Here is a 234,306-nt window from a genome sequence, read left to right on the forward strand (position 1 = left end):
GAATTTTCGATAGCTACCCTGCAGAGCTAAAATTTCCTTCTTTTGATTTTTGTTTTCATTTCGTGATGATTTGTTGTTAGTTTTGTAGTAATTCTGGCAGCGTCAACTGGCCGCTGCTTGTTCGCACTTTCAAATTGGAGTCAATTGGTACATTATTGTTAGGCAAGAAATTTTAAGCCTAGTGGCGTAATGGTTAGAGTCGCCGACTTGCCACCAACAGACCTCTTTAGTTTGTGGGTTCCCGGGTTCGAGTTCCGCTCTGAACAGCCATGAATAAAAAAAAAATGTAAATATACACCAGTTGACAAAGAATCATACTCATACATGTAGCTTAAAATTCCAAAATTAAAATTTAAAAAATGCGAAAAAACGATATAAAAAACACAAAAAAATTTTGAATATTTTTTGTATCAATTTGATTCTTAGGGATTTTTCGGCAGAGTTCCACGAGGAGTCCCTAACGTTTTATGTGAGGAAAACCTTAGGGAATACCTAGGAAGATTTCATCTGTCCTCGTTCCTAGGAACTCACAATGTTAAAGTCCACAACTTTTTTCATACAATTTCCTCAAGGTTTCCCTATCGATTAGGGACAATTCCACTCTTTTCCTCAAGGTCTGGGTAGGTTATATACTTAATAAAGCAGATGAAACAATTTTATTTCTCATTAAGACTTAATAAAGTCATATTTTAGACATGTTAGTATCTAAATGACATTTGGCATCGATGAAAAAACACAATTCGAGATATTGACCGTTAACACCGCAGATTTTAATTTCTCCGAGATATCGGGATTTTTGAGCAATTCTTAACCCTCTAAAGGGAAAGACCGTCTGTAGACGGTTTTTTGTTTTTATATTATATTCGGGAAACTAATAAAATTATCTTTTCGAGTATATTTATTATGTGATTAGAATTGATTTTCTGACGTTTTAAAACTTTTATGATTATTTTCGATGAACTGTTTTTTTTTCCAATCAATTTCAATCGCCAAAAAAAAATATATTGACTAAATCTATCGATTTGTGAATTAGACTGCTAGTAGGTAAAATTATTTTATTATGTCTTGTAAAAAAAATAAATACAAAAATGTAGCTTAAAGTATTCTTAAAAAGCGGAAAAAAATATGGCCGCTCGCTTGCATCACAAAGGAATATCGAACTCGACTTTTGGCAATAACTTTTGCTATTTGTTGACTGTAAGTCACTAAAGTTGGTAGTCACTAAATTAACTATTAATATGCAATTTTCTTAAATTTAAGTGTCTATTATTTATAAAATATATTAATTTATAAGCAATTTTAAATGAACAATTGCTTGAGTTGATAGATTAGGCAGAAGCGATGATATGTTTAGCAGTTATCATAGTAATTGGACTCCTTTTCTGTTGTCGACAACATTCAATCTAGATACTCAGACTATTCCAAAACCCTTAAAAAAATTTGGAAAATTTTTGAAAATAATAATTTCTATGCATTTCGTCAAGATTTAAATCTCCTCTTCGCCTCTCATTCAATGCTTTCCAAGACACTCAGGCAACAGTTTCACCTTCCATCGATATAGAAGAATTATCCTCTTTAACAACAGCATGCTTCAAGCTTTTCTGAAGCATTCGATCTTCATTGCCCATACTAACTAGTCCTCAAATCCAGTCTACTTCCCGCCGAGTTCTGCTTCAAGATTCAAGGAGTTATCATAAATTCGGTATTGTGAAAAGATAACAAGTGCGGTAGGATGAATCTATAAATATATGTTAGGATATCACCACTCCTCAGAGCCAATCCCAATGAGGAAAGAGCTAAAGCTCTGAATTATGGTGGGATGCAGAACCTATATATAGAAATCAGTTGCTTCCAAATAAATGAGGAATACAATAATCACATTGAAAGGAGTCCCTTTGATGGACGGCCTTATGGGCAGTTACAATCCAAGGACGAAGAGCAGAAACATTACGAAAGCTATTTTACTATATGATGAGTGACTTTTCTTTAATTTGGTGAACATGAATGCCACTAATGCAAACATATTATACAAGTGGGTTCTTGCATAGAAAATTTTCTGGCTCAAGCTTTACGATCGCAGAGCAGCTGAAGCAAGTTGCTTTACCTCACAAAAATAGCAAAAGGACTTGTTTATTTTAAGAAAATGGTATGAAATGGGTTAGTCGGCTTAGCAATCACCGGAAACGAGCTGTTTATCTGACATCATATAAAGATATAAAACTGTAAATCATTTTCCAATTTGGTTGGATTAAAAGGTAAAAGATGCATATAGTCAGTATTTTGGTAGAAGTAAATGCTCAATTTTTACAAATTAGTCTCCCGAAATTGTTTTTGAGACAACCATTACAAAAATAAATATATTTTACTTAAAAGAATACCTGTGAAAAGGATTTTCCACGAATTACAAATAAAAGCAATCGTTCATTTAAAGCTGCCAAAAGTCGCGTTCGATATGCCATATGCCATATTTTTATATTATTTCTTTGATTTTAATAAATTTTTTTTATATTCGAGATAAACAACTAAGCGAGTTTGGTTATATTTATTAAAAAATATTAAATATTAATATTAAAAAAAAAAACGAACTTTTAGTTTGATATATGTTACTTTGATTTCACAAATTTTATAGAGGACGCAAGCTGCTCCGAAGAAACTGAGCTACCAGGGCTGATGAGGTATCTTAAGGCGATTTTATAAAATCCCGGCATGGACGCCTTATGCGATTTCCAAAATTGCAGGGATCAACTTCCCATAAAGCAGCCGGCAAGCTGAGATATAACTTCAGCTCACCATTTTCTGGGTCGTTTTCACACGCTTCCCCGACTACAGAGTGACATACGCAAAAATATCATTAAATATCCCAAAAAATATCGCATATTTGATATTTGGACAAAAAAAATTTTGCGATATAAATATATCAGTTTAGGAAAAATATCGATATATCCCAATGAAAAAAGTATAGCAATAGCTCTCTATACTCTTGGATCGTCTGATGTCCATTGCTGTGACTGAGGCTCTATGGTTATCAAGGGACAGCGCCATCTCTGAAAAAACATGCATATTTTTTTTAAAATTGGATTTTAGTCTCACTATGGCGTATTTCAGGAAAGTACGTGGCTAAAATCAATTTTGAGTTGTTCCGTTTAACAAAAATTTGAATGTGGCTTGATTAAGACTTGGTTCTTGTAATTTTAATAGAATGTTTTATATTTTTAGTACAATTTTTGTTGCGTGTGGAGAATTTTAAATTTGGGGTAGTTTTCGAAAAATTTCTGAACGAGAGAAAATATGCGTTTTAAGTGCAACTTTTGAGCAGTGTATCTTTAAATTGAGGTGAGGTGTGGCATCAAACTTTTTTTTCCTGACTTATATTTAAAAGAAAATTAAGCATGAGCCTATAATTTTGGGGACTTTTTCAACTATAGGTTGATTTGAAAACCGAGTCCAGTCGAGTCCACCAAATTTGACTTTTGTTTTTGATTCTGTGAATATTTAAGAAGAGATAAAAAAAACCATTTCTACTTTTGTGCCCGATTGAAGATTTTGACTTTTAGTAACACACCCCACGGAATTTTTCCATGTTACGCCATATCTCTATGGCGTATGGCCTATGCGTTCAAAGTCTTTACTATGTCAGGTTTGGCTGAAAAAATAATTAAATTGTTTGTACTGAAATTTTCAACGATATAACGCTAAAACTTTGTGATCGGTTTTAGAAAATTACAAAAAGTGAAATACTTTTAAGTATGTCCAGATCAAAATGGAATCTCAAAGCTTTAGCTATAGGTATAGCACCCCTTTATATGTATGTGTCTGATTTCAGTTACGAACTCAAGAAACTTCAACCTGACGACTTTGAAATTTTTGTTATATTCAGTCAAACGCATAAAATTTGAAACTTGTTCCTGACTGGATCTACTTGATATTATTTTTTAACGAAATTTTAGGTCGCAAAATTAAAAATCGGGCTTTTTTGACCTATAAAAGAACGAAATCGGTATTTACAATGAATGACCAAGTTGAGCTTACGTGTGGAGAATATGGAATATATCAAAAACGAAGTCCGGAAGGGGCACTTGAATTGCTCAATATGATTCACAATTCGTCGTCCACAGCTGGCTACAGAACCAGAAACAGTCACGAATTCAGTCACAATTTTGAATTGCCCGTGTTGTTCAACACGGGAACACTCGATTTCACTAAGGACAATGCACTAATCTTTGGTGGCCGCTATGTAATCATTGTTGATCGTGTTTTACCCATTAAGGTATCAAAGCGCTTTATAAAGCCACAATTTACCCGTGATGGCTACTTCCGACCTAATCCGGAAAGCATTGTGAAAAAGCTGTTTAGAGTCCAAAACATAAGGAATGTCTTGCTACTGATTACGCCCACAGCTGCAGTCAGAAGACAGTCGGACGAACACGTTCTGCATGGCTATGAGATAGACACTCAGGTTCATCTGGGAGTTACCCTCCTGACCACCAGTGAACGAGGAGTGATCGAGCGCGAACATACTGCTCACAACTATTCCCTTATATTCTGCTCGAGCTACATCGAACTAGAGGATGCCTTCATGAAAACGCCAATTAGGGATCAAATCTTTCATGTGTTGCGACAAAAGCCCTTAGATGCCATTTGCGCCTGGAATTTAGACTGTAGGATCCTCCTTCATTATCGCTGGTGTGAATCCGAACGAAGGAAAATAATGAGAAGCATCTGTCCTAAACCAGTGATATTGACAACCAGGGCACTTACCCCTCCGCCAGTCGAAAACTCTCTTCCAGAGTCTGAGAGAGCAGAGAGCACCTTAGAGCTCAATACTTTTCGTCAGTCTGCAGGGGAGGAAATAAGCGCTATTACGACAACGGAACTCCCACTTCCAGAGAGCCCAGATCTTAAGCAAAAGGCCAAAAAGGGCAAGCGATCTAAGCGAAAAAGCGGACTGCCTGTCAAGGTCAAAAAGCCTCCGCTCGGGGTGAGCACACCGAGCACTCGGCGTAAGATCAACACGAAGAACATATTAAAAGGAGATGACATTGTTGAGATGAACTTTCAAGAGCTTGATAATGATGAAGACCTATCCGATACACAGTCTGAGAATCCAGCTCAAAATAAACGGAAAAGAAAGCGCAAGAATAAATCATACTTAATCCCAAATGGAGTTATTGATGCAGCCGAAAGAAAAGCTCTTGGGGAACAGCTCTATAAGGAAAGACTTCTCCAACGTGAGCGCAAATGGAATCGGTTTTTCAACAGCAACACAAAAAGACGAAATATTTTGAACAGTAAACGCCCATAAATATATTAACAATATAATCTGGAAGAACACGTTCTTATACATGTTAACTTAAATGAAAAGTTACAAAAAAATTTAACTTAATGTTATTGCTCAAATTGATTAAAATTTTTAAACTCGTGTATTCGACAAAAATAAGCATTAATGTTATTTTCTATGAATCAATCATTGGATTTCAGAGAGATATTAAACTCAGCTTACAAGGATATAGGCAGGGGGCAGGAGGTGGTGCGTCTCCAAAACATTCTTAGCTTATATAAGTTAACGAAGACTAACGAACGTTACGAAGATAAAGCCATCCAAAAGTCTCTGAAATCCAGCAACCAATGGTTTTAAATGCCAAAAAAAAAAACAAAGAAATCTGATAGCATTTAAAATTTTTTGAATTAACTAAGTTTTATTTTAAATGCTAATTAAAAATGGCATAATTTTGTGAAGAATGATGTACTATGAAAAAAAAAAAATGATTTGATCTTAATGGAACTTGGTACAGGTTTGACTTTTCTGCAGGCGGTATATATAGTACGTCGTAACCGAAAAGATCGGACCACTATATTTAAAAGCGAGCGACATTTCTGTTAATTAACAAACGTCAAATAACCTAACTGAATATGCTTTTAGGGTCTTATACATTCTGACCAAATTTGGTTCAAATTTATTCCATATATCATATAGCTACAGTCATTAAAAAAATGTTCTAAAATCAAGATTTAGGTCTCAAAGCTAAGAATTTAGGTCCAAAAAATGCGAGTAAAACATAAAATTCTTAATTTAAGAAAACACATTTTGGATTTAAGAACATGTAGAACAAGACCAAGTTCTTATTTTAAGAATAAATGTTCTTAAAAATTTGTGATATTTGTGATATATATTAAACTCAATTTTGTTCGTCACAAAATTGAATATCAGAAATTTTGGGGCTAAAAATTACTTTCGTCATTAGACTTTTATCTAGTGTAGAGGTTTTTTTTGTCGATACTAAAAGTTATAAGCAGCGCTTTTTCACTTTTTGTTCCGGATTTCATACGCTGAAGTGGATTCTGAAAGATGATGATCTTAAGCAATATTATTCCAAAACCTCTTGCAGGTTGTTGAGACACACCGAAAAAAATTCCAGAATTGACAAGCAAGCCGAACAGGCTTCTCGAAATAAGTTTTTTTTTTCTAAAAACAAAACTCGCCACCTCTTACTTTTGAAAATTCTGAAATTTTTCACAAAATCGTTTCAGACCATCATCTTTCAGAATCCACTTCAGCGTTTGAAATCTGGAGCAAAAAGTGCGGGACACCCTAATGCTCAGGTATCATGATACACAACACTAGGTATCATGATACGGTGTCAGTCCCGTTCACCAGAAGTATCAAAGGTATCACAAAAATTATCAGGGAGCAAACGTGCCTGGTGAAAGCGACCATTAACTTATATTAACTCATTTAAAATTTCCTCGTTAAATTTCTTTTGAAAAAACAGATATTCGACTTAGCTCATTTTGACAACAAGGCAAAAGTGACCAAAAATTACCAGTGCTGACAAAACCAAAAAATCAGCTAATAGAAAACACCAATCAAATAAAATATATATGGGTAGCTAGAAATGTGTTTAATTGGTAAGGCCGATTACTTATTAGGCAACCCTCGTATCATCGAAGTGTATATATCTCCGTTTATAGACGAGTATATTTCATACTTTGTATTCGGTGTGATATTTTTCCGTTTTTTGATGAGTTATTTGCTGTTAGCCGTTTTTGCCTTTTGGCTTATTTATATGCCATGTTTGCTTTTTAGTTTCAATTAATTTTCAAAAACTAGTTTCCCAATATTTTTATTGCATTGTTTTTTTCGCATTGCCAACAAAATATTCGGTTTTGTTTCTCAACAAAAATTGTTTGGTTTCTATGCATGTACATATGTACAGCACCGGTGAAAATATTAGCACCGATATGAATAGTAGTCTTTGTCCTAAAATAAAATGTATACACAGTAGAGTGCATCGATTAGTATGGGCCAAAAAAAATTCACATATGGTACCCCATATTCGTAATCTACGGTCACTTCTAAGATATTTTCACCAAGAAACCATAGTTCTCAAATCATATCCTAATCCCCGCTTTCGAGTTGAAAAACGTGTTTTTTTTTTATATTTTTATCATGAATTATTACCATATCTTTAGTAGTTTTAGTCCGATCATGACAAGATTGGTATCAAAACTCGTGTTAGGACCAGGACAAATACAAAGACAAATTGTTCTTAAAGCTAGGTATGGAAATCGGATAAAAGCTGTGCGCTAAATGTCAAATTCAATTAAAAAAAACAGTTGCTTAATCAGCTAGATAAAATTTAGTCAGCGTTTCAGCTGGTTTGTTCAGAGAATGGATTACACAGAGTTGCCAAGTTGATCAAGAAATTGTCGTTTTTCAGCACTGCTCGGGTGACTGCGAAAATATGGAATTGTTCAAACATTTTACGCAAAACAAAGACGTCTGGAGCTTTTCAACCAGGACAAAATTGCAAGAATATTAGCTGAAATTAAAACAATATGTCGGACCAAATTAATTATTTTATTAATAAAATAGAAGAATCCACAAATAACTTTTATGTGTCCTTGCATATTATATTTTTCCTACTTGAATTACAACACACTTAATATCCTACAATATATTTTTTAAAATATGTCCTGTTAAAAAAATAAATAAATAAAAACCAAATGCAATATGTCACCCAATTGCAACTATCTATAATATTTTTTTTTTTTTTATTTGCAACGTTAGGATAACTTATATTTATATAAAATTATATATTTCTCAATAATTTTGGCACTCTTAGATCTTATCTTCTTAACTTCTCAACTAGAGTATGACTCGATGATTGATCCGATCGTTTAAACAAAACGGGTATGAATCAAATCAAATCAGTCAGCAAGCTCGATCATGACTCGTGACTCGATCGGAACGAACGCTCACAAACGCTCAAAAATAATTTCGATCATTGCTACTCGAACGTGATTGGATCGAAACGAACGCTCACAAACGATCACGATCCATGACGATCGTTGCTACTCGAACGTGATCGGATCGAAACGAACGCTCACAAACAATCACAATTAAATCAGATCGTATGACTCGAACGCTGCTCGACCCAAATTGTTCGAAAGCAAAAAAAATCATACCCGCGACTCGATCGTAAACAAAGAGACCCGTGACTCGATCGAGCCCGTTGCTACCGAGTCTCTGAGTTGATTTGATTGAACTTGTCGCTCTGGTGCTCAATCATACTCGAACATACCCGTTGCAGTTCTCTGGTCCACACCCTGCTTAAAACATAATTTTCGTCCAAGCAAGGACTGAAAACGCAAAATTTTTCAACTCAAAAAGCGGGGACTAGGAATTGATTTAAGAACTATGGTTTCGTGGTAAAAACAGCTTAGCTCAATATGAAACGGTCACAAACATTTTAGAGGCCATGTTATGCTATATACACTGGAACAGTTCCTGTATCAATTAAAAACTTTTCAATTTATAAAGTCTTTTCTATTTTTTTTTTAATTTTAAATTTTGATGCTATTTTGGTGACTGAGATAATTTTGAAGTTCTAACAATTGTTGTCAAATATTTTCTAAATACTGTATAATCAATTAAAACTATCTTCGTTACCATATATAAGTTAAAGATTCGATTTTTATGATTTTGTGCAAAAAACTTATCCACAATACGCTGATGTAAGCAATAATCACGTCTACTGACATTTCCTTCTCATGGTGCTATTATTTTCACCGGATCTGTATGTTGGGCTCTCTATGTGTACTTCCGAGTATGTTTGCAAAAGGGTAGTTGTGAGGTGTGAGTGTGCGTCGGTGTGTGTTATGTATGTATGTATTTCTAATGAGCCCTGTGGTTGGCACAATCCCACCATGCTCCTCCCTGACGTCCGACTGTAGTGTGTGTGTGTGTGCTTAATTTATTTCATTTAAATGATTTATTTATGTATTTTGCTCATTGCCTTTTGCAACTGCTTTCGCTGCGTTCTCCGGTTCCATCTCCTCGAATCCTTCACGAGGACTCGGCTCCGTCTCATTGTTGTGGTTGTTGCTGTTAAATTGCTTCTGGCATTTGATTTGTACATCATTTTTAACGAAGCATAAAGTTTTATATAGCAGCAGGACAACAGCAACATACATACATATGTATGTATTTTTGTCCTTGTTGTTGTTGCTGCTGTTGTAGCTCTTGACTTTGGGATCTGTGGTTTCGTCCTGCATCTATGTGTATGTGTGTGGGTGTGTGTCTGTTAGAGTTGTTCATAGAAGTTCAATTTTAGAAATATGTTCATTCGTTCAATTTTTGATGAGCAAACGAATTGTCCTTAAGCGTTCAGTATTTTTTGTTCATGCGTTCTGTTGGTGTTCTTTTGCAGGTAAAATGACAGTATATAGAGAATATAAGCTAGCAATACACAATTAAAATTACCTACATCTAGGTCTTGTGCGTTTCTCAGGCGCCTCTAACCAAAACATAACGGATAGAGCTCTGGGAGCAGCAGGAGCAATTGAGTTGAGATGAGCACACTGATAAAAAATGTTCTGAAATCAAGATTTTGGTCTCAAAGCTAAGAATGCGACGAGAACATAAAGTTCTTAGATTAAGAAAACACATCTTGGTTTTAAGAACATTTCAAATAAGACTAAGTACTTCTTCTAAGAATAAATGTTCTTAGAATTTAAGTCAAGGAATAAAAAAATTAATTTTTTTATTATTTTTATATATAAGCACTTTATTCTGGTTTGGTAAATTTTATAATAGTAATATTACTGTGTTTTTTCCTTGTAACTTTCCTAACAATTTAAGATTTTTTACCCATGTATTAAGAACTTCGATTTTTTAGATTATTTTTCTTCGGATTAGTTATATGGTCTTAATTTAAGAATAAAATATTTAAGATGAATGTTCTTGATTTTAGAAGTTGGTCTTTATTTGAGTGTAGTTCAATTGAACTTATTCGGAACGATTCGATACAACTCTAGTGTGTGAGTTTCTCTTAATGATCAAAAAAGTGGCATGCAGATATTTTCTCGTTTATTTTATTTCCCCGAAAAATGTTTTGCTGGTACTGCCATCCTGTGCCTGACAGAATATCAAATAGGCATTTTCATTTGCAGGAAATATTAAATCAACAAATTACGAATCCCCAGTCATAGAGAGGTGTGTGTACATACCATATGTATGTGGGTTGATATTTACATACATACCCAGCAAAATAGTATTATAGAGTTGAAGATAATTTAACTGCAATTGAGGGTTCTTTAAGCCGTGTGCACTTCGTTCTTCCCCAATATTTTCCTATCTCATTCTATCTCTCTCTCTCTCTATTTCACTTTTTCTGTTCGTCTCTGCTTCCCATGTCAAGTGGGTGCATCGTCACCATCATGCTCATCATTGACTCTGCATCTCAAGTGTATCATCATTGACGAGGCTATCGGAAAATCACGTAATGGGCACGTAGAACAAATATTTACTTAAGACCAGGCGGGCCGCACTACGTGAACGCTGCCCACGGTGAAGAGAAGGAAAGAAGAGAGGGAGCATTAATGTTGTGGTGGCAAACCAATTGACTTGACAAGCGACGATGCACACCAGGAGGTAGAGTAAGAGTAGGAGTAGGAGTAGTAGTTAGAGTAGCAAGAGCCGAGACAAAGGCAATTGGGCGACAACTTCCTGCAGCAATTGCTTCACTGAATTGCCTCACTGACTCCGGCTGCAACTACAACCGCAACGGCCACAGCGATTGTTGGGGCAAGTATAAGAGCAACAACAATATCGAACTGTAAACAGAAGCCGCCAGATGGCGGCAAATATGAAAACTGACTTTGACTTTCGAGAGTCTTAATGAAACAAGAAAAACATTCAAGTTCAATCGACGTTTATATACCCTGTGCTAGTTAACTGGAACACGCCACGTTAAATAAATCGGAGAGATCCTTTGATTCTGTGCTAGTTAAGGGCTACTCCGTCACACATAAAATGAAAATATGCAAATACACACCGAGAATTTTATTGTTTCTTACTTTTCGTCCCTCTAAAAATACGCGTACAAATGCCACTCTAAGTCCATTAATTATCAATTGATCATTTAGTCACTGCAGTCAAGGGTGTAGGCAGGGGGAAAGATTTGATAAAATATAACATTTATTGAAAATTATTTCTTAAATGTTAAAAACAGCAATAAAAAGATTTTGAAGGAATTTATTTCATATGATTAGAAACATAACTTAAAATACTATCTTGGCTTAAGTTGAAAATTTATTTATGGCAGTTAACTTTACTGACTTAGAAAATATGTTCGAAAAATTTAAGTCGCTGGCATTTAAAGAGCTCAGTAATTTTCTAACGGTTGTTTTCAAAATCAATTTTTTAAATATCCCTGGAGCAGCGGTTGCATATACATATCGAGCCCTATTTGCATGGACAACGTAAGCGCCAAAAAGCAAATTTTACAGGAGAGAGATTTTTTTGAGCTATCGTGTGTCGTGTTTCGTATGGCGTCTGTCGCTTACGTTATAATTGACAGGCCAATATCTCCGTAAATATATAAAACTAAAATTTAATATTTTTGATGCAGATGCTACTTGTCCGATTTTGATGCGATTCAGTGGCATAATAGATAATATCACAAGATAACGTTGATAACAATAAAAACTATATTATTTTGAAAACTGTGGTGGATTTTCGCGATTTATGGGGTCGGAAGGGGGCGTGGAAAAAATTTAAAGCAAACTTGACCTGCTATAACGTCATTGGAGTCTGTGAGTGAAAGTTTGGTATCTCTATCTTTTATAGTCTCTAAGATCTAGGCGCTCACACAAACGGACAGGCTGTTGATGCTGGTCAAGAATATATATACTCTCCCTGTTACATACATTCCAACAAACACAATATACATTTTTACTTATTATTTCGTTGCAATATTTGCAACTATTAGTGATAGGTATCGCTATTTATTGATGCAAAGCGTTGTATCGATAAGCATACTAATTGCGGCATTTATTTACTAGAAATTTACAAACAATTCGGTTTATTTAGTTTTCATAATATTAATTTGACAAAGCAATTATTAATTTAAAGAAAATAATTTTTTAGTGTAAATCAGCTTCTTTACAGAACCTTTAATAGCTGCTAAGCAAATTTGATATGCTGCAGCCCTGGGTTAAGTTTTCTTTGATTTTAACAAAAACAAAAACAAACAACAACAAAAATACGGAATGTAGCAACACATTATTTTTGATAAAATAAAATTTAAAAAGAAAAAAATATTTTATTTTTATCATTCTATTAACACAGCCTGTTAGCAGCAGCTTTGGCATCTGTTAAAAAATTTTATGTTGCAGCCCTTTGAGATTTTGTGCAAGATTAGCAAAAAAGAATAACAATGACAAAGCAGCATAAAAAACAACAACAAAAATGCAAAGTGTTACAATATTTTATATTTGGTTTTAAAAAATAAATTAAAAAATAAAATCTTGCTAGGCCTGCCTGAGTTTGAACTCACGTTTTCGTGTGCGTGAGTCTACAACACTATCCTCTGCACTATCTAGGTTCTGCTATAAGTAAATCAAAAGCACTTGCAAGCCGAATTTTGAAAAACTCTGTCTTAAACGCCAATAAATTAGTCATATCTGCGTTGTATTAAAATTTCAAACTTGTATCTTGAACCGTTTGGCCTGTACAACGCTCAGTCAGTTGGACAAACAACTTTATATATGTAGATAGAAGATATATTGAAATTAGTAACAGGTATCCTATAAACTGCATCTCAACTATAGCCTTTTCGACTAGTTTTCTCATCAGGACGAAGATTTGATGCGCTTGCAGACCGCTGCATTAAATTTTGGACTGATCCTTCAACGACAGCTCTGTGATATAGTGAACCGATTTGAATAGAGTTTCGTATAAGACCAGTTTAAATGCATTATCAGTCAGATATATATAACCAAATTTGGTTCAAATCGGTGCAGTCAAAATTCACCTTCAGTATAGAAAACTTTTTTGTTTTTTGAGATATCTCAACCAAACTCACAGAATATGCATTTAAGTTGGTTTTATACATCCTGATCAAATTTAGTTCAAATCGGCTTACTAAATCATATAGCTGCCATAGGAACAATCATATTTTATAAACAAAACAGTACCGAAACGCGATTAAAATGTATACAAAAAACCTGTACCCTGTACTTCCCAGCGTTGCCATGTGGACACGAAAATAAAAACCGTAAATTTACCGAAAAAAAGTGTTTTTTCCGAATTTTTTTTAAATTAAAAAGAGCACTCTTTTACCTTTCTAATGATGTCTGCATTTCATATTGTTCAGAATTAAAATTAGTTAAACGATTAAAATTTACTTGCGACGAATTGCCAAATGCCGTTTTTTTTGCACTGCAGAATATAGTGAGCAACTTATTGTGCATTTTTCGATCAGCTAACTTCGAGAGATTGTTTCAATCAACTTAGAGACAACAAATTACTCTTAGAGTATCATATTAAAGTTAATCTAATGTTAATATGTTGCCTAAAAATGAAGTTATAGAAAATACCTATTGCTTGTTACCATATGGTAACGCTGGGAATATTCGGGTTAAGAATCACTTCGTAAATACGACCTGGCAAGGATCTAAAATATTTTTCAATAACTGGAAGCGAAATCGTGGTCCAAGCTTTTTTAATCGCATTAATTAAGGTCGCGGTATCTTCAAATTGTCTGTCAACCTCGTGTACAAGAGTCCCCATATTTTCTCCATTATGTTTAGTTCCGGAGAATATGATTATAGCTCTGGCAATCTCACATTTCGGTCTTCATTTAACTGTTTAATCCCCCTTGCCGACGAAGTGTGTGCGATATCATGCTGAAATTTCCATGAAAGGCGGTCAAGAAATTCGAAAAGTTGGGAAAACCTCTTGAATAGTTCAGTTTTGCACACATTTCCGTTTATTTCTAAAAAAAAAAAAAGACTGCAGTTTACAACTTCCATAATATGCTATGCCTCCCGACACAATTATACCACATTTACAAGTGTGATGGTGACTTAAGACACAATATAAAGGTAACTCATGATCATTTTGGCTCTGACCTATTTTGTATTAGCGATTATATGGTGATTAAGTTCATAATCGAGACATTGTTTTACTTGAACTCCTTCAAACAAATTTAATTGCGCTATGCGATTTATTTTACTTAAATTTGTCTGTAAAAACTCCAAATTAATAAACAAAAAAGAATTGGCATCTCTAAGTTATCTCTGTCGATCACAAAGTTAACTCGAAAGTTCGTGAGCCTCTTCAGTTGAGCCAAAATAAGCATGCCATTTTAAGTAGACTTTTGGGAAATGAAATAATTTTAATATTTGTAATTGTAGTAGAAACTGGAAACTTTAACATCTTATTAACAACTAAATTCTATATCAAATAAAAATTACTTTATCAGAATCGACCAATTGGTTTAAAAGATTTATCCAATTTGATTTGATGAAAGTCGTGAACCTATTCAGTTGAGCGGCCGTGTATTTATCCATATCAAACTTATTTTACTTTTAACAGTTTTTCTTATTTATTAGCTTTTAAAAGTCACCATACATTGGGCGCCAAATTTTATCTGACTTTGCAGAGCTGCCACAAAATAAGTTTGCCACCCAACCTAAAAAAAATTTTTTTTAATCTAATTGAAATGTCTACTTTTGATAAATTAAGCCATTTTTTGATTATGCTACCATGAAATTTTGGACTTTATGCCGCCTAAACCGAAAAATAGCCCACAGTGCACTGAGCAAATATCAAAGTCAAACAAATGCGAAGTAGCAACAAAAAAATCAACAACAGTAGATGCGAGTATTTTGCACTAAAAGCAAAACTGCTTAGCATTTGGCTTTTGGCATCGTGTCGACAACAAGGAGACGGAAACGGAAAGAGAAAGCCTGGAATGAGGTCACGAGACAAAATAAGCTTCCTGCTTGGAACATGTGTGCGTGTTAACGGCATATTCACAAAGCTATACATCCACATAGATGGGAGTTGACCTGCTTCCGGCTTCTTCCTCCTTGATCCCAGTTCTCCCCCACCCTAACCACTCGAACAGAATTTAACGGTCAAATCGCTTGACTTTTTCCGCCACGTTCAACATTCCTTTGCTGGATAAGACAGAAACTGAGACTTGGATTGAGACTGAAGCTTAAGCTGAAGCTGACTCTGGGACGACTCTGACTCTCTCAGGCTCAAGTTCTACATTGTATGTATGTCTGTATGTATGTCTGTATGTATGAACGTGAATGTATGTGTCTCGCTTTGGTCATGGCGGCTTTTCTTCTCTTAGTTGTTGGCTATTTGGGTAACTTACGCTTCATTAACTCGTTTGATGCCCAGTTCCCCTCTGGGCTGAGTTGGGCACTTCATATATAAACTTCTTTCCCTCCTGCCCGCCTTTGCTATTGTCAAAGCACCACAATTTCCTCCAGCCACTGGCAGGGCCACAACCACAACCATTGGCGTGGTGCATTTGAATTTGATTTACTGTTATCATTTGTGAGTTTATAGAGGCTCAGTGGCCATTTAGAGCGTTACTAGACGAAAATCGCATATTAATTATACGACTCGTTGTCGGCCTGTCATTTCGCTGCAGGGTCAATTTATTTTCCTACAACAGATTACAACAACAAGAGCGGCAATAACAACAGCAAACTTAAGGCATGTTTAACCAACATTTTACTGTGAAATTGCCAAGAAAATGCGTGTATAAGCTAGATTAAATGCAGCTCTCCCGATATTTATGACCCAGCTGTTGAAGCCCTGATCAGGGTCTGCTTGTTCGTATTCCAAATCCAATTCCAATTCGTTTGCGTTGTCGCGTCCGTCATTGCATTGTTTACTCCAATTATTTATGGGTCTAAAATTATCTAAAATAAACTATCAAATTTCAGCGTAGCACTGTGCATCACAGCGCAACATACACATAGGTACTATGCATACATATGTATACATGTGATAGCAACATGTCATAGCAACATGTTGTTTTTGGCAACAATGCCTGTGGATGCTGTTTGGTGAGTTTCAGCCTCAGATGCTGCTGCCGTTGTTGTTGCCGTTTATGATGATGCTGATCCGATCGAGTGGGCGCCAGCCTGTGACGTGTGTGGGCGTGGCCAGGTGAGCATACGAACCCAACCACGCAGTCAATATCGAAAAAGTAATTAAAGGCAGCGAGAGACGTTCGGCAATGTTTGGGCGCAGTGAAAACGTTGCGAGTACCACGCCTATCACCCCAGCACCTTCCAAACCTTCGTCCAACCAACCTGTCAAGTGCAGTACGTGCCACATGCGGTTGCCAAATGGCAACAACGAACGCCTGCCTAGTTATTATACCAACGAATACCCTTCCAAAGCAACTGAAGCGACGATTCCCAGCAAGGTTTTAAAAATCATTCGACTGTCGAAATACGAGTACACTAACAAACTAACTTATTGTTACAGCAAGCAGATTCTACCTAACTACTGTATCTTGACCCTTTATTTGGTGATTTTAAATAATCAAATATTTTTCTCGTATTTTGCTTTTAACCGAAGACCCACTTTATTTGCCAGATATGGGGTCCCAAACGAGCAAAAACATTTTTTTTTCTATGGCGAGAGGTGCACCTCTAAAAAAAAATAATAAAAAAAACCAGATTTTTAAAAACTTCTAGAAAAAATGTCATTATAAAAAAAAAATGTTTTTTGTCATATGAGGCCCCAAATCTATCCAAAAAAGGTAGGTTTGGTTGTTGTAATTTTTTTGCTGTTGCCTAGTGTCGTCGCAGCCTCGTTGTGTAAAAACTTCAGCCTCCTAGATTGTAAGGTTTTGGCCCTACAATGTTCACTCAGAACTTGGCATGGTAGCGTTATTTCTCCATATACATTTTGAGGACTCAGGGACTTTGTGTAGATCTTACCAAAAAATTTAGGTAAAATTCTGTTTGATGCCGAAAGTTTTAAAATAAAAAAAAACCTTCAACTATAGGGGAAATTCGTTATGAATTTAGCCGAAAAAATTTGTTGGGGGACTCAACTTGTTTTTTTTTTAATGTTTACATACAAAATTGCCTACTTTTGTTGTTGCTTTGTGTAACTTGTCACCTTACAGCTCGTTTACCAACACTGATTTGGTCACACGGTCACAAGTAGCTTCTTAAACATCTCTATGAACTTCATTCTAGAGGTGTTGAAGAGTCTAAATAGAGGACCGTAGACAAAAATTGTTGCCTGCAGTGCTTTATTTTCACGGTTGCACACACACTACATGAGCATAAAAGTCTTATAAATGCTTCACCAATACTCTTCGAACCTCTTTTGGAATTGGAGCTGGCCAAAAATATTCAAAATAATTATCTTTTTTCATTATATTATTTTTTGATTGAGTTTTTTTTAGACCCCGTACTTAAAAAAAGTTCAGGGGTCTATTATTTAAAAAAAAACTTACAAATCCATTATGTACTTGGAAAACTGGCCATAAAATGGACAAGTCAAACAAAACTAGTGTTGGTAAACGGTCCATAGTAGTGACAAGTTGCACAAAGCAACAACAAAAATAGGAAATTTTGTATGGAAGCTTTTAAGATTAAAAAAAAAAAAACTACTTGAGTCCCCCAACTAAATTTTTTGCTAAATTAATGATAAATCGCCCTCTATATAGGGTTTTTTTTTTTATTTTTAAACTTTCGACAAAGAACAGAATTTTACCCAAAGATTTTAATGAGTCTTGAAAATCAGACCCATAAAGATTTATTTTAATTTGTATGAAAAAAAAAATCAACAAACCGATAAAACTATACACTCAGAAAAAAAGTTAACAAAATATATCAAGCACATTTTTTTGTGATAAAAAACAAAATCGTTCTTATTTTTTTGCTGTCAAAACAGCTACTTTTGATTTCAAACAAGGACATATAATACACTGAAATAAAGACCAACGTCTAAAGTTAAGAACAGTCATCTAATAGCCTATTTCCACGACAGCACATTTGGCTCATCCAACGCCATTTTCATCATCCGGCCCGAATGTGGACTTCATTTCAGTACAAAATCCGGATGATGATGTTGGCTCATCCATAATGAATGAGCCGATATTTTGTCATTCGACCCGGTGAATTTCAGTATTTTTTTATCGAACACGCGATGTTTATCGATTAGCTCTTAAAAAAAAAGCAATTATCACCTTAACCAGCTGTTTTCATCAATAAAATCGGTAGGCATTAAATTTGCGCCAATTATAATATCATAATAAAAAATAAAATGTTGTTATTGTCTGCTTTTTATAATTTGTGCACAGAAGCCGAACAGCTGCTTTGTTTTAAGTGTCTTAACAGTTTCACATTTGGTCGTGGAAAGCCAAATATGAACCACATCCAAATGTGACCAAATGAGCCAAATGTGAGTGGTCGTGGAAATAGCCTATAAAATATTTTGTTCTTTAAATAAGAACATTTCAAGAACATTTTAAGTTTTAAGGCCCGTATCGAGGGCTAAACTCCATATAAAAAAAATGGTGCCGTAACTTCCGGCCTTAATATTTTATTTATTTATATGTACATTTATTGCAATTTATGCATTTCAAAGCTTCTTACTATTAGTTCGGGCCACCAGAGCAAGAGCTTGCGTAAGGTCTCGGCCGGGCCACTCACTTTCAGCGTCCTTGAGCGGCTATAAGCTAGTAGTTCTGAGACCAAATTCTTGATTTAAAAAACTTTATTTGACTTTTTGATGTATTTAGTTCTTAGAACGACCCCAAAAGGCTCAAAAACCAATACCATTTCGTTACGTAATTATACTAAAGGTTCATCAGTTATTCCGATTCGTCCGTAAAAATAGATCCAAAGGCCTATATAACAGTTCATGAACAAACATATATAAACTATGATAAAACGGGTTAAATTTTTTTTCTGAGAGTATAGTTTGTCGATTGTTTCATTGGTGATTTTTACAATTTGATTTTAAATTCGGACTTACATCACTTACATTGCATTTGATGTGATGTCAATACGTTCGTTACCATTGGCTTGGTATAACTGATATGGCCGAATTTTCTGAAAGGAAGGAAAACGGGACGCATCCGCGTTGTGCAACGCAAACGACAATTATCAGCGACATGAGCAAACCAATTGTGCGACTGTTGTCCTCATTCCCGTGTGCAGGATGTGTGCGATAGGCCAGGCAACCAGAACCAGAACATTTTGGACAGGCTGCAGACCCAACCTATGTAGATAACCAGGACAGAAAGTCGGTTTTGTGTGTGTGTGTGTGTGTGTGTGTGTAATTGTCGCTACACTTGGGCCACAAAAACTGATTACAATAGTAATCAATAGCCAAATAGGCTGTCCTTGTTCCGGCATATCCTGCAGCCACATCCGTACTCTGTCAAAGGTTAACCCCGGATTGGACGTTATTAAATTTATTCAATACACTTACAGCCTTAAAGCTAATCAACAAAAAAAAAAAACAAAAAAAAATTTAGTGCGCGCACAAAAAAAATATCTTTACAAATTCAATTGAAAACATGTTTTGGAACTTAGGGCTAACAATTTACAGAGCGTACGATGCTTAGGTACAGATAATACGTGACCTAGGCAACCAATTTGGAAGTGTCAGGAAGTTTGCAGATTGACACTCAACAATCAGTTTGCAGTTCGGTTAAAAGGTCAACATAAGTAGGTACAGAATAATTATACAACATATATAACAGACGGCTGTGGGCCGACATCTCTAGGCATCCTTAACTTTGCCATCCAATGTGTCCAGCACAAATCCACGATTTTCAATACCATTTAGCACTGACGGAGTCGTCGTCGTCGTCGTCGTCGTCATTGCCGTCGTTATCGTTGTAGTCGTTGGCTCCGAATGTTCCAAAGACTCGTGTATCACATTAGCAATAATACCATTCAGTTGTCCCTTGGCTTCACTGGCCAACGCCAGCGCTTCCACGGCATTAATATTGCCATTGGTTTCCCGAAAGGATCCATGCTCCGTATCGTTGGGTTTTTCCCGGCGACGCTGCCGAACTTGGAAGCGGTACATCCAGCTAAAGGAGGAACAAAAGCTAAGTTAAAAATTGAATGGTTTTTATATCCTTGTAGCGTATACAAAATCTCTTTACGAGGTACTAAAAGAGTAGTGACGAAAGCCCTTCATGCCCCAAAATTTCTGATGTCCAATTTTGTGACTAACGATTTTCAATTTAGTACATGAATTACTTTGCGCAAAATGTCCCGATTCTATGTATCAAAGACTGTTTTTTTGCCCAGTGCAGAATTTATTTTTTAAAAAAGTAGTTCATGTAAAAATTTTAAGTTTCGGCTTTAAATTATTCTGTCATAAATTTTCAAGACCAATTTTGGTCAGGATATATAAGACCAGCCAAAATTTATATCATGTCAGATTGGTTGAGATATCTTAAAGAAACAAAAAAGTTGTTGTACTAAAGCTAGGTATGGACATCGGATAAAAGCTGTGCACTAAATGTCAAATCCATATAAAAAAAACAGTTGCTAAATTAGCTAGATAAAATTAAGCCAGCGTTTTAGCTGGTTTGTTCGGAGAACGGATAACACAGAGTTGCCAGGTCAACTCCGAGAGAAGAGAAGATAGAGAAAATATTTCGGAAATACATTAAATTCAATAATTATATTTGCATGGCAAACTGAACGTGCGAGCGAGACAGCATCTGTACGTTTATATGCAAGGCGCGCACAAAGGCAGTACGAAATAGTACCCGAAACGACCGCGAAATCAAAAACTTCATAGAAAAGATATGTTAAAAAAATTTTACCGATTTTCAATTTGATTTTTGGTTCACCCTTCTCGCTACGAAACGCTACTTATCAGCATAAAGTTGTGTTAACTATAACATGGCACTGTTAAAGCCACTCTTCGAAATTATGTATTGGAAATAGGTTTCAAACCTATTTCCGTCAGTCAAATATGTAAAAATATGAGCGCGCCAATTAAGAGCACAACACGAAAGCGTTGTTTTGATGATTTTGGAAAAGTGGATAAGGTGCAGCTTATAAATGCCAATAAAATGAAGAACGCAGATTTGAAAAAATATAAAAAAATAAATTAAAACTTTCTTCAATGATAATATAAATTATATAAAATTGAATATATGCAATAAGCATTCATAACTATGAAATTACATAAATACAAAAAACAAACATAATTAATTTAACGCTTTCCTGCATTTTATTTGGTTAAATTAGTTTTTGTCATTTTTTTTTGTTTATAAGCAGCTGATTTGGTTTAACAGGGCTCAATAAAAGCGCACGGTCGATTTAATACGTATGTCGATAACAAAAATACCAAAATTCTGTACATAACATAACATCTGATTTTCAGCGAGGAGAAAGGGAAAACGTAACGATTTCAGTTCGCTTCGAGTGTAAACAAGACTATAAGCAAAAATATAATCGATGTCATGTAATGATTAAAATATAATTGCGTTAATATATAATTATGTATTTTTGCATGCCAAAATTCCATATTACTTCACTTCAATAAAGTCGGACAGAAGCTGATTGCTATGCATAAAATTGCATGAAAACACAAGCGATCATCGCTACTTTTGCATCGTTGCCGAGCACTGAAAGCTGTGAAATAATTATTTTAATTATTAATATTTCCAATTCCTCACACATATATTCAAAAAGTTTCTGCTGACTATCATTGTAAAAAAAAACTTAACATATTCCGCTTTAAAAATCTCATAAAATTAGACATTGTCTTTTATTTTAAGTTTCGCGCGCACTGCAGCAGCCTTTGGCTAACTCGAATTTGATGCGTAACTCTTCCATGCTGACTGAAGTTCGTTCAAATCGGTCGACTATATCATACTGCTGTCACATGAGCGATCGGTCAAAAATCAACTTTTAGTATGAAAAAGTTTTTTTTTTTTTTAGATATCTTAACCAAACTGTTAGAATATGCATTTAAGTTGGTTTTGTACATTCTGACCAAATTTGGTTTAATTCGGTTCCATATATCATATGGCTGCCATGGGAACAATCGGTCCAAAATGAACTTTCAGCACAAAGTACCTGGGCACGGGGTATCCTACTGTCAAGCGTGCTCGACTATAACCGCCCACTTGTTTTATTTTCGAAAGCGCGGTATCATCAACGGATGATTCGATGTAAAATCAATATCCGTACAAAATATCAATTCTCAGGAGGCGCATCGACGATCTATTTTGAGAAATCAGTCAAATAATTAGGGGTTGACTCAGAATTGTGTCGGATTTTTTTTAAATTTTGACTGATTTCTCAAAATAGATCGTCGATGCGCCACCTCAGGATGATCTCCAAAAAACTTTAATTTTTTTCTTACAGGTATTGCTTTTTGATCGTATCATCCATTGATTATACAGCGTTTTCAAACATAAAAAAAGTTCTAATTCAAGGATAAAAACTTTTTGGCCTCCCAATTCATTTGTACATACTCACAGAAAGATTACCACGGAGAACATGGTTAGTCCGCCTCCCAACAGGAAGAAAGCACCTGGCAAAATCCTAAGCGTTGCGGCGTACAGGGTTGTATACATGGGCGCAAAGACCATGGGCATGAGAGCCTCGGCTACGCCAAAGAGCGAGTTAACCTTGCCCAGCTCATCCTTAGACACCAGCTTGGTTGCAATCGATCGCATGGCAATGAAGGCGGTACCATTAAAAATTTCCACAAGACCACCTAGATACATGTGCCAGGGCAGCGTGGCGAATGCGTACACAAAGGACGAAAGGATTTTTGAGGTGCTAGAGAGCACACCCACTAGGGCATCGTCGATATTCAGCTTATGTGAAAGAATACCCACGCAGAATATAACGCCTATCAGGCCAGTGAACATCGCATAAGTTGAGAAGAAGCTGAACTCCACCTCGGACCAGTTGAAGCGGAATCGGGTGAACAAATATGTGACTGCCATCTCACCATGCAGCGGTCCAATGATTACCATCACAACAATCATCAGCAGGATAACGCGCTGACGGCGCTGATTTTCCCCCTTCTTGAAGGCCACACGGAACGTCTGGACGACATGTTCCTTATCAAAGAAGTCGGCCAGTAGGCTCTTTTGTGGGGCGGTCTTCTCTGGTCGTGCAACGGGTTCCTCAAGAAAGAAAAATCCATAGACAAATGCCAGCACATAGAAAGCTGCCGATATGGAAAATACCCCATAGAAGCCAATTTGCCTATGGACCGGGACCGGACCGGGAACAAAAGATAATTAAGCAAGGACAAGAATGTGATTTGATGATCACCTACTTGAGCAGGACTCCACTAAATGCCATGCCAATAGGCACGCCGACCGAGAAGCAGACGTTGAGAATACCAATTCGGAGAGTGCGATCCTCTTCGGTGGTGATGTCTGCTATATAGCTGAAGACTCCCATTAGCATGGTGAACCAGCCACCGCTAAGCGATGGAAATATTGCTTCCGTGAGGGCGGCAGCCTCCATTGGCGCATTCTCAAAGTAGACGCAAAGCATGAGGCCGACAACGCCGAGGAACTCTCCCACCACTGGTATCAGGATGCAGGGTTTGCGCCGGCGATGGCGATCGCTCCAGGAGCCCCAGAACAATATAAGCAGGCAGGGAAATAAAGACTGAATCACAGTCTTCCAAGCGGCCATTCTCGCAACCATCTGTTGCACCGTCTCCTCCTCACTGGGAATAGACCAAAGTAAACTCAAAGTAATGGGCTAAAACTTAAAGTGGGAAGCTCAGCTCACTCACAGCGTATAATTAGCCGTTTGGCGTCGGGTGAGTGCATCGCAGATCTCATCCCCGTAAGCCATGTTCACACGACACGCCTTCTCTAGGTTGAGGTTCTGCGTGGCCAGATTGGAGAGCACACTGGGCATAATGTAGGCTGCAAGTATGGGCTCAACCGTGATGTTATTTGCCACCAACCGCAACTTCTCGCGCCAAGTCCTCGTTGACGGAGGCGTCGCTTTCGCGGCAGTTGTAGTTGTTGTTGTCTTTGCAAGGCTCGCATCTCCCTTTTCCGGACCCAGTTGCGCTGGAGGCATGCTTGAGGCATGATTAGGCGGGTATTTGTTGCTATGTTTGGACAAGTCCATGCCGGCTCCGTCTTTGGGTGACATGATGGATTCTGTGTTAAATAAACAATCACCGAAGTTCAATAAAATTCGAATTATTTTTAATTAGACAATATCTATCCCATACAATAATTACACCTTTAATCGGTAATTAGACTATTTACCAAAAATAGCAACAAAAAATAAAATAAAATAATTAGAATAAACGTGAGAAAATTAATTGGTTTTCGGCCACGGTGCTTTGCTATCAAAAACAAAAATGTTCTTTAACATTTTCTTATTAAAATTTGTGCTTTGATCGTGTGTATTTACTTTTTTGTCATTAAGTCGCCAAAAAAAATGAGCAAATAGTCTTCCTCCTCTTCTGCATTACATTAAATAAAACACAGCGGATGTTTATTACTTTTATGATTTTTATTTTTGAGATAATGTTTGACCCAGACTCTTGACTACTAAAAGTCAGGCCCATGTTCCTTACTAAATATAATAAAAGCCACGATGAAATATCGAAAATTTAAATCGAAATTTAGTGTTACTTAACTTACTTAACGGTAAGAAAACTGAGAGAAGCAGGAGTAAAGGCCTGCTTCCTTCTGCTATTAATTTACATTCCAGTAATCGCATGAACTGATTGAAATAATCATTCAACACAAAAAAAATAGCAATATACGATCTCTAAATCCTATTTAGTTAAGAGTATTAATCATGGAATGTTCATTCAAGCTTCACTTTCCGTCTGTCATACTCCTCCCTGTGCTGGACGCTGTCACATTTTGTTGTCATTCTATTTTTGCGCTCATCTCCCACTTATTCTGATTGGATTATTTGCTTGTGACAATCGTCAGCGAAAGTATTTGTATTATGTTTCTGGATTTTCACTCGTTTTGCTTTTGTTTTGGACAGCTTCTCTTCTATTTACGGAACTTGAGTGTCAATCAAGCGCGACGTTGTCATTAACGTCATCGTCAACGTCGAAGTCGCGACTTGAATGCTGGCAGTATACGCGGCTGCTTTGCTGGTTATCATTCTCAGTAATAATTGATATTATCACTGTCAATTACTGTATCAATGTATAACTTTCCGTTCCCTCGATCTACCTTTACAACGCACATTGGATACTCAACCCAATAAAAAATAATAAACAAAATAAATCCAAAATTCAAGTATATAGTAACCCTGCTGTGTTCGACTAAAAAATACCCTGTACAGAGTTCAGAGATACCCTAACTTTCTGCTTGTCATTCATACGTATACTTAGCCCGAATAGTCCTGCGCAACGCTTTTTTTTTAGTTTCTTCATAAATCTTTCAGGAATAATAATTTTTAGAAATTTAAAAAAAAAAAAAAAAAATTTTTTATTTTGCTCGTCCTTGCCAGGATAATCGACAGGAACATTTTTTCGGCTGTTACCATATTGTAACGCTGGGAATAACAGGGTACAGGTTTTTTTAATACTACAAAATACGAATATTTGCGAAAAAGTCCAATAAACAATGCTTTATCCAACAGGGGATATCCTTGGTACATCTGACCAAATCATATAGCTATCGGGGTCAATATTACCTTTAGTATGAACAACTTTTTTTAATCTGAGATATCTCAACCAAACTCACAGAATACGCATTTAAATTGGTTCTGTACATCCTGCCCAAATTTGGTTCAAATTTACTTTATCATATAGCTGCCATAGGAACAATCATATTTTGTGAGCAAAACAACACCGAAATGCGAATAAAATGTATGAAAAATACCTGTACCCTGTCGCTACTAGCGTTTCCATATGGTAACAAGAAAACGAAAAGCAAAAAATAACGCATTTTCGCTTTCGTCTGAGCCCATAGAAAATTTGCAAAAAAGGGAATAATGTGTTTGGCAGAATGTATGTAACAGGCAGAAGGGGGCGTGGCTGACCCAACCAAAAATATATATATTCTTGATCAAGATCAACAGCCGAGTCGATTTAGCCCTGTCCGTCCGTCAGTCTGAGCTAGAGACTTCAAACTTGGTATGTAGGTTCCTGGTTACCATAGACAGATCAAGTTTTTTTTTTTTTTTTGGATTGGACCACTATATAGCTGCCATGGGAACGATACATCGAAAATGTAGTTTTTGTAAGAAAAAGTTTTTTGTTTGTTGAGATATCAGAACCAAACTGATAGAATATGCATCTGGGCTGGTATTACACATCCTGACCAAATTTGGTTAAAATCGGTCTACTATATCATATAGCTGCAATAGAGACGCTCAATCGAAAATTAGGTCTTAGTATGAACAAGTTTTTTGTTTTTTGAGAAATCTTAACCAAACTGATAGAATATGCAATTAACTTGGTTTTGCCATCCTGACTGAAGTTCGTTCAAATCGGTCGACTATATCATACAGCTGTCACATGACCGATCGGTCAAAAATCAACTTTGAGTATAAAAAAGTTTTTTTTTTTTTGAGATATCTTAACCAAACTGTTAGAATATGCATTTAAGTTGCTTTTGTACATTCTGACCAAATTTGGTTTAATTCGGTTCTATATATCATATGGCTGCCATGGGAACAATCGGTCCAAAATCAACTTTCAGTATAAAGTACCTGGGCACAGGGTATTCTACTGTCGAGCGTGCTGTAACGCCCACTGTAACCGCCCACTTGTTACATATGTGTTTGAATAGAAATTCGATAGGAATGCGACTCTTTTTGGAATTTCCCGAACTGTTTAACCAACTGAGGTTTTATTATCATTTATTATTGCAATTCAACAAACAGTGTGCACGTTTATTTATTAGTAAATAAGTTAATTACCTTTTATCTTACGGAGGACCCATGAATTGAAAGTGTTCACGATTGTACAAAGATTGTACCAAGTAAATATTAAATTTGTGGTATATCTTTTGAGATTTTGAGAAATTGAATTTTAATTTATTTCCTATCTAAACCCGGTTTAAAATTTCGGATGGGTGGAACAAACCAGTTAAGTCGAGTTTTTGTTACGCTCTTAGTTGAACCTATGCCGATAAATTGTTCAAATGCGAATCATTTGAGGCTTACTTAATTACTTTACGACGTCGTTTGATAAATAAATACAGTGCTTAAAACAAATTGTTTATAATTAATATGTAGACTCTTAATAAATGCATATGCCTTTATATTTATCTTAATAATGACTAAGCCATACTTCGAGTCTTGAAACAAATTCAGAAACTTATCAATCAACAATTGAGTTTCCTTATGGGAGTCGCTTGACTGGAAGATACTCAGTTTCAAGGGAACGTGGCTATAGGGAGTAAACAGTCTTCCTAACTAAATAATTAAATATTTATCTATTTATACATATGCAGAAAATCAGACTCAGAAAGCGGGATGCATAATATACTAGTTTATTTAATCGACCTATCGGCACAGCTCATTTTGTAATTATGTCTATTAAATTCAATAGTTGAAAGATAAATAAGGTACTCGCATCTATTGAACAATACAATTTTTAGGAATGAAATTTTTGTACTTTGGCGTGCGACAACTATAATCAAATCTATTTGAAATTTATTTTATAGCTAATCGACGTAATCCGACCGAGCCCGTGCTCTGCTATTAAAAAAATATAGCGTATGTTCAAGGGCGTAGGAAGCTTTGTGCGCAGGGGGGAGCCAAAAAAATTCGTAGTTTACAACATGTCAGCGATTTCATATTTTTGATATACAATATGTATTTCCGAAGTCACTGAAGTCGAAGTAGTTTTATGTGCGCACTCACCATAAATAATCTTAAAAGAGCATTCAGGCATGTTTTAAAAATTTACTGTATAAAAACATAGAAAAAGCAATGTTCTATGCCCAAAAATTATTGAAAAAAAAAAATTGATTTTCAAATAAAATAAAAATGTCTATTAGGTGTGTTCAAATTTATAAGAGCGATAAAGCAATCGAAAAGCAATTGTTGGTGTTCCTGAAAAAAAGAAACCATTGCTTTTAATTGTCTACAAAAATTTGAAAGATTTGACATAATTAAATATTTATTAAATTTAACTAAAATATCTTTAAATTGAATAAGAATGCAAAAAAAATATGTTCGAAAATATTAAATCTCCGACATTTTGGAAACAACAACATTTCATACGGTTATTTTCAAAAACATTACTCTTCAAAATCCCTAGAGATTTCTAGAACACACCTGTATAGCAAATTTCAAATTTTTTTTTACCAAATACTTCAAGAATTCATTTTTTCTGTATCTTATATGAATAGTACCACAGCTGAAATATATACTCAAAACCTATCAAGCACTAAGTTTGAAATTTTTTGTTATCTGATGTGAACCTAAACACCTCTGCCTAGTTAGGAGGTTTGATAACTATATATCAGAGATATTTTGACGTAAAATGTATAGAAATTATTGTGAAATTTGAAATGATATCTTTGATAAAATGTAAGGAAGCATTGAAAACCGGCCCTGAGTGGATTCAGGAAGTTCAAAGTTTGTTGGGCATGAGTATAAGAAAAATTAAGAAATCTTTAATCTGTAAAATTCATGGCTGCAGACCACCAACATTAAGGCAGGCGTCAGACGGGGACTTTTTAAGAAAAACTTGTTCCATTTTATAAGCTTTTCAAAATGCTTTGATACGTTTATCTGTGCTATGTGTGTGCAAATACCCGTTAAGATATCTGAGGGTCTGACTAGGGCATTCTTACATGTTTATTTCAGTAATATGAGTTTATTTCTCAAGTGGCCCCATAAATCTGAGTATACCTGTATATATTTTCGGCGACTGTAAGCTGATGTGACTTGCGAATTCAGCGTCTAATTAGTTTTTTGTTTCTTTTTCTATAGCATCCGTTAAAAGTGACAGAAATTAAGCAAAGCTAATTGACCTTGACAGTCACATACACACGCACACACTCACACATACTATCACACAACTATAGAGCGACCCATAAAGTGCATCGCTGGCGGCTTTAATCTTCAACTTCCGTCAACGCCACTGACGCGAGTGCCGATCAGACGCCACTGCCTCTGTCGCTACCTCTGACGTCTAAAAGATAACTCGGTTCAAGCTTGAGTTAATTATAGCGTATATCCATTAGGTCACACATACACTATCGTTATAGTTATGTTCATGATTAAATGATAAAGTTCATTATCATGCATTGTTAGGTTTCTAAAACTTTTTTAATTGCCTTTAATTTCAGTTTAATTTTTTTTATTTTGTCTGCCAAATACTTCTATCAGAGATTTGCATTTGAATTAAACATGATCCACAAAAAAGATTTTAACGTTAAGAAAAACGCAAATTTCTTGATCATTGACCCCGTGAAAAGCAACGGTAACTATTTGATCCAGGAAAAAATACCAGAACCGGTACCGGAACCGTTAACCGAAATTAACCGTTTCTTATTGAGTACCGGAACCGAACCGAAATAAATTATTTTTCAAGAACCAAAGACCGAAACGTTTGCACCGGTACGGTTTCGGTACATTTTTTGTACAAACTATTTATAGTTTAATGTAATTTTAATTTAATCAAAGATGCACTCGGTATGTGTACACTCAGAAAAAATATCAAGATTTCCATACTTAAACAAGCCATATTCAAGTACAAACGATCTCAAAAGCTGTCTAAGTTCGGAATTTCTAAAGTTGAGAACAAAAATCTTATTTCATATTCGGTTTTCGCAGGTACCGTAGGTTTCGTAGGTTATCTTAAAATTACACTTTTTGGTGATACTTTAAGTACGTTTTGGGTTTTATTCAAGTCTGGATAAATTGAAAACAAACTACTTTAAGTACACAAAAATCTTGAACTAAACCCAAAATGAACTTGTTTCTAGTACATAAAATTGTCATAATTACTTAGCTTTAATCTTAAAACATACACTAGTATGTGTACCAAAATTATTAAAAATACCAAAATTAAATACCATTTAATAATGGTGTATTTTCTTGGTTAGCTTCCTTTCGAAATAGGTGCTGACTTTACCAACGATCCAACCCTAACGTCACATTTGCGTCGCTAGAACCAGTGGAGAATTCTAAGGTGCGACAATGAAAAAGAAATATTCCAAAATGTACTTGTTTTTAGTACGAAATGATCTTATTTTTAACTTCCTTTCAATCTTGAAAAAAATTATTTTAAGTAAAAAAAAATCTTAAACTAGTTTAGTACAAATAACTCAGTTGATTATGGAGATATCTTAACCAGAGTCACGTATTATATATTTGACATTGTCTTATATATTTTGACTTAGTTTGGTTAAGATCGGACTACTACTTCTGATATCTGTCATAGAAATGGGCACTCAGAATTTTAAATTAAAAATTGATTTATACTTAATTCAAGATTTTAAGTACATATCAATCTTAAAATTTTTAAAACGAAACGGTATAAATTCAAGTACGGTCGTACCTAATTCAACGATGGCACATTTTTCTAAGTGTATTGCTTTTACAATTACGACAGCCATAACATAATAGATAATAATATATAAAGTTCATTGCCAAAAAAAACGTTATATCTTAAACTTGCGTGAGGTTTATAGAAGTCGGTGTGCCAATTTTGGTTGCTGTAGCTCTATGCGCTCACGCGGACGGACTTTATAGGGTCGGAGATTCCTCCATCTCCCTGTTAAGTACATTGCAACGAAAACAATATATTTGAAGTTATTATTTAACATTTAAATAGATATGGAATTTTATATGTAAGATTTGGAAATAATTTTTTGATAAGATTATATTACTATTCTATATTTGATTTTAGTACCTATGTAATTTCGAATGTTTATACACATAGGTATATTTATTTATACAACCATTTGTTTTCATCAGTGTAGTTATCGCATACAATCTGAACTTACACGTAAAGTATTTAAATGAGAAAAATATTCTTTCATGGTCATAGAGAGTTATATACGTTGGTACGACAAACAATTAATTTGTATTCAAAGCCAACTTTTCACTGCGACTGTCTACAGCTATTTTTTACTATTTATTGTAGAGCCATCAATGTCACCCAAGTTTTTAAATACGTGCGTTGAACACACTGCAAAACGAAAATATTTTCATTGAGGTCATTAGGTTCATTATAGCGAGTCTAAAGCGTTGCACAGTGGCCGCTTTTACCGACAGTCGTTGCAAAAATACAAAATTTTATAAAAGCATTCTGGGTATAATTTTTATCTTAAAAATTGTTTTTGAGCAGTTTACGAAGCTGTCTACTGACGAAAGTCTTTCCATGCCTCAAAATTTCTGAAATCCAATTTTGTGACGAACAATATTCAATTTAATATATATATAACTTTAACAAAAAATTACATTCTGCACCATGCACAAAAAGGTTGAGCTTCTTATTATATAAAAATTATTTTTGACGCAGTGCCAAATATAATTTTTTTGTTTTTAATTTTTATATTTTTGTTTTAACTATCAGAAATTTTTGAATTTCTCAGATACTTCTGGTGAACGTGACTGATACCGTATCATGATACTAAGATTTGTAGTGATGTAAAAATATATTGAAATATCGACAGCTCGATTTTCGCGAAAGCGATTATCGGGTACTTCAACTCGATGATTTTTTTGACTCTATTGAGTTGATTAAATCGATTTCCATGAAGAATCGACAGCTCACTGGGGCTTTTTCATCGTAGTTAATTTTCAGAATTAAGTTCAGTCATCAGAATTTTTATAAGAATCCGTAATATATAAGCTATAAAATTGTTAAAGTTTGAATAAGGCATGAAAACGATGCAAGAAAAATAAGATTTCAAATAAAAGTTCGCGTGTATTTTGTGATTACAATTGCGTTATTAAATTAAAATTTTTTTTTTGTTTAATTAGATTTTTGCAACTCGATCTACTATTTTCCGATATATCGACTACTCGATATTTATTTTTGGCGATTTTCTATTTCGAAACAAAGCTCGATCTAAGATTTTGATTTACAACACTAAAAATTTGTGTATCAATTTTAGAGGGATTTAGCGTTTTTTCTAGCAGGTTTTTCAAAAAATCGTAGAACAAACATTTCTAGATTTTTGAAGAGGAATATATTCCGATCAAATCGGTCAAATCGAAGCCTTTTTAAGCGCTTTAAAACAGACAAACAAACAGACAAACTGACTTTTCATTTAATTTTGAGAAGGTCACTAAACATTTTTAATATAATTGTCTTTTGAACCCGTTGTCGGATTTGTGTGTTCGAGGTATCAATCGACGCCTATTGATTTTTATCTCATCCAATCTCACAGAATATGAATTTAGTTGGCCTTATACATTCTGACCCAATTTGGTTCAATTCGCTTTTTTAGTCATAATCTTGTATAATTTAGTACAAATTCACCGACTTTGTATAGAATATAGTTAAATCCCCGATGCAAAGCACCATCGTTTTGGAAAAGATTTGATATGGTGGTTCGAGCCTTAGGCCGGGATTTAGGTTCGGCTCACGAACCTGTTTATTTACACTCCGATCCTAAAGCTTTAACTCTAGGTTTGGTAAAAAATAATATTAATTTTGCTTTCATATTTCCAATCCATTAAATTTGTTTATACAGACAATGAAAACGGTGGACATAATTCAACTTAATTTTATAATAAAAATATTTTTTTTTTTTTTTATTAGGATTTTTTTTTGGGGTCTGAAATGGTTGTGGTATTTAAGAAAGTGGCTCGTTTCGGGTTCGAGTTAATGGAATAAATAACTTCAAAGCTTTGTTTCGAGAAAACCCCAAAAACCCGAATTGAACCGACTTGCAGCTTTGGTTAAAAGGTATCAATAGTTTTTTTTTTTTTTTCTTAAATAAAAAATTAAATTTTGGCCCAATATTGTTACACTGAAGTGACCGAATTAGAAACAAATTCGATATCTAGAACATTTACTTGACTTAGTGCATTTAAAATGCTGACCACCCTCAGGGTCTGTCTTCGGGGTCCGTCTTAAAAAAATATTGAAAATGAAAATAGAATGTTATTTTAGTAATTCTACCAAGATATTTATATTGAGAGTAGTAGTGCTATTTCAAAGCTAGCTAAAGCTTCCATATGGAAACAGTAGTACAAATATAAATAAATAAAAAAGATATGATTTTTGCAACAACTATCCCCAAAGGCAGCCACTGTGCTTCTTGCACTGTTAGCGCAGCACGATTTTAGTTATCGGCTTACGTTTAATTTGGAGTCTCTACCAGGAAGCGAGTTGATCCGGCATATTAATTAACTACCAGTCTAACAGTCTGATAGACATGCAAACAAGTGTCAATACGGTAATGGAAGTCATTTGGAGGTCTGCCAAGCTAAACGAATTTTATCGATGATTTTGTGCTCTTTTCTTTATTTATTTTACTTAACAATGGCTAAGGGTTTATTAATGTTGTGCAAGGAATTGATCAGACTAAAGAGTGCGTGATCAGCGTCAACAGCCGAGTCGATAAAACCATGTGTGTCTGTCCGTCTGTCCGTCCGTATGAAATAAAGGATCTCAGAGACTATAAGAGGTAGAGCAACCACATTTGGCATACAGACTCCAATTGCATTTGTGGTAATTAACGTTATCTATTATTATTAGCTATTATCCTACTGCTTCGCCAGATCGGACAAGTAGAACGGCAGTAATGGGGAATTAATGCTTTAAAATCGATACAAGTAATTTCTTTAAGGTACTTTTATATATATTGAAATAAGTAACGGGTATCCTATGGTCGGGATCTCGACTATTGCCTTTCCGACTTGTTTTAAATGTCGGATACCTTCCACTCCGCAGCAAATCGAAAAGAAATACAAGACCAATTTACAACTATAGCCTTGACTTATGCACGTAGGAAGTCTGAACTCCGAATCTTCTCTGTATATTTGATCACGATCGGACAATAAGCTAGGTGGATATTCTCGAGACACTAGCACAAGGAAGAAGAAGAGCTCGCTACGAGTTTATTCATGTGCTTCTATCCGTTTACATATTAACATATCAACTTGACTGCAAGGCTTGGGTTAGTGTTAAGGTTTTAAGCGCCTTGGCACAGGTATCTCGCAGTCGGTCACACTCGACTACAACTTTTTTTTACTTCCACATAACAATTTACTTAGTAACGCTTGTAAAAGAATTGATTACAGATCAAGTGATCTTAAATCTTGCATAAATTTTGCATTCAGAATGCTTGTTTAAATTCTTTGAAGTAAATTTTCCATTTATCACGATTGTGTTCAAAGATGGCAAGTTCGTTAAAATGTATAAGTCATTATGGACGGTAGTCCACGATAGTGATTAAAACAGACTCCAACTAGTAGGATTGACTAGCATACAGTCGATTGGCTTACAGTATGCAGCTTACTTACAAAGAATATTAAAACTAAAATTCGACTTTTGGTAGATAACTGGAAACCCTGCTTAAATAAGTCATATAAAAGGTAAATATGTTCGATACTTATCGAGTAAGTATTAAAATACTTAATATCGTTAGAACCGATGGTCTGACGATTTTAAGTTTTAAGAGGCAAATAAATATTTATATGAATGGATCGATATTTAAATTGCAAGTTTTAGACAATGCATTGAATTGACAATTGATTATAAAATTATAATTATTTAATTGCAGATAGAAATTTAAAAGAGTTATGTATTAAGTTTTTTTGTGTTTTTAGTATTTGCGGAATGCTGTTGGAGATTCAGGAAGTATTGTGCTTACACATTAACGATTTTATTAACAAAAAACAATAATAACATACAAACTAACCATCGAACTGATAAACAGAAAAATTACAAATAACAATTAATTTATTAGATTTGCCAACGCGATGTGTTGGGGTTGCTGTGAAAACAACCGTAGCCAGTTAATAAACAAACTCAATTTGCGGGAAATTTGTTCGAAATTTGCCGGGCTCACTCTAATCATATTTTTACCCATTTCCGGCTGCTAACAAAACTTTGTACACACCTACGCCGTCTTACTCAGACTCGCACACACACCACACAACAAAACAGAACTTGGTGGCGCTCCGAATTGTCCATTAAGTTATTAAGTGCAAGTCTATCTGAGAGATACAGAAACAACGCTGCAATTTTAGATACCTATAGTGCTCTCTTATAAGTATGTCGGATTACATAGGGGAAATTCGCACCGTGAGAGGTGCGCGACAAACGAACAAAATTAAACTGTGCATTAGTTCGTGCCTTAATTGAAAATAATTAAATACAATTAGCTGAAAAATAGAAGAAGAAAAAAGTTACTTTACGCTTTATTTATGCGCAACTCAATGATAAAATGAAGAGCTAAAAATAGTTATATACAATACATACACACACTAATACGCATAAATAGAAGTGAGTGTTTGAATAGACAACGCTTTATTTATGAGGCTTAAACAGTAGTCGCAATTTGCGGCAGTTCTGACAGGCGACGTGTGCGACTGCGTAAAATAAACAAATTGCACAAATCTGAGCGAAAGAGCGCTTTGAATACCAAGCCACTAATTTGACAATCAAAACAGAGAAACAGCACAAAAAAGCCCCGAATAACTATTAAAAATTTTAATTAAAGCAACACACAGACGCACACACTTACACTTACGCAAATAAAATAAATAATAGGTAAAAAAAAAAAAAAAAACTTTAAAAGCTTTGTGTATCATTAATCGTCTCAGTGGCAAAACCGAAAACAGGTACTTTTAAATAAAAACAAAACTATAAATAAATAGTTTATACATATGTGTTTATGTAAATAAATATAAACAAAACGATAAAAACAACAAAAATAACAATAAATAAATGCAAAAATAAGGAATATGAGAACAATAAATAAATGTTATGAGCGTGGACAATTTGTAGTAAGTAATTTGGTTGATGCCTCTGGCACGCAACAATAACAACAGCAACCACAACTATGTGTGTACGAGCAACAATAACTAAATATATGGTAAATTTTGTATTGTCAAACAAAAACACTCCCACATACATACATACACGTACATATGAACACAGATACACAGATACACAGAGATGCACAAACGAGCGCAAACAAATTTCACGACAAACGCGAATTTGATTTAATTTACATGTCTTTAATGAAATTAGTAGTAAATCGCACACACACATGCACACACGCACACACACATATGTAAATACAAACTAACGCGGCGCACAGAGTAACTTAAACTAACGGTTAACTTACTTTAGTAAGCTATCTATCAGTAAGTATCTTTAAACTTCCAGATACTTCTCGCCAGCCAAGTTAGATTCTTTGAATTGGTGTTACACAGTTTGATTTTTAGAAGTTTGTTTTAATGTAGTTGTTGTTACTGTAGTCGATTTTGCAACAACAACAACATGTCGAGCGGTTGTAACAGTATATTTTATTGTTCTTGTTGTTATTGTTACTGCTGTTATTGTTGATGTCGATGTTGCTGTTGTTGTTGTTGTTGTTGTATATTAAAGCGAGGCTTAGTTAACGAGCTTTGCCATATACCTAAACCAGCGACGTTGAGCTAAACTCAGCGACTAAAAATTGTATTGAATTTGATGAGTGCCGTCGACTCGCCACACGGTAAATGCAAACGCTGTCAGCATCAACGCTGTAGATGTCGACGTCGCGTCGCGTAGCGTCGCTGCCACAGCGATATGCGGGCGGCAAGTGACGATCGCCCAGATCCAAGCTTTCAATGCCGCTGGCAACGACAGCGTCGACGATCACAACGGCAGCAACAGCAGAGGCAGCAACAACTGCGACTGCGACTGCGACAGCGACGTCAACTGCAAGTGCGATGTGGCGTCTGCGGTTGCGTGTGTCTGTTTCTCTTTCAGCGCTTCGCAAGTGCAAAAAAAAAAAATAAATTTTATATAAATATATATTATTGTATGTATGTACGAGCTTCAGATACACGTATGTAAATACATTCATCTTATTTGAATATTGTGGAAAGAGTCACAGTCCACTTCAATTTCTCTGAATCTATTGCTAAAATATACATAAGTATATGCATGTAAATAAATGCGAAAGAAGTCAACTCTAAGCTTAAGAAAATCGACTATGATGTACCCTGTGTGGAGTATACCCATTACTAATAAGTATAATCGGGGATCGCAAATAATCACTTCATTAATTATTAAAATTGTTTTAACTCCGTTGTTTAATAAATTCAAGAAATAAATTAGTTCAACAATTAAATTTCCATTTTTATTTAAAAATCATTATGAAACTTTTATATTAAATTTTTTAAATGGAAGGCAAAATTTAAAACTATTTTTATTTCTTGTAATAAGATAAAAAAAAAACTTTAATAAACATTGAATGTGAAAATTTTTTAAACGATGAAGTTTACTTCGAAAATTAATAAACATTTACGATGTGTGGCTCAATACCTTTGATATGATACATCACTTGGCCTTAATATGGCAAAATAACTTTTCTTTCTGATTTAAAAAAAAAAAAGAAATATAAGAGTTATGGTTTAGTTTTTAAATAAAAACTAAATGTAGAAATTATATTTTATTTTTATTAATTAAATAGTTTAAAATAATTAAAAATCATAAATTTAACAGAATAAAAAAATATATTTTTGTATTTAATTTTTTTAATAACAAATTAATATTGTTACGGTCCCTGAGTGTAATATATGTATGGCATTCATTACACAAAAGTGTTATAACTCAAACTTTTACAATAATTAGGAAACATAAAAAACTGTTGTGATTTTCAGCAAACTACAGTAGATAATGAACTCAGCTTTTTATGGCGGTATCTGATTTATCTGATAAACAGTTTAACAAGTAATCTTCAAAAATGACCAATTTAAGCTGTAATTTTTTTTTGTATGTTTGTAATATGATATTTATTTAAACTTTATTTTTTCTCTCAAAATAAATTTCATGGCTTTATTATTATTATTGTTCAACTTTTATAAAGCATTTACCGAAATGTCATTTTGTTAAAAAATGTTTTACAAAAATTACCATAAAAATCTTGTGCCAGACCCCACCAGATATATGTACTTATCTTTTTTTATAACTTTTTTTATACTTTACTAGCTCAATATGTTCTTAACTTTTGCTAGCGCAATTTTATTTCATTGTAGCCAGTTGTCTGTTTTATGGGTACAGGGAATAAAAGCACAGGTACGGTACATTATATGCGCATGTGTGTGTGCGTTTATGTGTGAACAATTGTGAATTGTGGGCTTAAGCTATTAATTGTGAACACGTCAATGCTGCTGTTGAAGTTTTCAATCATTTTCGCTTTGTCACTTTTGGGTCTTTGCTTTTGAACGACATCCACATCGTTAGCACATTTTGTGCTAAGAGGAGCGAAAGCTAGGCTTAAACTCGAGGGTCGGGTATTAAGAGAGAAGATCAATGCAATTTGAAGTGTATCCGCTTGATATAAGTACCTTGTTATCCTGAACCTAACTCTTGTTACAATATTGAACGATCTGTAACTCTCACTCGAAAATCTTGTATTAATTAAGACATTGCATCGAATAACATTTCTCACTGAAGAAGCATCAGAAAAATTACAAAAAAAAACTAGCCGGCAACGGTATAGTCGGGACCCCGACTACAGGAATACCGTTACATACTTTAATGAGCTTGTATTTCTTTCAAAAGTAAATCTACCATTACTGCCGTTCTGTTCAATTGATCTTCTTGCAATTAAGTAGGATGATAAATAATAATAACAAATAATACACGTATGTATGTACAACGACTTAGTACTGATGAAGAATTTAAACACTTTATAGAATCTGTCACATATTTCTGCATTAATTTAATATATCCCTGGTAAATGGAGTAAAAGGCAACCTAATTGACATATATTTTTTTATTAGCATTAATATTGGCAATTCAATTTATTATTGACATTCGAACTGGAAATCCTTTATAATGGGGAATATGTGTAGCTGCCTGTGAGTGTTTGCATTTGCCCTTCAGTAGGTCATCGACTGCTGTTTGCAAACCCTGTTGCACCTAACTAACTAACTGTGCTCTAACCAAGTGTTGCTACTGTTTCTGCTGTTGTTGGTATAACAATCAACACTTATTCATTGTTGTGCTTTGATGATTGCAGTTTAAGAGGCTATATGCCACGCCCACCTGGCCCTGACTTACAAAGCCGCAATGCCGCAAAGACCACAGCTCAGTAGCTCATTGACTGATGCCGATGGATACCGTCGTCGCTGAGCTGTAACACTGCAACACCCCTTCTCTCCCTCCTTACCTCGGCCAGGTGCCCTTTCCGATGCAGCTGTTGCCAAACATGAAAAGTATTAATAATATTAATAACAAGAAACGGCACTCCGAAGATTTGATACCCTTGCAGAGACCTGTAACCAATTTTCGCCTAATTGTTTCTATGTCAGCTATGTGTATGATAAAGTAGTTTCAAATCAGAAAAATCAAAAAAGTGTATTCATATAATAAAGTGATCCGTATCTGATTTAATACTAAAAGATAAGTTTGTATAGAAACAGATGGATATACGGACATAGCTATATTGACACATCTTGTAGTGGTGGGAAAAAATATATATGTACATATATATTTTATGGGATCTACCAAGTCTCATGCAATGGGTTACACTTTTCATGATAAAATTATAATACTCTCTGCAAGGGTACAATAAATATAATAAGGCTTATTAAAATATACTTAAATATAAATGTACATAGTATTTTTACGTTTGTGTGGCACTGTTAACACAATGGGCAGAAAATGACAACAAGTTGTATACAAATGTTGACAAAATCTAAAAATAGGGTTTTGTTTATTTAGTATGAAAAAATAAAAATTCATTGTGAATAGGATCCTAAGTAAGTAAAGGCGCGATAATTTTGATTTAATACCAATAGATAATATTAGATTTTCTTCTCAAAACGCTGTCAACATTAAGAGCTATCTACAGTATTTTACAAATAGCGAAATGGTTAGTACACGTTACGAAACATTTAATTTCAGTTACTTTTTTAAATGACGTTCTTTATTCTGTAACTTTTTGCGACAAGTGGGAAATAGGCTCTAAAAAACTTGTAAATAAATCCACGATTTTTTCAACATTTATATTCAAGCAATCATCGCCTATAGCCCACTGTTAGCAGTTATTAAACATTTGGAAATTCGATGCAAAAACTAAAGAAGATTTAAAACTAGTCAGAAATGGTATAGTCAAGCACACGCGACATTATGATACGCTATAGTACTCTGTAAAAAAATGTTTATATACACACACAGAGTGTGGGAAGCGGTAATCAAAGGCTAACAATCACTTTAAAGGATATTGAATTCTTAAACTATTACTCATAACTTTTTAAAACCCTTAGTTCGATACCGAACATTAGATGACGTTACGCTATATATTTCTTTATGAAATTTTTGAGAATTAATCTTTGTTATCTCTGTATAAATTAATATATTATATTTATCATAAACATATTTGAGAAATTTTAAGAGATTTCTTTGAATTTTTAAAATAAATGCTAATGAAAACATATATATCAAAAATACGATTAGTTAAAAAAAAATGTTTTAATTACATATTCAAGTGAATTCAACTATCTTTAACCGATCAAAAATGAGCTGATATAAGATACATTCACTTTCGATCTTCAAAATAAATTTTCTGTTAATTTTGTATGGGACATTCAATGATTTTCTGCTTATTCGAAAGACACTTTCACATACGATACAATTGACTGTCAGATTGTAGCGAAGCTATAGCGATTTCTGCTATAATATTTTACAAGGTGAGACGTTTGGAGTTTTAGCACAAAACTGCATCAAAAAGTGGATTTTGGAAATAATGTAACATACGATACTTTCGCAAAAAGGGGTCGATATATAGAAAATGTGATTTTATTCAACTGTGCAGTTGGTTTGCTCATTCTAATAAATAAATTCATATTAACATTAATTGTTTAAAGATGTGACTTAAATACGTTTCTGAAATGGCCATATACTTTAAAGGATCTGTATAGGATATGCTCGTATGCCTATCACATACTTTATCACAAAGTTAAATTTCCCGACTGCAGGGTATTACTATGTGCCTTGATTGGTCGCTTGGAACGTGCTGCATTTGCCGCTGCCTTTGACGTCTACGTTGCTGTTGCAATTGCCGCTGCTGCTGATTAATTTCCAATTGTAATTATGCTTGCATACCGCTAACAAAGGTAGCAGCAACTCAAGTAGCACCAGTCTGTCCCAGACAACAACCCATCTTGCCCCTGCATTACCATCCCTTCCCCCCATTCCTCACGACTTGATTCATCAACCATCGGCGAACAGCCGTTTTGCGATCGCTTTGTTGCATTCAAATTCAGCGTGAACGAACATTAATGGCAAGCAGCTTTGTTTAGCATAATCAGTGGAAACATTCGACGATCACCAGCTCCATCAGCAGTTATTGTTTGACAACTTAGTTGGGGCGTGGACTTAGGGAAGTGGTGTGGTGAGGAGGGGCTCCTCACTTGACTCAAATCAAAGTGTAGCCAATAAATCAAACTAATCTAAACAAACTTTCACCTGGCGAAGTCGAGTAGTCGTATAATTGTATTACTACCCAGTTTATTATTATTATTCATTTAACTATTCATTTTTATCTACCAAATTAGTTTTAAAGTATTGTATTTAATTTGTCAGCCAATTCTTCATTTGTCTTAGTTTTCAGCAATTTGATACATGCCACGATCGTTCATTAATTTCAATTGGCCAATTGATTTATTGACCACCCGAATTGACTTTGTTTTAAAACATTTTGAATACAATTCTTAAAAATTCAGATAAACATAGATAAACTTCAAATACCTTGGCTATATTTGCATAGATACATAAGATTGGTAACGCCGATGCGACTCGCGATATCGCATAAATGGCAAGCGCTCAGAGTCACAAATAACACTATGAAACAGCCAAAAAATTACACGAACGAAACCCACTTTTTTAATACTTATAGGACCCATATGAAAAAACATTGTTTTTTTTAATGGTATGGTTTTTTTTTATATCTGCAATTCAAACTACACAGTTTTAAGTTTAAACCAATACACTTTTAGAAAAAATGTTCTAAAATTAAGAGTTTTGTCTCAAAACTAAGAATTTTGGTCTAAAAAATGCGTCGAGAACATAAAATTCTTAAAGTAAGAGAGCACATCAGGGCTTTGAGATCATTTCAAATAAGGCCAAGTTCTTGTTATAAGAATAAATATTCTTAAAATGTTAGTCAAGAAATTAAAAAAGAAATTTAATTTTAAATTTACATTTCTGGTTGGTAAATTTTATAAATGTAATTTTATTGTGATTTTTAGACTCCGTACTTAAAAAAAAGTACAGGGGTCTATTAACCCTCTAACAGGCAAGATTGAAAAAAAAATTCAATCAAGCTGATATTTATTTTATTAGAAGATTTGGTTAAGTAAGCTTACGTAATAAATTTCATAATTTTCCGTTGGTTGGAACGACCGCCAGGTGCAAAATACTGAAGACCGTCTGTAGACGGTTTCAGCGGAAAAAAATATGGCCGTTCGCTTGCATCACAAGGGAATATCGCTCGCGACTTTTGGCGATAACTATTGCTTCTAAAGTTTTTTTTGAGCTAGTAATCACTAATATAATTAAAATAATATGCAATTTACTTAAATTTAAATAATTATTAAAAATATATAAATTTATAAGCAGTTTTAAATGAACAATTGCTTGAGTTGACCGTTACTATTTAATATGTGGAAAATCCCTATTTACAGTTATTTTTTTAAGTTAGATGTATTAAAATATATTTATTTTTGCAATGGTTGTCTCAAAAACAATTTCGGGAGAGTGATTTGTATAAATTGAGCATTCACTTCTACCAAAATACTGACTATATGCATCTATTACCTTTTAATCCAACCAAATTGGAAAATGATTTACAGTTTCATATCTTTATATGATGTCAGATAAAAAGCTCGTTTCCAGTGATTGCTAAGCCGACTAAGTCATTTCATACCATTTTCTTGAAAGAAACAAGTCCTTTTGCTATTTTTGTGAGGTAAGGCAGCTTGCATCAGCTGCTCTGCGATCGTAAAGCTTGAGCCGGAAATTTTCTATGCAAGAACCCACTTGTATAATATGTTTGCATTAGTGGCATTCATGTTCACGAAATTATAGAAAAGTCACTCATCATATAGTAGAATAGCTTTCTTAATGTTTCTGCTCTCCGCCCATCAAAGGGACCGTCTACAGACGGTCTTCAGTTTTTCTCTTTTTAAGAATACTTCAAGTTACATTTTTCTATTTATTTTTTTACAAAACATAGACTAGCAGTCTAATTCACAAATCGATAGACTTAATCAATATGTTTTTGTTTGCCGATTGAAATTGCAATTTATTTGGTCATAATTAAATTTGGTATTTTTCACAATTTCAATGTTTAAAAAATTTCTGTAAAAAAACGGTTCATTGGAAAATAACTATATAAATTGTAAAACCTTAAAAAATCAATTCTAAACACATAATAAATAAACTCTTAGAGAAAAATTTATTAGTTTTCCATTTATAATCTAAAAACGGAAGACCGTCTACAGACGGTCTTAACCGTAAGGTTGCTAATACACTTAGTCCAGCAGTCTTTTAACATTTCGATGCCTTTTTTGTAATAGTCGGAAGAAAGTCTCTCAAAATAGGCTTCAGTTTCCCATTCAACTTCTCCGTTGGAAGTAGTAGTCACTGGGGGCCAGATCTGGGGAATATGAAGGATGAGGAAGCAACTCCCAGCTTCATTCTTTTATTTTTTTTTCATCGTTAAAATGGTTTTGTGAGATGGTGCATTGTCTTGATGAAATAGGATTTTTTTTTGCCATATGCTGGCGTTTCTTCTTGATTTTGTAATTCACCCGATCAAGCAAAGCTGAGTAATATTCTTTGTCGCTTTTTTTTACCGTTTTTAAGATAGTCGATGTGTATTATAACATGTCCATCCCAATTTACCCTGGGAAAATACCTTACCAGCCCTTCGACTTGCCTTCACACGCTTTGAACGGCTTTTACCGGCCTCTCGTCACTCAGCTGATGACCGGTTGGACTCCGGAATTAAGTGATGGATCCAAGTCTCATCTATGGTGATATATCGACGCAAAAATTCGCTTGGATTGCGGTTATATATGTCCAAACAGGACTTGAAATCGGCAACTCGTTTTCCTTTTGTTCAATATCTAGAAAATGCGGCACCCATTTTACAATTTTCATATTTTTCATATGCAAATGGTCTTGCAAAATCAAAACCGCCGACCCAGTTGATATGCCTACAGTCTCAGAAATTTCACGCACTTTGACTCTTCGATCAACCAACACGATTTGACGGACTTGTCTGATGGTCTCTGGGATAATCACATCCGTTGGTCTTTCCATACGTTTCGAGTCTTCGGTGCTCGTACGAATGCGTTTAAAGTTGGAATACCAATTGCAAGTGGTTGATTTAACTGGAGCAGAGACCCCGTAATGCTTATCAAGCCCTGTCTTCGCTTCCACGGTGTTTTTCCCATAAAAAAACAGTGTTTAATCAAAACACGAAATTCAGCTTTTTTCATTTAAAAAAAAAATCAAAAAGTTGCACCACAATAAAAATTCTAACTCGATAGCGAAGCGTGTGATAGCGCTAAAATTTTGACAGCAGCCTAGAAATAAATTAATCTGTTAAAAAAATTTATTTCAAAATTTTAGTGGCGTTTCCTATGTGTCAGTCCGGGAACTTTATTGAACGACAGTATACAGTCCCAGATGAGAAAAAATCCTAATTTTTTCTGTAGTAGAACCCTTTATATATCCTGTGTCCATTTAAAAAGGACAAAAAAGGGAATATTGTGTTTGGTACAATGTATGCAACAAGCAAAAGGAGACGTGCGCAGACCCCATTAAGTAAATATATATTCCTTATTAGTTTCAACAGCTTAGTCCGTGTTTCTGTCTGTCCGTCTGTTTGAACACGTCGATCTATAAGAACTAGAATCTGAAAACTTGGTATGTAGGTTTCTGGATACCGTGCGCAGATCAAAATTGCTTATATTTTTAGATCGGTCTAAGATCAAGCTTTATTAAAAAAACTTCCCTATATTTTAAGATATTGTAACCAATCGGACACAATGTGCATCTGAGTTGATCTTATACAGCCTGACCAAATTTGATACCAAGCGATCCACTATTTCATATATCTGTCATACGAACGAAAGCTCGAAAATTAAGTTATCTTATGAAAAAAGTTATTGTTTTCTGAGATCGGTCGATTGCAGTTAGTCACAATACTCTGTATTACATCCATACAGGCAGCATTAATTTTGTATGATTAAAAGTAAGTTGTCCTTTTGAATAATACGTATACGAAGAGTAAGCCAAGAGTGGTTTAATTGCATTTGGGTTTTGAATGAGAAAGACTTTAACTTTACACTTACCATTTCCGATGTGTATTTTGGAATGAATGTAAGCCACTTTCCCTCTGTTACTTTTCTAGCTTTGATACATGCTGTGCATTTCATTAATCTGCTCGCAAAACCACATAATTTGCTGCAGCAGGTCGTGTCAGTTTGACTCTTAAGGTTTGCGCATAACCAAATATAAACTAAAAAAAAAATGTGCTAAAATCAAGATTTTGGTCTCCGAATTAAGATTTTTGGTCTAAAAAATGAGTTGTGAACATAAAATTCTTAAATTAAGAGAACACATCTTGATTTTAAGAACATTTTAAATAAGACCAAGCTCTTAATTTCAGTTCAAATTTTCTTAAAATTAGAATCAAAAAATAAAAATAAATAAAAATTAGTTTTTATCTTTATAATTTTTTTTTTTTTAATTTTGATTTACTTACATTTTATTCTGCTTTAGTAATTTTATAAATGTTATTTTAATTTGTTACGAGTGGGATTCGAACCGCCGCCAACTGCTTCACAACTGAAGCGTCTTCTCTAACCAGAGCGCCACGGTGCCACCATTTGTTTGATACGAAATAGTACCTATTTATACCTTCCTAACAATTTAAGATTTTTTTTCTTATATTAAGATTTTAAGATTTTTTAGATTAATAATCTTAGTTTTAATAATTTGGTTTTAAAATAATCTTATTTTAAGAACAAAATATTTGAGATGAATGCTCTTGATTTTAGAACTTGGTCTTTCTTTTCTGTGTACACACACAAATAAATACGTATAGAATGCATAATCAGCGGAAATTAAATCGCCATCATGAATAAAAGCAAGTGGTAGTCAAAGTACTGTTAAGTCACTTAATTTAAAACTGTTAATTTTATCGTCTGATCTCTGTCTCTGATACTCTTTTTGGTAAATTTATTTACGTAATTTAAGCTGTCTATTGAATTAAGCGTGCAACCTGTCCAGTTGATTGATTGATGCATTATTGACCCAGCTTAAGGCCTGTCTAAGACTGCGGCATTCGATGCTCTCACCTTCTGACTTAGTGTGTCATCTGCACTCCTGGGACTCTCGTTTAATCTATATATTTATGTAAAGGCTACTTATCGTCAAATACTTATATAACATACATATTTTGTGTCTGGTATAACCTCAAGTTGTTCAATTTATCTCACAACTGGATGGAGCTGAGTGGCGCCCCTGGGACTGAGGCCGTTTGCTTAGTTTTTGGGCTATTCTTGATAAGAGCCGCAATGTGTTATTGTTACTGCTACTGCTGCTGCCAATACTGTTGTTGTTGTGGGTGTTGTTGTTGTCTTTGTGACCAGCATATGCCGAGTGTTTGCCCTGTTCCATTGGCTAAGCCTTTGTTTGCTTGGGCTACCAAGATGCTTGTGGGCTTATTGCTTTCTTTCAAACTTTTTTTGATTTTATTTTTGTATGACTTAATAAACGTTTATACATAGCTTCACCAAAAAAAATAGCAGTACCATTAGAGGCGTGGACGTGGCAGCAGCGCCTTCCCACAGGATTTGCTTAACCAGAAGGTTTTGCCTACAGAAGCCAAATGCTGTTGTTGCTGCTGCTGTGGCTTTATTATTGCATCATTATAACATGTTTTATGTTTTATGCGTGCGTGTGTGTTGGTATCCGCTGCAGAGTTTGTGTGGGTGTGTGTGTGTGTGTGTGCGTGTGTATGTATGTGTGTGTGTGTGTTGTGTGGGCTGACAATGACGCGCCAGCAGCACTTTAAAGTGCCCTGAACTTGATTAATGAATGACGACACTGAAAAGTATGCTACGGCATGCAAGGCACACGCACACACATATATATACACATACACATACACATACAAGCACTCAACATGTCAACGACACGAAGGATTCTCTTTTGACTTGGGTGATGGTTGAGGTAACATACAAAAAATAATAATAATAATAATAATGTTGCTAGCGAGAGCACAAATTGAAATTGGCTCACAACTTGGCAGCTTATTTAATATGATTATGACAGACGAGAATGTAGCTGCAGTAGATCCTTATTATTGCCACATAGTTACATACATATATGAGTGTATATATATGTATAGCAGCACTCAATTTCAAGCTATCATCTCAATTGCTATGTTTTTTCCATCTCTATTCAATTTGCAGAATTGTCGCTGTCATTAGCTTAAGAACTTTATCAAAACTTGCACTTTCTCCCCTACGTCCAGTGTTTTTCATCTGTCGCTATCACAGTCAGTTTAAGCGGCTTTTCAATTAGTTAACTACTTCCATCCTATCATCTTCATTGGTAATTATCTGTTCCTCGAGTAACTTGGGCCACCAAAACTTTTGCATGTCCGTTTCTAAATTGCCTTATGATTGCCTTCGATAAACTTTTCTCGAGTGAAATGCTAATACATCGTCGACTTTAAACGATTTTAAGCAGGAAGAGGGTGAGTAAGACAGGGGGAAAAAAGCCACCTGAAAGCCGTATTTGCCCTCTCATTCTCTACTTCCTCTCGTATTCGTATCTTGTGAAAGAGTTGGCGCCACGAACGTCGCTTCCTGCAGCAACAATTTTTATGGCTTCCTGAACGCTGCTTAAATAGATACTCGCACACACACACACATACACACATATATCTGTATATATATATATATGTAAATACTTTGGCTATAATTTAAATTGTACCTTCTCCCACAGCCGCCTGAATTCTGCGCTGCTGCATTCTATAATTTGCCATAATTGAATTTCAGCGATTTGTAGCATAACATTTTCTTGAATTTCAGTTTCTCCATAAGGATGATGTCTTCTTCTGCCCCTCTATGAGAATAATCTTGAAGGCGATTGTGCATCTACGTTTTTTTACATCCCCAATGATTATCGTTGGCTGCACAAATTGCGCATACGCTGCGTTGCCTCATTGAAATTCAATGCCACAAACCTAAAAAGAAGAGCCCAGAGAAAACCCATCAGCCACCTTTAGCCATTATTGGCAACATTGGCAACAGCGTGGGCCATCAGCATACATGTCGATACAGACCGACGAGCTCATTTTCGATTTGTGCAACAAATGAAGTGAGAAATTATTATTATTATTATTTTTATTACGAATGCTGGTAACTAAAAACATTTTGCTCGCATAAGCAAATGGAAGTCCCAGCTACAGTCACCGCATCTCGCCTATCGTCTACACCACCCCCACTCCACCACCGCACCCATCGCCTGCGCCTTCCATTACCCGAGGGCGCATCACGTATTCACAAAGCAAACAAACTTCGGCACACGCATAAATAAACAGACAAATAAGGCGAAGGACGGTAAATGGGAGATGAGAAACGTTGGATGAGGTTGAGGTAACGAAATATGAAAAAATATTAAAACAAAACGGCAGACAGAAAGAGATAAAACGAGAGAGGCAGAGAGAAAGAGAGAGAGAGAGAGAAAGAGAGAGTAAATTTTTGGTAAGCTCTCTTGCCCGTCAGTCACATCATTAAAATCGAGCGCGGTGCCAGTCGCCACCTAATTCCAATCCTTGCCGTAAGATGTGGATGTGATGAAACGCGTGGCAAGCAGGTTTAATCCTGGGCAATTGGTGGAGTGGTGCACGCACACAGCATACACACACACACACACAAACACACATACACATATATACTCATACACAGAGGAAAACAAGACGTACAAAAATTAAGTTCGTATTTGCCATTCTTAAAATTCATACACTCAAAAAAATATGACGTCCCAAAATTCGGTACCACCGTACTTACATTAATACCGTTTTTTTTTTTTTAAATATGAAGATCTTCTAAAATCTTAAATTAAGTATGAATCGATCGTATGACTATCCATTCCTATGGCAGCTACTCGAAATAATGGTCCCATTTTCAAGTTCACAAAATACAGCATTATTAAATACAATTTAACTTTGTTCTGCTGTTTAAATTTAGTGTATGTATTACACTAAAAAAAAAAAAAATCAAGATTTCCGTTCTTAAACAGGCCATTTTCAAGTAAAAACGATCTCAAAAGCTGTCTAAGTTCGGAATTTCTAAAGTTGAGAACAAAAATCTTATTTCAAGTTCGGCTTTCGAAAGTACGGAAATCTTAATATTAAATTGGGGATACTTCAAGTACGTTTTGGGTTTAATTCAAGTCTGAATAAATTGAAAACATACTACTGTAAGTACACAAAAATCTTGAACTAAACCCAAAATGAACTTGTTTCTAGTACAAAACATTGTCATAATTAATGTCACCAGCAATCTTACCTTAACGCCATATTTGCATCACTAGAACCAGTTGAGAATTCTAAGATGCGACAGTGAAAAAGAAATATCCCAAGACGTACTTGTTTTTAGTACGAAACGATTTTCTTTTTAACTTCCTTTTAATCTAGAAAAAAAACTATTTTAAGGACAAAAAATTCTAGAGGTATCTTTTCGAGACTCACGGATTATATATTTGCCATGGTATTATATGTTCTAACTAAGTTTGGTTGAAATCAGACTACTATTTCGGATAGCTGCCATAGGAATGTGAAGTCAGAATTCTAAAACAAAGATCGATTCATACTTAATTCAAGATTTTTAGTACACAGCAATCTTAAAATTTTAAGAACGACACGGCAGAAATTTAAGTACGGTCGTACCTAATTTTATAATGGCATATTTTTCTGAGAATACTTAAGAAATAAGTAAATATATATTGTGTTCTTTGGAATGTATGTAACAGGGAGAAGAAGGCATCGCCGACTCTATAAAGAATATATATACATCAACAGCCGAGTCGATATAGCCATGTCCGTCCGTCCGTCTGTGCGAGTGTCTAAATCTCAGAGACTATTAGAGATAGAGCTACCAAACTTTTACCCACCAATTCCAAATGCGTTGGAGCAGGTCAAGTTTGCTTCAAATTTAAGCTATGCCCCCCTCCGCCCTCTCAAATCGCGAAAAACCACCACACCTACGATTTTTAAGATAATACATTTTTTTGGTAACTAAAATAACGTTAGTAACATTAGAATTATTTATTATCCCACTGAATCGCATCAAGATCGGACAAGTAGAACGGCAGTTGTAGCAATTTAATGTTTTCAAAGTAATACAAGTAATTTCTTTAAAGTATTTTTATATATATCGAAATAATTAACGGGTATCCTATGGTCGAGATCTCGACAATAGCCTTTTACATATTAAGCATGAATTATTACCATATCTTTAATATTTCTATTCCGATCCCGGTAAGATTGGTATCAAAACTCGTGTTGGGACCAGGAGTTTCAAATTTAAAGACAAATTGTCCTTAAAACATAATTTTCGTCCTTGCAAGAATTAAAAAACCCAAAAATTTTCAACTTAAAGAGCGGGGTCTGGGAATTGCTTTTATAACTATGATTTCTTGGTGAAAGCATCTTGGAATTGACCGTAGTTTACGAATATGGAGTAACATTAATAAATAAATTATGTTTGCTTTAGACAAAATATGAAAAAAATTAATTTAGTATGATATATTTAAATTTAATATTTCTTTTAAAGTGCTTACACTTTTAATCTACTAAATCCATGTTAAATGCTAAATCTTACAGTTAAATAGTTTAATCAAAGTGTATTAAAATTTTTTTAACATTTTTTTGGGTGTAGCTATTTTCAGATCATTTTATACTAACGTTATACGATTTTAATTTAAGTCTGTAATATTCTTAGATCAAGTACTATGATTGATATTCTTATTATAAGTTGATTTTGGACTTTGGAGTAACAGAGTTTAATAAAATTGAGTCAAGTTTAAAAGTACTAACATAAGTACTCAAGTTGTTTAATTAAAATAAAATAAAATTTCAGGATTATGGTAAATGCAATCCTTTTGAGAACTCTTAATTTTTTTTGCTCAGTGTATAGTCTGCGCGCGCACAGACAACGCATGCAGTGGGATAACAATTCTCTGGAGGCATTCATCAATATGCCAAACATGTTTTGTTATCATCAAATGGAAAATGCTTCATTTTCACGTACGACAGGCTGAAGCTAAAGCTGGAGTTGGAGCTGAAGTATACCGTCAGAGAGCTCATGAAGGCCCCAAGGCAAGTGCGGATGGGAAAACGGTGCGCGATATCAGTGAACGAGGCACTGAGAACTTTGCAGGTGAATTTCGCCTGTTCACTTGTTGTGGCAGCGAACGGAAGCAGACAGCTGCTAGTCAATGGCTGTGGTAAGACCACAGAACTATTGGTGCCAAGCTGTACAGCTATGACAGAGCCCCAGTTAGAGATGAAGATGAAGATGACGATAGAGTAACGGAAGGAGACGGGACGGAACACATAAATTGATTACCAAAACATTTCATGACAAATTCGGCATGTAACAACAGTGACATCGCACAACTGACAACATTGGCTCACAGAGCTGGGAATTTCTGTTTTGATTGGAGTTGGAGTTGGACTGAGAATAGGAATGGGCTTCCCGCGGTTATCGCGCCAATCGCAATATTCACGAGATGCCAACAGAAATACACAGAGAAAAAAAACCCGAACTATGTATTATAAATGAGTTCGAATGAACTTGTATAATTTGAATGAACTTAAAGAATTTTAAAACTTAAAATTTATGCTTGATACAAGTACGAATTAATGAAAAAAAATCGTTAAACCAAGTATGTACTTACATATAAAAACACAGAAACTTGAACTAAGTAAAACTCTTAAATTACTAAAAATCAATTACGATTACCACCAATATTTTCACATTACTACACTGATAAAAAAAATGTTCTAAAATCAAGATTTTGGTCTCAGAACTAAGATTTTTGGTCTAAAAAATGCGTCGAGAACATTAAATTCTTGAATTAAGAGAACACATCTTGATTTTAAGAACATTTTAAATAAGTCCAAGTTCTTATTTTAAGAATAAATGTTCTTAAAATTAAAAAATAAAATAAATGAAAATTATTTTTTATATTTTTTATTTTTAAATTTTGATTCATTTATATTTTATTTTGTTTTAGTAATTTTATAAATGTTATTTCAATTTGTTACGAAGGGGATTCGAACCGCCGCCTACTGCTTCGCAACTGGAGCGGCCTCTCTAACCAGAGTGCCACAGTGCCATCATTTGTTTGATACGAAATAGTACCTATTTATACTTTCCTAACAATTTAAGATTTTTATTCTTACATTAAGATGTTAAGATTATTTAGATTAATAATCTTAGTTTTAGTAATTTGGTCTTAAAATAATCTTATTTTAAGAACAAAATATTTAAGATGAATGTTCTTGATTTTAGAACTTGGTCTTTTTTTTAGAGTACTTTCTTGTCTAACTGTACGTGAATCTTATTTTTTTTTAATAAAACGTAATTAATGACCGTATATGTATATTACGTTTAATACAGATGGATTTGTAATATTGTTGGCCAATTTGATAAGCAAAAATGAAATAAAGATATTTTAACATAGTTTTAATCTCAACATGTACACTAAAAAAAAAGACAAACTTCTAAAATCAAGAACATTCATCTTAAATATTTTGTTCTTAAAATAAGATTATTTTAAGACCAAATTACTAAAACTAAGATTACTATTCTAAAAAATCTTAAAATCTTCATATAAGAATCAAAATCTTAAATTGTTAGGAAGGTATAAATAGGTAATATTTCGTATCAAACAAATGGTGGCACCGTGGCGCTCTGGTTAGAGAAGACGCTTCAATTGTGAAGCAGTAGGCGGCGGTTCGAATCCCACTCGTAACAAATTAAAATAACATTTATAAAATTACTAAATCAGAATAAAATGTAAATTAACCAAAATTAAAATAGAAAAACAAATTATAAATAAAAAAATTAATTTTTATTTCTTTAATTTTTCTTCAAATAAGAACTTGGTCTTATTTAAAATGTTCTTAAAATCAAGATGTGCTCTCTTAATTTAAGAATTTTATGTTCTATAATGGCTCCACACATTTTTTAGACCAAAATCCTAGTTCTGAGACCAAAATCTTGATTTTAGAACATTTGTTTTATCAGTGTAGGGTAGAATGTAAAAGGAATGTAAAAAGATTTAGCTCTACATCTATTATATACTTTGCATCCTCATCCGCATTTAGTAGTGTAAATGTATTGACCGGACGGGAAGCGGAAGCGGAAGCGGACGATGGTGTTGATCATTTTGTAGTTTTAAAATAATACCATAAAGAAGCTTGTCCGTAAGTTGCTCACATTCTATTAGATGAAACGCTTGCAGTTTGGGACAGGCAAGTATCAGTCGGACAACACCATTGTCAGTGATCTCCGTACTACACATTATTTGAATTCTGTCAAATCTTGCAAGGTAAATAGTGCCTCTAATGCACGATCGGTCATCGCATTGTATATTGTATTGATAGATTTTGGAAAATATGCATGTATTTCAAAATGTTCCAACTGCTTGAACTTATGCTCCACCAGCCATTCCATTAGCATTGGAGGCATTACATTAACATAACTACAACATTAGTTTTTAAAGGCTTCGTAGCCTAGCAATGTGCTTATAATCATCAAGCCCGTCATTGTTGCAGTCAACGGAGAGAGCCTGCAAAGATTCCCAGCAATTGCCGTTGATAAGCTGCTGGAAACATGGGAATTTAAAATGACAGCGTGGTAAGTGCAATTTCTTAAGCAGCGGTAGCCTGCAAAATATTTCATTCAAAGATTCCGGGTCCGGGTGTTGACTCATATTGCAGTTCTCTAGAGTCAGCTATAGACTTTGGCAACAATTCAAATGCTTAGCAGTTAACATTCTATTACAGGAAGTATCCATTCAAAAACATATTTTCATATTTATAAGCCAAAGTAGCGGTGACAGTACACCCCCTAGAGGCGTGCCTCTGCTCACGTATCGCGTGAGATTATTGCAACCTATGTTGGCTATTATCTTCCTACTCTTCAGCATGGTCGCGATCCATGACCTGATGTATCCCTCGACATCTAGATCTCAGAGGGATTTCAGGATGGAGTCCGCTTTTACGTTATTAAAGGCTCCTTCTATGCCCAAGAAGGCGGCCAGTGTGTACTGTTTCGCTGCAAGGAATGCTTCCACCTGGCGCACTACTTCGTGTAGTGCTGTCTCCGAGGATTTCCCTTTTTTGCATTGATTGCATTGCTTCCCCTCAATCTTATTACGTATATGAATATCCAATATTCTTTCCAACGTCTTAAGGCTAAATGATGTGAGGCATATAAATCTGTAGTCCTTTGCGAGAACATGCCCTCTTCTTCCTGGTTTCGGAATGAATATTACTTTCGCCTCTCTCCAGGCTCTTGGTACATAGTTCATCCTAATGCAGGCCTTAAATATGTCAGTCAGCCATGAGAGTGAGTCTTCCTCTATGACTTGTAGCATCTTTTGTATTATTCCGTCCAGTCCTGGACTTTTGTACGGATCAAAAGTGTTTATTGTCCGGAGAAGTCGCTCTCTGGATATTAATTCTTCGTTGCCATCTTGTTAACTGCTAGTAGCTGGGGGAGTTTCAATCTCCGTTCTATTGTTCCCTGGGATGTGTGTGTCTACCAGAATCCCTAGTCTCTCTCCTAGATATCTTCCGTAGCTCTGCCAGCTTCTGGTTCCACCACGGTGGATACTGCTTCCTTGCATACGACACCGGGCAGGAGGATCTGTAGGCCTTATTTAGTATGTTGAACTTGACGACTTCCCCATCTATTGCATACGCGGAGAGATCCTTGTTCTTCGCTGTTTTACTCACTTTGGATTGAACTTTCTTGGCGAATTAGTTCCAATCCGTTTTCCGCGCGCTACGTAATTTTTCGGGCTTGATAACGTTGATATCAATCCCGAATTTTATGTACCTGTGGTCTCAAAAAGAGTGGCGCGTAGAAACTCGCCAATTTTTTACCTGTAGCATGTTGTTATCTGTAAGCAGCGTGAGGGGTGTAATCAAAGAGAGACTAACCTCGATCGTTGTCCTCGGAGCTGCCCCAAACTGTGTGCCTACAGTTTGCGTCGCAGCCTACCAGTAAGTCTATTCGGTTCTTTTCCACGTGTTCGAAGAGCCGTTCCACTGATGCTTGTGGGGCCGGTTCCTCGTGCGCCATGTATGATGAGGCAATGTGCAGCGCATGACTTTGGAGTCACGCGTCTAGGGTTTTTGGATGATGCCTATGTCAATGTCCTCCTCGCGGAGGAAGACCAACAGATTGTCTGAAGCGACCCTGCTACGCTTCAGGTTGATCTGCACGATCTTTGGCATCATTGTGTGGGAGCGGTGATGTTGTCGGTGCCGGTATCGACATCCGACTTTTCGGCCAGCAGCTGGTCGCCCAACAGCCCACTGGCGTCGTCGACCTCCTCCAGAATGTTGTCCGGTTCGTTACGGAAAACTTTCATTATGGCTTTCCGTACGCCATACCAAAATCTGTTGTCTTTGGCCTCAAGCTGCGCCCGACATTCCTCATTGATCAACAATAGGAATAGCTGGCTCGCCTTCATAACCTGCTCTGCCAAGACGGCGCAGTCATCGGATCAGCTTGTCATGATCCGTTTGCCCCTTGGGTAGCCAGATGTGTGCCTGAGGACGCCGGGGGATGTCCTTGGCTGGGACGAGCTTAATCTTAAGTCTGGCCCATGCGTTGCCGATCTTGGCGACACATTCTGCCAAGAACTGGCTGGGATGGAGCTCCCCGGTTTGGTCAGGACATGGTCCATAACCAAATCGGAGAGTTTAGTCTCCACCTCACCCCACTTCTTCGCCAGCAGCTTCCCGTCAGCGTTGAGCTCGTCTATCAGAGCCATGAACAGGTTGTCCTTGGCCACCTCGCTGAAGGTCCTGGTCTCGGCCATGCCAAACGAGGTAGCCCGGGGACCACCCAGTGCGTCCCTCGCTCTCTTTGGCGCATTGTGCCCCTCCTCTTGGGACCTGCTGCGCTTCCCTTTTCATTCGCCACCGTCTTTGCTTTCGGCATCGACTTTGTGGAATGCACCGCTGCTAAGCTAGCTCGTTGTGCCTCGAACTTAGCTACCGTCTCTTGACAACGTGCTTTGTCCTCAGCGTCGCGCGGGTCAATCGTTCTATCTGGCTCGTTCTTTGCGATCTTACGCAGAACGAGTCGGCAACGACTGGCCTTTGCCTTGAGCAGCTGCTATTTCGATTTCGGTTTACCATCCCCTCCGGGATTAGCAGCGATGGATTGGTCGGTGGTATTGTCGGCTTGGGGCGTGCTTGTCTGAGCAACACCCCCTGGTTGTTGCACTAACGTCTCCTGGCTGGTTTAAATATCCTCCTGGTGTCTCGGGTTATCCCACGCGGGTGTTGGGGAGTTCATTACATGATCATAAATGCCCGCATTGCTCGACAGGCGCGCCGTGGTCCCGAAAGGTGGTGGGGAGACGGGTGGTCGACCAAGGCAGTGCCCTATACCTTGGCAAGGTCTGGGAAGGCTCCGTCCGAACACAGCTAGATTTGACCCCTCAGCTGCGAACTTTGTACGTCAGCGGGTATTGGGCTTTTGGGTGAGACGGAGATTGCTGTTGCCGCTCAAATTTAGCCGTACAACTGTACGTTACCAGGGGACACCACGAGGAGGTCCAATCCCGAAGGAAAGAGGTGTACGGAACATTACTGGACTTTTCACCTATGAGTCGACTTGATGCTCAGAGGGCAAGGAATAATCACTCCATCTTGACTAAGTTGGAGCTTTGCCTTGTTCTCATTGCATCCTTGTCCCCCGTGGTGATTGAGTACTCCACCTTGTTAATTTCATCATGATCGGAACTGTCCGATTAATTGCATGTTTACCAACACTATTTATAACGGTAAGCTGTCAAAAATTATTTGTGAGCAAAATGTCGTGGACAGGCTGCAATTTGTCTATGATAAATTTCAGCGTTTTTCTTTAGTTGCCGTGCGTCGATTTCACAAAAGATTGGGAAGAACAAGCGAGTGTGAGATTTTAGTGCAGCTTTCAAGAAATTAAATACATTCTTTGCTGGATCGAAGCTGCAGATAGTGGATATATGCAACTTTGTTGTTTATGATGCTATCGGCATGAAATAGAATACATAAATGATAAATTGATGGTAGATAGTATATGTTGACAGTGTGAATTGCTGTTTCACATATACCATCATTTCCATTCGCTCCCCATAAATGTGCTCAATGTGAAGAGGCTGCAAGAGCTGCAAAGTTAAATTAATGAGGGATTCACGGTTTACAAGGCATATGTCAAATATTAACTGTCCTCTTTCTGTGTAGATTTTTAATCAATTCTTAGCCAGGGCTGCCACCTTTTGTCAAAAAACGCCGTTAAAGATACGGGCTCGCCTTATGCTGGGTCTAAATAGGGGCACAATGCGGCATCATATTCTGCGGCAACATATATCAGAACATTAAAAACCAAGTGGGTGGCTAAAGTCGAGCACGCTCGACATTAGGATACCCTGTGCCCAGGTACTCCGTATTAAAAGTTGATTATCGACTGAGCGTCTCTATGGCAGCTATATTATATATTGCACCGATTTGAACCAAATAAGGTCAGGATGTATAGCACCACCTTAAATGCATATTCTCTCAGTTATTAGCTATTCATGACGTATTTTAGATAAATTAGTTCGTGTTATGCGCATGTAATTATATTTTGCGATATTTAATGAAAATTAATTTTTTATAACCTTAATTGTAAAAATGCTGAGTTTTTTTTTTCATGAAACATAACGAGGTAAAAAGCGATAACTGTCAGCATTTATTTTAAGAGTATTACAAAAAAGTTATGAGGTAAATGTTGAAGGTTTTCTTTAGTTGTTACATATTTATAAGAATTAAATAAAGAAAAACATAATTGTTCATTACACTGAGAATTGGCGTTTTCAATCCGATTTTTCTATATGATATGGTAGTCTAACGTTGACTTAAATGCCATAAGCTTACAATCACTTAAAACTGACGAATTTGGCATGAACATATTGAAAAATAATAAGGTTTTCACAAAAAAGTGGGCTTCAAACTATAAATTCTATTATTTCTATATGATATAGTTGTCCGATTTGGATCAAATTTTACCAAAAAAAAACAAAGGCGGCAAACCGCCCACTTTTCTAGGACATTTGCGTATTGAAGCTCACACTTTTTGCGCACAGTGCACAATGCCAATTTTCGTTTTTTTGACCCCGTACTTAAAAAAAGTACAGGGGTCTATTAAGTATGTTTTAAGGAATATGTGCGTAACAGACAGAAGGAGGCGTGACAGACCCTATAAAAAATATATACTGATATATGACAATGTCCGTCTGCCCATCTGTCCTGACGTCCTGACGTCTGTATGAACACCTAGATCTCAGAGACTATAAGAGCTAGAGAAACCAAACTTGGTATGTAGGTTCCTCTATTTTGCAAGCAGATCAAGTTTGTTTCAAAAATCAACTAAGAAATTTAGATATCCATATTATAAGAGCAATTTAAAAGCTAGAGACACCAAACTTGGTATGTAGGTGCCTCTATATTGCAAGCAGATAAAGTTTGTTTTAGAATTTGGCCACGCCCCCTTTAGCGCCTATAAATCGATTTAGAAATTTTGATATTCATATTATAAGAGCAATTTAATAGCTAGAGACACCAAGCATTGTATTTAGGTTCCTCTATATTGCAAGCAGATAAAGTTTGTTTTAGAATTTTGCCACGCCTCCTTTACCGCCAAAAAAACGACTTAGAAATTTAGCATTTAAATTATAAGAACAATCTAAAAGCTGGAGATTCCAGATTTTGGTTAGACGAAGCGGGAAGTGTCTTTGATGTTTGCTGAAAATTTTATTCCGATCGGACAGTAAGTTGGAAAGATATTCAAATAATAAATTTTACTGTTTGATTTGATAAGGGAGCGTTGGCAAGTAATTAAATCTTGAATATTCTTGATTAAATGAAAATTGAGTTAACATATTATATAACAAATTAGCGTCCGATCAGTCAAGGGCTTCTGTGGCGTAGTGTGCTAAGAGACGAAGAGTCAGACAATGTTCGTGGGTTTGTGTCCTGCCGTGGGCGAAAGACATACAATTTGTATTCTTTTTTATTTAAAATTCAGTGTTTATTTATAAATGTACTATTAAGATGATTAAAGGCTAAATAAATTTTTTTAATTTTGTAATTAAGTAATAAAATAAGTAATATGGCAATTTGGGAGGCTAAACGGATTTGTGCAAGTGTGGCTCAATATGTTAAGCCTCTGTTTTTAAATTTTTTCACAATTATCGTCGATTTTTAATAGATTTAAATGAATACTATCTTAATCGACGCCTAATTAATGCAACTATGCAAATACAGGCTCAACCACACTTCAGAATTTTTTTTCAAGTTTTCCTGGTATTTTAAATTAATTTTCTGAATTTAAAAACTGATTGCTCTAAAACTACAGTTTGAAATATAAAACTGCTTATAAACGATTGTAGATGTATTCAATTGTTTAAAGAAAATGTTAAGTTTTTAAAAATCAGCTATTGCATTCTCGAAAAATGATGACAAATGTATGCGCAACTCTTAAAACAGCTTAGAAAAAATGCTATATTTTAAAAATTTTAAAAATATATGTCATAGAAAAAAATAAAATAAGCTTTTTTGTCATATAGGGCCCAAATGTATTAAAAGAAAGTGGCTTTCGTTCGGTTCAGAAGAAAAAGTGTAAATTTGTTGCCTAATGTTATTATTTGAAAAAAAATTGACTTTCCTGCGGAATGAAAAAAATAGTAACAAATTTATATATATTACTTTTTTTGTAAAAACATCGAATAATTATATTTAAATAGATTTGGCAAAAAATTCGAGATTTGGTGTGCAAAAGCTAATCTGTGGGTTTGTTTTAGATATCGCAAAAATCAAAAAAGTTGTTCATACTAAAGGTTAACTTAAACCCGATTGTTCCAATGACAGCTATATGATATAGTAATCAAATTCGACCAAATTTGGTCAGAATGTTAAATATAGCAATAAATCAACAATCTGTAACTTTGGTTGAAATAGTTTTAAAATAACAATGTTTTCCCACTAAGCAATTTTCTCAATTTGTGAATTTTGACCCCAAATTTGACTCCCTTGCAATTCGAATTTCGCAAAATGCGTCTTATTGCACGATAAAATTGTCACATCTATGTTGAGTGAAAATATTAATCTCCTAGGTCAGGTTAGGGCTGTGCAATGATCGGTGAGTGAGTCAGTGACTAAGTAAGTCAGGTCAAAGAATTTAATATACATAGATTCCTTTTATTTAATAAACATGCAATAACTTAGAAAAAACAAAAAATAGGCTGTTGATTCATCAGTAGTTTAAGTTATTGACATCGTAAACCTCCTTGTTGCTGCACAAAAATTTGTAGCTGGGATTGATGCCAGTGGTGCATTTGCTTGCCGGAACGGAGCAGGAGTTGTACATCTTGACGCCAATGACATTGGTGGCTGCATAATTGCAGGCCATGAGGAAGGCCTTGTATGTCTGGCCCTGAACCGAGTAGGTGGACACGGCGCATCCTACATCAGTGTTGCGATCGGCGACCATTACGGTGAAGTGACCAATGTCGGGTCCATTGTAGTTTTCGGGATATGCATCGATGTGTTCCTGCTTGGTATTGGCTACCTCATTGTACCACATGTCCACACCCTTTAGAGCATTTCCTGTTGTATTGAGCGGGTTGAAGTAGCCGATCCAAGCCAAATTCTGGCCAGCCCAGCTGAAAGCGTCCGTGTTGCGGCAAGCATCGTGACGCATCTGACAGCTCTTAACGTTGAGGGAGGCAAGATAAGCCAGTTCATCATTCCACTTGATGGTGGCCATGCGACAGGCGGCCTTCAGTTTTTTATCTCCGCCTCCGGCAATAAAGTTGCGATGTTGATTGTGTCTGGCCACAATCGCATTCTTTTCGGCCGTCGAAAGACTTAACAAGGCTCTGTCGCTGGGACAGCTCGAAGCCCAGGCCTTTAGTAAAAAAAGGATATGATTATGGATAGTATACTAGATTCAGTTAATCCCATGTGGTTCATACTCACCCCATTGTTATTACAGCCAATGTTCTGGCTGTTACCGCAGCTTTTCTTGCAGTAATCTGTGGCACAGACAATGCCCAGTGCCAGTGCCAGCACAGTTATGGTTAAGATGTTACTCATATCTATATCAAAGCTCAATTGGTGTTCGCTTCCCCAATGGTCGTTGCTTTTATTTCAACTGTGGCGTTCTCGCTATTTATCTAACTGACTTTGTGATACGCGGGCGTAACAATTGATCAAATATTTACATTCATGTTTACTCGATTACCAAGAAAGAGTTGAATAGCAAATAAAGTCGGCAATTAAAGACTTCTCAACAAAATACAGTCTGACAAAGAGTGCATTCTAAACACATTGAGGAACAATAGGAGATTACAATCTTCAATTTATCGATGTTTTCTTTTTGCAGTAAAAGCTGATTGCAACAGCACTTTTACAAGGGCATACCTTAAGAGAACGACCCACAATGGGGAAAAGTAAAGAAATAATATTGTTATCATAAAGACAATAATTTTTCTGGAATTACAACCCAACAACAAATTTATTATACCCGCTACTTAAAAAATAAGTAAAAGGGTATATTGTGCTTTTTGAAATGTATGTAACAGGCAGAAGGATAGGACATGTAAATATATTCTTGATCAGCATCAACAACCAAGGCGATATAGCCATGTCCGCGTGTCTGTCTGGCCGTCTGTCTTTCTCTGTGAGCGCCCAGATCTCGGAGACTGTGGCAGGTAGAATAACCAAATTCAGTACACAGACTTCTATAGACCCCACGCAGAGTAATGTACAATTATTAAGCAATTTTTGCCATCAACTTCAATGAAATCTGCTACTGTGCATTGTATGTGGAGTATGCAATAGAGAAGGTATAATTTTCCACATGCCTTAGACATATTTACTTTGACAGTGCAAATATTAGCATATTGAAATGTAATGCAAACAGGAAGAGTAAGCTTGTGCACTTAAAAAAATTTCACTAAAACTTTTAATTCTTGATTTACGGCTAAAGCCAAATTTGACTAGATCGTTCAAAAAGTCCCCGGACTGACAAATAGGGTACGCCACTAAAATTTTGAAATAAATTTTTTTTTAATCAGACTAGACTAACAGATTTTCTAGGCTGCTTTCAAAGTTTGAGCGCAATCGGACACTTCGCTATCAAGTTAGAATTTTTATTGTGGTGCAACTTTTTGATTTTTTTAAAAAATGGAAAAAGCTGAATTTCGTGTTTTCATTAAACACTGTTTTTGATGGGAAAAAATACCGTGGAAGCGAAGACAGGGCTTGATAAGCATTACGGGGTCTCTGCTCCAGGTAAATCAACCACTTGCAATTGGTATTCCAACTTTAAACGCATTCGTACGAGTACCGAAGACTCTAAACGTTTGGAAAGACCAAAGGATGTGATTATCCCAGAGACCATCAGACAAGTCCGTCAAATCGTGTTGACTGATCGAAGAGTCAAAGTCCGTGAAATTTCTGAGACTGTGGGCATATCAACTGGGTCGGCGGTTTCGATTTTGCAAGACCATTTGCATATGAAAAATTTAAAATGGGTGCCGCATTTTCTAGATATTGAACAAAAGGAAAACGAGTTGCCAATTCCAAGTCCTGTTTGGACATACATAACCGCAATCCAAGCGAATTTTCGCGTCGATATATCATCATGAATTAGACTTGGATCCATCACTTAATTCCGGAGTCCAACCGGTCATCAGCTGAGTGGCGAGAGGCCGGTGAAGGCAAGTCGATGGGCTGGTAAGGTTTTTTGCCAGTGTATTTTGGGGATGGACATCTTATAATACACATCGACTATCTTAAAAATGGTAAAAAAAAATGCGACATAGACTATTACTCAGCATTGCTTGATCGGGTGAATGACGAAATCAAGAAGAAACGCCCGCATATGATAAAGAAAAGAATCCTTTTCCATCAAGACAATGCACCATCTCACAAAGCCGTTTAAACGATGAAAAAAATATAAGAATTGAGCTGGGAATTGACTCCTCATCCTCCATATTCCCCAGATCTGGCCCCCAGTGGCTTCTACCTGTTTTCAAACTTGAAAATATGGCCCCAGGGAGGGACTTTCTTCCGACCATGACAAGAAAAGGCATCGAAATGTTAAAAGACCGTTTGATTAAGTGTATTAAGCTAGAAGGAGACAATATTGAATGAATATATTGATTTTTGAAAAAAAAAAAATGGTTTTTTCATTGTTTTGAACGATCTAGTATATGAAAAGTGTAAAAATTTGATAGCAATCCAACCTTTGGATCGTGGATGATTGCATTTTATTTTTGATATTCTAAGAAAAATGGATCCCATAAAAAAAACCTCTACACGAGGTAAAAGTCTAGTGACGAAAGCAATTTCTAGCCACAAAATTTCTGAAATCAAATTTTGTGACGAACAAAATTCAGTTTAAGATAAAAATTTTAAATATAAATATAGATAAAAAAAAAAAAAAACGAAAATTGGCATTGTGCACTGTGCGCAAAAAGGGTGTTCTTCTTTGACATAAAAATTCCTTTTTGCGCTGTGCCGAATGCCAATTTTCGTTTTATTTTTTAACTAGTTGTCGGATTCGGGTGATCGAGGTATCAATCGACGCGTATTTTTAATTAGAAAAAATTAAAAATTGTAACAAAAGGCTCCAACGACCCAATTAGCGGCAATCATTTAAATTTTTCCCCTCCCAAGGTGAGTTAGAAAAAGTTTCAGTACGCCATTTTGTTAGTTTGGACTAAGCCGTTCGATTGGTATATAAATGACCTGATCGGACAGTCGTAGCAAATTGTCAATATTAGCTGTATATATTGCTTGTCGCCTTTTGCCCCTTCGTGCTGCTTTCGTCGCTAGCGCGAGCTGCCGTCCGCAGTGATCAAGATGAATTTCTTGTGTTATTAAAGATTGTTTTATGATGGTAAAAAATTCGGAATATATCGGGCATAAATAATTGGGATGCAAAAAATTAAAAAAAAAAAATAAAAAAAATAAAATGCTTAAGCCTTGTTTACACTCGGAGCGAACTTAATTTGTTACGTTTGCCCTTTTTACTCGCTGAAAATCAGCTGTTATGTTATGTACAGAATTTTGGTATTTTTGCTATCGATATACGTATGGAAACCGTTAAATTAATTATGTTTGTTATTTGTATTTATGTAATTTCATAGTAATGCATGCTTATTGCATATATTCAATTTTATCGGAATTTATAAGCTGCACCTTGCTTATAAATGGCGATAAAATGAAGAACGCAGTTATGAATAAATATAAAGAAAATTAAAATACACTTTTCCAAAATCCTCAAAACAACGCTTTCTTGTTGTTCTCGTAATTGCGAAGAGTGGCTTTAACAGTGCCATGTTATAGTTAACACAACGTTATGCCGATACGTAGCGTTACGTAGCGAGAAGTGTGAAGCAAATGTCAAACTGCAAATCGTAAAATTTTTTTACCGTTTGTTTTGTATGGAGTTTTTGATTTCGCGGTCGTTTCGCTCTAAGTGTAACCAGGCCTTTACAGATTTTTAATTAACCACCACTGAAAAAGTAATTGCAGAAAAATATGCATATTTTAACTCTTTAAACTGATCGTAATATACAAATTGTATCGGAAAATTTAAAGATCGCTATAATTAGTGAACCGCCATTAAAGTTATCTATCTTGAATAATACAATTTAATTTTTATTTCCATTATTTTCTTTTTTATATGCGTACAGTTCTCACTTAAATCCCAATAGCTCGTAAATCTTTTGGTGCAACCTAGTCTACTTTTTGTGTACACAGTTGATCAACTAAAGCTAAATCAGTTTCATTAATCCCACTATTATTTATTTCAAAATATACTTTTCTAGAATATTCCCATAGCCTTTTCGACTTGCTTTTATTTCTTCACATACGAATCGTAATCTAGACAGTAAAAACTTCGTTAACTGTGCACAATCCAGGATAGTTGACATTTGTGCCAGTGTTGCAGCCGGCAGCCGTTGGGCCGCGAACATAGACAGCTCGATCAATGATATTGGTGGTGGCATAGTTGCAGACAAGAAGAAAGTTTCTTACTTTGTTGGAAACATATCTGGCAGCTGCGCAGCCGACAGCATAGTTGGGCTGCTGAGCCATGGCCGTGAAGTGTCCAATTTGACTAAATATAAAATATGTTTAGGGTAGGAGTCAGGAGGAGTTGAAGGTCAGAGCGAAAGTCTAGTATACGAATATGTGGTGGTACTTACTCTCCGGTCCAGGTCTTAGGGTAACTGTTTATGACTGCCATGTTTGCATTCTTGTTCTCATTCCACCACATGTTAATGCAGGCAGTGAGAAGCTGCTCGTCTGTCTCGCTTGAGCCAGAAATGATGGCCAAGTTCTGTCCGCTGGACTTGAACTTATTTGTATTGTGGCATGCGTCGTGCTTCATCTGACACTGACGCGCATTCAGCTCCGCTAGCTTGGCTAGCTCTGGACTCCAGCGCATTGTGGCCATTCTCCTTGCACTATTGTATTTGGCTACCTTGCCCAGGGCCAAGTTATTGCGTCTGACATTGTGTAAGCGCACTAAGTGTTGTCTCAGTGTTAGATTCATGTCAATGAGAAAAGGCGCCGGACTTGTCGGACAAGTTAAAGCCCAGGCCTAGAATACCGAGTGTTAGTTTTTTAGCTACGACATTAAGTACATACATAGGTACACCTACTCCTTTGTTGTTGCACGCAATATGCTTTTCAGTTCCGCAAAGGGCCTTGGCACAGTAGTCCGTCTGTCCACAGACCATATATACCGCCATGCTGACTGAGAGTACTGCCAAACTGATTCGCAACATTATGAATAAGTTAAGTAACTAGTACAATAGCCGCGATTCAGGGCTTATATAGTCCCGAAAATTTGCAAGACATTTATTTGAATTTAATATTTGTATATTTAATAAAAATATTAAAAGTTATGTCAATATCTTAAAGTTTGCCCGGAACACACCAAACGAAATGCGTCCATCTGTGTTTACCCATCGTCGGCAATAGAGAGAAGTTTGCTTGATTCCCTGAAACATATTTTCTATTATTAAATTATATGCCGAAAATAAAAAGCAATATAAGAGAAAATAAATGTGTCTCAAAATCCGTAAAAAGTTAACTAAGTACATACATTTGGTTTCATAAGCAAATCTAGTCCATATAACACATTGTCAATTTTGTTTAACTTTTAAAAAACTCGATACAAGGAATCTTATCTATCTTATCTTAATAAAGCTTTTAAATGAGATTTAAAAGATTTAAAAAAAGTTCGAAAAAAGAGTTGTGTCTTTTGTTCAACTAAACTTGTCTATATAAAAACGTATTTTGGCTTATAGGCCTGGTTACACTAAGAGCAAAACCACCGCGGAATTAAAAACTCTATACAAAACAAACGGTAAAAAATTTTTTACGATTTGCAGTTTGACATTTGCTTCACACTTCTCGCTACGTAACGCTACGTATCGGCATAACGTTGTGTTAACTATAACGAGGCACTGTTAAAGCCACTCTTCGCAATTACGTATTGGAAATAGGTTCTAAACCTATTTTCGTCAGTCAACAATGAAAAAAATGAGCGCGCCAATTAAGAGCACAACAAGAAAGCGTTGTTTTGATGATTTTGGAAAAGTGGATAAGGTGCAGCTTATAAATGCCGATAAATGAAGAACGCAGATATGAATAAATATAAAAAAAATAAAATAATACTTTTTTCAATGATAATATTAATTAATTAAAATTGAATATATCCAATAAGCATGCATAACTATGAAATTACATAAATACAAATAACAAACATAATTAATTTAAAGCTTTCCTGCATTTTATTTGGTTAAATTAGATTTTGTCATTTTGTATTGTTGATGAGCAGCTGATTTGGTTTAACAGGGCTCAATAAAAGAGCACGGTCGATTTAATGCGTATATCGATAACAAAAATACCAAAATTCTGTACATAACATAACAGCTGATATTCAGCGAGGATTTCAGTTCGCTCCGAGTGTAAACTAGGTTATGGAAACAATACAGTGATCCCAAAGTAGTTTGTATGAGCAAAGATGGAATTCATTCTGCTACTTATGAATGCTGTAGATGCCAAAAGAAACATTTCCACGATTGTTATCAACTGCTGAGGGTCTGTCGACATTTGTCGTCTGGAACACAAATCGTAATACTTACACGAAATGATAAAAGTTTTAAGTACCGACTTCCCTGGTTATTTTATATGCTCATCACCATAATATACCGTAACTATTGAACTACACAAAAATTCAGGGAATTTTGTCCTCACTTGACGCTTGTATTTTGTTATCACTCAAAAAAAACCTCTACAAGAGGTTAAAGTCTAGTGACCAAAGCGTATACAAGCCCCATAATTTCTGATCTCCAATTTTGTGACGAACAAATAAAGTTGAATATAAAAATTTAAAATAAAAATATAAATTAATAAAAGGGGCACTAAAATAAACATTCTGCACTCTGCGCAAAAAGGGTGTGCTACCACAAACATAAAAATAACTTTTTGCACAGTGCCGAGTGCCAATTTTCATGCTTAAACTAACAGACATGTGTGATATATCAAAAAACGCTGAATTTTATTGACTATAATATAATAAAATGTGATAAAGATGTTGAATTTAATTTATTCTAAAATCGGCTAAATGTGAGACAAAAAACCTTTTTTCATCTGTAAAATTTAACCTGAGCACTTTAAAAAAGATCTTAGCTTTCCAACGATATATAGAACATATGTATCATTAGGATTTAACTTCAGCGGGATCTAGCGCTTTCCCGCTAAACTTGCGGCTTTTTCAAAAAGTCGTAGAACAAACGTTTTTAGATTTTTGAAAATGAATAAATCATAACATCTATGGTATTTTAGCGCTTTGATACAAACAGACAAACAAACAAACAAACTGACTTTTTATCTCATTGTGAGAAGTCCACTAAAAATTTCAAATTTTTAACTTTTCGTTTTTTGTCCCTTTCGATCCTTTTAAAACAAAAACAATTTTACACATTCGTTCTCTTTCTTTCCATTTTCTGACATGTCGCCGAGCTCAGCAACAACAATTTCATAGACATAGTTGTTTCATAAGTGACTCGTCGCTTATCCGAATGTAATTTTTTGTTGCCTTATTATTTCGTATACACTAAAATCGAAAAAATATACTTTGTTGTGAATCGTCTGACGCATCTATTCTATTCGCACTTTTTCATTTGTAATTGAATTTTTTCACTTGAAGAAACATGTTTCTATTTTTTTCCAGTGTACACATTGAAACAAAAAAAATTTAAGTTACATGTGTGCGTGCGATTTATTTTATTTGTACTAGTGTGGGCACATCCATAAGGCAGCGTTGAGCACCCCTGGACTAAACCTTTCCATCGGTATGTAACTCGATCTGATCGGACAGTCATAGCAAATTTTCCATATTAGATGTATATATTGCTAGTCGCCTTTCGCACCCCTCGTACTGCTTTTGCCACTAGCGCGAAGTGCCGGCCGCAAAGATTAATTAATAATATTTGTTTAGTTACAGATTATTTGAGTAATAACGAGTAATGAGAGTAGAAATATAAACGTAGAAAAAAACTTGCTTAATATTTGTTTACTTCAAGCACTACGCAATACCCCCATGGTAGTTTTTGTTTATAATTCTGTTCAACTAGCACCAAAACAAGTCAACAATCAAAATAAATGTCGGAATAAAAATGGTGTAAATAATAAAGTTGTTTGTTTGTGAAACACTAAAAACGAGTGCTATGGTCGACGGGGCAAGACATTGAGATAACCTGTGCCTACTCCCTTAATTCACCCAAATAAATCACTTTATAAATTTTGTAAAATATTTGAAATGCTGCCATTTAGTTTTAAGTACGTGTAAGTTTTTATTATGGATCTTTAATTGTTGCTGTACTCAGATATATAGAGATATAGCTGTAAGTATTGGTTTACTCTTCCAATCTTCATCATGGAAGATATTTATATTCGAACATATACATATATAGTAATACATATATCTATATGTTATGCTATTACATCATTTTTTTTTAGATACATAGATATCAATCATTTTAATATCGGTACAGAAAAATAAATATCATGCCTTAGGCTTGCATCTCTCATTATCTCTCTCTTTCTATCTTGCTTATTAACTTTCTCTGGTTCTATGCACTATATTTGTATATTATATAGGTATTAGGTATTTATTGTGAATATACTTCTGAGTAATTTCATTATCATATAATATTTTATGTTCTTCATATAAGTAAATCTGTGGGCTTTTTTGTATTTACTTCTCTAGGCTTAACGTTCTTTGTTGTTGAATGGTACACAAAAAATATGGTTTATTTGTTCATATACATATGTTTTACAATTCTTCTTATTTGTTTTGCTGTTCTCTTCCTTACTTATTGTTTTGTCTGTTTAGTTGATTTGTTGTAGGGGCATCACAAGAAAGTTATCAACAATTTAGACATTCAGCAGGTAATTGAGATCATTAATCAAGATATCTGATTACTTCTTTTTGCATTCAGCAGAACATTTGCAACAATTAACATCATACAATTTTAGTATGAGTATGACCAAAATTTTATCGTACAAATGAAATGATACCTGATATCAAAACCGCTGCAAACAAATTTTAAATATTAAAAATGTATTAATAGCAATGAACATACTAAGGTTCATTGGCCTTTTGCCATCAGAAACCCGTCTTGAATTTCAAATATTCTTTTAATATATGTAATATACAATTATATAGGTGTTCGGTATCGGATCCGGGTTTATTCCCTGATAAAAGGGAATCATTAGGGTGCGGATTTGTACAAAATCGTATCATGTCCTTCAACAGGTACAGATTACTGAATCATCACAAGTAAAGCAGAAATCTATGATTGAAATTATATGCTGAACATCTCCAAAATCTTTGCATTTCCCCTACAGTTGCTAATATTTGTAAGTCATATTTTTAAGTTTGTGTAATATACAATTTATATCTAGATACTTAGTACTCGCTTTGAAATACACATATGTTCTTAAATTCATATATGAATATTCGATTACAAACTACACAAGTGCGTGGAAATTCGAAAACTGTGCAGAAGTCAACAATAGATTGACTTAAAGCCTTTTCGAGCTATTTTGCAATGAGTTTCTTCGAACATAACTAAGATAGTACATAAAAGTAAGTATATATGTATGCATGCATTAGGTAAGTACGTATTGTATTTGCATTTATATGTACAATAAGTGTGCGAGCGGCTCCTGTAAGTAGGCAGCGCTTTAAAGCAGCAACTGAAAGTAGGCTACGATAAATAATGGCACATGACGCTTAGCGTTAAGACTGATAGTTAAACAAAAATCGCTGTGAACTATGTAAATCAGTAAACTTTTATGTACAAAGAAAATACGAAGATTTTCCTTGTAAAGTGTTGGCGAGTGTGCCAAGCGTAAGTACAAGGCATAATGTAAGATTTTAATATTTATAATATTTCGCTTTATTTACAACGTGTCATGCTTTTGTTGTAGTTCACTATCGACTTACTTATTAGATTATTAAATAATATTTAGGCATACAGGTATAGGTATTTATATATTAAATTATGTATGTTCTATATAAGTGTAACAAATGAGCAAATTATATCTTAAAGAGGCTAAGCGCACAAATTAATAAGAATTATCCACATATCGTTTATAATGATAATTGTGATGATTTGTATTTGTCTAAACCTAAACGCATTTCCATACATGCCTTTTTTTTTATAATAATATTTATGTGTATCAAGCTGCAATTAGTTTTGGGTTTTGCTGGGTAAACTGGAACGTTCAACTGGGTCAATTTGCATAAGATAACCAATGATAATATTTTTATGTATTAATTTATATAAATATAAATTTATATTTGTTTTTTAAAATACTATGTATATATTACATAAGAGCGGGCTAGACCACAAAAAAAACCTGTTCTTACATCTAAAGAGAGTGCCGTATGCTACATAAGTAGTAGATACGGAAAGCAACCGCGAGAACTTGTACAAAGGCAAATTATCTCGATTCAGTTTTCATTCCTGTACAATAGATACGTAACTATATATTTATATATATATATATATATATATATATATGTGTATGTTTGTGTGTGTGTGTGTGAAAATGTTCTTAACAACTAACTTTTCTTGTAGTTATATTGTAATTTAATAGACACCATTTGCATATAGCAGTAACAACGTATGAGTGCAGATTTCCTGGATTCTTAAGTATGCTCACGTGTATTTAATAAGTGTACATTCCCTTAACTTTGTAATTGTTGTTGCTGCTGCGACGACTGCGATGCTGGCTGAGTCGCTGCTGTCACAGCTGCTGATGGCAACTGCTGTGCCTGTACCTGTGCCGGCGATGAGGGAGGACCAAACTTGCTGGTTATCTTGTGCGAGGCATTCACAATGGCCAATTCATGCTTGGAGTCAAGATCACAATCGTAGAGCCCACTTAGCGAGTCCAGGCTAAGCAACCGCGAGCTGGCCCGACTCGACACTGAGGTGTCATCCACATCCGGTGCATTGTACAGCGAGTTGACATCCGACAAGGCGCCCTCGGCATCTGTGAGACCCGCCTCGTTGAGCAACGAGATATTCTCCAGGCCGGGCTCATCGGTGATATAACCTGTCGATTCGGCGCCACCTGCGAAACAATTCAAAAGATGAATAAATTTGATAACTTAAGTCATCCCGATATTCCATTTACCTGTGGCCTCCTCACGGCAATCATCGTCTGACCACTCCGATTGGCTCTCCAACGGATTGGAGTCCATGGACTGGTGGTTGTGATGTGCTCCATACTTCAGCTCATCGTTTATCACATTCGCGTCTAGGCGCATGCTGCCATTGGCAAGCGGCGCCGCCTCTCTTTCCTGCTCTACTAGCTCCAATTGCTGATGCTCCTGATCTAGTTCGTCGCTGTGTTTGTCATTCTTCTGCTTGTTGTGCTCGCCCTGCAAAACTCGTTTCTGACGTACGTCATGGCTAACCTCATCGTCCTCAAACTCTTCATCGGCCAGGTTGTCCTCTGTGTCATCACGCTCCTCCTGTTCCACATGATTGTAGCGCGTCTGCTGTTGTCGCTGCTGATGCTGATGATGATGGTGATGACGATGGCGTTGCGACTGCAACTGCTGCTGCTGTTGGGGCAGACTACTGTCCAGCCTGTCCAAGCTCTCATAGCTGTGCTGTAACTCCTTGGAGCGCGGTCGCTGGCGATGTGATCGTTGCTGCGGCTGCTGTTCCTTGGTCGCATGCGGCTCCAGCATGGCCAACGCGTGCATCTGGCTGCGATTCTCGTGAAGAATCTCGCATGATTCCGTGTCCGATGTTTGCCTGAAATTGAGACAAGGCATTAGTAGATTATAACACTTTATTTCAGAATTTATCCTTAGAAAATTTGCTTGGTTTTACTTAAAATAAGACCTTTAGACTGCTTGAAATCGAAATAAAATACTATAACAAGTATTTGCAAACACATGCATACATACCTATCGAACCCTAACATAAAATTTTAAAATTTTCAGAAAACATTAAAGATAAATGGTATTCTCTATGGAAGCCAATACAATAAAGAGAGAAAGTTCTGTTTACTTCCAGCAAAGTACAGCAGACATTGAGGTCATCAGTCAAAATATATTTTTATTGCTAATGAAATCAGATTTTTTAAATCCCTTTATACGTACATACTTATGTATGTAAAGGGTGTTTTTTTAAGAGGTTGGTTTTTCGAGTAGACATAAAGCTGACATTTTTTTTTAAATCTGGCCACTCGAATGACATTTATGTTCAGTTTGGTTTGCCATTTTATCATGAACAGGTTGACAAAAGAACAACGCTTCCAAATTGTGCGAATTTATTTGTAAAATAATGGTTCAGTTCGCGAAGCTACCATAAAATGGACGGATGTGGATGAGATATGGTTCCCACACGACGGCGCTATATGCCACACAACGCACGTCACAATCGATTCATTGAAGGAAACTTTCGATGGTCGCATAATTTCACGGAAAAGACCTGCCAATTGGCCACCAAGATCGACCACCAAGATTTTCTTTGGGGATATGGGAAGTCGCTCGTCTACGCCAACAAACCACAAACGTTAGGGACTTGGAAGCCAACAACAACACAAAGTTACTTAAATTAAATAATTTTAATATTTGCTCTTTTGTTACAAACCTGAAACTATAATACTTTACTTTAACGTCCCTCAAAATTAATGGAAAAAATATCCTCCATGGACCGCGAATTCTTAAGAATTTTCATAAAGAAATTAATTGGCGGTCGGCCATGGTTCTCTTGTAATTCTCTTGTAAAAGTTGCGTGATTTGCAATAAAAAACAAGTTGGCTTTTCAACATTTTCCTATAAAACAGAGGTAGGCTATTAACTTTTTGACGTACAAATTCGTTGCAAAATGGGTGTGTGTAATAATTGCTCAATGTCTTTTGGAAGTATTTTGGAAATGGATGCAGAATCTATGTTTCAATTTTTGCAAGCTCATGAAGTGATTTTAAAGGAGAGGGAGGGTCCCAAATGCTGCAAGTTGGCAAATATTTGCTTCGAGAATGGTGACCTGCCGTTTTGGAGATGCCGGCGCTTCGTTAAAGAGCCTGCATCTAATAAAAAAAAGAGGATGAGCATGCAGTGCGACTTTTAAGGCAAGTATTTAAGTTATATTTACATATTAATTAAGTTTCTTTCTTAGGAAAGTGCATTGAAAGTCCCATTCTTTGCGAAGGCACGTGTCTCGTTTAATGATGTATGCAAATTCAATTAATGGGACTCGAAGGGTCCTACATATACCTTCTTGGAGGAGGAGCTCGGATGGTCGTCCAAGACAGTGGGTGATTGGAAGAGCTTCATCCGCGAAATGTATATCGACTGGACCTTAAAAAATGCCAAGTGCGTCATCGGTGGCATTGGAAAAACAGTAGAGATTGACGAAACAAAGATTGGTCGGCGCAAGTACAATTGCGGACGGATGATTGAAGGGCAATGGGTATTCAGGGGAATTGAGCGAGAGTCAGGTGACTTTTTTATAATTCCAGTGGCGGACCGTTCAAAAGAGACCCTTATTCCTCTCATCGTGGAAAACGTCGCCAGTGGAACGATCATTGTCTCCGATTGTTGGAAGGCATGCGATTGTCTTAAAAACAGTGAATTTAATCATCTGACGGTCAACCACACCCTAAACTTTGTTGATCCAGAGACGAATGCGAACACGCAGAGGATTAAGCGTTATTGACGGGATTTAAAGGATAATATCCCCATTATGCCCGCAAGACGGAAATTTATCCGGGTTATTTGGCGCGCTTCTTGTTGTTGAAAAAGCATAATTCTCATAAAACATTGTTGCATTCAATATTTACAGCCATTGGTACCTCTATAACCCGAGGAATGATTTGATGTATAATGATGAAACACTAAAAACAACTAGGCCCACTCTTAACACCGATTTTGATCTGACATGTGGAGTAGGCCTTCTGGGGACACCACAAAAAAAGCCGCGCCTGGAACTTTACCTCATAAGGTGGTGTGGAAAATTGTTCAATACACTTTTTGAACATTTACAATTGCATTAATAATAAAAATAAAGAACAAATCATTAAAACAGTTTTATATTATTTAATGTCTTGCACAAGATAAGGAATTCGGGGCTATAGGGATGCAATGAAATAAGAAGACCGCAGGCAATCATTTGCCTTCCAGCAGTCGGACATGATGGTGGTCCCATTAGCAATCCATTTCTTGCTGTGTCTCGGCAACAATTATTAAAAAATCGCATGGACCGCGATGACTATTTTCGATTTTTTGTTGTCAAAAATTAAATGGCCTACCTCGGTTTTATAGGAAAATATTGAAAAGCCTACATGTTTTTTATAGCAAAAACTACAAGAGAACCATGACCGACCGCCAATTATTTTCTTCACATAAATTCTTTAGAATTCGCGTTCCACGGAGTATAATTTTTTTGCGAATAATAGACGACAGGCCGCAAAAGTTAAGTATTACCACACCCGAGTTGATATAGCCATGTCCGTCTGTCTGCCTGTCTGTCTGACCGCCTAGATCTCAGAGACTATAAGAGATAGAGTAACCAAATTTGACACATAGATTTCTATAGACCCCACGCAGATCAAATTTGTTTCAAATTTAAGCCACACCTCCTTCCGCCCCCACAAATCGCGAAAAACCACCACACCCACAGTTTTAAGATAATACAGTTTTTATGGTAATTAATGTTATATATATATATATATATATATATATATATATATATATTATCTATTATCCCACTAAATCGCATCAAGATCAGACAAACAGAATCGCAATTATGGAGATTTAATGTTAAGTAAAGTAATACAAGTAATTTCTTTAAAGCAGGGACCGTAAATAATGATTTTTTTTTTTATATACAATAATCACCCACTTATAATGGACGTAAAAAAAAAAACAAATTACACCAAAATCTTTAGTTTTGTACAATCTCTACACTTCTCCCATGATTTTTAAAATTCTGATTTTTTTCAACAATAATAATTATATCTGATCAAAAAAAAATAATACTCAAAAATAATGATAATTTTTGATCAAAAAATATATAAAAATTTTTTTCTGCTCAAAATAAAAGTAAACAATAGTTTACGACTTCGGTGTTAATATGATTTGATATGATTTAATACCTTTCATATGATATATCACATGTTCTTCAAGGACGAATATTAAGGGTCCTATGAAATTTAATGTATTCTTTTTTATTGAATCTTCTAAGAAACTTGTCAAAAGTGCTTATGTTGAAAATTCAATTTAAATAAAAAACTAGTTAAGACCTCCAACATCTTCTTATCTCTAAATCCCACAAAAACAAAAACCTCTACACGGGGTAAAAGTCTAGTGACGAAAGCAATTTCTAGCCCCAAAATTTCTGATACCCAAATTTGTGACGACCAAAATATATTGTATTACTTATATACCTGTGTATATTTCTTATAATTATGCACTTATCTTAAGAAGAGAAATAAATTCAAGCTTTGAATATTAATTTTAAAATAATAAAAATAATTTTTTTAATTTTGGCTACAAGATCTCTTAAGAAATCTCATACCAAGCTCATTTTTTGACCGACTGCTCCTATGGAAGCTATAAGATATAGTAGTTTGATTTTGAATTAATTTGTTTAAAATGTATAGAACATAAGAACACTTGTTACTAGCGAGTTTTGTTGAGATACGTTGAGAAACAAAAATGTTTGTCACACAACTCGTTTTTCAACCAATTATTCCTATGAAAGCTATATGATATAGTAGTCCGATTTTGACCAAATTTGGTCAGGGTGTAACAATCTGTAAGCTTGATAAGGATATCTTTAGAAACAAAAAAGTTCTTCATAATAAAAGTTTAGTTGAACCCGATTGTTCCTATGGTAGCTATATGATATAAGTAGTAACCCGTTGTTCACCAAATTTGGTCAGGGTGTAACAGGCCGTCCCAAATATACAATCTGTGAGTTTGGTTAAGACATCTTTAGAAACAAAAAAGTTTTCCATACAATAACTATATTTTTTCATACAGATGCCCTGTGGTGACCTTTGACCCGTTTTTGGGTCCATCAAATGATCTCCGATCGGGCTCAAATTTTGCAAATGTATTCTAGGGGTAAAAATGAATATTTTTCAGCCCGGCGCTCATTGATATCGCCAACTTGAAAAAACTCCATAAAAGCCAGGCTAATGTGCATGCAAATACGTTTTAGGATATCCAAGTGACTGTGCACAGGGTATCCAGGGTATACATTCGCTCTTGTTTATTCAAGCGCAGTTTCGAATAGTAGACAAAATACCCCTATCTAAATTAAATTGAGGTCCAAATAAAGCTGACATTTATGAAAAGGAGGCGCAGCAATGAAAAGTAGTTAAGTTGATTAATATGCAAAATAAATTAAGTTTTATGTGTGTTGATTATAGCCCGGTGACATTTGTGAAGACTCAAAAAATAGCACAGCAATGTTGATGACTGATGCTTAATATTAGACACAGATGAGCTATGGGTTAAATGGGGACTCCAAGATTGGTTTCGAAGCGGGTGGTAGGATGATCTACTACTTACATTTGACTGGACTCTGAGGGATTCTTGTGGCGCGTTATTTCCTTGATGGCTTCCAGGCCGACGGGATGCTTGGATATCATAAAGCTGTTGCTCATGGGCAGCTTATTGGTCACCTGCATAGCCATGGCAATAAGCTCTTGCTCCTGCTGCTGTTGCTGTTGTTGCTTATCCTTGGGATAATTGTTGTTGCCACTATTGGAGTTGCTGCCACCGCTGAGATTTCCATTGCTGCTCGATCCACCTTCAGCCGCCAGAGAGAGACCCTGTCCATTGACCAGATTCTGTCCGTGACCATTGACAGAGCTCAATTTGCTGTTACTAGCCGAGTAGCTCAGGTCCACATTGTGACGACTGCTACAGTTGCTGGTGGTGTGCTCGGAGTTGGTTGTCGCTGCCGTCGAGGCAGACACTACGGCCAGACAGCGACCTCGTGATGATTCGTTGAGCAGTCTTTGCAATTCCCTCTCGAAGGGTGACTTGGTAGCAGCCCCAGTGGCGCCTACACCTGTAGGCATCGCTCCCATCGCTGTCACTGCCGTTGTCTTCTGATAGTCAAAGCTGTTGCAGCTGTCACCTTTATGCTGTGTGTTGCTCGTCGTATTGCTGGTCGTCTGTGGGCCGTGGCTCTCGGTCGTCGAGCTGAGGTCAAAGTCACGCAGTTGCGCCATATCAACAACTGGTGAGGTGGGATCCACTTGGATGTCGCAGGGGTAGAGCCATTGCAACGGATTGACGCGACTGCCATGCACGTTGTAGCCCACACCTATAACATTACCATGTCCATTGCGCTGTAGATGGCCTCCATTGATACGTGGTGAGTCCTCGTCGCCGTCGCCCTCACCCTCGGTGGTCTTCGAATAGCTCTCATCCGAGCTGCTCATCGAGGGCGAATGCGGCCGTGAGCTCAGATCATCGGTAGAGGACATCTCGCGGCACTCCTCAATGTCCGTCGGCAGTTTGGGCAGCGGCTTCAGGTAGTTTCTCAGTGCCGGCTTTGGAGGCAACTGCGGCAGAGGTGGCTGCTGCGAGTAAAGTGCATATTGACGTTGTTGCTGTTGCTGTTGATGTGTTGTTGCTGTCAGCTCGAGTTGTGGTTGCTGTTGGTGCTGCTGCTGCTGTTGATGTTGCTGCTGCAGTGACAACACGGAGTTGGGACAGGTGTAACGTGGTGGCTCGTACTTTGGCGCATGCTGCATGGGCATGATCTAGGTGTTAGTCGTGATGGTGGGCGAGGAGAGTGATATCATGCAAAGAGTGGAATACGGTTAGAGACACACAGATATATAGATTGATATATTTAGATATATACTCGTACATACATAGACATATATATGCAATTTAAGTTACTCGGAGCATTCAAAGAAGTCGGCAAAAGGTAAATAACTTATATGTCAATTGTCTCTCTCTCTCTCTCTCTTTCTTTGTGTGTGTGTGTGTGTGTGTGTGTATGTACCCAGTGGAACTGAAATTCCCTGTTCTTGATTTTCTCTAACGTTTACTTGATGTTGTTGTCATTTTTTTGACGTTTTATTGTTGGTGCTGTAATTATTCTGCCGGCGTCAACTGTCTGCAACTGCAGAACTTTTCAATATAAATTAAAACAAAAAAAAAAGTAAAAAAAGTAATAAAAAAACAAAAAATAAGTTATAAAAAAAAAAAACTCAAAATGAAAAAGAATACGTTTGAAATAATTTTTTTTAATTTAGTGCCTGGGGATTTTTTGGCAGAATTCCTCGAGGAGTCACCAACGTTTCTAGTTAGGGAAACATTGAGAAATGTATAGGGAAGCTTCCTCATTCCTCGTTCCTAGGAACTCCCAATGTTAAATTCCTCAATCATTTTCATACAAACGGATCGATGTTTCCTCAATGACCAGGGAATGTTCCTCAACATTTCCTCAATCTTTCTTTGAGGTCCAGTTCTGCTGGGTATGAAGTAAAATTCATTACACTCATCAGAGAGAATATCAAAGCCCTTTAAAAAGTTATTTTATGTGCAAAGAAGAGTAACTTTTCTGCACAATGTATCGAAAGGAAAACAATTTTTGTTGTTCACCTGTAGCGTTCTACTTAAGTAACAAGCAAGAGGAAGTTAAAATAGAAATATGTAATATTAAAATCTGTTAAGTTCCTGACCTTACTAATACAAAAAACTTGTTATATTACATTGTACTAGTCTAAAATTATTAATATTACTAACACCAACACTAATTTTTATTGATTTGATTGGGTTTTTCTGGGTATTGCTTAATCCTTGCAACAAATTTTGGATCATTTATAATTTTTGCATATCCCAGATCTAATTTAAAATTTTGTTCTTTACAGTTCATAATTTATATGTAATATTAATTTTATTTGTATTCCTTAACTTAATTTTTATGCTTAACAATTTTTTCTTTGCCGACTGCTTTTAGTCGTACATAAATAAAATAAATAAAAATTAACCAAAAGACCATAACCGTTCAATCTGTCGCAATCATTTAAATTCTTCCCACCCACATATACAGGTTAGACACGCACACACACATATGAAAAGAGAATGAGACATGTATGTACAACAACATATGTTGGATTAATTACAAATGGATTGGGTGTTGGTTGTGGTAAGGTTAGGTGTTTTGAGCGGCTGGTTGCCTTTTTATTTTTTTGGATGGAAGCATCATTCAGAGGAGTATCTCCTTGCTCCAAATCATGAGGTCAACGTTTTCACTCACCTTGGCAACCGGTGCGACGCTGCTGGCATGCAATAGCGGCTCGCTCTCACGGCAGTTGCCATAGCCCAGGCTGGAGGACGATGGCTGATGCTGATTCATATGCTGGTGATAGAGATGATGCAGTGGATGATGCTGACCATGCTGACCATGCTGGTTAAGGGGCAGCGCCGGCGGCGGCGCATAGCTGCGCAGCTGATCGCGTCGCGGCACAATGAAGCAGTCGCCGCCAAGCACTCCGACCACGTCTCCTTCAAGACTGGCATGGTGTGCCAGCGGCAACTGCTCCAGCTGCTGCTGTTGCTGCTCCTGCTGCTGCAGCTGTTTATGCCTGCCACCGGTATTCGGATTCTCAATTATATTGAATTCGCGAAACATTACCGAAGGAATGGGCTGGTGCTGGTGTTGGTGCTGGTGCTGGAGCTGGATCTGGAGCTGGTGCTGGAGTTGGAGCTGCTGTTGGTGGTGGTGTTGAAGTAGTTGCTGCTGATGTTGCTGCTGCTGCTGCTGTTGTTGTGCAGCTGCAGGTGTAACCGTAGCCGCAATCGGAGCTATTGACAAATTTGGCGGCACATAATGCACATCTCCATTGTGGCCATTCTCTCGGATATTGGGTAATCCACCATTGGCCATAAAATTGGGTTGCTTCTGCAATTTGCTATTGAGCCGCTGCTGCTGCTGCTGATGCAAATGATGGTGCGCAGGTGGAGCAGGCAACGGCTGTTGGTGCTGTTGATGCAGTGGATGTTGATGTTGATGCTGCAGCAGATGCTGCTGCTCCTCACCCACCACATTGTACAAATGCCCATTGTCCTTTTTACTGTACGTGTCCGTGTTGAGGCGATTCTCCTGGAACTGGGACGCCTTCTGATAGTACTCGGCGGAATGCAGTCCCCCAGCCTGGTTGTGATGATGTCCCTGCGATTCATTGGTGTTCGTTGGGCGGCTGCTAATCATGGCGTTCCGTACCTCGCCATTAAGTGCATTGCTGCTGCTGTCGCAGAGGAAATAGGTGACCATGTCGCCCTTGCCCTTCACCTTAATGGTGCCACGGCAGCGAAACTCGAAATGCGATCCGACCAAACTGTCCACTACCTCCTGGGTGACCTGGGAGTAACCGGGTACGCCAGTCGAGTCCATGCGACTTGCCACATTTACAGTATTGCCCCATATGTCATACTGAGGCTTTCGCGCCCCTATCACACCTGCGACGACGGGTCCAATATTAATGCCTGTGGAAAATTAGCTTTGATTAAAGAGGCGACTGATGGATTCGAGAAAATGTATACTCACCAACACGCAGCATGAAGTTGTTGTACGAGTGACTGTTGATCTCCTGGAGCGAGAGGCGCATTGCCTTGACGTACTCGATCAGTGCGGTCATGTGGCGACGCACTGAATTGGGATCGTTGGGTTGGATTTTGTACTCGGGTATAAGGCCAACTACCGCCATATAGGTACTACCAACGGTCTTTATCTTGTCGATGCCCCGAAAACGATCCTCCTTGAGCAGCTCATCGAAATCGGCAATGATCTCATTAAGCAATCGCAAACATTCCAAGCCCTGATCAGATCCATCCATTTCAGTGTAGAACTCATTAAAATTGGGCACACTGGCGAAAATAACGCCCACTTTGGCATAACTCTGATGATAGAGCTCCTAAAACAAGACATGAAAACATGAAGAGTAAAGAAGGTATCGCACGGTAGAAAAAACAGCTTTTAATTCAAATTTTCCATTGACCAATATGGTTTATTAAACCCGTTACTTAAAAAATAAGTAAAAGGGTATATTGTGTTCGTTGTAATGTATGTAACAGGGAGAAGGAGGCATCTCTGACCCTATAAAGCTTATGCTGTCTGTTCGTCCGTCTGCGTGAGCGCCTAGATCTCAGAGACCATAAGAGATAGAGCAACCAATTTTTTACACGCAGATCCCAATGGCGTGGGAGCAGGTCAAGTTTGTTTTAAATTTTTGACACGCCTCTTTTCGTCCGTCCGTCCGTCTGTATGAACAAAAGGATCTCAAATTTGGAACGCAGATTTCTATAGACCCCACGCAGATCAAGTTTGTTTCAAATTTAAGCCACGCCTTCTTCCGCCCCCACAAATCGTGACAAACCACCACACCCACAGTTGTTATGGTAATTAATTTTATCCATTAGTATTATCCCGAATCGAATCAAGATCGGATAAGTTAAACGGCACTTATGTCGATTTAATGTTTTTAAAGAAATACAAGTAAATTTATTAAAGAACTGTTGTATATATTGAAATAAGTAACGGGTATTCTATGGTCGGCATCTCGACTACAGCCTTTCCGACTAGTTTTCGCTTTGAATGCGTACGAATGTCGCATTCGACATGAGAGAATTGCCCATATACGAGGGTGGGCTGATAAATAGTCGGCCTACAATGGAAAACAACTTTTTTATTGATTTTCCTTTTTTATTTGCTAACATAATTATCTTTTAGACGGGTGCACTCAGTCCAACGGTCCTCCAATTTTTAACACGTTCCATAAAATATGACTTGCGCAGGTCTTCAAAATAGGCGTTTTTTCACAGAAAACCTGTTCATTTGACGGAAATTTCTTTCAAACAAGCCAATTATTTAAGTTTGAAAGGAGATAATAGTCAAAGGGTGACAAATCTGGTGAATAGGGGGGATGGAAAAGAATATCGTAGTGTAATTCACTCAATTTCACCGTGGCCCCAATGGTTGCGTTTGCTTCCACTGAGAGCAATTGCGGCAGCCACCTTGATAAAGCTTACACCTTTTTTAAATAATTATGTAAATCATTTCCAGCACGCTCACGAAAAATGTTTAGGGCCTTAGCAATTACTCGCAGCTCGTTTCGACGATCATCCAGCATAATTTTTTTGACTTTATCTACCACTACTGGCGTTGTCACCTCTCTTGGTCGTCCTGGTCCTAGTCAAAAATGCTTGAACGCCCGAGCCAATATGTAGCAGTGTAATATTTAATGGTTGAAAACGATGGAGCTGATTCCCCATTAACTTATTTTAACTCATTTTTAATTTCTTCGTTGGATTTCTTTTTTAAAAACAGAAATCTATTTTCATCTTGATATTCGATTTTGCTCATTTTGACGACAATGCAAAAGTGACCGTGCTAAAATTCCCGCCAAAATTACCAGACAAAACCGCATGAAACTTTCTCAGCAATCTGCTAATAGAAAACACTAATCAAATAAAATATATTTTGGTGGCTAAAAATGTGTTCATTTGTTAAGGCCGATTACTTATCAGCCCAACATAGTATTGAAATAAGTAACGGGATCTCGACTATAGCCTTTATGACTAGTTTTTAAATCTATTTGGTTGGCAACACCTAAAGCACAATTTGAATAATATTTGTTTCCAATTGTAGCTACAAATTTTTGCGTCAATTTACGCTTAGAGCGCAAAAAAATGTCCCTTTTTATATATCCACGTAGTCAATTTAAATAATTTAATAATAATCATAGTTAGATATTATAATTAATCATATAATTTTTTCAGTATTTTCCACTGTGCACCGCTTAGATGGTTAAAGGGTCAAATGGTCAGAGGGTCAGATAGTCAGAGGGCCGTGTTTAGAGAGCTCTTACCATATTGTTGCGAAATTGTGCATCGAGGAAATGTGCAGCCACATGAGCGGGCAGCAAATTGTGTAAAATGCGCTTGTTCGACTCCTGCAACACATCCATCTCCTTCTTCTCCTGCGATGCCTGCAGCTGCCAGAGAAAGTCGAGACGTGCGGTGCCCTCCACAAGGCGGCCGTGCACCAATATCGCAATCATGAAGATAACAATGCGCGCCAATGAGATCAAATGAAGCGGAATCGAAGCTCTAATCAAAATATAGTGATTAATAGGTTAGAAATATTTATGTATGTATACGATATGTGCGATTTGTGGGTCACCTACTTGACAATTGTATCGTAGCACTCGAAAATGTTCTGGTGCGACAGCTCAATAAACAGGGCATAGATGGTGCCCATCCCAATCACGAGCAGCGACTTGAATATAATCGGCAATCTGCGTGAGACTCGGCATTAGTTAATGATTTGGGTGGGCAGACAGACGGACTCACCTAAGGAACACGGAGACGGAGAGGAAGGCAAAGGCTGCCGACAAGGACACGTATTGCGGCAATGAACATTTGCGATGAGCATCGTTCTGTTTGCTTATAACCGGTGGCATATCCATGTCCAGCCCCTGGAAGTCTAAGGTGCTCACGTTGCTCGAGCAGGGATGATCCGTGACACATGTAAACTAAAAGAAACAAAAGGATTAAGTAGATTGTAGAAGAGGATGAACCACAGTCAAGCACAACTTACCACATTCACCTGGCCCACTGAGTAGATAAGTATAATTGTGAATATGGTGATGGCCATACGAAGTGAGAAGCTTTCGGAAATATCCCAGATAATCCATTTGAGGCGCACGGCCAGCAATAGCATTAGAATGGCACTGACCCAAATGAAAGCCGTGAGGAAGAGGAGCAGCAGGATAAGGGTGCGTGGCAGGGCTGTCACTTGAAGAGCTGCCCCAAGGATCAACAGCAACAACGAACAGCCCATGGCCGTGGTAAATCCCAAATCAAAGTCCTTGTGATATTCACGTTCCTTATCATTCTGCCGGAAACGCAGTGTCAGTCGATCCACATGCTCCGACTTGTCACAGTCGACGGAGCGAGCATTAATCGCCTGGGAGAGGAATCGGTTGACCCGATTTGTCGGCTGATGATGTGCAGCCACCGAGTGACGCTTGCGGAAAGGTCGCTTAAACTTGTCAGCGACTTTCGACTGTGACTGTACGGGATAGGGCAGGGAAGACAAAGATATTTGGATCGAGTTATTGCTCATAATTGATCTTGGTATTTATTGAATTGTGGCTGTTGCAATTGCTAGCTATATTAGATATAGTAGAGAGTACCAAATTCTTATGTATCTATATACATATGTACACTAAATGTAGCTGGAGCTGGGGCATGCAGTTGAGAGCAAAGCTGTGTGTGTGGTGGCATGCTGTATGAGGATTAACGACAAAACTTAACGAAATTAGACGAGACATGACGAAATGAGTGCGTCACGACTGCACATGCAAACAAACTGGACGAAGCTATAGATATTGCAACCCGCCCATACAGATCCGAGTACAAACACAAAAGCATGACAGTTAATAAAGATTAAAAATAAAATAAATTAAAAATTAATTACGAGAGCAACAGAAAACTGAGCGCACTATATTTATAAACAAATTAATAACATTTTGTTAACAAAACTGCCCTCCGCACAACATTTATTCGTAGACTCAGTATTAAAACCTATACGGCTGTTATAGGTCAGGTTTTCATAGTTAAGATAAATTCTATTTTTGCCGATGATGATGAATAACACTAGGCAACAAATTTGAACTTTTTGGCTATTAAACGGACGAAACCCACACATAAACGACGAAAAACATTTTTTTCCTATGACAGAGTTTTTTTTAGAATTTTTCTTTTAAATCTCCCTTTTTTTCTTACTTTTTTTTAGAGTTGCGCCCTCTTTTGTTATCATTACTTGTGATTGCCAAAACTGATTTTCAAAAGCTTTACTTTTTCTTAAAGCTACTGAATATATCTATAATTTTTTTATACACAATCTTAGATTTAAACCAGTAATTTTAGAGCCAATAATTTTTGAATTAAGAAAATTATGATTTTTTGCATATCTTTTTTTTCAGCTTTTTCCCTTTAAAATTCAAGGAAAACTCGAAAAAAAATTAATTAAATTTCGTTTCTATTTTATTTTCATAGCTGCATTAATTACGCGTCGTTTAAATTATTATTTATAAAAATCTATGGCGAAACGGCGATATTAAATTTTGTTATCTGTACCGATTTTTTTTTTTGCGATTTCCTTGTGGAGCAGCATGACCTTTAGTATGCAATTTTTTTATTTTTTTTGAGATACCTTAACCATTCTCACAGAATATCAATTTGTTGTTGTCTTTCACATTGTGACCATATTTGGTTTAAATCGGATTACTATATAATATAGCTGCCATAGGAGGGATCGATTCAGCATCAGCCTTTGGTATGAAAAACTTTTTTGTTTTTTGAGTTATGTTACCTAAACTGATAGATTTAGTTCAAATCGGTCCAGTATATCATATAGCTGCCATTTTTTATTTACGTACACTGAAAAAAAAGACCAAGTTCTAAAATCAAGAACATTCATCTTAAATATTTTGTTCTTAAAATAAGATTATTTTAAGACCAAATTACTAAAACTAAGATTATTAATCTAAAAAATCTTAATATAAGAATAAAAATCTTAAATTGTTAGGAAAGTATAAATAGGTACTATTTCGTATTAAACAAATGATGACACCGTGGGGCTCTGGTTTGAGAGACCGCTTCAGCTGTGAAGCAGAAGGCGGCGGTTCGAATCCCCCTCGTAACAAATTAAAATAACATTTATAAAATTACTAAAACAGAATTAAATATAAATAAATCAAAATTTAAAAATAAAAAAAAACATAAATATAAAAAATAATTTTCATTTATTTTATTTTTTGATTTTAATTTTAAGAACATTTATTCTTAAAGTAAGAGCTTGGTCTTATTTAAAATGTTCTTAAAATCAAGATGTGTTCTCTTAATTCAAGAATTTGATGTTCTCGACGCATTTTTTAGACCAAAAATCTTAGTTCTGAGACCAAAATCTTGATTTTAGAACATTTTTTTTATCAGTGTAGGTGCATTAATTACGCGTCGTTTGATATATGATTCATTAAAATCTATGGAGAGACAGCTAAGTTATTAGCATATAAACAAAAAAAAACAAGTTTCACGCAAATGTTGATTTCCTAACGATCGGTCCTATGGCAGTTATATGATATAGTTGACCGAGTTGAACCAACTTCGGTCAGGATGCATAAGACCAACTTCAATGCATATTCTAACAGTTTAGCTAAGATATCTCTTAAAACAAAAAAGTTTTTCATACTAAGACTTGATTTAAGACTGATCGGTCATATGGCAGCTATATGGTATAGTAGACCGATTTGAACCGATATTGGTGGATATATAAGGCAATATAAAATACAAAATTTGTGAGTTTAGTTGAAATATCTTTAAAAATCAGAAAGTTTTTTATACTGAAAACAGATTTTCGATTGATCGTTCCTACGGCAGCTATATGATATAGTGGACCTATTTGAACCGAATTAGGTATGGATATATAACACATTACCAAATACACAACCTGCGAGATTGGATGATATATCTTAAGAAACAGTAGAAGTTTTCATACTAAAGGCTGATACTGAACCGATCTGTCCTATGGCAGCTATATGATATAGTAATCCGATTTAAATCAAATATGGTCATAATGTGTAAGACAACAACAAATAGATATTCTGTGAGATTGATTAAGGTATCTCAAAAAAAACATAAAATTTTCATACTAAAGGTTATGCTGCTTCATAAGGAAGTCATAAAAATCGAAAAAAAACATCTCTACAGATATAAATGAAATATAGATATAATCAATAGCTTTTAGAAAAAAAAACCTTTGGAAAATCGGTTTTGGCATTCACAAGTTTCACAAATGACAAAAGTGAGCGCACCTCTAAAAAAAAAGGTAAGAAGAAAAAACCAGACTTTTAAAAAATTCTAAAAAAAACTCTGCCTTAGAAAAAAAAGTTTTTCGTCGTTTGTGACCCCAAATCTATCCAAAAAAAGTGGGTTTCGTTCATTTAATTTTTGGGCTGTTGCCTAGTGTAATCAAAAACTAGCATGATAATTTAATAATTAGCACGAAACACCGAACAAAAATTTTTCGTTCCTCTGATTTTAAACAATTTTTTTTTGATAATTTCGCTCACTTACTAGAAGATCGTCATCACTCAAAAAACAAGATGAGTTAATTATGCAAAAATATAATTCATATGCTAATCTCTATATACTTATTGTTTAAAATTTCATAATATATTGTATAGTCTTCATTTGAAGCTCGAAAGAATTATTCTTTTACTGAATTAAAAACTTTTAAAGCCTGTTTTTTTTTTTCAAAATGCAATGCGTGATATGGTTTTTAAAATATTTCTTAATCATGTTGGAAATAAAAATTATTTTTGTTAGTTATTTAAATTTGAGAGCAAATACGTCAAAATATTTGTTGTAGGAATAAATGTTGTGCTGAGCGTATAAACTAACGGGTACAGCACAAGACAATACGGTACACGGTACGATACGAATACAAGGCTGAACGATTGAACGACTAGACGACTGAACAAACGATTGAACGATTGAACGACTGAACGAATGTGAACGAAATTTAAAAACAATTTGTTTTGTTGCTGCTCTGCTCACTTTATTATTCTTGTGATTGTGCCTATGTATGCGACTAATCGTACTCGCTGTTGAATTGGGACTTGTGCCTACGGTCACTTGAACACTGCCCCCCCCACCGCCACCGCCGCTGCCACCGCCACTGCCGACGACGCTGCCATAGCCCATGCCGTGCGGTGGCGGGGTAGCATGCAAGATTTTTTGTAGACGTATTACCTAGATCAGAGAAGTATACACAGTATTCATATATATATATATATATATATATATAGTTTGTTTACGTATGATGTATATATAGTACTTATAACGATAGTAAATTAAAAAATATAGCAAAATATACAAGGTAATAAATATCATTAACGATAATCGTGGATAAGGAAGTTAACGATTATGATATAGATTAAAGATAGTAGATAATTAATAGAGAAGAATAGGATATAGTAGTAAGTGTGTATCACGAAACAAAGGGCAAAATATAGAAGGGTAATTAAAACAAAAACTAAAACAGAACAGAAACTTCTTCAATAAAAACTTTGGGAAACTTTTTAATTTTATTATGTGTGTGTATGTATATGTGTGTGTGTGTGTGTGTGTGTGTGTATAGTGTGAATCGGAGTTAATATATTAAAGGAATTTTCAATATATTCTGCAACATAAATCGATTGCAGAATATTGTGAGAATTACCTGATCCTAGACTGAGTATTTGATCATTTAAATAGATTGAGAGCGAAAGTGTAGTTAAACTGTTTTTTTTCTTTCGGTTATTTATTCAAAAGAAATGAAATCGAAGCTCGCATCTGATGTTAAATCAATTGATCACTCTTGTCAATGAATCCAGTACAAGACTTTTACTCTTTACACAAAATACGCACAACATTGACACAAACGCAATTTTATTTTGATTGTTTTTGACTAGTTTTAGTAAGTAGATACGGATAACACATTACTGATTACTGATTACTAATTACAGATTACGATTACTGATCCTAGTGCTTTACAGATATTACAATAATATAGTTATTTAACATAAATTCATATAAATTGATAATTAAATATTTAGTAAGTGTTTTCTAAGCAATATATTAATATTGCGTCTACGAAACGAAAGAACCCACAAAGCCAAAAATAATATTGTATATATTAAGAATATTCAAAAAGAGAATGGAATTGGGAATTATTTGGGGATTTCATATACTTAGAAGTAAGGTGAACTTACCGCATCCTGAAAGTAAACGAAAAGAAAGAAATCAACGAAAGAAATCATAAAGATTCGTCGCCGGCGACCACTCAATAATTGAGTGTATCTGTGAGATACTTTGAGAAACAGATCAAATCAACAGAAACACAGAGAACGATATATGAAAACACAACAGACCCATAACCAAAGCCCCAGATAAACCCGGACATGCACAGAACTGAGCAACGACTACGAAGTTACAACGAGTCACCAACTCTTAACAATGTACTATGGTAAATATTTGTACTATGTAATATGTACTATGTACTATGTACTATGTACTATGGACTATGAGCTATAGAATATGGACAGTGGTCATTGGGCAGTGAGCACTTACCTTACGCGAACCCTTCTCCGACACCTGGATGCTGGCAGTGGCTGCATCTGCGCTACTGCCACGAGGTGCACCTCCGCCAAGGGCGGCGGCAGCCGAGGGAAACGAACCGGTGGCAATGTTGGAGAACGGCACGGGCTCTGAGAACTTGATGGTGTGCAGCAGCTGCATAACCACATTGGATACATTTCTAAACGACAATTTGCGCCGACTACCGATCGCAGAGCGTACACCAAGCGTGTTAAGCATAAGGGGCTGCAATAGAGATACCAAGACGGAATGACAGAATGATTGAATTGAATTGAATTGAGTTGACAATGGTAAACATAACATATGTATGGCAGGAATAGTGCTACAAGCAGCAACTAATTGCATTGTGAACTGAACTTACCTTGCGCCGATGCGGCGGTGGCACAATGAAGAACGTATCCACACCATGATCTCGCAGATATGAGGAACGCTCATCACCATGGCCCGCCTCCACCTCATATTCGCCCGACAGTGAATCGAGCGTAGCACGTGTCACATGCACCCGACCCGGCTCGCCGCCCGACTCCATGTGATTGGCCAGGGTCACGTCGTTGGACCACACATCAAATTGCCACTTTCGCAGGCCCAGAACGCCGCAAAGTACGCGGCCAGTGTGAATGCCCACGCGCATGTTTAGAATAACATCGGTGGCCTCCACAACGGTGCTGAAGGCGAAATGAGAAAGAGAAAAGAAAGGGTTTCAATTCGAGACTGAATTGGTGGATTCGACCATGCTCCTTTTGCTCCAAGTGGTCTATCCGTTGTGTTTCTGGTACAGCGAGACACAAGCACTCGATTGAACAGGTGCCGATCACTAGCAGACATACGTATATGCTAGGTTGGCGCCACATAAGCGCATAGGCAAAGTCCAATAATAACTTGCAATAACAAAATACACGCATATGCAGCTTTCGCTGACGTCGATTTTCTTAATTTCTTTATTTGTTGCTAGCAGATTTGTTGGCTTTTGTTGTAGATGTTGTGGCAGTATTCCCGATTGAATATTTCGTGCCCACCGCAGGTCTGAAAGATCAAAGTCTTTGAATTGTCTGTACTTACGCAATGGCATCGATCATATCGAGTCCCATTTCCACAGCGCATTTGGCATGATCCTTTCGTGGCTCGGGCAGGCCGGAGACGCAGTAATAGCAGTCACCTAAAATCTTGATACGCAAGCAGTGGTTGTCCTAAATAGAAATGTTTCCAAAAAAAAATGTAAATCAAGAAAGACAACGCACAGCACTATAGAGACTCACATGGGCCAGCTGATCAAAGCGTCCGAAGAGTTCGTTGAGCAAGCGCACGAGTTCCTGGGCGCTGCACTGTGAGGAGAGCACTGTGAAGCCGACGATGTCCGCAAATAGGATGCTAACGTTTTCATGTTTCTGAATGTAGATACGATGGAACTGTCCAGCCACTGGCGATAGAATGTCATTTTTCATCTGCATGGCCACGTGTTGCGGCAGCACCGAGAGAAGGAGTCGCTCCAACTTCTCATTTTCATCCTGTATCTCAAGGCGGGCGGCGATGCAATTACGTGTGTCCAAAAAGGCTCGACGTTGGGCTCGCTCCATCATGATGTTAACCACCAAGCCAGCGACATTGACTCCAATAAAGATGACAATATTTGCAATCAGCTGATTATACTCCAAATACTGCAGCGTATCCGTGAAGATCTTATAGACCGTCAGGCTAATGTGCACTGAGGGCAGAGCAATGCCAAAGGCCACCGCCTCCCAGATCTGTAGCGGTATCATAGCGTACGCTAGAAATACCACAAAGACAATCTGCCATACGCCCTCGGCCATCACCTCCTTGGTGTCCACTGGGAAAACGCTGCCCAGTGTCGGCATGGACACTATGCAAATACTGGCCGTAAACAATAGAATGCCATAGCACAATGTGGGCAAATGATGATCCTTGATCACTGAGCATTGCAGAAGCACCAGCACAATGGCAAACAGTACGCATACTATTGAGTTAAAGATGTTCTGAAACGAATTCCATATTCAAATATACAACTATTCAATATCACTGCGGACGGCTGTTCGCGCTAGTGACGCAAGCAGTACGAAGGGCTTCAGATTGGATATTCCATAAAACAAAAAAGTTTTTAGTACTAAAATGCGATTTTTGACCGACCAAAAAATGTATATATTCACTTAACAAATAACATCTTCCAAGCCCTTAAGCTAAAAGTTATATATCATATACCAAAAAAAGCGAAATTTTACATATTACAACATATTGAAAATAAATCAAAATCGTTACAGCCGTTTTTTCATAAATCGCCAAAACTGTATTTCATCTGTAAAATTATCTGGGAACTTTAGAAAATAAGTTTAAAGGTACGCCTTGAAGCCCTTAAACACACCTTTCCAACGCTATATAGGACATATCTGTAGTTTCTATGGTTTGGAAACTGCGGGATTTTGCGTTTTCCCGTTAAAAAGTCGTAGAACAAATATTTCTAGGTTTTTGAAGGGAAATAGATCCCCATTAAAAAACCTAAGCTTTTTTAGCGCTTTGATATAGACAAACAAACAAACTGACTTTTTATTTCATTTTGAGGAGGACACTAAAAATTTCAAATTTAATTACCTTTTAAGGTATCATTTTTTTTTTACATTTTAGCAAAGTAATATAATTTAATTTAATTTAACTTTATTTCATTGATTCCCAGCGCTACAAGTATTATGTTACCTATAATTTATCGCACTAGTCACTACATCAATCGACGAGTATTTATTAAAAATAAAAAATGTTACCAAAGGGCCCAAGCGGTCCCATTACCTGCAATCATTTAAATTTTGATCCTCCTACTTACTCCCCCTTATCTTATGAAAAAGGTGAGTTTGCGAAAGCTTTAGTATGCCATTTTGTTAGTTAGGACTAGGCCTTTCGATCGATTTATAACTGGATCTGATCGAACAGTCGTGGCAAATTTTCCATATTAGTTGTTTATATTGCTAGTCGCCTTTTGCACCCTTCGTGCTGCTTTCGTCACTAGTGCGAACTGCCGTTCGCAGTGATAACATTTTATGTGCATCAAACATCAACATTTTTAGAATAACTTAATTAAATAATTAAGAATTGCAAAATACTAAATAGAATTAAATATAAAAATACTTGATACAATCTGAAATAAATTTTTAGGTTTTTTGAAATTTTTTTTTATACCATGTGTATAATGTTTTCCTTTTGTGGTTTCCACACGCCTATATTTTAAAATTAATCAACTTAAAAAATGCATTTAAACATTTTCAAAAATTACGTGCCTCCTGTATATATTGCACACATTTCAAAAGAACGTGTCTGCTTCATATTTAAGGAACTATTTTTTTTTTTTTTTAACGATTTTGGTATTTTTAAAATGTTGTACATCGCATGTTTGTTTTTCGTTTTTAAAAGCAAACACTTAGGGCTAATACTACAAGAAATTCAAATTTTTGTTAATCACAATTATGTCGATTTTTTAGTTTTTTGTCTGATTTCTCAAAATAGATCGACGATGCGTCATCTAAGGATGATTTTTTTTCACAGATATTGCTTTTCTATCGTACCATTGATAATACAAGAGTTTTGAAAATAAAAATAAAGTAATTTTCACTCCACCCTCCTGTAGATACTTCTAAATTTGTGTACTTACATGAAAGGTGGCGGCATTGTTAAAGGCGAGCGAGAGGGCGGCCATTACCCCACAAAGAACCACCACCAATGCAACAACGCCCAGCACCGAGAAGCGCTGCAATTTTAATGTATACCGCTGATAAAGGCATTCCAGCTCGTCGTTCTCAAAGCGCAGCGTGTTAAGCGGGCGGCCGCGCGTCGCCTTGACGGCATGATCCATGCGGCTGCCGTCGCCGCTGCCGCCAAGCGGCTGCTCTCCAACGGTGTGCCAAGTTCAAGGGCTGCAATAAACATGTGGAAGTTTTGTTGGTTGAAGTGCTTTATTTAGTTAAATATGGTTTTATTTTGGGTCGATTGGTTGGTTGCGTTGACGACCTTGAAACGTTGCATGTCCGTTAGGCAAAATGTTTTGGCATATTTCGTGGCACGCAATCATTGGGTAGGAAATTGTAAATGTGCTGTGCTGTGCTGTGCTGCCCGGCCGCGTGCCTGCTCTCTACCCTCTGTCACACCACTTAAAATAACATTTTAAGTCTCCTGGCCCCACCGTGCGCCGCGTTTTGAAAATACCCGCTAAAAATAAACAGCTAGCAGCCGGCAGAAGAGGCTGTTGGCTGGCGTGAAATCAATCAATGTTCATGTTCATTCGGTCAGTTTTCCGTGTGTCTTGGCATCCACATTTGCGTACACGGACATGGCCACGCCCCCTCCCAGCAAAGTGTCCAAAGCGCCCACTTTGTGGTGACAGTCAACCAGACAAGATAAATGGCGATTAATATGCGACAATACTTTAAATTCATGAAAATATTATGCACATATTCATTTTCGCCGCTTTCAAAGATGATCATACTCGTACAATCAAATGGGATCTGACGAACCAAAATGAAATATGAAAAATAAAAAACAATCGAATATGGCAAATAATTTTTTCACTTTTATACCCGTTACTTAAAATATAAGTTAACGGGTATATTTTATTCGTTCAAAGGTATGTAACAGGGAGAAGAAAGCATCTTCGACCATATAAACTCGTACACCCAACGGTTTTATAATATAACGATATTTTTAGTAATTAACGTTGTTTATTATTATTAACGACAATATAATCATACTTAATAGCATTAAGTTCGGTAAAACAGAACGTCAGTAATGACTGTAACGGGTATTTCTAAAGTCGTGGTCTCGAACATAATGAAATAATAATAGGTGGAGTATTCACTTCATCTCGGAGTCAATTTGAATTCACCACACTGAGAGCATTTTGACTTAGAAACGTCAGTGAATGACATGCTATGTTGAACATTTTTTTTTTGACTCCTCGCATCACTTCACCTTCTTCTGTGGTTGTGATATCATCATTCCTTGGGAAATTAGTCCACTCCGTCTCCTCATTAAAAACATTACCTTCATCGACCTCATCTATGATTGTGGCATCAGCCATATTTTGGACCGTGGAAGTTTATATACATACATAGACATACCCTCAAAGCCACTCCATTGTGTCTAATCGTCGATAACAACCATAACTTATCCATAATTATCCCCATTTAACGTCTGTGCAAGGAGAACCAAATCGAATATTTTCGCAGTTTTTTTTTTTAAATTTTGAGAACACAACTATTCACCACGAAGTTTGTTAACAACTGAATTATGGTGAATAAAATGACGCTGTGGTGAGTGAGTACTCCACCTATTATAACTTCATCATGGTCTCGACTACAGCCTTTTCGTGTAGTTGTCATAAATAAAATTGGAAGTTCGAATAATTGCAACACTTTAGAGAGCTACACACTTGAAAAAGCGACATGAGCAATAGAAATAAGTTCATTGATGTTGACAATGGAAATATCTCAACAACAGAACTACTTATAGTAAAATATGCAAATAATTGTTCATAAACAAACCAATATATTTACTTAACGCAAATTTATGACTGCAGTGTTAATTATTTACACTTGCATAACTCAGAATAATAATCAACAAAAAACAATTCGGGTATTTGGCGTGCCGCAAATAGAATATTTTGGATAAACTCACACACACCGACACACGCATACGCTTAGAATTTGTGTAATGCGGGGGAGGAGACGGGGTTAGGCATTAAATATGTGCATAAAAATTAAAAATGCTCACGTCTTATAATTATAATTATGAATGTCGTTGCGAAATGCGAAATGCGCACATCAAAACTATTAAACCTGCCAAATAGGCAAAGAAACTGTGAGACAGGCAGGCAAGCAAACTAAAGAAAGAAACTGGCAAAAAGTCATCATAGTACGTACATTGTATCGCTATCGTTCACTTCTGACACGGGTGGGGTGGGGTGTTGTGGAATGGTGAAGGGGTGAAACGTCTGCTGACAGAACTTTGGCGATCAATTTTGACACCAGATTTGCACAACTGTGCAAACATGAACAAACATGTGGCGATAAATATGGCGAATGGCAACAGTTCTACAACGAGGGCTGTCCGAGAATAAGCCGACAATATATATTATAATAGTTATTTTAATTAGTGTTTTTTCCAAAATAAATAAAATTTAAAAGGAAAGCGATCACCCAAATCCAACAAGTAGTTCAAAAGATAATTGAATTTTAAAATTTTAGTGGACTTCTCAAAATGAAATGAAAAGTCAGTTTGTCTGTTTGTTTGTTTGTTTGCGTGTTTGTTTGTTTGTTTGTCCGTATCAAAGCGCTAAAAACCTTAGATATAATGATTGGGATTTACTCCGCTTCAAAAATCTAGAAATGTTTGTTTTACGACTTTTTCAATTTCACCACTAGTTTACCGGTAAATGCTTAATCCCGCTAAAATTTAAGCCCCCACAGTTTCCAAGCCATTGAAGAATAGAGGTAACATTTTACAGGAGATATTTGGTTTTTTAGCTTATATTTTGGCGATTTTTAAAAAATTGACGCATGACATCTTTATCAAATTTCTGCGCTGCTCAAAAATAAGTTTTTATGGTCGGGGTAGCTCACCCTTATTGCGCACAGTGCAGAATGCCAATTTTTGTGTGTATTTTGTATATATTCATATTTTTATTTAAAATTTTTATATTAAACTTTATTTTGTTAGTCACAAAATTGGATATCAGAAATTTAGAGGTTTTTTTTGTGTGATTTTATTCATCCGAAATTTAAAAAATGTCTCGATGATAAAATATAGTAATTGGCAGTAATGAAGATACGGAGTCGGAGGTGATTGCCTATTTTGTGGAAATTCGAGCGCACTCGACAGTAAAAATACCCTGGGACGACAATGATTTGAAAAAGTTGTCATACTAAAAATTGATTTACAAACTATCGTTTCTATAACAGCTATATGATAGAACGTTCCGATCCAAAAAATAAAAGCAAGCGCCATTTGCGTACGTCATCCAGGAACCTACATACCACATTTGAAGTCTCTAGCTCTTATACTCTGTGAGATCGACGTGTTCAAATGGACAAACAGACGGGCACACAGACGGACATGGCTTAATCGACTCGACTTTTGATACTGGTCAAGAATATATATACTTTAGCAAGACCGAACTACACAGAGTGCAACAAAGTCAAAAGGTAAGCGAAAAGCAAACAGAAATGCAATGTGTGAGTCAAATCTACATATAAACAATACCGATAACGTACAGAGAACGAGAATCAGCCCCAAGACGACAAGAGAGCAAAAGCGAGAAGCAATCATGCGTGAAGAGAGAAACGAAAAACAACGCATTAAGCTTAAAGAAGCTGTTGACAAATACATTTAGATGCGAGCAAAATGAAGAGCATAACGCTATTCGCAAAGTAAACCAAGCGAAAGGCGACTTAATAAGCGCAGCGTTTAGCAAATTCGATAACTGAATCGAAGCGAGAAGAAAATACTGAGAAAATACTACTTAAGTTTGATTTCTTTTTAATTGGTTATTTTTATTAAAATATTTATTTGACTAAAGAAAAATGTTGTATTATTGAGAAAATAAAATTATTTACTATAGTAGATTTAGTAAATCGTTCAAAAAATCTTGATCAAGTTTGATTCTTTTTTGGATCGGACCACTATATCATATAGCTGCCATAGGACCGATCGGGTGAAAATCAAAATCAAAAAACCATAATTGAACCGTTTTCTGAAATATTTGTTTCGGGAGTTACCGGAAACGATACCGATATTTGTTTTGGTTTGAATCCCTGATTAATATACTTACCTTTACCAACCTTATCATCAATAAACATTTTTTTCAGAATAATTTATGTATTAAATTTTATATCATTCGTCACCAAATTGAATATTAAAAATTTGGGGGTATGGAAAGGCATTCGTCACTAGACTCTTATAATGTAAAGATGATTTTTTTTTTAATTCCTCATGGTTTCTCATACATTTTTCGGCTTTTTTAACAGGGACAGTAAATATTGATTTTTTTTTTTCAATTGAAAAAATCATTCACTTCTAGTAACTGTACAAAAACGTGAAATTTTCATTTAAGGGTAATCTATGCAATTTCATGATCTTAAGATTTATAATTTTTATTATTTTACTCATAAAATAATCATTATTTTTGAGCAAAAAAATAAAACTTGAGGAATAATCGTTATTTTTGAGCAAAAAATATAAAACTCATAGCATAATGATTATTTCTTGATTTTTATTTTTTTTTAATTAAAAATTAAACTCATGTTTTTAGGTCAAAATAACATCATGAGCTTTATTTTTGATTCAAAAAAATGAAACTCAAGAAATAATCGTTATTCTATGAGTTTTATTTTTTTTGCTAAAAAATAATGATTATTCCCGAGTTTTATTTTTTGCTTAAAGGTAATCATAAGTAAAATAATAAAACTCATAGAATAATGATTATTTCTTGAGTTTTATAATAAAACTTATAATGATTACAGTCCCTGTTTTTTAATGTGACCTGGAACTTGTATGTCTAAAAGTAAATGATTCAGCAACCTTTTAGGCAAGTTATAATCAGAAATAGGATTCCGAATGTTGTCATTTAGTGATTGTGACTGTTTAGAGCGTCATTATGAAATTATGTGAGTGTCAATTTAAGCAAATTGAATCTAATCACAGGCCATCCGTGTGCCTATATAAGTAACAGCGTTTAACCAAATCTAGAAGACACTCGCAATTTGGCTGTCCATTCAATTCTTAGCAACCGACTCGACCATCCACCCACACATCAACCACAGCAGCGGCAACAACAAAAGCAATTTAAAAATTTGGTTTGATTTTTCTAATCTCACTACGAAAAACAAAAACAAGAATATTTCTTGTGATTTTCGATGTTTCCTTTTAACAGATGCATGAGGCCCCAATGCACAGTGGTCGATTCTGCCAATCTGTCAAGCAATAATTAATTACTTGCGAACTAAATATGTAAAAAAAATTTTTAAAATATTTATAAATTTGTAAAAAAAAATCCAAGCCAATTTTAACACAATTTTTGTATTCCTTATTTTTTATAAAAATTAAATAATTTCAATTTTTTTTTATACAGTAAAAAAAAATAATAAGAAGAAAAAAATGGTATTTAACAATAATTATTTGGCGATATTTTCTATCAGTTTCTTGACCTCTTCATCTAATTCAATGTAAAAAGCGTTCTTTTTAAATCGGAATAAATTAAGGATTAGCAGAAAGTAGCAGATCCTTTTAAATTAATTTTTTTAGAGACACATAAGTATTTAAGCCGAATACAGCCGAATATCACAAGTTCTATTCCACGAAAGTCTCGGGTATGTTATAACCTATTCTCACGACATCACATTTGGCTCATTAGACGCCATTTTCATCATTTGGCCCGAATGTGGACTTCATTTTAGTACAAAATCCGAATGATCATATTTGCTCATTCATAATGAATGTGTAGTTTTTTTGCCATTCGCCCCGGCGAAGTTCAGTACTTTTTTATCGAACACGCGATGCTTATCGATAAACTCGTGAAAAAAAGCTATTATCACCTTAGCCAGCTGTTTTCTTCAATAAAAACGGTAGGCATTAAATTTGCGCCAATTATAATATCAAAATAAATATAAAAATGTTGTTATTGTCAGCTTTTTATAATTTGTGCACAGAAACCGAACAGCTGATTTGCGTTGGGTGTCTTAACAGGTTCACATTTGGTTTAACAATTATTTCAATAAAATTATGTAAACATAATTTTTTTCAGCGCAATGCAAAACATAATCAAAAGGCGCGCAAATGAATTCAGGCATGGGCAGTAAACTATCTTAAGTTGTCCACGCTCACGACTGCTTGACTATTGATAGGAAAAATATTAGACACTGAAAAAAATATTGGCGGGGTGTTATTTTTCAAGAAAATAATTAATATCAACAAAATTTAAATTTGTAGTTATGTATTATTGCCCACTAGATAAGCACAATGGACTACTGTGCAATGGACGAACAGTTTCTACAGCGCACAGTGGGGTCATTTCTCATATTGCGTTGCAAAAATCATATCTTTTGAGACAGTGAAGATATTTTCAAAATGTAAATAGCATTTAATAGAAACAACAACAATTCCAATACTTCAGCTACAGTGGACCGATTTGAACCAAATGTTGTCAGGATTTTTAGAACCAACCTAAATGCATATTCTGTGTGATTGGCTAGAATATCTTAACTAAAAAGTTTTTTATGAAAAAACTTGATTTTTAACTTAGTGTTAACGGCAGTTGTATGATAATATCATATATATCATTATATTATAGTGGACCGCATTGAACCAGACTTGGTCAGGATGTACAAAGCATAGGCAGACACTTGCCGGTGCAAGTTTTTGTAATAATCTTGGTTATTTGCGAATAACGCGCTAGCAGTATGTGTGGCAAAATCTTAAAATAAATTTAATCTGTCAAAAATTGTTGAGAGTCTACATTCCAAATTTGTACGCCCATCTCATATCTGAGATATTTTCGACTGTTGATGCTGACCAAGAATATTAATACATTATGGGGTTTTCCAAGCCTCATTCTGCCTGTTACATATACAAGTATTGCACCAACTTATTATACCCGCACAGGTTATAAAAAGCTCAAAAGTACTAAATTTTCAAATTAAAAAAACAAAATTATCACAGACAAAAACTTTAAGATATTTTTTTTCGATCTGTGGCTCCTTATGAACCAGAAAAATTGGGTTTGGTAAAAAAAAAAATAATAATACAATTTTCTCAATAATATTCAATCAAATTTATAATATAAAATTTCATATTTTAAACACGAATTATCGACTAATCGAATTTTTTGTCTGCTCAGCCAGGAAGCTATAGAAACAAATTAAGCACAAGTCGTACAAATGCCAACAATAACAAATGCAACAAAGAAACGACAAAATGACGCACAGGGAAAAATTTTGAAGTACATTTGAAAAAGGAAATCAGAAAATGTTCAGCACAAGTGCAGCCAAACAATTACAGTAAATCAGGGGTGCCACAGATATCTTTAGAGATTTACGCTCGAGCTGGATTGGTTACACAGAACATAGATAGATTTAATTTTGTTTTCACCGTTCTAGGATAAAGTTCTTATTTTTGTCGTTGTCTTTAATTATATTTTTGTAAATTATCGCTTAAACTTTTATTTGGTTGCCTAGGATCTCTGGATAATGTTATAATTTTATTTGGACAATGTTATAGTTTAATTTGGATAATGTTATAATTTATTTTGGATATTGTTATAATTTAATTTGGATAATGTTATAATTTAATTTCTAAATAATTTTGCAAGTCGTTTTAATTAATTTAAGAGTTGCTTTATCTATTTTGGAAAAACAGTGCATCAAAACCATAATAAAAGAAGTTCTTGGATACTGGATTAGATACAGAAATTCAACAGACCCCAACATACTTACAGCCCTTCCACAAGCCCACCCTCCCCAATTCGCTCAATCAAACTCATATTTGCACTTAAACGCCATGTGGTCCCATCAATATTTGTAATTAAGGCAGCTCTCGTTCGCTTTGTTGTTGGTTAGTCTAAGAAAATTTAATAAGACAATAGATTTCAATTGCAATTTCATGATAGACAAAAATACACGATACACACCACACTCACACATTCGCTAAATTTATTATGGCTATATGTATGTACATTAAATAGTACCTTGTACATTGTCCGCCGCTCCCGCCGAGATTGATCCTTTTTTCGGTTTTGTAAAATGACAAAGACAATTCAATTAGCGAACCAACATGAAACAGGGTTCAAAGGCAACACAAAATAATTGTATTATTGACGAAATTTTTATGGCTACTCGTAATGCAGTCGGTCACTCCAAAGTTTCGCCAATCTCATGGCCATTTTGATATAACATGTGGAGGCCGTTCATGTGCCACCTCAACTTACTGAATCCCCATTATGAACTAAAGCTAAAAGCGATTCGTCCAGATGTTCTGGAACTATGGGCAATTGTATTTTGCATGTGTTAAATTCGAGTTTCATTGCAAGCAAATACATATGTACAAACTTATATACAAATAAATATATTTGTATGTAGACATAGATATATTTATATTTTTATATTTGAGTGTGCTTGTGTGAGTTATTGTCGCTCGATTGGTTGTTTGTTCTCTTTGTGATGTCAGCATCTGCTTAGCTGGGGTTATTTATGAGCATACAACGATTTTACTATTACTTTTGTACAGGGAAAATTAAAATGTGAAAGAATTTTAGTTATGTGTCAATGAGTCATTGCGTGTCCAGCGTTGTCTGATTATTGCCTCAGCCTAAAACAAAATTGGTTTGATTCCCCTAGTGAGAAAAACCGCTAAAATAATAGCTTTAAGCGGGCGTCAGACATTGACTTTTAAACCGACACTTTTTCACCGACGGTTAACTTTGCCATTCACATTATTCGCATCGGTTTTCACATAGAGATGCCATCGGTTAATTTCTCACAAAATCTGGCAGCACTCTATCATTTCTGTATGCATTTCAGTGGCTGAGTTGACGACGCAAAACACCGATAAAATGGAACGTGGTCTATTTCTATCGGTGAGCGTCGGTTAAAAACCAAAATGTTGTGTGTTCACACGACATCGACTAACATATGTACTTTAGGGTCGGCATACCGGGTCAAATAATTGTTTTAAAAAGCTAATTGGATTATATTATCTCAAATTTTTTCTTGTTTATAACTTGTTTTAAACCCCAAAATGAACAATGATAAAATAAAAAAGTTACAATTAAAAACAATGTGTATTTTACAGGGTGGTCCATTTAGCGGTTGTTTTTTGAACTACCTATTATTTCGACTTTGACAGCTCGAATGACTTTGCCAGTGTGTCAAATATTAAGTAAAAGTTCTGCGGTTTACGAAATGGTTAAGTTTACGCTCGAAAAAAATTCGGAAATACTGAAAACTTACTTCCAAAGTGGTGAGTCTTCAACCGAAAGTTCAAGAAAAATGCGCACAAAATTTGGAAGAAATAAAGCGCCTTCCAGACAGTTTGTGGACAAACGCGCAAATATTGCCGTTGTGTGAGTGACAATCCATCGACCGGTATCGCGGTATGACATTTTCTTCCTCCGAATGGAAGATGAACCCAACAACTACATATGGTTCGAACGTTACAGTCGAGCTTCTGCGCGGTACGTTCGAAAATCGAATATAAGCCGAAAAGGCGATATCAACTGGCCGACTTGCAGCTGCGATTTGAACCCGTTGGACTATTTTTTGTGGGGTGCCGTCAAGGATAAGTGCTATGTTAACCATCCAGAGATGATTGACGACCTAAAGCACGAGATTGAAGTCGCAATTGAGGCCATTGAGGACCATTCTATCGAAAATGTGCTAAAAAATAAATTGGGTCTATCAGATGGCAAGGCCTCCCGGGGCAGCCATATGAATGAAGTGGTCTTCCCCAAATAAACCGCAATGTTGGGGCTATTCAATGAAAATATTTGAAAAATATCCACCTGTTTTTTTTTTATAGCCATTTTAAAACGCAACTTTTTAGTGGGCCACCCTGTATTTCGTTGCTTTTCATATGGAGTCATACCGCGGACGTTTTGCTTTCAGTCTAGCAAGCTTTTACGTATTTAAGATATAGACAGTAAAAAGTTACACACTGCACGACTAACACCAGTGCTCCCGAATTATGTTCAACCAATTTCTTCTGCGAAGCTCCCTCACGAAAACAGCTTCAAGGGGACACTGTCGTTTGACGCTAAGCAACTGAGCATCAGCCACAGTTGTTGTTGTGTTAGGCAAAACGTGGACGACGGGGAGAAAGAAATAGGACAAACAACTAAGGCATACGCGCAACCGACATACATGCGTAAAACTCACTTTAGGCAAAATTTGTGCAACGAAATGTCTCAAGTGAACGAAATCGCAAAGAGCAGGGTTGCCAATTCTTCAGGGTCGGAAAAAGCTATATTAACATGTTAAAAAGCTAGAAAATTTTCAAAACAATCCAGATAAAAAGTCATTATAGCTTTAAGTGGTTTTTATTATTATTCCATCGATTGTCGATCTGAACAAACCCACCTTCCTCAGCTTGACGTTTAAATCACTTAGTTTTATAGTTATGGTTGATAGCAATACCTGCAATAACATTTTCCCTCATCCCCTGGATCAAGAGATAGCCAATTTGTAAATGAGGCATCACGCATCTAAGTCTTTCGTGGTTTTGTATTATTAGGCATCAAAATTTTCATGATTGGAGCTAATAGGGCCGTTTGTTAAAATTGATTGAGAATATAATTTATTTTTTTAATTTATATATTTTGTTAAAAAATGTATATATTAAATTGAATATTGTTCGTCACAAAATTGAATATTTGTAATTTTTGAGCATGGAAAGACTTTCTTTCGTCACTAGACTTTTACCTTGAAAAGAGGTTTTTTTTGGAAGTTGAAAATAACCCACAATCACTTGATTCCTTCCTTTTGTACATCAAATTTATCGATAATGCATACAGTACTTTCGATAGTACCTAGCATCTAAGATTGTTCCACACTTCAATCTGAAAATTGTTTGTATACTCGTAAAAGTAACTAAGTGGGTACTTCTTGAATGTTATGCTTATCAGACAGAACTTGTCAGGTTCTCGTTCAATGTGAGTTCAAAGTGGGGTTGAGGGACATGACGACGCATCGTATCCGCAGTGTTTATTTACCGCTGGCTTAGCAGAGTCTCTATTTGCACGCCCTTTATTAGCGATGGGAATGCAGTGCAATGCACCGGCCGCCAGCTGATACAACACAGACAACACAGTCGCCTTAGATGCCAGCACTACGCAGTATCACCTGGTATTTCCTAGATGCATTCACCTTCTCACCGCCATTCCCCATATTTGTGTATTTACATATGACAATAGTCGGGGCAGCTCTGCGACTGTCAGACATTTTTTGTGAAGAAACCTGTACAGATTTGCTGTACAGCCAACATTAAACAAAGTTGGCAATCTTTATTCGCTTCACCTGCAGCAGGATCAGCTCCGAAGTAGTAATTCAGATTTTTCATTTTATTATGGAGCAATGAGCAGGGAATGCTTCGCATTCAAAAGACGTAGCTGACAGTCTACTGTTGTGTTGATGTGATTCATACTACATGAACCTTTCCTTACAAAAACAGTATATAGAGGGTGTTTTTTTTTAGAGTTTGGTTTTTCGAGTAGACATAAAGCTGACATTTTTTTGTTAAATCTGGCAACTCTAATGTCAATTATGTTCAGTTTGGTTTGCCATTTTATCATGAACAGGTTGACAAAAGAACAACGCTACCAAATTTTGCAAATTTATTTCGAAAATAATGGTTCAGTTTGCGAAGGTTACCGCAAGCTCCGTCCATTTTATGGTCGACATAATCGTCCATCAGAGCAATTAATTCGGTTAACCATGGATCGTTTTCGCACTACGTTTACTCTATGTGATAATACGCATCCGCAGAGACGATGAACAGTGCGCACCGAAGAAACAATTGCCGCTTTAGAGCAAAGTGTTGAAGATGACTGGAATGAATAGATTCGCCACATGAACAGCAATTGGAGCTTTGTCCATCAACTTTGTGGAAGATTTTGCGCAAAGATCTTGGCTTACGACCTTACAAGATCCAGCTTGTTCAAGAATTAAGAATTAAGAATTTTAACATTAATGGCATAAAATTATCCTTCCAATAAAGCCAAACTGATGGACATTAAAACGATTTTCTTGTGTTTTATTTAAATTCGAAGTTCTATACCTCTAAAAAAAAACACCCTTTACATTAGAGTGGAGTGAAAATGACTCTTTTCTTATAGGCTATTTCCACGACCACTCACATTTGGCTCATTTGGTCACATTTGGATGTGGCTCATATTTGGCTTTCCACGACCAAATGTGAAACTGTTAAGACACTTAAAGCAAAGCAGCTGTTCGGCTTCTGTGCACAAATTATAAAAATCAGACAATAACAACATTCTATTATTTATTATGATATTATAATTGGCGCAAATTTAATGCCTACCGATTTCATTGATGAAAACAGCTGGTTAAGGTGATAATTGCTTTTTTTTTAAGAGCTAATCGATAAACATCGCGTGTTCGATAAAAAAATACTGAAATTCACCGGGTCGAATGACAAAATATCGGCTCATTCATTATGGATGAGCCAACATCATCATCCGGATTTTGTACTGAAATGAAGTCCACATTCGGGCCGGATGATGAAAATGGCGTCGGATGAGCCAAATGTGCTGTCGTGGAAATAGGCTATTATTTTCGAAAACGATGTATCATCAATGGATGATACGATATATAAGCAATATCTTTACAGAAAATCTATTTTTTTGGAGATCATCCTGAGGTGGCGCATCGACGATCTATCTCAAAATCTCAAAAAATCCGACATAACTGTGATTTTATCCCAAAGGATGATTATTTAAAAAGTTAATATATTTTTCTTAGTTAGCCCCAACTGTTTTCTTTCTAAAACTATATCAACTGTTAAGATCGGTTGAAAAACATCGGACTTACAGATTTTTTAAGAATGCCGATTTTGGCAAAATTCCGTTACATTTGAGACGGGCACGTTCTTTTGGAATGTAATGTATGTATGAAGAAGGCATGTTATGTTTGCCATATGCTTAAATTAACTTTTTAGGTTGATTAATTTAGTAATATGGTTGTGAAAAGGTTGTGAAATGGCCTGGCACTATAGTAGGTGCAAGTACCGGCCATAAAATTGAGGATTACAAGTACCTGTCAATAAATAATGATGTCATGTGTCAATTTTTCAAAGATGGCTAAAATGTAAGCTAAAAAATCGTTTTACCTGAGTACTTTGGAAAAAAAAATTTAAAGGTAAGCCTAAAAGCCCTCAAACTCACAGTGCCCTCAGCCCTCACAATGATATATAAGTCATATCTAGAGCTTTTATGGTTTGCGAACTATTGGCGTTTTCCCGCTAAACTAGCGGTTTTTTTTTTTTTTCAAAAAGTTGTAAAACAAACTTTTCTGCATACAGACAAACAAACAAACTAACTTTTTAACTCATTTTGAGAAGTCTACTAAAAATTTCAAATTGAATTATCTTTTGAACTAGTTGTCAAATTTGAGTGATCGAGGTGTCAATCGACGCGTATTTAGGGTTAGAATTAAAAAAAAAATAAAAAATTTGACCAAAAGGCCCCAACGGCTTCATTAGCTGCGATCGTTTAAATTTTTTCCCTCCGACTTACACCCCCGTGAACCGGTGAGTTAGAAGATGTTTTAGTATGCCAATTTTTTTAGTTAGGACTAAACCTTTCGATCGGTATGTAACTCGATCTGATCGGACAGTCATAGCATTTTCCAAATTAGCTGTATATATTGCTAGTCGCCTTACTCGCCTTAGTCGACAGACAGACACATATGGCTATATTGACTCGGCTGTTGATGCTGATCAAGAATATATATACTTTATTAGGTCATAATTGCCTCCTTCTCCCTGTTACATACATTCCAACGAACACATTATACCCATTTACTTATTATTTAAGTAACGGGTATAAAAATATATGCAGATTTTAAACGGTACATGACATGTGCATGCATTGAGTATACCGAGCATTGCAGATTGAGAGGATCGCATGTTGTTTTTATGTTATTGTTACTTTAAGGTGAAATGTATATATTTTCATCAGATTAAAAAGCATAAAGAACTCTGTTTATAAAGCTAGTTTGTAAACCAAAATTATTAAAATTCATTTGCTTTAATTAAGATTATGGGAAACTTTAAGTTTGTGCCTTTGGTTTAAAAATCTTCGGATTAGCCCACATGTATATTTTGTGCCGCACGTGGCATAAATTCGCACAGGATGTTAGTAAATAGGACGTGGCAGGCAGATCTTCAGTAGTACAGCGCTTTCAACAGCGTTATAAAAACCCCCTCAATGATAGGCGAATGTGCAAAATGTGCATTGCGAATTTAGCTTGAGGAATGTGGAATAGGAATTGTTAACGCTATCGTTGATTGCCATTTGCTTTTATGTCGAATATTTTGCGGCTAATTAAACGCAATCGAAAACGCAAATGCAAACGCATTGAGCATATGTAAAACTGTCTGACGAAAGACGCCTCGAAACGTGGCTTTTGTCAAGGAGACGAGGGAGCAAGCCGATTGGCAAATACAGCCGACACAAGGCAAGGGCATGCAAATTACCCCAAAAGGCCATAGCAGCACATCGCAACACGATATAAAATCAATAAAAATGTATTTTTAACACAATTTTTTTTTTGCTTCTTTTGAAAATTATGTTGTGGTAGCACCAGGCGAGAAATGGTTACGATAGCTGGATAGATTTGGCGTTAATCGCGTGTGAATGCATCCCTTTCGTTTTCTACTGCCCCACCATGCCGTCTTCTTCATCTGTTCGTTGTTGGGTCAGGCGAAGCAAGTAAAAATAAAATTTATGAATAGTTAAGCAACATGAGGTGACCAGATGGACAGCAGCATAACACAAATGAGGTGTGATACGAGTATGTCTACGTGCGTTTGGTTGTGGGCGAAGGTGTTCTTATTCCATCGTGGAGAAATTTGCTTCAGACACTTTATATCCGTTTCTGTCAAATCGATTTTCAGCCACATGACGAAAATAAAAATTCTTCAATCTACAAGTACGAGCCACAAGTTCGTCATCTTTTCATGTCATTTTTTTTTGCAAAAAATAATTATTGCAAAATGCATAATTGATGCGTATCAACATTTCGATTCACTCGAATTACTTGTGATCCAAATAAAAATATTTAAAATGTGTAATACTCAATTTCAAGGGTCCCTCTTGACGAATGAAAATTACAAAACCGCAAAAATTGTATTTATTTTAATTTTTGTAATTTTTTGACTTTTCTTCTGTGGCTTTTTTGACTTTTTGGCAACAGCAGAAGCGACTTGCAAGAGCACACGTTTCTGCCTGAATTCTGAGATGTTTCTAATTAGACATGAGATTGACGGCCAACATTCACAATTATGCCCCATGCCCCACAACACCCCACATCCGCCTGTTTTGGAGGAAACTGACAACTGTTAGTGGCAGGCGAAAGTAAAGTGCTTGGATGCACGATGTGTTGGTGACTGGACGACTGACTGGTGGACTGCCCGACAAGCTGCTCTCTGTTCATGGAAACTGTCACGTCAATGTTTCAGGTGCTCATCCCACTCTCATAATCAGTGAAAACGCTGTCAAAGTGGTACAACGGTCTGACAAAGGCCATTGCAGCCCCGCATTTGCAATCTTTAAACTGTTTCTAGTCGAATTTGCTTGTGTTTGTGTGGGAGTCTGTCCGCACTATTGTGCTACAGTGTTCCGATTCCAACCAAATTTGGACAGATAGTAAAAATAAAAAAGTCGTGTTGATCGTTCCTATGCCAGCTATATGATATAGACGTCCGATTTCAAAATTTGGTCAGGATGAAAAGGGCAATTTTAGATACACAATTTATTAGTTTGATTGAGATAACAACAAGAGTTTTGATATCAATCTTGTCAGGATCGGACTAAAAACACTAACGATATGCTAACAATAACATACCAAATATTTAAACAAAGTATTATTTTTAACAAAAAAGCAGGGTCCAGAAATTGATTTTAGAACTGTGGTTTATTGGTAAAACATCTTAGAATTGACAGTAGATTACGAATTTGGGTTACCATTTTGTAATTTCTTTGGGCCCGTACAAGTCGTTTTACCCTAATGTAAAGGGTGTTTTTATTATAGAACTTCGAATTGAAATAAAACACAAAAAAAAATCGTTTTAATGTTTATCAATTTGGCTTTATTGGAAGGATAATTATATGCCATTAATGTCTAAACATGATTTCCGACATGTGGCTGGCTCGAATATAGCCAATTCTAGAGGTCCAATTTTCAAGAACTTTTTCGAGCATATGGCGCCATGTCGGCTTCCAAGTCCCCTATCGTTTGTGGTTTGTTGGCGTAGACGAACAACTTCACATATCCCCAAAGAAAATAATCCAATGGTGTCAGATCACACAATCTTGGTGGCCAATTGGCAGGTCCATTCCGCGAAATTATGCGCTCATCGAATGTTTCCTTCAATAAATCGATTGTGACGTGCGCTGTGTGGCATGTAGCGCCGTCTTGTTGGAACCATATCTCATCCCCATTCATGCCATCCAATTCGGGAACAAAGTAGTCGGTTATCATGGCTCTATACCGGTTTCCATTAACTCTCCAGCATAATTTTGGAAGAAGAATGGCCCAATGACTCCACCAGCCCATAGAGCACACCAAACAGTCAGTTTTTGTGGATGTAATGCCGTCTCAAGGGTCTCATGTGGATTACCTTCACTCCAAATGCTGCAATTTTGCTTGTGGACGTAGCCATTCAACCAAAAATTAGCCTCAGCCCATACACCAAAATCACGACGCATTGCATGGTCTCGCGGCTTTAATTCTTGAAAAAGCTGGATCTTGTAAGGTCGTCAGCCAAGATCTTTGCGCAAAATCTTCCACAAAGTTGATGGACAAAGCTCCAATTGCCGTGCACGGTGGCGAATCGATTCATTCGGGTCCTCTCCAACACTTTGCTCTTCAGCGGCAATCGTTTCTTCGGTGCGCACTGTTCGACGTCTCTGCGGATGCGTGTTATCAAGTAGAGTAAACGTAGTGCGAAAACGATCCTTGGTTAACCGAATTAATTGCTCTGATGGACGATTATGTCGACCACAAAATGGACGGAACTTGCGGTAACCTTCGCGAACTGAACCATTATTTTCGAAATAAATTTGCAAAATTTGGAAGCGTTGTTTTTTTGTCAACCATTTCACGATAAAATGGCAAACCAAACTGAACATAAATGACATTCGAGTGGCCAGATTTAACAAAAAAATGTCAGCTTCATGTCTACTTGAAAAACCAAACTCTAAAAAAACACCCTTTATAACCTTTGGAATGAGTGTTTTATATCCAAGACTAGTTTTTTATTCTAAATGCGATCAATCAAAATGTGAACTTAAGACCCGTTACTAAGTGTGTGTGTGTGTGTAACAAGTTGATAACTTCATTGCTAGACAATGGACTGAGAAATGCATACCTGACACGCGAGTCTCGTTGCATTTGGAGGCTGCAGCAAGTCTTATGTGGCTTTGTCTGAGACACCCGCTCAACGATGACAGTAGACGCCAAATGTCTATAATTTTGTGGCAATTTGTGTGGATGAGAGAAGTACGGGAAACGTCAAGGGTGTTTAGCCGTTTGAGTAACAGCTTGCTATCATCACAATGTGTTTGTGAATGTGCTAAGCATTACTTGAACTGCCCCCATCGAGTGGACGTTTGGACGAGAAACTGAGTAGCTGGGCCGCACTTTGAGGGGCCCTGTTGACTATAGTCGATGACATAACGAGTCAAGTTAAATGGCATCACTTAACGACCATAGTGATTATCAGCAATCCATGTATTTACCGCTGCAGTTATGCAGCATTTGATTACATAAGATGAAAAGAAGACCTAGAGATAGAAGAGAGGGAGCAGAGCAGTATCTTGAGAGCTGCACACTCACATATTTGCCCTGACCTGCGCATGGAACATCAGGGTATTGTATCTAATGTGTCATGCAGGGCATGAAATCGCAACGCAATCCATAAAAAGGCAATTCCCAGATAGTGACTGGACTTTGCCAGTGGCTAACCATTATGAATTTCAAATATTTGGGCAATGTGAGTGAAAAAGCGCGTAACAAGTGGTAAACATTGAACGGCCAAAAGGCAATGTCTGACAACTGACAAGCAATAAACGGCATTTAAGACGGCACGAAGCAACCCAAAACGAACAGTAAAGAAAAAAAAACAGGGCTCCGCCACCTGCCCACTTCGCTAGTCTAGCCCCAGCACGCTTCACTCGCGGTGAGGTGCGGCGACTGTCGAGCGAACGCGACAGTAGGATACCCTGCGCTCAGACTCTTAGACGCAGTTTGGCACGCCAAAGATTTGATGCCCTAGTAGAGCGCTGTATGAAATTTTCAACTGATTGTTTCAATGACAGCTATATGATTTGGTGGTGTGATACAAAAATAAAACCAATCCAGGAACCTACCTACCAAGTTTGAAGTCTCTAGCTCTAATGGTCTCTGAGATCGTTGCGTTTAAACTGACGGACGGACAGACAGTCGGATTCCCCGGCCGTCCGACACCGACTGCGCAAACACTGCGCAAACCACACCAGACGTTGCCAAGAGTGGTTGGCTCCGGAGCAGTGCTGCCAGAATCTCTGAAGCAAAAATTGCTAGATTTGAATAAAAAAGTTGCTTAAAATTGCTAAAAAAAAAAAAAAAAGTGTTGTAAAAATTGCCTAAAAAATTGCTAAATCACTAAAATTATAGTTTACAAAAAATTATAATAGTATTTAATTAAGAAAAAACACAAACTAACAACTTTGACAAGTGATCACTTGTCGCAATCGCAGTGACCATTACTTATCGTAATATGTGCGATCAATTGAAAAATGTACAAAAATAGGCAAAAATGTTGTAGGAAATTTAAAAATAGCTAGATTTGTAATAAAGTTGCTAAAATTGCTAAAGAAAAATTAAAAGTTGCTAGATTTGTGGCTAATAGCATTTAAACAAAAAAAGTTGAAAACTTTTTTAAAAGTTGCCAGATCTAGCAACTAAATTGCTAAGCTGGCAGCACTGCCCCGGAGCGCCCGTTCTGCCAAGAAAATCGCCGCTGTTGCCGAGGATGTCGCGCTGTCGGGTCTAAGGCGACTTTTGGTCACATACCTGCGCATGTTCCCGTACAAAGTGCAGTCCGTGCATCAGCTGCTGCCTGTCGACCGCCAAACGCGTGTAACCTACGCCTAAGCCATCCTCAATCTCGAGGACGAAGTGAACGATTTCTCGACCAAAACCATAATGAGCGATAAAGCTCATTTCCACCTTAGCGGGTACGTGAAGAAGCAAAACTATCGCTTCTGGAGCACCGAAAATCCACGAGTGATGCACGAGGTGCCATTACACCCGCTTAAAAGTGACTGCATGGTGCGCTGTTCACGCAGGAGGAGTTATGGGGCAATTTTTTTTCGAGAACGCCGTTGGTCAAACGACAACAGTGGACGGTTCGCGCTATAGGGCCATGTTAACCGAGTTTTTTCTGCCGCAATTGGACGAATTAGGACTGGAGGGCATGTGGTTCCAACAGCAAACACTGCGCGAGCCACAACCGATATTGTGAAGGCGGCGATCCCGGGTCGCCTCATCTCTCGTTTTGGCGATTTGCACTGCCCCGCAAGATCGCCCGATTTAACCGTTCCAAACTTTTTTTTGTGGGGTTTTTTGAAGTCCCGTGTTCACGTGAACAAGTCCGAGACCCTGAAAGCCCTCAAGGCCAACATTCGACACGAGTGCAAGAATTTGTCGCCCAAAGTTCTCGCCGAAGTGATGAAAAATGCCATAAAACGAGCCCGTATGGCAATTAATTGTGACGGCGCCCATTTGGGCGATATCACCTTCTCGACTTGACCAATAAAATTCTAAAGGTTCAAATAAACATAATCAAAAAACAGAATCGAAGTTTTTCATTCAGAAAAAAAAAATGAGAGCCAAACAACATCGGATGACTTCTTTTGGACTACCTTGTACTTCCACGCCACCTTCTGCCAGCTACATACATTCTGCCAAACACATTATACCCTTTTTGCCCGTTTTTAATGGGCACAGGGGCTAAAAAAACAAACCAATAACAACAAGAAATTGAAACTAGTGCGTGTGTATGTGTGTGTATTCACGCATGCCGCAAAAATGGGCCAACAGGCAGATTGGCTGGCAATTGATCCAATGTCACGCATTCGGGTGCACACTGTACAGGCACAGTGCACAGTGGGCGATAATAAATCAAAAACCAAAAGATATTTCCCATTTTTTTTTAGATGCATTTTGACCCAAAAGCCCAACAACAATTTTTTGTTTTAATTTTTTTTATTTTTAAAAATTTTCTTTTTGTTTTTAATTTTGTAAAATTTCTTTTATGAAAAAATTTCTTCTGAGTCGGTATTCAAATTCGATTCCGAATTATAAGGCTTATCAGAAAGCTCTAATAGAAGATTTATTACCTAAGTTTCAGTGTTTTACACCTAAACATGATTACTGAAATTATCAACGGTTTTAACAGATGCGGACTGCTGCAGTTAATTTTGGTTAATTTACACAGAAGACGATGCATATTTTCAGATAAACTTAAATTTATTGCGGTGTACGACAGACCCACTAAGTTTTACTCCACTAAAGATAAAACTTACTCACAAAAAGGGTGTTACAAAGATTACTAATAAAAAACAGGCGGAAAATGCTTTTTGTTACAGCTGTGTTTACATATGTTGATTTTGAAAGCTCACTGCTGATCAAAAATATCGATTTAAAATTTAAAGATAACATTTTTATGCTGATTGAACATTTTGCTATCGGCGGGAAATCATATTTTTGTAGATTTCAATGATCGATAATTACATATCGTTACGCTAGATCGGCCAAATCGGCCACCGTGGAGTGGTGTCAAATTAAGCATTGAGTCATGATTGCATCACTAGACTGACTACTTTAAATTCCATGTACTCGTATACATGCGAGTCAATTAGAACTCTAAATTGGATTTCTGGAATTCCACAAAGTGCAGACAGCAACAATCAATAATAAATCATTAAAGCCTAATTAAATTACCGCGTTTGTGAGACATTTAATCAAACCAAACCGTCTTTCAAACATTTTCCTCATACCCTGCTCTTCTATTTGGCACATATTCTTTCATTGTGAAAATCTTTTGTTGACTCGATTAACTGAAAATCTCTTTTGCTAGATTTACACTCGTTAACACAGCGTCAGTTTTGGAGAAGTACGCTGTGCTAACATTTTTTTGCAGAGTTGAGCAGAGATTACACTAATGTTTACTAAGTTGACATCAAAATTTGAATTGAATTGTTTCGAACTAGTAGTTTGTCAACTAGTTTAAATCTAGCACTAAAGCTTTAAAATTTAAATGGGCTGCAAGACAGTTGAAAAAAAAATTAAATAACATTTTAAGAGCCAAAAAAAATGACCATTGTCATTAACTTTGTCCTTAGACACTTCTATTAAAAGTAAACAAAAAAAAAGAGAAAAAGGAAAGTACAAATTTACGTTGATCATAATAATAAGAATTCAAATGCTAAGCGAATGCTTTTGGGTTGTCTGTATCCGTTACCGTGTCCACGTTTGGGTGAAGGACCAGGGAGGCGGAAAGGGGCGGTCGCAAGGACACAAAAATGAGACAAGGAGGCATACGAAAAGGATTTGCAAAAATTTGCAGTTGACAGTTTCGCTGTTTGTCCGACTGCATTACTGTTTCCTGTTCCCAGTTCCTGGTCCTTGAACTTGGCAGCGACAGCAAATAAAACAACTGAAATTTAAATACATTTGTAGCTCTTAGACGTACTTATGTGTGTGCTACGAGTTAAAGTAAAATATGAATAGAAATCTACACCTAGACTGTGTCGCAGCTGACACTCAGAATATGACTAGGCCACAAAATGTTCAGTATCCTTTATCCAAAGTGCTACTCCGACAATAGCTGCAACTTTGCAACGGGTTGTTGAACCAAATATGCCAAATGAATTGCATTCGCTGTGCGATTCGTTGGGTGCATCGACCAACGCACAGGAAACAGCTGCAACTTGTGCCAACAAATGTGTCCACGTTGTTTGTCCGTCGCACACTGGGGCCGCATTTTTTTATATAATTTTTTCAATGAAAGCGATTGTAAAAATATGAAATACATTCGATAGAAAAATCTTCAAAGATTACAAATTCAAAGAGTTTTTTAAATCATGTAAAAATTGTGGGCGTGAGAGCCTCTCAAAGTTGACCAATTTTTTTTGTGCAAATGTGTTAATTTAACAAAAAAGTACAAACTTTAAAACTAAATTGCAGACAATTTATACGAGTACGACCAATCTTTATGGTTTTGATTTCATATGAAAATTAAGTTAATTTCTAATCAATTTGGGAGAAATTTGTTTATCAGCAATGTTTAAAAAGAGCCTAAAATTTGTGTATTTTTTAACTTTGATAAAAAGATTACTAATAATTGGTAATCAATTCTCTAACATAGTTATAGAGCAAATACTGATGCAACCTCGCAATAAAATGGTGACAGAAGAGGAAGAGCGCAGTGCACTTACTATACATACGTTTTCGCTATGCCAGGCATCATACGAGATTTTTCAAAAAAAAAATTTTTTTAATTTACATTTTGAACAAAAAAATTTTTATTAATTTATATTTTGGACAAAAAAAATTGTTTTTTCTCTTTTTTTTAATTTCACATGTTAAATCTGCACAGAAAATATTTTTTAACTTTGACCGACAAGCCAAAGTCACCTAGTGGGCCAATCACCCCGTATAAGCTGTCATTTTAAAGCTTAAAAGTTTTCTATCAAATACCTAAATTTGCAAATATCTTCACTGGTTCAAAAGATATGATTTTGCATAGCAAAATGAGAAATGGCCCCACTGTGCGGCGGCAAAGAAGATCCCTATATCCCCAAATGCCACTTTCAGCACAGCAACTGTGCAACTCCCATAAGGAACAGGTGCCATTTAATACCTCTGAGAGAGGTTATACAAGTTGAGAATACTCGTATAAACGTCAGTTACTCTGCAATCATTTTATTACATTTTTTATCACAATCGAGTCTTCTACGACTCCACAATCTGAATAAAATAGTCATAAATGCGTTCACTTTCTGATCATAAATAATTCTCTCGTCGGGAGAAAATGGTACCCCAGCAACAAATTAATCACATTTCAATCTCCTGTACGATCAATTTGCGATTGTTTTAGATATTGTTAATATACACGTAATTCAATTAAATCATCTGGGGCAATTTGAATAACGCCAAAAACATTTTTAGGCGTTAAGTCCTTGAGCGTAATGTCGTGCCACCTTCAATACTATTTCTGCTATCAAAGCTGTTTATGCCGATTTTCATGCCACCGAATGAGATGGCTGAATCTACGGACAGAAAGACTATTTTTTTTTAATAAAAAAAAAGAAGTAAAAAACAAATTTCTTAGATTTTTGAAAATATAAAGAAATTTGAAAAAATCATTTAAAAATATATTTTTTTAATAATTTCGGTAAGGACTCGTGCCAGTCATTTTTAATTATTTTTTTCTTTTTAAGACTTTTGCTCGTTCTGCCTCTATATGTGGCTTCTGCAGAAAGGGCGTTTACCAAATTAGCTCTAAAAAAAAAAATAAATTAGGGACTACGATGAGCGAAGACAAGGTAAATCATTTAATGACTATCTCCATAGAGCACGAGAGAGCCAGCACAATTAGCCACGAGGAGATCTTTAAAGAATGAAGGTCAGTAGTCCATTATTTCAATATTTTGTAAGTAATTTAAGAGATTGAAAAAAGGGCCCCCAATATTTTATTGCACCGGGCCCCGAAATGGCTTGCTGCACCCATGTTCGTTTTTGTTGCTTCTTTTGTTGCTTGTTAGGAATACTTCTACAATAGACAAATACAGGGTAGGCCATTTAAAGTTGACCCATGTGAAAACGCTAAAACTTTTGACTGCGCTGACCGATCGACAAATGTTATACTGCGTTGAAAGCGTCGTTCAAAGGCAATTTATGGCATGGAACATTACACTCCTAAAGAACGCAACGAAATTATTCCGCTGTACATTCATAAAAAACACTTAATTTTGTTTACTCAACATGCGTTTCGCTAAAAAAAAAAAATATAGTGAAAAGTGCTCCAGTTGTGAGCACCAGTAACCTTAGTAATGCCAGTCATGCATCTGGAAAACGAATAAGACGTTCCGATGAAATCATTGAAACCGAACGAGCCGTAGACTCTAACGAAATCCAGTTATCACCACCTCATCAATTAGGCATAGCTCGCACCCCTCTCCGACGCATAAGTCATAGCTAAAATGGCATGGATAACTTCTTGGATCAAAAGGACATGCCATTCAGCTAAAGAAAGAATCATTTTATTGAAACCATTGTTTCCGGGCGGTTGATATCCAAAAGTGGTGATTTTGACTGGCCACCGGAATTACCAGATTTAACGTAACCACACTTTTATTTGTGGGATTATTTAAAATCCAAGGAATACGTTAGTAAGCCAAAGACCTCCGCTCAACTGAAAGTCAACATTCGATTTGAAATAGTCGCTATATTGTCTGAAATATTGGCCAATATCATGGAGAATACTGAAATACTATCAAAGCTAAGGGTGCTCATTTACGCGATATTCATCCATCCATCCTTGAACCATACTAAACAAATTTTCAAAAGGAGAAAAAAAATGTTTGTTTCAACTATGTTTTTTTTTTTTAAATCACATGAGTCAGCTTTAAGTGGAAAGAACTCTAGTGAATTGCAAAGAGGAAGATTAATTATAGATTTAATTCACTAGGTTGCCCGCCAAGAGAATCATTGAATTTAAGTAGTTCACAATTGCTTAAGAAATCATAAATTCATCGATAAAGCCTTAAAGAACACAAAGCAGTTAATAAAGACATTTTAAAAATTAATTTTTAACAGCGTCTATTTTTAAATAATAGGAACTAGGTTCGCATATTGGGTTGAATTAAGCAATAAAAACAAAAAATAGCTAATAATGTTGTGGGTAAGCCGCTGCCACTTGCCAGTATAAAGGTATGACATCACATAATCAACTTATTAAATTGTGTCAAATTTACTTTATTACATTTGAGGCATGCTCTTGCTTAGCTCGTGTCCTGTTTCGTCACAGCAGTAAATCTCCAGGTATTTATCGCATTTTCTATATGACGGAGAATATAATAATATATCTATTTAGGCTTAAATTTGTATGCATATTCTCTCAGTTATGTCAGTTAGACGAATCGATAAAAAATTTTCTATTGGGCGACCATAAAGAAAACAACGTATATAATAATAACAATAACAACAATAAGCTGAGTTGGGAAATATGAAATATGGAAGACGGAAGGCAAAAAGGTTCAAAATTAATGTCAAAGAGTTTGGCAAATGTTTACCTAGCAAGCTGCACTGCAATGGGACAAGCGAACCTCACTCGACCTATTGAAATATTGATATGGAAAATAAAACAATTCTTTATACTAGTGCAATTGAAGTCAATATACAAACCACTTGAGGTTTATCAACACCACTTGAGAACTGATTACACTATTCTCCGTCTGACCGCTGGTCCGACATCAAATTGTCGCAATTCAATCTACCGCATTGATTTTTATGGGCATATGGGCATATTTCGATATACCCTGGCAGGAGGTAGTATCAATTGGTCATCAATCAAATACGCTATGAATTCGTATAGCTTCGTATATCATTACAATTATGTATGTATATCACCTCAGCTTTAGAGAAACTGATCTATATATGTATTTGATTCAGATAATATTTTTGTTATGCAGCCTTTGTTGGAATCAAATATTGCTAAGGTATTTACTCTTCGGCATTCCGTATGCAATTGCTTGTACTCTTTTTATTTTATTGCCAGGGAGACAACTCCAATGACAGGCAATAAAAGATAAACTTGTAGTCATAAATTTAGCACGCATTATAATGATTAGGCATGGAGCTTTCCACCGGTTGTTGATACACCGAAAACAGTCAGCAGTTACCGGAAGAAACTTTGAACTCAGAACTTTGTGGGTGTGACAGGTGGATGTGGGTTTTCAGCAAGTTGTGTATGCATGTCCATGTCTCCTGCGTCGGTCATTTTGCGTCATGGCACTGCAGTGTTATTATTTTACTCAGTCACACACACATTCACATAAGCACACACACACATATATATATATACAGTCATACACATGCATAAGGCATGGATATTTGCTGTGACATACAGTTTGCACAAATTGCGATGGAACAGACGTCGCGACGGTATCAACTGAGGCAAGGATTTTAGCTCAGCCGGAAGTCAACTGGCCGCCATTTTGATGACAATGGGTTCACTGACATTGTGCAATCGATTGTCTCAAGCCAGAAAGTCACATTATTCGATTTAAATAACTTGCTCTGCTCTAAACCAAGTCTAAATACCTTCTCAGGTTGAATAATACCACAAAAACTAAGCAATCAAATAGTAAGACAGTTGTACAAAGTATTTAACTATAAGATAACCTGCACTCTAGACCCGTTATAACAATAATTATTTAGCTGCTAGCTTTAGAAAACGAAGATGATATTTAAAACAAAGTAAGAATGCAGCAGAGTCCGTACTAGCGTTACCATATGGTAACAGCCGAAGAAATGGTCCTGTCGATTATCCTGATAAGGACGAATTAAAATAATGTTTTTTTCGGATTTAGCGACCTCAAATTTATCAGTCCTGAGCGTTTCATGAAGAAACACGAAAAAAAAGTTGCTCAGGGCTATTCGATTTAATTTAACATTTATTTTTGATGTCTAAAATGGAAGTTGCAACTAATGTTTAAAAATTTAAAACAAACTTCTCTTATTTCGTAAAATAAATTAAATATTTTATGATGTTAGCGTCAATAACACACACATTATTTGACTTTTGACATCGTTTGATTATTTACACAATAAGTACAGGGTTTCTCGCAATTGAGCTCGCTCGAAAGTAGCCTTTTTTATTAGTTTTTTCATCATTGTCGCTAATTTGTTGTGCATACAGAGTTCCCCTTATAACCCCAGCTGACACCCCTGTAGCTGTCCATACAATGGCTTCTCCTCTGCGTAGTTCATAAAAAAAATTACGTGAGAAGAGAACGGAACTCATTTTAATTAATCAATTTGTATGTGGCGTTAAGTGCGACGTTCGACGTGCTGATGTTGTTTGTTTATTATTTGCTTACTTCATAAACGCAATAAATTGACAACGATTCTTGTCAAAAAACGATCTTTAGCCAACTTAAATGTCATAATTGTCATTACTTTGCCAGATTGGACTCGCAAATTGTCGCTAAATTTGAGATAACTTCCAAAATGTTTTTTTTATGGATTTTAATAATGAATGAAATAAACCAGATCGCAGAAAGTATCACACATTATTATTTTTACATCAGAATTATATACAGCTGTGATCAAAATCTCTTGAGTTTTGTGAATACCCAGAAATAAGATAGCGCTTTACAATTTAGACATAGTAAAAATTGTAGAATTCACATTTGACAATTCACAAAACAAAGCATTTCTCAAAAAGTAATTACTATTTAGCCGTCAATTTACGCACAGCTATCACTAACGGTTCTACTAAGTAATAGAAAGAAAAAAGTTATCGATTGGAAAAAAGTTTAAAATTCACCTTCCGATTTGATCGCAGTAGTATGTTTGCATTCAGAGTTACTGAAGCTTTGTAACAGTCGCAAATTAAAACTTGTCGGAAAGACTATAGTCGACACTTTTGGGAGCTCTTTTTGCCTTAGAAATTAAAACAGCCATTACTGCTGTTCTGTTTAAGCGATCTTGGTTATTGGTAATAGTAATAACCGAAAATAGCATTATGCCTCCTTATCCCTGTTACATATATTTCAAGGAAAACAATCAGGCCTGTTCCGAATTTCGAACGTTTTCAAAAAGTAAAAACGAAACGAAAACAAACGTTTTACTATTTGCTGTTCCCAATTCCGACCGAAATGGACTTGTTTTTACTTTTCGAGCTCGGTTTCGAAAACGTTTCGATATCAGTACGTCATCGACCTTATCAGCTGTTTTAGCCAATGAAGAAAAAGAAGTTGCTTAAATAATAAAAATTGCTAATTTAATTCTGCAAAATGCCGGCAATTATGGTTATTAGTTGCTTGCATATTTGCATTACATTTTTTTGTCACCAGCTGATTGCCTTGCTTGTGCATATCGACATGAACCAGGGTTGTCATGAATTCAATAAACAATACTTTCAATCTTCAATTTTTCTCTTAAATCCGATTAGAATTACTTAAAACAATTTTTGAAAATTAATTTTAAATATTTCATGTTAAATATAGCACAAAGAAGCTAAATAAAATTTCGTAGCTCGAATTTTATTAATCAATTGAAGTAACTTTCGATTGCGAGAGTTAGTATCGATAACAAAAAGTAAAGTGGAATTCAGAGCAGCTCGGTTTAGTCAGTTTTATAAATGTTTATAAAAAGAAATCTTTTTAAATATACTTCAACTTTAAACAGTTGAAATAGTGATGTTAAACGATTCTAAAAATGTATAAGGTTATTTGAAATTTCAGTTTATTGTTTTAGGGATTTATTTAAATGCTTTATGTAGCATTTACTTTTGATTCCGCTCGCTCAACAGCACACGTTTTGAAAACGACAATTCTTGTCGATTTGCAATTCCACTCGTTTTCGGAATTCGAAACAGGCCCGAATATATCCATTTACTTATTTTTTAAGTAAGTTATAAAAAGTAAATTACTATATTCCGGAGATGACCCGATATGATAATAAACTGGGAAGTTATTAAAGAAACAATTTTGCACAGGGCTCTGGCAAACTTTGCATATATATCATATATTTTATATTCATATTTATAGTTAAGCTTTTTTCATTATCTTTCGATTGATGCATAAAATTGAAAGTGTTTAACCTTTGTCAGATGAGTTACAGAATTTGTATTAAAAAAGTTTAATAAAATTGGAAAGTTGGACAGAAATACTTATTAGATGCATACTGTTTTTTAACAGAATAGATAAAGATATCCTTGCGTTCAATACCTTAATAAGACGTGTTTTGACTCAAAACTTTTGAGTAAGAAATATTGTGAATATTTTATGCAAGATACACGTTAAGCTGCCTAATAGCTAAAAACAAAAAACCTACGAATTATGAGTTTTCAATGTATTTGAGTATACTTAGAATGTTTTCAATGACAGCCAATCAATCATTTAAGAATCGATTCCGATGCATTTTTCAAGATTTTTATTAGCATTTGTGCACGCTCAAAGCCCCAAATCCATAATCGACTTGTGACGCATTACATTTAAGCCCCTGGAGTCCCTTTCTGCCTTTAGATGGCTGATGTAACTCTTGGCTGAAAGGGCCTATATAGCTTATATATGACTCACAATGCGAAAATGGGCGTACAACAAGTGGCTGGTAACCAAAACATGCCACAATCTCCAAAAGCCCTTGATAGAACGCACGTCATCGAACTTCTGCTAGTTCTACAAATAAAAGTGTTTAACAAACACCAGCAAAAGGGCAATCGTCAACAGGCCCAAGTATGAACAGTGCACAGTCAGGCAAGTCAGCCAATTGCTTGATGAAGTGCATAAAAATTGGACACTGCTGGAGTGGCCTCCGGACAATGGAGACTACAAGAGACCGAGACTTGTTTGAGAGTCACTTGAGAGCTACTTCATAAAGCAAATTGCGTGTTAATTGTTTGTCTGCGAGCTGCTCCTATTTGATATCTGTCGGAGATGGCTGAAGAATCGCACTGAATAAGTTAACAATAGAACATAATGTTCAGGTTATTTGTTCATGTTGAACGGTTCAACCGCCAGACCTAATCCCTTCGAGCATCATTTTAGAGATGTTAGGAATAAAATTAAAGATGCTAGAACCAGAACATGGTTAAGAATTTTTACAATAAAAAAAAAAAGAAACATGAAAAATATGTCCATTTGAAAAATCATTTATTCTGATATATGATTATATTCTGATTTGAAAAGGATATCGCGTAAACGGGCACCTTTTTTGGAGTGTAGTGCTCCATTGTATAGATTGTCTTCGAACGACGCTTTCAACGCGGTATGACATTTATCGATCAGCGTAGTCAAAAGTAAAATGGCCTTTAAAAGTCCACATGGGCTTAAATGTTAGGAAATAGACTCCTTCAGTTAAACAAAAGAGTGTATACACAAAGTGTTTAAACTGTTGTAGGGATCGATGACGAGTCGATTTTTCTTTTAGTTGTTACTTTAAGTTAACCCAGAATTATAAAATTGACGAGATATAAATACTTACGCATTTTGAAAGCTCTTTTTATGTACTTTAATATACCTTTCAATCGGAATATAACTCGATCTGATTTGACTGTATATATGGCTAGTCGCTTTCGCACCATTCGTGATTCTTTCGTCACTAAGGTGGACTGCCGTGTCCACATCGAAAATTATTTTTAATTGTAATCTTATTATTTTGCACACGTTTGTATAAACACTATCCTAGGCGTATCCCATGCAGACACTTGCTGTTGCTAATTGTGGCATTAACAAATACAGTTTCTCTGCGTATATTTGTGTGTCTGTCAAATGCCTCAAATGGATGTCAGTCCATCGCATCTCCACCATGTCTCTTCTCTCTCTCTCTCTTTCTTTTTCTCTCTCTCTCTCTCTGTGTGTCTGACTGGTATGCATGATGATTGATTGGGTGCTTTGATTAATCGCTGATCAGACGGGGCATGAGACGCTGCGGTGTGGTGCGATGAAAAGACGCGACGATTTAGCGCTTTCAATTTCGAACTAGGCCATAATGAAGATAATCATCATCAGATGATGATGTTAATCTTGTTAGTCACATTAGCACAAAAGATAAAGTACATAAACACACATGGTTAAACGGCGAGCAAAGGCAGCGAAAGGTTGTAAGATATTGAAGTGATTGAAATATAGTTGTCAAAACAAACTCAAAACCACTTGAAAAATCTTTACTCAAGTTTTGACAGACACTTGACAAGTGGAATTCTCGACTGAAGTGAACTTGGCCAGAGAAATACTTAACAATCAAACTGGCTTCTGTAAAAATATCGGATCTTTCAGTTTAGATATCTTCTCAATATTAACACTAGAAAAAACACGTTGTATTCATTAGGCTGTTACACAACTTATAACAATTTACAATACTGTTTTATACTTAAAATAGTCGAACAATTGCATTATAGTTGTGTGTCGATTTCCAATTTTTTTTTTTTCAAAGTGCATTTCGGAGTCGACTTTGCGATATTAGGTTTTCTTTAAATTGTTTCCAGTCTCAACAATCCAAGTTTTGTCAACGGCGCGAACATTACAAATTTGTTACGCATGCGCCACAGCGACGCGTTAACGTTAACGTTGCTACGCGTCGCTGCCTACGCCGACGTCAACTGCACACATTTTTAAATCGAAGCGCGCGCTTTGCTTGTTCGGTTGTTTGAGTCAGCGATTTTCTATTTCACTTTTCATTTTAATGTCGTCGACTTCGTTGTTGTTGCTACTCTTAACAGTTGTAGTTGCATTTTGAGTCCGTCGGTTCGTCTATCTGGCGGCACGTCTTTGTCAGGGTTGCCAGCGTGAGTTCATTTTAATTGCCAGCGCATTCCGCTGGAGTTGATCTAAGTAGAGTTAAATTGAGCCTTACCCAAGGGGCATTCAAACTTTGTTACGCTGTTGGCAACAGGCAGTTGAAGGTCTGTTCTATCTACATAAAAGTGTTACAAGTGGACATCTCTCTCATCTTAGCTAACCTTATCGATACTTTTAATATTAATATGTTTAATGTTTAATATACTTAATAAATAACAATTATAACTATCCTAATCTGCACGTGTCCTGATCTTCAATATCGAATAATAAATAAAGAAAAATTTGTTTTTTAAAGGCCCCTTTCATTGTCGGATTCGCTCGACTGTACCCTTTTGTATTTCAGTAATAAATCTTCCTCAATTTCTAAAATGAATACCAAAAATAAAAAAAAAAACCAAACCATTTCTAAATTAAAATAAATACCAAAAATAAAAAAAGTAAAAACAGAAATTCACTATCCTCGAACCAATAACCCCTAATTAAAATTCATGAGATGGTTATGATATCCAAATTAAACCAAAGTAAGTCTCAGGAATAAAACCAAAATACGAGGAAAAAATATTGATAGTATCGATTGTCAGCATAAATACTGGAGAAATAGAAAAAACCTTTCCCTATATATTAATTAAAGGATGTTTTTTTAGATGTTTAGATGAATCGATGGATCGTTTTCGAAATACGTTTACTCTATGTGATAATACGCATCCGCAGAGACGTCGAACAATGAGCACCAAAGAAACAATTGCCGCTGCAGAGCAAAGTGTTGAAGAAGACCCGAATGAATCGATTCGCCACCGTGCACAGCAATTGGAGCTTTGTCCATCAACTTTATGAAAGACTTTGGGCAAAGATCTTGCCTTACGACCTTACAAGATCCAGCTTGTTAAAGAATTAAAGCCGCGAGGACATGCAATGCGTCGTGATTTTGGTGTTAGGGTCGAAAATGAGATTGATTTCGATGCTGATTTTCATCGCAAAATTTTGTTCAGTGATGAGGCTCATTTTTGGTTGAATGGCTACGTCCACAAGCAAAATTGCCGCATTTGGAGTGAAGATCCACAAAAACTGACTGTTTGGTGTGTTCTTTGGGCTGGTGGAGTCATTGGGCCATACTTCTTCCGAAATTATGCTGGAGAGTTAATGGAAACCGGTATGGAGCCATGATAACCGACTATTTTGTTCCCGAATTGGATGGCATGAATGTGGATGAGATATGGTTCCAACAAGACGGCGCTACATGCCACACAGCGCACGTCACAATCGATTTATTGAAGCAAACTTTCGATGAGCGCATAATTTCGCGGAATGGACCTGCCAATTGGCCACCAAGATCGTGTGATTTGACACCATTGGATTATTTTCTTTGGGGATATGTGAAGTCGCTCGTCTACGCCAACAAACCACAAACGTTAGGGGACTTGGAAGCCAACATTCGTCGCGTTATTGCCAACATACGGCCCCAAATGCTCTAAAAAGTGCTTGAAAATTGGACCTCTAGACTTGGCTATATTCGAGCCAGCCGCGGCGACCACATGCTGGAAATCATATTTAAACATTAATAGCATAAAATTATCCTCCCAATAAAGCCAAATTGATGGACATTAAAACGATTTTCTTGTGTTTTATTTCAATTCAAAATTCTATACCTCTAAAAAAAAATCCTTTACAAAAAAACTCGGTTAAGAGAACTCGTGCTTTCATTTCACTGTAATTATGAAAGACAATTAGTCTTCCGAGATTGAAATCCATAAAATTTTTAATATTTTCTAAGAAACATATGGTAGTGTACCATTGTAAAATTGACTGACTTACTAAGTAGCATACATTTTTAGGCACAACAACCACTTCCGGGCGACCTTCGCGAAATTCGTCCTGCAGTGAAAGCGGCAACGCCTTTTGTCTTTGTTTGATGACATATATTAATTTGATCAAATAAGAAGTAAGGCAAAATTTAAATTATTGCAGATAATAGGGCCGTTAAAGCCTTTTAAAAGAAAATAAATTTAATATTTAATGATTCTTATCAAAAATACCCGTCAAATGATACCTCACTCATCCCAATCCGACAACTGGTTCAGCAGATAATTGTTATGAAATTTTTAGTGGTCAACCCAAAATGAGATGAAAATTCAGTTTGTTTCTTTGCATCAACGAGTTGACAAGGCTTAGATTTGATGAAGAAGAATTATTCCTTATCGGAAATATATAGAAGCTACAGATATGTTTCGTATATAGTTGGAGAGGTAGTTTAGCTGTTAGGCTTTTAGAGCTTTAAGGCATTACTTTAAAATTTTTCTCTAAAGTGTTCAGGTAAAATTTTAGAGATAAAAAAATTATTATATCTCACAATTTTGCAATAAAATAATAACACGAAAAAAATATTATACATTTTTTCTAGGTTTTCTAGAATTATAAATTCAAAAAATCGGGAAAATACCAGCAAAAAACATAACTTTCTTAATTAAAAAACTAATAGCTGGTAAAACTATTTGAAATTTAAGACTGTGTATTTACGAATAATCGAAACATTCAACCTACATACCAAATTTTAAGTTTTTATCTCTTAAATTCCTAAGACTATAATGAAGCTATATTATTTTGTTGTAGGTTTATTTGAAATACTCCCCCCAGAGGATTTAAAAATTTGAAAATAAACTTGCTCTGCCTGACATTATTCCATCTCCAAGATCTTTGTGTTTTTACGGACAGACGGACATGGCTATATCGACTCGGCTGTTGATGTTGATCAAGAATATAAATACACTATGGTGTCTGCCAAGCCTCCTTCTACCTTTTACATCCATTGCACAAACTTATTATACGGTTGGGAAAAAAATTATATCCCAACTATGGTACCTTGTCTTTTACGTATAAAAACATACAGTTGAGGCTGCGATTTTTCCAAAAATCTTTATTTAATATATTGTTTAGTATATCTCAGTTATAATAAGTGGATATAGTTTCCTTTAAATTGGTAGTATTAATAGGTATTAATAGTTTGATTGCCAAAAGCTGAAGGGATCATTTCAAGGCTTCCAGTGAGCAATGAATTAATACCGTAGAAAGTGCAAACACCTCGAAAATATATTAGAGAACGTAATTTAAATGAGGCCGCTCTTTTTAAACGCTAGACATATTGCCGAGCAGAGTTAATTTGCAAAGTAACGTAAAAATGGCGTAGGCCATAAATGGAGCTATATTATTTTAAAAGATTATAGTTAAGTGGTGATATCTGATGGAAAGGGTCTATTTCGGACGACAAGCGTCCATTAAGCTCCAAAACTTACAACTACAACCAATAAACATGAAGCTTGGAGCAATATGATATAGGCATGTTTTTCGTACTATGGAGTAGATACATAATTTGGGGAAAAAATCATATTGGACCATCAAGTTTAAAATGATGCTACTCAACGTAGATTATGATTTGGCACTAGCATGGATCTTCCATGTTAAAGACCCGAATAACACCACCAAGAACGCCTAATAGTGGCTTGAATGTAGTTTGGTGAACGTGTTGGAGTGATCGGTGGAGTCACCAAAGCTCAATCCAAGCGAGAATTTATAGACTAATGTCAAGAAGGAAGTTTCTGCTTCTAAGCCAGGATCACTTTGAGTAGTCATTGAAAAGACCTGAAGCAATATTCGTTCGAACAGGTGTCAGAGCTTGGGTGAATCGATACTAAGGCGCTGTGCAGCCGATCTTGACAAAAAAAGGCATCGTAAAATTCTATTAAATTTATAGTATTGTCATACCTTTAAAGAGTTATTATCATTAATTAATAAATTTTCTATGAATTAACCAATTTTTTATAGTTATAAGTGCATAATTTAAGGTGGTGCTATAATTATTTTCGTCCGATTTCTTGACTTTGGACAAGTTTTCTTAAATACGCGGAAAACGTTAGATATGACAACGAATTTTTTTCTATTATTTTTTAGAATGAAGTATTCCACTTATTAAAACGGAATCATAAGTTCCTTAAAATTACAAATGTGACTAAGATGCGTTCGGAAACATTGCTTAAGCGAGTGATGCTATTTTATTTTTCGCAGCTGTACCTGTACCGGGTATATAAAGGTTGTTTCTTGTCGTATAGGACCCCATATGCACCAAGAAAAGTGGTCTTGGTACCCGATCATTTTTGTCTGTTACCTAGTGTATTCAGTATATGACAGAAAAAGGGCTTTAAATTTCGTTGTGAATAATAAATGTGTTGTTTCTTTTATTTGTACAGCTGCTGTACATAAATGATTATCGAAGCGGAGTTAATTATTTGGAAGTGTGTGTGTGTGCCTGTGTCTATGTTTAATTTTTTACTCTGTTTTTCTGGTCTGCCTATTTGCAGTCACTCTGCCACATTTGGCGGCAAACAAATTAATTTTTGCGCCTACATAAAGCTAATTGACTTAAATGGGCGTCTGTCCGTCTACCTGACTCTCAATCTTTTACTCTGTATCTGTCTCTGCTGTTAGCGGCACTTAATTGTGGCCGCAATTAATAAAGCCAAAGCTGAAAAGGCAGCTCAACATTATCTACATCTTGAAAAGGCATACTGGCGCCACCTACAACAGCAACAGCAATGGAAAGCCGACAAAACGACGTTTGACCTACAAAATAAACGTGGTTATATACAAAACTGATCAAAGGGAGGTAGAAGAGACAAGAAGAAAAGACATAGCTGCACCCACGTGAGGCACACGATTGATTGGGTCAACTAAGGTGCCACCTTCAGCGGAAGCGGATCAAGTGCATGCCTGCCACACACAGACACGTGCAAGTTGGGCGTGTTTGGTACGACGGCGAGGATAAAACTATGCCAAATGCTTTGGTTAATTAGAAATCAATTGAAACGCATAGAACGTATGAGTTACTTGCCAGCCACAACAATAATAACAACAACAACGACATCAGAAACAGCAAATGCAACTGCAGCAACAATCTGGCGACCCAAATAAGTTTCCAATTGCCCCCGCTGCGCCTTTATCGTCGTCATCGTCGTCGTTGTTGCCGCTGTCGTCGTCTTTGGGTGGCATGCAAACCAAAAACTGAGCACTGAGAACCTGTCTGTCTGCTCCTTTCCCCTCAATTTACAGCTTGCTCTTCTCAGCTCGTTCGCTGCGTCAACTTGGCTATCTTAAAATTGCTTAATTGCTCGCCTTGCATACAGAATTAATAGCCGAAAGCAATAGCGGATAAAATCCTTATCACAGGTGCCACAAATGCCTCCACGATCCACCATCAGACCGGCAATTGAAGATGTTTCATTGCCAAACTTATTAACGCATTTATTTGGCACTTAACAAACAACAATAAATCAGATCAGGGAGTACTAATAATAATTACATATTTTAATAATGATTATCGATTGCCAGCGGACACCTAATATTTTAATCCGGTTTTAAGTGTGATAACCTATCGTATTTGTTAGAGTTGAATTCTTAAGATTTAATGTGAGTGGGTGATGAAATTCACATCATCTTGAGCATTTGGAAATTGTAACTAAATCAATGTCATTAGAAAATTAAAAATGTTAGTTTGCCTATTAATGAGCAGAAGGAAATAGTGACGTTTTTAAAAAAGAACATATATCAATTAATCGACTTTGGTAAAATCAATATATATATATTTATACATATTTCTTATGCATAAATACAATTCATTGCTCTTTTTGCAACACTGTGTCATATAAATATGTATTTAAGTTATAAAAATATTGCAATTTCAAAAGTCTGAATAAAGTTATTAGCTAAATTTAAACATAAGTACTAAGAAAGCCTACAGTCAAGAAAATGCTACTTTGAGACATTCCTGTATTTCTTCGATAAGAGGATTAATTGCACTTTTCGATTAATTGGACACTTTGATCCGATAAATTTTCCACCCGACTGTGCTTATTTTTAATATAGATAAAACATGTGTCGGTTAATTTTTGACATCGATCTTTAAAAAAAAAGAAATTTTGAGATAAAATAAATGCTTCCAATTTTACCCCTTGATGTGAAACCTTCTAAAACAAAAAAGCGAAATCAGAGCTTATTTTCCATCATCTTTTGTTGAATTTCGAACACATGGCCGTGTTTTTTCGTAGCAAAAAAGCTAAAATACCATAATACTTATATTACAAAATTTTTTAAATTGAAATCTGTATTGGAGCATTATTGTCGAAACTAATATAAAAAGACTAGTAAATATGAATATGATGAATAATAGATTAGCGGCTATCCAATCTTAAAGTTGAACCGTACAAAGTCAATATTCCCATTTTCAATGGGCCCAACTGCAAAAGCTCTGTATCTAGCTCTCTGATAATTTTCCATATATATGAAATTTGACAAATTGGCTGATGGTTCGTGGGGATATTCAGTGTGTTTACATATCGCACATTTACTGCAAAACTGTCAAAAAACAAAATTTTAAAGTAAATGATGTAAAAATTTTATGTACTGTGTCCTGATTTATATTGTGTACAAATATCATATTCATATCTTATATACATTTTAGGTGAGAATCAAGAGAATTCTTATTTTAAAAGCAAAATAATGCTGAATCGAAAACTTTAATGCGTTCTTCTCGAAATGCCATTCTTTAATATATAGTATGTATGTATAAATTAAGTTAATGTTGGCTTAACAAAATAATATTTTAAATTTTTTTTATAATATATAAATATAAAAGACTTAAAAATGGTTTTCCTATTGAGAAGCGACAGAAATGCGAGTAATTCCTTTGTGATTCAATTCGCGCAAGTGACACGGACACCCTACCCAATACACAAACACACACAACACACACACACATAAAATGTCATTTTAGTTTACTTCAAGTTCCAGTTCAGGTGTTTTAATCATTGCTTGCAATTTGCATGCATGTCACGTTCCTCGACTTTGACTTCGACTTCATCACCTGTCGTTGATGCCCCTCTGCACCCCTCTCCGACGCGTCTCCATCGCCCCCAACTCATAACTGAGAGAAACAAATGAGAAAAATCAATTAAATAAAAGGCAAAGTCGATTAAAATCTTTGGCCATAATTGAGCTAGCGAACTGAATGAAATTCTTGGCAGCTGCCACTGGCGCCGTTGATCCATAGAACTACAATATCTAGCTGCGTGGCATTCTTCAAGTTGTTGCTACCGCTGTGGTTGCTGATGCTTTTGCTGCGGTGGTATCTTAGTCACACACACACACGGCTAATGTTGGAGTGTCAAGTTGCAGTGTGCGTAGGTTGCAGATACTGTGTACGAGCTAAAAAAAAAAAAAAAAATGGGAAATTGGGTTTTGGATGCATCGCATAAAAAGCTGCAATTACATTTTACGATTCATCATGATAAAGTTGTTGTTGCGTCGCTGCTAAGCGTTCAGATTTGTGTGAATTTGCAATGCTAGCAACAACAACAACAACAACAACAGCAACAACAAGAATGCGGTCACAGTTCATTGAACTGCTAGAAATGCTTTGCAACTTACTCATCATGATGATGAAGATGATGAAGTTATTGTTGCTGATGCAGATGCAGATGCACATGATAATGATAATGGTGAAGTGGTTTCAGTGGCAACTGCCACTTTAGCGCGTCAGCTACAAGAAGAAAAAAAAGAGTGCCTGCAGCGACGCAAGTGTCGAAGGAGAAGACACAGCGATACGGCATGTGAAGCTTCACGAGTGTGACTTACATAATTTTTCCAATAACGTTGTTAAAATTATTATTTTCTAATATATTCTCTTATTAATATTACAGTAATCTAAATGAGCTTTTAAAATTCGTTATTATATCCTGAGTTGTCCTTATTTCATAATACTGAAAACTCTAAAATTTGTTGCTCGAAATATAAGAAAAAAGACAGAAATGGACGTATCATCAAATCATACCTAAGTTGTAACATATATGCATGTATTTATTTTTTCCAATTATTTTGGCTTCACTTTTTTCTTTACATCTACAATGATGTCCAATTGGATTAGCCGCTTTATCAATAACATCAATATTATGGGAAGATGCCCTTATTTTCTTTCACATGTGTGTAAGTGACCGTGTATGTGTGTGTTATGGTGGATTAAAGTTCAATGCCATAAAGTTGGCGTCAGACCAGCGTTATTATCAGCGACACTTCTTATAAAAAAAACACGACCTATTTCCTTAGGTTTTTTGAGTCTAAAGCGGGAACTAGGAATTGATTTTAGCAAGGCTGCAAACCTCCAAAATTTTGTAAAAGGTTCGGTTCGAACCACAGATCAAGACATCGGTTCGGTTGGCGAATTGGTTAATATACCCCCTGAACCCGAGTTTGGGTTCGAACCTTGGTTCAATTTTATACTAATTTTTATATATTTCTCTCTACATTTAAAACAAATTAAATTTTTTTAAGAAATAAAATTTGGATGTTAGTTCAAATTTATTTGAAGATTTCAATATGACTTATTTTAATCCGAAGTCTCAAATAATTGCGTAATATTAGAAAACCATAAAATTTATGTAACTATTTTTTTTTCGAACCGAACCTTTTTTTAGAAAGCGGTCAGATTTAGGTTCGGGTTCGCAAAGTAAATAATTTCAGGGGTTTGGCTTATTATCCTTTACTTATATTAATAGTTTTTCGGCCGATAAGTCTAATTAGAGTACAAAATTTGTTAAATTTTGAAGCAAGACAAAATCCATTAAGGGTGAACCGGTTTTACGAGGATCGGCTCAAAACCGGTTTGCAGCCTTGGATTTTAAAACTATGGTTTCTTGGTGTTTACATCTTAGACTTGACCGTAGCAGCGGAAAAGGCAAAAATCAAAGCCCCGACTGTGAGATATCCGTTACACTAGTTAGATATTAGTTTTATCTATGAATTTTAAGCTCCTAGGGTACAAAAATTACTGCATACTTTTAGGCGCTTGTGTTTCATAAAAATTTAAAACAGCCTTTAATACGGTTATCCGATCTTGATGCGAATAAGTAAAGTAAAAAAAACTGGGGAGAAAAGTCAAGCATTTTTATGCTCATAAAGTGTGTGTGAAACGGTGAGAAATAAGCGGCCCACTATTTACATTTCCCAACCCCCTACGGAGTAGATTATGCAGATGTTTGAAAAGCTACTTGTGACCGCGTGACTAAATCAGTGTTGGTAAACGGATCATAATGTTATGTTATCATAATGACAATAAATAAATAATAATATCAGATATCTCAAGAAACAATAAAGGTTTTCATACTTTAACTAGATTTTCGACCGATCGGTCCAGTAGCAGCTATATGATATAGTATACTAATTTAAACCAACTTCGGTCAGGATATATAAGACCAACTTAAATGCATATTCTATGAATAATAAAGGTTTTCATACTAAAACTTGATAGTAACGAACGAGATTCAACTTAAAGATGATTGACTGTACTATGTCATATTTCTAAAGCTGATAGTTTCATTTACTTTCTTGTCATGTATGTTTAATTTACCGAATTATCCACGTTAAAATATAATCTTCCATATCCATATCCCAATCAACTTCAACTTTATTTGACCCACTAACAACGCCAACAAATTACAAGTTTAAAATCAATTTATCTTTTAATGGAATGGAAGTAAGTGAAATGCTTCATTGTGACCTTTGTGTACGCAAATTTGTGAATGCAATATTTATGCACTTGTCCACACACAACAAGAAAATAGCACAAAAAAAACGTTGCAAATATTGCCAATGAGAACCAGAGAAAGAGAGAGGATGGTAATAAGTTTTCTTTTACAGCTGAAGAAGTTATAGCCCTCTGAATATATGCAAGATTTTCTGAAGCTCAGAAGCTGAAGTTGTATGTTTCTTGTGCGTATGTATGCGTATGTGTAAGAAGTGCGTGTGAAAACTTTTGGGTACAACAAACGTCATCCAAAGTCTTTTTCTTTGTTTGTTCACTTGAATGTCGCTGGAAGGAGAGATACGGGGTTACTCAGTTGCAGATTCGCTTGTTTCCTTTGATCTATTTTGGGGGCTGTGTCGCAGCGGAGACCGCAAGCAAATCAGCAGAAGCCCCTGGAGCAGGAAGCCATCGTCAACCATTTAAAAATAACAAACAAACATATAGAAGACACAGACAAACTGAACACACACATACTGAACAAATACATATGAAATGATCGCCTCTTCAAAGCAAAGCGAAACAAAGATGCCACCAAAGCTTCCAACTTGTAAATAGTAAGTATCTCCTTTAGGGTGCTTCGATTTTATACACAAACAATTTTAGTTGATAAATATTGTGTTTTAGTAATGCATTGACGATAATTCTGATTTAAAGACAATTGGTCCTTTGATTCCACGAAATTTTGGGAATCCTGGTCCTAACAAGAATTTTCATAACAAACTTATCAGGATCGGACTAAAAATACCAATGATATGCTGATACCAAGCTAAAAATTAAAAAAAAAATAAATAAATTTTCCAACTCAAAAAGCGGGGACCAGAAATTTATTTTAGAACTATGGTTTCTTGGTAAAAACATGTTGTAATTATTAGATTATTATAATATAGTATAATTATATAATATAATATAATTATATAATATAATATAATTATATAATATAATATAATTATATAATATAATATAATCAATTATAATTGACAGTTGATTAAGAATTTCCATTCTTCAATTTTTTAGGGCTCATACAAATCGATGCACCCTAAGCTCCATATACATAAGCACAACTGTGGCAAATCCAAGGAAAGAAATATACGTCATAGCCACCTTTGTCAGAGAGAGCAAAATACATTTTCTTATTTGTGTAAGAACTATTACCTCGTGTTTATATTAGTCTTGGTGAGTTTTGCTCAAACTTATAAAAGTTAAAATCTTTATTTCAGAGACTTAGCTTCTGTGCGAAATCAGCATCCATGATTAATTCGTAAAAAAAATAATGTTCAACAAATCTTAAACAACCCATGACTTATAGTACATGTAGTTGATTGTCGTTAAATCAAACTGCAAAGAAGGCGCAAATAATTATCATGCTAAATTTACTATATTTCGCTTTCAAAAATCGGTCGTAGGTCTGCGAGATCAGATTGAATTTAACTTAACTTTCTTAGAGTGCTTTAGGGTTGGTTTTAATTCAAAAATATGTAACTACGGAGCGATCAAGTTTGTTAACTTTGTTACCCACAGTTTAGGTGGAGGGTGTTGAGGGCGAGAAAGAGTGTCGATTAATAGAGTATCCCATAAGAATCATACACTGAAAAAAGATGTTTTTAAAAAAAATTCTTTTAAAATATACTTGAACTTTAAACAGTTGAATAGTGATGTTAAACGATTCTAAAAATGTTCAAGGCTATTTAAATTTTCAGTTTATTGTTTAAGGGAATTATTTTAATGCTTTATGTAGCCTTTACTTTTGATTCCGCTCGCTCAACAGCACACGTTTTGAAAACGACTATTCTTGTCGATTTGAAAAATTCAGAACAGCAATCAACTCGATTTGCGGCAATTCCACTCGTTTTCGGTATTCGGAACAGGCCCGATTGATGAAAATATCAAGTCAAAAAAAGTTTATATATATCAAACTAACAAAATAACAATTAAAAAAAAAAAATAAATTTAAAAATATTGATGATATTTGTTATTTGTTTACTTGAATTTAAGAGCTTTTGTTCTTATAATATGAACTATTTGACATGTCCTCAAAACCAAATTTTTTAGACCATAATTCTTAGTAATAAGTCCAAAATCTTGATTTTAGATCATTTATTTATCAGTGCATGATAAGACGCTTATCAAAATATTAAAGTGAAAAGCCCAAACAAACGTCTCAACAATAAAAAGGGAAAATACAAAAAGATGAAGATAAAAGAAAAACAAAGAAATAGAAGAAAAACGACTTAGGTTGTATTAGAAACTTACCCAGAAGCAAACGAAGACCTTGCAACGAAAGTTTACGTTATGTTTAGCTGTTTTCTTGTTTCTGAATTGTTGTTTGTTGTAAGACGGTAAATGCAGTGCTGCAAGACGAAACTCGTATATAAAAAAATTACAGCAACAACAAGAGCTGCGACTGTAAAGACTGAATATCTCCGGACCGCATATAGTTATCCTAACTGAAAGTTTAGTATATAATTAAGTACACACACACATACGCTGACAACAAGACGTTTGATATCTGCGATAGTGGTGGTGGGGGGTTTCTTATTTTGCCGCAGGGCGGGCTTTAAAAGTTTGCGCTTGCGTCAGCGTCGACAGCGCTGCCTGCAACTAAAATCGAATTTTCAGAGAAAAAAAAAACAAAAACTAAACACAAAACAAGAAACAGAAACCAAAACAGACACTGCGATAGAAGACGCATACTAAGAGGAAAACGAGTTAAGGCGCAGACAACAAGACAATACTCTGCCGGCGTCGCTGCTGCCGTCACTTGGTGCAGCAGGCAGATAAAACGAAAGCATAGCCAGCAAAAGCATCAACAAGAACGGCAACAGCAGCAACGTCGCGACGTTGCGTCGGCGGCTGCCGATTACAGTTGTACTTGTTGTTGTTGTATGGTTGTATGTTTTTGTTTTGTACATAGTTTTTGTTTACGCGCGACTTGAAAATTTAACTTTGTTTTTTTTTTTGGATTTTGGTTTTGATACTGGTTAGCCAGGCTTACTTTTTATTATTTTGACGCCTTTTTAGATGCGCGCGCGCATCTCCAAACTAAAAAAATAAAACAAAAAATGACAAAAAGCTAAGAAGCACCACAAACTACACACACGACACAAAAATTAAAAAAAAAAATATATTGAATAAGAAAGGAAACCAAAACACTATGATGAATGTGCTTCTTACTTTCAACAAGTCTATTGCTATCACGTTGTTGCTTTAAAACAATTCATTTATGTTAATTATTTCATAATTATTTTGTTAGGGATTTGTTCTTCAGTTAAGACAACAACAGTACAGCACTACAGCGACACGACGACCGCGCGCAACAAAAACAAAATGAAGACTAACAGCTATAACGTTAGCAATGTGATTGCTACTGTTGCCAACTCAGCTATTTTAAAGCTAGTTCTGGTTTTTTTCAAAGTTCGTTTGATAGAAAATATTTCTAAGTTACTATTAGCTGGAAATCTGGCTATCTTAAATATATTTTCAGCTAAGTTTTGCTATTAACATTTTTGGTAAAAATGTGCAACAGTACCCACAGAAAAAAAATTTATTTGCTCTCCAGCCAGAAACAGCATAGTTTCCCTACAAAATTGGCAACACTAGTGTGGAGGACTGAAACCCGGTCCAAGGGCTGCCACCCTACAAAATTTTCCGATCTGGCAGCATGGACCATTTTAATCAAAATGCAAAAACAGTTGACCCTACGAGAATTCCCCTATTTTTTTAAACTTTTTTTTTTAATATTAAAGATAAAATGTTTAAAGTTTTTGCAGAATTTTTGTTAGAATTTTGTCAATTTTTTGATATTTTTTTAAATTAAATTTGTTACTTCTTTTCTCTTGGGGTGACGAACTTCAAACCTTCATAAAAATGTTTTCCTTAATTTTATCTAATTTTGAATTTTTTAATTTTCATCTAATTATTAATTTAATGCAAAGTTATTGCATTAACCTAAATTAACATTTATCAAATTTTATTTATTTTTTTAAAAGTAATTGCCGAAAGACCGGTGCTAAAAAAGTTGGCTGGTATCACTAAGCAAATAATCTATAGAGAAGTCATTTCATAAAACGTGTCTGCAAGTATTTTCGCTGTATGAAATTACTTCTCTATGGGTTATTTGTTAGTGCTAACAATTAAGCTATTTTGCATCGTTATTTCAGCTATTTTACCGATGCTTTCCAGCCAGAAACAGCAAGTTTTCCTCTAAAAATTGGCAGCACTGCAAGCGCAACGCCCCAAAATACCAAAAGTGACAGACATACGGTAAAAATACCACGGCTGTCAGAATTGGGCGTTGAAAGAATAGGGATTTAAAAATTAATTATAAGAATAATAATAGAAATACCTAAGCAAAGAAAAATTTGTAAGTCAAGTGATGATCAGTTTTAAAAATGTTAAGATCTATTTAAAATTGATCAAAAGATGCTCAAAATGGCAACTATGGAAATTATCATACACACATTGCGCATTATATTTTATTGTAAACTTCTAATTCAACTTTTCTTATTAAGCTTAAATTATTAACACTACCAAAGTACGAATATCTGAATATTGTTTTAATATTATACGTTGTGCATTTTAAACTTAAATAATTTAAGCCAAATTCAATCAACTCTTTTGCAGTGATGCCAGACTACTTTAATTTGCTGAACCGCTGCAAGTTTTGAAAAGCTGCCACTAGCGGGCGCCACATTTTGAGCTCAGTGGTTTTGTACAGGAAAAACAACAACAAAAATAATAACAATTTATAAATGTGTCTGCAATAGTAAAACGGAATACTCTATCAGAATGTTTTGTAATATATGATAAAGAATTTCTTATTAATTGCGAATTACGTTGTTAAGAAATGTATTGTGGATAAAACGTATTATTATGAAAGTCGGACAATGTAATATTGGGTGTAAATTGCGAACAGCATGGTAAAGTCAATATGCTTGATGACTTTTAGGGTATTAGATGTGCAGATACTCGGTCAGCTGGGACGCTTTTTTTTCTTCTTATTTATTTGTCTGTTTGCGTTTGGCAAAAGCTGCGTCCGCTGTGTTGTCATCGTTATATGTACGCATTGTTGTTGTTAATGTTGTTGTTGTTGTTGAAAAGAAGCTTTTTCAGCTTACAACTGCTGTGCTTAATTTTCTATTTGGCAAATCGAATTGACACAGTTAAATCGAAAAGAGTTGAAATCGTTAAATATATCAGTAACTGCTGCACTGCATCCGCAATGACACTCAAGTGAATTGGTTCACAATCGAATTCCCATTCGACTTTCATTCACAGTTTGTGTGAGAGCAAACGATTTAAGCGATTTGACGCGGAGAAATGTCAACGGAAAGCAATACGCCCGTAGATCCTCGTGTTCAGGTATTTGCATCCATATAAAGTATACTTAATACTGAATATGTAAATATATATAAGTATAATCCATTGCTCCTGTTATCACAGATTGAGCTGGAAAAGCTGAACACGGCAACGGACAATATCAACAAATACGAAGTGGAGCTCGATGTGAGTTATTGATTTTTTTGTAACTTTTTTTTATATGCTTACTAGCCCATTTTTGAATATCCACTTTATATAACCGTTGTCATTTGTCATTGCCATAATTGACAGGAATCGAAATGCGAGTTCAAGCGACTGCTGGCCGAGAGCGTGGTCCGCATCAAGGCGGCTGCCCACAAGCTGGGCAACTCCATAGACGCCGCCAAGCCCTATTATGAGTCTCGGATCTATGCCGCCCAGCTGGCCAAGGAGACACAGCAGGCGGCGTCTAATCACGAAAAGGCCAAGTCCATACATGCTGCCGCCAAGGAAATGGTTTACCTGGCCGAGCAGGGACTCGGCGAGAAGTCCACACTGGACACAGCCTGCCAAGAGATGCTCAGCCATGCGGCCAGCAAAGTCAATCAGTCTCAGCTGGAGGTCACCGACACTCGCAATGCCCTCAAGATGTGCCAACTGAAATTGGAGGTGGCCAACAATCGTGTGGGCAAACTTCAGGGTCAACTTAAGCAGGCTTTACGTGCCTCCAGGTACGTCCCATCGTTTTAGATCGAAGCACGTCCTTTCATTTAACGCATGTCCTGGCAGCGGATATTTTTTATATTACTCGTATATTATTATTACGTTTACTTTCATTACCTTTCCAAGAGACAATTCAAAACATATTGCAGGTCCTTCCCATCCCAATATTCGGTTTGTGTCATATGATCACTGATCCCGAGTCTGCATAATCCATTGAGGACTATCTTACTATGAAATTATAATCTTCGGAATCGTGTTTATCTGTTTGCAATCAATGATATAACAATATCCTATTTGCCAAGCCCTATCTAAAATCTGAGTCTACTTAATCCGTTCATTGTGCATAGTCTATTGAGGACTGTTTAAACTATCATTGATAAATCCTTTGGAAAATTTTGTGCTTCGGAAAAGAATAAAGCATTAATATATACTACACATTTAAAATAACAAAAAACTATTCCTATCATGTTACCACTGATTCCACATACATCCGATGACTGATAAAGCTATTACAGATTAATATCGACTTCCTTTTTGCAAAAGTATCGAACCATGTTATGTTACAAAGGAGTTATGTTCAGGAGACGTTTTTAATTTTTCGGAACAATAAATGATTTTCTACACATTTAATACTTTTGTGCACATTGTTTTGATAGCTTTGACACAAAACGTCCTACATACGAAAATTTAATAAAAAATATTTAACAAGTGAAGAAACACTTTTAAAATTAACAAAATGAAACATTTATTTCAAAAAGTTTACTTAAATATATTTTGTTTAATTACAATATTCAACTCAATTCAACTATATTCGACCATTTCAGACAAGTCATCTTTAATATTGCTTGGATGTTTAAGAATTTAAGGAAAATATTATTTAAAAAAAAATCCATTTATTTATTCTTTTATTTCTTAGTAGAAATACTTAACTGAAACGCTTTGGTTAAAGTTTAAGTTGTTTATACAAGTCACTTTTGTAAAAAGTACCAGTACTTTACTTCAATGTATTTGGTAGGTTTAAATTGGAATATAATTTTCAAATTTAAATATCTGTATAATTTAATTTAGCGCTTTCTTTGCCCGATAAAACTTAATCTTTATAGTGATTATTGGAAAAAAATTTGCTTACGATACCTTTGCAAAAAGCGGTCGATATTTAAAAGAATTGATGTGCCTCGTAAAAGGATAAAGCATCTTTAACTATTTTAAATAGGATAAGTTGAGGGTGTCTGCCAGGATATGTCGACTATATCGGCCATATACGATTTGCCGATAAGATAAGCTATTAGATTTCTTGGCATTTTGGTTTTTTTCAACTTTGGTTTCACTTTCGGTTCTATTTCGTTTCTTGTTTGGTTCCTTAGATTGCAGCTGAGGCGCAATTTACTTTTGTTGAAATACCTTAGCATATTGCACGCTTTGTATTGTACCCTATGCTCGTGAGTATGCCTCACCTGTCGCCTTTTGTCACGCCCACTAATATGCGGTCCCCCGCTCCGTCCTTGTCCAAATGCAGGCCCTACTATGAGACGCGTGCAAACTACAATGGACTGTTAAAGGCGCAAAAGCTGCGCGTCAACGAGCTAGAGACAAAGGTCAGCGCCGCCAAATTGACCTACAATGAGGCGCTGAAGAATCTCGAACAGATCTCCGAGGATATACACAGGCAACGGCAGCAGCGAAACAATCTGCTTAACTACGAGGCGATGCTCCGTCAGGTGGACGCCGTTGATGCTCTCACAGCGGGCGTAAAGCAACAATTGCTGGTGCAGTCCGAGCCGCTGATGGAGCCGGAGACGGAACCGGATGAGTATTTAAACATGCCGGATCGACTAAGCAGCGGCGCCAGCTCACCACGTCAGCGTCAGGCTGATCCGCACGACTGTCCGCATTTGCTGCATGATTTCGAGGCGGTGCTGACCTTTCCACAGAAATTGGCTGGTGGCATGCACAAATCGGCCAGCACCAGCGCCACCGATGGCGACAATAATCTGTTTGCCCAGGCGCAAGGACTTCACGGCCCCTATGAGGTGAAACCGCGTTCCGAGTCAGGCAGCAGCTCGCTGGCATCCGCATCAGCATCCGCATCAGCGTCTGCATCAATGTCGGTGCAGCCGGCGGACAATGATATTGATCAATGGACAGAGATTCGTCTGTCGCACTCGGATAGCACCAGTTCGAGCTACTCCAATCAGTCGCTGCTGGAGCAGCACGGCTTCGATGGTGCCGGCGGCATGGGTGGGGGAGGTCAGGGACTGGGCTACGGTTTGGGCAGTTTGGAGCCGGATGCACAGTCACAGCACTCGACATCATCATCGGATGAGCCGAAGCGTAAGGTGACCTGCACTACCATATTCCAGGATGACAGCAGCGGCGGCATCGGTCTATCCGGTCATCCGATAAGCCGCAAGCAAAGCCTCAGCCAATGGCTATCGCGATCCAACAGCTTCAAGAGCAACGGTCGTCGTCAGAGTCTCGATCTTCTCATTGATGCCGGCGACAAGGTGAAGGATGTATTCAGCTATGGCTTTCAAAAAGTCGGACGTACCCTGGAGCGGCGTAACAGTGAATCTGAAATGGCCAGCGAAGGCAATGAGACAGATGCGTTGCTAGCAACAAATACTACGACAACAACAGCGGCAACAGCAGCGGCAGCGACAGCAGCAACGACTGCAGCAACGGGCAATTTATTGGCCAGCAATAATAGCAACATGAACATCAACATCAACATCAACAGCAGCAGCAGCAGCAGCAGCGCCGGCGATTTCTTTTCATTTAGCAGGTCAGTAGACAACGGCAACGGTCGCAGCAGTGGCAGCAGCGGCGGCAGCAGCAGCAGTGGCGGCAGCAGCCTCCTGTGCACGCTGCAGAATCGTCTAACAAAACTCATATGATCAAATCGACGTCACAGCGAACTACTTGATAATCGTTAATCCGATAACCTGCTTAAATGCTATTCAAAATTTAAACAGCACCCACCTAAAAAAAAAAAAAAGAAACCAACTAAAAACTGAGCTACAACTATACAACTACAACAACTAATAAGCTACAGCACTTAACTAAATTCCTAATGCTCGAACAAAATGAATTGGCTGCTTTGATTTGGTCTATTTGCTCTTTGAAAACACATTTCATCACAACCACCACAACAACAACATCAACATGAACTACAACAACAACTACAACTACAACTAACAGCATTGCACGCACGCACGCTTCTACTAAATACCAAAAAAAAAAAAAAAGACAAAAAATAACAAATTTAAAAATCTACTCTCAAAATTTGTATGTACTGCAAATACTATTTATTGTATGTTGTGTGTATTTTGTGGCGCCATGAAATAGCTGCCAAAGGAAACAATTTCATTTCATTGATTTCCAAAACTTCCACATTACTTGGAAGTTCTTTGATATGAAATTGATTCCATTCATTTGATATGTAGAATTTAAATAATTTTCGAATCTGAATTTGTTTGATTTAATTTTTATTCAATTGCAATAATTAGGGCCGTTGTTTTCAATGTCTTGATAAACCCTATATGCTTGATTATAGGCAATTTCCTCTTATTATGTCATTGAAAAACGGTCCTTATTATAATTTGAATTTTCAAAATGATTGACAGTTATTTCATGGAGTCGTTTACATTTGGTGTGACCGTTTCTCATATCTCTTTTTTGATTCTTTTTCACATTAACACATTTTATTAGCTTGACAACATTTATTCCATTCCTTTTTTTTATACAACCTGCTTCAGACATCCCTATATTATTTTTGTTCTCCTTTAAACTCTATCTTGCATCATTCCACTACATTCATTCTATCTGTTACCTTCGCTATCTCTTTTGGTATGACACTCAACAACTATGTACATAAACGGCAACTACTTTACAGATCTTCAGAACCCAAAGAGTTACTATCCGATGAGCAGGTTGAGAATTTGCTGTTGAACCATTCGGTAGATGAGCATGGCGTCATTACAGTGGAGGAATTAAAGTCACCAACTGCAGCAGCAGCCACACCAAGAAGATCAACCACAAGCATGCACCACCCACAACAACAACAACAACAACAACGACAACAACAACAACAACAACAACGTGCCGCATTGATGTTTTAAATGCCTCAATGGCAACTGTACTTAATACTGGACCCGTTTGTGCAAATGATCATGACCATTTCAAGCAATTTAGAAAGAGGCGTACATATCATTCGTCGTTATAGAACCCATTAAGCTTATGCAAAGGAGCAGCTGAGGCCGACGGAATCTGTGCAATATTTTTGTGCATAGTTTTTGACTATGTTTTAATCCTAACATGTGCAATAATGTTGTTTAGCGTACAAAAAACAAAAAAACCAAAAAAAAAATTACATTTTATGCTGTTCTGAAAAGCAATTAACTAACTTACGCATACAAATCAGTTAAATGGTTAAGTGTGTAAACATACAAATATATTAGCAAAAATCATTCCGAAGAGATAAACCACAAAATACAAAATAATTATAGTTATTATACAAAGTACGTTAAAAATATACATATATATTGATATTTACCGTATCATATTTATTATTCTGGAATCATTTACAATCAATTAATACTTAATTTTTACAATTACCGCGTGACGAGGATTACCTCTATATTAACAGAGGAAAGGTTGAAGGCGCACTTAATTCCAAAATTACGTGATAACAATAAAATGGCATACAATTTGAATTTAACGATTTATTTCACCAAATTGTATTCAAGCTGACAGTCAGTATTATTTAGTATTTCTATTAATACGCTGCGGCATCGATACACATCGATAACATTCGGAATACTAGTAATATCGAAATGTTTTTAATACAACAAAAAACATTTCAGCAGCGGTATTATTTAATCAAATCAGCTGATTGCTTCGAGGAAGCTATATAATATATGAATTCTTGTTTTATGTGTGATTATGCATTCTTTGTACATTATGTATGAAGTATTTCAAATGAAAACACTATAATTATCATTGATTGTCATTCGGCATATGTAAATGGAAATTCCAATTTTTCAAGCAAAATTTGTAGTATTTTTCAGTATTTTAATTGCATATTTCACGTGCATGTTATCGATAGCATTTGATATTTGGATTTCGATAGTTTTGCAGCTTCACTATCACTGCAACGGAGCTCCAAGAAATTCCAAACAAAAGCAAAAGACATCGACTGCCAATTTCAGTAACAACGGCGCAATTTAGTGCGGAAAATGAGCGTGATTCCGGTGCTGTTGCTGTTAATGCAGCTGATGGGCGCAGTTATAGGAGGAGCAAACGAGACGGCGGCAGCACTGAATGGAACTGTAATTGAAACTGGAACTGGAAATGCCTCTGTCTCCAATGTGAATGCAACAATAGTGCTTAGCGCAGTCAAGAACAACAACAACAACAACAATGCAACAGGTCCTGCAACAAACACAGGTACAGGTATTCCTACCAAAACGGTAAACACCGAAGGCAACACCGGAAATAGTTCTACGGTATCAAGCAAGGAACTTCCCAAGAACGACAAGGACAGGTCGGACAGCAAAGTCAACACGACAACTACAGTGCAAGCGGCCACATCAGCAAAACCTACAACAACAACTATACAGACACCGCTAGCATTAAATGCAACAGCAATATCAACAACGGCGATAACAAATGCACAATCAACAAAAACAACAGCAACTAACTTAAACAAGCCGCTGACCGAAGGTGGGTTATCACAGAGTGACACCAACAGCCCCAGCAGCAAGAACAACAACAACAACAGCAGCAGCAAACAATCGCCAGCAGGTATTGGCAATGGTAGTGCCAACAGCAGCAACAGCTCCTCCACGACTCCAGCTCCAGCAGCACCATCAACAACATCCACAACATCAACAACAACGACATCAACAACAACGACAACCACAATGCGTCCCTTAAAGCCCAACATTACCCGAAGCATGGCCGTGCCAGTGCCAGGGGAAAAGGATCAACAACTGAATGCGGCAACTATTGATAGTGCCAGAGTGGATGCATCTATAATCAAATCAGATCCAATATCGCAGTCCGTGCAGGAAATGGTCAGCAGCATACCGAATCATGATGAGAATGAGTATCTGGTGCCAATTGTTACTGTCATGTTCACCGTTCCACTTGCCATATTCGTATTCATTATCTTGTATCGGCGTTTTCGGGATCTGTGGACTACACGGCATTACAGGCGCATGGACTTTTTAGTTGATGGCATGTACAACGATTGACGAAGACGCCAACAACAGCAGCAGCAGCAGCTTTACAATAGTAGGGTATTAACAAGTGCTGCCATACGGCTGCCTTAGCGGAAAATATGTTGATAAAGGCACAGCAATTAATATTGAAAGGATTATTAGTTATTTAAGTTTCTTTATTTTATTGTTTTTATGTTGCATAAAATGCAACTAGTTAGATTGAAACAGAAAGAATGAGAGAGAGTCAGAGTGAGAGAGAAGGAGAAAGAGTAATCATGCGAGAGAGATAGATAGACTCTCATGTTGATGCTAAACGGCACTCGCCACAGGTCAGGCTAAATATACACACATTGCTCAGTCAATTAAAAACATTGAGAAAACTTTATATATACACATATGTATGTGCGTACATTCAACATAAATACATAGATATTAGCTTTAAACGCAAGTAATTGCTAACAATATACATACATATATATTCACAGTGGCCAAATTAAATTTTTGATAAGATGCAAATGAATCGCAAAAAATGAGAAATTTAAACTGAATTAATTTCAAGATAACAACATATATCAAGCATTTCATTCAATGAATTCGAATTTTGTAAGCATTTTTGTTAGATTTTTATATATACTTAAAAATCAACTACACTCACGTACTGCACACGCTGCAACCAAATTGTAGAACTTATTATCCAAAAACACTCGAAGCGCAATTAGCAATCAATGAAATCATATATAAAATTACTATACAATATATATACACTGTCCTATAACCATAATGTGCCTTACTATCTTTAGCTCTCAATAATGCTGTAACGAACATGTACATACATACATAGTACTATATCTATCCTCATACATACTTACATATGTATCTGTATCTATATTTGTAACTGTTTGTAACTATAGCTATGCTATTGATATTTCTGGTAGACTTTCAAAGCTCGAAAAATATAGAGGCGCAGCATTTGATCTATGCCCCATTAAAATTAAAAAAAAAAAAAATAAAATAAAAACAAAAATGCCAAAACAAAAACGCAGCTAACCAATAAGCAATTTTTGTAAAGTCCGAAAACAAAAGCAAAATGCGCATTTATTGCATAATAATTTGTTATAAACAAAACAATTACAATAAAGCAAATGCAGTGTAACCAATAATAATCCAGCCGTTTACTCTACTCGCCTTCTTTTGTTAGCCATAACGAGAAACGTGAAACATGTGTAACACGAAACGAGCCTTAGATATGTAAACAATGTGTTCAAAACAACAAACGGAAATATTTCAAAATCATTAGCAAGGATGAGCGCGTTCTTTTCATCACTGCGGACGGCATTCTAATGGCTGTCCAAATATTGAACACGCCATACATTTTTTCAGTCGACAGAGCAATATCAGCTGTTGCCTACAGTGTTGAAAAACGCCACACCATATCTGTCAACTCTTTTTTATGCCTTTTGTGAGTACCGCACTAGCGGAACTCAAGCGAGATAATTTATCTTTCGTTTCGCCACTGTTTTTTATATGGAGTTTATCTTAGCTAACGGAATTTTTTGATGTGACTACCTACCCTAGATACCAGAATATTCAGGGGTGCCACAGAAAACGAAACCATCCGAAAATCTCCCAAATTCCCATACATTTTTGGAAGATTTTCGGTTTTGGTTTCTGCGGCACCCCTAATAGACTTGCAGTCTATCGATAGATTTAGCTTACATAAATCAGTTAAATCAAAACTATTTATTTTTCTTTCGGTGTTTGTGTTTTCTGTCATGGGTTTGGTTCTTTAACAACTTAAAAAAACACACACAAAAAACGCTTTAGAAACAAGGACGTGGGCGTAGCCAGGATATAAATTCGGGGTTGGGACTGTTAGGTTCATATTGAATATGGTAGCAGGATCTATTTGCATCAAATACACGGACCTGTATCACACTTCATTAAGATAAACTTAAAACTGAGAGACTAGTTGGCATAGAGACAGAGTGACAGAAAGACAGATGGACTTAGAGGACTCACAGACGGACTTAGTTCGTTGCCCGTATCAAGGGTCACAATTAGAGTGTTACAAAGCTCATTACAAAATTTGGTACACTTTGTAAATGAATAAAAATGTTGAATTAGAATCCAATTTGAAAGGATATTTGAATACGACTAATACGGGTAACATTTCTGTTGTGACCCAAATGCCGCAAAACATTTTGAAGTTTTAAACACAAGGAAGATAAATAATTTAACGATTTGGTAAGAAAAAGTTATCTTTTCGTTTTTTTATTCCAATACAATTGAGGTTAATGTGTTATGCAGATATTTGTAGAACACATAAGAAAGTAGATAATTTCTTAAAATGTGAGTAGTTTTGCAATAGTGAAAAACATTTTTGAAAACGTTAAGTCTTATCAATAAAATTAACTCAACAATTTCCGTAAGACTAACCTAAAGATCTGTTTTTGCTCTAAGGGATTATGAATTTAGGGAAAAACTAAAGATCTTTTTGACTTTATTTGTTTCAAATAACTAAAATCACTTGACCTTTTGTTGTTAATCACCAGCGGATGTTCCCTGATTAAGACAAATGTCTAACAACCTGCAAAATAGAGAACACCTCCTCCTCCTCCACCTACACCACTGACAAATTCACCACCTCATGGCATCCCCATCCAGCAGCGGTGAACAAAGCAACTTTTTCTGTTTCTGAAGTGGTTTATAAATTATCTCCGTCCCAAGTTCGTTCGTTTCTAATAATCTAAACAACACAGAAGACAAACTGACAAGTAAGAACGCTCTAGTTGAGTCGCCGACTATAAGCTACCCGTTACTCAAATTATATTTATATGTAAGGCATCTCCGACCCTATAAACTATATATTTTCTTGATCAGCATCAATAGCCGAGTCGATATAGCCATGTCCGTCTGTCTCTCTGTGTAAGCGCCTAGATCTCAAAGACTATAAGAGCTAGAGTAACCAAATTAGACACACATTTGCCTGCAGTTTTAAGATATACCGTTTTTCTTTGTAAATAACGTTAGCTATTATTGTTATCTATCATCCTACTTATTCACAAACAAATTGATTTAACAGCAGTAATTGCTGTTTTGATTTAAAATGCAGTACAAGCTCCTAAAAGTATGTAACAAGTATTCCTAAAGTAGGGTTCTTGGTAATAGCCTTTCCCACTAATTTAAATTGTATCTATAAATTTCAAACCTTTTTTTTTAAACAAATTCTATGCCATTTTGGGAACTCACTCGCTGGAATTAATTTATACAAGAGAAAAATACATTTACATAGGAAACAAATTAAGAACTTTAGTGAATTTTTTTTATGGAAAATCGATTTATTTAACTGGATTAATCGCCAAATAGGAATTGAATGATAGTAGTGAAAAATCGCTTCAATCAATTCGTTAATATTTTGATATATTTTTACATCACTGGTATTAAATTAAATTTATTATATTATTATATTATTCATATTCAAAAGAATAATTAATTTATATGTAAAACATAATATGTTAGGTTAAGTAGGTTAATAAAATATGTATTTATATAATTTATGTTTGTGACTAGTGCACTAATTTAGAAGGATACCCTTGTAGCACTAGGAATTAAGAATCATGTAAAATACTAGTTCTACTTTAAAACTGTGTGTGCTAAGGTGGTTTCTGGAGGTTTTGGGGGTGAAAGGGGCGTAGTAAATATTTATAACAAACACTGTGATGTCCATTAGCTTCATAACAGGATGTGTTCAAAATTAGGTTGCTCTAGTTCTTATATTCCCTGAAATCTATGTGTTGATAAAGATATTACGATATCGTCTCGGCTGTTGATGTTGATCAAGAATATATATAGTTTACTGGGTCTGCCACATCTTCTCACTGTTATATATGGTACATGGCACCGAATGGAATATAACTTTATACTCTACTAGTAACGGGTATAACAAAAACAAAAACGCTGCTGCCTCCGCGATCCACATTGATGATCGTGTCTATATGTGTGTGTTAATTTTCTTTAACAGCCGAATTCGGGACAGAGGCGCCGTAATCGTGTGAAATGAGCCGAACAACTGCCTCGGCGTTTGGGATTTGTTGGACCGCTGATCATTTGGAAACGAGCACTGAACGCGTGCAGTGGCCATCGTGTGTTTCACTATCGGTTCGTGACGGGAAAGGCAACAGCAAAAGCAACTATATAATTATAACTGTATCAATTGTAATCAATAATCTAGAATACAAGAAAACAAAATGCATCCTGCATCGCCGCATCAACATCGTTCGCGTCTTAACGTCAGCGGAACCGGAGCAACACCTGGTCAATCGCAAAGCCCGCCGGATTCTTTTACATTGAGTCCACAACAGCATCATCCCCACCATTCTCAGCAGCAACAGCAGCACACGGTCCAAATCAGTTCCAGTGCACATCCTTATCAGGGGCTCAAAACCTGTAAGCACTATTACGTATACAATTTATTCAAATCTTATCCTCAATGTAGATACATTAATATAGCGATTGTTTTTCAAGCTTACCATAGTTTGATTTACTTAAAAATCCATTTATCAAAATCCATAACCTTTTAAAAACTTGTCATTATTTTTCATATAAACTAATCAGGCCAGATATACGGTATATGCACTGATAAAAAAAAGGTCTAAAATCAAGATTTTGGTCTCAGAACTAAGATTTTTGGTCTAAAAAATGCGTCGAGAACATAAAATTCTTAAATTAAGAGAACACTTCTTGTTTTAAAGAACATTTTAAATAAGACCAGGTTCTTATTTTAAGAGTAAATGTTCTTAAAATTAAAACAAAAACAAATAAAAATTATTTTTTTATATTTATGCTTCTTTTTAATTTTGATTTATATACACATTTTATTCGGTCTTAGTAATTTTATAAATGTTAATTTAATTTGTAACTAGTAGGATTCGAACCGCCGACTACTGCTTCACAACTGAAGCGGCTTCTCTAACCAGAGCGCCACGGTGCCACCATTTGTTTGATACGAAATAGTACATATTTATACTTTCCTAACAATTTAAGATTTTTTTTTTCTTATATTAAGATTTTAAGATTTTTTAGATTAATAATCTTAGTTCTAGTAATTTGGTCTTAAAATAATCTTATTTTAAGAACAAAATATTTAAGTTGAATGTCCTTGATTTTAGAATTTAACCTTTTTTCAGTGTGGGTTCCAGAAACAAACAACCGCCCCGGGCGCTAAGATATTAGGGGCTCCGAAAATATAAAAGTTTTATTTTTCAAAAAGAGTTTGAACTTGGCAAAAAGTTGGGGTGTTGAGCCTGAAATTAAATTAATCAGAAAACGAAAAGTGCGAAAACAATTTTAATATGTGACTGCAGATGATAGCAAACACATACCAGAAACTGTACATTTCCAAATCCATTTTTAGAATCAAATCGACCCCATCATTTAGCAACTAAAATTGAGATTTGAGGCACTTTTTAATGTTTCTGAGGATTTGAATTATTACACAGGCGTTAACACTAAATCCAAATTGAACAATGAACTTGAAAAGCATACAATGAATTTGACACCGATTTTTGAACGATTCTAGGTCACATCAGCATTAGCCGATCGTTTTTTTTTTTAGCAAACTTCAAAAAAATTTGAACCACTTACGATCATCAATTGGACAAGAAAGACTTAGCAGTCTCCGTTTGCTAACAATCGAATTTCTCCAAATATGGGTAAAATAATTTATGATTTTGCTTTTATAAAAGCTAACAAAATAGGTATTCATTTGGGACACCTTAAATCAATTTTACACAGAAAAAACAAACCATTATAAAATTAAAGTTGAAAACTCTTAATTTTAGCATGTAATTTTAATTTTGTATTCAGGATGTTGTTGTTAAATTCAGACAATGTGCAGATAAAATGGCAACGACTCAGCATTTATGTAAAAAGTCAAAGAAGTCTAAAATATTTGATCTTACTAAAAAAGAAATTTTAAAATTAACTTTCAACTTAGGTCAACATCTTAAGAGTATTGTCACCAAATTTGGTTCCTCTAACTCTAATAGTCTTGGAGATAAAAGTTTTTAAAATGGTGTAACATAATCTACCTTGAATCTAATAGTATCCATTTTTGAGTAACGAGCTAATTATCATATTTTAAGTTTTTATTGTTGAAACATTTAATCAACTGGACACTGGAGATGTCCATTTTAATATGTTTTTAAAAGGAATTATCTTTGTTTTGTTTTGTGGGGCGAGGGGTGCGGGGGGGCGCCGCCACATTTACATAGTTAGTATTTATTCGAATGATTTATGAAATAAGCACCTTAAAATACACTGAATTTTATAAAATTGTAAATTGTTGACTAAAAAAGTTTCGTGTAGTTGCTTATATCATAACACTGTCTCTTAAAGACTTTATCTGATTGTTGGCATTTTATTAGTTTTTAGCAACGTTTCCAACTATTTGGCCGTATTTGCTAGTTCATGCTGGCTGAATGTTAAGTTCATAAAATATTCACGCATGGCTAAAGATACAAGTACAAAAGATACAAATAGTTTTCGTTATGTGCGACCTTATACATAAATCTGCAGCGTTTCCGTTCGTTCCGTAATCCGTAAATTTATATTTATGCAATTGAAAATCATAATTCAAGCACGAGATATATTGATTGGGATTTGGTTTTACCAGCAGAAGAAATGATTCATTCAAAGTCGGATGGTAGTTTTATAATGAATTGTTTAGAACAGGCCCAGTCAGCGACCACCTATGAAGTATGCAATATAAACTGTGGACCGACAAGTAAAAATAAATAGTAGACGATCGAGGCGAAGCCGATACGTATCCGTGATATAAATCGTATTGTCTAAACTTATAAGATAAACAAAAGCTCAACTGAAAATAACCCTGCCTTCTATTCATCTACTATATAGACTGCTACTGCTACTCGTACTCGTGTCTGTATATAAACATTCCATAAATGTTCCAATTGGCATAGCCCCCATGGAGATTGTTTAGTTTGCTGCCTGCCCCGAGATGAGGAATCAGTTGAACCTGCCGACCAACTCGTTAAAAACAATACAACAAACACACATCACAGGGGCCAAAACTTATGTATTTAGTATGAGCATGAATGTACTTTGTATTTACGTCCATATAAATATGGGCCACGGGCTTATTTAGCAATATACAAATGCCAAATTATGCACTAACTATTTATATACACAGTTTAACAGCATATGTAGATAAACTTGTATATATATAGTATGTACACAGATCTCTGATATCCTTTCCACATGCGTCTCATGCCTCTTTAAGGGCAAGAACTAGTTGATTTATCTGATTGATAAACTATGACCACATAGAATTATAATTTACTCATAATGTTTTGTTTTCAATTGAAAAAAATTGACAATAATATAAAATATTGATTTCTTTATTTTTACAGATAATCTCTTCTCCGTCAGTTTTGAAACAATTTTGAATCTTGAGTTATAAGAGTTTTGCAGTAAATAAGTTAGACCACTATATTAAATAGCTGTCAAGGGAACGATCCGTTCAAATCACAAAAAATTTAAAAAATCGTCAAAATACAAGAAAGAGAAAAACATCAAAATTATGCTTTCAAGGAAATCTTTACCATGATTTGAATATATTGATTTTTATGGATCTTCATCAAGGATAATGATTATTTATAAGTTATTATTTGAATGGGAAAAAATCAAAATCACATACAATCATCACATATGATTTTTTTGTTTTTGATCAAAATAAAAATCAATTGAAATTTATAGCTTACGGGTAGGAGTCTTTTCCAATATTGTCGAATGTACTTATAAAGCAAACCCAGTGGTGTCACATGAGTCAAAAAAAAAGAATTGAATTGAAAATTATTAGTTAGGTATCATTTTTATTTGCTTTGCGATGAATCATGTGAATTAAGTCGAAGACAATGACTAATATTAACTTTCTTTCTTGCTTCCTATACCCGTTACTTAAAAATAAGGAAACGGGTATATTGTGTTTGTTGGAATGTATGTCTGTCCGTCTGTCCGTCCGTCTATCCGCGCCTAGATCTCAGGGACTAAAAGAGATGGAGTAACTAAATTTCCTCACACATATTTCTATAGACACCACGCAGATCAAGTTTGTTTCAAATTTAAGTCACGCCTCTTCCGCTCCCTCAGTTTTTAAGGTAATACGTTTTTTGTGGTTATTAACGTTATCTATTAGTTTTATCTATTATCCCACTGAATCGATTCAAGATCGGACAAGTAGAACGGCAGTTATGGCGATTTAATGTTTTCAAAGTAGTACAAGTAATTTCTTTAATTAGTTTTAAGTATTTTTATATATTTTGAAATAAGTAACGGGTATCCTATGGTCGGAATCTCGACAATAGCCTTACCGACTAGTTTTTTTTTACTTAAAATGTGTACTACGGACACGTTTGCCATAGTGAAAATCTCCATATGATTAATTTCAAATGAAGTACAAAATATTTTGGTTTATTCCATTTGACCTCTAACTGTGCCATGCCCGATTTTTGAATACAGGTATACCTTCACATTGGTAACAAGAGAGGGATTACAAAGACCCAAGAAAAATATGTGGGGAAGTTGTTCCCGTTTCCAGAAAATAAAGTTTGATAAGCTGTAAATCTATAGTTGAAGAACAAACGGAAATCCGAAGCAGCATCAACAAGTGCCACAATACACGCCCATTGAACTCTCTCTTGCCCCCGTAGACCATGTGTCTTCAATTTCAATTCAATTGCTTGCGAAATTTTGTGATAAATACGTCGAATTTTCTGCCTCTAGTTCGGTTTCTCTTTCTCTCTTTCTCTTTCCATCTCTGTATCACTGCGGACGGCAGTTCGCGTTAGTGACGAAAGCAGCACGAAGGGTGCGAAAGGCGACTAACTATATATACAGCTAAGTTGGAAAATTTGCTACGACTGTCCGATCAGATCGAGTTATATACCGATCGAAAGGTTTAGTCCTAACTTACAAAATGGCATACTAAAACTTTTTCTAATTCACCTCGGTCATGAGATACGGGGGTGTAAGTGGGCGGGGAAAAATTTGTATGATCGCAGCTTGTGGAGCCGTTGGAGCTTTTTTGTAAAATTATTTATTTTTTAAAAATTCTTATTAAAAATACGCGTCGATCGATACCTCAATGACCCACATCCGTTAACTGGTTCAAAAGATAAATAAATTTGAAATTTTTAGTGCACTTTTCAAAATGAAATGAAAAGTTAGTTTCTTTGTTTGTCTGTTTGTATCAAAGCGCTAAAAAAGCTAAGATGTAATGATGGGGATATATTCCTCTTTGAAAATGTAGAAATGTTTGTTTTACGACTTTTTCAATTTCCCGCTAGTTTAGCGGGAAAACGCTAAATCCCGCTAAAATTGAAACTCCAACAGTTTCCAAACCATAGAATCTACAGATATGTTCTATATATCATTGGAAAGGTATGTTTGAGGGCTTTTATGCGTACCTTAAAACTTTTTCTTAAGTATTCAGGTAACATTATACAGGTGATATAATGTTTTTAAGCTTACATTTTGGCGATTTTTGACAAAACGGCTCTAACGATTTCTGTTACATTTTATTATGCTGTAAAACGTTTTCGCGTTTTTTGGTATATGAAACATAAATTTCGCTTTTTATTTGTTAATTTATATTTTTATTTAAAATTTTTAGATTAAACTGAATTTTGTTCGTCACAAAATTGGATGTCAGAAATTTTGGGGCTAGAAATTGCTTTCGTCACTAGACTTTTACCTCGTGTAGAGGTATTTTTTGTGGGATCTTTATAACATGAGTATTTATTTGTGTCTTGCAGCTGAGAATGATGACATGGGCTGTGTGGAACTCCTGGCCACGGCTATATCGGTGCTGATCATGATACTCACGTTTCCCATTTCGGTGTTCATCTGCTTCAAGGTGGTCTCCGAGTATGAGCGTGCGGTAATCTTTCGGATGGGTCGACTGCGCAGTGGAGGAGCACGAGGGCCGGGCGTCTTCTTTGTCCTACCCTGCGTAGATGACTATTATCCGGTAGACTTACGAACTGTCTCTTTTGATGTACCGCCGCAAGAGGTGCTGTCAAAGGATTCGGTAACAGTTACCGTCGATGCGGTCGTCTACTATCGCATCAGTGATCCGCTAAAGGCGGTTATTCAGGTGTCCAACTACAGCCATTCTACCCGTCTGTTAGCTGCCACCACGCTGCGTAATGTGCTCGGAACTCGCAACCTATCCGAGCTGCTCACCGAACGTGAGACCATCTCGCATACTATGCAAATGTCCCTAGACGAGGCTACCGATCCTTGGGGTGTCAAGGTGGAACGTGTTGAAATGTAAGTGAATATACAATTGCTTAAATAGACAAACAAGAAAATTACAATACTTGGCTTTTTGCCTATTGAAAATGAACAAAAGAGATTATTATATAGTTTTGCAAATTTAAAGTAGATCTATTCCTTTCCGTTTGTCTGCATTAGTTTTTCAATCCCAGAAACAATAAAAGCTATACCCAACATTTGGTATGTACCATAGCTTTCTATGTCATACCATCAATTATGCTCCAGTAATCGCAAACTTTTAAACTTGTAATTATGTCTGTATTACTTTTCGCAACTTCACATAATCATGATTAATGATCATCATTACATCCGTTTATAAGGATTCAAATAAGCTCTTTCAGTTTGTAGAGCTCTTTGCTTTATGTTTTGGTAAATGGCGCCAGAGAGACGCACAAGCGCTCGAGAGCACACGTGTTGACCGCCAGCAAACTTAAAATAATAAATACATACACGCACAAGCAAAAAATTAAGCAAAAATAAAAAAAACAGTGCGTGTGTTTTTTTTTTTTTTTATTGAAAAAACTCGATTTTTGCAATTCGATTTACTATTTTCCGATATATCGACAACTCGATGCTTACTTTTAGCGATATTCTATTTCGTTATAAAACTCGATCTAAAGTTTGGACTTACATCACTAGTGCCAACCGATGTTGTGGGCGGGTTTAAATGAATGTTATCGACTAAAGCGATCTTCTATCTTCGTAAAGTTCAAAATTTCGACTTGAAAAAAAAATTATGATTCGACAAGACCAAAGCAATTTAATGAGTCCTAGAAATTGTAAATAAATTATGTTCATAAAAAAACCCAAGAATAAAAAAACACATTCTATTTTTTAAAACTCTTAATATGTACATATATGTATGGGGAAAATCAATGAATCGAAATAATTGGCTTTCATTAGCAAATTTTACAAATCGATTTTAAACTCGATGCTTAGTTTGGATTTAAGTCACTAATATATGCTTTTAGCTAGATGTATAAGTTCTCTCAGTGTAGTAATTCTTACTGTATTTTGTTTTGTAGTAAGGACGTTTCGCTACCCACAGCGTTGCAACGCGCGATGGCCGCCGAGGCAGAAGCAGCACGTGAGGCACGGGCTAAGGTAATTGCTGCTGAGGGAGAGATGAAATCATCGCGAGCATTGAAGGAGGCGTCGGAGATTATCTCGGCCAGTCCGTCAGCATTACAGCTGCGATATTTGCAAACACTAAGCAGCATCTCGGCGGAAAAGAACTCGACAATAATATTTCCGTTGCCCATGGAGCTGCTAACGCCATTCCTTAACTCATCCGCCCAGTTGGCTGCCAATGCTCATGCAACGCCATCGCCGCTTCATCGGCATCAGCACCAGCACCAGCATCACCAGTGACGATCAATGTCGGTGCTGCAGCCATACCTGGAGGCGTTGGGTCGCTGCGAGCTGCGTCGGCAAATTGCTGGGCACGACAACGCTGACGATGATGACGACATTGTCGGCTATCTACTGTGAATGGCACTGCACAGGTCTGCTATAGTTTCTGATGTTCTCGATGTAGCTGATGTTCTCGATGCAGGTCACAGGAACTTACCTGTACAGAGGAATACAAGATTAACCATACACCAATGAGTTCGCTCAATCTCAACGGATGTTCCTTTTCAGACTGATGTGTGAGGAAAATTTCGCCAATGCCGATACCAAAACCTATATTTTAGTAATAGCTGAAAGAATTTTTTTTTTATTCAGGTGTGTTCTACATAAAAACTAAATCCATGCAAAAAATTTTCGAGAGATTTGACAGAATGTAAAATTGATTGAATTAAATTAAATTGTGTTTTAAATTGATAAAAAATTCATTAAATAAATGAATAAGATTGTGAATTATTTAAAGAAGAACACCGCAGAATAAGTTTATTATGGCGTCAAACTGGTCACTGTAAATTGGAATACTCTTTCGGTGGGGCTTATTAACTGTCCTACAATAGCCTATTCCCCAACATAACGTTAAACATTCATAATGACTTGCACTCACAATTAAATTTATTCATAAATATTTTATAATTTTTATAAAATACAAGTATTGTGTATAAGTAATATAATATGTATGTGTGTATGTATTTAAAATGGCTTTTATAAAATGTATAAAAATTAGTTGTAACTTAAGAATACACATATATACATAGCATTTTGCGAAAATTAACTGAACTCAACTCATAGTTCGTTCCATCTAGAGTTGAACATTTACATAGGTATGTAAACCTTAACAAGAACCACACAACTAAAATAGTTTTTAATATACATTTTGCATAATACATATATCAACTACCTTATTATGCACGCATAAGAGCTTTGTACAAAGGGGAAAGACGAAATTAATCTTTTATTTTTCGAAGATTTTGAATGAATGGCTTTTGAAAAGAACCGATCGAAAATTTCAGAGTTATACATGTTTCATTTCGTATTTCGAACATATTTTCGAAGACACTAAAATCAACAAAATTATAAATTTAAAATGTTTATGTATATGATTATTTATACAAATAATTGAATTTAATTTAATGAATTTATGATATTTTTTCAAATCTCTTAAAATTCTTAAAATTCTTTGACATTAAAGAGCATTGGATGCATAGTTTTAGGGCCACCAAATTTTGAGTTGCTTTTAGAAATTTTTAAAACACACGTGAATGCTCGAAGTAGCAATTTGACCTCGAAGTCATATTAGTCTTCACCCTCACTAGCCCTCCCCTGCCCCCCTGTCTACTTCCTTGTGCGTGCATGTATGTACTATGTATCAGGTTGTTTAGGTAGGTATGATGAAATATGTAAATACTTTTTGGGATCTGCAGCGCTAACAAGTGTCGATTGTAATACACATTTTGCACGAAATGTTTAAATACTCCACAATCAGATATCTGATTGTTGATTATCATGCACTTTTAACTCGCATTCTTGAAAATATTTTCCATGCTGGCGGAAAATAAATGGAATTTAGAGGAGCATAAGTGAAGGTTTACACTAGGTAACCAGCCAGATTGTAACTTTTACCGAACCCACTTTTCTCGTAATACATATGGGGCACCAGGCGAGAAAAACCCAATTTAATAATTTCTTTAAGACTTATCAAATCGGTTGTGACCTTCTCGACTAAAGATCAAAAATGCAAGCTAACCTCATAAGAAAAGTTAAAAAATTATATGGATAGATTTAAAAAAAATCTGGCTATCGAAGTGATTTTAAAGTGTTTTTTTTTTTTTATGAGGCCATATGTATTAGAAAAAATGAGTTTGGTAAGGGTTACAAAGCACGTGCAATTTTGTTGAGTAGTGTTAATTAAGTGCGGGATATAGATATATAATTATTTATTTGTATATACATATATATATATATTATAGAGTGTGTCAATTTGTATGGATTAAAAAAAAATGCACAAAGCGGTTATGAAATTCGTAATCTGCGATGAATTCTAAGAAGAATTGCAAATGAAACTATGGGTCTAAAATCAATATCGAGCTTCCACATTTTACAGAGAAGTTATTCATATATTGGTAATTGTCTGTTAGGTATAACTTTCCTCTAAAAGCAAAAAAAATTTAAAACCCAAATAGAGGGCGATTTTTGATGAATTGAATGAGATAAGAATAAGTTGGCTGTCTCTTTTAAATTGAATTTTAAAATTAATGCAAAATTAATTTTTTTACTGAAACTTGACAAAAGTGCTTATGTTTAAAATTCAATTAAAAAAAACTAGTTAAGTCCGCCAACTAATTCTTATCTCTAAATTCTTTATAATTCGGCCTCTATCTGTGGTTTTTTTTTTTTTTAGCTTAGTTTTACCTAACAGACAGTTTTGCCATACAAAACACATGAAACCCTTCCTCGAAAAAAGTGGAAGCTCGATATTGATTTTAGACATACATGTATGGTTTCTTGGGCAATTCTTCTTAGAATTCATCGTAGATTACGAATTTCATAACCGCTTTGTCGCGAACGAAAAAAATGACCCACTCTAATATGTATATATATATATACATAAAAGAAAATTCACTTCGCTTTAAAACAGAATAATGGCCACTGCATCGTAAGTTAAAACATAACTTAATATAAGTAATCGCTTCTGCTACTGATAAATAACACTCAGAAAATCTTCGCTAAGCTCGGCGTGCGGCGGAACGGATTCCATGAACTGGAAGATACACTGCCCACGAAGCGCGTCTTGGCTGATGTCTTGAGACGCAGTTTGGGTTTTGTTGTCGTGCTGGTGGGGCTGGAGGAGCCAGACGAAACGCCTGACGAACTGGCAGCCGATAATGTTGATATTGAGCCTTTCGATGAAAGTGGCTGCGAATTGATAAACAGTGATGAACAGTGATAAATGCAATAAATCATAAAGCTTACCTTTAAATAGTTGCGATCCATTGGCGTTATAACTTTAAGTTCAAGTGCCGCGCCACAAGATTGGATAAGCCTAACAACCTGCTGATGTGAATACCATTTCACATCCATTCCTGCGATTTCCACTATGAAGTCGCCCTCTTTGATGCCACCCAGCTGTTAATGTGAATAAAGTATATTAATATTTATTTTAGTGAGTGGATAGGGCATACTCACATCTGCCAGGGAATTAATTTCGACATGTGCTATTATCACAGGCGCATCGCCACGCACATGAAAGCCAAAGTTCTCAAGCTCCTCCTTGTACTGACTGCAGCCGGCCTCGTGACCCTCATCAGCCGCCGGACAGTGACAGTGGTAGTTGCTGGGGTCGTGGTACATAGCTGAGCCTTTCTGCAGTCGCACACAACGCGGTGCAGTCCAGTGGCGACGTGCGGAGAATATTGCAATTGGGCCGAGTCGCTTGAAAGGGTCCTCCACTTTATAAGATGTAAAATCGGGACCCGTCAAAGAGAGCGTAAACTTTGAGGATGCTACAATCGGAATGGCGTTGGCGTTATTAGACATATTAAGGTTTCTTCATATAATCACCTTCAACAGTGCGCTCAACCAGATCGTAGCACTCGTCAATGTTTTTGACCGGCGCTTGCAGGCAGAATCTTTCGTACTCCTCGTGAGTCTTGTAGTGTGCCTCCTTAATGACCTGCGTAAGTGATGTTTTGTTCTACAACAATAAAGAACATCTCTGTAGCATGAAAAAGGTTCATCATTGCAATGGAAGTGACAAGTCTGACTCACCTTTAGATATCGGCACATGCGTTGCAATCGTTGTGCCTCCTCATGACTAGCCAGAGCTTCTTTTAAGTGGGTGCGCTTGATGGCAACAACACTGGCGCTCTCATCCTCACTTTCACTGCTGGCCTCTGTGGCACGCAGTGCCTCCCGCGCATTGCCAATGAACGACTCGTTCGATGACACCGTCTGACTCTTTTTGGTGCCTAGCGATACATTGTCACCATCGCCCACAGTCGCATCAATGCTCCGCGCCTCATAGTGATGTGCCAACGCTGCGAATGCAAATGCGTCAGTATAGTACGATATTAATAGCAATTTCATGGCCAACAAATTTCAGCGACTCACCTTTGTACAATTCAGCTTTAAGCGGCACCAGACCCGCCCAGCATTCGGGCAGGTAGGTGTGCGTGTCGTTCACTTGGATGTTCTTGTGCATCTCATTGTACTCCACCGACAGTTGTGCCGCTTCACCAGCCAAGTCCCGAAAGAGCTGCAATACATGTGAATTATTATTACTATTAAGTAACAAAAAGATAAAGTCAATCGACTTTTTCGTTTAAAATAATCGATGACGTTACAAAAATAGAATGCAAACTCTCCGAAACGGGCTTTATGCAAGAAACTTTTTTGAATATGTATAGAAATAATCTAAGTTAATGTCTCTTGAAGTATTGATTTAAAAAAACCTTTTCACGTTTTATTTTAAATAGCTTTAGTCTGCCACGTTACGTTACTCAAATTACTCAATGATTTAATTGAACCCGGAGACTAAAATAAATATAATTCTCTGGCATGCAACCTTTGTATAATTTAAATATAATTAAATTATTAAAATGTCACTAATGTTTATTTTAGTATAAAAGGCACAAATAAAGAAAAAATAAAAATACTTTAATTGAGACGTTATGTATGTACTATATAAGCTTGTCAATTCTCACGCTTTGAAGTTAAATGATGAGATAAACTATCTTAGCTGCAACTTAAAAATGCAATTGACTTGTAAGCTAAGGGTACAGCTATGCTGATTTGGGACACTCACATGACTGGACTCGATTAGGCCCAGTGCCTCAATCTGTAGCTGCAGTTTTTCAAAGAGACACTCGCGTGCCTGGGACAGCATTAGGGAGACAAGAACATCCAGCACCTGCGGCTTTAGGTCCATCGACGGTGCATTGGTGAATGTGTCGTAGATGTGGCGAAAAATGCCAGCAGCACGCAGAAAGCTGTCAACGGCCGCGTCCAAGCCACGTTCCGTACGTCTATCATGGCGTGCTCCAATTTGTGTGTATATTGCGCCTAGGTTGAACAGCGTACATGCCTTCTCGAAGGCAATGGTTCGCTGGCAGGAGGGCACACCGGTGAGCGAGTCATACCATTCAAAGTACACGCCCAGGTTACGATCGGGTGGAAAGAAACGCCGTTCTACATAATACAACAGATTGTAGTAGCGAAACAGAAGCGCCACTCCAAGATCATCGCGCGACGGCGTCTTAGAAGCCTGCAATCGAAAATCGATACAAGACAATGACAATTAGAATGGAATTAGTTTTCATAATGATGATAGATCGTTTACCTGTCTGGTGTCCGTCATATCCGCTATGGCATCCATGTATATCGACGGCTCTTCGCTGTAGTGCTCTAATATAAAGTCTGAAAACGGTTCCATGAAATTGATTTCCTTGGTCTCCTTGAGACCCAACGGTATCATAGGCATTATACCTTCATGACTGCGAAATGATGAGAAATAGAAAATTTTGCGTTTTAACGAAATACTTAACTTTGCAAATATGATACTATGTGCGAAATGTGAAATCAGATTTCCGATTAATTCTGCCTTTTCGATACCATTGAAGAGGTTAATCGAAATATTCAAAAAACATTCGTAGCTTCTCAGAAAAATTGTTTCTTGTAAATATCACTTATACGTTAGTTATTCGACCGTAGAGAAACCTTCAGTTGTTTCCTTTTTAAACGTAATCACCAAATAGATTTTATTAAACTACATATGTACACTTTTCGGGTTCGAAAATACTGACTATACTCTGCCTGTTCAATAGATGACGGGAATCGGGTGATGAGCAAGGTCCACCGTTCCGCTTGGTAATCAATAAATTACATACATACTGAATTTGTTCGTGCTAATACTCGTACTTACGGGCCCAGATCTAATCAACCTGACAAGCTGAATTGTTTCCTAAAAACAAATACAACCTCACAAAGTAAATGTTTATCTACTTTTATTATTACCAATTGTCTAGTTTATCTATCTATGTTATGTATGTGTCGGTAAATCAGACTCTGTGCAATACAAATGTACAAAAATAGTATTTCATATTTGTACTTTTGTCCGTTTGTTCATTTAATGACGCTTTTTCACTTTCTTTGTTGTTTGTTTGGCGCTGTGTTGGGATATCGTTCCACTTGAGGGCGCAAAAAGGCGCTTGACCAGAAACTGATGCGCAAAAATTTACAGCTGCCCAGTTGGATAGTTGCATGCCCCAACTAGCTGGGAACTGCCAAAACTACAAATTTCAGCATTTGCATGAAATCAAATAAGTAAAATGAGAAGCAAGAAAATGCCAACAAATTTGTTGCCTGCCATGCGACTGAAATGTTGCACAGATTGACTTAAACGCTAATGCCGTCGTTCCTCCCATAGAAAAAAAGAAATCACTCACCTCTCGCTCTGATAGATCTCCACAGAAGAGTTCAGTTCGGCCAGCTGCTCTTTTAACAGCTGCAAATTAGAGTTGACGAAGCTCAGCTCCAAGGCAACTGTGTCCCGGAGCTTGCGGTTTGTTGTTGCCTGCAAAGTCAAAGGACAATAAATAGTTATCAATCGTATAGAATCTTTAGATCTGACTGGGGGCGGGCACTCACCTTGTACAGATTCTCAGCACCGGCGCGTAAACGCAGCTCTTTGTTGATTTCCTGGTTCAGTTTACATCGGCGACTCTGCAATTTGCCTCGACAGGTAGCTGCTCGAGGATCAGACCCCTGTAATAGAGAATTGGCATAAGACTTTTATTAGATTACGAAAGTTTCACTTTTGAATAACAGCAAAATATATTTGAGAAGAATGATAAATAAATTAAATGGGAGTCTTTATTTAATACTTGTTGAATGTCAGTTATTAAAAGTACTATATTTCAATATTATAAATGAAACACAATAACTGATGTATATCACTTTTATAATCTCATACTAATCATTATAATATATTCATAGGAGGATGGGCTAATAAGTCATTAGTCTAAGTAAGAAAAGATAACTTTCTGAAATGAAAATTAATCTATTTTTCAACTAAGTCTCTATTAAAAGGAAGACATTATCCAACGGTCCTCTATCTATTTTTTTACCATCATACCAATATTATTTTTGGCAACTAACATTATCTATTAACGGGCAGAAGCAGACGTGGCAGACCCTATAAAGTATATATATTCTTGATCTAGCAATGTCCGTCTGTCCGTCTGTCTGTCTGCCCCGACGTCTGTATCAACACCGAGATCTCAGAGACTACAAGAGCTAGAGACACTAAACTTGGTATGTAGGTACCTGTATATTGCAAGCATATCAAGTTTGTTACAGAATTCGGCCACGCCTCCATTACACCCCAAAAATCGACATAGAAAATTTCATATCCAAATTATAGGAACAATTTAAGACCTAGTGACACCAAGCATGGTATGTACATTCCTCTATATTGCAGGCAGATCAAGTTCGTTTCTTTTTTGGATCGGGCGACTGTATCATATAGCGTCAATAGAAACAATCGTTCGAAATTCAAGTTTTAGTATGAACAACTTTTTTGTTTTATCATAAAACTTTTATGAGATATCGTGACCAAACTGATAGAATATGCATTTAAGTTACTCTTAAACATCCTTACAGAAGTTGGTTCAAATCCGTCCACCATATCATATAGCTACCGTAGGATCGATCGGGCGAAATTCAAGTTTTAGTATGAAAAATCAATTAATTAACTTTAAGAATCAAGAATATATACACACATATACTTAAATAGTAATGTGAGTCCAAATTTTTAATGGATTTTTAGCTAAATGTAAGATCGACAAAAACAAAATAAAATCGATTTGTCGGTAAATAATATAGTTGCAAATATCTTATTTTTCAAAATTCATTTGTTTTAAATTGAAAACGCAATTGTCATCACAAAATACATGTGTGTCAGTTATACATTAAGTGTAGTAATATGTATAATATGGCTGTTGCCTATCGTCAAATTCAGTTTTGACCTTATCGTTCAAATTATGCTTTTAAAGCCGTAATTAATGACCGCATGATATTTCAAATTAAATATTTTGTGCATCAATTAATAGTTTGCATTCGGCAACAAAATTAAAATTTGATTAATAAAAGTTTGCATTTTCAGGCATAGCCCAATGACGTATTACCCTGTTCTCGTACATCTTTGATTTAGAATTTTAAAAGGGGGTACAAATGAAGGTTTTTTTTGGAATAATTTACTTTAGAGACGTGCCAAGCAAACGCAACAAAGTTAACTGACTTTTCACGGCAGCCTAAGTTTAAAGCAAGCATAAAAAAAAAACAAAACAAAAGGAATAACAACTACCACAATGAGACACAACCTGGCATACAAATTGTGGATAAGCTAAGTGCAAAACATATACGTGTATGTATCACGAGAAGGGTTATTCAGAAGCAGAAGGAGAAATAGTAGACCCTGAGCAACAAATACTTGTAAGTAAATGGAAATGGAGTTCTTTGTTCTTGGATTGGAAGTCCGCATTTTGTGCTTTAACTTTTATTGTAACCAAAAGCTGATGGTACAAAAGACCGATACAAGTAAAAAATTAGGAATGAAATCAAGAACGCTGTGGTTTTTTTTTTTAATTTATTGTTCTGTTTCAATTTTATTCCTTTTTGGGCAACTGAAAATTTACATATGCTTGCCAAATCGCCTGCAAATTGAATAAGAATAATTTCACTTATGGCCTTTTAAGGTTTAAATTCTAATCAAATGCACATTTTTTTAAATATACGAAAATGTATAAAATGGTAGATGAAATAAAATTTTTTCCAGTTAAATGTGTCAATTAGTTATATTTTTCGCTCTGTGTAACTAAGTACATTAACGTAACTAGAATAACAGAAGTTTGTCGTGTTATCGCGTAGTTGTATAAATATATGTACTTGCTTACACACATATATATTCTTATTCCCATGTTTGTGTGTGTGTGCGTGTCTGTGCACAAAAGACCAGTGTGCTGGGTCAATATCAAGTAAAAACACCAGTAGACTTGGCTAGACCATTATTATTATGCATCCATGTTAACGTATTCACGTATTTGTTCGCCAACGCACCGTGACACGATTGGAATATGTACTCGTAAACTCGTAAACGGAAGTAGGAAGTTACCGTCACGACGCTGCACATTCTGGAAGTGGAATCTTCTTGATAGGGAGTCGTGTCTACTGCACAAGTATTAAATTTGATTACCCCAATACCCAAAGGAAGGGGCATACATATATAAGTTTGCGGCATTGTTTGTAATAGGCAGAAGAAAGCATCTCCGACCCTATAAAGTATATACATATCTATATATGCTCTTCACTTGTGTGTCCGTGTAAGCACTTGAGATCTCTGAGATCAGAGACAATAAACGCAAAATTAACTCATTTTGCTGTCAATAGTTTTACAGTGAGCACGCACATCAACATTTTTTTTTTAAGAGTTTCATCACGATCGGAAATCTCGATATCCAGAAAACAGCACACAGTGAATTTCATGCCCAACATTTTCTATTATTCAAATTTATTATCCAGCGCAAATAAGTTTTAAAAATAAATCTCAAAATAATTATCTGGACGAGGATATTCGTTCGGCAAAAGTTATATCTAAATCAAAGCTCCCACAGTGTTTATAGTCCATTTAACTGCCAATATTTGACAATAATTTTTTTAATATCATTAATAGTAACCCTAAAATAAATATATAACAATTAATTTGTACACAGTTGACTTTAAAATATTTTAAAGTTAGTTAACTGAGACTTTACCTAGACATTAAAAAAGTGAGCTTGAATTGATTCTAATCGAGTTGGAAAACGTCGCTGGAATAGGTAGTACTTATCTTTCTGACATAATCATTTCGACATTTTATACACTTGAGCCTTAGCATTTGTCTCAGCTCCAAGAGAGAGATTGGTGAACCGATTAAAGACTACAAGTATAATAGTAAATTAGCTGTGACAGGCACAAGTAGCATGGCTTTGTGTGGAGATCAGAACCACCTAGGCATAGTGGCGACCCTTAAGATTGAGGCTGAAAATGCAAATGTCGTTAGACATGTGCAGCTGATGAGCTAAGAACAATTGACACTAAGACCTGACCCTGATCTGTTCTGCTGTTGCGTGTTTAGTGTTCGCTCCTTCCAAAGTCACCGACTCCAAGGGCCGATAGGCAGAGAGCTTAGGTAAATCCATTTTTAAACAAACAATGTACTGTGATTGTATGAGTTGTGTGACGTTTTGTGTTATGTATTTTGTTTTGAGTTAAGTTGGCGTGTTCTGCATAATTAAAAGCGCCAGCTCTGGAGAGGCTCCGAGGCCAGCAAACCCGACTCAACCAAGCGGATTTGGCAGCTCAACGTTCACCACTGTCCACCACAATAAATAGTGCCCTTTCAATGCCCATCCAAGTAGCTGGGCAATGAACCCAACGTGTCGTTGAAGAGGGAGGATCACCATCGCCGTTGGCTTCAGTCGATCGTTAACTGACTCGCCGCCTCGCATTAGACATGCATCAGCATCGGTTGCACGTGCTTGAAAAGTCAATGCACCAAGTCAGGAGGCGGATGGATGGGCCGTTTGGCAGCTTTACTGAGCAGAGGCCAGTCAAGTGTGCAAAATGATTGCATTCAAATAATGAACGTATATATAGGTATGCAAGTACTATGTACTACTATACGTACGTACTTTGGCTAGATTAACCGATTATCTGCACAAATTCCATGGTTAATTTTGGCTGCGGTTCAGCTTAAGTTTCAATCTCGTTTACGCTTTCAATGTATCACGCAATGCAAATACACAAAATTCAAAGCAACAAATTGCCGTGAGTTGCATTTACAATCCGGAATTACTGAAAACCCGGAGCGCATGCAAATGACACAGCCAAAAATTCAAGAAAATTAAAATAAAATAAATAAACAAGTAGGAAACGCAAAAGCGAGCAAGCTCAACTGAAAGAGACCCAGTGCCTTTTCTGTAAAATAATAGCAAGTTAAAAAAAGGCTTTTAAAACAAAACTGTGACTTTTTAAGCGGGAATCGAATCCAGGCAATATACAATTTGAACATAATACGTACTACACATTTTGTTGTATGCTCGATAAATTTGTTGAAAGTGTCAAGTCAACGGCATGCCGTAATTCTAAAATAAAATGAATCTACTTACACACGTAAGATATGAAACTATTCAAAAAAAAAAAAAAAAAAAGAGACCGAAGACACGTGGCTAAATTATAAAAAAAAAATTAAATACTTGTGATATATTTACATACAGAAATCTAGACGGACTGCATTGTCAGTTAATGACGATTTTTTTTTGTTTTTGACAAATTGAGTAAGCCCATTGTACTTCTTAAGTGCAGGGTCTCAAAAAATGCAAGCATAAACTACATAAATACAAATCGGGGGCCAAACTTTTGGAATTATGCATGAAAGCGCCCGGAATGGCAATGGGAATTTCAGTTTCAATTTCTGAAAGCATTAAGAAATGAAAGTGTTTTTTGTGGAATAATAGGATTACGACTGAAATATCGAATGTAAACTTATCGAGAGAGTAGCTCTTGAAAATAATGGTTTCACTTACAAGTGAGATAATATGCATAGAACGAACTTTCCACACTTGCAGAAAGATAAAAGACTTTGTTTTTTCGTAATTTCATTCTTTCAACTTATTGTTTTATTATGACTTTGTTTTGGTGTTGCCTCTGATTTAGGTTAAAGGTTAAACGTTTGGTGTTTGAAACGGGTTTCGTTTTTCGTTGGCCACTGTTGGCCTATATTCAAATCAAAAACAGTCAATTTGTAAAAATCAGTAGCTGACATATGACCACTAAAGACCCATTTCACAATCATATTCATAGCATTAATATATGCTTAATACTATGTAACAGTTTCTAGAGCTTGTCGCACATTCCGCCATCCCGAAAACCTGTTGCTGCCGCTTGTTGTTTTTGTTTTTGTTTTGTTTGCTGTGTTGTGTTGTTTCTTGCTGTGTTTGTATTTTGGCTAGTCGTACTTTCACCTGTTTTAAGGTTTTTGCGCTTTTGTTTAGTGTTATTTGGTTTTATTTTGTTTTACAAATCGGGTTAGAGTCATTAATTAAACACACACATAAGAGAATTATTTTTGTTGGGGGGAACACGCTCTCCATCATCTATGAATACACATATACATATTTATTTTGGGGGCATTCTGTAAGTCACAGTTGGGCGCCGATTATCCCAGCAAGCATCACAGCGGTTTGTATCTATCGTGCTCATTGTTGTTCCCCCGACCCACTGGCTTTGATATATGACAGAAAACCCATACATGTGCTATACATATATATGCTGTAGAATCTATGCAATTTTTAACCAAGTAACTTTTACCTGTAACATTTTATAATATAATCTTCATTTAAAATATATTTCAACTAGCTAACTGAGACCTTAACTTGATAATGAATAAAAAAGCGGATCTCAAAGAAATATGAATTCAAAATACATTATTATATCTTAAAACTCTTCAGCAGCGGTAGAAACGCCTTTACTCCTTCTGCTCCCAGTGCTCTATCCGTTAAGTTTTGATAAGAGGCGCTAGAGAGACGCACAAGCGCTCATGTGAGCAGGTGCCAAACTCAAGCGAGTTTGCAATGCAAGCATTATTCTGCAATTACGATACTTTTAAATTCCGATTGAAATTTTGGTGCCTACCGCTAATCTACACTGAATTACTTCCATGTTTATTAACCGATATGTAATTCATTATATTGGTACCGGATAAAGGGTTGCTCTTCTGCCATGGTAACGAATTCAATTGAAAATTAACTGGCAAAATAAATTAAAAACGCTAATGGTTTCATGGCTATAAAGCTACTGCAGCTGCTGCCAAATGCCAAAGCCAATAGTAACATTAACATTAACACAACCACAAAAGCAATAAGAAGAACCAATACCAGAAATAATAATAGCAACAACAGCAACCTGTTGCACTAGTGGCTAAGTGACCCACATGCGGGCAGTCGCAAAACTTGTTCATATTCAATAATACAAATCGGTTAAGAGATATAGAAAGAGAGAAAGAAAAATGCGCAATTAAATTCAACGGCCTCAAAAATGATTGTAAATATGCGTGTTAGCTGCAGCATATGCAAACAGCAACAGCAACAGCAACGGCAACCGGCAGAGGCAAGTGGCAAGTGGCAAGCGTTAAGAGCCAACAGCTTAGAGCCAAGAGCCGATAGCTGTAAGATATATCTATGCATTTAATCGTGCACAACTCGCCTAGGCCTCTCGTAGAGGAATGCTGAACACTTGACAGAAACAAAAAGCACCGACAACAACAACAACAACAGTCGCAGCAGCAACAACTATTTTATCGCTGCTGCGGCGTTCTGACTCTCAACTGGTTTTTTGAGGTCGTTAGGCATAAGCAGAGGCAACCACAGCAGCAGCAGCAGCAGCCGCCGAGGCAAGCCGTCAGCATCATCCGTTAGCTTCGTAGAGCGGACGAGATGACAGTCCGTAGCCATTGACATGTTGTTGTTATTGTTGTTGTTGGTTTTGTTTGCTGCTCGCCCCGATAACTGTAAGCTGCAGCATTCAAGTTTTGGGAAATTGGAACACACATTTTGGCTCTTATTGATTTTGGTTTGGTTTGGTTTTTTTTTTTTTTTTGTGGCATAGTGAAAATATTTTTCGCCAAATGCCAACTTTGGCTGTCTTCCATGTAATGTGCCCGCCGTTAGGCTCGTTAGCTTGGCCCCAATGATGCGCCAATCATAAATGTGCTGGATTCACCGTTGCTGCTGCTGCCCATCGCAGTCGCACTCTCAATTCCAACCCCATTTCCAAATTTTGTGGGTATCGAGACCACACTTGGCACACAACTATAAATTGATTGGCCCAATAGCCCTTTAACGAAATAAGAACAAACATTAGCAGTTTTTATACGCTATGCTCATTAAAAATGGGCAAAAAAGGGTATAGTGTGTTTGGCAGAATGTATGTAACAGGCAGAAGAGGGCGTGGCAGACCCCCAAAAGTATATATATTCTTGATCAGGATCAACAGCCGAGTCGATTGAGCCATGGCCGGCTGTCTGTCCGTCTGTCCGTCTGTTTGAACGCGTCGATCTCAGAAACCATAAGAGCTAGACAAACTTGGCGCGTAGGTTCCTGAATACCGTGCACAGCTCAAGTTTGTTTTTAATTTTGGATCGGAGCTCTATATCATATAGCTGCCATAAGAACAGTAAGTTGAAAATTAAGTTTTAGTATGAAAAAGTTTTCTGTTTGTTGAGATATTTTAACCAAAGTAATAAAACATGCATCTGGGCTTGTATTATACATCCTGACCCATTTTGGTTTAAATCAGTCCACTACAAAATTAAGTTTTAGTAGAAAAAAGTTTTTTTTAGATATCTTTAACAAGCTGATAAAATATGTATGTAAGTGGGTGCTATACATCCTGTCCAAATTTTTTTAAAAATGGTTGCCTATATCAAATGGCTGCCATAGGGACATTTGGCAGCTATACGATATTGTCGATCAATTAGAACCAATTTGGGTCAGCTCGTAAAGCAACTACCCAGATGCAGATGCTGTGATTTTGTCTAATATGTATATCACATAGATAAGAACGATCGGTCGAAAATCTCACATTTTCTTGCTGATCCGGCCTATTAACCAGGTAATCAGTTTCCAATAATTTTTTTATTAAAAATAAATAAAAATACATTGCGATTGTGCTGCGAAAACATCGATGTACATTGAACAATCAATTTTAATGGAAAAAAGAGTGTTGTCTTTTTCACAAAGAACTGATAAGGGACAACATGTAAGTTTAAACAATATGTATGCATAAGAAAAATTTCAATTCTTTTTCTAGTTTAGTTGCACAAATAATGTTTTACGTTGAAAACAAGCGAGTTTGAAAACAAACAACAAGTTGACGAGCACAAACAAAAACGGACTTCATATGTTAGGATTTCACATATTAATTTTTTAGAATATAAATTTTAAATAGAGTTAGAGATTATTTGAGCTAATGCTAAATTATTTATTTACTTTATTACAATTTTTTTTAAAAGTATAGTTTAATGTTCTTGTTCAAAAATGTAATGCACAAGCTAAACTATGGACTGAAGATAATCTGCGTGCTTCGATTCAGAAGCAAGGGACCTGCTTTAAGAAAAATTCTTGAAGTTGAAACCAAGGCTGCAAACCGGTTCTGAACCTAGCCTCGAAGAACCGGTTCGGTACGGGTTTTTAAGCAGCTTGAGCCGGATCATGAACCAAACTCTTAAGATTATTTACTGTGCGAACCCGAACCTAAACCGAACCGCTTTCTAAAATAAAAAGTTCGGTTCGAAAAAAAAATAATTACATAAATTGTATGGTTTTCTAATATTACGCAATTATTTGAGACTTCGAATTAAAATAAGTCATATTTAAATCTTCAAATAAATTTAAACTAACATCAAAATTTGATTTCTTAAAAAAAAAATTTAATTAGTTCAAAATGTATAGAAAAATGTATAACAATAAAAATATTTTTTTGTATGAAATTGAACCAAGGTTCGAGCCCAAACCTTGGGTTTAGGGAGTATATAAACCCATTCGCGAGCCGAACCGATGTCTTGCTCTATGGTTCGAACCGCCGAACCGAACATTTAACAAAATTTTGGAGGTTTACAGCCTTGGTTGAAACAATATACTACTTACCTAATCGAATTTTAGTAAATTACACAGTTATAGACAGACAAATCACACAGTAGATTGGCTAATGGTGGGTGCATCGCATCATTAAATAATTAACTGCTAATGACATTTCGTATTAGATCGCATATTAAAAGCAATTCGTTTGCATGGCTTAAATGGTCAACAATAATGGCGAAATTGCCGAATCAAAGGCAAACACACAACACAAGTCCAATCAAAAATACGTACAGGAGCATAGATACAAAAATATAAATATATAAAAACCCAGATATAGATACACAAATTCAAAATGGTATATGCATAAGTCAGCTCGAATTGAATCAAAATTGCCAAAGATTGGTTAGTATAGCTCTCTTGCTCTCTGCGATCTATACATTTCGATCTATACTTTATCGACTAGGTTGTTAATGTTGATCAAGAATACACATTTTTCTTTATAGGACTCACTTCGGCTGTTACGCACAATTTTTTTTTTTTTTTTTTTTTTTTTTTAGTTATAGACCCATTTTACTTTTAAAGTACAGGGTATAAAAACCAATTTGCTTAGAAAATGTACTGGAAAATTGGCATTGCCATAGAATGCAGTAAGTACGAGTGAGTTACTCATAAATACGTTGGCATGTTTTATATCGCTGTTAATTTTCCCACATTTGAGTGGAAGTTACCCGCTTGGCTCATCAAATCACGTATTGAAATTGCTGTGGCCGATTCTCCTCCTAACCTCCTCGCCTCCACACTCCCTTACCCACATTCAAATTCCCACTCAACGCCAGACTGTTGTGGGCGCCTAATAGCCGTAACAGCAATAACAACTACAATTGCTGCTTAGAATATGTTGAACTGGCAATTTAAGAGTCACAGTCGCACGACTATATAATACCCATGTAAAACGCTGGAGTCGAGAGTGCTCAATTACGAGTTACCCTGTTTACCACGTTCTGGAAAATTATAATACAATTTGCAATCAAATTTATACGTATTCCTACCACATTAGTAGTGATCGAAGTTACATGCTGAATGCTACCATTGATTGTTGTCGATTTGTTCTGGCATTGCATAAGATAATCATAATATCTTGTAGTACATACATTAATATTTGCAAATATGTACATATGAATTTATTGGTCAGAATCAGGTAAAGTCAGCAATTTAAGTGGTATGCGTTGCGGCCTCAAAGCGATGCGCCAACCAAGCATTCCAATGAGAGAACTCTAGTGTCTTGAACTTTAAATGTGAGCCAAGCACACACACACACACACACACACATTATTTGTATTGAAACTTATATTAAGAAGGTGGTTAGTATGTGTTGATTTTCAATGGCGGCAAATTTCGAAATTCGCAACTGGCATATGCCAGAATTGTGTGGTGAGTACTCGAGCTTGGCTCAAGTATTTGTCAGTTTATCACGTATGTATGTAGGTGGTCACATTTGCAATGTAGGTACACGTTCCACAGATTTACACGGCTTGCCATACCCTCTCCCGTCAGCCGTTTCAGTCACCTGTTTTGATCTGTTGATGGCACTCCATGGCTGTGCTCAGTGGCTAACTATTTAATTATGGGAAACACTTGGAAGATCTATTAACGCACGTGTGGCCTCTTTAGATTTCTAGCACTTATTTAAATGTTTTAGAACATATTTTGTAGATGCTTACCATTAGCTCCAGTTTAAGCAGATAGCCCATTGGTGACTTGCAAGTCATTCTTTTGCTTACGATCTATTGTAAATTCAACGACGAATTACAGTTAACTACAAAAACAAGCAAGAAAGGTTATCTTTGACACACCGAATATTTGATACTCAACAATTTTCTTAAGAAACTTAATTTTCGACTGATCGATTTGAACAAAATTTGTTAAGGTTTTAAAAAAAAACAAAATTAAATTCAAGTTCTGTGAGGTTCGTTGAGATATTTCAAAAACAAAAACAAGTTTTTATAATGTCGATATAGATAGTCAAACTGAAAGACTAGATTGCTTAAGAATAGACGGACAGACAGATAGACAAACAGGGCTAAATCGACTTACTTATCTTTTACTTGAGGTCTGCCACGCCCCCTTTAATGCATTATGCATTTCGTGACAAAAATTATTATACCCTGTACAAGGGTATAACAAATAAATATAAATATCTGTCGAAAGTGTTCATGCTATTGATTCAAAGTGATTCAATTGAGTTATTTGTATTGGAATTCGTTATCGAACACGAATCAAATTATTAAATTTTGACTATATATAATATGTATAAAATTTGTATGCATGACATTAACAGAAAATTATTGAAAATGGACAAATACAAAACTGAAGCACAAACTGAATTCACACTGAATTTATGGGCTGCCCTTGAGCTCTTCTATTTACATAGATCCAATTTGCTAATTTCCAAGTGGGTCAAATGGCATTGCAAAAGGCACTTGATTAGGTTCAGTCCTGATATCATTCAGTGCATACACTTTAAGTAACACAATCACAATCACAAAATATAAAAATATAAAAAATAAATAATTTTTTTTTTTTAAGTCGCGTGCGACGGCAAAACACGTCCGCAATCCTCGAGATACAGAACCGTTCTTGACCGATCTGTGGCATTGCCAATAGTCCAAAGCCAAAGCTGAGCCACGATTCCAGTTGTTTCTGAGATAAACGCAAAGAGCCAATGCAAGAACGTAGAAAAAGAGAAAGAGTTCTTGGTTGTGAAGCTGTCAGCTAGAAATGAGTAAACTTCTTCAATAGGCCATGCAGTGGTTCGACCTGGTCAGGTGGCTTTTTCTTATTTCTGCCGCTGTTAGCCCCAAACTTGGAACACACACACACACACACAGGCACAAAGAGACCCAAATAGAAATGTGTATTTTTATGCTAATGAAGTCACAAATGAAAGCCACTGAAAATGAGCACAAAACAAAAATAGAGGCGTTGAAATGCACGCCTCAGTTGAATCCCAAAAATTATGTGAAATACAAATCATTAATCGGCGCAGGAGCTGGCGCCACACACACTTTCAATTCCTGAGCGGTAAGTTCAATGGCCAAGCAAACAACTGGCAATTGGTAACTGGCAACTGTCAGCCGGGAAACTTGGCAGTTGGCGGAAGTGCCAAGTCACAAGATTCACAAGAATCACAAGAGGAGAATGCGCTGCGGCATTTTACAGTTAAAAGCTTTACACGCTGTCATCCAATGGCTAAAAGCAATGGCTTCCTTTTGCCATTGCATGTATGCATCTATCTGTAAAAGCTGCCGCTGCCAAATCGCTGGCAATCATAATTCAATGTAATTGAAAGCAGTTAATTTGTGCGCAATTTGGCAGCCTCGTTTGGAAATTGGCTAGAAACACGCACATGATGGACCAGTTATTACCTATATATAAACTACAGCATTTCGACCTATCACCAGTATACGAATAACATCAGTGATTTCCCAATGTTTAATCTACGATTTGAGCGCCTTCTGGGTGTACTGCTGACAGCAGTACTGATCCTTCGGGCCGTTTATGCCCATCCGCCAGCAACAACAACATTGCCGGCAGCTCAGATGAACAGTAATGTGGATGCATATGATAGCAAATTTGATAACGTTGATTTGGATGAGATATTAAACCAGGAACGTTTACTCAACAACTATATCAAGTGTCTGGAGAACGCTGGACCCTGTACACCCGATGCCAAGATGCTGAAGGGTATGTGTATTGCATCAACTGGGGTCAATCAAATTGAACAATCTACATTTCATTTTTATAGACATCTTACCCGATGCCATGATGACCGACTGTGTTAAGTGCACTGAGAAGCAAAAGTACGGCGCCGATAAGGTTACTCGCCATCTGATTGACAATCGCCCAGACGATTGGCAGCGCTTGGAAAAGATCTACGATCCGCAGGGTTCCTATCGCATCAAGTACGAGGAATCCAAGACCTTGAACAACGGAACAAAGGAAAAGATTCAAGCTGAAGATCTCGATCAGGTCCAAGGCGATTCCTAGTCGTTTCAGCCACAATATATCAAGTGCTTAATGCAACAATTATACAAGTTAACCTAATGCATCTACTACATGCATATATTTGTTTTTACATCTTTTTTTTGTTTCACACAGCACAATATCACGTAAATAAATCATAGTACGTATAACAACTTTGTAGAGGATATTATTTTTTTGAAAATAATATGTGTAGCGCATAAAAGAGGGAGTAGTTTGCCCCATAAAGTATTTCCGTTCATACTGATAAAAATCAAGATTTTTTTCTCAAATTAAGAATTTTGGTCTTAAAAATGCGTCGAGAACCTAAAATTCGTAAAGTTAGAAAAAATTTAAGAACATTTCAAATAAGACCGAGTTCTTATTAATACCACAAATTTGAGTATAAGAATAAATGTTTTTAGATACTCAAGCCAATAAATAAACAAAGGCAGCTTTTCAAATTTATAATATTTTTATTGTTAATATGTTTTTCCTTGGCAAGAGTGGGATTCGAACCCACGCTTGTTGTTTATTAAGTTTTAAGGCCAATTGCTCTATAAAATTTTTAAAGTCCTGATCCTAACAAGAGTTTTGACACCAATCTTGTCAGGATCAAACCAAAAACACTAAAGAAATGCTAATTATAACATGATACAAATTTAAACAAAAAAAAATAAATTTTTCTATTTAAAGCCCGGAGACTAAAAATTAATTGTAGATCTTTGGTTTCTTGGTGAAAACATCTTAGAATTAACCGAAGACTTCGAATTTGAGTTACCATTTTTTTGTAAAAAAAAAAAATTTATAATTTATAAACTGGTTTTATTTCAGAAATTTTAATGATGAAAAAAAAAAATTTGCGCCATGTGTCCGGAATATTCACATGAGTAATTGCGTGTATATACACTCAGAAAAATTTGCCATTCTAAAATTAGTTACGACCGTACTTGAATTTATACCGTTTCGTTCTAAAAATTTTAAGATTTTTGTGTACTAAAAATCTTGAATTAAGTATGAATCGATCTTAAATTTGAAACTCGGACTTCAGATTCCTATGGCAGCTATACGAAATAGTAGTCCGATTTTATCCAAACTTAGTCAGAATATATAAGACCATGAAAAATATATAATCCGTGAGATACCTCCAGAATCAACTGAGTTATTTGTACTAAACTAGTTTAAAATTTTTTTGTACTTAAAATAGTTTTTCTTAAGATTAAAAGGAAGTTAAAAATAAGATCGTTTCGTACTTAAAACAAGTACGTTTGTCGCACCTTAGAATTCTCAAGTGGTTCTAGCTACGCTAGCTAAGTTGGATCGACGGTAAAATCAGCAACTATTTCGAAAGGTCTCGAAAATACTCTAATGTTATAAGATTAAAGTTAATTAATTATGACAATGTTTTGTAATACTAAAAACAAGCACATTTTGGTTTTAGTTCAAGATTTTTGTGTACTTAAAGTAGTATGTTTTCAATTTTTTCAGACTTGAATTAAACCCACAGCGTACTTAAAATATTTCCGAAAAATCTCATTTTAAGATTTCCGTACTTACGAAAATCAAACTTGAAATAAGATTTTTGTTCTCAACTTTAGAAATTCCGAACTTAGACAGCTTTTGAGATCATTTGTACTTGAAAATGGCCTGTTTAAGTACGGAAATCTTGATTTTTTTCTGAGTGTACTTTAATGTGTACATATGTTAGAATTTTGAGTAAGTTTATTATATTGTTATCAGTGACCGATCTTTAGTTATTATTGTGTCGCAAACGTTGTGTCATCATAATAATCATAGTGATCATTATCATAAATTCCATCAACACACCCACAACCAACGCTCTGGCCTGGCTTCATCTGGCCTGGCCAATGATGTCGCTCTTCTCTGTTTGTTTTTTCAATCCAAATACGACATCTGGCTAAAGGTGTGGCCCAGTGGCAGTGCCAAAGCCAACTGCGTCGCCACACAATTCGCGTTCAGAGGTGGTTTTCGTTGTGTTGCAGCCTCCAGATATTCAATTGTCAGCCAACTGCAACAGTGGTAACTCAATTGTTTAAATGGTCAAGAGCCGCCATAGAGTTGAACGAACCCGCAACATTGCTCGCAACAATTCGATTGGGTTCGGTGTAGTGTGTGGATTGACTTGGTAAGACGGACGGACGACCGTTGGGGACGTGCCCGCCGCCTCAATGCTAGCCAAACTTCCGGTTTTATTTCATTTAGTTGTAAACACAGCTATGGCAGCAATTTATACTATCCAAAGCTAGGCAAAACAGTTGAAATTGTTTCATTCACTTGTGTTGGCTGCCATCGCGTCGCTTTGGTTAGCGGTGGGCTGCACTCGGCTTTGACTGTCAATCAAATTCGTTGATGGTTTTCCGCTTGCCTTTGAATGCAATCCCATTTCCCATTTCCCATTCCCCATTCACATTTATACTAAAGCTATTACTGCCGCTGCCGCTAACGCCGCTGCTGTGGATGTGTCTGTGGCTGTGTCTGTGGCTGCTGTTGCCCAGAGTGAGGGCTGCAATGCAAACCGAAGTACTTACAAGCTTCTAAAATGGCTCAGTCTTTCCGGCCATTGCACAGTAGTGCATGGGCATTTGTAAAGTGATTCAAATTGTGATCATTAATTATGAACTTCATTTTAGTGATTCTATTCTAATCTTGTTAATTTTTTTAATAACAAGACTTTACCTTGTTGTTTCGGTTATCTCAACCAAACTTTTCAGTTCATATTTTAAGACTTTTTATAGCTCCGGATTAAATTTGGTTCAAATCGGTCGCTGATAACTCATATCTGTTATAGGTACGATCGGTTGAGAATCAATCTTCATTAGTTCTTGAGATATCCCAACGAGTCTCACAGAATATGCATCTATTGTAATATTATACAGCCGACACCACAGTTAGCGCAAACTTGAGTTGTTTGGAAAATAAAAAATCACTTGGAACTTCTTGGCAACTAATCTTTCTTAAATTGTTTAAAAAATGTTCAATACCTTTATGTTAAAAGTCTATCTAAGATCTAATATTATTAGATTATATAAACAAAAGTGAAAAGTTAAGAAACTACAATATTTTTTATCAATTGTTTTGAAATCGTCTCACCTGTCAATGAGAACAAAGAAACTAAAACATAAAAAGTTACTACTAACAAGCTCAGAAGTAATTGGAAAAACAATATTCGTTATTCGATATAAATAAATAAATACACTCAGAAAAATATGCCATACTTAATTTAGGTACGACCGTACTTGAATTTATTCCGTTTCGTTCTTAAAATTTTAACACTGCTGTGTACTAAAAATCTTAAATTAAGTATAAATCGGTCTTAAATTTAGAATTCTGGCTTCACATTCCTATGGCAGCTATCCGAAATAGTAGTCCGATTTCAACCAAACTTAGTCAGAACCATGGCAAATATATAATCCGTGAGTCTCGTAAAGATACCTTTATAAACAACTGATTTATTTGTACTAAACTAGTTTAAGATTTTTTTTGTACCTAAAATAGTTTTTTTTACAAGATTTAAAGAAAGTTAAAAAGACGAACGTTTCGAACTAAAAACAAGTACATTTTGGGATATTTCTTTTTCATTGTCGTACCTTAGAATTCTCAAGTGGTTCTAGCGACGCAAAGATGACGTTATGCTTGGATCGCTGGTAAAATCAGCAACTATTCCGAAAGGTCGCTAGCCAAGAAAATACACCATTATTAAATGTAGTATACTTACTAGTGTATGTTTTAAGATTAAAATTTATTAATTATGACAATGTTCTATTCTAGAAAAAAGTACATTTTGGGTTTATGTATTTAGTTCATGATTTTTGTGTACTTAAAGTAGTATGTTTTCAATTTTAACAGACTTGAATTAAACCCAAAACGTACTAAAAGTATCCCCGAAAAATGTAATTTTAAGATTTCCGTACTTGTGAAGCCCGAATTTGAAATAAGATTATTGTTCTCATCTTTAGGAATTCCGAACTTAGACAGCTTTTGAGATCTTTTGTACTTGAAAATCGCCTGTTTAAGTACGGAAATCTTAATTTTTTTTTGAGTGTAGGAACATATATTCACAGTGTGTGCATCACTGTGCTTTGTCAGTTAAAGTGAGCTAATTATGCATGGCACACAACCATTTAGTTCTATCTAACTTAAACGAACTCTATGCGTACATATTTACCACTGTCATGATTACTTACTTACGTACCATGTAACCAGGTTCCACCTGGGCCAGATTGAAGTTCAATGGCTTTTTGAGAGAGGGCACCATGTTAGCTGCCAATAGGGGCCTGTTGTTTTTTGAGTACTCGTAGAACATTCAAGATTTACTACCATCTACATTTACTGCCCTTGGTGCCATTGGCTGTATGACCTCGACCCGACGGAGTTGCGACTTCAACGGCTTCACAATATGGTTAGAAATTGCACGGAGAGCTTTCAAGTGCGTTGACTTGGGTAATAAATACGGCAGCAAATACAGATGCCCGTATTCATGTGTCAGTTTTTCAGTTTGTATCACAGACGCATTTACAATTTTTTTTATTTCATTTGTTGCGCTGTCCCTCGAGTGTTTTGCAATTTTCATACCAACCTGCCACAAGTTAAATTTAAATAAAAATAAAACATAATTATGCGCCGCTCGTAACGCGCTAGGCAAAGAGGCAAATGTCAAAACCATAGACTTCCACTAACCACCATCTACATACATAGTACAACCCCTATCCCCTCCCTATTTCCACGGATTTCAGGTCGTTTAGTAAAATGTTACGAATGTCGTCGAAAAAGAAATGTCATTGTCATCGGGTCGCAGCGTTTAATAAATAAATTATATAATTACGACTTGGAAGATTTTTTCATTGTAATGTAACGCCTCGTAATCTTCCTCCGTCAGTTGCCACTTGCCATGGTCGAGTGAACGCCTCGAAGGCAGCTGCTAAGTGCTCGACTGGCGACACTTTGTTTTATTTGCATTTGGATTCAAGTTCACTTCATGGCCAACTGCTTCTTAGCTGCATCAGTTGCTGCCAATCGACTGCAACTGATGATTACCTGTCATCTGATGCCTGATTGGATTTCCTGTGAATAGCGCGCCTGGTTACTTATTAGCCATGGATAAATTATTGATTTCCTTTCAACTGCATATCATTTGGCGGCCAATCACGAATTGGAGAAGAAAAGCAAAAGTCAACTCAAAATTACCATGGACTGGTTCATGTAAACAGGCGTCCGGTACCGGTTTTCCGGTAAAACTGCTGAAAAGTTAGCCTAGAATTTTAATGCTTCCTTAAGACAATACACATATGTGTGTACTACCTGTTAATATAAGGCAGAACTTGGCTAATTGCTGACATACTTAAGTTGAACAAATGTGGTCAAAACTAGAAGTACAAGTGGTATCAACAGAGTGTGTCAAGGCTCTAACGGCAACTTGGCGATAATTACGTACCAATTTTGATTAATTTCATCCAAATTCCAGCCATTGATACATACATAAAGCTAAAAACTTATAATAATAGAAGCATTTATTAGCAATCATGATATCTGAACACTTTTATTTGCATTCCGCATGAAATTTACCACAATAATAAAAGTTCAAACTGAAGCAACTTCTTAATTATCAATTTAAATATACAGTAATGGTGCTTATGGATTTTGAACTCTACCGTCATACTTTACTACATATATTTGCGCTGGTTACATAGAAATCTGTGTATTAAATTTGGTTCGTCTGACTCTGATAGTATGTATTCTAGGTGGACTCGGCTGCTGACGGTGATCAGGAATAAATGCATATACCTGTCACGTACTTTTACCTTTGCACTCTTCGAGTAACGGCTATAATAATGTTAATAGCCAGTTTAATTGTTAACTGTCGGGCCTTGCTCAACATAAAAACAACAAATTTACGTACACTTGGAGACAATTACAATTACATTATCATTATGTTGAATACAGATGCAAAGAGTCGGTGTCATTCACGTTGACAAAAGCAAAAAAAAACTTGTTTAAATGGACACAATAAGTTTGTTAGCATGATATCTTCATGTGCATTCTTCGAGTTAAATTTCGCATACCCTGAAATAGTGCAATTTTAAAGTTGTAGAAACATAATTACTTTTTTTTTTTTTTTTGTTGACATACTTCTAGATGCCGCATTTTAACTAGGCTAAAAACAAATGGAGCCCTCTTATTTTGAACAACTTCTGCTGGAACACTAAAAACTTGAAACAATTGCAAGTATTTTAGCCAGAGATATTAAAATTGGCTGTGTCTGAATATTTTTGGTTTTTTATTAACGAGTATTCATTTTTGGTGACTGCGTAACTTTTGTGCTGCTTTGCCCAGTTGCTGAGATTTTAATGAGGGTTTTCGATTTTCAGCTCTGCCATGAATCCCTCAACTTTGACTTATGGCCAGCTACAGCTACAACAACAACAGCAGTGGCATCTACAACAGTTTCTCATGCTCTCCAAGCTAATGAATCGTTACAAACAAAGGAAAATGCCGCTGTTAGTTTTGGAATTTTTTTTTTTTTTGTATATTTTTATGTTATCGTGTTGTTGATGTAGGCTTTTAGATATTCACCTGTGGTAAGCATTTGGCCGCACATTTCCATGTCAAATAGCTGACAGGCCATTGCCATCTATCTGGCAACGCTGTGCCATGCTATTTGCCTTGACATTTCTTGGACACACCTCGGTCATTTACTTCAAGATAATCATAACTAGTGATTTAAATCCAAGCAGTGTATCGATTTTACAAATCAAAGAATCTAACTGTCAATTCATCGATATTTCCCTCACAAATTTTAAACATTTGAAAACGTTGAATGTGGTTTTGTGGAATGTGGAGTACATAAAAAAAATAATCATGATTTCCATACTTAAACACGGTATAATTTCCAACACTGAGCGCAAAAATATCATTGCAAGTTCGCTTTTTGCAAGTCCGGATATCTTAAAATAAGATTTTTTTGGAATACTTAAAGTACGGACAGGGTTTAATTCAAGTCTGTAAAAAATCTAAAGATACTAGTTTAAGAACACAAAAGTCTTGAATTAATCGCGAAATATACTTGTTGTTAGCACAAAACATTGCGATATTTTATTGCACTTAATCTTAAAACATACAATAGTATGTATACTAATACTTAGCAAAACAACAAAATGTAATACTATTTAATATTGGTGTATTTTAGCAGTTAAGAATTCTAAGTCGCAACAATGAAAATGAAATATCACAAAATATACTTGTTTCTAATACATAACATTCTCATGTTTAAATTATTTTCAATCTTGAAAAAGAAAAACTACAAAATACAAAAAAAACTTTGACTAGTTAAACATTAATAACTATGATAGTTCTGGAGATATCTTAACGAGACTCGCAGATTATTTATTTGCCATTGTATTATATACACACACAAAAAACCTCTACACGAGGTAAAAGTGTAGTGACGAAAGCATATGTCATCCCCAAAATTACTGATAGCCAATTTTGTGACGAACATAAAATTTTTAATATAAAAATTGTACTTAAAAATATAAATTATCTCTCGCCATGATCAAGCGAGATTCGAACCCGAAGCTTCTGAATCTAACACACCACCCTCTGCACCACTTTTCCGCGCCAGACCAGACTCTACTACATACATGTAAGCTGAAAATAAATGTGAGCTTTGAACTCCATTTTGACGCACTTACAGATGGATTTTGGCAAAACGCAGCATTATCTCCAGATGAAATTATCTTAAGTTTATTGTCCCAAAATTTCAAATTTGTATCTTGAGCTGTTGGGCCTGTACAATGATATATGGATGAGTGAATGAATGTACTGGACAAAGAATTTTATATATAAAGATAAAGAAAAAAACACAAAAATTGGCATTCTTCACTGTGCGCAAAAAGGGTAAGCTACCACGAACATAAACATTACTTTTAGCGCAGTGCCGAATCGGAAGTCGAACAGTAGTAGCAAATTTTCCATATTAGCTGAATATATTGCTAGTCACCTTTCGCACCCTTCGTGATGCTTTCGTCCTTAGCGCGAACTGCCGTCCGCAGTGATTCTGACTAAGTTTTGTTGCAATCGTACTATTATTTCAGATAGATGCCATAGGAATGGTCAGACAGAATTTTAAATTTACAATCATTGTATACTTAATTTAGGATATTTAGTACACAGCAATCTTGAAATTATAAGAACAAAACGATATAAATTTAAGTACGATTGTACCTAACTTTAGGACGACATATTTTTCTAAGTGCAGCTTCAGGAACAGCGGCAGCAGTAACAGCAGCTTCGGAAATAGAGGCCAGCAAAAACAGCGGAACCAGCTCCAGAGAAAGCAGCCGCAGCAGTAGCGGCAGCAACAGTGACAGTAAGCACTTCAGAGGCAGAAGGGGGCTCCATTTGGCTATCATCGTATGCTTGTGGCATACCGAACTGGTCTTCGTGAGTGGACAGCCACTCTGAGCCTATAACGGTCTTGCCAGCTCCACGAGGGCCATCGCTATCCGTAATGTCGGCAGAGCTGGCTGCTGGACCTAGTCCGAACAGGCTCCTGCCTGCCACTCGACATATTTGAAAAGCGGATAGTTTAGTGAGAAAACGCTAAAAACCCGCTAAAATTGACAACCAGTCACAGTGTCGAAACCCCAAAAGCATCACATATGTTGGAAAGATATTTTTGAGGATTTTTAGGAGTACCTTTCATTTTTGGTTTTAAGTACACAGGTAAAGGCGATTTAATAGAAAATGGATCTAACGACATGTTTTCTTTTTTAATATGTTATAATACGTTAATTCGAGTATTTTGATATACATACACTCAGAAAAATATGCCATCCTAAAATTAGGTACGACCGTACTTGAATTTATACCGTTTCGTTTTTAAAATTTAAAGATTGCTGTGTACTAAAAATCTTGAATTAAGTATAAATCGATCTTAAATTTAGAATTCTGACTTCACATTCCTATGGCAGCTATCCGAAATAGTAGTCCGATTTTATCCAAACTTAGTCGGAATATATATAATTCGCGAGTCTCGAAAAGATACCTTTAGATTCTAAAGTTTAGAAACAACTGAGTTATTTGAAAATGGCCTGATTAAGTACGGAAATCTTGATTTTTTTCTGAGTGTACTTATCTTTCAGGTAACGGGTTTGGAAGATACTACCTATTGACGGAATGCATAAATTTTACGATCGGTAGAAAATAACGTTTTAGTCCGAAAAACTTTTTGGTTTTTTTTGATACCTCAACCAATCTGACAGATAACGCATAAAAGTCAGTCTTATATATAATATGTTAACCAAGTTTGTTTCAAATCGGCTCACTATATCATATAGCTGTTCGTAATCTGATAGTTCTAATAATCTTTTTTAATTCGATTCACATTCTTTCACATCAACTTTATCAGGCTGGGCGAAAAAAGAGTGTCACCTTATCGTAATGCCCATGTAGCAAGTAGGTACAATAATTGCGTAAAAGGGTTAAGCAATCGATGCGTAACAATAACCCAAATTGCCTGTCACAAATAAACGGCAACAACCAACAAAACAACAGAACTGAACCATGTAGTGAAACCACGATAAGGAAATGAAAATGTTAACAAATTAAAGTCGAACAAGAGGTCGATCGCTCATGACTTTATTGCAGACTACTTGAGCAGATTTAGATATAAATATAACACATATAAATATATATATATATATATATATACAGCTAAAATGTGTATTACTTATATTTAATTACAAGTACAGACACAGGGACAGAGACGGCAGCCCCACAGAATTTTACCCGCGGATCTGAAGCTTTGTTTAAACATAGCATAAACCAATGTGTCCATTTTCAGTTGCATTGTTCAACAGCTGTGGAAGCAACACAAAAAGCTGTATAAATTCCGATAAGGCACGGTAATGGGATAAGTATTAAAAATGCATTTAAGCCGCTCCAATAACAACAACAACAAAGCCGAATTCCAAATAAACCATGATCACATAATAAAAAAAAGACCCTAAATTCCGACTGAAGTTTGTTTCTGTTTATATGCGATCAGATACGATAAAGCATAAGCCTATAAATTAAAATTGCATTTCAAACTCAACGATACGAAGCTCTTGAAATCAAAGAAATCGTTCCTATGGCGTCTATTCGATCCAATAGTCCGAGTGTGATATATATTATCCGATTTTAGTCGATATATTAGTGTAATATTAACCACACTGAAAAAAAAGAACAACTTCTAAAATCGAGAACATTCATCTTAAATATTTTGTTCTTAAAATAAGATTATTTTAAGACCAAATTACTAAAACTAAGATTATTAATCTAAAATATCTTAAAATCTTAACATAAGAATAAAAATCTTAAATTGTTAGGAAAGTATAAGTAGGTACTATTTCGTATCAAACAAATGCTGTCCCCGTGGCACTCTGGTTAGAGAAACCGCTTCAGTTGTGAAGTAGTAGGCGGCGGTTCGAATCCCACTCGTAACAAATTAAATTAACATTTATAAAATTACTAAAACGGAATAAAATGCAAATAAATCAAAATTAAAAATAAACTATAAATATAAATAAAATTTTTTTTTTTTTTTTTTAATTTATTCTTAAAATAAGAACTTGGTCTTATTTAAAATGTTCTTAGAATCAAGATGTGTTCTCTTAATTCAGGAGTTTAATTTTCTAAACTTTTTTTTTTAGACCAAAAATCTTAGCTCTGAGACCAAAATCTTGATTTTAGAACATTTTTTTATCAGTGCATAACTGGTTAGTTTGGACCAAATATCTTGAAAAATTGTTGCTTTAAAATATAGATATATTGAAAAAGTTTCAAGGTATGAAAATTAAATAGTAGCAGATTTTATCAGAATTCTCATACAAGGCATTCTCAAAAAAATAATTTCCGACTCATATTCGTATCTTTTTACATAAGTTACACACACACACGGTCATCGCAAACACACACACACGCAGATATGGGCACGCATAATTCGTTTCACTTGCGCTTTTCTGGTTTGTTGTTATTGTTGCATTTACACGGATAAGACTTTCAGACCGGGTTGAGCGTTAAACAACAACAATATTAAAGTTGTTGGGATACGCATTTTGGTTTTAAATACGACTTCACCTGTTCGGCCAGTTTCAGGCGGTACACAAACACACACATACTTACATATATACAATTTTATGGATGTATTTTCACATGACACAAGATCATACAATGTGCACAGTTTCCAACTGCTTTCTATACTCAGAGCTCAGGGGGACTCATGAATCGAGCGAAGAAAACCAGAGTGAAATTCCTTGACCAATCTACTTTGTTTCCCTCCCCTTCGTTGTGCTTCTCCTCAATCATCTACAAGACCGGACAAAACTCAATGGGAAGTTTTAAAAGGAGTGCAAATTGCGACGATGCGGAATCGGAATTGGAATCTTAGCTCGGCTCAGTGTGAATCTGGTTCATGATCGGTACCATTTACAGGTTGGGCCAAATTGGTTTCCTTACTGCTTACAGTAAACTAGGCTAACCTGTCGTGCCACCAATGTCTTCTTTTCTTCCACTTTGTCTCTTTTTACACACACACGCATATGTGAACTATCTTTTGGCTACCTTTTGAGGTGTCTGCCCGAATGTCTTTGGGCGTTGTGTGTTGCGCAACGCATCAAAAGTCGAAAAATGTTGAACGCTGTCTGGTCGCAATAATTTTCCCTCAAAAGTTGTCAAATTTGCATAACATTTTGCTGGGCTACCAAATCGGTTATTGTACAATAGGAAATGGAAAATGTTGTAAACCAACTTAGAAAATGAGATCTCCAACAAACATGCAGCAAAACAAGAAAGTAATTTGCATAAATAAGTTTAACTCTTTTTTTTTAATTTAAAGACCCTGGACTTTTAAAGTCCAAAGGGTCTATTAAGTTTGTCGTAACAAAAAAATAGAGAATCAATGGCAATTCCACGACTTTAGAAGCTAGAGACACCAAATAAGCGTCGTATGTTGGTTCCTGTATGTCCTAAGCAGTGTACTAAAATTAAACGAATGACAACTGCAACTTTGAAGCAAGAGGTGAGCTACTACCAAGACTTCAGACTAGTCTTCAGACAAGACTTCAGACCCCCTGAACCAAGGTTTGGGTTCGAAACTTTGTTCAATTTAATTCAAAAAATAATTTTTATAGATTTAATATTTTCTTTCGTAAAAAATTCGAATTTTGATAATAATGTAAAATGATTTGGAGATTTAAATCTAGGGTTTTTTTATTTAAAGTCTTAAATAGTTGAGTACTATCAGAAGAATTTAAAGTTTATTTAATTATTTTATTTTCGAGCCGAATCTTTTATTTAAGAAAGTGGTTCAATTTAGTGTTCAATTTAATTTCAATGGGTTGGTTCATGATCCAGATCGGACTGCTTAAGAAGTTCAGTGCAGACCCGCTATAAATTTGCTATAATTTTTTATTATTTATTGTTTAGAGTAATCCCAGGGTCTCCCACAGTTGGGCTCAATCGATTACAGTCTCTCCCACTAGCTTTTCTTTATAATTCTTATTTTCTCTTCATTGCAACTGGCGATGAAACAAAAAAAGTTGCGTGTGACTTTTGGCCAGATCTTATTATCTTCCTATGTTTATACAAAACTTGGTAAGAAAAACAGGTAACATTCAAATTATATTACAACTTTCTCACGACCTTTGTGCATACGGCAGAACATAAATTGAAGCTTTATTACACCTTCCAACTAGCCCAGTTTTCAATGATCGGAGTTATTTTATGCACTTTAATTTTAAAAATTGTATTTTTTCATCCCATTCATAGTTGGTTTGTTCCTCCAAAATTTTGATAAAGGTTCGGTTCGGTGGTTCGAACCATTGAGCAAGACATCGGTTTCAATAAATAAAATTTTGATGATAATTTTAATTTATTTGAAGATTTAAATATGACTTAGATTAATCCGAAGTCTCAAATAATTGCGTAATATTAGAAAACTATTGGAATAACTATGTAACTATTTTTCTTTCGAGCCGAACCTTTTATTTTAGAAAGCGGTTCGGTTTAGGTTTGGGTTCGCAAAGTTAATAATTTCAAGGGTTCGGTTTAAGATCCGGTTCAGGCTGCTTAGAAGCCCAAACCGAACCGGTTCTACGAGGTTCGGTTCAGAACCGGTTTGCAGCCTTGATGCTGTGAAATTTGATAATCAATATTTTTTTCAATAAACATTAAGTGAAGATTCGCCAATGCATTCTACTTGATCCTACTTGTCAATAACAATGCAGTTTTTTTCCGTGAAATGTATATAATATGGGGTTATTAATTTTGTCTGCACATTAGACTTTCAAATTTGAAGCAACAATTTTCGCAAGCAGGTGCAGTATGAGCTTGATTTTTAGGAAATCACTAAAGTTTCAATGATATTCATGCAAAATTTAAAGCTTAAAGCTTTATTTAAAAATACAACCTTTCCCGTCACAGTGCGCTAACTCAGCTAATCTAATCATATCAAACTACATTCGCATTTTCAGGTTGGGTTTCAAATCGAGTTCGTGATACACGAGAAATTTAGCCCTAGCTCCATTACGCATATTTCACTTAAAGGCATAAAGTATGTCACAAAAAATGTGACCATGAAAATGTTGGCCCAGTTAGCAACAATGTACCAGATTGGATGTAATACAGCACAGTGAAGTACGCATTTATAGCACACAAAGGCAAGTAATTGTTAAGACGTTTACACGGCACAGATCACAATATCGTACGATAATGAAATTTATCATAATTTACAGCAAACGAATTCATTAAATTTTAAGATTGTTAGAATTGTTTCAAAGTTACAATTAAATGTTAACTGTTACTACTCTAAGTCTGTAGATCTGCTCACATAGTTTTAATTTGCTTTTATTATACCCTGAACCAGGTATGTACTATCTTGGGGAAAAAGTATGTAACAGGCAGTAGGAGGCGTGGTATACACAACATAATATGAAAGTATATTTTGGATACCTTTGAATGAATTCCCAGTGCTCCCAGTGCCCTTTCTGTTATGTTTTTGTCGGATGCACCATAGAGAAGAAAAACACTGCCCTATATTATATAGGGCCTAAAAGTACAAAGCTTGCGGAAAGTTTGTTTGAGTGTGTACAAATATGTATTTATTAGAGTATCTAATGTGCTAGTCGCAGTGTATTTTGTAGTCGTGCACTTGCGTCTAAAGATATCTTACTTGATTTTTTTTCAAATTGCAATTAATTTAATTTTTTAATCGGTCTTTACATTTACGCACCTGCAACAACAGACGAAACCTGCCAACAGGTGCTGCCCACCTGCAGCATTGCAAAGCTGGCAGCCAATTGACTGGACTGGACTGGAGTTAGAGAAATACTCGTCGCATGCATAACTTTCACTAATGTACCGCGAGTGAGGAGCAATGTGTGTACTCGTATAACCACAAGATTCCCTACAGCCCCGGGCAGGATGGTTGGCAACCAGTTAATTTCTTTTGACTGCTGCAACAACGTTGGGGTCACCATGAGGGTAATCTAAGGTTTACATTTTGAATTTACCCAGGCCATTAGCAAAGATTTCAAATCTCATCTGTGACAAAAAAAAACTGGCAACAACAAACAACAAAAAATGACGTAGTCATTGGTGCTGGGAAAGTGAAAAATCTCACACATTTAACGGCTGCATTCGTAATGCAATTTAATTATGTTGAACAGTTTTTTCAGCACTATGTGGATGACATGGCTAACACAACGGCCTATAAAAAAAAAAAATTTAGTAGGGACTTGATTATTGGATGTTGACCCGTTGGCTCGTTGCTTAACTTGGCCAACAATTTTGCGCAGCAACCAATAAAATTAATATTTACCGCCCAACAAACATGCAAACAATCAAATGAACAATCAAAAAATAAACCAAAAGACAATCTAGCAAACAATCTAAGAAAACATAATCAGAGACAGCCCGATAAACAACTCCGCATATTTTCTACTTTTTTTTTTTTTTTGTTTTTGGCTAATCAGCATATGTACACAACGTAGGTATATTTATATATTCAAATTGAAATAATGCTGGGTGTGGTACAAAGGTATGTTATGGGCTGCTCCTCAGAACGTGGCTAGAGATGCTCTCATCAACACTTGGCCATTGTCATTGATCGATTGTTTGTTTTATTTTTAAATGCGTATTGACAAATGAAAGTCGTCACATTTTCTCAGATCGCGAGAGAAGAGTTAAAACTCGTTATTCGAATCCATATTCGAATCGGATTTGGTTAAGATAAAAAAAACGAAAGATTCGTAAGTTTGTGCATTTAATGCTTTTAATCTGCCGACAAATGGACACAAAACTAGTGGGACGGTGCTACAGTCGAGCATTCTCGACTGTCGGAGACCCCGTACTTACTATGGCAAAAACAAATAATGGAAAATATTTTTAAAAAAAAGTTTACTTAAATGCATATTCTATCATATTGGTTACAACGTCTCATAAAACATAAAAGATTTTCATACTAAGACTTGATTTTCGCCCGATCGGTCCTATGACAGCTATATGATACAGGGCTCCGATTTGAACCAACTTTGGACAGGATATATAAAACCAAGTTTAATGCGTATTCAATCAGTTCGGTTACGATATCTCATAAAACTAAAAAGTTTTTCATACTAAGACTTGATTTTCGACCGATTGTTCCTATGGGCGCTATATGATATAGTGCTCCGATTTGAACCAACTTTGGACAGGATATATAAAACCAAGTTATAGAATATTACAGAATATTTATACTTTCTAGGGTCTGCCACGCCTCATTCTGCCTGTTACGCACATATTCGTTAAAACAAACCCAATAGACCCCTGTACTTTAAGTACGGGGTCTAAAAAGGCCACAAAAAGAGACCGCTAGAGCCAATGACATTCGCAATGGCAGTTAACGAATGCCGCTATTTAGTTGAACACTTTAATGTCCAGTTTTGAAAGAAATCAGATTTGACTGAAAAGCGCTACATTTTTTAAATGGGATTTGAGGGAAACACGACAAATTATGAGGAAAAGTGTCCAGGACTTGGCAGGGGAAGTCAGGTTTGGCTAAAAAAGGGTAGATTTGGCGTGAAAATTCCAACCTGTGAGCTTAGTTACGATATTTAAAAATAATAACATTGTTTTTCATACTAAACAATCAACTAGTACTGTGATCTTTGACCCTCTTGCAATTCGAATTTCACAGAACGAACAAATAATTTGTCATAGCTGTGTTGCTTAAAAATTTCAACCTCCTACCTCTTATCGTATCGAGCTCCGCAATGATTAGTGAGTCAAATACAGCATATTTGTACATGCTTAATTCAGATAAATATACATATTTGGAGAAAAGAGGACAAATTTTGCTTAAGTTATAATTTTAATTAACAAATCTGTATTTTGATTGGATTTATATCTTAAAACATACATTTATTTTAATGAGCTGGAAGCCACTTTAGATAAACTTTAAGTCAAAGAAAATTAAGTTCTTAAGCAGTTGTGTATTCGGAAAACTATAATTTAGTCCCAACACTAACAGAGTGGAATTTATAATAGTTTCTGTCGAGATTGGCTCAATCAGAATGCACTTAGCAAATGGCATTCTATGTTGAGCCGTCGAACAATTTGACGCAACCATTGATAGGGCACATCAAATGGAATAAGAAGGAAAATAAAACTGCAGAGCCGAAACAATTTTCCCAACAAATTATGACAGCAACAGAGCGTCGGCGAAACGTAGAGCAAAGAAAGCACTCAAAAAGGGCCAATCATTCTTGGCCTGGCCAACAGGCAAAAGAAGCATGGGGACCGAGTTGTCTGCGCATCGGAGCAGGTCGTGAGTTCGCCGAGAGCCGGGCACGGAATTATACAAAACAAAAACAAAAGCAACAAAAATTGCTTTACACATTCATTTATTCTTTTGTTTTTTTTTTTTCTTGAGCGGCGAGGGGGAATTGCATGTACTCAGCAATTGCTGGGTCTTTAAAAGGTGCGGCATGCGACCGAGCAGTCAGAACATCTCGACCCTGGCGACGGCAAACTGAAAAGGTTACAGAACAAACTAAAGCACAGAACAAATGGAAATTAACACTTGTAAATCTCTTGTAGTAATTCGTCCAAAATTGAGAGTCCATTAACCCAGTCGCTCCGAAGTTTTTTGGGATGGATGTGAAGAAGTAAGAAGAGCTCTACGAAATCAGCGTAGCGTATCAAACTAAGTGCAGTTCCACTGGACGCCCAGTATAATGAGTTATCGTCATAATCTAATCATCAATTAGAAAAGTCTATACACAATTAAAAAAAAAAATACCTTACACAGATATTTGTACAATAAAACAAATAAAGGATATCTTCAATACAAAATACACAAATACACAGAAAAAATGTGTGCTTTTTTTATAGTTGTACTAATTAAGATCTGCCACGCCTCTCTTAATGCGTTACACATTTCGTGACAAAATTCAAATTCCCTCTACAAGGTTTTTAGACCCCGTACTTAAAAGAAGTACAGGGGTCTATTGAGTTTGTTAATATAAAGAAACATCTATGTATTTTTATTAAAAATTTTCGAATGAGTGTTCGCTTATATGGTATCAACTAAGATCCTACAGGTGGTTAGGACACTGTTTCCGCTGGGTGCGGGTCACGGATAGTTAAATGTCGCGTGTGCATCACAGCGTTCAACTGTGACCAGATTTCAGAGGTGGCAGGTTGCAAGTCGGATTGCCGGGTGCAGTGCAACATATTTGCCAAATAGGTGGACATGAGTGGGGAAAACATTGGGGAAGTATTCAACTTTTAAAAACTTTTTAAGCCCGCCCAAAAATAAAAATGTACGAATAAAAAAACTTTATAATTTGTATAATTTCAACTTACCCGTACGAAACAAAATGGCAGAGCCTGCGGCTCATCGTCATCATTATCCATGTTGCCGTTTTGATTGTGGAGGTTTGCTGTTGTCTCCTCTTCCGTGGCAACTCCAGCGATTGCGGTGGTGGTAGTGTTGATGGTGGTGTTGGTGTTGGTGTTGCTACTGGCAGGAGCAGCATTCATTTCAAGAACAATCAGCACGTTGCGTTTCACGAGTCAATTATTTGTTGTTTTGATTGTAATTACCACACAACGGCTATTTTAATTGTAATTAACATGAGCATTAAACATTGACTTCAATCAGCGTAAAAAATACGAGTATGAGTTCGAGATTGAGTATTAATGTGGATGCAAGTGCGAATATGGGTATGGGTACGAATACGAGTACAAATAATTCAAATAATAACAAGAGTTGTTTTATTTCTCCTCTATCACACTCTCTCTCTTTCTGTGCCTCACTCAATCTTTGCTGTTTGCTCGCTGTAAATTTCACTTTTCCGCGGGGAAGTTTTCAGTTTCAGTTGCAATTTTCATTGAATTGCCATTAAGCATCATTATGTTGCAGTTATAGAGAGGCATTCAGCAAACATACATACAAACATACAACCACATCTTGGTAGGCTCTACTCTATGCTCTATATGAAACATAAATGCACAGCTTCATTTAATTGGCAACAACAAAAAATGCATGCTAAAAAATATTTTTAAAAAATCACAATTGCTTTATAGTTGTTGCAATTGTTGTTGTTATTTTTGATTAAACACAGTATTGTATAGTGTGTTTCACTCGTTTATGTTTCTTGAAATGGGAAAGTTTATCTTAGCTCGTCACTTCTCAATTACGTTCCGCTTTTCTGATCAATCTGATGTACAATTTGTAATCATAATAACGTTTCAGAAATTATATCTACATATATATTTATATATATTATTTTTATAAAAATGTACAGAAAGATGTAGTGACGAAGCAAAAGTTTATTCCATTAAATTTAGTCTTAAATATGGAAAGCTTTGGTTAAGAAAATAAGTAGTATCATGCTCACTCAAGTAAAGATATTGCTAATATACACTAATCGTGTTGTGAGTATGTACACAAAAATGTATAGCAACCAAAGCCAGCCAATCAGTCCTTTATATTATTTGAACAATCTTATCACAGATAACACAGACAAAAAGCTGAATCATCATATTAATCATTCACAAATTCGGTAATTATCAACCAACAAGTGTAATAACCCTATTATCAGCAATTATATTCAAGGGTGGAGCAAAAAACATTTTTTTTTTCGAAACTCCTGTATCCCTGACCCAGGTACTTGAACCTACTATAGTCCCAGATCATTTCACAATCTTTTGTGGATTATAAAATTGATCCACCTGAAAAATGCATGAAAACATTTGCCAAAAATAACGTGCCTGCTTCATATATTGCACACATTCCAAAAGAACCTACTTGCTGCATATTCGATTTTTATTAAATGTTGAACTCTTAGCATTTCTGTAAGTCCGAGGCTTTTCCATTAATCTTAAATTGTTAATCGTTTTGAAAAGCAGACAGTCGGTTCAAATTAAGAAATAAGATAATTGCATATTTTTTTATTATTATTTTTGGGGTATATCTTAGGATGTTTTGTTTTTTGATCCTATCATCCATTAATGATACAGGAATTTCGAAAAAATGTGTTTTTTTGCTTCACCCTATTAAATACATTATATTAATAAACAAAAAAAATGTGAGTCTTAAATGACGCATGTTTACCTAATATTATCTTTGGTTGAAACAAAATCTAAATTGCAACTATAAAAGAATTATTAAATTCTCAGCTTTGCTGAACCTAAACTCCATTGTGTATATTAATCAAATTTAAAGTTGTGTTATCAACAAAAATGAATTCAGGTGTGTTCTACAAATCTCCAACAGAGCTTAAGGAACCTGAAACCGATAACGGTGTTTCTAAAACCGAGTATTTAAATGTAATAAAATGTACACCAATTTGTTGAAGGACTTGACAACATGTAAAATTTTGAAAAAAATTAACTAATATATAATAAATAAAAAATGAATTTTTGAACTGTATAAAACATAGGTAAAATAAATAATTTTGTTGAAATTAGAAATAAATTTGTGGCAGGCGATTTTTGAGACATCGAAGTCATTTTTAAAAATATATAATCTATGACATTTAAGAAACACCGACATTTGGTGTACAAATCTCTAAACAATAGTTTAAGGCAATTTAATTAAGACACGATATTTGAAATGTTTTAATAAATCCAATATTACATATTTGTACTAAATGTATGTACATATGTATTTCAAATGGGGGCACTCTAGTTCTGAGCGACCCTTTAACCCTTTAATCCACTTTTGTATTGTATTTACGAGTAGATAGACCTTTTGTTTTTCTTCAAATGAAGACAAAAACGTTACTGTTGATGCTTTTATGTCTGGTCCGTCGCTTTCTACGCTGTAGCATTTACCAAATGATGTGCAGCTTAAATAATCTTCAATATTAACAACAACAACAACAACGGCAACAGCATCTGAAGAAGCAAGAGCAACAATAGATTTCAAATTCTATGGCAAAAGAGAGGAGCCTAGTTCTGGGGCGCGTGACTAAACTGGTTGGCATTTTTAATTTGTTATTCTCTTATGCCAACAATTGACACAAATACTTGGATAGGTATACTCTATAGGTACATACATGTATATATTTACCTATGTGCATACACAGATACACACATATGCATGTATGTAGCTTAGTCTCTACTATGCAACGGAACTGATCTTTTGTTTCACTTGTTGCTTTTTGGTCTGCTTTTTGATCGCTCTGCTTCATTTACTTTTCCACATCATCAGTGAACGCTAACTACAAAAGTATCAGGCAGAACAACTCCATATGCACACTCCACATTCACCAGCCACTAAAATTAATAGTTCGTTTGTTTGTTTACGTATTCTTTTTTTTTTTGCAGCACCTATATTTTCTGTAATTTAACATATTGCGTACTGGAGAGTTAGAGTTAACCATATTTACCTTCCGCTATTCACAAGCTGCGACAACAGAAGTATCAGCAACACATATAAAATCAACAACACTTGTTGCCCGTTACTTTTGTTTTTTCTTGTTTTTTTTTTTTTGCTTTTGCCGTATTGAATAAACAAAAGATTTCTAATTTGTACGACACTCACACAACTCACACGCTATCTGTGTGGCTGCTGTATCACCCAGCTCGGCAGGTGAGTTTATGTTTTAGCTCGGTTTATCTAACGCAGTCGTTGATATCGTTATTGCACTTTCCACAACCAAAACAAAACAAAACAAAAAAACGCAACAGGTTTACTATCTAAACCAAAACTGCGGGCAGATAATTGCGTGTGATGCGCACGCTCAACTCGAATAGTAAGGTACAACTGGTATTTCCTCGTGAAAGTGTGACCAGCGACATGAAAAATATACCACTTTGGTATTTATATTCTCAGTATTATCGATAGCTAATAATCAGTTCTGCAAGCTATCGATTAGTATATGGTGTTTGTTGTTTAGTATCAGTGCTGCCAACTTTTAAGAAGAATCAAAGGAGCGCAGTAACTAAAGTCAGTTTTCGTTTTTTTTTTTTTTATTAATTTATCTTATTATTTAAAATTTTTATATTAAACTTAATTTTTTCGACACAAAATTGGATATCAGAAATTTTGGGTCTGGGATATGCTTTCGTCACTAGACTTTTACCTCGTGTGCAGGTTTTTTTTGCTTGATATCAGAAATTTTTGCAATTGCATTTTTTGACATTATATTATTTTTAAATAATAAAGAGAACAAGGGGGCTGCCTTTTTCTGCGACACAAAACAAAATTTTCTGGCAGCACTGGTTATTTTTGTCGCGCAAAAGCTGTCTGCTACATAGGTTTGCTGATATGCCACTCTATCGCTGCCGTCCCCTGTGAACTCTCAGTAATATGTATATATACACTTAATCGGTAAAATCTTGCCGAAACTAATTTTTACAGATAAGTGTGATATACCAATTTATTTTATTGACTATAACCTATTGAAATTTGATAAAGATGTCATGTGTCAGTTTATTGAAAATCTTTAAAATGTAAGCTAAAAAGCCTTCTTTCACCTGTAAAATGTTACCTGAGTACTTTAGAAAAAAAGTTTAAGGGTACGCTGAAAAAACCCTCACCTTTCCAATGATTTCTAGGACATATCTGTAGCTTCTATGGTTTGAAAACTATTGGGGCTTAAATTTTAGCGGGATTTAGCGTTTTCCCGCTAAACTAGCGATTTTTTCAAAAAGTCGTAGAACAAACTTATCTAGATTTTGGAAAGGGAATAAATGTTTCAATTTGAAAACAATTAATTTTATGAGAATTGTTTTACTTTTTTTAACTTGTTCTTAGAACCATAAGAATAAGGAATAAAATAAAAAATATACATATGGACTATTCTACAAGCAAACAATTTTCAAAAAGTCTACAAAAAACAGTTGTCACACTTTTTTTTTTTTGTGAAATTGTGTTCTCGCGCATTTTTTTAATTCCTGATACTGATTCAGGTTTGCTTAGTGCTTAAACCAAATTACAATAAAATCCGAATCTGCTTCAGGAATACCCCCATTTTAAATAGCCAGATCTTCGACTAATAGCAATTTTCAAATATTTTTTAGCAATCTTTGGAATTCTGATGGTTAAGGGAGTTGGTCACACTGATCGGCGACAGCTGAGCTCAATAAAAATAAATATCGAATTTGTGTTTGTGTGTTAGAACCGAATTGTGATTTGTAATGTTTTTCCGCAGCATTAAATAGGTAACGAACTTGTTAAACCAAATCAATATTACTACAAAAACTATTACAAATTCGGTCTATCGAAAGTAAATTTAAATTGTTAATGACAATTAAATTGAGTTCGGCGCTTTGTTTTGATTTTTTATATAATTGTTGTTAATATTAGTACACACAAAGCATTAAACACACATCAAAGCAAACGCGATCCCGGCCATATACCCACGTACACACATACATATGTACATATAATACAGTTTTTGCTTAGTCTTGTGTACCTTGTATACCCTTACAGAAGAATGCATGATTTTGTCATGCAAATTGTAACACATACGTAGATTAAAATCCTGAATGACTGTTTTTCAGAAATCTTCATATTTTGATGAATTTAATTTATATTAATATTATTTTATTTATTAATTAATTTTTATTTATTTTAAGTTATTTATTTATTAATATATTGACTAAGGTCGAAACGTAAGATCTTGAGTGTTAATACAATTTTAGTCCGAAGATGTCGAGAAGAGTTTTAGTGTATGGAAATACTATCCAAAGAACTTTAATATTTCAAGTGCGTTTAGGGTATTAAAATTGGCGTTATATATTTGCAATATTTTCGTTATTTCCCAGCTCATATCTTGGACGGGGCCATCAAATACATACTATAGCAGGTACTTGTATCTAATAATACAAATGAACAATTATTTTAGTGAGGCACTCGAAGATGACAGACAGAGGACTACGCCGAAGTGTATACCAGTGCATCAATAATTATCCTTACGATGCGGCCAGCAACGGTTACGCTCAGGCCAATCTGCAGGCCAGTTGCAAGAGTGAGTAGCCCAAATACACAACACCAACAACACCATAATTCAATGGTTTATCTTTATGGCTTATGGCTCTATTTAGATTCTCTGGACTTTGTGCAACGAATGAACCTGCTAAGCACCCTGAACGTGCACAACGGCTGTGTAAACACTGTGAACTGGAATGCCAGCGGAACGCTTATTGTGTCCGGCTCCGATGACAACCATCTGGTCATCACGGAGGCCAAAAGCGGTCGTGTGGCGGCTAAAACCAAAACGCTGCACAAACGTCACATATTCAGTGCACGCTTTATGCCGTTCACAAACGACCAGGCGGTCATCTCATGCTCCGGCGAGGGAATTGTAATGCACACCGAATTTCTGGCACCCTATGCATCCGGCAGGAGCATGGAGGAGGCTCTTGTTGACGATACCGGTCGGAATACCAACTTCTTTGACTGCCACGCATTTGGCAGCACCTACGATGTCCAACCTCTGCCCGACAGCCCTCGCACTTTTCTCAGCTGCGGCGAGGATGGAACCGTTCGCTGCATTGATCTACGGATCAGTAGCAGCTGTACGGATTCCGTCTGCGAAAAGCACATCTTTATTACGGCACCCTGTGCCGTGACGGCCATGGATGTGGCGCCCATTAATCATTATAATATTGCCATCGGCTGCTCGGACTCAATAGTTCGACTTTACGATCGCCGTATGCTTTCAGATGGTACTGATCAGGAGCGCGTTACTTGGCCCCTAAAAGCCTATCCCATACCCATGGAGTATACACGTCGACATTACCGTCCCACCTGCGTCAAGTATAGCGCCAACGAGTCTGAGCTGCTGGTCAGCTACTCCATGGAGCAGTTGTATCTTTTTGATCTGCTGCATCCCGGCTATAATGATGCTGAGCTCCTCAAGAGTGGCTGCTACACACCCAAGCTGCGACGAGACGACGATCCTGAGCCGCAGATGCCACGTTTGCGTTTCCGGGGCGATTGGTCCGATACGGGTCCCAATTCGATGGCAACTGCCGAGCAGGGCCTCAATCGACTCAATGTCGGCCAGGCCCGTCCGCCACTTGAGCCGGGTGTGCTGAGTCGCCTCAGTGATGAAATCTTTCGCATGCTAAACTCACAGACTCGTCAGTCGCGTTCCCTCCACACAACTAGCAACAACAGCAGCAGCAGCAGCGGCGCCAGGAGCACTGGCCACATATCCTGGCAAGACGCCGTTATACGCACCCTAGATAATCGCAGCGAGGCGGCATCAAGTCGCAACAGCAACCAACTGTTAGCCCGAGTCCGCAATGCAGTCGCCAATGATACTGAACAGTCGCCGCCATCAGTTAACTTGGCTCACTTGACTGGTGATGGTAAGTGTGGCAATACTCTATCCATTACTTACTCGGAAAAGAGAATGTGTTTTTATTTGCAAAGTTATATCCTATGACCACTTAAAATGTAACTTAAATGTTCTGGATAATATACTCAGAGCAAAGTTATAAGGGACCCCAAGTTTATCATGCATATTTTATATAGACAAAGATAATTTTTGTAGATACAAAATTAACAAGTGGACATAAACCCACCAGAGTTAAACAAAAAATTAGTTTGGCTTTAGTTTTAAAACAACGAATAAATATACGAATGATGTTCTGTTATTTAAACTATTGTTTTCATTAATTTATTAAAAGAAATCTATTTTAATTTTAATATTTTTGGGACAAAAACAAAAATTTTAATTCGTACACTTTTTTTCGAAGCATTTCTCCCTTAAGTCTAGTACAATACATTTTTCTTAACACAGGTCGAATCACTTATTTTTTATAAAATAGATCAACATAAACCAATACTAAAGTAAATTTTGGTAATGTAAATGCAATGATTGGTTAGTGTGATCAATAAAAATGAACTAAAGGGTGGTCCATTTAAAAATTGGAATTTAATACGTGCCGAAACAATTAAAAAATGTTCTCAAAAATTGGGTGGATCGAGTGGGCTACTGCCAAGTCAGCCATGGTGGTCATTTGACCCAAATTGTTTTTCATAAATAAATGACGTGAACCAATCGTTTAAATAAATGTTCAACCTTTTGAAAAATATCGAGCCGTTTTTATTTTTTTTGCAAAATTAAATTCCAATTTTAAATGAACCACCTTGATTGATTACAAATTTCACTCACACGTCTCAGAAACCCGTCTCCATATCGAACAATTAATTCCAGGGACAGTAATCATTGTACGTTTTATTATAAAACACAAGAAATAATCATTATTCTATGAGTTTAATTATTATACTTATGATTACTTTTGAGCATAAAATTAAACTCAGGAATAATCATTATCTTTGAGCATAAAAACAAAAAACTCATAGAATAATGATAATTTCTGGAGTTTTATTTTTTTATTTTAATCAAAAATAAAACTCATGGCGTTATTTTGACCAACCAACTTAAGAAATATAGAACTATAGAAATATATAATCATTATGCTATAAATTTTTATTTTTTTTGCTCAAAAATTACGAATTTTTCATGAGTAAAAAATTATAAATCTTAAGATCATGGTGAAATTGCATAGATTACCCTTAAAGAAACAGTATTTGAATATTTTTGAAAACACATTCTTTGTTTTTTTTTTTTTTTAATTTGAGGGGTAAGTTTAATTTGCGTTTCATTCTTAATGACACATTTATGATAAGATGACGGTGTATAGTTTTTATATTTTTCATTCATAATTGTTCTTTTTTACTTGGCAGAAAAAGACACGAAAACAAATTGTTAAAACATTATTTTTCCTGGTTACAAGCTATAAAATATATTTTCTTTAACTTTTTGATAATAATGCTGTGATATTCAATACAAAATATTCTTAAAATTAAAATTAATCTGCTATTTGTATATTAACTAAAATTTTAAAATCACATTCTAAACTATTATAGTTGCCATGAGTCCTGAAATGCCGGAGACCGCGCCGACAGATGTGAAAAGGGAAACAGAGTCAGTCTCAGAAGGTAGACAAAAGTATCCGCTTAGTAAATTTGACTATGTAAAAATGTCGTATAACGGACATCGCAACTCGCGCACAATGGTGAAGGGTGCGTGTTTCTGGGGCGATGACTTTATCATGTCCGGCTCGGATTGTGGGCACATCTTTGTTTGGCAACGACAGACGGGAAAAGTGGTTAAAACGCTGCTGGCCGATCATCGTGTTGTAAATCGTGTGCAACCGCATCCCACACTCCCCTATCTGCTAAGCTCGGGCATCGATTATAATGTTAAACTGTGGGCACCTATTGGAGCAACGCCCACATTTGACGAGGCGGAAACTGCAGGGGTTAGTATGGATTGGATTGGATATTTTACATTGATCTGAAACTTTAATTTCTCCTTGCAGCTAATAAAGAGTAATGAGATAATGCTGGTGGAGACACGAGATACAATAACAGTACCTGCACAGATCATGATACGCATATTGGCCAGTTTACATCAGTATCGTCGACTTATGCACGCATCTGGAGGGAACCATCGACGGGGACTGTCAATAGACAGAGACGGAACGAAACTGTGCAAGAAGAAGCTATGGAAACAGATGCAGAAGTTGTTGTTGTTGATGATGAAGTAGAAGATGAAGATAATAATAATGATGGTGATAATAACAATGATATCAACAGTGATAGCAATCACAGCAACAGCAACAACTCAAATGTCACTTAAGTAAATCTAGTCAATATTTAACTTTACCAATGAAAATACCTTTAGAAATTGACATACTCACATGGAAATAGGCGCTGCATATGTATGTAGACAGCAGGATACACACAATATAACCATATGACCCGTTCCTTTTCTGGTTTGATTCACCAGCATCCAACCAACAAGTCAAAACACATTCCCAAAACACAACACAGGTAGCTTCAGTTCTTATTCAGATGTAGCCCGCATTTCCAAATTATGAATACAAATATGTTAAAATTGTGAGACTAAAGAATACACAAGAATGTATGTGATACATTCATATGTATAACGATATTTAAAACTTGTTCCTTTTAAGTTGTAACTCGCCATAAGGTGCCATTAAACAAAATACACACACATTACAGTTTTTTTAATTGCCAATTATTTTTATTGACATGACCGTTAATGTTGAATTGCCCATTTTATAGTTTATCATCAACAGCATTTCAAATTCGTTTGAGATGTCATGTTTCTGTATTTGTAGTATACAGTATATTCACTAACATACAATACACAACAGTGGTTAAGTATTCTAATCTTAAATGCTACACAACTATTATTAAAATGCTCTATATACAAACGTCATCTGATATTATTTACATTACATAGTCTAATACCATGTTTCTTTGTCGTACTCCCATTGAACATTTAGGAGTTACATTGCATAAATAAATACATATACACGATCTTATCAATATGTTGCACACGCTGATCCTTTAACAATTTGTTGAATAAATATCTTTTTTAATTGTGAATAATTAATATACGTATATTCTAATTACTTATTAAGTGCGACGAAGGCCCAAGCTATCAATGGTCTTCGTTATCGCCATGTCATTTATATCTGAGCCCTCCCGATCGTTAAAGTTATTACTGGCGTTATTTCCATTGACATTGACATTGATGACGCCGTGGACTCGGCTCGTGCCGTATATGTGTCGGAAAAGATGTGGGCCAACGCCACATAATGGCCATAACTAGCTGAAGTTGAACTGACATTGGCACAGTGCGCATCCGAATCATTTTGCTGCTGCTCTGGCTGTTCCATGCGAGGACGGCGCATTGGAGGCGGTTGCTCTTCCTCCTGGGCAGCGACAGGTTCTGGTTGTTGTAGTTGTGGCTCTGTGTTTGGGCATGGACTGTTCTCATTACCGCTGGGCACACAGAGGCCATGGCGAGCAATTGCTGCGTCTATCGCGTTCCGTTCAATATCGAAGGCAGGTGCTCGAGAAATGGCTTCAGTTCGATAATGTCGTACTATTTCCAAATTGTGGTTCACATAATTCGCGCTGAGCCTCAGAAAGAAAAGCTGTGTGCCATTCCCTCAGCTGTTCATCTGTCATGTTGTTGACTACACATTATGCATATTTATATTAGTAACATATAACAATACACATATGTAAGTATACATCCCCAAAGTGGCCATGAAAACACAAACAAATGTGTATTAATTAAAGTTTGTATGTATCTCTGCTGGACTCAATTAAGTGTCTAGTAGTGCAGTTTACTTACAGTTGGGTTTCCATTCGACCTCGCTTCTCAATTGAGTTTTCCATCTTCGTTTTTGGCCAGCGAAATGGATGTAAATACCTTTGGCGTGCAGATGTGTATGTTGCCAATACAAATATGCATTAGATATAGAGTTGGGTCGTTTCGTTCTGAAAAGTTCAGATGAACGGGTCACTGAAATGACCGAGTGAACTTATTCAGTCTTTCATGAACTATTTATTTCAATTTGTTTATTTTGCTTTTTCACTGTTCAATAGTTTATTATACTTTACAAAAAGCGAAAATATTTCTTCTGCAAAACGCTTTTCTACCCACAACGTCGACACCTGTCCCAAATGTTGCCAGCCGACGGAAAATGACAAAATTGGTAACCTAAAAATTTTATTTTTTTTGTTTTTTTTTTTTTGGCAATTTCTTAATTTTGAAAGTAGAATTTTTAAGCTTTTTTCTGCATTTTTGTTGAATTTTCTGCATTTCTTAATATTTTTAGATATAAATTTCTAACTTTTTTCCCTTGAGATGAAAAGCCTCAAACATTCACTAATTGCTTACCTTAATTTTATGTAATTTCGAATTTTAAATTTTGTTAAAATTATTGATTCACTCCAAAGTTATGGTATTTAGATATTTGCAATACATAAATTTAAATTTATCGCTACTGGCGCCATCTCGACCTGAACAGATTCTGAATAATGAACTAAATAAACAAGCTCAGATGAACGGGTCATTGAAGTATGCAATTGAGTTTGTTCAGTAATTTGTGAACGAAACTGTTCATTGTGTCGCAAATTTTATCGATAACAAGTCAGCTGCTTCCACGGCTGCCACTTAATAAAATAAAAGTGCGCCAAAATGTAGAGCTGGAGAAAAATCGACTAAGGTATCGATTCGTCGAAATATTTTAGGAACTTTGGAAATCATCAATTTTTTAAGCATCGACATAGATGATTTTTTTTTACAAGCGTGCGTGTTGTAAGGCGTTATTTAAAAGTGTCTTTCATGAGCGTAATTTCATAAACTTGATTAAAAGCGTCAATTCATTGCTCAAGAAGTTTAGAATAGCTATAGTTTGGTGGTGGTGTTCAGAGATTATGGAAGTCAAATCCTTTAATTTTATTGTCATATTCAAGGGCGTAGGCAGTAGTGTAGTGTAGTGTGTGTAGGGGGGAACCTCCCCCCCACCCCTAATACTCATGGCTAACAAACTTTTAACCTTCTAAATCCACTCCAAATCCATTTCAAAATATATCTCTTATATAGTTATCAAACCTCTTAACTAGACATTGAAAAACCGGCCATCAGAGATGTTTAGCTTCCCATCAGATAACAAAAAAACTTTAAACTTAGTGCTTGAAAGGTTTTGAGAATATATTTCAGCTGTGGTACTATTCATAAAAGATACAGAAAATATTAACAACATTTTTAACTAGAGAAGTATTTTAAAAATTTGAAATTTGCTATACAGGTGTGTTCCATAAATCTCTAGGGATTTTGAAGAGAAATGTTTTTGAAAACAGCCGTATGAAATGTTGGTGTTCCTAAAATGTAGGAGATTAAATATTTTCGAACATATTTTTTTACATTATTATTCAATTTAAAGATATTTTAGTTCAATTTAATGAATATTTCATTTTGTCAAATCTCTCAAATTTTTTTAGACAATTGAAAGCAATGGCTTATTTTTTCAGGAACACCAACAATTGCTTTCGGTTGCTTTATCGCTCTTATAAATTTGTAAAACACACCTGATAGGCATTTTTATTTTATTTGAAAATCTATTTTATTTTATTATTTTATATGCTTTTTATAGAAAATTTGCAGAACATGCCCATAAAACTACACTCCGAAAAAGTCTAAACTTATTTAGTTTTGCAAAAAATGCACGACTTCTAATAACTAATGATAGTTAAAATTTGAAATAATTTTATGGAAGTCGACTTCAGTGACTTCGGAAATACATATTGAATATCAAAAATATGATATCACTCACATTTTGTAAACTCCGAAATTTTCAAAGAGCTATACTTAAAATCATTTCTTTAAAAAACTATAGAGATTATTGGTGTGTGGATATACAATGAAAAAATTTTTTTTGGTCCCCCTTACGCACAAAGCTGCCTACGCCCTTGGTCATATTATATTTATGGACATTTTTAATAGTGGGATTCCTGAAACAGATTCGGATTTAATTTATGGTTTAAGCAAATCTAAATCAGTTTCAGGAATGATCTTTTTTGCACACTGATTTGATTTTGATTTCGAGAATTAAAAAAATAGGCGGCATAACACATATTGACATATGAAAGTGTGAAATCTGTTTTTGTAAGACTTTTAATAATAGTTTGGTTGCAAAAGAGTATAATTAGAATAACACTATTTGTTTATAATGCTTAAGCTGCAATTTTACACATTAACAGCTCGTTTATTTTCTGAGTTTAATTAAGCAATTTTCGGGAACTAGCTTCAATTCTCACAGCCCTTTCTTAGCTGTCATATCCATCTAGGACATTTTTAGTAAATATTCAGCATTGAATATATAGTTATTAAATTATTTATTCTTGAAATGTCAGAAACTTTCAACATTCTTCAAATTAAAATCACCACAAAATGTAAACAAACATATGTTTTTATGTTCATTTAATATAAAATAATATAAAAAAACTCAATCAAAATAACATATTTAAGACTCCGAATAATTTTAAATTGATTCAAAAACTAGGTGGCATCTCGCTTGCTCGGGACGGAAACCAAATCCGAATCTGTTCAGGAATCCCACCAATGTATAAAAGGTAATAGGACAATATAACATGTATAAAGCCGTAATCCTTTGGCTAATGTAATTGAAACTTGAAATGGCGCCATAAAAATATCGATGTTTAATCATCGGCTTAAAAATTAAATCAACGGTTTGCCGAAACATCGATGATTCTCCAGCTCAACCAAAATGTTTAAAATAGCCGATTTCATCAAAACAAGCCAATTTCATGAAAACAACCCAATTCTTTTAAAACAACCAAATTATTTGCAAATGAAATTTTTTTAGCACATTTATACAAAAATTTTTTTTAATAAAAAAGTATTTAAATTAAAATAAAATCAAAAACCACATATTTCAAATTAACATTAACATTGAGAATTTCAGTGGTACAACACATTTATATTCTTAGTAACGAATATATATACGATAGATCCAAATTAAATTCTTAATAGTTTTCAAGGAGCTCTTGTTTAAACCAAAAAAGAGCCAATTCCAATAAAATAGTGCCGTTGCCAACAGGAAAAAAAAGAGCAAATTTTGCGAAAAACGCCGAGTGTGGCAGCCGTGGCTGCTTTATTACAAAGATTGTTATTGGCGCCATCATTCAAACTGAACAGATAACCAGCTGTAAATACCGAATAATACAAAAATGTCGCCCATTGCCAATCAGAAAATTCAAGAATATTTAGTATTTTCCTATAATTTCAGGCAGATCCAGTATATATTAAAAGTTTTCCACGCCCACTGTGGGGGGCGCAGTTTGCCAAAAACCGAGACTATTAATAAAACTTGTTGGTGATATGTGAATTTTGGCAAGTGTCTGCCTATGTCTTACACATCCTAAACAAATTTTATTCAAATCGGTCCACTATATCATATAGCTGCCCTACCGAAAAAAAAAACTTCTTTGTTCACCTAAGCTCAATTACATCACAGCGATCGAATCGAGCAGGGGACGGAGTTCCCTACTGGATAAAAAAAACTTACCATATTTGCATATAGTATTATTTAAGTGACAAAATTTAATTTTATTTTTCAAATGAAGGCATGATTTTAAATCACTCAAAATAAAATTCATAAAACATCACTCAAACTGCAGTGGTTTTATTGTGGCTTATAGTAAGATGCATTTTGCGTTTTCGAAATATTTTTGAAATTTAAATGAAGACTTTATAATCAGGCCACAGAAATCTCTGAGATTTTGGCTCGAGCTGATTTGCAAATCTCTCAAGCCAAACCGTAGGTGACACAAAATTTTGAGAGATTTAATTTTTCGGAGTTTTTAGTCCGAGTAAGGCAATACGAGAACGGCAAGAAAGAGTTTCTACCGTTCACCACAAAAATTTTATTAAAATGTATTGTTATTTTTTCTTCGTTTTAAAGTCGATTCCATAGTGTTAGTATTATATTTAATAAGTGGAAAATAACAATATTTTTGCGACTAATCGCTTGTAAATTAAATATAAAATATTCATTTATTTTGACCGCCAAAAAAAAGTTGTGCGACAGCCCTGCGATCATGTCAGCAGCTTAGTCTCTTATTCGATTGCTTGTGAATGGCAAATTGGTTTGTTTATATTTGTAATGTGCTGAAGTGAAGAAAGAAAGTTGCTGGCCATTGATTTCTTGCATAGGGAACAAGGAAAGGATCGGTCGCAGGTTTCTTTGAAGCGCATCGGTTCCACTGGCGACTGCTGACAGCACGTATGCGTTTTTTATGTTGATTATGTACAAACACAAAAAATATAGCTATTCTTATTTTGAACAGATTTCGATATAACTACCGTGTCGACAAGGACACATTTGTGGTGATTTTTAATTTAATCGAAGAAGACATGCCATCTCTTTCACACTTTGTAACAACCCAGCTCTTCTTCTTACTAAAGACATTCACACATACACACACTGCAAAAGTTGCCACCTAATAAAAAATCGAAGTGCTGCATTAACTTTTTTTGATTTACACTAAACTATTCACTGCTTAGAGCTGCAATTTTGTCCAGTAAAACTAATATGTTTTTATGTTCATTTAATATAAAAAAACTCAATCAAAATAACATTTTCAAGACTCCGAATAATTTTAAATTGATTCGAAAACTATGTGGCATCTCGTTTGCTCGGGACGGTTTTGTGCGTTACAAGTGAATGACATAGTGCACTAGAGATTTTATAGACATTTTGTATAATTAAAATCATGAATTAAAACCTATGTAATATTGAAATGCGTTAATACAGATAGTTATGAAATTGAATGACCTTTCTAAAGCATTAACACTTTTTATGAATAACAAGCTTTATATTAGTGTAATTGATAACATCCGGCGAAAATGATAGAGATTTAAAAAATCTTTTTTAACTCTGTGTCACCTAAAATCTCCTAAAGTTGATTTTGGTGGTTTTCGGTTGGTTTCGATTTCTGTGGCACCCCTGTATATGATATAGCTGTCAACAGAAAAAATAGTCAACAATTTAATACAAAGTTCTGCAAGGGCGTCAAATCTTCGGCGTCCCGAACGGCATCTAGGTAAAAGCCTAGGCAAAGGGTATCCGACTGTCGAGTGCGCTCGACTGATCCCTTTGTTTTTCTTTTTTGTGATTAAATGACCAAAATTAAAAGATGATGTTTCGCCATGCTCGGTTACATTTACCCAATGCATTTGCAATTGCGATTGCAGGCTGCGTTACGTTTCCGCTTTGTTTGAGGCCTGTCGATTGCATGTTGTAACAGGTTGAATTGTAGCAGCACCGACAGCAGCAGCAGCTGATAAAAGTATCTCAAATGTAAAATTCTTAACGTTTCGTTTTGAATTTATTTGTTTTTTTTTTGTTTTCTTGTTCTTGCTTGCGTCTGTGGCAGCATTTCTGGCGGCTTAGTTGGGTCCAAGTCGAACGATTGGGGTTGGGACTCACTGCACACACGGTTTTGTGTTGGTTTCGGGCTCGAGTTCGGAATCAGTTCAGGGTTTGGGTCTGTTACTGCGCGGAATGCATTTACGTATTTCTTTTTTCCCATTTGCCTGGTCTGTTGTAATTGGCAATGAAAAATTCCAAGTGTTTTTCAAAGTGCTCTTTAGATGGCCTAATATAAGCCAACAAACAAACAAAGAAAGCAATTTCACAACATGCACACCTACCTACACACACACGTCAATGTATGCATATTTGTAATTGTGTAAGCATCTCCATATATAAGTAAAAATGTACTTTAGTTCAAAAGTAAGTAATACAATAACATGTGGAAACCAAACAATAGCAGAAAACTTGCAGCTAACACAGTTGTTCAGAGATGCCCCATGCCTCCATGTCCACCTTGACGGGCTACTTACATACACACACATACATACATATATACACACTTATACATATGAAAACCTTTCGTATTCCTGCTCTTCATGTTGTTATATATCAAGGTACAAAAAACCAAAGCCATATTAAAATTCCAAAGCGCAAACGAAAATATTAGTGCACAGTGCCTGCATTTTACTCATTTAATGTGAAATATTTTGCCATTTACGTGAAAAACACGCACGATATTTATTTAATTTAATTTTTATTCGTACAATACGATAATGCATTTAAATATATCTTCAAATACTTGCAAAATATTGTATACATTCCGAAGAGCATCCAAAACGAAAAGAATTTTTACTCAGTCAGAATATGTTGTGTTATAAAGTTCTCAGAAATTTGACAATGACACTTGATTTAATTCAAAAAAAAATCGGGAAGGATATAGTTGTGATCCCGACCATAGAATACCCGTTACTAATTTACTATATTTAAAAGTAATTTAGAGAAATTACTTGTATATATTATATAATAATAATAGATATCGTTAATTACCACATAAAACTTATTTTCTTAAAAACTGATGGTGTTGTGGTTTTCGCGGATTTGCGAGGGCGGAGGGGCGTGACGGAAATTTGAAACAAACTTCACCTGCTCCAACGCATTTGGAGTCTGTGTGCCAAATTTGGTTGCTCTATTTCGTATAGTCTCTGAGAACTAGGCGCTGACACAGACGGACGGACGGACAAACACACATGGCTATATCGACTCGGCTGTTGATGCTGATTAAGAATATATATACTTTATAGGGTCTCCCTGTTACATACACTCCTACGAAAACAATATTCCCTTTACTTTTTTTTTAAGTAGCTGGTATTATCAAAGTCATAATCCTAAATACTGATCAAAGCTAGCATAGTTGGTCCGATAGACCAAGAGACATCAATTTTCGAATTAAGAAAATAATGATTTAGCTTTTTTTTTTAGATTTTTTTTGTTTAAAATTCTTGGAAAAGTAAAAAAAAATTGATAACATTTTCTTTTTTATTTTATTCACATAGCTGCATTATTAATTGTCGTTTAAGAAATAATTCATTAAAATCTATGGAGAAACGGCTAGTAATTAGCATACGAGTATAAACCATGAAACAAGTTTTAAGCAAAGGTTGATTTTCGACTGATCGGTCGCAGGTTGTATAAGGCAATACGAAGTTTATAATTTGTAAGTTTGGTACAGATAACTTAAAAAATAAAAAAGTTTTTCATGCTAAAGTTAGCTTATCGACCGCTCGAATCGATCGTTCCTATGGCAGCTGTATGATATAGTGGTCCGATTTCTGCCAAATTTGGTTAGGATGTAATAAGAAATTAAAGATACCCAATTTATGAGTTTGATTGAGATCCCACAAAAAAAACCTCTACATGAGTTAAAAGTCTAGTGACAAAAGCAATTATTATCCCAAAATTTCTGATATCCAATTTTGTGACGAACAAAATTCAGTTTAATATAAAAACTTTAAATAAAAATATAAATTAATAAAAAAAAAACGAAAATTGGCATTGTGCACTGTGCGCAAAAAGGGTGAGCTTCTTTGTACATAACATTTACTTTTTGCGCAGTACCAATATCTCTTTTTTTTAATTATTTATATTTTATTTAAAATTTTATCAATAATATCAGAAATTGGGCTAGAAATTGCTTTCGTCACTAGACTTTACCTCGTGTAAAGGTTTTTTGTGATATTAGAAATGTTTGCAATTCCTTTTGCTTTTGACATGGTAACTTTATCATTAATGCTGGCATATAGTAAAATATATAAATTTATTTGTTGAATTTCTTTCATATTTAAAACATTTTTCTTAAATTATAAAAAAAAAACTAGGGGTTCCGCTCGCTTCGCTCCTGTTGCTACAGTCGAGCATACACTACTGTCAGACACCCCGTATTTACTATGAAAAAAGGTTTTTCATACTAAAACTTGGATTTCGCCCGATCGGTCCTATTACAGCTGTATGATATATTGGCTTGATTAGAACCAACTTTGGCCAGAATCTAGAAGTCTAATTTAAATGCACATTCTATTAGTTTGGTTACAATATCCCGTAAAACAAAAAAGTTTTCATGCTAAGACTTGATATTGGACCGATCGGTCCTACGACAGCTATCCGATATAGTGCTCCGATTTGAACCAACTTTGGTTAGGATATATAAAGCCAAGTTAAATGCATGTTGTATTAGTTTGGTTAATACAAACTTGATTTTCGCCTGATTGGTCCCTATGACATATGATATAGTGGTCCGACGTGAACCAACTTCGGTCAGGATGTATAAAACTAACTTAAATGCATATTCTCTTAATTTTGTTAAAATATTTCATTAAACAAAAAGTTTTTCATACTAAAACCTAATTTTGATTCGATCGGTCCTATGACAGCTATATGATTTAGTGGTCCGGTTTGAACCAACTTTAATCAGGATATAAAACCAAGTTTTCGTACTAAAACGTGATTTTCGACAGATAGAAAAATGTATATATTCAGTTAACAGGTTATATCTTCCAAACCCTCAGCCAAAATTTATGTTTTATATACCAAAAAACTACAACATACTCAAATTTAATAGAGCCGTTTTGTCAGAAATCCGCCAAAATGGAAGATAAAAACTTTATTTCATGTTACCTGAGGTATGCCAAAAGCCCTCAAACACACCATTCCAATGATATATAGAACATATCTGTAGCTTCTATAGTTTGGAAACTGCTGAGGCTTCAATTTAAGCGGTATTAGCGTTCTCCCGCTTAACTAGCGATTTTCAAAAGTCGTAGAACAAACATTTATAGATTTTTGAAATGGAATAGATCCCCATCACTACATCTAAGTTTTATTTTGCGCTTTGATACAAAAACAGACAAACAAACAAACTAACTTTTCATTTCATTTTGAGAAGTCCACTAAAATTTCAAATTTATTTATCTTTTGATTCAGTTATGATTTTAGATCGAGGTAGGTAAAAAAAATAAAATTTTACTAAAAGGCCCCAACAGCCCCATTAGCTGCAATCATTGAAATTTTTCCTTCCACTTACACCCCGTATTTCATGACTCAGGTGAGTTAGAATTTTCGTTTTTTAAAATTAATTTATATTTTTATTTAACGTTTTAATATTAAACTTTATTTTGCTCGTCACAAAAATGGATATCAGAAATTTTGGGGCTGGAATATGGTTTCGTCACTAGACTTTTACCTCGTGTAGAGGTTTTTTTTGTGGGATAAATATTCACACATAAGTATTTCCGATTGGCATGAACAGCCTGAGTCATCGTGCCATGTACGCCAGTGTGTATAAAATAATTTATGTATCTCTTGAGGGTCTGTGAATTATTAAGAAATTAGTAAAAGTTCTTATAAATAGTATGTACCAATATTTATTATTTGATCTGTAATGGGAAGATCATGGAGAATATCATTCGAAAGTTGGAAAATCCATTTTCGAATATTGACCTGCGTTAATTCGCTGATAGTTTTTTGATGTACTGTTGTACCTTATATTATAATGAAAGGACAAATTTTGGAACAAAAATATATACAAGATGAAAGATGTGTGTATTTAAAATACATCCATAAATATGTATGTCTGTATGTGCAAATAAATGAATCGTTTATTTAAAATTTAAACTTTAAATACAAAAGTTTTTCGGCTAGACTTTAATGCCGTTGATTAGTAAGTATAAGTATTCATGTGTATATATGTATGTAATACTTTGTATGTACATATGTATAATATTGCTATGTATCGGAATATCTCATCTTGAATTGTACTCGTATTTTATTCGTTTTCTTGTCTAGTCTGGTCTTGTGCTGCGTTTATATATAGATAAAACCAACCGACTGCGGATCAACATAGACATCGACATCGACATCAACCGACGGCACACATGCTGAGCTGTTTTGTTCACTTTCAGCACACTAGCCTTAATGTCTAATGATGTTTTGCCCTTACACGTGAAGTAGAAAATTATTTATTTTAGTGCGCACAGAGTCAAATCAAATAATGAACGAACCTTTCTAGAATAAATCGGCAAGTATTGAGTGTTCCAATAGAACAGGTCACTGCCGTCCCAAGACATTTGCTATTTCTCTACATGCATGCACATGTATATGTATGTATTTACAGACGAGTGCAAAATAATAAGAACATCATAATTCAACGTTAACGTTGTAAAAATAATTCATTTCAAATATGTATAATCTTTTTATTACACTAGGCAACAAATTTTGAATTTTTATACCCGTTACTTATTTTCTTCTGAATAGAAGCAAACCGACTTTTGGATAGATATAAATCCTACTTCTGTCATCATTACTTGAGAATGCCACAACCGATTAATTAACTATTAAACTATGAACTATTAATTTTTGAATTAAGAAAATGTTGTTTTTTTAAGCTTTTCTTACTTTAAAATTCAAGCAAAACTCAAAAAAAATTTTAAACTCGATTTAATTTTTTTTGCAAAGCTGCATTAATTGAGCGTCGTTTAAGATATGATTCATTAAAATCTATGGAGAAACGGCGATATAATAAAACTTTATATCTATGCAAGTTTTTCTGGATTTTCATGACTTCCTTGTAGAGCGGCATGACCTTTAATATAAAATTTTTTTTTTTTTTTTTTGTCTTTTTAAATATCCCTAACCAAGCTCGCAGAATTTAAATTTTTGTTATTGTCTTACACATTATGACCAAAGTTGGTTCAAATCGATCAACTATATCATATAACTGCCATAGGAACGATCGGTCGAAAATCAAGTTTTAGTATGAAAAACTTTTTGTTTTTTGAGATATTTTAACTAAACTGACAGAATATGCATTTTAGATGGTCATTTGAACTATTAACTTTGTTTATATATATAGCTAATTACACATCGTAAAGTATGTTAACCGTTAAAATCTATGGAAATGCGGCTAAGTAAGTAGCATATAAACAATGAAACAAGTTTTTTCTCATAGTTTATTTTCGACTGATCGGTCCCAAATCAGCTTTATGTTATTGTGGTCCGATTCAAACCAACCTTGGACAGGTTCTATAAGACGATACGAGATTCTTAATTTGTAAGTTTGGTACAGATAACTTAAAAAATAAAAAGTTTTCTTATTAAAGTTGCTTATCGACCGTTTGTATCGATCGTTCCTATGGCAGCTATATGATATAGTGGTCCGGTTTCAACCAAATTTGGTAGGGATATAAAGGGCAATTAAAACATCCAATTTATGAGTTTTTTTTGAGATATCTCAAAAATAAAAAAAGTTGTTTATACTAAAACTTGATTTTGTACCGATAGTCTCGGTCCGATACACATTTGTACATAGATTACACAATTTGTGAGTTTGGTTAAAATATCTTAAAAAAAAAGTGTTAACGCAACACACAAGAATAACAAAATTATGATGGTAACTCTGTTGCTTTAGTTGTGCTTTTCTTTTAAAAACGCACAACTGATTAGATTACATTAAGGATATAGGGAATGGAAAATGACGAAAGTTAAGGATACTTAGTATATGTATGTATTTTTCTATTTTATTAAAAAAAATTAAAAATTTATATTATTTGGGCCGACAGATTGTTTCAGCCTTAAGCTAGGTATGGACATATGTATGAACCGTTTCTAAGTTAGCTAGATATAAATTGAGCCAGCGCTTTAGCTGGTTTGTTTGGAGAACGGATAACACAGAGTTGCCAGATCAAGAAATTGTCGTTTTTCAACACTGCTAGCTTTTAGCTCGGGTGACTGCGAAAATATGGAATTGTTCAAACATTGGAAGCCTGACAAGCTACAAATTGCCGCTATTCATTTGAAAATTAAACAAAGACGTCTGGAGTTTTCAACCAGGACAAAACTGCAAGAATATTAGCTAAAGCTGAAACAATCTGTCATTAAAATATATAAATTAGTAATTTTTATTAATAAAATAGAAGAATCCACATAACTTTTATGTGTCTTTGCACATTCTTCTTATTTGAATTATAATACAAAACCTACACTTTCGACATTTTCCATTCCCTATGCCTCCTTAATGTAATCTAATCAGTTGTGCGTTTTTAAAATGTAAACAAAGCACAACTAACGCAACAGAGTTACCATCATAAATTTAGTATTATTTTTGTGTTGCGTTGGCAGCACTGACATTTGCTCGCCAACAGCTAAATATTGAGCACTTTTCCTTCGCTTGTGTAAAATCTTATGTCCATACCCAGCTTAAATGAGATTTTCGACCGATCGTACCAATAGCTGCTATATTGAATAGTGATCTGATTTGAGCCAAATTTGGTAGGGATATATGAAATCGTACCAGATATACAACCTGTGCGATTGGTTAATATATCTCAAGAAATAACACAACTTTTCATACTAAAGATAGATTTTCGACCGATCGTTCCTATGGCAGCTATATGATATCCGATTTTAACCAAATGTGGTCAAAATGTGTAAGACAACATCAAATTGATTTCCTGTGTGCTTGGTTAAGATATCTCAAAGCACAAAAAATTTTCATACTTAAGGTCATGCCGCTCTACAGGAAGTCATAAAATCAAGAAAAACTTGCATAGATATAAAATTTTATTATATCGCCGTTTCTCCATAGATTTTATATAATCATATCTTAAGCGACGCTCAATAAATGCAGCTCTGCAAAAAAACCGAAGTTCAAAACTTTTCAGTTTTCCTTGAATTCTAAAAAAAAGCTAAAACAAAAGCTTAAAAGAAACAAAATTTCTTAATTCAAAAATTAATAGCATTAAACTACTGGCATAAATAATAGACTGTGTACAGATATATTCAATAGCTTTCAGAAAAGTTACGTTATTCAAAATCGGTTTTGGCACTCTCGAGTAATAATGATAAAAGTGGGCGCATTTCTAAAAAACGGCAAGAAAAGCCAAATTTTAAAAATTTCAAAAAAAATCTCCCATTAAAATAAGAAAAAAATGTTTTCGTCGTTTCTAGCCCAATATCTTTAAAAAAGTCGGTTTTGTCAATTCAGATTTGGGCTGTTGATTAGTGTTATCAGCGACCGTAACGATTATAATTTTTAAAAAAAAAATTATGAAATACAATTATTTTTTTATTTTATTAAAGAAATTCTTTTAATTATTAAAATAAATTCAAATAATATAAATAAAAAAAGAAATTTTATTTTCAATTTTTTATAAAACTTAAATTATAACCTTTTTTTTTATTTTTTATTTTAAAAATTATACAATTATAAAATTGGAAATAAAAATAAAATTCAAAATTTAAGATTTAAAGAGTAAATGCGGCTTTTTCTGGTTATAGTTCTTAAGCATTTTCTGGCTTTAGCATCGTTTACTTCTTTCTTAACATCTCTGCCAATTGGATTAAGGTCTGACAATTGAGCAGTTCACTTAATAACATCGATATTATGGAAAGGTGGTCTTATTATTTTATGCACGTCTGTATGTACTTACTAGTTTGTATGCATGTGTATGTGTATGTATGTACAGGCAAATGTAGGCATATAGTGGGCGGCTGGGTCAGCAGACTAGCATAAACATACATAGATAGAAGCACTGGCACACAATGAGTTACAACTGTAAAGTCGATTGCTGTTAAAGCGCTCAAGTGCTCAAGAATGAGACTGCGACTGCGACTGAAAGACGACTGAAAAGGCGACAAAACTGACGCTGCATAGCTTGCGCTGGCATGGCAAAAACGAAACTGACTTGCCGAATGTCGCGCGCTCTGGGCGAGCAAACGACACAATCACAACCCCAGGTGTCCACCAAACACAACCCTATCGTGGTTAAGAGAAGTGGTTGAGTTACATCCATTTAATTCTATCTCCATTCAATTACTATGTGAGTGTTTGTGTGGTGCGTGTATCCACAATAATTATGGCCATTTCATAATTTGTAGTTTGGCTTCAGGCGCAAATAGTGCATCTTTGATGAATAGCCCCCACAACGCCTTTTGTACATTCTCTGTGCGCTCCGCTCAGTTTGGATTGCCACTCATGTATGAGTGGAAGAATTGAGTGAAATGGCAGGAACAGCTGTTAAGAGACCCAGCAACATGCACCACAAAGCGGCAACGTACTCCGCCAATATGCGCAACAAGGTCGATGTTCAGGCAACCCCAATCAACAAATATTGTATATATGTATGTACATTGTACATTCACTAGACCTACATTTGTAAAATCTATGGTTACAGTTACTAAAGTAATTATTTTGACATTAAAATCACAAATTTTAATTATTGAAATAGTTTTAACCTTTAGATTAATAATTTTCTTTTTAACTGGTTCTAAGAATCATAACAACTAAAACCAAAAAGAAAAACTAGTTAGAAATTCAAAGCAAGCTCGACTGTGAGAGACCTGCACATATTGTGTAAAAAAAAATGAAGTGTGTGGTCAAAATCGAATAATGAAGCAATCCAACATGCACTCTATGCATTATTCCACCTACAAAAAGTATACAGTCGAACTCCCTAACTCGAACATCTATAACTGAATTTTCTCTGAGCAAATTACAAGCTTACCTCAAACTTCCATAAGTCGAATTTCTCCATAACTCGAACAAATATATTGGCACGTGTCTGTAAGTCAATTTTGGGATAAATCACCAATAAATTGAAACGCGTTTTTTCAGAAGAATTAGAGAAAATTTCAAAGTTAAGGTATAGTAAAGATAAAGTAAATGCAATTTAAAGTGTATGACTTTTAGTAACTAATTTCTTATTTTTCAAGTTTTGTTTAACTTTAACGATACCAAAATTTAGCAGCTCTTAATGTGAATGTATGGGTTTGTAGTCACTAGTTTCAGATTTTGTATTTTTAAATAAGTTTACAGCCTAACAAGATAAATACAAAATTAAAAGATCACATTTTACATGAATGAAAAAATTCCATAACTTGTAGTCTCCATAAGTGAACTTTTTCTTTTAATAATGGTGCATATAATATGGGCATTTCCACGAAAAGTTCCACCGCGGCCAAGAACTTCAAACTAATCAAAACACATCATGCTAAATTTTCTTTAAAAAAATAAATCGTTGAAATGCTATGGAAATGCTCATATATGTACCTACCCACTGTTGAAAAATCCGATATTTTTGCCTTTAATCCAATTTTTTTTTTGTGATATTGAAGCTTGAAAATTTTTTAATTTTCTAAATCTAGATACTCAGGATAGAACAAAAATAATTTAAGTAGATTTTCAGGATGTTTGAGGCTCTGATTAAAGTCAGCTGAATTAGTTGCCATGTGAACTGAAAAAGCGTGGCAAATTTCCTTGCAACTTGCAGCGCGAATTGTGATTGTTTTGTTGGCATAGAAATAAGTGTAAATATGAAAAATGTTAATTAAGGTATCTTTAAAAAAGTTGTTAGAAAATTTTTTAGTATTTGTGTTTAATTGTGCAATTTGTTCAGTATGGCTCACGTGTATTATTAGCTCAAAACTAATAGATTTGTTCATGTTCCATGAGTATTACTTTTTCACATCACAACAGTTTTGTTGAAAGGTTGTTAACTAAACCATCTAGAATCAGATGTCATTATAACTTTGCCCTTTTCTTAAAAACACATGTTGCGGATGTACATTTATGATAAAATCGATTATTCTCAAAGTCAGTAAGAGGGGGTGAAGACAAGGTCAATTAAAAAAACAAACAAAAAAGTATAAATTCTAATTCAGTTTAACTAACAAATATCCAAAATTTTAAGTGCTTAGCATTACATTTATAATTTTTTTTAATTGAAATTTTTGTATTGGTCGAAGAGAGAGGGAAGAAAGATAAGATCGAGTAAAAAAAAATAGTGATGTAAAAATATATCGAAATATCGACAGCTCGATTTTCGTGGACGTGATTATCAAGTACTTCAACTCGATGAATTTTTGACGATCCATCGGGTTGAATTTATCGGTTTCCATGAAAAAACTCTCACTGGGGCTTGTTCATCGTAGTTGAATTTCCAGAATTAAACTAAGTCCTTCAATTTTTTAAGAGCGTCCGTAATAAATAATCTACAAAATTGTCATAAATTGTCAGAACAATGCAAGAAAAATAAGATTTCTAAAAGAGTACGAGTGTTAATGTGATTACAATCAAATTAAAAAAAGTTTTTTGAAAAAAACTGATATTTGCAGCTGAATCTACGTGTCTGTTGCATGTCCAGATTGTGGCAAGTGAGCTGCTGTGGGTGTTGTGGAGGCAAATGATGATGTTGTGAAAGATGGGGCAGGGATGATTATGAGAATGCGGTTGAGAATGCTGCTGATGATGCACATGACGTTGACAATAATGGAGTTATTGGCCTGAATGTAAGGCTCCATTTGATTGAGACTTATGCAGCTGCGGCTGAGCAAATCGGGTGCTGGATATTCGCCATATCCATAGTCCAGTTGCACATTGTGACGTGGATGCCGCGCCGAGGAGTGTCTCATCAACATGGGCGTTGGCAGATGTCCATTGAGATGACCACGTTGCTGTTCCTGTTGGTGTTGGTGTTTGCTGCTGCGGATGCTCCTGTGGCTCGCTAATGAAGAAGATGATGATGCCAGAGATGGCAGCGGCAGCTGAGCAAATGTAATATCCGGCACGTCCGTATTTCAGGGAGTAATCGTTGAGGAATGAGGTAAGGCACACTTATAAGCACCGAACAGACTGAACACCGCGAATGAAACCTAGAATAAAAAAGTAGAAAGATTTAGCACTTAAAGAAGAGTGTACAGTCGAATGTGCTCGACTGTAAGATACCCGTTACCCATAAATTTGTAGCCTTTCAATAAAATCGCGACCAACAAACCAAAAAATTTTTAAAAAAAACTAGTCGGAAAGACTGTAGTCGGAGGAGGGCGTGGCTTACATTTAAAACAAACTTGATCTTCTTTGGATATATAAAAGTTTGTTACTGTTTTATTACTCTACCACTTATAGTCTCGGAGTTCCTTATTGCGGGGGCGGAAGGACAGTGACAAGTTTTTAAAACAAACTTGACCTATGTGTGAAAGTTTGGTTTCTCTATCTCTTATAGTCTCTGAGATCTAGGAGCTCACACAGACGGACAGACGGACAGACTCACATGGCTATATCGACTCGGCTGATGATATATTTCTTAAATAGCTCTTGCTATTAAAATCCGAAACTTTTAGGGATGATCGTATCTAATTATTAGAGAAGATTGAAACTAATTTATTTAAATTGCTTTAAATTTCAACAACTTAAATTTAATTCAATTCTCGAATTTTTGCGATATTAAATGAAGCCTAAGATATTCACTTCCCATAAATTCTGTCGAAAGTGAAAATCGGAGCAGGCCTGTACTATATTTCTTTATAATGTGAAAAAAACCTACCCCAGGCCTTGGAGAAGTGTTTAAGTTTAATGCGTTCCAGCGCCAAAATTTTTAACGAATATTGAAAGCCGCCCAAACCGATGCCATAAAGCCAACTGAGGATGCAAAGTCCCTTGTAGCCCATGACAAAGGATAGAAAGAGTATGGCCAAAGCAACAATGGCTAGAAAGAGCTGCAAAGAGAACAATACATGAGTCACTTTGAGAGGTGTAGTAAATTGAACTCACCTGAGTAACGATTTTGGTATTGATCACAAAGTGTTTGATGACAAAACAGCGACGGAGCAGAGCACCAGCTAAAACCACACCCAATGCCATGGAGATGCCCAAGAAGGTTTGTAGCAGCACCAATTCCTGAACATCGGATCCCTCTTTGGCGGCATTTAGGGCCTGCAACAAAGCCATCTATTTTACCAATAAATTTTGAGAAGATTTTAACTTGGAACTTACCATGAGGAACATGGGCGTATAAATGCCAAATGCTGCAACGCTTGAGGTCATTAAAAGGATTTTAACTGTTACATTTCAGGGATGATATGTCCAAAAATAAATAACGAGTTGGCGATTCCACTACATGACTGAGCTTTTTCTTTTCCTCAACTTGACAAAAAACAAATAAAAAAGGAGAATACAATTTGTTAGTTCTGAAATTAAGTTAAGATTTCTGATTGTGATTTACCTTTTGCGTTGATTCTTTAAGTGTTGAATGGCCCGACGTTGCGGATGGTATAATGATGCTGGTCGATACATGAGACCCATGAAAAGCTGAGCGCCGTTAGAGCGGCCACAATCTAGACCAAGGCGCCAGCCGGCCTTGCCAACGCCCTCCTTCAATATCACGGAGAATAGCAATGCCGACTCCTCGCCGGACATGGCCACCATTTCAACGAATTGCCGCCGACGCTTAAAGTAATTGCCCAACATCACCGTGGAGGCTTCACGCACCATGGAAACCCCAATGCCAAATACGATGCCTAATGAGTGAGATATATATATATATATATATATTATATACATATATATTAAGTATACGCACCATAACTGAACACGACCTGACCGAATTCCGTGGCAAATGATGTAAACAGAATTCCCAACGGCATCACAAGTCCCCCACAATGGAGAGCATTCAGATGGAACGCTCGACACAACGACACCACAAATGGTATGGCCAACATTGAAATAGACCAGCTCAAAGCCCAAGAGCTCTGCAAAGTGAATAGAATTTGTTTTTAAATAATATGAATTAGCAAGGAACAAAAGTCTCTGGATAACTAAGCTTTAATAGAAAATGTAATAAGAGCATACAATATGTCATGTAATTGCTTTGGCAAATACAAAAAAAATGTCACTTTTTCTGCTCAAATCCAGGGAATCTCATTTTATCAATCTAATTTAAATGCCACAAGCAACTATAATAATATAAGAAACAATTTAAGCTCTAAGATGACGATTTTCTCCATATATGAATCATTTAATTTTATCAGAACTATGATTTGACTGTATATAGAATATGAATTTATTATATAATTCATTCAATTCATTCAGCATATTAAGTCATTTCGTATTATTGGCATAGATCTAAAAAATGAAGAGAATTCAAGTATCTGTAGAGTCTATTTTCATAAATGCACTTAAAGATATTTGTTGTGGAAAATATTTTTTTGTTACATCTGAATTAAATTTAATATCTATTTATAGATGAAAGTTTGATTTATAACATCTACAATTGTACTGGAAAAGAAGTTATTTAAATTTCCCTTAGTGCTTACTTCAGTTACATATTAAATGTTCCTAGAATATTTAGTCAAATGAGAATGCATTGTTGTGAAGTAATTCCTCTATACATAGTTTAAACTTTTTTAACCTCTCTCAAATTGTGCAGGTATTTAATTAGCTTGTGATTTCGCATCCAATTAAATTCCTACTAACGCTTGTACACGCATTCCATATACTGATAAGGAATGAGCACACAGTCTAAGCTAAACACTCGTATCCCAGTTGCATTTACATTTGGGAGTTGCAATTTGGAAGCTGGATAAACAGTTGAATGCACTTACCAATGCCACTTGTGTTATGCAAATGCTGCACGGCATAGTACAACAGCAAACCATAGCTCAGTTGCAGACCCGTGGTCAGAATATGAACCAGAAAGGATACGCCACAGATGATCCAGCCCCAACCGCCATCAGGATAGAAATACTGCAATGAAAAACGTAGAAAGCCACAGTTTGAGATTATCTACAGTTTTACGATCTTAGTGCTTTAGTGTAATAAGACAGGCAATTCCAAAAGCATTTTGATTTAACATACATTACAGTTAGACACTCATTGTATTAGTTTGAGAGGCATTATAATGTGTTAAATTGACTTTTTATGCCCTGAAACGGTTTTTAATAGTAATGTTTTAAAATTTAAACTTGTTTCTTAAGATTTATTTTCTTAAATTCAAATTCGTGTATTTTATATCGACATTAAATATTTTTGATTAATTCTTACAGTTTGGAAAGTATAAAAGATGGTCAAACATTAAACAGGCTAACGCCTTAAAAGCCATGCTTTGTTTTTTTATTAAGTCTCTTATCCTTAAATATATATATATGGTCATGAATTAAACGTATCGGCACACTAAAATAAAAGTCTAAATTCTATAAATTTAAAAAAACATAGAATAATATTAATGTACATACTGGCGATTATAATAATAAAATACTACTACTACGACTACTTTAAAACTTAAGAAACATTAACAAAACATTTTTTTTTTTTTTTTTTATTATTATTATTGATTTGAACATTGAGTATTAAGATTAATTTGTTGAATAAATTACATAAATTTTTATGAAATTGCAGTTAGAAAGGCTCTACATTTAGGTTTAAAAGCTATGCAGTTTGAAAGCAACTGGACTCACCTGTCGTATGCGTGTTGTGTCGACACCTGTGCGTCGCAATGCGGGAATATTGCGATGCAACAAATGAAACTCACGATCAGCGAGAGCCGGAAAAGCTGAATCCTCCTCATCCGTAATATGACTGGGATGATGCCCATCGAACCTGTGGCAACGAAACAATTGATTGTTAATTGAACGAAAATGCGCAGGACAAAGCTCATTACTTACCCGCAGCCGCCATTGGGCATAAGTGGCTTCGGTGGTGGCGGGATGCCTCTTTGTTGTTGCTGCTGTTGTTGTTGTAAGTGCTGCTGCTGTTGGCTGCTGGTGATACCAATTATCGCAGAGACAGAGCTGAGGGGCGTAGTGGGGCGGATTGCAACAGCAGGCATTAGGATTCAGATTGGGATTGGGATTGATTGGCATTGCTTGGTGCATACCAGCGTGCTGGCTCAGGTGGTGGCATTGTTGGTGCTGCTGATGCTGCGGTGCAATGGCGACTACAGGGCGCATGATGAACTTGCTGATCAATGCTGGGCAATGTGGCATAGCTGCCAAAATTGTCACAGTGCTGTCGGGTGGAAAACGAACTGACGGATTTGTATTTGATTCAAATTTGGGGCATGACAATGGCGACTCAATGGTGGCAGCAGTGTTTGTGGCTGCTGCATTGTTGTTGCTGTCGCTGTTGCTGTTGTTGGCATTTGAGACTCTTGTTGTTGCTGTTGCTGTTGCTGTTGCTCAGTTGCTGCCAGATTGAGAGACGCGGACATGAGACCCACCAGGCCAGCGGTTGATTGTTAAAGCGGCACTCGAGCACAAATAACGCGGTGTGCTGAGCGTGCTGCCACCAACAGTTGCTGCTGCTTGTTGTTTCAACTTGAAATTGTCTGTTGTTGCAGCTGCAGTTGCTGCTGTTGCCGCTGTTGCTGCTGTTTTGTTGGCCTGGTTGTTGACGGATGTGCATGTGCCTGCGTGTGGTGGTTGTGGTTGTGGATGCTCACAGCTTAGGTTGTATCTTCGTCACAGCGCACATTTGTTGCACAGCACGGAGCCTGCTGTGGCCGCACCAGACTTGAATATTGCCTCAGCTGCTCCTCTGTCTGTCTCTGTCTCTGCCTTTTCCTGCTTCTTCTCCTGCTGCTGCCCTGCTGCCTTTGTTTATGTTTCTGATTCTGACTGCTTAGACTGTGACAAGTCTGTGGCAGTTGGCAGCTGCCGTAGAGCGCTGATGAGGTATTCGATAGCCGATATAGTATGAAACTGATGCTCCATATCATTGCCACCATTTAGGGGCGTTGGCGTGGGCGTGGCACGTTGGTAACGCAACGCAAATCGTGGCAAACAGAAGCTGCGGGCTGTGTCTCTATCACTGCAGTTGCAATCGCATGTGCACTGGATGACCATTGTTCAGTTTACAGCCTCAGTTAGTGTTGTATAGTGCAGTGTGTGTGTAGTAGTAGTAGTAGTAGTAGTGGTGGTTGTAGTGTTGTGCAGTGTTCCACTTCAATGCTGGCAGCACATGATTTTCGATTCCTGGTTGGGGTTGAGGTTTCTAGGCCAGCTTCAACCAACTGAAAACCAGTTGAGGCCATCTCGGCCATTTTGGTCCACATGTGTCGCTTCCACTTTTTTCCTATTTTACGATTTTCCGTTTTCCTACACTATTTTTTACTCTGTCTTTTTTTTTTGGCACTGCAAAAATGGGAACATGCACATTGCACCAATAAATAAATAAATCAAAATCAATTTGTTTGCTTCACGCACACAGGCCAACAACTAAACACACAACACCCAGCAGACACAAACGCACACACCAATACTCTCGCACACTGTCACACAAACCATATGAAATATAATTTAATTTGCTGTTCAATTGCGTGTATTTCAATTTGCCTCCGAGTCTGGCGGATCTTGCAAAATTTAAGAGGAAAAAAATGAACAAAAATAAATTTAGGATGGTTACAGTTGGAAATCCATTGATTGGATTACTTGAAAGCCTCGGTTGACAACGAATTGGATTCATAGCTCCGCGCAACTATCTGCCATAGTTGAACTTAAAGCAATTGTAGTTTTAGCTTACTCCTGCTCACCGCTTCAATTTCAGTACAGGAATAAAAATAAACTGTTATTCAAAATTTGGCCTCCTTATTCATTATTCATTTAAATTTATCAAAATTTTGTTCTCAAGTTTCAGATTTGCAAACAACACTTTTCCATTATAAAATTTTTCAAAATTGATTTGTTGGGACAAAACTGAAATAGAACCCTACTGAAATAGTTGTTTCGAACTCCCCGAATAATAAATGAATAACAACAGTTCACATTTTTTTTTTAGCTCTAGCTCCGCACTTTTCCGAACGGCAACTGAAGCCGTCTGTTAGCATGATTCTGTGTTTATCCTCCCAGGTCTGTGGGCTTTGAACTGCCCACAGCCACCAGTGTGTGTGTTAATTCTAGCAAGCTTTCCCAATTGATTACATAAATACACACACACTCACACGCAATCACTGCAGAGTGTTCCCCTTGGGAACTCCCACAAACACCCGCCGTTGCATTGATTTTAATTCACATACATAAACTCCACAGTGGATGCTAAATTTAGTGGTGTGTAATGCTTTCTCCTCCTCTCATTTAAAAAGAGTTTAATTAAAATAGTTGCATACTGTCTAATTTGTAACATTTTTTAAAAATCGAATTGTTTGACTTTTTACAAATCCTCTTCTTCTTTTTTGCAATTTCAACAACTTCTCTCTGCATAAAATTAACCTCTACCCTGTCTACACAATCTCTGATTATTATTCCAGAAACTAAGTATGCGTTAATTGAAGCAGATAATAATATTTATTCACCTGCTGAAAATATACTTATTCAGCTGAGTTGTTTGAGGGATCAATCATCAATCATCACTTATCGGTTTAGTGCCCACACACATAAAGAGCACAACAAACTTTATTCTCGGCATAAGCATAATGCTTCTTCATCTTACAGGTTGTCTAAAAAATATAACTGTCAAATGAAGCACATCATTCAATTTACGCCATAACCGTTTGGGAATTACAAGTGCTAAATTGATTAGAGTAAGGTTGCCCCCCTAGGCCAACAGCGTGGATTTGCAATAGGAGGAATCAATAACTATAGCTTAGATTGAGTAGCTTAACAACTGAGGGATACCCTGTAAACATCTCATACCTCAACTGAAATTATATTCTAATTAAAAAAACGTTATGTGTAAATAAAAAAGAAAAACATTAGAGCAGAGAAATTCCGTGTGCACAGCTTCGAAGTAATTTGTTAATTTGTATACCCTTTCAGATTAATTTAAATGAACCGCTCTTCCGCCTTTCTCTGCTCGAAGCTACAACAAATATTTACACAAGTCAATTAAAGCGCACTCAACCCATTCTATGAATTCAGGACACAATATTAAGTTATAGAAAATGCCCGTAGTGGCATTAATTAAAATATTGAACAAATTTCAACTGGGCGAAAACAAACAAGCAAACAACTTTAGAAGCTTGGGATGAAAATAGAATTTAATCATTATTCGGCCGAGTTTTGACTTTGAGAATTGACCAACCGATTGTTGTAGACAGTTTGGCACTTTAGTTAGTTAACTTTTTTGTATGATTTGAATGCATTCAAGAATTCAAAATTTTGAATGAAAATAAAATTCAATTTAACATTGAATTAGGTTCAGAAATCGCGTTGTCAATTACTTAGACAACTTTGGAGGATGGCCATAAAAGATCGCAATTGCTTTTCATGACAATGTGATGAAGAAGAACTCCCCATTGGAAATGTATCTTTTTTTTGGGCATTGATGTTGAATGCGTTGTCTTGAAGCATGATTGATTTGTCTTCTTATTTATGGCTGGACAGAGAGTACACATTTTTATCGTTTCGATTAGCTCAGTGTCCTTGGAGCAGGCCATAAATTTGATAAATGATTTGGTGTTGCTCGACTATAAAAAAGTTGCATCCATCTGCATCGGAATGTAGGAAAGTGCAACAACATGTCCTTGTAACAGTAGATGTATACATTCCGATGCCTTATCCTGTGCCCCACTATTCCACATTTATGGTTTCACATAACGATTTAGCCAACAACAGTAAAAGGAACATTTACAATGCACAACGGCGCATTTAAATTGATTGTTAGCACGAGAAAAAAGCACACAAGCATGAGAAAAACAGGAAGCATCCAGGAACTGGCAACATCAATCAAAGCGCATTGTGCCGAAGCGCCAGAGCCAAGAATCCAGCGGGGACAAGGAAAGGCCACAAGACAGGGTGGGCAGCTTAAATGAAGGCAAACTCTTAGCCCAATACACCCCACTACCTGTGGAAGCATTAAATTTAAGAATAGTCGAGGAACCATCCGCAAGGTGCTTGCAAAAGCACCTACTACCACATAAAGACTTCCTCTTCTAGCCGAAACACTTTTCCGTTAAAATGTGTGTGTGTGTGCACATGAGCATATTGCATACACACGACTATGAAATACTCACACCAGTTCATAAACATAAAGCTAGAGATGTGCTCAGGACAAAATCATATGTGGGAAATAAAATCAAGATAGTTATCTTTCAATTATAAAATATATTGTCATATTAGGACAGAAAATTAATAAATATTGATTACTATTTCTGATCTAAAATGAGTCAATCTTATAGAAGTATATCAATATTTGTCTTTCTTTCTATAGTATCACGAACATAAAATTCAGATATTTTTTTTAAAGTCGCCCATTTTGTCTATCAAATAAGAAAGCTAAAACTTTGATAATTCGGCTTATACCCTGCAGCTAAACAATGGAACGAGTATAACAAATATCTTACGAATATATTTGTTGTTTCTTTTCCCATTTTTTGTATCATTCCTTTTTTATATTATTTTGCTTTTGTTTGCCAGTCAAGTGTAAAATGTTCACAGCTCGAGGTTGCCTTTGGGTTTCGTTTGCTGCTTGGTTGATGCTGTTGTTTGTTACTGTCCGCAGGCGGAGCTTAATGTCAGCTGAACATTTCAATAATAATATCCTAGATATGCTTGTGGTCCGTGCCATATTTTGGCTTTCATTCGCCGTTCAGGTCAGAGGCTTTATGTCCTTTAAAATGTTATATTAAAATGTAAGCGTTGTGCAAATTCAAATAACTCAGAACGCAACTCGCACTCGAGGCTGCGTCCAGGGGTTTCTTAACTGGTCATTGACTTTACCAACTTTATGATGCACTAAAATTAAATATACAACGTTCCATATAAATATCGTACATCGTACTCCACGTGCCTGGGTGTGTGTCCTTGTCTGAACTTGCATCCAGCACAAGGACAACTTTTATTTGCCACACTCTCGGCAAAGCGCAGGCAGGCTCAGACAGGAGTCATGGCTGAAGGTTGGTCCTTTTGCGGTGGCCCAGGCAGGTTCTGGTCCTTTGGTCAGTTCTCTGGCCTGCTCTGCTGATTAAACATATTGCCCAAAAAAAGTAGAAACACAACACACACCCGACAACTTTAAGCCACTAAATTAAATCACACCCAGAATTTGCTTTAGTTGTTTTTTATTTTTTTTTGAGCTGTGTTCTTTTCGTGTTAAAATCCCTTTTCATGAGCTTCGTGAATGTCGCCCTGTTGCCAGCTTCCAGGCGGGTAGATAATGGATATCATGTTGCCGCCGGGTTTACATTTTAGTTTTACACTTGGCGTTGTAATAAACATACGACAATACACTGACTCTACGAGGTTGCTGGCTCATGAAATGCCCCTCAAGAAAATAGCTTAAAATGTCTGGGGGTTGTGTGTTCCTGAAAGCGATTTCAGCACCATTTCGTCAGGCACAAAGTCAGCTATTTTACTGCAAATATGTTAAGACTTCACAGTCGAAGGAAAAGTAAATCTAACCGAAATAACCTGCCCTATAGCTCAGCTAATTTTATGTTACCTACTTGAAGCTGTTCCAAAGCTCTTATAATGCGCCCGTTTAAAATTAATAAATTTCATAAA

General features: G+C 35.8%; 10 protein-coding genes, 1 long non-coding RNA gene and 1 pseudogene across 16 annotated transcripts; 6 read left to right on the forward strand and 6 right to left on the reverse strand.

Annotated features, from left to right (window-relative positions):
* Nucleotides 1-19,741: 19,741 nt before the first annotated feature.
* On the reverse strand, nucleotides 19,742-36,879 carry LOC117786260 (solute carrier family 46 member 3). 2 transcript variants are annotated; one of them, XM_034624420.1, is made up of 5 exons: nucleotides 36,558-36,879; nucleotides 24,086-24,464; nucleotides 23,615-24,016; nucleotides 22,801-23,541; nucleotides 19,742-20,384 (listed from the first exon to the last, which is right to left on the reverse strand). In XM_034624420.1, the coding sequence occupies exons 2-5, from the start codon at nucleotides 24,454-24,456 to the stop codon at nucleotides 20,069-20,071; spliced, it is 1,830 nt and encodes a 609-aa protein (XP_034480311.1). In that variant the 5' UTR covers nucleotides 24,457-24,464; nucleotides 36,558-36,879; the 3' UTR covers nucleotides 19,742-20,068. The 2 variants fall into 2 exon arrangements, with proteins under 2 accessions (XP_034480311.1, XP_034480320.1); XM_034624429.1 differs by having other exon boundaries at nucleotides 36,852-36,876.
* Nucleotides 36,880-60,965: 24,086 nt separating this feature from the next.
* Nucleotides 60,966-61,920, reverse strand: LOC117793644 (antigen 5 like allergen Cul n 1-like). The gene is made up of 2 exons (XM_034634016.1): nucleotides 61,767-61,920; nucleotides 60,966-61,695 (listed from the first exon to the last, which is right to left on the reverse strand). Exons 1-2 carry the CDS (start codon nucleotides 61,881-61,883, stop codon nucleotides 61,042-61,044), a joined length of 771 nt encoding a protein of 256 aa, XP_034489907.1. The 5' UTR covers nucleotides 61,884-61,920; the 3' UTR covers nucleotides 60,966-61,041.
* A 3,698-nt stretch (nucleotides 61,921-65,618) lies between these two features.
* On the reverse strand, nucleotides 65,619-66,574 carry LOC117791018 (antigen 5 like allergen Cul n 1-like). The gene is made up of 3 exons (XM_034630650.1): nucleotides 66,467-66,574; nucleotides 66,008-66,405; nucleotides 65,619-65,919 (listed from the first exon to the last, which is right to left on the reverse strand). Exons 1-3 carry the CDS (start codon nucleotides 66,554-66,556, stop codon nucleotides 65,685-65,687), a joined length of 723 nt encoding a protein of 240 aa, XP_034486541.1. The 5' UTR covers nucleotides 66,557-66,574; the 3' UTR covers nucleotides 65,619-65,684.
* A 3,060-nt stretch (nucleotides 66,575-69,634) lies between these two features.
* On the reverse strand, nucleotides 69,635-138,255 carry LOC117793949 (Ca(2+)/calmodulin-responsive adenylate cyclase). Of its 2 annotated transcripts, XM_034634413.1 has the most exons (16): nucleotides 137,811-137,908; nucleotides 94,238-94,499; nucleotides 91,845-92,579; nucleotides 91,648-91,775; nucleotides 90,950-91,253; nucleotides 90,562-90,813; nucleotides 89,008-89,202; nucleotides 84,983-85,456; nucleotides 84,736-84,917; nucleotides 84,570-84,680; nucleotides 84,252-84,492; nucleotides 81,932-82,298; nucleotides 80,642-81,870; nucleotides 77,929-79,133; nucleotides 72,528-73,156; nucleotides 69,635-72,464 (listed from the first exon to the last, which is right to left on the reverse strand). In XM_034634413.1, the coding sequence occupies exons 2-16, from the start codon at nucleotides 94,436-94,438 to the stop codon at nucleotides 72,076-72,078; spliced, it is 6,642 nt and encodes a 2,213-aa protein (XP_034490304.1). In that variant the 5' UTR covers nucleotides 94,439-94,499; nucleotides 137,811-137,908; the 3' UTR covers nucleotides 69,635-72,075. The 2 variants fall into 2 exon arrangements, with proteins under 2 accessions (XP_034490304.1, XP_034490303.1); XM_034634412.1 differs by lacking the exon at nucleotides 89,008-89,202 and having other exon boundaries at nucleotides 137,811-138,255.
* On the forward strand, nucleotides 135,683-140,316 carry LOC117793953. The gene is made up of 3 exons (XR_004618321.1): nucleotides 135,683-136,114; nucleotides 136,575-136,733; nucleotides 140,181-140,316. It is a non-coding gene; the product is annotated as an uncharacterized LOC117793953 (long non-coding RNA).
* Nucleotides 140,317-140,590: 274 nt separating this feature from the next.
* LOC117793951 (SH3 domain-binding protein 5) lies at nucleotides 140,591-146,023 on the forward strand. Its single transcript, XM_034634414.1, has 6 exons — nucleotides 140,591-140,918; nucleotides 141,000-141,062; nucleotides 141,168-141,586; nucleotides 142,943-143,017; nucleotides 143,095-144,360; nucleotides 145,471-146,023. The coding sequence occupies exons 1-6, from the start codon at nucleotides 140,877-140,879 to the stop codon at nucleotides 145,694-145,696; spliced, it is 2,091 nt and encodes a 696-aa protein (XP_034490305.1). The 5' UTR covers nucleotides 140,591-140,876; the 3' UTR covers nucleotides 145,697-146,023.
* Nucleotides 146,024-146,688: 665 nt separating this feature from the next.
* On the forward strand, nucleotides 146,689-148,959 carry LOC117793952 (cell wall protein DAN4). The gene has a single exon (XM_034634415.1). It carries the CDS (start codon nucleotides 146,813-146,815, stop codon nucleotides 147,830-147,832), a length of 1,020 nt encoding a protein of 339 aa, XP_034490306.1. The 5' UTR covers nucleotides 146,689-146,812; the 3' UTR covers nucleotides 147,833-148,959.
* Nucleotides 148,960-151,867: 2,908 nt separating this feature from the next.
* Nucleotides 151,868-160,056, forward strand: LOC117787781 (band 7 protein AGAP004871). The gene is made up of 3 exons (XM_034626395.1): nucleotides 151,868-152,245; nucleotides 157,633-158,149; nucleotides 159,181-160,056. The coding sequence occupies exons 1-3, from the start codon at nucleotides 152,047-152,049 to the stop codon at nucleotides 159,524-159,526; spliced, it is 1,062 nt and encodes a 353-aa protein (XP_034482286.1). The 5' UTR covers nucleotides 151,868-152,046; the 3' UTR covers nucleotides 159,527-160,056.
* A 184-nt stretch (nucleotides 160,057-160,240) lies between these two features.
* LOC117794219 (rhophilin-2) lies at nucleotides 160,241-200,561 on the reverse strand. 4 transcript variants are annotated; one of them, XM_034634776.1, is made up of 14 exons: nucleotides 198,195-198,207; nucleotides 197,319-197,363; nucleotides 197,158-197,273; nucleotides 166,205-166,321; nucleotides 166,003-166,130; nucleotides 164,898-165,051; nucleotides 164,364-164,822; nucleotides 163,670-163,814; nucleotides 163,328-163,596; nucleotides 163,121-163,253; nucleotides 162,746-163,062; nucleotides 162,533-162,685; nucleotides 162,153-162,475; nucleotides 160,241-161,502 (listed from the first exon to the last, which is right to left on the reverse strand). In XM_034634776.1, coding segments are annotated over exons 1-13 (2,241 nt in total). In that variant the 5' UTR covers nucleotides 198,196-198,207; the 3' UTR covers nucleotides 160,241-161,502; nucleotides 162,153-162,271. The 4 variants fall into 4 exon arrangements, with proteins under 4 accessions (XP_034490667.1, XP_034490670.1, XP_034490668.1 ...); XM_034634779.1 differs by lacking the exons at nucleotides 160,241-161,502; nucleotides 198,195-198,207 and adding an exon at nucleotides 200,345-200,561 and having other exon boundaries at nucleotides 162,272-162,475; nucleotides 197,319-197,445; XM_034634777.1 differs by lacking the exons at nucleotides 160,241-161,502; nucleotides 198,195-198,207 and adding an exon at nucleotides 200,190-200,561 and having other exon boundaries at nucleotides 162,272-162,475; nucleotides 197,319-197,445.
* Nucleotides 178,706-179,426, forward strand: LOC117794220 (putative odorant-binding protein A10). Its single transcript, XM_034634780.1, has 2 exons — nucleotides 178,706-178,977; nucleotides 179,039-179,426. The coding sequence occupies exons 1-2, from the start codon at nucleotides 178,722-178,724 to the stop codon at nucleotides 179,278-179,280; spliced, it is 498 nt and encodes a 165-aa protein (XP_034490671.1). The 5' UTR covers nucleotides 178,706-178,721; the 3' UTR covers nucleotides 179,281-179,426.
* A 1,293-nt stretch (nucleotides 200,562-201,854) lies between the features above and the next one.
* LOC117793423 (DDB1- and CUL4-associated factor 6-like) lies at nucleotides 201,855-207,250 on the forward strand. Its single transcript, XM_034633735.1, has 5 exons — nucleotides 201,855-201,966; nucleotides 202,653-202,775; nucleotides 202,852-204,123; nucleotides 205,691-206,085; nucleotides 206,146-207,250. The coding sequence occupies exons 2-5, from the start codon at nucleotides 202,667-202,669 to the stop codon at nucleotides 206,371-206,373; spliced, it is 2,004 nt and encodes a 667-aa protein (XP_034489626.1). The 5' UTR covers nucleotides 201,855-201,966; nucleotides 202,653-202,666; the 3' UTR covers nucleotides 206,374-207,250.
* A 15,340-nt stretch (nucleotides 207,251-222,590) lies between these two features.
* LOC117793991 lies at nucleotides 222,591-228,819 on the reverse strand (annotated as a pseudogene).
* Nucleotides 228,820-234,306: the final 5,487 nt, after the last annotated feature.

Source organism: Drosophila innubila, chromosome X, assembly GCF_004354385.1.
Source record: "Drosophila innubila isolate TH190305 chromosome X, UK_Dinn_1.0, whole genome shotgun sequence".
NCBI classification, from domain to species: domain Eukaryota; kingdom Metazoa; phylum Arthropoda; class Insecta; order Diptera; family Drosophilidae; genus Drosophila; species Drosophila innubila.

Coding starts and splice junctions, on each gene's coding strand:
- LOC117786260 (XM_034624420.1), bottom strand. CDS start 24,456: ATGTCACCCAAAGACGGAGCCGGCATGGACTTGTCCAAACATAGCAAC. Junction 24,017..24,085: donor CAAACGGCTAATTATACGCT/GTGAGTGAGCTG, acceptor GTCTATTCCCAG/TGAGGAGGAGACGGTGCAAC. Junction 23,542..23,614: donor TTTAGTGGAGTCCTGCTCAA/GTAGGTGATCAT, acceptor CCCGGTCCATAG/GCAAATTGGCTTCTATGGGG.
- LOC117793644 (XM_034634016.1), bottom strand. CDS start 61,883: ATGAGTAACATCTTAACCATAACTGTGCTGGCACTGGCACTGGGCATT. Junction 61,696..61,766: donor TTGGCTGTAATAACAATGGG/GTGAGTATGAAC, acceptor TTTTTACTAAAG/GCCTGGGCTTCGAGCTGTCC.
- LOC117791018 (XM_034630650.1), bottom strand. CDS start 66,556: ATGGCGGTATATATGGTCTGTGGACAGACGGACTACTGTGCCAAGGCC. Junction 66,406..66,466: donor TTGCGTGCAACAACAAAGGA/GTAGGTGTACCT, acceptor TCGGTATTCTAG/GCCTGGGCTTTAACTTGTCC. Junction 65,920..66,007: donor CCTAAGACCTGGACCGGAGA/GTAAGTACCACC, acceptor TTTTATATTTAG/TCAAATTGGACACTTCACGG.
- LOC117793949 (XM_034634413.1), bottom strand. CDS start 94,438: ATGGATCATGCCGTCAAGGCGACGCGCGGCCGCCCGCTTAACACGCTG. Junction 90,814..90,949: donor CACCGCCGCATCGGCGCAAG/GTAAGTTCAGTT, acceptor TCTCTATTGCAG/CCCCTTATGCTTAACACGCT. Junction 82,299..84,251: donor CACAATTTCGCAACAATATG/GTAAGAGCTCTC, acceptor GTCTTGTTTTAG/GAGCTCTATCATCAGAGTTA.
- LOC117793951 (XM_034634414.1), top strand. CDS start 140,877: ATGTCAACGGAAAGCAATACGCCCGTAGATCCTCGTGTTCAG. Junction 140,919..140,999: donor CCGTAGATCCTCGTGTTCAG/GTATTTGCATCC, acceptor CTGTTATCACAG/ATTGAGCTGGAAAAGCTGAA. Junction 144,361..145,470: donor GATTTCTTTTCATTTAGCAG/GTCAGTAGACAA, acceptor ACTACTTTACAG/ATCTTCAGAACCCAAAGAGT.
- LOC117793952 (XM_034634415.1), top strand. CDS start 146,813: ATGAGCGTGATTCCGGTGCTGTTGCTGTTAATGCAGCTGATGGGCGCA.
- LOC117787781 (XM_034626395.1), top strand. CDS start 152,047: ATGCATCCTGCATCGCCGCATCAACATCGTTCGCGTCTTAACGTCAGC. Junction 152,246..157,632: donor TTATCAGGGGCTCAAAACCT/GTAAGCACTATT, acceptor TGTGTCTTGCAG/CTGAGAATGATGACATGGGC. Junction 158,150..159,180: donor AAGGTGGAACGTGTTGAAAT/GTAAGTGAATAT, acceptor TTTGTTTTGTAG/TAAGGACGTTTCGCTACCCA.
- LOC117794220 (XM_034634780.1), top strand. CDS start 178,722: ATGTTTAATCTACGATTTGAGCGCCTTCTGGGTGTACTGCTGACAGCA. Junction 178,978..179,038: donor CGATGCCAAGATGCTGAAGG/GTATGTGTATTG, acceptor TCATTTTTATAG/ACATCTTACCCGATGCCATG.
- LOC117794219 (XM_034634776.1), bottom strand. Junction 164,823..164,897: donor ATATGACGGACACCAGACAG/GTAAACGATCTA, acceptor TTTCGATTGCAG/GCTTCTAAGACGCCGTCGCG. Junction 163,063..163,120: donor GGTTGAGCGCACTGTTGAAG/GTGATTATATGA, acceptor TTCCGATTGTAG/CATCCTCAAAGTTTACGCTC.
- LOC117793423 (XM_034633735.1), top strand. CDS start 202,667: ATGACAGACAGAGGACTACGCCGAAGTGTATACCAGTGCATCAATAAT. Junction 202,776..202,851: donor TCTGCAGGCCAGTTGCAAGA/GTGAGTAGCCCA, acceptor GGCTCTATTTAG/ATTCTCTGGACTTTGTGCAA. Junction 206,086..206,145: donor ACGAGGCGGAAACTGCAGGG/GTTAGTATGGAT, acceptor TTCTCCTTGCAG/CTAATAAAGAGTAATGAGAT.